General features: G+C 24.0%; 1 protein-coding gene across 8 annotated transcripts; it reads left to right on the top strand.

Annotated features, from left to right (window-relative positions):
- Positions 1-75,889: 75,889 nt before the first annotated feature.
- LOC129611095 (potassium voltage-gated channel subfamily H member 7-like) lies at positions 75,890-220,324 on the top strand. 8 transcript variants are annotated; one of them, XM_055524037.1, is made up of 12 exons: positions 75,891-76,255; positions 156,772-157,002; positions 157,124-157,270; positions 157,347-157,476; positions 159,650-159,788; positions 160,388-160,462; positions 161,473-161,548; positions 166,961-167,068; positions 173,203-173,378; positions 175,207-175,266; positions 181,398-181,466; positions 220,292-220,324. In XM_055524037.1, exons 1-12 carry the CDS (start codon positions 76,180-76,182, stop codon positions 220,307-220,309), a joined length of 1,305 nt encoding a protein of 434 aa, XP_055380012.1. In that variant the 5' UTR covers positions 75,891-76,179; the 3' UTR covers positions 220,310-220,324. The 8 variants fall into 8 exon arrangements, with proteins under 8 accessions (XP_055380015.1, XP_055380012.1, XP_055380011.1 ...); XM_055524036.1 differs by having other exon boundaries at positions 175,207-175,290; XM_055524039.1 differs by lacking the exon at positions 75,891-76,255 and adding an exon at positions 122,584-122,698 and having other exon boundaries at positions 175,207-175,290.
- The last annotated feature ends 68,034 nt before the right edge of the window (positions 220,325-288,358 follow it).

Genomic DNA, 288,358 nt, shown 5'->3' with positions numbered 1-288,358 from the left:
ATGAAAAAAAAAAATAAAGAATAAAGAATTTAAATTGATTTATATGAATAAACAAGCTTAAGTCATCCAATTCAAGGAGATGAAAAACTGTTATACATACATAAAAAACATTCATACATAAATATAATTATATTAAGTATCGATACCATAATAAAAGAAATTTTTAAAAATAAAAGAAAAGTTTATTTTCTTTTTAAACTCATTAATTATATAAATTAAATTTTATTACAAAATATTCGAAAAAAGAAAAGAGGGAAGAGTAAAAAACAAAAAAAAAATTATTTTTTTATTTCTTTTGTTTTTTTTTTTTTGTTAAATTATACTTGAAAAGTAACAAAATATAGCAATAAAATAAATTTTCATTTTAAAACTATATAAAAATTATAATTTACGCTGCTACACAACTCAACACATAATATACACAACATTCTTACTATAATCATAACCCAGATGCATACACACACATATGTACAATATAATTGCACTTATACAAACTCATTTTCATATTATTATTATTATAATTTTTTTTTTTTTATAAAATATGATAAATATTTTAATTTTTGAAAAAATGCGAGAAAAAAAAAAATTTGTCAATATTTTAGCACTCGAATAAAATGTTTCCAAGTTTTGTGTCGATTTTTAAATTCATATTAAATAGACATATACGTATATACATATACATATAAATATTTTCATATTATAGATATCATATTGTTATATACATTATTATATTATAAATTTACACTGTAAAAAAATATTAATGTAGATTCGTTCTAAAAAGTGTAGAACATTAAATATTCTAGTAATCTGTTAGTTTAATTCGGTATGAAAGTTGATATTTGAAGGCACAATACTGTATTAGTAGAGAAATTGATTTTCTAATACAAAAATTTTATTTACTCACTTTTGACTTTAAGTTGCATTTTTTCAAAGACATAAACGTGCAAGTTCTTTACTAATAATTTTTTCTGTCCGTGCATCCTTTCGATTGCATGATAGTTCAAAAATGAATATAACAAATACCACGAAACTTTGTTGTGCCAAGGGCAGCCCTTGTAATTGAACTATTATCGGGCAACGTGTTCAGGTAGTGATCATACAATATAAAGAGTTTATTTTAAATATTTAGATAATTAACAAAGAAAATTATTATGAAATTTTATATATGTGGAATTTTATATATGTACGTACTAATTTTAAATATTTGGAAAAACAATAAAATTAGATTCATGAAACATGAAAGTCGTATGTTCAATTTTATGTCAAGCAAATCTCTAAAGTTCTAATGGATTAGTTTGACATGTATGGGTAGCTGTCATGTAACAATAAAAGCTAATTCAAAATATACAAAAACAAGTTTTTATAAGCAGATTGTCAAGGTGCAGTGTAAAATTGGGTAGCTTTTGTCAACTGGGGTTTTTTATTATTATAATGTATCTTACGTTGTTTATTCATCTCACATAATTATATCATGACATAATGAATAAATATACACTATAAGAAATTTTAAATAGATAGTTAATAGAAAATTAAAGAAAAATTTCTTCTTTAAAACCACAAGTCTGACAAATTAAATAATTCAAATTTTTCGTATTTAGTATTCCTAGTGTTAATGCATTTATTGTCTGCTTCTTAATAATATTAAATGTTCAATATTGCATTTATTATACCCGTACGAACGTATGTTCGAAGGTTTACTAAATTTGCCTTACCGTTTGTAGTGCTAAGAAATAATGCTCTGAGATAGAGACTCAAATGTGTATTTTTGATCAGCGTCGAATTCTGAGTTGATTTAGCTTTGTCTGTCCGTCCGTCCCTCCGTCCCAGCGATCTATTGAATTTTTACCAAAGTTTTAAGCCTTTTTTCTCAATTATTTCAGAATAATTTTTTCCAGTGTATTTATAATATCTGCAACTACAAAGTTTAATATGAAAAAAGAAAACCAAACAGAAATGGATTTTTAAATTGTTCTTATATCTTTTTTTTTTCTTGTTTCATTTCAATTTATTTTATTTTTTGTTGTTTTTACTGTGACATTATACATTTCCTTCAGGGGCTATGAAACATTTACTTGAAATGGTTGTTAAAGAACAAAATACAAATTATTTTTTGGATAATATCCAACAAAAAAAAAAAAAATAGAAAAAGAAAAATCAAAACAGAAAATAACAGAAAATTATAATAACAATAAATTAAAATATAATATAATATACATACTTGTATAACATGCTTTATACTATATAAATTTGTATACAGTGTAGTTGGACTTATAAAAATTTTCTTAAAGGAAAATTTGCAAATATATATTTGAAAAACTTGTAATGATGTATTACATGAAACTATAAGATAAATTTATTTAGTACTTTACTTCGATTTTTGGAATTCTCACATCATTTTGATTCCTTCTTTAAAAAAAATCCTGAATTGCCTCCCAATATAATTAAATTGAATATACCGCACCGTATGTGACGTAATATGTACCTAAATGTACTCAGTGGCAGGAATATCTCAACAAAAATATTCATCCATATTATGTTTTGGCCGCATTACTTGATGTGATAGGGTGTTATTCAAAAATTTTGAATTTTTCAGAATAAAATTATTTCCAGAAGTTGAAATTTTGCACTGAAGAACAAGATACTTTTCAACGACATTTCATCCCCTCAAGTGAATATGTATGAGTGATTACGTACCTCAATTTTATAACAAACATTAATTTCAAAATTTGTTTTTAATATTTCATAAATTTAATTTTAAATAAGATTTTATTACCTGTATGTTTAAATAAAATTGATATTGGAGCTTATTTTAAAATTAAGTTTATTAAAGGTGATTTCCCATAAAATATTAAAGTAAGAATGTACCTACGCTTTTATACCCGTACGAACGCATGTTCGAATTGTATAATAAATTTGCCTTACTGTTTCTAAAGATAAGAAATAATTAATGGTCTGAGATTTAGACATCAGAGTATATTTTTGATCAATATCGAATTCTGAGCATGTCTGTCCATCTGTCCGTCCATCCCAACGATAACTCTAAAATAATTGAGGTAAGTTCACATAATTTTCACAAATGATTTATAATACTAAATGCCAGAATGCTCTACAACTTCAAACGTTATTCGGCTATATCTCAAAAATTATACCCACAGTATTAAAATTTCGCTCAAGTTAATATTTTTCTTATATATGATAAAACTAGTTGAAATTTCTTGAATTGAGATGGCAGCTACCAATCAACTTCGAAAGTCATTTGATCGTATTATATGGAAACTATTGAAATTACATTGCATGAAATTTTGCATAAATAGTGGCGATTAACACAGCATGTAAAATCGTTCATTTGTACGGGTCAATTCTTTCTATTCTCATATTCTCTAATGTTAAAAAAAATATAAACTCTCTTCAATTTACTGCTGATAGTTGGTTTTGATCTCAAATTGCTTTTGTAATTTATATTGACCTTTACAAACTCTTCAACATATTAAATTTTTAAAATTTCTAAATTATTAATGTAAACTAGGAATCACAATTTTATTATTATATTCTATAAATTTCATTAGATTCTATTACAAAATGTATGAAATGTTTATAAAATTAATGAGAAAACAAAAACACATTTATTTCACATATGTGTTCGGTAGTATTATTAGAAATCATTAATTGTTATTCATTAAAACCTCCCAAATATAATAATATTCTTTTAATGTTCCATTACTGCACATTTAACACTTCATATTTTTAACACTACATAATAATAAATGCATAATTGCAATTTTATTTAAGCATGAAGTTCAAATATTTTTTCCAAAAATACCAGCCGGACGTACTTGGCAAATACTTGCGAATATTTTCATATGATTACAATTTCCTTACAGATTATTAAATTATTATGAAGATGATGATGAATCTGATTGTTATAAAGTCAATTGATTATTGTTATAAAATAATTTTTTTTGAAGTAGTTGCTTTAAAAAAACAAAAATAATATTCTTGAAATTTTTTTCTGGATTTCAAAAACTTTTCCGAATAACCATATAAATAATACGAGAGTATACAAGTTCGGAAAACTTTACTGAAAACATATCAGTGCAGATTTACATAAAAATTATATAAAAAACAAAAAAAAAAATTAATAAAATAAAAACGATCACAGATTAATGTTATTCTACATGAAATCGTAAAAGTTATTTTTAATTTTAAATAAAAACTAAAAGTTTTTTTTTTAATATTTTTGTAAAAATTTTCATGATTTTCTCGCAAATTTTTCATTTTTACTCTGATGGTTGTTTTTTAACAGCAATAACAGAAATGGTTTTTATTTTATTATTATTTTTTGTTTTTAAAGTGCAATTTTTATAATAAAAACATTACCGCGATAAAAAAAATAAGAAAAACAAAAAATTATGCGAACGTAATAATTTTCAGGGAAAATATAAAAAAAAACAGCAAAAAAATATATTTGTAATGATGTCATGATTTAAATGACATAAATTTAACGAAGTTAAATTTCATCATGATGAAAATTTATTCGGGGTTTATAAAAAAAGAGAAACCAACAAGAATTTGTAAAAAAAATTTTATTGGTATATGTAGTAGAATTTGTTTTATGGATCATTTACAATAGTTAATCATTGAGTTTTGTATTGAAATTTTCATATTTTAATTAAAATAATTTCTTGTCCCAATGAGCTTGATATTGCGCTTTGATATTGATCAAAATTTATTTTATTTATTGATGGGAAAAATTTGATTAATTTGATAAATTATAAACAGTCTAATATTTTTGATTATCTCGTTTTGTCAAAACTTTTCAGCGACTGGTATTTGACAATTCTATTATTTCTATAGCCGAGAATTTCACATAGAATTTAGCAAAACATCAGTTTCTTACTTTATGTAAAAAAATGTTGTAAAATTATAGAACATGAACGTACAATATTTACTCAGTAGATGACAATATAAGTAAATGTTATTAAAAAAAGAAATTCTTAAAAAGTTTGTCTTTCCTCTTGAAAATTACATTACAATTTGAAAAAGCTGTTAATTTTGATATTTCATCATACAGACTATTCTAGGTCTTGATTAAATATTTGAATTATAAAAAACATTTCAAAGGGAAATATTCTTAGGTAAATCAATTTCAAGTCTCAATAATAATTATTGTGGGGGGTGAAAAAAGAAAAATTGTGTGTTTCAAATGTAAAGATTGTATGATTGTATGTAGATATAAACAATACTTGGTAATCATGTAGATTACAGTATAAAGCAATGTGAAAAATAATTTTTCCCTAATTTCTTCATACCTCTGTAGTTCATTTATTAGAGAGTGGCTGCCTAGAAAGCGTTGTGTCACTGGTTCGAGTTCAAATTTTTTAATAAATTTTTCTGCCTTGAATCGTTCCTTTCATTATGTCATCTATCTGTTCTGCGGTTATATGAAAAAAATTTCCATTAGTTATTTTTATAAGAATTAAATATCCTTTATTGGAATATTTGGCTCGTTCACTTCAATCTATAATATCATAAAATCTCGGCACTTCTGAATTAGTTTATAATAAATTTTGATTTAAAAATATTTGTGCATTATAAACGAAAAACTCGCATTAGAAATATATTTAAAAAAAGTTGAGTAGTTTATTAAAAGTTATTAAAATATTTTTTGATTCATAATACCTTTTTTATATATTATGTACATAATACTAATGTTATATAAATTAATTAAATATTTTTCGATAATATGCAATTATAAAATTAGTTTTTAAACAAATTTTTTTACTTTATTTGGGAATTAAATCGTTGTTGTTCAACACTATGAAATTTTGGATTTACTTAGAATTTCTTATTAATTACGAATTGTAGTTATAATAAAAATGTTGTAAATTTCATATTTATTAATAATAATTATTATTTAAAATTATAATCTGCATGAATACTGTAATTTGTTTTTAACTATTTTACATTTTTAATAATTAAAAACAAAATTTAAAAGAATGTTAATTTTTGAATTTGATCTGCTAAATATTTATTATTTTCATTATTAAAATGAGATTTTTGTAGGATTGTTAAGGATATCAAGAGATTCTTTGATTTCAATTAAAGTAAAAAAAATTTTTTTTAAATGGTCATAATCAAAATGTGAGAAGCTATAGACTTCCGTATACTAGTTGATTTTTTAAGTTTTGTAAATTTGTACAGGCCTAATGGCATCGTTAAACTCGTCGTTCATTTTGCAATTTAAAGTCATTTTTAAAACAAATATTTTCTAATAACGATGTAAGACAATAAAATTAAAATTATACAATAAAAAACTAAATTTTGTTCTAAAAGAGAATTTCTTAAATCAATGTACTTACATGAGTATATGAAAATATTTTTATTATTTTTAAAATTGTCTTCAGTTTAGCAAAATTTATTTTATAAAATTTAATAAAAACTTGAAAATTTTTTTGGGTATTTCATATGGTAATTGGAAAATCAATCCCTAGAACAACATGATATTTAATGCAAATTTTATTAGAACTTTATTTTATGTATTTTGACTATTGTAGTAGGAACTATAAACTACACACTTTACAATAGTAAATTGTTATAGATTATTTTCTTGTGGTAAAATAAATTTTAAAAGTTTTAAAAATTCTATATAGTTTTATTGTAGTTTTAAAATATATTTTATTGAAAATTTTTTTGGGTAATTCCTATGAAAAAATTTGTAAATTCTTATATTGAACAATTTATAAGAAAATAAGTTTTTTAATAAAAAGTTTACTTTTGTAAAAGATTTGATATATAAAAGTAGTTCGAGAAATTTTCAAAATCCTACCATTTTTGTTATGGTTTTATGCTAATTATGTGGTTGAATCTTTTTTAAAGAAATTGAAGAGAAGGTGTTTTGAATAACAGAATTTTAAAACTACGTTTTGTGTCGTAATTTTGTTTTTTAATTGGGATCACCTAGATGTATGCAATATTTATATAATTCTTATTTTATGTTCTTTGTTTTGGTGTGAATTTTATATTTTAGTTTTAACAATGAAAAGAAACTAAAACCAATATTTTAAAGTTGAAATATTTTTCCCAAAACATAAAAAAAATTATTTTATTTTAAATAATTATTATTATTATATTAAAAGTTTAAAATTTATATTTGTAGCAGAACCACACAATAATATTTTAGTATAGCATAATTTCGCAATAAATTATTATGGAGTCGGAAAGAATCGAATACGATTTATTATTCTGCCTTTTTTTTTATATATTTTTCTCTTATTTTTTTCCCTTATCTCTCGTTTACATAAAATAATAGTTTTATATAGTTTTTTGTTATACTATGGCAAAAAAATCAAATTGAAATAATTTTTATTATATTTTGAAAATTTTTTTTGGTTCAATGACTTTATAAATAAATCCTTTAAGTAAAAGCAAGGGAGGAATAGAAAAATTACGAGAGCATAAAAAATAAAGTTGGGTCAAACCAATGATTTGTATTGTAGCACTTTTCCCTTCAACAAGTGAAAATTCTGCTTTTAAATACAGTCTATGTATACTTATCACACTATGAAAATTATTTTCATTCATATACAAAACTATTTCTAGGATTGCATATATTTAGGATGAACGATTTCTGCAGTCTTTTAAATAAAGCGAAAATTATTATAAAGAGGGGTTAACATAATGCTCGATTTTAAGGGTTAATTGTGTGAGATAAGAAAAATAATTATATTTTTTAGTATAATGGAATTGACCGTTAACTTTTTGTGTTTATAGAAATTTGAAAAAGCTTGCGGTTTCGGAAATATAAGGTGTCAAAAATTCAAATTTTACAAATTTCAAGAGGCGGTAACTTGAGAAGAGATGGAGATGGAAAAAAATTTTCTTCTAATGAAATAAACTATTTATTAATGTCTAAGAGCACCTAAAATTTCAAGCTTCTACAAGGTGGGGTCTAGAAGAAAAACGAGATCAAAAATATTGAAAAAACGGACTTTAGATAACGGTACATTTGTACATACAAAATGTACATACAAAATTTCAGCTTTCTATCTTCAAAGATGTAGAAGTTTTGTAAACAGACACACGGACGGACGGACGGACAGAGTGAAACTAATAAGCACTTTTTTTCAAAAATTTTTTGGAAAAGTGCTAAAAATAACAATTTAATTATAAGGAATTTTTTTTCGATATTGTATATTGTGTTCAAATTCACGTTTATATTAAATAAGTAAACCTGTATTGAAAAAAACCAACTCATATTTGAGGAAAATTATTCATCTCCTCTGTATAAACTCATAAAAGGGGAAAATTCATATGTTTTGCTTATGACTGTATTGAATATTCATGAATGAATTTTTTTGTAATTGTATGGAATCAAGATAATTTAATTTTAAATTTATTAGTTGAAATTAGTTGAAAATATGTTTGGAAAAAAGGTATATGAATTTATTTAAAAACTATTTTATTGAAAATTCACAAAAGGGAATTTCAAAATTTGGTAGAATTTTTGGTGTCGTTTGCGGTTTAAAATATTTGAATAGTTGATTAATTAATTTTGCAAATTTTCATTTCTTATCAAGGATATTTTTTTTTTATTAATTTATTGTTATTCGATTGGTGTCCAACCAGGCATACACCTATTAAATAATAATTGGAAAATATAATTTATTTCTTTTGAAATAAATTTCTAATCATATGTGCTTACGTGATATGGGCTTGAAAATACGTGGTTGAAAATTTTACATATAATTCAATTATACGAGTATGTACCTACTTTTAAAATAGTTAATTGGAATTATCAAAGGCAATTGAAACAGACGTTATAAATGAATTATTCAAAAAAAATGGTATTTATAGAAAATGAAACCTGAAACGTCCGTAAGTTAAAATTTTAAGATCAAAGAGAATAACAATGCTCGAAACAAAATAATTTGAGTCAAATGATGCTATTCACTTTGCAGTCAAATCATGCTAACGCGACTTTTCCATAGATTCAATCACTTTTCTAATAAATCTAAATTTAATTCAATTGATCGTATATTTTCAAATTATTTGTGTAATCAAATAATTTTTGATGTCTAGAAAAATTTGAACATAAAATTAAAAGATCAATTTTCGACTAACTGAATTTTATTGTTAGAAAAATTTTGATTTATTTTGAAAAAAGAAACTGAAACCAAACACGAATTTGACCGATACGAAGAAACTGTTTTAAAATTTTATTTTACTCGTGTTAAGCAATACATTTACTCCAACTTTAACATTTTATACATTTTAATAAAATCGAAATTGTTATATACATAGCACACTTTTAATTCCATCAAAATTGGCTTTTTTTTCCACTGATAATAGGCAAGTCAGTCATTTGTTCTACAATGATCATACACGATTCAATTTGACATAGTACATTTGTTGGCTTTTTGAAATAGTGCTTATTAACTAAAATATTGGCGTACGAGATCAATGAAAAAATATAAAAAGAAAATAAAACAATTCACAGGTTATATTTTATTTTTTTTTCTTTTTTCTATATATTTTGTTTTTTTTTTTGTACTTCAATTTGGCTACAAAATACTTTGAATATCATTGCCTTTGTATTATTTGCTTTGTATAATAGAAAAACTCAAGAGAGAAAATAATAAAGGAGACGACACTGCCGAATTTTCTTTTTTTCTCCATCAAAAAATAACAAAACAAAAAACTGAGATCAAGAATAAAACAAACAGAAAATATAATTTTAACTGTCCGTGACAACTCGTATGCAATTGATTGGCATAAGAGCAAATAAAATCAGAAAAAGAAAAATTATAAAAAAATCAAAAATGTCTCTTTTTTCCAGAAAAAAAATTTTTACATTTTTATTTTGCTTTTGTATCTTACTTTTAACCGAATATATTCAGAATAACGGAATTTGCTATCAGCCTCCTCATTTTTTGTTTCATTTTTCATTTTCTACCTACCACACGTGTGTTTTTGAATACAAAAATTTGATGAAGTAAAAAAATACAGTTATATACCATTTTTATATATGTGTAGGTGTAGAGAAAACTAAAATGCAAATATTTTATTATTGGTGAGGCTTTTTTTTGCGCAATGTTGCCAGGTGTTAATTAGTTATTTCATTGTTTTTGCAGTTGGAATTATTAAAGGGAAAGTGTTTTAGTATACAAAATAATTTTTACATTTTTGAAAATTTTTGATACTAGATTTTAATATTAAAAATCAGATAATATGAAATTAGATCATGAGATGAATTTGATTCGTAATAAAAGATTTTTCTCCCCTATAATTCGACAGGCCTCGATATTTACATGCTGCATCTACATAACACACTTCTTTATTTGCTAACTTACTTGGGGGATCCCTACGAATGTCATTATTGCGGACATACCAGTAAACACCCACCATATCACGAAGGATCTTGTTCTGGAAAGTTTGTATTTGTTTGATATGTGTTTACTTGGAACAACCCCATAGCTGCAAGCCATTATTAATGAAATTGAACAAAAAATTTCAAATTACAAAAATTTTTAGATTCGGTCTAGATATAATGAAAGTAAGAATAAATTATTTTAACGAAAATATTCAACTTAAATTACTTATAATTTTTAATATTAAATTTCTAGGGAGTCGAACCTTTGACTATATAATGTGAATTATAATATCGAATATTCTTTGGAAACCTATGATCATTTACCTTCAATATGGATTAGAATTGCAAAATTACACAAAATATCACTGATATCCTTATTGAAGGATACTGGAGTCCTGATAGTACTTGCCATGGTAACTATGCAGCAATTTAATACTCATATTTGATGTAATCAGGCTGTATTCAAGTTGTTAGCTGGAACAAATGTTATTACAAAATTTAAGTGACAGTATTATTGAAACTTACCGACACAGAGTTAGCACGGCCAATTCGATATATTTTTAATTTCTACTAAAATGTATTTTTTATTAGACACAATTAGTAGATGCAAAAGAGAAACTTTATGTTACAGCAAGCATTTTATCCAATTCTTAAGCAAAAAATATTAAATTTTAAACTTGGATATTTTATAATTTAATTATAGCTATAGCTATATTCAAATTTCACAATTAATTGTATAAAATATTATGACATAACAGTGCACTTGCTTTTATGAAATGCAGCCTGTTTATGCAACTGCAAGAAAACAAATAATTAAAAAAATTTAACTTGGATTGTGTTTTCATTTAAATTTTTTTTTTAACTTATGATAATTTTTTTTTGTCATCTTCTCGAATGTTTATTTTATATATAGAAGAGAAAAAGGAAAGAATGGAACAGAAAGGTCCATAAAATAAATTTTAAGCTAAGAAAACATACAACAAATATGAGGAAAAAATTCTGAACTAAAAAAAAAAACTTAAATAAGGAAAAATGTAAACTAAAACCAATAACTTTTATTTTATTCGTAAATAACAGAAACATTTTCCTATTTAAAAAGAAAGTTTTCAGAATTAAAAGAGTAAAAAGAAAAGTTTATTCTTTTCTTTCCTCTTCTACTGAGTTTAAGTTATACAAAATTATGATTATGAAAATAATTTCATTTAAAAAAAATTTAAATTTGTAATTTTTATCTGAAAAATCAAGAAAAGTTATGGAAGATGAAAAATTAAAACTATACCAAATTATTTTCAATTATAATATAAAAAACGAGAAAAAAAATAGAGTTGACCTTGTCAACTCTGTGATACCCGTACGAATTTGTTATCCTATATGCGAATAAAGATGCCATAACTGACTATGGGACAGACTATGACTTTAAGTTGCCGTATTACAATATTAATTTATGCAAAATTTCAGTACTGTGGGTTTTTCAAAATACTGGTAGTGCCAAGCTACTATTTAAGTTGTACGGCAATTACCAGAACGAGCAAAGAAATTTTAACGAATTTTATCATACACATTGGCCCTACTAATATATTCGTTTGTATGAAATTTCAATACCATAACTTTTATAGTTTCTGAAGTATAGCCAAATAACTTTTGAAGTTGTATGGCAGGTACCAGAAGGAGCCAAGCAATTTCATCGACTTTTATGGGACATATTGGCCCTACTAATATATTCGTTTGTGTGAAATTTCAATACCATAGCTTATGTAGTTTCTGAGATATAAGCAAATAACTTTTGGAGTTGTATGGCAGGTACTAGAAGGAGCCAAGTAATTTCAACGGCTTTTGTGAGACACATTGGCCCTACTAATATATTCGTTTGTGTGAAATTTCAATACCACAACTGCTATAGTTTCTGAGATATAGCCAAATAAATTTTGAAGTTGTATGGCAGCTACCCGAACCGGTACCCCGATCATGTCCAATTTAAATAGGGTTCTGGCACTTACTATAATAAATCATTTGTGAAAATTTGGTGAACTTAGCTCAATTAGTTTTTGAGTTATCGTTGGGACGGACGGACGGACGGACGGACAGACAAAGCTAAATCAACTCTGAATTTGACGCTGATCAAAAACATACACTTGAGTCTATATCTAAGACCGTTATTTCTTAGCGTTACAAACGGTAAGGCAAATTTAGTATACCCTTCGAACATACGTTCGTACGGGTATAAAAATTAAGTTAAATTAAACCAATGGTTTGTAGAGTAGCACTTTTCCCATCAACAGGTAAAAATAATGCTTTTAATAACAGCCTACTACATTATTACTTTCATTCGAATATCAAAATATTTCAAAAATTGCATATATTTAGGATGAGACAAAAAAAAATTTAAAGAGGAGATAACATAATGCTCGAATTCAAGGCTTAATTTGATGAATTGAGAAAAATAATTACAATTTTTGTTGACAGAGAATTTACTGTTAGCTTTATGCATTTACAGAAATTTTGAAAAACATGCATTTGATGAAATAAAACGTGCCAAAAATTGAAATTTTCAAAATTTTGAAAAAAATTTTTTTCAAACGAAATACAAATATTTATTAATATTTAAAAGCTGCTAAAATTTCAGACTCATATCTTTTAGAACAAGAGCGATATTAAAAATTTGAAGTAAAAAACGGGTTTTACTACGAATAACTAGTTATAATTTTTGTAAACAGGACCACGGACGAGCGGACAGAGGGAAACCAATAAGAATTTTTTGGAAAAGTGCTAAAAAGTTTATTATAAGCAATGTTGCAAGTTTAACTACGTAAATTTCCTCTTTAAAGGCAAAATGAAGAAAATAAAATATAACATTTAATTGTGTGCTAAAAAAAATAATTTTTATAATGTTATACTTTATTAATTATCTTGTATTTTTAATTAAATATTTATTGTATTTATGTTTTTTTTTTTAATATTAAACTTACGAGAACTTAAGAGAAAGTTTATTGAACAAGTTGTTCTTTTATATAAAGTTGTGAAATTTCTGTTATACGATTTATATTATTAATTAAAAAATCTCACTTTAAAATTTTCAAATTGAATTGCTACATCATTATATTTTATATTTTTGAAATAAGGAATACAAGAAGATCTATTATATTTTTAATACTATGACTGAGAAATGATTTTCAAAAATAAATTGAAAATTGTAAAAATTGTTCAGTTCACTTTAGTGATTTTTGGAATTCAAATTAAGGAACTTTAGCTATATATCTATATTGAACTGAACTGAGATTGATTGAAAAGTTTTGAAAACCGGGAACATTTCATATTATTTGAACTTGCATTAAAAGTCATCAAGAAATTAAGTAAAATATTTAGTTTTGGATTACCAAATTGAAAATATCAATTCGTATAATATTGCCTATAGGTCTTGAATTAATTTAACAATATATTTAGAGAGAAAGATGAGAGTAAAATAGGGCGAGGAAGAATCACTTCCGCGGCCGGTTATCAATTGTATAAAAGGATTTTCGAATTTGAATATTCGATCGTTGTTAAGCTGTAATAAAAAATTGAAAATGTGACAATCGAAATAGTTAATTTAAAATAATCGATATGAATAACTTGTTATACAATGTACATATAAATGTATAATGTATGTATTATATTAGCACCTTGGCAATTACTTGGTCTTACATCGAAAAATTATGTAAATCATGTGCGACAGCATAATAACGTCGAAAGCAATATTTTATTCGATTGCTTTCCTACACATCTGGCAACACTCGAATAAAATTATTAGAAAATATATTTTTTTTTTTTACTTTAAAATTCAATCATAAATTTTTTTACAAATGCTCACAATTAGCCTTTACGACCTTATAGACACTAAAAAGTCTAAAGGCAGGCAAAAAAAAAAAAAATCTACAAAATGCCTGCCAACGAACTTAAAAAAAATGTTTTTTTTTTTTTTTTTGAAAATAAATTTTTTACATAAAAAAAAAAAATTCTTCCAAATTGGTTTTCTCATATTGGCTATATAACAACAACAATATCTGTGAATACGGCTAAATAATAACGAAAAGAAGCAAGTGTGATGAAAATTACTATATGTAATAAGCGCTAAAGATTTATATTTGAAAATTATTTAACACACAATTTCACATATACACAAAAAATTAAAAAAATTATTAGTTTTTTTTTTGTCTTGGTATAAAAATTAGCTGATATTTTTATAAAAACTACTACATAGCAATTTGAAAAAAAAAAAAAAAAATTTTTTGGTTATCTTCCCATAATTTCTGATTTTTCATTCTGTATCTCTTACAAAAAGAAGAAGAACACGAAAAATTCTAAAAATAGAACCCATGGACAAGATCAAAAAAATTAAATATTCGGCCTTTAGCCATTTATTTTGAGGCTATTTTTATAATCTGTGTCATATTAAATATAGATTCCGTTTGTTCAATTCTAATTTAAGTTTCACGGCTAGCGATATACATTGTTAAAATTTAGTGTATATAGTTTATACTGTGTAGCTAAGTTTGTGTTGTAGTTGTCTGACCCCTCCGTTATTTATTCTTAAATATTTTTGTAATTTTTTGTTTCCATATATTTTAAATATTTTTTTGCTTTTTTTTTTTTCTGTATTGATGTAGATTTGGTTTTGGTATTGTAAAAATATTTCATTTATAATGTATATAAGTATTGCATCTAATCCATTCACTTGCAATTCGAATTCCTCCTAAATGTAGCTGAAAGTACCTTCTAAATGCAGCTGAATTTAAACTTAACTGTGTTCCTATCAGAATCTCCATTAAATTCTGATAGTTCGATTAGGTTTTGATAAATTGATAGTTTTTACATTACCAGTTAAGTTAAACTTGTGAACTCTGATGGAAGACTATACCAGAATTTCAAGAGGGGATCGTTAAGCGTTTACTGAAATGTTAAGTGCCTTGCTTTCAGTTTTAACTCTTTTATTGTATATATTAAATATATTGGAATAGTATTAAATTAAAAATAGTGCTGTATCTTAAAATTTCACTGTACAACTTTAAATACATAATTTTTTTCTCCAGTTTATCTTTTATATTTAATTCAGTACATGTGTAGTACGTGAAAACGCTTAAAAATGTTACAAATTAGCAATGTCGTTTATGTCATGTTAAAATGATAGAAGATTAAATGATATTTTTAATATTAAAAATATTTTTATTACTTTAGGACACGAAATTCAGTTTGAAGAGACTTAAAGTATATTTTGTGTTTTCATACCTATACGGTTAAAGGATTCAAAAAAACAAAAATAATTTTTATAAAATGTTAATTTCATTACATTATAAAGAAGAATGAAAAATCTTTATTGTATCATGTGACTTAAATTATTAAAATGTGTGTAACGTGTACACATTGTTACACATTTTTTTCCATTATTTTCATAAAATTTTGAGAATTTCATACTATAATTTCAGACCAATGTTTTATTTTACACAAGGCATACATACTAAGAGATTTTATTTCAAGAACAAAGGTTCTTGTTAATATTATTTATTATGCGAAAATATGCCTCTCATTTTTCATATTATTATAGTGCATATTATACGTAAATTTAAAAAGAAGTGATCAACTCATACTCACTTTAATCGTGTGTGAAATATTCGACCGTATTCCGAATACCGAAGATACTGAAATATTACTATAAGATTGTACCAAATTTCAAACGTGAAGTCTCAAATTTCTCATCTTAGAAAAATTTTAATTAATTAATTTTAGCGAGATTCGAATCGGGCAGCGGCTATCTGTTCAAAAATGAACTCGTATATCTGAGATTCGGCTGAATTATTTTGCTTACAAATTAATAATGGGTTCGAATCGAAGGTAGTATTAAAATATCGTTTGTATTCCATGATATAGCATTGTTTTCCAGAAATAGAATATTGTCCAGATCACAGGTTTGGATATAGTCACATAGTTCTAATATATTAGGTTTTGCAATTTTGTTTAGGTACCATCCCATAGTTTCCCACAATAACAATTCCAGCTTCAATTAATGTATATTTTGTTCTTTTTACTCAGACTTGTTTGTGTATGTTTATTTATTCCATGTTTTCTCCTCTTTAAATTTTTTTTTTTTGCTCTCTATAGTAGACCCAAATTGTACTGGCTTTTATTTTCTGCAAAAAAAAAATGATATTTACATATTTTGTTTTAATTTTGTGTGTTCATGTATTTTTATTTTGATATTTTTAGATTATGCGGAAAAATTGGGAATTTTTTTTAAATAAGTTTCATTTTTCTTTTGATTTATTAGAGAATATTCCGTCGATATTATTTCTATATGAATAAATGGTTCTATATGAATAAATATATGTATATCAACATACATGCAAACTATATAATATAATTTTTGGTTAATGAAAATATTCTGTATTATGGCTAAAAAGTTGATTTTTTTCGAAATTGAATTTAGATTTGTTTGAAATAATTACGTCACAAAAATTTTGGTAATATATCAAAAAACATATTTACAAATATATTTGGTGAAATAAAGAGAATAAAATATAATACACTATAAATTATCAGTTTTATTGCAATGTGGTTAATTTAAAGGTTATGTTATAAAATGTATATTTATTTGTTGAAGGTTTTACTACAGCTATAGTTGGTAAACTTCTATAAACTCATAAACAATACAACTATGTGTGGATGCATAATCAAATTTTTTGATATAGTCTAAAATATTTTACGTGAATATTTGGGTAAAAAACAACTGGAATTTGTAATTTTAAATGAAAAAGAGATTTTTTAATTGAAAATTTAATTAATTGAAGTGGTTGTGGGTTTGATTGGTACAGGCGTCATTGGAAGATGTAAAACTGGGAATGTGCATCGAGGTTTTTTTGTTTCAAGAGAAAAATAAAAATTTTTTGGTTAGGCTAATAGAAATAATTTTTATTCTAATTTACTGAATTTATTTTTTTTTAGTAATTGTAGGTTCAATCTTGGACCTTTAAAACAAAGTAAAAGATTTCTATTTTAGCTTGACTTTAAACAAAATTAAATAAAATTGTTAACATTTGGAATGAAATTTTACTTAAGAAAATTATCTTAGCTTATACATTAATTGGTTTTCTATTTCTTTTCAGGTGAGCAGCTAAAAGATGAAAATGTAATTAACATTCTACAGTATGGTAATATTTTTATCATGTCAATTTAAATTATAATTGTATTAAACTATTTATGATTATATTTTTGTTATTTGACACAATAAAGATCCTGATATTGTCCGAAAAATTGTAATTGGATTTAGATTAAAAGAAAAACTTTGAATTAGAGAGAAAATTTAAAATTTAATTTAGCAATAATAATTTACGGTTTTCAAATTGGGGTGAACATATGAGTTTATTCGAAATTATTGCAATAGCGAGTGTCAATTAATTGTTCAAGGGATAATTTTTTGGGTTTTCAAAATCTAACAATAAAACTATTGTGGTAATATCAAATTTACCGTTTTGCGTTTGTATACTAAAGCAAACGAGCACTTTTTAGCAATTTACAAACAATTTTTACCGTCACCTAAAATCCGTTTTTTCAAAATTTATGATCTAGTTTTTTTTCTAGACCTCAGGTTTTAGGAGCTGGAAATTTTAGCAGCTTTTACATACTAATAAATATTGTTCATTTTGTAGGAAAAAAATTCTTTACTACCTCCACCTTCTTTTAAGTTATCGCCTCCCGAATTTTGTAAAATCGCCACCCGAATTTTTGGCACCTTATATTCCCGAAAGTGTAAGCTCTTCAAAATATCTATTAATTCGAAAAGCTAACGGTAAATTCCAGGCCATTAAAAAATATAACTATTTTTGCTAACTCACCTAATTAACCCTTATGTTCGAGCACTATTTTAACGCCTCTTTAAATTTTTTTTGTTTTATTTCGAAAATTGCGTATATTGCACATCCTAAAGGTATGCAATCTTTGAAATGTATTCATACATTAGTTCGGAAGTTAATAGACTATATTCGAAAGCTACATAAATTATTTTTATAAGCAGTATATGTTCACTTGTTGAAGGGAAAAGTGCTACATTCCAAACAAATGGTTTGACCAAACTTTATTGGAAGATTAAAAAAGGTTGGAAGATTTCCCATATCATCCACTTGAATAATTTGTATTGAATGTAGCATATTAAGATTATAAATTATATTTTTTTTTAATATTCCCGCTTATAATGAATTTTTAATAATTTATTTTCAAGCACATTGCTCTATACACTAAAATTTCATATAAAATATCATTCGGTCTGAATTCGTTTTAATTTTTTAATAAATTGAATTTTTCGTATAATAACATTATTACATTTTATATTTTCATTTTAAAAATATTTAATGAAATATTAATGTATAAAGGGAAGTCTCAAATATACTATTAAATTTCTATTTTTTGAAAAAAAATAAATGTAATTCAATTTAACAAAAAAAAAAAAATATAAAAATTAAAATTGGAATCAAATCGGATATTTTTATATCCTTTATTCCCTAAAGTAAAATTCTATAAATATAAATATAATTACAATATGAAGTATATGTCCATTATGTATATGACATGGATTGTGTGTATGTTGTATATATTGTGTACATATGAAATAGAAAATTGTGTTGTGGTTATTGTGAATATTCTTGAACGTGCTCTTCTTAAGTTCTTTTTCTTTATAGTTTTAATGTGTTTTTTATGCAATTGCGGTTTATAGTTTCTTATAATATTTAATGAGTCACATAGGACAATATTAAAACAAAACAAATTCATGATTATGACCGACTCATTTTGTGCTTTCTTTTTGTTGATTATCTGCATTTTATATCTTTCATTTCATTTTATAAAAATTACAAGAATTTTCTTATTAAACTCATTTTTTTTTTCATTATAATTTTCCAATTCTATATAGATATATAAAAAGAAAAAACAAAAAACAAAAATATACTGATGAAATAATTACGTCATTTGAATTTTAAGTGATGGAAAATTTGCAAAGAGGATAAAAATGTTGAATGATACTCGCGAGATTAATTTAACTAATTTGTTGGCTTGAATAACCTATTGAATGTAATAGTTTAATGTTCATATAGAAGACTTCTATGAGATCATTAGAATGCACTTATATTATTATTAATATTACAAGTGCATTCTAATAAGCTGGAATATTGTGTACCAGTTAAGAATATTCAAGACATTCAAGAAGAAAAAATTTTACTATAAGGAGGTGTTTAGTATATTGAAACCTAGAGGAAAATTAACTTAATCAATTATTTGTGCAATTTTCGATTGTGCTAAAAAATAATAATATTGGAGTTTTTCAACAGAATCTTGAATTCCTAACTTTTATTATAGGCTTATATTAATAAGAAACTTAATATAATCGAATTTGATGAAAATAAGGAAAAATACTAAAATTATTGGGAAATTTTAATAATGATTTATAAGAAACGATTTACAAAAACGATTTTTTAATTAAAATTTTCCAAATTTTAAACAAATCATTTGGGCTACTTCTTTTAATAAAACAATTTATGGAATAATCGAAAATAATTTTAAAGTAGTAGCTAACTGGGATTATGTCATTTTAAAAATTTATGTGTGTAGTTGATTAAGTATGTTATTAATTTTAATTTGTAATAAGCATCTCTCTTATAAGCGTTGGTTAAAATACATAAAGTATAAAGCAGTTTTGTACTCTTAATTCGATTTAAACGAATGTCATTGCTTTGCATTTGACCACAATTATTTAGCTAGGCTGCAATAATCGTGTAGCTACAATTTTTGCTACAATATTGGCTAGGCTATAATAATTGTATAGAAATCTCCAAAATTTTGAGAGAATAGAGAACGCGATATAGAGAATCCGATGGTATAGAATTAATATACCTGATTTTCATCATAGCTTATCATAAATAGTTTGTGCTAGTAGCCCCAAATTTGAGAAAACTTAATAAAAATTTTTAAGATATCATTTTAGTTTTCTCGGATAACGAAGCTGGGTACTTTGCTGCAGCTTTAAATTTTAAACAAAAAAATTTTCAATAGTTTCTTGTTTTTTTGCTACTTTAAATTCGTATAATAAATACAATATTTGTTTTTTAAGATTTGAGTTTCCTTTAAGTGCAGAAGAAAAATTTAAATCTATTTTATTTTCCAATTTGCATCCCATACTCAATTTTAATTTTACAAAATATTATAGAATATCATTCCCATTACATTTCGTAAAAGAAAAAAAATTTCCTTTTAATATTTAATAAAGTTCGCATTATACTAGCTTGCACATTCATTAAAAAAAAACAAAGTTTATCATTTTCCAACATAAGCACAAACTTTAATAAAAAATCGAATGGTATGAGAAGGTAGTGTAAGCAAACTGTTGTTTTAATTTTTCATTTAATGTATAAGGGACCATTGGGACTGAGAATGAAAAGTAAAGGTAGAAACAAAAAAATTAAATTACAAATGAACCTCTAAAAATGTTTTTGCATAACGCATAAGTAATTATTTTTGATTCTCTTTCCAATTTACAGTTAAGTATAATGTTTGTTGTACACCAATTTTTCCAATAGAGGCGAAGAAATGGAAAATTATTTTTCAAAAATTTTTGTTCTTTTTTTTTATGTAGTTGTGTAATAATGGAATTTTTATTGTCATTTTTTTCTTTCTTTTTAAACAATAAAAATTTTAAATTAAAAAATTAAATTTTAAAAAAAAATCGGAAAGGAATTTTTGCATCCGCTTATTTTTTACTGTATACGAACTGAATAAATAGGAGAAATAAGACTTTATAGTGTAAGGACAGAGCTGCAAAAATGGAGATGTGATGGCTCCATTTTTTATCGTAGTTATTGATCATACTCATTCTATTCTTGGCGCAAGAAAGTAGCGAGCACATGTATTAGAAAACTTTGAATATTTTGTATAATGAAAGTATGGTATAAACGTGTACCTGAACTGGACAAGATTATGAAAATTAGCATCGGGAATTTATTTCTCAAGGGAATCGGATGGCTTAAATAGGCCTCCATTAATCGCACACTCAATGACGGTATGGTGATCACAGGGTAGTGGTAACAAAACGGTACATTGAGATGCGTTGGACCTGCTGCACTGGCAACGTCAACCAACCAATCAACCTGAAACATTATTAAACTAAAATTTTAAAAGAACTCAATAGAAACACAAAGAAATTTAGTCTGGCAAAAAACTACACATTTTATTTTATTTGTGTGACCTAACTGGTTGTTTAAGATTTCTAAAATCTAAACAAATTATAATAGTTCGCTAAATGCATATTTCAGTTATCTAGTTGCCCCCAACCCCCAAAGTTATATCAGTTCATATATGATTTTAAATTTTTTTTACGCTCGTTTCCCTTCATCAATTTTTTGTTATTTTGTTCATTGTACATGGCGTATAATGCAGTTGATAATGCAATGAGAGGGAGCCATACTAGAATTACAATTATGACATCCTACTGTACGTGACCCTTGTTTTTATTCCCCCTCTTTTTTTTATTTAATTTTTTCCCATGTTTTTGTTTTAACTTTTAAGATTTTATTGTGTGCCATGATACCATGGTTATTCTCCTATATTAAAGCCAATATAAAAAAAATATATAAATATAATTTTCTTTTGTATGTGTCCTTATGAGTCTTTTGGCAAGGACAATAATATTCATTTGGAATCCGATGATGTGAGAATTCTATGTTAAATTGGTTGGCGCCAATTATCTTGTAATCTAAAATATAAGCACAGTATAATAAAATAATGGTTAGGTGAATAAAAAATTTGTATATGTATATGTGTGTGTAATTGCTTGTGTATTTGCGTATATTATCTATTTATACAAAATAATATTGTGTTCTCATATTGAGTATGTCCTTTTAAGTGAATAATGAAAAGAAAAAAACAAAAAATACAATCCATTTTGTATTGTGTCTTCTATTTTACATCTCCTGATTTTAAAATATACATGATATTATTTTTATATTTATTTATATACGCCTATACATACAAAATACATGAGAAAATAAGAATAAAACAAAAATCAAATGGAAATATAATGAAAATATGAAAATTTCTCAACACGTCGGTAATACAATTTTCCTTTTTAGTTTTACTGTTATATTTAATTTTTTTTTGTCTTTTGCTTATTTTGATTCTTTTCGCAATTTTTTCTTTCTTGTCTTCATAATTTCATTATTTTATTGTATTATCTTAATGTGTTACTCTGTTCTCTTAATGAGAGCACAGCGAATCATTGAAAAATATAAAACAATTGTTAATGTGAATGTATTATATAATATTAGGGTTGCCAGATTCTATTAAAAAAATTTAATGTCATTTAGAACTTAACTGATTTTGGACTGATCAGTAATCTGATAATATTGCAAATTTTGAATTAGCAGGAAGTTTAACTATTGTTTTAACTGAAATGAACACAAAATTTTTATATAATGTATTTTATGGAATTTAAAAAGGGAATTACATGAATAAAAAGTTGAGTTTATATAAAATTTCTACAGTCAAAACGATAAACGGGGGGCCATTTATTAAATAAGGTTTATTAAAGGGTTTGCTTTCAATCTTTTTAATTCTCCGACATAAAAGGTATATTTTTTATTATTTTATATCATTTTACTTAGCGTATTAGGCAGTTTTTCATTATAATTACCAAAAAACAATATTTAGTTTTGTTTATTATGTTCATTATATTAGGCGTTGAGTTTCGTAGTATAAAGCTTCCGCCTAGAAAAGAGTAAATTAACTTCATTCTTTGGTTCTACATCCCTTCAGTAATTTCAACTGAATACAATTATAACCATTACAAAACACAATTTTCAATATTGAATTGGTTTAAATCTTTAAAACAAACACTTCAAATAAATTGTCCTTTTGCATCATTACTAATTTTACAATTACTAGTATTCTGTTATTAATACTCTTTTTGCACTCAAAAGCAGCTGGCAATCAATTTATTATTAAAGTATTGCTTTCACATAACTGTTTGTGTACATATATTTATGTATATCGTTCTTAAAATTACATTATTATATCGATATTGATAATCCTCCAAGATGGTTATAAGATAAAATGTGCGTATATTTTTGTCTGCATTGCTCTTATATTTATATATGTAAATGTACATGTACATACATAACATATATAAATGTTATGTCAAAGGCAATTGCAAATAATGCGTGTGACTCATTCAATTTAAAACAATAAAAAGTAAAAATATATAAAAAACAAAAAACGTATGAAATTTATATTTATTGTCTTTGGAGAGATGAACTAGTAAAAATGTCCTTTTAATACAAAACTTAAATATATTATTAATATGTACATACGTATGTAAAATTGTATTTATTGAGGATGACGAGTCATTACTCTTATGCACGGTATATATAAATATGTATATATATAGAGTAAAATATGTAGATGAAATTTACTGAATCACTGTATAAAATAAATTTTGTCATACATGATTTTGGAACGAAATTGCCTGCTCTTATTTTATTTAAATATTTCATATAAAAAACATAAACTCTTGTTGTCCTTTTTTCATGTTATTAATTTATTACATGGAAATTACTTTTTCCAAAAAAAAAACCAGTTAAATTTATTGAAGTAAAATCAGTAAAAAGGATGTAAATATACATGATTTAATTATGTTAAGGTAAAATAAGCGGATCCTTTATAATTAAAATCCTGTATATGAAAAATACATTTTTCTTTCTTTTTTTGTCTGAATTTTCATTTGGCAATATTCAGAATTGCTTTAATTTTAATATTTTTTCAATATTAATTTTATTTTTTATTTTATCATTTCTGAATTTTCACTTGTTAATTTGGGGCATATGCATTACAGTAAGATTGTTAATTAAGAATTTTAATTGCAAAGCTTATTTAATTGTAACTCGGGTACCCAGTAAAATATATTTGAAGAAATAATTGAATAAAAATGAATTTTACTTACATAGGTTACGGCTTGAGGTTAAGTTGAAGAAGACCAGACTTTCATTCTAGAGAAATAACCCTTAAAATTAGATTTATTTGTTTGTTGGGTTTCAATATTTTATTATGAATAACCATCAATGAACGCAAAAATATAGATGGACGAACAATCGAATGAAAGGACGGATGGGCAGACCTAAAGGCAATAGGATATTAATTTTTTATTTATATTTTTTTTAGTTTTTAAGAGCTTATTTTAAAAAATTCGCAGTAACTATTAGAAGCCTTCTAATCGTGAATTCTAAATTTTTCGATCCTTGGCCTCCTATTGTTTTACCCCTAGTATTTTTTATGAAAAAGTAATTTAAAATGGTTGCCATGATTTTGTGTCTTCTTACCAAGAAAATAAATCTAAGATTCATTAAATGACAAAAATTCTGTTACAATTTCTCTATTATATTTTGTAGCATAGTTTCAATTGCCTTTTGCATGAAAAAATTTACAGTACATTATTATATGAGTCATAAGGATCATTTATATTATTTTCGTTATGAAATTTGAATGAAGAGTAAGAGTGGACTTTACATTCTATATTACTTTTAATATTACATATAATTTTTTTTTTGAAGCAAAAATTCATAAAAAAAAAGTGTATTAAATAAAAGGTCATAACCATTATGGGTAGTTTTTTGTTTTTGCGATTTCATCGTTCATAGAAAAATCCTTGCAATTCGTTTTATTATTTAAATATTTATGTATTTTCAAATCGTTTTTCTTCTATATATTGTAAAATACAGAAAAAAGGCCATTAACAAAATATAAAGTAATGAATTTAAAAAAAAAAAACAAATTGATGTGAACACTACATGATCGATCAGATATTTTTCCGAATAAATGATTATTGAACAAACAATTATTGAATCAGTGGTACTAGAGTAGAAAATGAGTTTGTTTGGCAGAGTGAAAATATTTTTCATAAATATACTTTCTCAATATAATTAATAGCTTACTATTTGAGTCACTTAGGAAATGTTGAATAGAAAAATCTCATGGTAGAAGTTGATTTAATCTCTCTGAAAGCTGATTTAATCCCTCAATAAATATATAAATAAAACTAAAACAAAAATTTTCGTGAAAATCTATTCAGCCGAAACTGTTTTTATTTGGGGTATTTTAAAATGTACTTGACTAGGGGTAGTTTCTTTTGGATTTCTTATATAACAGTTAAAATCCCGTATTTGCAACTCAATACGATCAGAATACATCACTTCTTGTATCCCATATGAATGGCTAGAAAAAAAAATATACAAAACATGAAAAAATGATGATGGATAGCTTCTATTGATTATTTTTTTTTCGACAGTAGTAAGGGGTTTCATCTTTTTTTTTCTGATTTAAACAAAAAAACCTTCAATCATACACACGCACACACATACACAAAAACTAAAATATAAAAACTTGAAATCATAAAATTTTATGAAAAACAAATGTCCAAAAAAAAAAAAAGAACAGCAAAACAAATTTTTTTTTTTGTTGTAGACCAATATTATAGATTTGTGACATTGCATATATTTAGGTGCCAATATCATAGATTATTCGCAAATATAAAAAAGTATTTGTAATATTTTTCCATTTTTTTGGTATTTTGATTAAACAATTTATGTAAAACAAGGATTCTATGTTGTTTGACATTAAATTAAATTGAAATTTGATTTTAGAATATTAAGAGTAATCAGATTCTGGTTAAATTATTTTTTGGGTGACTCAATGTATTTGAAACAAGACCAATTGGTAAAACAATTATCTTGCATTTATATTTGAATAAATTTTGCTAAAATTCTGATTAATTTTAAAATTGATTTCATTCAAATGATATTGCAGATTTTCGTTTTTAATTTACAAAAAAATTTTAATTTTATTTTACATAAATAAGAAGAGCTTACGTACAAAACAAAATGTTTGTGAATTTTATATAGAAATGGAATACGATCAAATTGACTACTGTGTACTTGCAAACACCATGCCTATTGGTTTTGTTAAATTTTTCTAGAAGAGCGGTTAATTTAAAACTGTGAACAACCTTGTTGAAATCAAAAGAAAAATCAACGCCAACAATCAATTTCAATTAAAATCTTTTTCTTTTTTTTCTTTCGCAAATATAATCCTTGCAAATAGCTGGAAAATTTTTTAAGGATAAATATTTAATTTTCCATAAAAATTCTGATTCATTCTTTGTTTTTTGCCAAAAATTTCTTTTTGTATTCAAATTTTTGGAAAAAGATTCAACACTGATGATATTCTGAACTTTGCATTTTGAATAATGAAAAAATGTATGGTCTATCGGAAATCAAAAATTGTATGATATGTGTGGTACATTGTGTGCTAAAACATTCTTATTCTTATATGAATTTTGTTAGTGTTTAACTAGATATGATATTAAAACTTCGAAATTTAAAATGCTGGTGACAATCGCAGTCAGAAAAGAAAACAGAATCTCAATATCTTGTGTTAGTCAGGGATAACATGTGAAACATCACTGGTCAGTTAATTATTTTCGAAATAAAGGAAATTGTTGGTATTTGTACGGGACATTTGAAATGAATTTGGTGAAAGAACTTAAATAAATTGAGAAATGTATGAATATTCATCTTTCAAAAATTTTTATTTCCATTTGATTTCGCCATATCATTTCGCAGCCTTTGTCTCGTTTCGGAGCCCGTTCTCCTGTTTTTCATCTTTTTCTCGTTTAACTAATTAGTACGTCTTAAATACCGAATATCGTAGTAAATAATTGGTTAAAATACTCATTCAATTATTATTCATTTTGAAATAACAAAAAAATTTCAAATTAATATTGTATTTCTCATAAAAATGCGATAATCGAGAATTTGGTAAAAATTTTCAATTTTAATTAACAAATTTTATACATGTATTTCAAAAAGTGTCTTAGCTTTAATATTCATGTTTTCATGCGATTATAATAATGGGCTAAAATATGACGTCCAGATTATATAAAACTTTATTCAGATTTTGAAATCATTTGCAAGTTTTTTTGTAATGGTATTACCACAAGAATATAGATAATATTTTGTCTTATCGTAATAATCCGCGTGCTACTATTGATTTTATTTACAAAAACAGGATAACAAAAAAAAAAAAGGAAAAAAAAAAAAATCTGCAGAGAATAACAAAATACAAATAACTGAAGTGAAATGAAAACTAAGTCATAAAAAAAAAACAAACTCAACAAAACTCAAAGAGACCTCTGGTGGGTTTTTAATAGTATAAACTGTAGGATGACTATTTAACATAAGCATTTATATGTACATAAAATAAGATATACAAGAAAACATGAAAAAAAAAAAAATCCTTCGAAAAATTTTCCTTGTTAAAAAACTTTTTCTTTTCTTTCTTTCTTTTTTTTTTTATCAAAAAGTGGGTACGATGAAAAAATTTATGAAGTTTAAATGCTAAGAAATTTATAGCAATAATAATAATAATAAAAATAATAATGAGAACTTTTTGATTTGTACTTGTACATTATAGGATATTTTGTGCAAAATATGGAAAAAAATTAAAGTTTACCTATTCATTATGATTTTTGGAAAGTGAATAAAAATTTTTTTACATAATCTCCCGAAATTAAGGAACTCTCAATTCCTGGGATTCATTCCTAATATAATAAACGAGAGCTTGAAGACAACATGAGATTATAACTTTAGAATAGAAATTTTATGCTGGTAGGTTATTAACATAATGTAAACTATGATATAAGTTTACGGGTCAGCCATATTATTATACTGTAAAATGTAATGTAGTTTATTGAATTTTCTTCAATTTTAATACATTGCAGAAAATTGATTTATAATGGATGCAGTTCTATATGCTTTTGGCAATTAATTATGTTTTTCAAAAAATAATCGAACATAAAAGTTTTTTGTATGAAATGCGGGTATATACTCGGAAATTATAGATACGTCAGCGGCTGCAATATGATGATGATATCAAATTACATAATTAATGCCTGCAATAATGTTATTTAACAGACATTTTAATTTTTAACTTAAATTTTAAAATTTGCGTCAAATATTTTAACTTTTTTTCAACAAAATATAGTAAAATTGGCGAGTAAACAATGAAATTTTGGAATGCTCTTATTCTATTTCAACATATTTGTGTATGTGTATGAATGTTATCTTGATTCGACTGTAATCAAAATCATACATTTTATTTTTGAATAAAGAATTAGAGTGTATGAGCTTTAGTTTTTTGCATTTAAAAAAATTAAGCTATTACACATTCATTATCAGATGAATAATAATGGTTAGCTTTAACTTATAGCTAATTTAATTAACCTAAAAAAGGTAATTAAACAACATAAATTTATTGTTCTACGTAACACCATATTACGTAGAATTAAAACATTAATTACAATCTTAGTAGGTTGAATGCAATCACACGTGAATGTTAAAGAGACGGACTCTAAAAATCACATTAATTTGCTCCTCCAATGATACATTAGAATTCAACATTTTAATTAAAAAATATTCTACATTTCTTTTGATTTAAGCTCAAAATGAACTTCCTAAAATTAAAAACTTGTAGAATAATAAAAATATTAAATCTTACTCGCCCAGAGTAATTAATTCCCATCTTAATAATGACAATACCTGAGAAACGAAAGTACTATTTTATATTTTACTTTTATTTCAAGTCACATTTTATAAATACAAGATTCAAGTTCATAAATTTTTTTAAATTAATAAAGTAGATCCTGTTCTTGATCGGTTACTTATTTTCCTCTTATTTATTTCTTAAATTTTAATCCAAGATCCTGTTGGATTTATATACGAAATTTAAAATTTAAGAAGTTTGACTTTGTAAATTTAAATATACAAAAAGTTAAATAAACGAGTGTAAAGCAATAATGAGAACATGTTCTTTTTTATTGGATTGTATGTAGGTTCATAATATAGTGAAAAAACATTTTGTATTTTTTTTTTTGTGTTGCCTTGAACACAATTTTTTTTTTTCGTTTCTTCTTTTTCAACGTTGTCAAGAGGAAGTGCTTTCTTTTTCTTCCGCATTTTGTATTCTGATCAGATTTTTTTTTTTTCACCGTAATATTCGATTTTATTTTTATATTTTGTTGTTTATTTTTTTTTTTCATTTTTTTTGTTTTTTTGCTCTTTTATCGGCATATGTGATTTCGGTTCACTATAATATTATAATAAACCATTATTTAGAGGGTGGTACAAGTTATATATACTCGTATTAATGTATATATGTGTATATTTTAGTAAATCATATATTAGAATACAATGTAGTTAGTATATGTTTTGCTATATATGAGAATATTCAACTTAAATCTAATATCACAATTGGTATCGATTTTTAGTAAGGTTTATTTATTTTTTCTTTGGTTTTATATTTTTTCCTTAAAAGAAAGTGCTTTCTTTATATATTTTGTTAGGATAAAGGATATTTAAAATAAAATAAATATACATACTTGTATACATATTTATACATATATACATTATATAAATTGTATGAGTATAAGGCTGAAAAGATTAAACTTAAAAGTATCGTGACTTTAAAAGGAAAGAAAAAAAAAATTTATATAGTACATAGACATTTATATATATACATTTATATATATATATATAATATTTTTTTGATAAATATTATGTAGACCTTCATTTCAAGTTTAATGATTAATATTATCGTAAAAATATAATAATAATAAAATAAAATAAAAGTTAAATACAAAAACATGTAAATGTATGTGAATTGATTTTATATAAAAAAAAAAATCAAAAAAAAAAAAAACAAAATAAAAATGTTGGAATATTTAAAAAGGATGTATTAAAGGAATAAAATATTTTATTCAAAGATTAAAAGTTTCTGAAGAAAATCAGGAAAAAGTACATTAGGGCATACTAAATTAGGACATTGTTCCGTATTTGCTTAATTATTGTGTGTTTTTAATATTTCTTAATCAAGTGTTACTTTTAACGAAGTTCTTCGGCTAAAGAAATGTTTAAGTCGTTTAAAAAATTTCTGAGATCAAGACAAAATTGAGAATTTGCTCTTAATTCATTTAAAATTTGAATTTAAAAAAAAATTTGTTTTACAGAATTTTCCAGAATTTGTGAAAGTAAAGAATAGGACAGTAAGTGTCATTTGTGGACAGTAATTTTACATTTATAACCTATTTATGCAGAAATCACTATTGTTGCAGCTATCAGCGTTTGAAGTATTTTTATAAAACGAGCGTTTTAAGCATTTTTTGTGTTTTATAGTTGCGTGTACCGTTACCGTAAAAAAGATTTTTTGACATAAAAGATTCTGTTTTATAGAAATTCTGTTTTATTGTTTTCAATTACCGAAATTCCATTTATTGTGGAACACTAGGTTTCGGATATTTTAGCGCATATTTTTACATTAATTTTAGTTTTGTTCAATGAAATTTAATATTTGATAAATTATATTTTCTTAATTCCTTTTGCGTAATTTTTTTATATCCTAATTAAATGGTCCGTCGCCAATGTTTAACACACAAACAGTCCAAATTTTCAATTCATTTTTAAAAAAATTCCAAATTTGAGTTTTTGCACTGAAAATGAATTGACCACAAAATTGTTCAACACAGAAAGTTCACATTTTGCATTTTAAATGATAATTAAATAATCTTTGATTGCGGCTCTTGTCCTGATTATAAAGTTTTAAGATAACAGAGAAAACTGCAAAAACTAAATAGGTATTCCATGATCATCGCATTTATTATACCGATAGTAAAAAAATTTTGTTATTATTTCCATTCAATCTTCTTGCTTAAATTTTCATAAATAAAAATAAAATTAGGCAGCGATCTTATTTTTTTAAAGTTAGTCGAATTAGAATACTTTAAAATGGTAGGATTAAGAATGCACCCCTGTAAGTATGCAATTTTTTTAAAATAAAAATTTTACAATTAATGTGCTACTTCAAATTTTAAATTAGAAAACAGGAAAAACATAAATTTTTTACAAGTTATTTTTATTTTGAAATCTAATCTATAAAGTTTTAAAGTAAATATTTTTGTTATTATTGTAAAAAGTTTTATTGGTATTTTTCAAATGTGCGGAAAATTGTTTTTTTTTTACAGCTTTATTGTTAACATAAAATGTGTGGTAAAAATTAAATGGGTTGTTTTTATGTGTACAATGTTTTATAAAATATGTGCAAAATCTTAGATAAAAAGTGAAATGGAAGTTTCTAAATAACAAACATATTTACAATATCCAAGACTAAAATTCAGGGTTTATCGGAAGGTTATGAATAGTTTAAACAATTTTTTTTTTTCAGTTCGATAAGTTTTGAATAATTCTACTTGTTTGTGTTTGTGGAAAGTTGCTTCAAATTTTGCTGTTAATAATACAAAAATGACAACAGGGATATTAATCTGGGAATAGGTAAAGTTTATCTAAAAAAAATTTAAATGGGTAGGAATTTTTGTGAAATAATAGTTAATTAATTGGTCAACCTTAAAAATTTGAGAATTAAAATTATGAAAATTTAATGGAATCATTTAATTTTGCGAAAGACAGAAACATGTGCACAATTTGTTGCTCGCTTAAATAATGTGCAATCGTAGCAATTTTTTATCATCGTAGAGAACATTACATGCCTATACACTAAATATTGGAAATTTCCTTTCTGCTTATACTATTGTATGCTTTAATTATTAGAATTTTCATGTGCCAAATATTTATGCAGAATTACAATAGTAAAATTACATTTAAAATATTAATAAATTCTTCTAAATTTCTAAATTAAAAGAAGTTCTATTTGAACTACTCATTTTTGTAAAAAAAAAAAATATTTTTTTTTAAATAATTAAGGTTTTTTGTTAGTACCATGCTTTATTTTGTCAGAATCAACATTTCTTTAATTTTTTTTACTATGCAGTTTTCATTTCCAAAATAAGAAACTAGAATAATGTCATTTTTTAAAAATGATAAACCAATTAAGAAATAAATCAATATGTCAAAATTGAAAAAGGACATTTTGGTTTTTTCTTATTTTTTCTTTCTGTCTAATTTTTTTTTTTAGAAATTTAATAAGATTACGTATATTTCTTTTAATATTTAGTTAGATTCAATTGAAAAATTCCCACGAGTCATTTTAAATTTATTCTTTTAATTTTTCTTAATTTTCTTATTTTTGTTTTGTGAAAAATCTTTTTATTCTAGTCACGTACATGTTTCGTTTCAATCGTTTCATGCATAATCAAATTAAAATAATTTTTAATTCCTACATACACATATATATATACAGGGTGATTCAATAATTAGTGACATAAAGCATCCCATCATTATGGGTTCAAGATTTCGAAGTTTCAAAAAATTTCGTACATTTCCGGGTTAGAAAAAAATAAAAGAAATGAAAATTTAGCTTTTTTCCAAAGTTCGAATGCCTAGATTTCGAAAATACAAAGTCAAGTAACATGTTGCTTTCAAGCAGTGTACTAGCCCTTTCAAAAACTGTTTATTTGAAGCTTTTATCTTTTTCGGAAACGGAGTTATAAGCAAAAGAACTTGGGCAAGTAGAAATTTCGTGAAAATTCTTTAAAATTCCTGTAGCTCGGAAACCGTTGATATTGGACACCTAGTTCTGAGCAAAAATTTTACTTATTTTTGATGCCCTAAATCTTTAGCATACTTTATGTCACTGATTATTGAATCACGCTGTATATATTATATATATATATATATAATATGGTAATTTTAAAAATTTACGCATAAAATATAGAAATTGTTATAAATAAATACTTCCTGTATACTTCTGCCACTATAGATAAAGGATATTTTTATAGAAACTAAAACATAAAAAAATTTTAGTTAAAACATAAAACATAAAAAATTTTAAAAATTTTTTGGAAATTATTTTTAAAAATTAAGTATAGTTGGGGTTTAAAATTTTATATTATTCTTACAGAATGATGAAAGTGTTGACAGGAGATGTATTAGAACTTTAATCAAAGGTAGACTGTGAATAAATTAAAATGTTGTCAAATATCAATGTAATTAAATGGTGAAAATTGAGTACATTAATCCTTCGCTAAGTTGTTTATAAATCTTTAAAGTCATTTTTGAGACCGAAGATTTACGATGTTAAACGAAATGATTCAACTGACTCAGAGCTGTAAATTAACTGTTAAATTTTAAGTAATTTCTAAGAAAATATGTGTACCGTGTTTCAAAAGATTTCAATTGAGGAAATGGTATTAAAAACTGTGGAAACTTCTGGCCGTTTCAAAATTTTTTATAGTTAATAAAATTTACTTACATACAGAGTGTCATCGACTATACAAAAATTACTGTAGATATTTTCATTACAAATTTGAATGAAAATCCAGTATATTTTTTGAACAGTTTCTTTCATTTCGAAAGTTATCAGAGAGTAACTCTTATTTTAATTAATCACAAAAATTTAAATATTAAAATTATTAACAAATATTATTAATAGTTTAAAAGACCAAAATTTTAATTTCCATATTGATTATTCAAGTTATACAGCAATATTTTCCAATAGATTAATATTGATTAATTAGGAAGCTTATATTAAATTTTACAAATCAATATCATATTGATACAGGTTTCGGAAAATCAATTATTTTTCATATGATTTTAATTTTATTAACAAATTAATACAACATTGCTTTATTGTGATTTTAAATTGCAATATTAATAATGTTTATACTTTTGTCGGATTTTTATTTGATTGAAGCTTACAATGGCAATATTAAATCAATATACGGGTGCATATAAATGTTGTATATAAGTATGAATATAAAATTTTTTAAATCATCTCTACTATATAGTCCATAATTTTAACAAAAGGATAAACTATATACGATGACATAATGTTTAAATTTTTCATTATATAATTCGTATATTACAGTATTTTCTATAAAGCACAGATAAAATTTAAGAGCAAAACATGATTATTTCAATATAAGGATATTTTTTTTTATTAAATATTCTTTAAAATTAATCCTTTATATACTATTTCATTTATTATTCGGATACAGAATGTATATATACGACTATGTTATTTGGGTAAGAGATATTATGGTAAATGTTCACATCATTATTTTCTATGTATTTTGTGTAATTGTCCGTGATTAAGACAAAATCCTATTTTTTTGCAAATGTGTTAAATTTGTTCCATTAAAATTTGAATACTCTTGACGTTTTGTAGGATAGACATATATGCTAAAATCATGAAATTTATGCGTCGGATTAGAAAGGACTTTTAATAAGTTTCTGAATAGGTATAGGGTGTATATAATTTAAAATTATTTTATTTAATTAAAATATTTAAAATATTGAAAGTTTGGCAGTTATTGTTGCATTAATAAGTTATACATAGTAAATATCTAGCTATATATTTTAATCCTTGATTCATATTTGAAAATTCTTTATAGGTTGAAATTATGTACTAGAATTAATTAACAAAAATAATATTTTAATTATTAGAATCGATTATTGGTACGTGAAATGAATTTCAAATCATAATGGAGACTATAAAAACTATAATTAGTGTAAGTATTTTGAAAGTAAAGTAAAGCTTAAGAAAATTTAATTACATAATATAATTTTACGACACTTTGGAGAATTAGGAGCTTTTATTTGATTTTAGAGTCAAGTATCAATTTTTACTTGTCATTGAGTGAACTAGACGGTGATCAGCCTGCCGCAGTTTTTTTATTTATATTAAAATATTGAAGATTATTAATATTTATTGTCAATTTTTTCGTGTTTAATATTAATTATAAATTAAAAGGCAATTACTTTTATATTAACATTCCATTTTTATAATATTGTATATTAAGCTATATTATTATGTATGATAATAGCGATTTACCCAGGGTATCAATCCGAGTCTTTACAGTTAAATGACCGATACCATAACCACTTTCCATTGGTCAGATATTGAATTACACTTTACATTTCAATTCGTATATTATTTAAAATTCGTCCCTGACTGCAGTTGTGACGATTACGTAATACACAAATTTCAATAATTTAACACTCCTATGTATGACGAATACTCAAATTTATCACAATACTCTTAGTTACAATTGCAGATTCAAACTAAAAATTATTTTAATTTAATTTATGAATAAAGAATTAATAAAAAATTAATTTCAAGGGCGAAATTAATTTTTATTTTTGTGTTTTAATTCTTTAAAAAATTGAAAATTATGTCGTCATATTTAGATTTTTAAATAAACAAAAATAATAACTGAGATCGAAATGTCTATGAAAAATTTAATTTAAATTTTATTTTTTTTCATCCAAACATTCCAGTCCACAAATGCTATTTAATATTGCAGAAAATTAATTTTCTTTATCTGTGTACAAAATAATTCTAGATGAATTTTCATTTTGTGTATTCTTCGCTTTCAATTTTGTAATCAAATTTTTCGAAAATATTATTAAATTATTTAAATTATTATTTACCTAATTATACAAAATAAAAAAGTCCTTTTAAACTAAGATTTTTCTTTTATAAATTTTTTAAATCAAATTTAGTAACATTTTTATTATGAAAAGAAAATTATAATTATTTTATAGTATTTTATAGTGACCCTGTTTTTTTCAATGGTATTTTTGTGATTGTTATATTTGATTTGAACAAAATAAACATAGTATATATAGATAATGCAATAGGGTAGGGCTTATATAGTCTGAGTACAAAGTAGATACTTTTCTCAGTCTATGTTTTATAATAAATTAGATGAAACACATTCTAAATTGCAAATAAAATCTTACGCGAAATAATTAATTTTAATTGATTCCCTAATTATTATGACCCTATATTTGAAGAGCTGAACAGAAATTTAATTGGATATAGAAAAATATTGGTAGCTAAAATCGAGCAACATTGTTTCTGCCCTGTTACTTAATAACAGGTGGGCTGAAAAGTTCGTATCGTTTCAATGAAAAAATATTTTTTTTGACAAATTTCGCTTTTGGGCGTCCACTGCGTGCGTCGTCTTCGGTTGACATATGACCGGTACGAAATTTAGCAAACCACTTGCGAATGGTTGCTTCGGCCGGGTGCAGAGTCCCGATAACACTCATCAAGCCATTTCTTGCATTCAACGGCACTTTTTTTCATCAAAAAATAATATTTCATCAACACACGAAACTCTTGACTTTCCATGGTTTTCAAAAATAACAAAAGTAGCGTCACTCTCCATACGATAACTCACAAACTAATGATCCGACAGCTGTCAGATTTTGATGAATTTTGTATGAATTTCATTCTGGTGGCGCCATCTCATAGAAACGACACGGACTTTTCAGCCCACCTGTTAATTGAATTGTAATTCAGAATAATGTTATGCAGTTTTATTTAACATTTCTTAATGATTCCTTGAATTTTAGGTTAAAAATTTTAATTGCATTCCAATTTCTAAAGTTGGCCGCCATTTAGAATCACCTATATATTGTACACTGTACTATAACATTAAATTTACAATCCAAAAACACGCTGTAATCATTAAATTATTGCACAAAATTTATAAAACATATTAACAGTACATTTGTAATGCATTGTATTTTAATGCCATTTTCATGTTATCAATTTAAATTTTGTATACTTGTATATACGTACATATATATACATTATGTATTTCAAAGTATACAATGAAATTAAAAATTTTTTGCCATTTGAAAGATCAAAAACTCTTCGAATAAAGCAATTTTCATTGTATTATGCGATAAGAGAAAATGTTAAAATGACGTCTCTATAATTGAAGTTTACATTTAAAATATTTAAAGTTTTTAAAGAAATAATTCTGCAGATGATTTTGACAGAAACAGAAAGAAAACATAAAAAAAAACCCGAACACACAAAATGTGAAATTCAATGAAATTTTCAATGGATATTAAAAAGGATTTTATAGTTTTGCTCAAAGAGGATATTTTTCATAAAAGCATTGGGGTTAACACAAAAAAAAAAAAAAAATTATACAAATTATTTGTTTTTTTTTTTTTTAAATCTTGTTGAAAAATTTTATATTGAATATTTTATGTTCCACAATGGCATATACTAAGCATTCGTGGTTTTATTTCACATATTCTATATTCTAGTTTTATATTGCATGAGCATCTCTAATCTACATGTCATTAAATCCATAAAAAATGAAACAAAGCAAACAGCGCAAATTTTTAAGGGATCCTTTTTAAAAAAAAAATAAAATGGAAAAATTTTAAATTTTCATTGAAACAAATAAATTTTACGCGACATATTTTGCATATACAATTTCAGTTATAACTTTGTTAAAATATTCAAAAAGAGAAAAAAAGCACCCAACATAAAAATAAAGGTTAAAAAATATTGTATATGAAAATTTTTGTGGATTTTCCGATACAGAAAGTTGCATAATGCATTTTCATAATATTTTTTTTTTTTTTGATATTATGATTTTGTTTTTTTTTCTGTGTGTTTTTTGTCGGAATTAAATTTCTATTATTCTAGCCTAGCAGGTGCAATCAAGTTAGTGTAAACAGATTACATATTTTAAATACACAGAGAGAAAAACCTTGTATTATAAATATAAAATCTATCATAGGTTAAAATTTGCATATTTATGAGTCTACATTTGCATAAATATATATGTATATACATATATTTATATGTATATTATATATATATATCTACCTACATCCATTTTTATATTTTGCATATAATCGTATTACGTTTATAAAACAGATTTGTCATTTAATGTACAAGTATTATTGTTTATTCCTATATGCAGTGAGCAATTTGGACATATCAGAAATTTTTGTACGGTGCGCAGGTTTATTATAATGTCACATAATATTTTTATGTACACATGTTGAGGTTATGACATAGAATATAAAAAATTTCAATGAAAAATTTTGAAAATAGAAGAATTTTCATATAAACTTTATTAACATATTCCTTTATCTTTTAAATTATTATATAATTAAAATCTGATTTGATTCTAGTTTTTAGGATTTTTCCAAAAAAAAACTTGACTAGTTTACAAAACTTCTACAATCTTGCGGTTAGATAACTGAAAATTCATATATACATAAAGCTTTATTAGAAACTTAGTTTCATAATTGAAAATTTTTTAACTATCTATTGCCTTCTGAATATTATAGCAGCTCTAAGATCTAAAATTACCATATTTTGAATATTTATTTTTTAACAAACTATAAACTTTTTTGAAATTTTGCAAACGCATTAAAGTAGTGGCTGGTTTGTTCTACTATTGCACATTAATATTAAAAACACGAAATTGCTGCTTAAATTAATCGTTGTCTAAAATCCGTTTTTTCCAAATTTTTGATATAGTTTTGCTTCTAGACAATGAGTTGTAGGAGTCTGAGCTTTTAGACACTAATAAATAGTTTAATTTGTTGGAAAAAAATTATTTTCTACCTTCAGCCTCTCTCAAACTATCACCTCTTGAAAGTTGTATAATTTTGGCCATCTGTATTTTCGATACTGCAACCTTCTATAAATGTAGAAAGCTAACGGTAAATGGTATACCATTAAAAAAGATTATCATTTTCTTTATCACAGCTAATCAATCCTCGAACTTGAACATTACATTAATGTCTCTTTAAATTTTTTCTTGCCTTATCCTAAATGTATGCAATCTTTCAAATAATTGAAAGAAAGTATAATTATAATAAAGTGGTGGATTGTTTTTCAGAAGCAGTATTTTAATCTGTTGAAGGGAAAAGTACTACTTTAGAAACCTTTAGTTTGATCCAATTTTATTAGATAATATTCTAGTATCTAGCAGATGATTTTTTAGCTTTTCTAATATTCGTTTTTCTTTTTGTTTAACTAAAGTTTAAGTTGAGCCAAAATTTTAATGTAGAACCATCTCGGATTTTAATCTGAACACAGTTTTTTTACAATTTTTGGAAGGTTTTGAGTTGTTCAAAAGAATTAATGAATATTACTTGGATTTTTCAATATGATACAAGAAAATAAATTGGGTACAATCCAGCGCAATATTTGTGGTAACAAATAAACAAATTAAAATGATGACAATTAAAAAATTCCAAAATATTTTTTAAAAATTTTTTTATTTTATTTTAAAGTATTTTAATAATATATTTCCCGTTATTATTTTTTCTTATATTTCTAAACGGAAACAAAAAATTTGTAAATCTTTAAAAATGAATGCCATTCGATTAAAATGAAATGTATTGAAATGAAATGAAGTGAGACCAATATAATGGAACAGAAACTTGTATACAAACAAAATTGAAGTAGAAATAAATTTTTTGATCCCAAAATTTGTTCAATATTGTGGTGCTATTTTTATTTACTTTTTTTTTTAATATTTAGGATATTGAAATGCACTTCCATTTAGAAATTTATATTCTGCATTGGTAAAAATTATTCGAATTAAAGAAAATCAAATAAAAAATAAATATATTTACATACAAACATACATAGTTATAGAAAAATAGAAATAAGGGGGGAAAAATTTATATCTTTTGACTTTTTGATTTATTTTGGTATAACTAGTGTATTTCTTTTTACAAATACAAAAAAAAAACTTTTTTGGGGCCAAATAAAAAGGACATGATGGTATTTTATTTTTTCTTTCATTTTGAAATATGGTTTAAAACGATGGTGAAGCATGCAAATACAAAGCAAAATAAAAAATATTAAAAAAACAAAATGGTTATTTAATATTTTTTTGTTTTTGCTCGTAAAGTGGTACTTATTGTATACTTAGCTAGGATTTTATTTGAAAATATTTAAAATATGGATTAAATGTGTGGTTTTCTTTTTTTGCCAATATTATTATATAACATTGAGTTTATTCCTGGGCATAGTATAAGGAGAAATGTTGATAAAAGTTTCCCTCTATACAACAATTTCATAAATAATTTTAAGTCAAATTAATCCTCATTATAATTTTATTGTTATTATGCTTGTATTGGAATTAGAATCTTTCAGAATATTGATTTCAAATTTTGTATTCTGTTCTCGTTAAAGTTATATCTTTGTATAGGGTATTATAGAAAACTTTTTGTATTTTTACTTCTAAGAAATATTAAATATTCTTTTAATGTCATTTCGAATATTCTTTTCTAGTTTTCTATAAAATGTGTTATACGAGTTCAAATGAATAGTGTGAACACAAAACGATTTAAAGATGGAATTTACGTGAACTAATTATTATTAACTTTTAATTGCTCTCTGGACTTTGTTAATATTAAGAAAAAATTTGTTTTGCAGTCTGTGTAAAATTTAAAATTAGGGATTTTCGATTATCTGGGAAACTAGTAGACTAACAGATGACTTGAGTTCGCTTTTTATAAATAATTTACTATTTCTCAATTTTCTATGATTTTGTTGTTTCTATAATTTAATAATCCTTCCTAATTTTGAGTAGTAAAACAAGTTTTCTTATATTTATTCTGGCAACTATTATAGCAATTTAAAGAATAACTTTTCTTTGTGCACAAATGTGTGAAATCGCAGGGTTCGGTAATTTATTAATCAGTGTAATGGAAAAAATTTAAAATGACGAACTAAACTAAAGTAGAAACTCCATAAAAATGGACTTAAAATTGAAAATTCGAAAAAAATTAAATGCAATTAGTCAATTAGAACCAAATTTTCTGATAAAATTAATAAATAAATTAAAACAGATCTGATAAAATTTTCCCTAACTGCCCTCTGAGGAGATGTTCTCAATTTAAATTTTTGTTCACATACTAAAATATTATAAGTTCTTATTTAGAATTAGAAAAATTGCATGAAAATTTCGAGTAATCCTGAAAAATTACCTAGTTTAAGCAATTCAATAATTAGCATTAAAAAATTGATCATTTTCATCCTAGCAGTATTAAATTACAAATTTTGGATTTATAATAAACTAGGAATTCGCCATATTAATTTGTTAGTAAACATTTTAATTTTCTAGTGCGTAAATTTTTAAGGTTTTCAGTAAAGCAATTTGAATACAACATCTCATTGTTTTATCTCTAAGTTCTGTAAATTTTATTCTAACAAATTGTACATGGATACGATTTAAAAATTTCGTTTATTTTTCAGTTTTTCATATTTGAAAAAAAAAAAAACGATAAATAAAATGTATTTCATTGTAGACGGTTAACAATTTCTTTACGAAACATAAAAAACAGAAAGTTTTCAGCGTTGCATACGCTCTCTGTTTCTGTTTTAAGCAGGAAAACAAGTAATTTGAAATATTATAAAAAGGACTGGTATTATGAATTTGAATTTTCATTGACAAAATTGTTTAATGCATTTGATTTCATCATGATAAAATAACTGTCTGGACACAGAGTATAAGGTGTGTAGAAGAGTTTGAGAGGGGGGAGAGGGTGTAGGTATGGTACTGGAAAAAGAAAGTATATTAAGAAATTTACGTCAATTTGTTTAGAATAATCAGTCAGGGATTATGTGCATATAGAAGTATATTTATCGTAGATTATTAGCAAATATAGAGAATACTTTGAAAAATTTTATGAGAACTCATTTATACACAACTTATTTTTAATATTATAAAAAAGGTGAATAAAGCAGTGAATTCCATTGAATGTAGCTAATATACGAGTTAACTTGATTATTTACTAAAAAATGTTTTCCACTTACTTATGTACTAAAGGCCACCTAGAGTTCAGCCAGCGAATATTTTTTTTATACATACTTTACCATCAATATAAATTCTGTTATTTTTTCTCTCTTACTCTTCATTGCTCTTTCATATGAAAAATGCGTTTCGTCACTCTTATACAAATAATATTTGTAGTCTTATTATATTATTTTCAAGGTTTTTTTAATGTATTATCTCTCTTCTCTTTTCCATGTAATTATTTTTATAGTTAAAAATTAAATAAAGAACAAAAGACACATGCTGTTTCGTGAAATAGATACAGTCAATCATAGAATAAGGAAAATATAAATGAAAGAGGGAACAAGAGTAAAATGAACCGTATAGTTGAGGAAAATTTTTGCAAAGGAAAACGGAGAAAAGAAAAACAAGGAAAAAGAAAATAGAAAAATTTTGTCTGTGGTCATTTGCATTTCATTTAATTTTCGTAGAGAAAAGCCGCAATATTATAAACAAAAGAAAAAAGTATAAAACAGTTACGAAAATACACGAAAATATAAAAAATCAGCAGACTATGTACACACGAACGAAACAAAAAGAAAAGAGAGAAGCAAGAATCAGCAAATAGGTATATAAGATAATTTTATTGTACAACGGTGTGCGATATACGCACTGTTGTGCTGATATATTCGGAATAGCAGTATATTAAATAGAAATTGTAATGTTTTACAAAATGTAAATTGTAATTGTGTTGTTGTAACCTTACATGTTGTATTACAAAACTTAAGGAAATGAGAATAATTTCAATATATTAGTTGTATAAAATATTGTGAATAATAATTATTACGTATATCGTTGTGTTTCTATATAATTTATTCTAACATGAACGAAAATATTCGACTTGTTTTCACAAATTCACGTGAAATTTTATTATATACAAACTATCTTAGTATTTGTTATACATAACTGTATATATTCCATTTCATTTTGTTGTTAGTGTAATTTTTTATTTTCAAAAATAAACTCGAATACCAGAACTTAGATTAATTATAAAAACAAGAAAAGAAAATGTTTTATATAGGGTAAGGAACTAACAGAGAGTGCTTATTAATTAAATTACATTGCTTTTAGAAAGAGAAAATGAAAAGAAATAGAAAAAAGAATAAAGAAAGCGGAAGATAAATGAATTAATTTTGTTTATGCCTGTGTTTCATCAATAATGCCTTACGTATAGTGTTATCAAATTAATGTCAAATATATGTCAAAATTTGTTATTTTTAAATTTTGATAGATTTTAAATGGAAATTAATATTAATCATTTTTATAATTGAAAACAAGAAAGAAAAAAAAAAGAATAAGAAAAAATTATTTTGTAAATTTATTTTAAAAATTATAAAATCTATATTTCTGGATTATTTTTAAATTCTCATGTAGAAATGGTTTTTTTTTTTTTGTCTGAATTTATTATTCCCGGAAATTCTTAAAGAAAGATCAAAGAATAGTTATACAAAGTATGGCAAGAATATATTTGTAGAGGTATTTCTTTATACAAATAAAAATATTGTTGCCATGTTTAAGTATAGTTGCGATTATGATTGATAAATAGAATGTTCAAATGAAAATAAATAGATCAATAAAATGTGTTGGTTGGCTGTGTATAGAAGTTGAATACTAAATATAGTTGAATTATATTGAATAGGGTTTTTAAATTTATTTAAGATTTACATACTTGAGATATAGTTTTCCATTACAGAAAAATTGGAAACACATACAAGTATTACGCTGTGCGTTTCTGGACGTTTTTAAAATCTCTTTGAAAGTTTGAAACAAATTTCAAAGTCTCTTAGTATTTTCGTAGTGTATTATTCAATTGAAATTATAATATATATTGAACTGATGAAGAGTATTAGTTAAAGGTAATTAACCATAATTTTATTAACAGAAAATTGCTTAAATTGGATACTTAGCTTTCATACTCTAAACGAGAAAAAATATTACAATTAACGACTTACAAATTGTAAACGTCACAAAACTCCCACTATTATATTATTAAAAAAAAGTCTGACACATTACTGTCAACAGCGCCCATAAAGAAACTTCTTAAAATGGATTCCGCCACCGATTTTTAGCTTACAAAAAAAAAATTTATAAATACCATTTTTACGGGTCAGAATCATATAAATCCGAAAAACCTCATTCCAAATTATGTCATAATTTTTCTTGATTTATCAATATTGATCGTCAGTCTCTCAATATATGGAATAAGCTCTATACACACAATATTCATAAACCAGCAGATAATTATACAATAATTAGGTGTATTCGACGGAGTCTTTTAACAAATCACGTTTTTGCTGCTCTTAATTTAATAAAATTAGTTATGTAAAAATTTGAAACAGTATCTGAAAATCTTATTATACGTAGAAATACCTCTGTATCCCATTATTCGTTCCAAAATATCATAAAGTAATCATCATTTTTAAAAATGCTATGAACAAAATTGAATGAACAAAACCTCATTATATTTTAAATAACCATTATCATATCAGTTTATTTAAATCTTAACTTCCCTCTGTCTTATTAACTTTAACTTGTCAACTGTAAAAATTTTACGGTATTAAAAAAAAAATCAATATTTTTGTAGGAAAAAGAAAACAAAAATGAAATTTTTTTTTTTGTTTTCCTCGAACTTTCCTTAACAATGTTACTTTTAAAATTGAAATTTGGCCTTTTTCCAGCAAAAAATTCGCAAGACAAGAGGAATAGTTTTTTTGGGCTTTTATTTCTATTTTACAAAAACAAATTTTAAAAAAAATGAATCAACTTGAAGTTAAAGTGTTACATTACTTTTTCTTTATATTATATAGATTTCTATTCGTATATCGAAAAATACCACATAAATGCTTTAAAATCAGCTATCAAAAGTTTTCATTTTTTTTAATGAGTCTACTTTTCTAAAAAAATATTGGGTAAAAAATACTAGTACATTCTTGATTTTTTTTATAAATTATTTCAACTCAATTACATGTAGGTGCCATAATAAATGAGTTCATTGAAAATTTTTTGATGGAATATCAGTAACGTTCAAAATGGAATCCAATTGAAATAAGAAAATTTGATGAGATCAGCACATAACCGACCGCAATGTGTATTGTTTAGTTTAGTGAAAATGTTACAGAATATTATAAAAATGTCTGTTAAATACTTTTTTCCAATTTTTAGGGGTTAAGAAGGCTTTTAGTTAACATACTTAGAAAAATTTAAAATTGAAACATAGTAGGGTTTCACTTTGTGTCATCCGACTTCTCTGGAAGTTCGATAGTTATTTTCGAAAACAGAAATATTAAATATGATAATTTCATCAATCCGTTCCGTAGATATGAAAAAAACTGTAAAATCGGTCCACGGTTCGGTTTCCGAGCCCTGATTTCAGAAAAAAATTTATAGATTCTTTGTTTGTCCCAAATTCAAATGTTAAATTTCAAGGAAATTGATTGATAATTTCTCTTAATATACGCAAAAATGTAAATTCTGCTCGCTAAAAGGTCTAGTTACCGAGGCCTGATCGGTTCAGCGAAAATTGACCGATATTCAGATACGGACGAACAGGAAACGTAAATAAACTATTTTCTCTAAAAAGTAAAAAAGTTTATTTACGTTTCCCTACCATGGAGGGCTCCCACTGAAAAGTCGAAATCCAAATTTTTGTGCGATCACATGACTTCCCTTATTGTATGCAATGCGTTCGGTAATGAATAATATTTCAAATATAAATTTTTTTTTTAACTTTTTCGTAAGTTTTGAAGCAAGATCGAATTGAATTCATTTAAAATTCAATTTCAAAACTGGTAAGTAATAATTGGTGTTTCAGTGCTATAAATTTGAAATTTCTTTAAAAATTGGAGTGTGTGGGAGTAAAATAAACTGGTCTATTTACATTATATTGCATTTGATTAAAAATGGTTCCAAGAGTGGACCTATAAATGATTATGTACTAAAAGTAAATTAATTGAATTATTAATTTCCCTGTTGTTTAACCTTATTAAACTTAGGTCATATAATTGTGTTTAACGTATAGATTAAAATTTAATAAAGGTTATTCGTTAAAATAAAAGTGTAGAAAATGAAAATTTTAAATTTATTCCCCTAAAACCATATTAAGTGTATTAGTGTGTAAAAGTCGGTAAAATATTTTAAAATCCTCACAATTTTTTTTTTGGTATACAAATACTTTGAATATGAAAAATAATATTTGTATAATGTTCAAGGATGTGGTTAAAAAACTTCCGTACATTTTTATACCTGTATAATAATATTTTTAATGGTTTTACACCTGCTTTCAAAGTTTTCCTCAACCATCAATCAAAAATTATTAAAAAATTTGAAAAATTTACTTTTTATGAACGGTGATAACTCCAGTATATGTAGGTGTTAAAATCGTTTTTTTTTTTTGTTCGTAGGTTCCTTAAAAATTTTTAAGAAAAATTGAGTGGTGTTGTGGGTACTTTAATCATTGTCACCAGATTGTCTTGTTTTTTTTTTTCCAGATGGTATTTTGTTACGTACATTATGGAAATTTTTATTTTTGAAGCCTATCCAAAAATATCCAAAATGGATGAGAAAATTTTTGCAAATAAACTACTAAATTCGCGGTCAATATTTCCTGGAAATTAATTTCGTCAAATTCTCTTTGGCATATCAAATTTATATTGAGTTTATTGAATGGTAATTTATATTCCTGTTGAAAAAATTTAACAAAAAGGATATTTTTCGGGTTTTATATTGTGTCCTTATGAATTTTAATAGAATTAATTAGTTTTGGATGTTCCAGTTCAAATTTTTTCTTTATATTGAATATTTTTTTTTATTATTATTTTTAATGTCAATGTCGAATGTTAATTTGTAATTATTGTTGAGAATTTTAGTGACATTGTAGCATATGTTATTAATAAATCATACATAATAATTTGGGACAACACAAAAAAAAATAAAAAATTATGTGAAAACATATGTTATGGTTAAATAAAATTTAAATAATGAAGTCATGTGTAAATATGTAGATATTTTGTGTTTTCATACGTGTTTGTTTGTACATAATTAAAATGCTTCAAAAAAAAATTATTTTCTAAAAGGAATTAAAATTAATTTTCAACCTTATTTATGTATAAATAAATTGGGACGGTATTGTTTTCCCACCAATATGAGCTTGAAAGTGACGAAATTTGGTTGACCTTGGCGACTAAAATTGCGCTCTAACAGAAGCACAGTGAGAAATTTATTTTACTGTGGTAGTTTTGATTCTCACTCTCCATCAGAAGGTGTAGCATTCTTTCATTTCGATAGTTTGCTGTTGCTTGTTCATTTGAGTATACGATGAAATTTAGAACCGTATTGCGTTTCACTACAACAGATAATGAAGAATACATATTATTTTTTTAGATAATTTATTGGTAAAATAATTGATATTTTATTATAGGAATAATTAATAAAATACTGAAGGAAAGAAAACTTAACTCGAAAATCAAATATTTAATGAAAGTGGACTTGACCTTATTTCTTTGTTATTTGGAAAGAATCTATGAGTGTATTCAAAGAATTTAGTTTACATCGCCACGAAATGCAAAAATGAGTATGATAAATCTCAATCTTAATTTTGATTAAGCCATATTTGAATGTGTATAAGAAATTTTATTTTGAAAATTTTCGCCAATCAAGAAAGGCCACTGACCCCTGTTTTGGAGGGCTTTTTGAATAATATAATTTGAACTTTTCAAAGTTAAAATAAGTTCACACCTCTGTAAAATTCTTATTACCTAATAATAATGAAGTATAAATTTATTGGAATATTATTAAATATATTTTTAAATAATCTATTAATAAAAAAATATGGTCGGTCACGCACTGTTCATCATTATTTTTTTTATTGAAAGGCTAATTTCATGAGCTTATTAATAAATTATTTAATAGAATTATGTTATTATATTTTTTTAGGCATAATAAAAATATTATAATATTTAAATTGGGATTAAAGTCTTTGAAATTATTTACTGTTATTATTTGTTATGAAATTATTTATTTATAATATTGTTAATCATAACATATATGTATATTTATTTCTTTATATTAATTATTTTTTATATTAAATTATAATCTGTTTAAAAATTAACATTTTTATAGCATATGGGGTGATTGAACGAAATGTAGTTGTTAAAACTTTTTGTTTCCTTAATTAAGCATTTGAATAATTAGATCATTACTAAAGCAGACAAGCAGCTTTTATTACAATAATACAATATTTAGAAATGCTTTCTGTTATTTAGGTAATGATGTAGTAGGACAAAGAAAAAATCTCAAATTTGTAATGATTTATGACTAAATATTGTAGCCTAAAAAATTTTATGTTTCAATGTGTAAATTTATAACAAAATAGCTTTTTTCTCCTTTGATCTTTGCTATTCTGTGCTGCTTAAAAAGACATTTAAAAAATAAATTTTCAATTACTTTAAAATTTCAATAATCTTCTTTAAAAATTCACATATTCTACTGGGAAAGCAATCTCACCAAATAATATTTAAAATTTTTGGTCTTAAACTACGTGATATTGATCGTATTCCAAAGGACGTTAATTCTATAACACTAACGCATTTCCTTATAAGACATTTTGTGTGTTTAGCCAAAAATTAAAAAAAAATACGTTTGCCAAAAAATATTACAATTTTTGTGTTATTGTATATGAAATATTTTATAAGAATATTGCGTTGTACTGCTCAAATTAATATAATTAATGTTTAAAAAAAAAAAAAAATCAAGTGAAAAAAAAAAAATTATTGCCAAAAACAGAAATAAAAAGAAAAACGCATTTCATTTTTTTTTGAATAAAATGGCAATATTGTAAGTGACCACATGCATGTTTCCGGTCGAATTGTATAAAATAATTACATATGTTATGTTTATGGGAAATGTATGTGTGTACCCAAATATGTAGGTATATAGAATATTTTTTTTTTGGAAAAATTTTTGTTTAAAATTCTTTTTAGGTCATAAATTTTCAATAGAATTGAAAAAATTTAAAAAAAAATTCTATAAATTTGTAATTTGTTATTTCACTTCATATATGTAAATATATGAAGCTATCTTTGGATATTATAGAGCTTTGTCATCGAGGAGAGACCATCGCTTCAGTTAATTATTTCGTTATTTTTCATCAATTGTTAACTGCTTCCACAGTATTGGATGTTCGTAGATTTCTAAACCGATTATTCAATTCAGTAATTAATAAAACTTTTAATTATTTTTTCGAAATCTAATAATGACTATTTTAAAGAACTTATTATATTTACTCAAATTCATTAACAATGTAGCACAATTTAGTTCCAAAAAATATTCTCTTTGCTTTCATATTTTGAAGGATTTCGACACTTTGAAATGTTGTCTTGCTTACATTTTCAATTACTCCTTAATTTTTATTCATTAATTGCTTTCTATCAAGATCACGAATATAAATTACACTACGGTATTCGAATACTTTCAACATTTTTCTATATATTTTGAAACTATTACTTGCAAATTATATTTCATTTCAATATTTTGTATTCGTAACACTAGGCAAAACATAAAGTTCTATTGTGAATTCTATTGAATTAAATAATACTATAAAGAACTCATTATATCAAACATAAGAGAGAACACAGGAAAAGCTTGCATACATTAGAAATAAAATTGAATATTTAAGAATATTGAGAATATAATTTAATCATAAAGGAAAAGTTCGAGTTGCATTGTATTTTACTATGCTAAAATTCCAAAAAATTAAATCATTTTACTAAAAGTGAAACCATATTAATGTGCCAACATAAAATGTTCTAATAAAAATAAAAATTTAAAAAAAAAAATTTTTTCTTTTCAATTTCATATTTGTGTAAGGAAAATTTTAAATCTTATCAAGCACACCTCCTCTTCTAGCAAATGCAAGAATTGTGTGTTGTCCCTTAAAAAGAATTTTTTTTTAAGAAAATATTTCGAAAAATATACTTGGATAAATATTTTGTTTTCTGATGATTTTCAAAAAATTTAACTAAAATTGCATATTATTAAAAATAAAAATATAAGAAAAATAAAAATTTTTTTTCTTTGCTTGTAAATTTCTAATGTCCTCTTTCATTTGTAAAAACTACTTTAAAGGACTTTAATATTTCTAAAAAAGAAAAAAGAAGAAGGAAAACTAAAAATATTTCTTATACAAAATAGTTATTTTTTATGTTATTTTAATTTTTTTTTTTTGGTTTTTCTTGTTTTAAAAAAAAAAATGGAAAAATATCCTTGAAATTCGTATCTACTATACACAGAAATTGTATAAATCTCCTTTTTTGTTTTAAAAGAAAAATATAGTGAAAAAAAGTGACTAATTTTCAAGTCCATTTTTGTTTTTGTTTTTTTTTTTGTTTTTTTAATATTCACTTCTTTGTAAGCCTCTACATACACGTACTCTGTAATAATAGAAGAAACAATAAAGAAAAAACATAAAAGCAGAACGGAATAATAAGAAAAATTGAAAATATTTTTAAAATTCAAGGATTTATATATAAAAATTTATTTATAATATGCATATATATGTGTATTCTAAATAAACACACACACACACATTCGTACAAATATTGCATATTATTAAAATGTATCCACACGATTTTCTTGTTTTTTTCTTCTTTTCTTTTATTATTATTATTAAATTTTGTATAGGTACTTTAAAAATAGTTGGCTATTTTTCCGCTATTTGAAGGCTATCCTTTTTAATAATATATAATAAAATATTATAAAGTGGAAATGTTTATTTTTTTTTTTTTATTATTTTTCTTATGTTGTTTTGTTTTTTTTGAAATTGGAATATTCCAATTTAATATTTACTGCATAGAAGTAATAAAATGTGTTATTATGAAAGGAATTTTGAATTTTTTTTTTTACATATTTAAATAAAACAAAACTAAAAGGATAATAATTATTGAATTTAATACTTTTTTATTTGAATATTAAATATTTTGGTATTTTAATTTTTTCCTGTATTAAATATTAATTTAATATAAAAATTATAACGATTAAATTTTCTTGAGTGTTAACTGGTATAATAATTTTCAAAATTATTTTTTAACAAATGCAATTTGTATTTGTTTGAGAAACATACGAATTTCATTCACATTATGTATTTAATTGCACATTTCATTGAAACGCACTGTTATTGAGAGTGATCTGCATTTACCAATCGTTACAATATCGTTTTATTCGATACCACTAAAATATGGCGTTAAATGAACACTCATATTATTATTCTATGTATTTTTTTTAATATAGTATTGATATAATACTATATCAAAAAATACAGTAGTTTTTGATATAGTGCAAATATTCTTGTTTGAATAACAATGGTTCTTTAAATTTTCATCTTAATTGCAGCTCCAATTGAAATTCTTCCACGAATTCGAACATTACCAGTAAATGGACACATTTTGTCATAATAATTTCCTTCAATTGTTTGTCATGGAGTTTTTTAAACCCAATGCTATATCGTGATAATGTTGAAGTGATTTCATTTATTTTTAAATATTAATGTTAAATTGCTTTTGGAAAGCTTTGTCATTTTGTATGTCAGAATTAGCTCAAAATTTTTCATCTTTTTTTTGACAACGTTTAGAAGGTTTGTGTTAGAAAGGAAAAGGACATGTAGTTTAAATTCGTATTCTAAATTAGAGTGAAGGTATTAAAATACATGTAAAGTGTATTGTTGTCGCACTATATCAAATCAGTTACAATATTATAAAGGTTATCATTAATATATATGTCACCTATTTAAATTTTAGTTGATAATTATATATGAATTCTCTAAGAATTTACTTAAAAAATTAAGAAAATCTAAAATATAACTTTGGTTATTTTCAAGCTATCACTGAGATTTACAAAATTTTGTTTCTCGTAATTGGTTAACAACTTGAATTAAAATTTTTTGATCTCAGTTATTTTTCTTGAATTTAAATGTAATAAGAAATTACGATTTTAAAAAAATGTTTTCTTAAAATTACTTTTAATACCATAATTGAAAAAAATAAATTTTGGTATCACTAAATGTTAGTCGCCGTAAAGTATGCAACGAATTATTTTCTATTGTTTTTCAATATTAAACTTAAAATAACGTTAAAACCATTTTGGTACAGTTATTTGGTAATATTTTATTGTAAAATTAGTTAACTAAACTTTAAGTAACTGTACCCCGGTGTTATTTGGTAAAATTTCGATATGATATTTATTGAGTTTTCATATACAAAATTCATTAAATAAAGAGAATAAGAGGCATAGGTTATGAAGAAAACCAATACGACGAATTTTCAATTTCTCTCAGGCATTTTCTAATTCTCAAGTGTTCTCCATAAAGCTGCAATATAACACGTAAATTTTGAACTGGTCTCCTTCAAAATTCTAATTTTATTACTTTTCATAAATTTCCACTATGTGTCGATAATTAAGCAATATTGATTATAAATTCTTAAAAATATAAAATTTTTTAAAATATTTAAATAATAAATTAAATTTAATTTAATATTTTACTTATGATAATTTTACATAAATTTTTTTTTGAAATTTTTAGCCTTGATAATTAAAATAATATTTAAATATTAATAAAATATTATTCTCACATGTATTACAAAATTAATTACAGGAAAAACCAATTTGTAAAAAAGGTGACATGTTCTTTTATTGTTGCTGTTATTAAGACTTAGACTGCAATAATAATTCAAAACGAAAATGAATTTTTTAAATTTTCTTTTACTTGCAGTTTTTATACAGTTAAGGGAATATTCCATTTTCATGTAAATTACCATATATGAAATTGACTAATAATTTATGATAATGAGATTTTAAATTTTAAAAAAAAAAAAACATTAAAATAATATATGAAAAATTATTGTATAGCATTTTTTTTAATACTAAAAAATATTGGAAATATTTTTTTATTTTTCAAATTTTCATTGAAATATTTGAATTACCTTAACATTACTTCGTAGGTCAATAGATTTAAATTATAGTAAATAAACTAGGTCACTATGTTAGCCTTCTTGAAAGTTTTTCTTGGTTATAATTTTTTAATATAAAAATAGAATTTCTAAAAATAATTGCAAATGAATTATTAAAAAAAAAAAGAAATTTATAATGTTCTTAACTTAGCATTTTAAAATTTCTTAATATTTTCCTAGAATATTTCATTTGGAGGTGAAAAAGTACCATGTAATTTTGTTTAGTAGTAAACATTCAAAATTTTAATTCAATTCTTACTTAGTAATAGCAATAATATCACTTACAACTATTCTAAGTAGACTTACGGTAAAAATGTTTCCTGAATACTCTATAGCAAATATTGTATTTGTATTTCCACACCCTTCGTTTCTGGCACATTATTTATATTAATTTACGTTAATAAAATATCGTAACAATTTTAATGTTTGTTAATTTACATTTATAATGCGTGAAAAAATATAAGTTTTAACTAAATTTGCAATAATAATCACAAAATAATAAGGTTTTTTCTTAAAGAATTCAAATATTTTCATAAAAAATGCGTTTGTTCTAACTTCCCTTCCATTTCAAAACATTGCTTTTACTAATATGGTATTTATATATATAATAATAAACAAACTGTAATATTTTACAATAAATGTTGCAAATGGACATAAACACTAATATAACTAAACAGACACAGTTTGTGAAATGTTTTCTATTGACGTGATGCAATGTTATTTCTTCCATCGCGCTCCGCAAAGTTAACCGCGGAGTTTTTGGAGATGGATAAAAACCGGGTTTGTGCTATTACGAATTTCCTTACTGGACATTACTCAGCAAGGTGTTACCAACATAGGCTGTGGAAATCGAACTACCTTTTGTGCAGATTTTGTGAAGGCGATGAAGAGACCGCCATGCTTATTCGATGTGACTGCCCGTTACTGGCTCTCTGGCGTCGCAATTCTCTTGAGCAGCGTTTCCTGAGCGTTCGGAAACTGCTATCTAATTTTTTTCGAGATATCTCCAGTTTTATATTTGGAACAGTGATATTATAGGCAGAAGCATAGGGAGTCTACAGTAAATCGTGAGTGACTGCGGTGGCCCAGATGATATTGTCACTTCCGCAATCCTTTTCCTTTGGAATCTGCCAGTCTATTGTGAGTAGAAAAACATTAAAAATTTTATCTACTTCGCGATTGTATGTGAACTTATAGTATAAATTTCCATTTTTTTGGTAATTAAAAGTAGAAAATTCTAATTTTAACTAAATTGATTAAAATAAAATAATTAAATTATTAACAGCATCCACTAAGAAAATTATTTTCAACATTTTGAATTTTACTTCATTACGACATTATTGAGGATATAACAAAGTGAGAAGTTTTTTTGCTCTCCTGAAAGCAAATGTTTTTGAGATACAATAGTTGCATCTGGAACTATTAAAACATTAATCACATCGAAACATTATAAGCCTCTTAAACATTAACTATATTTTTGTTGAAAGAATGTTATTATTTTGAAGTTTATTTAGAACTTATATCTTAATTCACTTACTCCAAATTATTGGCTTATCGATGGTTATGTTTCTTAACTAATCCTGAAATTCTGCTAGCTCATATTCGTTTATGATTATTCAAAAGTAGGCATAACTTTCTTGCTATTCTATTGAATTTTTCCATATGAATTTTTCAATATTTCACAAAATTATTAACAATTTTTTTTTTTTGTTACCCAAAACTTATTTGTTGAACTTAAACTTTTCAAATATACTTTCTACTTTTTTCTTTGTATATGTATGCATGTATAGCTAAAATCTCTTAAGTACTATTCATGATTTTTTTTTATAATAGTTGACATTTAAAATGGTATGATGGAAAAAATTTTCATAATACAAAAAAAATAATGAATATTTTATTGCAATTTTATAAGGAAGCAAACCAACGATGAACCAATAATGAATATTTTATTAAAAAGGATATAAAAGATTTTAAAATAATTTCAGAAAAAAAATTAAAAAAAAAATCTGAAATTAAAAATTAAAAGAAAAAAACTATAAAAAAATTTTTCTTTTTTCTTTTTTGTCACAAAAATTAAATATGAACGCTTTTATGCATTATTAACTTACAAGTTATCCTCTTAAAATCTTAACATCATTATACTTTTTTTTTTTATTCCGTATTTAGTTGACTTAAGAAATTATTTTTAGTGCATCCTACCAAGGAAATTGAACAATAATCTTTTGAATTTTTTTTGATATTTCTTATCTTTAATAAACATTATACGAATTTTGTTTTTTTTTAATTTCTTATTTTATTTTGAAAAACGCATTTTAATAATGACATTTCAACTACACACACACACATATACGAGTACAATAAAAGGAATAAGATTTTCTCAAGTTTTTAAGTTTCTTTTTAGCAAAGAAAAAGAAAAAAAAACACGAAATTTAATTGTGTTTTTTATTCGTTTCTTGAATCCCAGACCTATACTAAAAAATTTAAATTGGAAATTTGCATAGTAAAATATTTTGTATAGCATAAGAATATCAGAATATCATTATGAAGGGGAAAAAAATTAATTAAAATTTTTAATATTATTTCTTGGTGCAAATTTTAGTGAAATTTTTGAAATGATGGTGTCATCAAAATTTAAATTGTCGGTCGGAGTGCAATGATAAAAATTAATAAAAATTGAAGAAATGGAAATTGAGAAATTTTAAAAGAGAAAAAATAATATTAAAAAAAATTTGCAAAAAAAATAAAAAAATTTCTTATAAAATTTTCCAAAATGGCTCTAAAGAAAATTATTTTAATTCGAAATTGTAATTGTTATGTAAGAATAATTTAGAAATTTTTGAATTTACATTCGAATTTATTAATTTATATTTAAAATTCTTTTATTTTAAAATTAAATTATTGTTTCTTTAGAGCAGACGTAGGCGAAGTGCGGCCCATTCGCAACTTACGGCCGATTCAATTTTAAAATGCTGCTCACCATTCTGTCTGAGAGAAAAAAAAATTATTCGATTGTGAATATTAAAATTTTTGAAAAAACTGTTGAAGAATTCAATCATATATAATAGATTTAGGTAGCTACATAAAATCCCATACAAATTTATTATTTGTCAAAACAAAACAATTAACAAAGTCAGATTGAAATATCATTTCTTCTTGGAAGTACAGGTAATATAAGAAACTCGAGTGGCCAATACTCATTCTCACATAGTACTACAAAAGTTGCTGATGATTGTTTTAGAGTAAAAATAAAAATTTTTTGGTTAAGTCCAAATTTCTTTGTAAGAAAGTATAAAAGAAAATTTTATTAAATCGAAATTGTATTAAATTTTTTTTCGAAATTTCTCATTTAATTTAATATTTCTAGCTTTATGGGATTCTTACACTATTTAATATCAAAAAAAATTTCTTTTCGTATAATTTTCCAAAAATTTCCCCGAAAAATAAACAATATAAATCAAAGTTAAATTTTTTATTCTTATAATGCAATTCGGTGCAATTTTTTTCGTTATTTCAAGGGTTCTGTAGCTGATTTGTAATTATAATTACCTTGATTCATTGTAAAGGTACAAATTTTTATTTTATGGCCTCGTATTTTAATTTTTTTGTTTATTTTTATTGAATTTTTCCAAACATTAATGTTAAACTTTGTAATCCAATGTTAAAATTTTGTGTAGGAACTCAAAAATTTTCTTTAATTTTCTTTATTCATTTAAAATTTAAAATTAATATTTAAATAATATATTCGATTCCTTATTATATTTTTAAACATATTGGACTATAGTAGTTCTTCTATTCACATTGATGTGAGACTTATACTCGATTTTTTATTAAAAAATTTGAATATACTCGTACATATATATTCAATATTCTGGGTTTTATAAAACATTAATTTGAGGATATGTTTAAAATTAAATAATATAAATTTTGTTTTTATTATCATTCTTACTCCAATTAGAGCTTCATTGAGCATAGTCTTGTATTTATATGGAAAACGTATGGAAATAGAAAATAGGGCGACTGAACGGTTTGCGTTAATAATTAATCACGAAATTGGGTAGAAAAACATCTAGTTGTGGTATTCATTCAGCACTTAGCTCTTATTTATTCTTCAACATTACGAGATTTTATGTGGCGTATTGCATATTTCGGATGGAAAACCAAAACATTTATGATTTTCCGGAAAACCGGAGAAATTCTTCAATGCTTTTAATATTTTTTCAGATTTATTATCCAAACCAAAGAATATAATTTGAAAAGCACCTGGTACCCTTCTTTGTAATTTGTGATTCAGTTCAGAATCTTTCGTTTTCATTTTAAATTTTCCATAGTTTTATAAACGGTACAAAAAAAAATTTAATTTTTTTTTTCGTTAACATTTTATTGCATTGGTCCAGATGCCAATATTTCTTCATTAGGATGCAAATATTAGGACGAAAAAAATATTGTTATTATTTTTTGTGATTTTTTTTTTCTGATTCTTCGATGCCAAACGTAATTGCATTTTAATGCATCAAAAATTTATATAAGATTAAAGTTTTTACGAGAAATAAGAAAATTTTAAAAGATTTTTTTTTTTTTGTACCGAAATTTCAGTCTTCTCTTTCATTTTACTGTAGCATGTATTGATCGAATTTTAAGGATGAAAGTTGAAAAAATGAAAAAAACTTTTTTTTTTTTCAATTTTTATTTTATTATTCTGTTTTTTTTTCTTTCATTTTTACTTACAAAGTAGCTGGTACATCAGGATAACCTCATCAGGATAAAATATTGATATCGTATATATATTTTCTCGAGATTTTCAATTTTACAATTTTCTTTTCAGCGAATTTTTGCTGCTATATGCTATTGGTGAATAGGTTAATAGATATAGAGACATAGATTTATTTTGTGCATTCTAGGCTAATTCCATAATGTATTTTGTGAATTGAACTGGTTTTGGAATTTTTTCTTTTTTTTTTTTGTTTGGGAAAATGGGGAGGAAGTAGGTGAAGGCATAATACGACAAATCGGTATATGATATTTGATATTCTTGTTTTTTTTATTCGGAATTATATATTATACCAAAAAATCTAATTTTCTGCGGTTTCAATTGTTAAGATATATAAAATATGTAAAAATATTGGAAGAGAAAAAATAAATAAAAGAATTTAATTCTTTTCTTCTTACTGCAGTAAAATTTGATGAACGATCGTTACATATTTTGTTTTATAAATTAGAAAATTTTTAATTTGATTTTGAAATTTTTATATATTTTGTGTATTTTTGAAAGATTTTGTTTAAATTGAGACAAATTGAGGCCATTAAATCAATGGATATTTTATAAAATAAAGAAATGGTAATATTGTGGACAGGCGCGGTTCTGATGTATTCGTCGCCCTAAGCGGTTCCTAAAAAGTGCGCCCCCCTCCCCCTTCAACCTTTTCACCTATTTTATTACTGTGAACAAAATTTAATAGGCATTGCACATTGTGCATCATAAAGCAGTTTCTTGTAACCTTATTGTGCTGAATTATAGAATTAAAGTCTGGAACTAAACTTTCAATTTTTTGTTTTATAAATTCAAAAACAAGGTAATTTATTTAACTGTACGTTTTTTTATGAGGTTATGATCAGATTTATATCAATCACTTAAACTTGATTTTTTGATTTTAACAACCAAAAAATTTACTTTTTGACGTAAGTGAAACTTATTGTAAAAGGTTCTATGAAAATTATATCAAATGAACTTTTTCAAAGCTTATTTGAATATGAAAAAAAGTAAAAAATTATTTTTATTTTTATTCGTAAAATTTGGCTTTTTATTTCACAAATCGCCTGAGAAATGAAGCAGCGTATAAAAAAAGTTTCGACTTGTATTCAAAAATTTAAGGAAAATCAAAGTTTCGTTCTAAAATTTGTGACTTAAAAACTAAGCTTTTCATGTACATAGCTATAAGCTTTTATACTGTTCATTATATTTTTTAGATTTTATTAAAATAAATCCATTTACTGGTATTTATAGGCTCGTGGTTTTGAAATTTCAGAATGTCGTTTTGCTTAACTGTTTTAATTTTGGAGATAAATGTGTGAAGCAAATTATGCGCTATTTCATTTTACTCTTATTTTTTGGATGACTTACACTACATCAATTCAGCATAAAAATTCTTAACATTCACTTGATTATTAAACAACATTTTTCAATTCAATATAAGTAGTAGATTTTATCAATTAAAATTTAATTCTGTGATTGATAACAGTTTTTTTAAAAACGAAAGCAGAACATAGTAGTAGAAATTCATAACGATCATGTAATTTTAAAATTCATTCAAAATTTTTTGTTGTTAAACAAAAACAAAATATTGGTATACACAATCTCAATATCAAGCTATGCTTTCCATCATTTAAGAATATTGCTCTCATTCTCTTTTTCTAATTTCTTTCTATTCTCATTCTTAATTTGTGTTTTTTTTGTTTTGTTCTTGTTGTTTACTAATGCAATAGTATACAGAAAAGTAATACATTATAATAATGTGTTTGTTTGTTTGGTGAGTGGGCGCCAACTAAGCAAAAATAAAATTTTGCATGTATGAAACAATTTAAATATAATGTGTACGAACGAGTGTAGCCACTAAGCATAATAAAAACATTGCTTTGTGATATAATTATATGTGTACGAGCGAGTGTTGATAGGGAGCAATCTCAGCAAAATAAAAATTTTGCTTTAAGAGATAATTATATGTGTACGCATGAGTGTTGATCTTATTCATATTAGACAATATAAATTATGTGTACATGTGTATTTTTGAATATTTTTATTTGTTGCGTACATTGCTTCTATATATGTATGTATATTATATGAGACGATTTCACTTATATATATGAACGATTGAATGTATACACTGTGTGAAATAATATTCTGTGTTTATAGGCATATACAGTACATAAAAAATAAGAATGAAAGAGTAGTGTAGAGTAAAGAAATGTATGAGTAATTTTAATTCTATGAACATTTTTTGTTATATGGTGCAAATAGAAAATATGTGTAGGAACAAAATATTATGTTTGCATGTAGGTAGATTATGTTTGCATGTAGGTAAGTTAATTTCGCTATAAATTGATGTATAAAAAAAAACTTGGAATCCTTTTTTTTGGGTGAAAATTTTTTTTTTTTAAATTTAGAGGTTTTTTAAGTTTTCAATGGCGCCCCTATTTTTTATCGCCCATTGCAAATGCACACTTTGCATGTATGATAAATCCGGGGCTGATTGTGGAATAATTTAAACGAGTTGTGATACATGATTAAAATTAAAATTTAAAATATAAAAATTTCTAAAATTTATTTCTGAGTTTTTTATATTGAAAATATTAATTTTAATTAAGATTTATTTACCATTATTAATTAAATTCAAAACATTATTACTAATTAAGTAGAAAAATTTAATTTTAAGTCATCAATAATAATTCTTGTTATTCACACAAATAATCTCAATAATCTTTCATTAATTTTTTAATATTTAAAATATTTTGTTTTTTTGAAAACCAATATAATAATAATGGTAAAATCAATAACTTTTTAATTTTATGAAAATTATTACAGTATTTTTATAGAATAATTTTTATTTATTTGTTAAATTAAATTATTTAATTATTGATTTTTAAATTTTTTACCAAATTATTTGGAAAATAATTGGAGTTGATTGTTCCAATAATAATAAAAATTTAAAATATTAAAAGAATTTTTTAGTTAAATGTTGTGAAAATTTTAAATTAAAATTTAATATTATATAAAAAATAATTATGTAATTAAAAGTGTGCATGCACTTGCAAAAATAATAAACATTTAATAATAAGAGAGAAAATTGCATATCCGTAGGGGATATTTATTTAGGCATTTCATATTTTTTCTCATAATTTAATAGATGAATAAGTTTTTTATTTATTTAGGAAAAATAACCCTTCGGTATGGGGCGATAATAGGGACAATTATGTGCAATTAAACCTAAATTAATGTTTGTTTTTGTGGTTTTCGTTTTAAATTAAATTCCTTGTAGTATTATAAAAATATTAATAAATTATCTTTTCATTAATTTTATTAGTTTTGAAAATTATAAATAGCTACGTATTTTTATTTTCAATCAAGCTAAATTCTATGAAAATTGAATAAAAAGCCTATTGTTAAATTCTTGAAGTTATTAGTAATATAATCCACCTAAAACAACAATAAATTTTATTACTTGAAAATATTAAAAATTAAAAAATAAAAGTATACTCTTGAAAATTCATAACATATCAATTATAAGACTTCGAATTTCTTACAAATTTTTGGCTAAGTAGCTAAGCTGGAAAAAAATAAATTTTTAATATTTTATTTTCATTCACAGTACTTTCCCAATTTTTCAATTTTTTAAACTAAAATTAATAATTTTATTGCCAATGCAATTGGTATTTTAATGATATCTCAATTTTGAAGATTTTTCTAGTGTGAACGTAATATTTTTATATTATCCTATAAAAAAGACTTTAATTTTTTTTAATTAATGTTATTGTAAACAACGTAAATAATTCAGCTACAATTTGTGTACACTAATTTTAATTTTATAATAGCTACTATACGAAATACTTTAATAATTAATTTTAAATTTTATGCTTTAGAAAAAATATGAAACATTAGAAATTTGTGATGGAAAATATTTTGCCTGTTTAAAAAAACCTAAATACATATAATTATATTTTTTTTCATTAATTTATGATTTATTTACATTTTGAATGCCCGGTTCATATTCCTATCGGGTATCTACCTAATTTAGATCATGATGTGATGGATTATAAAATAAAAAATCTAAAAATAGAAGATGTATGTTATTTTAAAGACACAATTATCCTTGCAAGATTATAATATGTATATAATAATATGTATAAAATGTTTTTCTCTTCTAAAAATAAAAAAGAAAAGAAAATAAATAAAATAAAAATAAAGAGAATATTTAAAAAAGTTGGCAAAGAGCAAATTTATGCTAAAAATTGCGCTTCTGGTTATTTCGCTTTCAACTATTCTACATGAATTTTCTGATTCCTTTCACATATATTGCATATTTTTTTTATGTTTATCTATCTAGATGGATTTTGTATGATATCATTCATTTGTTTGTTCGAATGTGATTTGACATATTTAAATTTACCTCAACTGTACATTAAAACATTTTTATGTACAAAGTGTTCTGAATGTATAAATTTGCAGCGCTTCTTTAGTCTGAAGAAATTTCTTTACTAACTCATAATAAAGCTAATGTATCATTGATTTTGTAAAAAAATAATATGTAGCCAGTATCTGAAAGGCTCTTATTTGAGAAACGATTACATTTCAGCTTTTATAATAGAAAATTAATCAAGTTGTTAGCACTGATTTGATTTACTATCAACATTTTATTTTTTTACTTCTACACACACTCTTTTTTTATGAGTGTCTTATAGTTGAGCCGTTTCAAAAATGAGTTCCTTTATTTTTTCTCTCGTTTCAGTTTTATTTTGTTGTTGCTAGTTTTTTATTTGTTCTTTTCTGATATATATACGACTAATTTTGTTTTGCAACATTTACATTCGAACATTCTGTATGGAAATCTAATATTAGAAAAAAATTATATTTTAAATGTATTGAATGTAAATTTTTTTCTATTTTTCTACTCAGTGTGCAATTATGTAAATCTATTTTAGTTGAATTCAAGAACTTTTTACTCTTCAAATTTTTTATTTATAAGTAAATATTTTTTTGTTTAACATTGTAAATTGTGTTGATCTCTCCCACTTGATTTTAATTTGTTTTTTTTCAATATTGAAATTAATTTGAGAATCCTTAAATAATTTAAAAGAGAAAAATTTGAGCAATATATGAAATTGTTAAGGTTTTAGGCTTAAAGTAAGTAATTTGATAAATGCAAGTCATGTATGAATTCCATGTTTTTGATTAAAATTGCAGTTCTAAATAGCGTTAAGGAAAATGAAATAATATGTTTAGTATGTGCTTAAATTGGTTAAATGATTGAATTTTCATTCAGATTTATCAATTCTAACATTAACTTTAATTTACTGAGTAATGAGGCTTTAAAATTTCTGTTATTACATTTACCTTTAAAAATTATTTAAAATTATCTCTCATGTTTCAAGAAAAAATAGCAGTCAATGAGGCGAAAATCATTATAATTATTTCACCTTCATTTAACACTTTTTTATGTCAAATTAATTATAAGTGAAAAATTTATAAATTCTCAAAATTGTTAAATTTTTCAATAGATCTTAAATTATTATTTTGTTTAAAGTAAAATATTTTGTATACTTGTATATAATATTTTCAATATTATATTTTATTTAATGGGTATATCTACATGCATAAATATTTTAATGATACGAAAATATCATACACCCATTAGAGATTAAAATTTCATTCATTATTTTGTTGCAAATAAATTTTTTTTTTATTCTTTTCCTAATATAATTACTTATATACATAGAAAAAAATTAAAAAGAAAATATCACACACACACACAAATCTCTTTATAATATAAATATTATAATGTGTGTATGTGTGTGTACTTTCATAAAATATTATTATACAAATAGATGGAAATTATCCCCAAATGTAAATAATTCAAATATATACGGTTACGTGATTCCAATAATAAAAGAATATTATCCTTGTATACAAAAGGTGAAATATTTATGAAGAAAATCAGTGTTGGAAAATATATAGAATATTTTATGTAGAAGAATAAATAAAAATAATAATAATAATAATTTGTTTATAAAATTAATGCGTATATCTATATATGTCAGTTTTTAAAATGAATTTGAATATTGTTAAAAGATGACAACACACTAGCTACATACAGCATACAATCCTTATATGGAATGAAAAGTTCAAATATCAAGGAAATAATTCACATTCTTTTTGATATTCTATTGAAATTTCAAAAACTTTTACACAACACAAAACACAAAAATTTTTCATTTATAGTTTGTCGTACATATTTGTTTTATTACCGACCGTATTGTGTAAACAATAGGTAGGTTATGTGATGGCAACAAATTTTGCATATCGAGTTTTCGGTGGGAACGTACTTCTCCATAGTAGGGAAGTGTAAATAAACTATTTTTAGAAACCTGTCGGTCTGTCGGTCTTTCGGTCTGTCGGTCTGTCGGTCTGTCGGTCTGTCGGTCTGTCGGTCTGTCGGGCTGTCGGTCTGTCGGTCTGTCGGTCTGTCGGTCTGTCGGTCTGTCCGTCTGTCGGTCTGTGTGTGCACGCGTGTATCTCAACTTCGGCTGAACCGATTTTGATGAAATTTTATATGTAAGTTTGTTTCCACCATGGAACGGATCGATCAACTTTTGGTATATATCAGGCCTCGGGAACTGCACTTTTTAGCGGGCCTGTTTTACTTTTTTGAACATTTTGAAGAAAATATTCAACCGATTTACTTGAAATTTTATATATAAGCTCAACTCGACCGTCCGCAAAAATTCGTATGTTTTGGAAGAAATCAGGCAACAGCAACAGGGCGTTTACTACGGGCCAAATATACATTTTTGTGTATATAAAGAGAAATAATCAACCGATTTCATTGAAATTTAATATATGAATTCCCCGTATTAAAACAATGAACATGTAAATTTTTTGGAAAGATCAGGACTCGAGAACTGATTTGCGGGCCGATTTTACATTTTTCACCATATCCACAGAACAAATTGATAGAATTTCTTGAAATTTGATATTTGAGTTCTGGTTGTTACCGAAACTAACTGGCGAGCATTTCAGGGAATTCGGGTAGCACAAAGCGAAACTCTACTAAGAGCCAAATTTGCATTTTTCTAAGTATGTTAACTATAAGCTTACTAATGTCCTAAAAATTGGAAAGAAGTATTTAACAGACATTTTTATAATATTCTGTAACACTTTCATTTAACTAGACAATACACAATGCGGTCGGTTATGTGCTGACCACATCAGATTTTTTTTATGTTTATTTTGAATGACAATGAATATTAAGATTTTCTATATAATATTATTTACACACATACATATGTATTCAATATCAATTCAAAGAAAAACTTAAGATAAGGTTCATTATTGTGATGTACGCATATCACATAAATTCGTATATAAAATTTAATAAAATACAAAGAAACGTGAAAGTGTACAATTTTAAATAAAGTATTCAGAAGAGAAAATATCGTAGGTCAAAATTATATAAACCCAGTAGACAAATTATCTAAACATAAATAATCGTTGGGCAAAAATTCAAATTCCTGGAAACAAATTAAGAGGTAGAAACACTAAAAATATATATAAAAAATTGAATTAATTTTCAAAAAAGGAGCTGAGCATTAAAAAAACCAGACTAAAAACAGGCAAAATATCCCTGAAATTTATAAAGTTGTTTGGCAATTAATGTAAAGCTAATTACGCTTTTTTAACAGAGTTATGAAGCATACATAAGGTATGGATTCATAAAATTTCAGAAAATTTTTAGAGTTGAATAAATTCAAGAAAACAGAGCACTAGAATTTTCGAATTATTTTTTCAAATTTTGTGTTACTTCAATATTTTGCATAAATTTTTGTATTGTTTTATTGTATAGTGCAATTGCTTTAAGTACTTTAGTGTAAAGTTTTAGGAAACTTTAATTTTCTAGTAATTTGTAAATTTAAATTTTTTAAGTTTTAAAGAAATATAAGCATGAGAAATTTAAAGCATGCTAGTTTGTCACACAATATTCGTAAAATTATATTTCTTTTTTATTTTTATCTACAAAAAAAAAAATTGGAAAAGTTACTTCAGTCGCTTCTGTCCGTTTTCAAACCCTCTCCATTTTTCTGCAAAAAAATTGGGACCTCAATGTCCTATTGTAACGAAATTACAAATAGTTTTTGAATTCATCAATTTCGCAGAAAAGTATTGGTAAGGTTTTTCTCCCGGAGAATTGCTTTCTTAAATTTTAAAACAACAAAATGGCCATTAAAATTAACTTATATATAAAATCTTTTTTTTTTAATTTTTGATATCACTTTTCTTCTAGACGGCAATTGTAGGGGTCTGAAATTTCAACAGCTTTTAGAAAAAGAGTGTTTCCCATCTCCACTCTCTCTCAAGTTATTGCGTCCCGAAATTTGTAAAAAATGTTTTTTTAGCGTCTTATATTTCTAAAACTGCAAGTCTTTCCATAAATGCAGAACCCTAACGGTATGCCTCATCCTAATTGTATGCAATATTTTCGAATATAATTTGTATATCAATGAAACGTATTTAAAAAAATGTAGTAGCTTACTTTTTTAAAGAGAAAAAGTGCTTCTTTCCAAACCATTCGTTTGGCCCAACTTTTTGAATTATTCTTACATATTTTTATATTTACCAAAATTTCTTAGAAAAGGTAAAATAAAGACCATCAAGAATCTAATTAAAAAATTTATTTGACTTATTTAATTTAAATTCCATTTCAATTAAGGTGTCAGTTTGACAAAATCATATTTTTTCCTAAATAGATTCTTAAATTATTTACAAATCTAATTATTCGTAAAATATTTAGGTTACCATAAAATAAATTTGTACCATAAAAAATCCAATAAAATTTTGTTGTTTAATTAAATTGATTTTGCAATCAGTTATTATAAAAAGGCAATTATTAAAATTTTCTTAAAACTTAAAATTCAAAAATCAATTATAAAAGATTTTCATTGTATTCCATTTGTTTATTTAAATGTACATTCTCATTTACCAAGTACATATGTTTCGTTGTACCTATGTATAACAATATGTACTTTTGAAATGAATTCATCAATCAAAAAAAAAACAAATTAAACAAAAAATGTTATGTCATTTTAATACAAGTGATATGGTAAACAAGAAATTTTATATAAAATTGTTGTACATGAAGAATATCTAAAGTTAAACTATAAGGTTATGCAGAAGAAACTTTAAGCTCAAATATGTTCTTTACTTGTTCAAATATCTGTATATTCTTGTCACATTCTGTAATGTAATAAGAAATGAATAATCGATGTGTATAAAAGAAAAAAAAAATATAAGAAGGTGCCGAACGGCAATGGCGTAGGATATCCTTTGTTAACGCAGAAACGCGGCGGAACGAGAAAATCATCTGTTTAGTATTTAGCTAATAATGTCACATATACATGGATACAGATGATATCAAAATAATGCAACACATATATAAACAGACGACGTTGTAATATGGATTTTACGATATTTTGTTGCTGTCGGTTGAATTCGTGACAATAATTTCGCTAAATTCTGAGCAGTCCCATTTATATATGTGTATTTCTATATGTATTTTATCATTTCGCCATGGAAAATCGGTTTTGTTCTGTTTTCATCTAATTAACTAAACTCTAATTATTATTAACTAAACTAAATTTCCCAGATAGTCCAAGTTTTAAGACGCGTTTTTCTGTTATCCGCATAAAATGATCCCACTGACTAAAAAAACTGAAAAACAATTATAGTTTACTTAATCTGGAAATCATGAAACAAAAATTCCCATACTATCTCTTCAATTCATACTTCTGAGAGAAATTCAGGGAAAGCCTCCTAAATTAAATGAAAATAACGAGCAAAATCTATTTCATTCCTTCAAAGGGTAAAACTTTTTCAAAATTGCTTAATAGAAATATATTATACAAATTATCTGTGTCTCTTTGTCTTTATATTTATTTCGAAAATTATTCAAGTACAAGTGTGTATGTATTATGCACGTATAATTACATAAAAATTCTATTTAAATGAAGGATTAAAATCCTTCTATATGTGGCTATATAAAATTTACACAACAATAATAATGTCATACATAATATTCTGAAAAGATGATAGTCTATAGAATTTCTGTATCACAATTAGTCAAAAGAAAATTATAGAGAAACAATTTAATTGAAGAGATTGGACAAAAATGTCCAAAAAATATCCCTCGGGCTAAACAAATCCCTATAATGTATGACTTAAAATTTGAGTTTTTCCATTATATTTTTGATAAATTATATAGTTAATCACAATTGTATTTATACCATGAACTATATATATACACAATATATATATATGTATGTATATATACAAATTTTGTTTTAGTTCTTACATAATAATATTGAATTGGAGTAAATATTTTATTTAATCAAATATTTATTTATTTTATCTATATTGATCTTAAACCCCATGCATATTATTACAATATCGTAATATTTAGTGTAAAATAGAATAAGAATGAAATGTAAAAAATTTGTTTGTATATATTGTGTAAATTGTACACAAAAATAGAAATTTATTAAATAAAATAATATTTTCTCTTATTATTTTTCTGAATGGGGCAAATTGAATTAATATATTATATGAGTTAAGGCGCCTTAGACATATTTTATTTTAAATTACGATTGACATAAAAATGAATATTGAAGGAGAATATTGGATACAGAGAAATTCAATATTATGATTGTAAATATATTGTGTATTATATAACAGATGTCAATTACAAATTATTATTATATCGATTTATTAAAAATAGAGCGCATAGAAATTAGTTTCTAAAACAGTTCCTTTATTTGTACTTGAATTTCCTATATTAATTTGCTGAAATAGAGTAATGCTTGAGTCATATGTAACTAAAAAAATTTATTATCTCATACCTAGATACGGTTGCTTAAAAAAATTGTGTAAATTCATGATAACTTTAGTATAGCAAAAAGTTGGAGGCGCTTGAATGAAATTATTTGCTTCATAATTTCGGATTGAAACATCAAGATATACAAGTTCGAAATTTGTTTGAAATATAACACAAATTTATTCACACCCAAAAAATTTTTAAAAAAATTTCGATTTCACATTCCTTCGCTTTAACCTCATTTTTGCAACAAGTTGTGTATATCAAAAATTTCAGTTGATTTTCATTTAATATTTCACATATACAAATATAATTTTAATAGATTCATTCAAAAATGGCACTTTAATAAATGAAAACTATGCTGAAGAAGAATTTTTCTATGTGTATAAATTCGGCTCTTTAAAAATTTTGTATTATGCTATAAATAGATTATAATATTAAATTATGTTACGGGTACAAGAAATTTGTGGTGTTAATTACTAGGTTTATTGTTATATTAACCAGAATTTATAAATTTTTATACAAAACCTTAATAATTTTTATATCTTCCCTTTTTTTGTTTTTAAAGGAAACGGGTTAAATTACCGTATATAATGTAGTTATATTAATATTATTGTGTATATCAAAATTTTATGTGATTAAGGACTAAATTAACTAAGGAATCACAAAACTTTATAATAAAATACAGTTGAATCTCAATAGAAGGTAGTCGTATAAAAGTAAATTCGTATAAAAGGGAAATTATTTTTCTTTACCTAAAAATTCCCAATGGTTTTTCCTCCTATAAGTAAAATAATTTTTTCCTAAAATTATTTTTACATAAATATGCGGAATATTCCCGTTTGAATCCTGTTTGAATAAAATTCCCATTTTAATTCTTTGGCGGAAAAAATAAACTTACAGTTATTGCAATATTAGTGAGTAAATATAAAAGCTTCTTTGTAAAAACACGAGCTTCCGTGAAACGCAAATTCAATTTCAATTCAAGTTCTTCTTAACAATGTTCAACTGTACATGACTACGGTTTATAGTTATTTTTCCATAAAAAGTAAAAAATCTATGTCTATAAATTTAATTTATTAAGAATTTAATAAAAAAAATTAAGGTATTTAGTATGCGAAAGATGAACTTTTTCTTTAATCTTTTAAGAATTTTTTTTTTAATATACAAGTATATTTCACATCTATGTACATAAAATGCTTATGCCATAATCAAAACGTAATTTAATATTCAAGAAAATTAATTTCTATTTTAAATTATTTTCAACCGGTTTTATGCACTTGCATTAGCATAAGAATAATAATTATATTTTTTATAATAATAAAAAAATTATAATCTTTATTGTGCCATATATTCTTGTATATAAGTTCATATTAGAATACATTCATATACATAAACATGAAGGAAAGAATATAATAATAACAAAGTCATTGAAGAAAATAGAAAAACAAACAAAGAAGAAGTCTAAGGAAGCAAAAAAAAAAGGACATAAGGACTGAGTACATAATAATGCATAACATAGTCGTTTATATATATATATATATATATATATATATATATACTAACAATACAAATTATAATTTATAAAACAAGAATGAGGAAAAAAAAATAGAACCAGATTATAAAAGAGCTGTTAAATGCTTTTCATAGAAACTTTTATCCGACATTTAAAATAAATAGTTCCACTTTTTTTTGTATATATATATATATATATGTACATACCTTATTCTATTCTTCTGTTTCTTCTTTTTAAGCCTCTATGAGTATGAGAAAAGATACTGTACAGAATAATTTTGTTGTTAAGAGTGTAATACTGAATATAAGAGAAGGAGCTATAAATGTTTATATATAAAAATGAGTATTTACATTGTAATCATATCGTGGAAGTGCATATGAGAGATTATTTTTGTATGCTTGTTGTATATTGTGTTTGGTATATGTTTGATTATAATATATAACTCTTATATTATATTATAATCATAATAAAAATGTGCACTCTGGAATTTAAAAAGATATTATGTACTTAGAAAGGATTTAAAGGAGACAAAAAATTTTTCTTCATATAGAATAGAAAAATGAAATTAAGATCTTTTTTATTTCATACAAATTTAATTTTCAAATTTATTTCCGAATGAAAGAAAGAAAATTAGAAAAATGATTTGTTCTTAGGATTTTTTTGTGTTTTTTTTTTCATATCTGTTACTGTCCGGTATATCCGGTGTATAGAATAAAAAAAAATTTTACTTTTGAAACATCATAGTGTTTTTTTTTGTTTATTATTTAAGTGTATAAATGAATTTCCGAAACATAATTTATGTAAGAGAAAAGGATATTTTTAGGAAATATTATTTTTATTTTTTATTTAATTTATGTACATTAATTTTCATAAGAATTTTTTTCGGTTTTTATGATATTGTCAGAATAATATGAAATTATGATTATTCTTTTAATAAATTTGAAAATTCTTTGAAGTTCTTTCGATTAATTGAAATGGGATGTACATATTATAATAATTAACTAATAATAAATAATATTAAGCTGTTCTACTGCGATAAGATAACAATGAAAAACCTTTGATTAGTTCAGAAAATAACCGACAGTCATTTTGTATTTCTGTAATAATAGTTACAAATTACAGCAAATCAATTTAAATATGAATAGAGTTGCGTGGAACCAATGGTTTGTAATGTAGCTCTTTTCTCATCAACAAGTGGAAATACTGCTTTTAAAAACAATCTAGCTGTTTACTACATTATTAAAATTACTTCCATTCATATACAAAAATATTTTTAAAAAATTGCATGCTTTTAGGATGAAGTAAAAAAAAAAAACAATATATTTTTCTTTAGAAGCGTTGACATAATGCTCGTATTTTAAGAGTTGATTGCGTCCGTTAAGAAAAATAGTTATATTTTTTAATGAAATGACATTTACCGTTAGCTTTCTGCATTTATCGATATTTTGGAAAAGTTTGTATGTTCGGAATTATAATATGGTGGCGAAAATTTGAATTTTACAAATTTCGAAAAGCTATAACTTGAGATTGAGGTGGGAAAAAGTTTTCTTCCAATAAAATGAAATATTTATTAACATCTAAAAGCTGTTAAAACTCCAAATTCATATAGCCTGTTATTAAAAACTAATTTTAGTTAACGGTAAATTTTAACGGCTGCTTTGTTTTTTTTAAATTCAAATATAGCAATCCGCGGTAAAAAAAGTGAGCCACTAATTTAACGCAATATTTAAGAAATGAATATAATTTTTTTGTTGCAATGAACAGATAAAATTGGCATTTTTAGGGTTTTGTGTAACTTAACTCTAACTTTTAGAGGGGGGGGGGGAGCTAGGTGAAAATTTTTTTCCACGGAAATAATTTTGTAGTAAAGTTTCAGCTTCAACGGTGTAGTAGTTTTGTTAACATGTTCACGCGTAGACGGACGGACAGAATGAGACTAATAAGGACTTTTTTTCAAAAAATTTTTGGAAAATTGCTAAAATTTTGTTTGTACTAAGTTTTTTTTTGTAGTATAACAGTATATTATATTACTAAAATTACTATTATAATAATAATATTTCTCTTTTTTTTCTTTACAGATATACTCAAAATGGCGTTCAAATTATCGTTTTAGCTATGGAATATAATGCTCATGATAAAAATTGAAATAAATTAAGTTTTTCCCTTTTAAATTATAATTTTAGTTTTTTCTTTTAATAATTATTAAAAATTAATTAAAAAAAAAAAATCGTATCTGTAGTAAAATTTAATTTAAAAATCAAAAAAGTAAAAATTAATCAAAAAAAAAAAAGGCAAAAAAGCTCTAAATTAAAGGTTTTCATAAGTGCTTTAGTGAATTTTTTAAATTCTCGATTCAATTAGCGAAAAATTAATTAAAAAAAATAAGAGAAAAATGTTTTTAATTTTTTTTTAATCCTTCATTTTGAATTAAATAAAAAATTTTCAGTTTCTTTTTTATAAATTAATTAATAATATTATAAATTAATTTATTATTATAATAATAATTAAAATTTAATTCATATGACGTAAAAGTGCTATACTATACAATATTAATAATAATAAAAAATTAAAAAATAAATAAATAAATAAAATCTCATAATCATTACTAATTAAAATTTTATTCTTAAAATTTAATAAAGCATAATAAAGAAATCAAAAATATCGCTTGTAGATTATTTAGTGAAGGCGAAAAGAAATATTTAAATTAAATAAATAAAAAAAATTTAATAGTAAAATCAATTTTTCTGTTTTTTTTTTTTTGGTAATTTTAATAAAAATAACAAGAAAAAAAAAGTCCTAATAAATATTAAAAAAAAAAAAATTCATAATATTGAATAATAATGAAATTAATTAAATATAATTATTTTATGAAATTATAATATTAACGTAAGCTTTGTGATATTTTTCTAACAAAAAAAAAATAAATAAATAAAATAAAGAAAAAAAATTAAACTAGTGCTGCACATAATCAAATATCATGTAAAAAATTATAGTAAGAAAAACAAAAAGTAATTGAAAACAATTAAAAAATATTCTAAATTTATTAAAAAAATATATTTTTATTTGGAAATTCAAAATTTTATGAAAATAATGTGTGTGTATGAGTATTAAAAATTAAAAATTTAATACCTTCTTCTATTTATTTAATACCTTACATAATTATATATGCATATACATTTTATATTATTACAATCTAATATTACATACATTGCGTTATAATATCTTATGAGTGAATATTTTAATTGGAGAATTATTTATAATAAATATTTTTAATCCTAATTACCATTATAATAACAAAAAGAAATTAAAAATTCTACTTTTTAAAATTTCTATGAGTTGGAATTATTTTTTTGTTAATTTTGTTTTTTTTTTTTTTGGAAATTAAAATTATCTTTAACATTAAATTTTATTAAAAATTATAAAGCTATAAGTTAAAAAAATAAAATAAATTTAAGAAATAAACATGCAACAATACTCATTTCCAAAAAGACATTATAAATTTAAAACGTAAAGTATGACAAAATTCATAATAATTAAATTTATGGAAAATCTTTACATAAAATAAAATTATTTATAAATTATATTTACATATTTTTTTGGTATATATGCACATATTTATGTGTATATGCATGTAATATATATTATATATATTATATGCATATATTATATGTGTATATATAAATATATAATTTAAAAAAATAATATCAAAATGAATGCCAATCATGCTTATATTTTTTTGCTTTATCAAATTAAAATCAATATTAGATGAATTTGAATTAAAATCATACATAGTGTATTAAAAACAAAATAACCAAAATGAATTAATATTTATTTTTTGTTTATTTTTGCAATTAAAAAAAAATTTTTTTTCTTTTATTTTGATAAAATTAATATTTATACGCTTTATACATATCTGTGTATGTGTGCATATTATTATTAAAATGCTTAATTTTTTTTTTTGTTCAAAAAGTGCTTGAATGCTTTAACCAAAACAAAAAATAATAATAATAATTATAGTTTAATTACATAATGAAATTATATATATATATATATTAAAATATATATGTGTTAACGTATTTATAACAAAATAATATTTGTACGTAATATACATTTTTATATATACGTAAAAGAGAAAATCTTAAACGAAAAGGAAGAGAATCAAAAACAGTTTTCTAACCAAAGTAAAATGGGAGAAAAATTTAAGCAAAGCAGAGAGTAAAACGATAAAATTTATATTGAATTTTAATTAAAAATAATTTTTTTTTTTTATAATTTCTTTTTAATTATTAAAAAAAAATAATAATAATAAATGAAATTAAAAAATGAAATTCAATTAAAATTTAAACCAAAAAAATTAACACACCCCTACAAAAAACCTACAACATGGATAATGAAAACTGCATTTAAAAATTACGAAAAAAAGTTTTAATGCCAAACATTTTTTTCGTTTGCTCTCAAGTTAACTGAAAAACAATTCATTGATACTACAATATTAGTGTGTGGTAAACTACAAACAGAAAAACAAAATATACGTTATAACTTACATAATATAAAAGAAGTTTAAGAGAATCTGAAATTCAACAGCAAGTAAAAATTATAAAAAAAACAAAAAAAAATTGAAAAGAAAAATGCATTTTTACAAACTAAAATACAAAATTTGATTGGAATACAAAAAACACATGCACACACAATATAAATAATTGTATACTAACCTAAAAATAAATCAAGAGAGAGAGAGAGAGAGAGGAAGAGAAAAAAACGAAACAAAATAAAAAGAAACAAAAAAGAAGAAGAAAGGAATAAAAACAGAAATACTTAATAAAAGAGATTTTTCTTTCTTTTTTTTCTTATTCTTCTGCTCTTATAAAAAGCAAATTTAATTCTCTTTTTTGAATTTTGTTTTTTCATTTATTTTATGTTCGTTTTTTTTTTGTTTTTTGAATAAACCATTGAATTTTCAATTTCCACTAAAACCATTTTTACTATAATAAAAAAAAAACTAAATTTATATAAAAAAATCTAAAATAATAAAAACGAAAAAAGATTAAAAGAAAAAAAGAAAATCTCATTGAAAGTAAAGGATTCTAAATAAAAAAGGATATCATCGAAATTTTATTGCAAATAAAAAAAAAAATATAAAAAAACAAAAACAAAAAAGCAAAGAAAAAAGCAAAACTTTTCATTTTGATTTATTTTTGTTTTTCGTTTTCTTTTATCTTTTTTATTTTGAAATTCTTTGGAAAACACCCGAAATTTGTCTCATCTCACCCCAATCCCAAATATATTGGTTTTTTTTATAAAAATTTTACGTTTTCTACCCAAAAATATCAAATCTCTCCTTTCCATAATAAAAATTTTTTCTTTTACCTTCATTTGTGGGGAAAAAATCACCAAAAAAACAAAACAAAAAGAGAGAAAAAATTACAAAAAAAATTCTTTTTAGTTGATTTTGTTCTCTCGTTTCATTGGTGTTTTTTGTTATTCTTTTTTTTCGTATTTACTCAAATAACTATTTTCTTATTTAATCTTCATTATTTTATTTATTTATTTTTTATTATATTTTATTATTGTACATTATATATATATATATAATAATATATTTTTCGAATTATGTATGTATGTATAATTTTTTTTTTCTTTCACACTTCCGTCAAAATATAAGTTCAACTACATTTACATATATAGAAAATAATCAAATATAATAAATAAAAATTCAAAAAAAAAAATAGTACCGTTATAAAATTCTCGAAATGGATATAATAAAATGATGGAAGATCAATTAAAAAAAAAATTTTTATTTTATTTTTAAAATTAACAAAATAAAAATAAAAAATAAAAATTAAATAATTATAAAAAAAAAATATAAATAAAAAAGAAAATATTAAAAAATTTCGTATAAAAAAAAAATAAATTTTTTTTTCGCATTAATAAAAATTATATAAAAAAGAAGAGAAAAAAAAAAACAAATAAAAAAAAACCTCAACATAATGCCGGTGAGACGTGGACACGTGGCACCAAAGACCACTTTAATTGAGACCATCATTAGGAAATTTGATACACATAGTAAGTTTTAATATAAAATCTGTTATCTTATTCAAATAATAATATTATAATAATAAATTTTATATATATATATAAATAATTGTATATATATATATATAAATAATCGTAAAAATTAAATATAAAAATTAGCTAAATCAAATAATTATGAAATATAAACATAAAATTACATATATTTTTCTGCAATTATAAATGGAAGAATTTAAAATTGATTGACTTTATAATTTTATGATTGATATTGGGTCGACATTTAAATAATTTAATGTTTTATGTTATTAAACTTGTCTACTATTTAATAAAATACAAATTTATTAATATTTTCTCTTTTCGCGAAAATTAATTGAGAGTCGAGAAATTCAAGGCTCATCTGTTTGCATACTCTAACTAAATAATAGTGTCATAAGAAAAATAAAAACAAAAAGTTCTTCTATGTGAAGGGACTTTTCCCCATTTAATGAACAACCAATTGAAATTTAGCATAAATTACAAAATTTAGTGTTAAAATCGATTAGATTTGGAAATCATGTTTCCAATTATGGGCTAGTCTTGTGAAAAAAAAAAATTATTAATAGTATGAAAATTTAATAGGGTCTGCATTTTTACTAATAATAACATTAAATAGACAGAATTTTGGTGGGTGTAGCAGAAAAAGAACTCCATAAATAATTTTATTATTCAACCAGGAAGTAACATTTCTTGATTTGTTATAGTTGATTTGTAAAGTTGCATCGAGTTGTTAAGTAAGCAATATAATGAATGGAATGTTTTAAAAATGATACTTAATTCACATCAATTTTTTGTCAGAATGAAATTTCAAAATACACACTTTGAAAGCAATTACAAATACGTTCTAATTAACAATTATCTACTACATAATATATTAAGAGTTTGAGTTTGTAAAATGACTTCATGATTTTAAAATTTTAATTAAAATTCAAGTGACTGAAGGATTAACGAATTTCTCTAGTAATTTTCTGAGAATTGAATTTAAAAAGAATAATTATTTTATTACTGTTTGTTAAATGAATAACAATATGTACAAAACTTTCTGGGACTTATAATTTATAAGCTAAAACATTGAAATAATGTTACATAACGTAATGCGTGATTGTCATAATATGAATCTAAAATTATGCGCTACGCGGATATCAGAGACGTAGATTTTAAATATTTCGAAAACCTAATATCATTTATCTGTGACAAGCTACACATTCGGTTGATATTTTGTCTTAAAATTATGTTTGTGATATAAATTAATAGTGCCAGACCGTTAATATACTTCCTTGTATTAAATTGGGATCAGATACAATGAATTATAAAATTATTTGCTTCTAGTGAAGGACATTTACCTTATTATACGAATATTATATTATTATCGTAATTATATCTGGAATTTTGCGCAAAATATTAAAACTTTATGCCTTGTTCTGTAGTGGATTAATCAAATACATCTGGGTAATTTAATTTATTATTGATAAATTATTCTTTTGTAATTAAATTTCACTGTATTATTCTAAATTTTTTGAATCTTTTTCTTTAATTTGTAAATTCAAATCCTCTGATTTTACTCTAATAATTGTTACCATGAACTCATTAGAAGTGTATTGATATCAAAATATGTACTGAGCAAATTTCTTTCCTAATTTGAATACTTATATTTAATTAATTATTGATTCTTTTTCTTATCAGCTCTTCGTATGCTATTAAAATGTTACAATATACAATTTTTCAAATAAAATTCAAATAAACAAAAATTTTTTAAAAATTGTTTTAAAAATTAATTGCATAAAAATTGAATGATTTTTATTGTGTATAAATTTTTCCATAAAGTCTTGTATAATGTAAAGCCTTACCTTCAGTAACTTGCAAAAATTACAATAAATTTTATAGAATATTATAATATGTTTCAAAATAACAATTAATATTAGTTATAGGATGTATCATAAAATATTACGTTTAATATTTCGAGCAAATAAAATGAATATAAAACATTATGGCTCATTTATAAGAAAATCATGTAAAGAGTAAACATCATAAGGATAGTAGCTATACTATTATTAAAAATTCAAAGTCTATGAAAAAAAAAATGTCAAATATTATTTGATATTTAATATATAATATCGGAAAGCATTCAATATAAGGCATTTTATATGATTAATTGATTTTTTTTATGTTTACAAATCCTTTCAGTTTTATATAAAATTATTGTCTACACAATATAGATAGAGGTATAGAACAAAAATATGAATCTAGAATATAAAATTAGTTTAATAATACAAGAAAAAAATGTATTGGATCGACCATTTCGAACATTATTTATCAATGTCTAAAAGTCGGACAATATACGTCTTATTTTTAACAATATAATTCTTCATTATAACCTTACATACATATAACGGTTATCATGTATAACATGCAGCTAATGTTGAAGATATAAACGAAATTTTATAGTAAATATAAAATTTAATTCTGACTGATTTTAATAAAGAGAAAAAGAGAAAATATAACCTTTGAATTAAGAAAATCAAAAAGATCATAAAAGTTGAGGTCCGGCGGTGCAATGCTTTAATAGATGAAAGAAAATTTTTTACAGATTTATTTATTTTCTAATAGCAGATTTTTCTTTACGAAATACGAATTATTCCTTTGCATGTTTAATGGGCAGCATTTGTAGCAGCTTTAAATTTGTTTTATAATAAATATCACTGGAATATTGTAGTAATTTTTTAAATTACCTTCATTATATTCATACAAAATTTGGTTTGTTATTAATATTTTCCGAATAATATTACAATATCTCGGTAAAAAGTTGAAATAAAGTTAAAGGAAAATTCACACCTCTTTATGTTTTGCAACGGAAACTATTTTTAAACGAAATCACGCATAGATTCGAATCTTAAATCGATTCCCTAAAATCATTCATTATAAGAGAACAAAAAAAATAAAGAAAAAAAAACCTAAAAACAAAATTAAATAAATAATTCCTTCCTTGTACTTCTCATATAAATATTTTAGTTCCATCGTCAGTTCACTCGTGCCATTGATTTTTTTTTCTTTATTAAATACAATTCAAATATTTTTCGTCCTTTAAATCCTTTAATATTATTTAAATATTTTCTAGTTGTTAAGCTACCGCCAAAAAATTTTTCTTGTTTTTTTTTAATAATAACTTTTATATTACATTGTAATTAAGTAAAAAAAAAAAATGTTTTATGTAGGAAAACAAGAAAGCAAAAATAATAATAACAATATTAAGTATATAATTATACAATATTTTTTTTTTTTTTTTTTTTTTTTTTTTTTTTTTTTTACCGAGAGGACGGGTGAAAAATCTCGAAAGACACTGCCAGACGAAAAGCAGTAGTGTGGAACTTTAATCCACTAAAAAACACCCTCCTCAAAATAAACTATAAAACTAGTCGGAACGACTAACCATTAATTTTGCTCTAACTTTTTTGATTATTTACAAGCCTTTGATCTGGCACAATAGTGTACTAAGTACTCACTGTTCCAGATAAAAAGCTTTAAACTAGCTCGAGAGGTCTCGTACGTTTAAGTCTCCTAACAAAGTTTTGATTGTCAACCAATCGAGCCGCCTCGATGTTGACATGATTGGATAAACGCATTTTATGATTGGCTGCTTGCTTTTTAATTTCGTCTGTGACACTTAGGATCCTGAGATCCCTGTGTATATCAGCATTACGGACATACCAAGGGGCGTTTACAATGTCCCGTAATACCCTATTTTGAAATCTTTGTATAGATTGGATATGAGTCTGCGCAGCGCAGCCCCACAACTGAATACCGTAAGCCCAGACAGGCTTAAATATTTGATTATATATCAAAACTTTGTTGTATATCGTCAATTTGGAACGCCTCCCCAAAAGCCATTGGAACTTTCTGTATTCCTCTTCTAGTTGAGATCTCTTTTTCTTTATGTGCTCCTTCCATCTGAGCTTCGCGTCCAACGTCATTCCCAAATACTTCGCCGTGTTTGCGGTCGGAATCGAGACGCCATTTATTTGAACCGAAAATGAATTTTCAATTTTCCTATTAGTGAAATTTACATGTACTGATTTCACCTCGTTAAGTTTTATATTCCACTTTCTAGTCCATTTTGAGATCTCATCACTGGCCCTTTGCAATTTTTGTGTAGAATCATTTTCATTTCGTCCAATTGCGATAACTGCTGTATCATCAGCAAATGTAGCTGTTGTCACTCCTACCGATTCAGGAATATCACACGTGTATAGCAAGTATAATATCGGGCCCAATATACTCCCCTGTGGTACCCCCGACTTGATATCCCTAAGCGAAGAATACTCCTCTTCCTGTTTAACTCGAAATACCCTATTAGTCAGGTAAGATTCGAGCAGGTCAACATACTGCCTTGGTAGTAAACGCCTAAGTTTTTTTATTAATCCACAATGCCAAACTTTATCGAAGGCCTGGGCTACGTCCAAAAATATGATAGAACATACTGCTTTTTCTTCCAGTGAATTCTCTATTAGGTCAGTTATTCTATGAATCTGATCCACGGTTGAGTGGTTGCGGCGAAAACCAAATTGGTGATTCGGGATTAACCTTTTACTTTCAATTATAGGCTGAAGTCTTCTCAATAAAAGTTTCTCTAGTAGTTTTGAAATCATTGGCAACAAAGAGATTGGTCTATAAGAAGTCGGCCTGTCTATAGGTTTGCCAGGTTTGTGCAGCATGATTATCTCTGCAACTTTCCAAATTTCAGGCACGTAATTGAACCTTATACACGCATTTATTAGGCGCGTAAGCATCGTTATACCCCTTTTGGGTAATTCTTTCAAAATATCGGCCGTTATTAGGTCAAATCCTGGGGCCTTCCTAGGTTTAAGAGCCCTAATTTCTTCTATAACATCTCTTTCTCTGACAATTGGAATAGTCACGCTATCCCCAACAAAAGCAGATTCCTCATTTTCATACACGCTCCGGCTGTCATGCGGGCAGAATATATCGGCCAAATGATCCGCAAACGCATTTGCCTTGTCCTTGTCAGTTTTTGCCCACGTTCCATCTTTGTTTTTAATAGGAGCGAGATGTTTGATAGGTTGCTTCATTTTCTTTGTTGCCCTCCACAGTGAGTAATTGGTTTTCTCACACGCCGTCAAATTTTGAACATAATCAGCAACCGAATCCTCTTTGTATTTTCTAATACAGCGTCTTAGTTGCTGCGATTCATGATTATATCTGGTTTTATCAGCAGGATCACGCGTTTGCTGCCACCTTTTTCTCGCCCGCCTGCTTCGTTTTACTTTTGCTAGTATATGTGGGGGATAGTTAATGCCCCCCCTCCTAATAACGTTAATTTTGGAACTACTCCAAGCAGCCTTTTGGATAATTTTAGTAAAGTTTTCGGCCTCCTCATCTATGTGCTGGGTCGTTCTTATTCTTTTCCTTAGATCTATTTGTCGTTCGATCTCTAAGCGGAATCTTGACCAATCTGTAGTTCCATTTGTCAGCGCAGGTTTCGCTCTTTTCATAACTATATTTTCCTTAAGTACAAGAATAACCACCGAATGATCGGAGTCAAGATCGTAGTTATCATGTACCTCGATGAAATTTTTCGCAATCCTTTTCGTTATGAAGAAATCTATTAAGTCTGGACACTTATTAACATCGGTTGGCCAATACGTTGGCTTCGCAGTAGAGTGAAAAAGGCACCCCGTGCCGCCAATTGCTGTCTTAAGTTCTCTTCCTCTAGTTGAAGTATGCCTTGAACCCCAATCAGTGTGCTTGGCGTTAAAGTCACCCCCCAATATAAATCTATCGCCCAGGTCTGTCAGAGCGCATTGAAACATTTCTGCCGTAATTTTAAATCCAGGGTGACAATATAATGCAGCCACTCTAAATTTCTGCTTAGTCGAAGTGATCTGAACCGCTGTCATTTGCATTCCCTCGGTTTGCATCTGGTGCAGATCACAATGCACCACATTTTCTTTTATTATTATCGCCGTTCCGCCCTTCGCTATATTTCCAGGATGGTTCGAGTTGTAAATTCTGTAACCTGGAAACCGAATCCTGCTTCTTAAGGTCATATGTGTTTCAGTTACGAGGCACACGTCTATATTCTGTGTATGCAGAAAAACTTCAAGCATGTCCTTTTTATTTGCAATACCATTGCAATTCCATGTTGCTATTCTAAAATTACCTCGTGCCATCATTTACCAGGTCTTTTGGTATTCGATTTTTTCCCTTCGTTCTCTAAAATACTCAATCTCTGAGAGATTTTGTCCATCATATCTAGCATGTTCTGCATCATATTTTGCATTTTATACAAAACATTCACGTCACTGGCCCCTGTTTTATTGCTCGGGCCACCGTCATCGGTTTTTGTTTGGAGAACGTCCCTATATGTTACATCTTTTGAGACTATTCTCGAGGTGAATTTCCTCGGTGGCCGTTCAGAATTTTTCAGGTTGTTGTTGTTGTTCAATTTTCTACGTTTTTGCAGCTCCTTAGCTACAAGGCATCCCCTATAGTTTGCTGGGTGGGCCTCCAAGCAATTGGAACACTTTGCTGCAGTACTCTTTGGCTTACTGCAATCTGATGTTAAGTGCCTGCCTGCACATTTAACACAATTCGGTTCTCTCTGGCAAAATTTTTGTGTATGCCCATACCTTTGACACCTTTTACACTGCGGAATGGTCCTGTCCTTTCGAAGTGCCTCTATCCTAACTTTCATCCTGTTTATGTAATCGATTTCATAAATTTTTTTCATCTCTTCTTCATTTGAGAATGTTAACATAAACAGTGGTAGAGGCACCATAATGTTTTTCCCATTTTCTTTCATTTTCTTAATTTTATTGGTTACATCTAAGATCTTGTAACCCCTAGAGCTGAGGTCTTCCTTTATATCTTCCGGTTTACAACTAGGGTGAAGACCCCTTACCATGACTTTTATTGGTCTGGCCTGCTTGTTTTCATAGGTATGCCATTCTAGTCCAGATCCATTCATGGCTCTGGTAAGATTCCTGTAGTCCATTTCGGAATTTACAATAAGCTTAAATTGATTGTTGTTCATCATTTTAACCTTATAATTGATGTCCTTATTTTTTAATGTTGACTCTATTTTATTATAGTCAACCACATTACTTATGACTACTGGAGGCGGCCTAGAGTTTTTCGTGACATTGCCTCGACTTTTAGAATCAGGAACATCCACTTTCTCAGCGTTGGTTGTCACCTGAACCACTTCCGGAGACGATTCCGCTTTTCTTTTTTTACTGGACCTTTTTTGTTTTAGGATCCAATCCGTTTCTCTGGCGAGTTCCTCCTCATCTGTTGAGTAGGCGTCTAAGACTGACCTCACCTGCTTTGCTCGTGGTGTAGCGTCTTTTTCTTTATGACTGCCCAAATTAGACTTATTGCTTGTAATTTGCGTATGCTTCTCTTTCTTAAGCTTCTCATTTTCAGCCCTCAGTTGAAGAACCTCGCTTTTCAAAGCCACACAGAGCTGTTCCAGTTGGCTAATCCTTTTGTGTATGTCAGCATTCTGATCATCACTTTCTTTGTCCTGAGCTTTACTCATGTTTATACCCTTATTGATCTGTGGAGCTTGAATGTTCGGTAGTCCACCTTCTATATTTCTATTATTTTCTGAAATCCGCACATCAGATGTAGGTGGTGAACGCCGGGTTTTCGCGTTCCTCCTGAACGGATCAATCAAATGCAATAAATGGCTCTCCCCAGAATCCGTAGAGCCGACCTCCGAAGAGGGTGGATTCTCCAACATAGTTGAATTACCACCTGGGGTATTAAATCCCTTTGTTTTGTCCATTGCACAAACGATTAAATACTGCATTTTATACCTACTGCCAGGATTCAAAAACTGCCGTCCCTCAGGGATCAGACGCAGACCAGGGAGCCGCCTATTCTAGGTCAGACGCTTCTGGATTTACCGCCCGCGCGCTTCCTAACCAACGAAACCCGGATTAAGCGCCGAGTACTCGCTTTCACCCGCTCTCGTCAGCCTTACTAAGTAAGTTGCCCAGGAGACACCCGGCAGATAACTATGTTACCTACCTTCTAGGAGGTGAGAGTCGGATTTGTTGGCAGAGCTGATGTTTTCAGAGGGCATTTCCTAGCATTTTCAGCCCCACATGTTAGGAAAATGTGAGACTGACTAGGGCCCATGCCAACTTTTGTCCCCCATAATTATACAATATAACAAAATTATTATAATTTTTATGTTGGCTTACATATACCCCCATGCCATACACAACCCATCAAATTAATTCTCATGTATAGGGAATATATTTTAAGTGTATATAATATGGAACCCCCCCCCCCCCCCCTTTTTATATGAAAAGAGTAAAGTAGAAAGAATATAAAGTCACGATATTAAAATGAGTTCTTTTAATTAGTATTTAATGTTATAATAAAAATAAGGAAAGAAAATTTTCCACTTCCGATCCGTCACTTTTGGTTTTAAGTATAAAACAAAAGCTTTTGTTTCCATTTAAAATTTATTTTACATTTTTTATATTAATATTTAATTTTATATACACATATTATGTACGTTGTATACATATGTATAATTTATAGAATCGTACATGTGTATATTGCACATGTGGTAATATATATAAAAATTTATTCCTATGAGAACTGCAATACCAAATGTGGAACTGTCGTTATAAGTTTTATATATAAATTTGTTTTATATTTACACGCATGTATTATATAGGAACACGTAAAAATAAAGTTACCAAATTTTACTTATCATGAAAAGGATTTATGAATTTTTGGTGATTCCAGGTGATTTTTTCTGATTATGTAAAAGATTTATTATATTGCACTTTATGCAGCTGAATTTATAATTATTGATGACCGTCCGGAAGAAAAAATTAGAGAATTAAGTGGAAATTCCGGTCAATTCCATTATTATAAAGCTATGAAGACAATTTCAAATAACTAAGAATAGCTCCTTCATTAAACAAAATTCTTCCATTATGATTAATTATAATTTTATAATTGTATAAAAATATGCTGTGTATATGACTTCTTTAGAGTTAAATATTTCCAACTCTTTGGTAACTCTGCTGTAAAATATTATAATACGATTCAAAAGAGTTTTTTTTTCGCTTTCTTTTTTTTTTTTGTTCTGTTTTCTTTCTAAATCATCATCAGTCAACTATACGACAAACTAAAAATATTACCACATTTTTTGGTATGAACAAAACCGAAAAGCTTAAAAAAAATAAAAAAATAACAAACAAAAAAAAAAAAAAGAAATTAAAAGCAAAGGATATAAGGTCGGTATAATATGAATAATAAAACAAAACCCACCAACTAAGAAGCAAGTTAAGTCAACTCGAATTGAATACATGAATAAAATAAAAGTGGGTCATGCAAATCACCGATTAGTCAGATTAAAATAAAGTATATTTAAATACACACACCTATATATTCATGTATTGTGAGCTCATGTAAATATTATTGTTGTATGTCACAAAATATAGTTTTTCGTAATGTAACTTTTAAATCTTTAAAAAAAAAAATTTTATTTGGAATGTTTAATTTGAAAATTTTCTTAAATTTCGATAATGGATTGATAATTCAGGAACTGACTAATATCAGATTAATCCGCTACTTTTAATTATATTCTAGTGGAAAACGTTATGTAAGCAATTTTCAGGCAGCTACAAAAATTCAACTAAACGATACTAATTCAATAGCGCTTACAAATCTAAGTCTAAAAGCGTACATACAACAAAATATTTCTCGTAAATAAGGCTATGTTAATATGAAATAGAATTTACGTGCATATTTTATTATTCAGGCAGTTTTTTAATAACATTTCTATTGATCAGAGTATGATGATACAAGGATAATTTGAAACTCTTTTACCATTATGAAAGTAATATAGAAGAGAAGAAATTTAAAATTATTTTTTAATTTTATCTCACTATTTAATTTACTCAGCGGGAGATTCACTAAAATATGAGCAGTTTAAATATCATAACTTGAAAGTATCTTGAAATTTAGGGAATTTCAATACTAGTAATTTTATGAATTTCGTAAATTTTCGCTCCGCTTCCAATTATTCGGTATTAATGTTTTGCTCTATAAGGAATTTCATATAAGGAAACGAAAGTAGTACTCAATATAATCAGATATTAAAGAAGTTTTCATGTAATTTTTCATATTTGAATTAAGTAAAATAAGAGAGAGAGAGAGAGAGAGAGGAGGGGAAGAAAGTTTTTATTTATACGTTTTTGAAATATTTCGTTACGCGCTCCTATTCCAAGTATTGTTGAGTAAATATGCAAATTTATTTAGACATTTTATTTATTAGACATTTAAAAATTAATTTTTTTCTCCAAATCCTATAAGTATGCAATTTTTCAAAATTTACAATTTTTCAAATTTTTGACATGAAACTAGCTAGATGATTTGTAGGAAAAATATTAGTCTTTACAAAAAATTTGTAAGTCAAAATTTGATAATTAATTAGAATAACTTGAATTTTCTTCTCGATTTCATTTTTCACACTATTATACACTAAAACATAAACTACTGTCACGTTAATTCGGAAATGGACTCAAAGCGAAACCTTTGAATTTTATATTTTCTAACAGATTCATTTGTTGCTTGCATACATTCTTCCTCAATAAGTTTATTTAAATAAAATCAACTGTGTTTGCACATTCATGCCAAAATAAGTTTATTTAACTTTAAGAAACAATTAAAATTATATAAAGACTATTGTTTAAAACTACTTTTGAGGTTCCAATTAATTTGTAATAAATATTAATATAGAAGCTTTAATGTTGTTATTATTAAATTCTGACCATATATTATTAAGTTCGGAGAATAAATAAATAAACCTTCAACTAGGACTTTAATACTTTATATACAAAAATTTTCGAAAATTCCTCAACATATTAAAAACTTATAGTGTGGTTTTTTTAATAAAAATTAAAGTATAAACCAAAAGTAATAAAAATTTAGTATGCATTTAATAAAATAATAGTAAAGTAACCACAACAAGTTGAATACGATATATTAAAAAAAAAAATACCATTAAATTTATTGCATTCTAGTTAAATGTTCTGCATGTAGCATAAAAATTTGGTATTAAAGTGATGAGAAACTCAGGTGAATACGTTGCACTTTTATTATTTTTATAACTAATATTATACTTTTTTGTTATTATAAAAAGAGTATTAAAAAAGAATTAAAAAAAAAAAAACATTTTTAAAAATAAAATTGTTGTGTTCATTTAATTTTAAATTGCCATTTTAAAAGTATAGTCTCTTGTAGGATTTATTTTATTGCATATATTTCTATAAATAAACTGGAAAAAATTAGTTTACACATACAAACAGTACTTAAGTAATTTTTGTTTTTTTTTTTTGTTTCATATCCTTGAATTGCACAAGAAAGTAATGGACATTTGCTAGAGAAATAGCAAAAATAATATTCATTTTACCTCATTGCGTTTAATAATAATTTAAGAAAAAAAAATGTCCTTGTTCTTTATATGTGTACACTATCATTAATCGTTATTGGTACAGGTACTATATGCGTCGCGATTCATTTAAAATTATAGATATATACTCGTAGTTCGCAGTCTGTTCAATGTAAATATGTTGTTGCAAATTATTTTAAAGAAATTTTTTTGCATTAAATTTAAAAATAGGAAATTTATTTTGGTATATGGACAAAAATAAATTGGAGTGGTTTTTTAGTTGCGAAAAATTAGTTAGCCATAATTCATGTAGGAAAAAATCATTTTAAGTGGCAAAAGATTTTTGAGAATTTTTTAAAAAGAATAATTTTAGGACCTCAATACAACCTTTATGTTATTAATTTTTTAATAATCTGTTATTTACTGACTAAATTTATTGAAATTTTTAAAAAAATTAATGTTAAAATAGCAAACCGATTTCATATTTTTTTAAAATTGAGAGTTGAAATCGATGTTGTCCGGATGAACAACAGGACGATTATTTAATGCTGGCAAGCCAAAATATTTGTTATGCTAATAACAATTCAAAATTGAAACAGTGGAAATTGTTGGCAATAAAACTCTTGAATTCAGATATATAGAATAAAATAGTAGTGAATATAGTCAAAAAGGGAAAAAAGGGGGGGAGGGAGAAATGCTTCAGAATTAATTCAGTGAGTTTTTCAATTTATTCGTACTAGTTGTTTAATTTTGTAATTAAATTCAAAGTGTACTAAAAAGTTAATCGTTCTATTTTTACGATTAGATTTTTAATAAAAAAATTTGTACCCACTTTTATTTTATTGGTAATAAAATTAAATTTTTTTCCATTTTAAAGAAGCTTTCTTTGATAAGAGTATTGACATGGATTTTTTATCAGCATACAGGATCATTCGACTTAGTTATATTAACTTAAATTGGCCTAGTACAGAGTTTGAAAATGTTTTATTCACAAAAATAATTTAATGCTCTAGGAATTTTACAATAACATTGCTATGAAGTTCAATAAATTTCACTTGTTTTTATTACAGAAATTTAATAAAAAGCTATATTGGAGAGAATATTCTTTGTGACAATAATATTTTCAATTGTTAAATAATTTTCAAAGAAGGAAATGAGAAGCGATAAACTCTGTGCTTTTTTTTTGAAAAATTACTTTAAAATATTAAGCAAAAGAATCGAACTGTTTCCAGGTAATAATGGTAAAATTATGATTTCTTTCAGTTTTGCAACAAATTTCCAAGAATCTCTGTTTCGCTTCTTAAATTATTTGAGAAAAATTATTGAATTAAAATATTAATATATTAAAGTGTGAATTACGGACACATCTTTTGGCTTCCTCATTCTCATCATATTTCATTAAATAAATTTAAATATTTAATATTTTCATTTTATCTAAAAAAAAAATTATCAAAATTATTTTCTTACCTTAAACATAATTAAATTGATGAATATCTTAAATGGGGAAAAAAAATTATCCATTCGCATACACAAACATACATACATAATATTCACATGCACAGTATAAAATATTATTAATTCAACTTTGAGATTATTTTACCAAAAAAAATAAAAAAAAATTTATAAATAATTGATGTACAAAATTAAAATAAAAAATTGTGATGTGGCCAGCACATAATCGACCGTAATCTATCTAGTTTGTTGAAGGTTTTACAGAAGATTATGAAAATGAATTTTAAAGACTTCTTTCAAGAAATTTTATCAATTAGGTTCGTAGATATGATATAAATGTAAAATCGACCCTCAGTCCGATTTCCGAACCCTGAATTTAAATATTGAATTTCAAAGAAATTGGTTGCTTATTTCTTTGTACATGCTTAAAAATGTAATATCAGCTTGGAAAGAAATCCAGCTCTCGAAGCCTGATATATCTCAAAAGTTGGTCAATTTGTGGCATTTCCAAGATAAGCGTACATTTAAAATTTTGTCAAAATCGCTTAAGCTGATCTTGAGATAGACGCGATGACACCCACACAGACAGACAGATGGACATTTCTCTAAAAATAGTTTATTTGCGGTTCCCTACTATGAAGAAGCAGAAGTGCGTTTCTACCGAAAATTTGATATGCAAAATTTGTTACCATCACAAGACCTCTCTAACTAAATGCAATGCGGTCAGTAAAAAGTATAATATTATATAAAAACATAAAATTAATATTGTGTGTGTTGTGTGTGTACACCTATTTCTTAGAAAAATTCTTTTTTTCTTCTCTTTTCTTGTTAACAACAATTTATAGCAATCAACACTTCATTTTATCCTTTTTGTCAGTTTTTAGTGTTAAACTGACAATGACATTTGCATAAGATTAATTATGTTTATTTAACAAAAAAAAAAAAGAAAAGAAAATTAAAAGAGAAAACCAAAATATGATTTGGTTTTCTGCATTTCAGTTATGATAGACTGTGTGCCTATTCCTAAGGCTTAAAAAAAAATAATATTGTAGAATATACCCGATTCCTGTTATAATATTATTCTCATAAAATTAACTTCTATTAAGATCCAAATTTTAAATTTGCAAGGTACATGATAATTAAACTATATTGTAGATGATAAGAAGTGTAGAGTATTCATTTCGAAATATAATAGATAAAATGCAAAATGAGATCATGTGCTCAAAGTATTTTGTATTGAATTTTGTCCACACTTAATTTAGCTAATAGATCTCATTGTATGTTTTTAAAAATATCTAATGCCTTCGTAATTAATAGAGAATATTATTGTTATACAAATATTTGTATTATTCGTCGTAATGCTGTTATACAGTGTAATGCAAAACTGTAGCTCCCTAACTTAAAAAGAAATAAACCTACAAGAAATTTGATGGGATTTTCACGGTCACAAAATTGTTTTGAGTTAGAATAAACAATTTTGGAAAATAAAAAACTGTATAAGTTTCCAATCGACGTGTGTGTTAAAGTTCTAATTCTTACGTGATTTTTAAACATATTTTCGATTCGACTGAAATTGTATAGGTACTGCAATAGTAAAACACTCTGTAGAAGTTAACCTATCTAAAAATTACAAATTTAATTATTAATAATACCAGATTATTTAATATTTTCCAACAATTAATAATTTCTAATTTAATTTTAATAAAATTTTTAAAGAGTAAAAAAATTGAATTTAAATTTTTCACATAAATGTACTCAATTTCTTAACACCAAAACTTATTAAGAACCTTAAGATTCTTATTTTTATATAACAGAAGTTTAATAAAATAAAAATTATTTTTAATTGTGTTTTATTTTAAATAATCTTTTGTTTCAAAATTTTGTTTTTTAATAATAAATTTAACATTTTAAGAGGTCAAAGGTCTTCCAGGTATTTTTACAAGTGTAGTTCTCATTATTTTATTTACAAAAACAAAAAAAAAGGAAAACACAATAATTTTTTAATTACTAGCACTTTAACATGAAGATTATTCAAAAATAATAAGTAACAAAATACACACAAACATTCGTTATTATAAAAGCTCTACTTGGCACGCTTTACCTTAAGTTTCTCTCTACCTTGATTTTACATATTTCAATTTGAAAAGGTGCGTAAAACATAAATTCATTTAAATGCCAAAATTGTTAGTTTTGAGAAATTAAGGAAAAAGTGTTAATATTGGAAAATATTAATATTTTAGTTAATTTACGCTGAAAGACATGGCATGAAAGCCTAAGAGTTGTAAATCATAAAAACGAAGTTCCGGCTTCCGTCCTTTTAGCACAGAAAAATTTGATGGTTATGTTAAGAAAATTTATTAAATTTTAAATGATATAATTTTTTATGTACGTACATGAAAGCTGGGGGTTCATGTGGCGTGATCGGAAATCTGTCAATTATACATGAATTTCTTGAAGTCGTGACAGAATTCGTTACAATTCTTTTCGATTGTACTTGTTTTTTTGGTTCGTTCCTCTTCTACTTTTAATTTCAACTGTGACATTAACCCAGTATGTGCCACAGTATTCACAATGAATATTTAATATTTAATTTTAATAAAAATTAAAAAAAGTTGAAGAACTATAAAATTTTTTATTTTTAACTTTTTACACTTAAGAAACTGAATAAGAAAGTGAAGAGGGGGGCCAAGAAGCGAGTGGAAAAGGAATGCATAATAAAACTATAATAGCAATAAGAAACAATTTTTTTTTTCTTTATAGTGAATGGGAAATGCACAATGTCAGTTATTAAATAATTTATAAAATCTTTTCTTTTTCTACATCTTTCTGAAACCATTATTTATTTTCAGACAATTACATTTGCTCTAGAAGTTTTCGTTTTCCCCATTTCTTTTTTTGTTTTCTGCACTTATTTTGTTGTTGTAAAATTGCATAATAAAAATTTTCTAATTTTAGTGTACAATTATATTTTATTGTTAACACAATTTTCACAATTTTCTTATTAAGATAATGTGTGTGTAAACTGAGTCACGTGTATATATGTATCTCTGTACTTCTTCCTTTCCGCACATCAAATTCAAAGTTTTCTTTTTGTAAATATAAAAACCAAAATTATTTTAGTTTGGTTGTAGAAAACATGTAGAATTGATTATGTGATTTGGCTCTTGTAGTTTTAATGTTTTGGAAAATATTAAAATACTCATAACAGTAAATCTTTAAATTAAACTTGGTAATACAAAAGTTTTTGTTTTTTGTTTGTTGCAAGTTTTTGGACCCATAATGTCTTGGAAATTTTTTATTATTTTTTTATTGTTTTATAGAAAATTTATAGAAAATAAATATTATATGATCTGATTTATTTTTAGGTTTATGTGTAGGATAATGCACTGAATTACTTTTAGATTTTAATGTTCGCAAAATAAGTTGGGTTGAACTTAAGCAGTTTTCACGTTGACACGTGGTTTTTTCAAATATCTTTTAAAAGCGTTCTTCGGGAATCTGAATTATATTTCTTTCGGCTTAAATTCTTAGTCCTGACAATTTCTTTAATATTCGCAAAATTGACGACAAAAATTTTGACACATCTACATAATTTAATTTTGGAACCAAAATTTAATATTTAATAGTTTTGTGGCAGTGCCTCAGAAACGTTTTTCTGATTAATCTTTATTCTTATTTTGATTATTCTTCCAATTTTTCATAATATTTGAAAATTATGAAATAGTTGTCAAATTTGACAATGTAGTGGTATTTTAATCCTAGTGAGCTTTTGCTTACTTTAAAAACTTTCATATTTTTTTTTATTCTTTTCTTTAATACATTCTTTTTCAGTTACTTGAAAATGTATATTGTAGCCCTCTTAAAATAAGAACACAGAATTTTTAATGTTACTTTTCACACTCATATGAGTGTGTTAATGTTAAAAACTATTACGAATAACTGATTAGATTCATAATGTTGAAATTCAGAATATGATTCGAAATTAAAACTAAGAAATTTTTTTTCCCCTGAGCTGGTCGAGGTTTTTGTACCCCTTGTTATCTCCTAGGATACTTTCTAATCTTCATCCGATTATGCAATATAAACATGGTATCTGAATAAAACATGTCTGACAAACTACATATAGGAACATTGTAGCTTTACCACATGCCTGACAAACTACATATACGAAGATTGTAGCTTTACCACAACGAATGGTGTTCTAACGCGAATTAAAGTTCCGAAACTTCTGAAGTGAGAAACTGTTTTTTATTTGTAGCTTTTCATTTTTTTATGAAAAGTCAGCCAAGCCTTGTCTTAGCTATGTCTTTCCTTTTCAAGTGAACTGTTATAAAAAAAATAAATAAGAAGGTATTGGGATGATTTACTCTTACATTACTTCACATTAACAATTACGTAATTTGCATGTAATAGTCAATTGTTATGGTCACTTAATTTACGATATTTCTTGAAATAATATTATGTGCTAACTTTAGCTTTCAAAATTAAAAAGCAAACTCAAAAAAAAAAATATATTTTTTTTTGAAATGTCCTTCAGTTTAAAAGTACATACAATTCCTTTTTTCTATTTTCTTTCTTATTTTTTTTCCGTTTCTTAAATTTATTGTTTTTGCGACGAAAGAACGATTTTGCAGTTCTTTTCCTTTCATATATTTTGTAAATTTTTATACGAAAGTAGAAATAAATTGTCATTAAGTGGTATTAATGCATATATGAATGGCATTTATTTATGGGAAGGAAATATTTTAAAAAAGGATTTCTTATATGTATAAGATGGCATGAGTGTTTTACGTTATAAGTGTTTTGAAGATTTTTTATTTTTGTATTTGTTTTCGTTTTTAATTAGAACCTTTTCCATATTTATATTGACTGTTAACATCAACTAGTAGTGAGGGTTTGATATTCGTCAATATACCAGTAGGTGTACTTGTAATGGAAGTGGGAAAATTTTTAAAAAGAAAAAAAAAACAATTTTTTTAGAGAATGGTATTTACTTTGAAATTATTATGCATGCTGTTTTGGTAAAGGAAAATTTAATTTTAATTTTTTAGGGAAATGCATTGGGAAATTTTTAATTAATTTTAATAAGATTTCAATATGATAAATTTAAAATTAGAAGACCTTACTCTAATTATCAAGTTCTTCGATAATTCATATTTTCCGAAGTTTTAATATTTTAGATTTAAAAATGAAGATTGTCTGTGAATAACGTCATCTTTTGGATCAATTTAAAATCAAAATCAGAGATCGTAATTTTTAATTGTTTTGTTATTATTATTTAGGTTTAACTTGAACTTTGATAAATAAAGCAATTCAAATATTTAGTAAAAGATTAAAATTAATATTACTGAAAAAAAACCAAAAGCTTAGCAATAAAGAAATATTTAAATTTAAATTGTTGCGTCATGCCGTTTTGTATATTGTGTATGTACAACTTGTAAATGGTGTCAAAATGATTAATTTATGACATTTAAAAATTACCTATTTGACATATTGAAAAATAATTTATTGTCATGATAAAAATGTTTCTATTTCTTCCATTGATTTTTTACATAGTCTGGTCTTAAATTGAATTTTAATGGGAGCGTGTATTTACATACATATGTACATAGTTGTTAGGCAGAATATTAGAAGAAATGGAAAAATACGCACGCAATAGGTTACTGAACTTTTCACTTTTTAAAAACAAAAAAATGAAAACAATTTTTAATTTTAATTTTTCATTTGATTTTGATTAAATTCAATTGAGAAATTATGCTTTGTGTAATCTTTGATCAAAAATGAAGCAACAAATATCAGTAAAGTGCTTTGAATGATGACAATGAATTATAGTAAAGATTATGTTGAAATTCTAGCAATCCCGTACTGGGAAATCAGTTTCTATATTTTGAATTGTGAAACATTTTTTGTTGACAAATTTTGGTTAATGAATGATTGCCTTAAAGAATTTTTCGAAATTATAAATTAAGCACTGAAAAATAGAAGAGCTCAGAACATACGCCAATATGGACAAAAACGATTGCAGTTGAATTTTAAGTGTAATTTTCCAAATTTGGAGGTTTCATATTTACACATGTTGTTATTTTCGGAATTTGTTGATTTTTCTCCGATATTCGTTTTACTCAAAATAAGTATATAGTTCGTCTCGTCTCTCTGTTTCTGATGATAAGACTCAAGCTTAAATTCGAGTTCACAATTAAGGAAGGTTCACTTTTGCAAAAAAGGGTAGTCTCGTCCCAATAAGTTTTAGCGAAACAATATATATTTGGGCTAGTCGTCATGGGGATAGTGGTAGCAAAATAACACATTTGTGCTAATTGGGATGTGGTGGACCTACAGCGGTGAGCCAACCAAACAGTTCCTTTTACACGATCTAAGCATATAGTTCCTTTTATTTCGGGAGAAAATCAACTTTGATAAAGTGCGTATGTAGCGTATGAATATATTAGCAAAAATAAAAAGTATTTTATTCCGAACACAAGGGTGTTTTCTCCCTTCAGAATTCAGAAGAGCAGAAGAATTTCTTGCATATAGTTCCACTTTTTTTACTCGATTTCTGAAGTAAGACAAGACCCAAGTTTAACTTAAGCTTCAGAATTTAGCAAGGACAGTTGGCCTTTGCAAGTTTTAATAAAGCAATATGTATTTGCTGCTGAAAAAAACCGTATCTCTCCGATGCAGACCTTTTTTTTGTCAATCTGCAGCGCATACATTTTCAGTATTTTTTTAAAAGTAAAGTATGCATTCATTTTGCTTAAGAACTAATTTATCTCATTTATTCATCAGTTTATTTTCGGAATTTTAGTACTAGCTTTAAATATGCTGGATTGCGGCCATTTCGAAAAATTTAAAATAAAGTTTAGTGTCATTTGTGCCTACGATGATGAAAAATTCCAAATATCTCTCTAAAGAAATAAAATATTAAAAGCTTCGCCAGCTTCATCAAAATTCTTAACTGTTTTCTCGTATAACAGCAAACCTGAACTCATTTATGATTCAGTAATTGCTACCGCTACATGTTGAATTAGAATTCAATAAAATTTGCTTCCTTTTTAATAAAAAAAAAAAAAGTTTCAATCAAAGCTTAAGTGTCTGAAACGAAAAAAAAAAAGTTATTTATCAGTTGAATCCGCAATATAGTTTTTTTCCCATTTTTGTTATAAGACTTTTAATGCGATAAGCCTTAGTTAAGAATATTTACAAAAAAAAAACATAACAAAAAAAAATGAGGAGAAAAACTTCCGTTTGTAGCAATAATTGGTCTTAAATATTTTTCATTTTTCATTTTCATACTTCATAAAAACCTATACTTTAAAAAAACTTTTAAATATGCATGTGTTTGTATACCAATGTTCATCAGTGTGTGATTGTTTGTATATTCGCAAAAAAATTCGGCAGTAGGATTTTTGTTTTTTTTTTAAATTGATAGTTCTGAAAGAGTTCCAAAATATGAACACAAAATGTGGTAAAAAGAGGAAGTTTTGCAACATAAAAAAAAGAAAGAAGAAGAAATCCAAAACAAATAGCAGAAAATAAAAAAAAAAGAAAACAAGGAAGAGTAGGAAAAAAAAAAATGGAAAAACTTTTTCATTTTCTCTTTTTTTCTTATTTTTTTTTTGTTACCACTTCAATGTGTAAATGCTGTTAATCTTGTTGGCAACCACGTATCACTACGTGGCGGAATTCTCACCCTAAAGGTATTTTTATCCTTTTCTATGTAAATCTTTTTTTTTTTCTCCATTATGATTTTTTTTTTTGTGTAGAATGAAAATATCTTAGTCTGTACGTTATGAATGTATGCAAAAACAAAAAGGAAGTTCTTTTTTTTGAAAGGATATAAAATGATGATAAGAAAATTTGAGTGCAAGTGAATTGATTTAATGTAGAGTGCAAAGAATTTTTTTTTTAACTATAATAAAATAAGAAATCGAGAAAAATTTTTATGAACATTTTTTTGATATAAAATTGATTTTGTACAATGCTTATACTACACATAAAATTAAGCTCATTATAGACACTGCATCTTCTACTTGCTGGATACGTATTTGATTCCTTGTTAAACTATTGATTGCGAAATATTGGATATTTTATTAAATTGAAAATTTTACGATATGGTATTATGCAATTTAATTGGATATCAGATTGAAAAATTTAGTAAATTGTTAATGTTTTAAATGGATCATTGAATAATAATAATAAAACCCTGATTTAAACTTTTTTTCTTAACATAAAACACTCTATATTCCAGAATATTTTAGAAAAAATATATTCCACAGAAATATTAGGAATATATGATCATATTCCGAAGAGTTTTGTAAAATAATCAATAAATTAATATGGAAAACAAGGTCTTAAATTTTTATCCAATATTTCATATAAATCCTTCCGTATATTAGCATTTAAAATAAATATTTGATATTGATTTCTCATTTAACAAAAAAATATTTCAAAACTTAATATTTTGATACTCTAAATATATAAGTCGTAAAGTATATACATTATGAAACATACACACAAAACTTATTGCAAATTCTTCTAAACCTAAAATTAAATTGCATTTTTCACTTGGAAATTCTAATTACTTTAATATGTACATGAATGACTTTTAAAATTTGAAAAAAAATAAAGTTTTAATTGCATTTTTCAGGGGGAGAAAATTCCTTAAAACAAAAATACATGTAGAAATTTTTTTAGTAAAAGTTGTTATAAAAAAAAACCGGAAATACATGCTATAAAAATATTCATTTAAAAAAGGATTAATGAATTTTCTATCATAATTTTCGATTATAAAGAAAAAAAGAAAACTTTAAACAAAATTTTTAAGGATATTCATGTCATGAATTTAATTTTTAGTTTAATTAGTAAACAATATTATGATGAACACATCAAAATAATCCTTTTCATAAATTTATAAAGAAGTTTTTAAAATTAATACGAATTATATTACAGGCCTGGTTCTGAATTGTTCGGCACTCTACGTGGTGACTAAAAAATCCGCCTCGTCTCCCTTTTATTTTTTTTGTTTTGTAATGTTTGTATTTTTTGATAAAATGTTACCAAGTTAATTTCGGTGTGAATAGAAAAAAATTTGTTTTTGAAAAACACGTATCGGAAAAAATTGACAAAAATTTTTATTTTTTAGCACTTTTCCAAAAAATTTTTGAAAAAAAGTGCTTATTAGTTTCACTCTGTCCGTCCGTCCTTCCGTCCGTCCGTCCGTCTGTCCGTGTGTCTGTTTACAAAACTTCTACACCCTTGAAGATAGAAAGCTGAAATTTTGTATGTACATAGATCTTTACTAAAACCTTTTCTTAACTCACACAATTAATCCTTAAAATCGAGCATTACGTTAACCTCTTTTTATATTAATTTTTGCTTTATTTCAAAGACTGCATGTATGCATTATCCTAAATGTATGCAATCCTAGAAATAGATTTGTACATGAATGAAAATAATTTTCATAGTGTGATAAGTATACATAGACTGTATTTAAAAGCAGAATTTTCACTTGTTGAAGGGAAAAGTGCTACAATACAAACCATTGGTTTGACCACACTTTATTAAAATTTAGTTTTGTTTTTTAGTTTTTCAATGGCGCTCCTGTTTTCTAGTGCTCATTGCAAATGGCAGATCCGGCGCTGAATATACATAACCCATTATACGTATGTAATTTAAAATTGTACAACATCCTTGAAATATAAAATTGTTAGTGGAAACGAAAAAAAAGTCCGAAAGAAGTTTTCATGAAATTTATCAAAATTTAAAACGCAATGCATTTGCGAACTTGGGCATACTTTTTGAAGTTTTATTTGAAAATATTAATTTTTTCAATAGGATACATTCAATCTCTGCTACTAAGGACCATTATTATACCAAAACAATACGATTAGAACACGAGGCGTCAAATTTATTCCTATTAAAATTCTTTTTTCTCAAATACTCTTACAATATTCTTGATCTGAAAGCACTATTCATCCGAAAAAGAACATATTTTTTTTGTAAACAATAAAATTTAACCATGTTTAAGGGATAAATCACTAGAATTTATGTACTCCAATTTAAAATCCAATTGTCAATCATTAATTTCTTCTTTAATTTATTTTTAAATGATTTTAGCTAACTGATAATATTTTTCTTTTATATTTTGGTTTTCCATTAAAAACTAACGGAGACAAAATAAAAAGAAGAAAGCAAAATGAACATTTTATTACTTTTAATTTTGTTTTTTATTTTTTTTTTCGAACATAAGAGTTATATTTCCATTTTGGCTCTATACTGTTACTCTTTTAATATAAATTGTTTCGTAATACTATTGTCGCTCTGAAAGTAGAATCTATTATACTCCTACATATTTTATAGAAAATACAGAGAGAAAAGAATACAACGTTATTAATTTAATCCTTCTTTCGTTAGTGTTACACAATAAGATCAATACAATAATTATCCTTTTAAAATATTTTAATTTTCTCTCTTTAAAATTTTATATCCCCATTAATTATTAATAATTAGCGTATAAATCGATGATTTTCTCTTTTATATGCAGTTTTAAATGGTAGTTTTCTTATTTGAATTAATTTTCAATTTTTTATCAATTGAATCAGTTTAAATTTTCCTGAAATTTGTTGCTTACTTTAAGGTGATATTTAATGTAGTAAAAAGTGCAGTAAGAAATAGGAACATTAACTGTGTATTTCAATGAGTTGAAGAGGAAGGAATTCATTAAAAATATTAATAAAATTTATTTGAAAAGCAAGGAGTATTGGTCTTACAATCGGCTTTCTCTTTCATTAATAAAATTATTAAATGTTTGTAAATTTGCCTACTTATTGGAGCATGTATTTTAATAGGATACCAAAAGCGTACAATTTATATATGAAATTCAAAAACTTGCAAGACTCACCTACAACAGAAATGTATTGGAACCGGATCAACTAAAGTAATTTCCAAATAAAGAATAATTTGAAAAAAAAATTAAAATACGTATTTAATTTTGGTTTTAGATATTGGTAATGGGACCTGTTAAAAAATTCTCCATTTTGATAATTTTGCAATAAATTTAACATAATTTGATAATTTTACAATAAAATTAGATAAAAATCTAATTAAAATCAAAATTTACAGCTAATAAGACTCACAATGCTCAGCCAACATTTTTCATTATTTATTATTTGCCGCTCATTACCGACTGTGTTCTAAAATACATTAGAAATCTAAATATCCGGCGAAAATTTTCGATTAAAAATAAAGACTCGATATTTTGAAAATAATAGAATATCGATATTCGATATTTTTCAATGTCAATGTAGATTTTCTTTTATTAAATTTTTTTTTTGTTTTTTGACGTTTGTTGCTACTTCCTTGTTATATTTTTATGTTTATTGTTTATTTTCGTTACCATATTTGATTGCAGTAAATTTTCATTTTTACGTCATAAACAACAAAAAAAAAACAAAAGAAAAATAATTTTTTTCCATTCTATTATCAAAAAATTAGTCTGTGAACCAAACGGTTTTGGGTAAACAAAATTAAAAAAGGCAAAAGAAAAAAAAAATTTTTTATTTTGTTTACATTTTGTAGTCGCCAAAAGAAAAGAAGAAAAGTGTGAGGGGGGGGGGGGGGCCCTGGTGGTGAAAAGTTATTAAGGGAATTGGGGAAAGAGGAAAAGAAAGAGCGAGAGGGAGAAATTTTTTAATAACGGATTATATTTTATCATTGTTATGTTTTTATTTTATTACTGTTATACCGTATAACCCTCACCACATTTTAGGTATGTCCGCCAAACTATAGAAATGTGAAATTGAATTAAATTTTTCTTTTGCTTTTCTCTCTTTTGAAATCCCTTTTTCTCTTTCTCTTTTACATTTTTTTTATATTCCCTAATCTATTTCCAGAAACTCTATTTTTTTTTTAAGGGTTAAGCGATGAGAGTTTTTAAACTCTTTGTACCATTCTTTGTGTTAAGAAAAATGTAGGTACTTGTAATTTTCTATTAAAAAACTTTCAGTCCAACTTCAAATTTTTTTTTTTAGTTCAAAAAGTTTTTACAATTTTTGCCCTTTCATTTTTTTCTTTTTCTACTTAAAACTTTTCTTATTTCTCTAATTCTTTTAAAACTTTGAATTTAAATCCTATAGGTTACAACCCCTTTTGTCAATTTTTCAAAAGAGAAAGAAAATTTAATTTTATTATGTAGCGTTTAGTACAACGAAATTAAAAATAATTTCTGATAATTGTCACAAAATTAGAGAGGTATTTTCACATGATTTGCTAATAGGTTATTGCTTATTTTATTAGATTTGCTTTGTAAAAATAAGATATGATAATATTCTTAATTGAAATTAAAAAAAATTTTTGGGAAACGAAAAAAGTGTAAAGGTAAGTCCTACATGTCTGGATCAAAAATATTCCAAAATTAATAATAAATGAACTTATTCTAATATAATGATGCATGTATGTTTGTAAGAAGTCTACGAGCCCTAAATTAAATTGAAAAACAATAAAAGTCAGAAATCCGAATTTATTAAATTCAATTCGGCTGACCACTGGTCATTTGCGAATAAACAATTCATTTTTTTACCCAACGCATTGCTTAAGAAATCGCACTAAAATTCATAAATCAATTTTTCAACTGAAACCCCATTTTCTTTGTTAGACAAAAGTAAATAAACAACTTTTGGCAAGATATCGGTCTATTGGCCTGAATAGGAAACTTAACTACGAATCAAACTAATGTCTTTCAAGTCATATTTAATAAACACAAAATTATACTATAATTATTTTTTAATTTGAAATAAATTTAGTGGAATTTACTGGAAGAATAGGTTTACTGAATTTTTTAAATATTGCTCAGAAACTAAACGAAACTATTGGCAATCTGCTGACTATATTGGACTTTCAATATTGTGCTGGTTGTGAAAATTTTCAAGAAACAAGATATTCCCGACAAACAAGATATGAGACTCAGTTTTTGTTATTATAAAATTATTTTTTTACAGTGACGGCAAATTCCGGAAATTTATCGAAACTTAAAATGTAGGTACAAGTACAAGTATTTGGTCACTCTGTCACTTTATTTAATTTTTTTATTTCCCTCTTTTTTTTTTGTTAGAATAAAAACTTTTTGTCGCATTCTGTTTTTTGATAATAAAAATTTATAAAGAAACAAAAAAGAAAACAAAGAAAATAAAAAACGAAATATAAAAACGAAAAACGAGTACAAAAACACGAAGATGAACGGAAAAGGGAAATTTGTTGTTCTTTTATTTAAACATACATACATAGGTGGTTTGTGTCACAAAATCATAAAAAACAACGAAAAACAAAAAAAAAAAGGTTGGAAAAAACAAAATTAAATAGGGGAAAACACATTCATTACTAACACTAATATTTGAGAGAAATACAGAAAAAAAAACATGAAAAAAAAGAACGGCAAAATAAAATTGACTTTATGATAAATAAAATAAAAAATTATAAAGAATAATAACAATAATAAAATTAAAAGGACAAAGAGAAGGTGAAGAGGTCAGAAAAGAGAAGGTAAAAAAACAATAATTTTATAATTTAGAAAATGCAAATAAGGTAAATAAAGCAACTTTATTGCAGGTTATATTAATAAAAGTGTTTAAAATTATTATTGCAAACACTTTGACAAAAAAAAAAACCCCGCGTTAGTCTAAGAGTTTAACGTCAATTTATAAACGGAAACAGAAACGAAAACTTGTTGCCTCCTATCATTGTTAAACCAAAACATTAGAAATTTTTTTGAAATTATTTTTGCAATATTATAGAGAAAGAGCAAAGGAACATTTATAGAATTTACTGTAACTGCTATGTCTCTTTACAAATAAACTTATTCGAATTTCAGGGTAACAAAATCAATAGATATAGATTTTCAATAATTGCTTTTGCTAGTTAAATGATCATCATAACTTGTAATTCAGATAATAAAAGGGACATTTGTTACTCATTTTCATTTAAACAGAGATGAATGCTATTCTATGCATCTTTTACAAAATTTGTTTTTCACATATATCCACAAACAGATGGGCTTTTATATTTTTACACGCTCCTTAATTCCTCAATTAACTTATATTTAACAGTTTTGAGAATATGGGATTAAGAATATTGTTGGGAATTGTTGATTAACTTTTAGGTTTTTAAAAGTTCAAACCAAAAGAAATTTTTACCAACAATGTACAATAGAAAACTTTTTACTTTAATAACTAAAACTTATACCACAATTCTTCACAAACTGTTTGTTTTTTATGCGCGTACAAACGTATATTACGATTTATGATAGCTGCCATATAATTTGGAAAATTATTTTTATAACTCCGAAAGGTATGAGAAATTATAAGACTTTAAAAATTAAAATTTCGCTGCAAGCAAATATTTTATTCTCTTACATTTAATTGAAACTAATTGAAATATTTTAATTTGTTGTGGTAATTTCCATACAATTTCGAAAGTTATTTGGTCCGTATATAATGAAATCTATTGAAATTTTGTGTGAACGAGTATGATAATGTAGACACTTATTTAATATTAATTAATTAAGCATAATATTAATCTTATAGAATTAATATAATTTAAAATTAATTTGTACAAGTGTCACCACAAAGTTGACACGGCTAATTCAACCTTTTCTCATTTAATTTAAAATTCTTTTGTTTTACCAAAAAATTCTTCATATCTCCGGCATTATAAAATTCAAATATTTTTGTAATAAAATTTCTAAAATTTCATAATTTTGTTTTTGTAATTATTTGGGAATTAAAAATGGAGGGTTAAAATATACAAAAAAATAAATGAAACTCATTATTATTTGCATTTTGTTTTTCTCCTTTTGTGTACCTACATTTTTTTTTGGGGCTTAATTTTTTTTTTGTTGAAATTAACAATAAGTAATTTTGTGTTGAGTCGATTAAATTTAACTGATAAACGTCAGAAAGTTACTTAAAAAATAAAAATGGTTTTGCCAAAAAAGATTTTCATATTTATTTTGTTTTGTTTTCAAATAAAACAAAAAGGGAAAACAAAAGAAAACTTAAAGTAAAATCAAAGAAATACCAAAACAACGACAACAGGATAACAAAACAAAAAGCAAAGGACGAAAAAGAAGGCGAAAAAAAAATTATTCATTGAATTTTTTTTTCTTTTTTTTTTTTTTAATTTTTATTCATGAGCATATTTTTTTTCTGTTTTTTTTTTTTTTTTTTTATTTTGTTCTTCTAACCATGTATTTGGAAAATACCGTTATACGTATTATGCCGTGATTTAAATAAATGTTAAAATATTTGAAAAATTTACCAAGGACTCATAAAATATTTTTGTTATTTTTTGTTTTGTTTTTTTTTTGGTTTGTTGTTAAGTAACAACAGGGTGAGGGTGGATAAATTTATTGATTTATTGAAAAAAATGACAAGGAAAAAAAAATGAAAATATAAAATAATAATTTTAATGTACGTGTATGTGTAAGATTATGTAAATACGTATATGTGTCGTGCAGAAGAAAATTTTAGAATAAAATAACGGTAAATACATTATTTAAATAAAAATTAAGTGACTGTGATAGAAATGACCCTACACAATATTTAAAATGTTTTATAGTTGAATTTTTTGAATTAATTTTTAATATTTGTTCTTTCTGTTTTTTTTTGTACTTTTCGTGTTTTGTGTGCTTTTTTTTTTTAATTTTCATATTGTTGTTATTTTATAAATTCAAGGACACAAGAATTATAATAATATTAAATGTAATGTTTATTATGTTTTATAATAATATTAAAGTGTTAATTTGTTTTAAATGTTTAAATAAATAATTTTTTATGAAAGAGAAAAAATATTTATTATGTTAAACAATATTTGCAAACATAATAAAATTATAAGTAAAAGGGATATTTTTTTATAATTTTTGGAAAGTAATAATGTTGAAACAGATTTGTGTGATTAAATAGTTAATGGAATCATTGATGAAAGATAAAATGAATTTTTAAAATAAATTTTATTTAACAGTAAATAATTATTATCTTCTATTCAATTGGCTTAGTTCGTTTGGCACTCCAATTCGTTTGGCGAGCTTTTGCTTCTCCAATATTTTGATTATTAAATTTTGAAAATCACTGTAAATAAGCTAAGTATTATTTTCCGATTAAATCTCCTAAATTCCATTTGTTGTGACTTAATTTTAGATATTTTTAGACTTTTGCATTATAAAAGAAATAAGTCTGTACAATAATTCAAAATTAATAAAATGTTGAAAGAATGAATTTTGCTCGTAAAAATGCTTAATATTTTTATTAAATCGAATCACTATTGTTAAGTTTTTGGTTGCAAAATGGGTATGATAAATAAAATTTCCTAGCATAATAGTAGATTGTTCTGATACTTTTATTGTTATGTTAGTAACTTGTTTAGTAAGCGCATATTACGATTATGTTTAAGTATTCTTATATTAAAAAAGACTATAAATAGGAATTGTATGTATTTATAATTGATACAGATCAATATGTTAATTAATATATCGATTATATCTATTAGATTCAATAAATTTTTGCATTCATTTATTTTATATTTGAAATTATTGTAAAATAAATACAATTTACACATATTCAAACAGTTAATGGCAATTCATTTAATTTTCATTTGGAACTTCAATTAATTTTTATAAGTTTCCATATATTATTTAAGAATTTTAAATTTACTATAATTTTCACCTTAAATATTTTTTTATAACTATTATTGAATTATTTTTATTCTAATAAATCGTCATTTTTTTTTCTCTTAAATTTTATTTTCTTCCTATTTTTATTATTATTACAAAAATTTATTTGCGGTTTTAAGGATATTTAATAATTTATAATGTTAGTTACGAGAACAAAAACAAAATTCTTAAATTGTTATACTATTATTTTTTATATACGAAAACTTTATTATAAAAAAATTGATGAATATGAAATTCTTTAATGATTTTTAGTTCAAGGACTTAGAAAAGGAAAACAATGCAAAAAACAAAAAAAAAACAGAATCAACTCGAATAAAGATGGTTAAATTTTCTTTTCTTTTCATAATATTTATAATTATTTTATGTTTAATATATTTTAGTATAATCTAATAAGGATAACGTATTATATATAGGTAAATGCCTTATGTATTACAATAAAAATATGAAGAAAAATATACGTAAAACTATTATAATAAAATAATGAGGAAAATATTTTCTGAGAAAAATGAAAAAATATACTATATAGGTAATGTAGAAAGGAAATAAATAAAAATAACAATATTATTATGGGGTTGTTTTTAATTATGCCTAAATACAACAACTTTTGGTTCAGCTGTTCAGCTATATAATATTTTACGTGTTATACCTTTTTACTTAATCATTATTAAACAAAAATTTTGAATTATGACAAAAGACTTACATACTCCTACGTAACACCATATACAGTAGACATAATAGAATTTTAAGACAAGTCGTCTAAAAATCCTTATTATTATTATACAAGGTCTTCTATTTGTTGTTTTTCGTTTTTATTGTCCTTGTTAATTTTATATATTGTTGTTTTGTTGTTATTATTGTTAACACAATTTATTTTTAGATTTTTTTTTTTTCAATTTTCTTGTTTCATTCAATTTAACATAGTTATAATTTACTCATTATTTTTGAGGACAATGGTAAGAGATATTATTAGATCTTATATAATGTTTAAGAGTATCTTAAAACTATATAGTATTCATAATTAAAATTTTGCACCAAAATTAAACAAAATTTTTTAGACATTATGAGTTGAGAAGAAATGACTTTAAATTAATCACACATAAAACAATTATATAATATAAAATTATTTTGTAATTTTTGAATTGAACAAAATCTTATGGCTAATTTTTTAAATTTAAAGATATTTTTGGTTTTTGGTTTCTTGGAAAATTTTTCATGTGAATTACGATTAGCGAATTTTAAATTAAAAATAATAATATTCAAAATACTAGTGAAATTTCACTAAGAAGGAGTGAATATATTTTTAAATATTAAATTCTTATAATTATTTTTGATTTATCACTCATGATGAATAGTGAATGTTACCTAAATTTAATAAAAGCTGATGAGTATTACACTTGAAAATATTACAAAAATTTTCAAGTGATTTATAAAAAATTTATAATACAATTTTTGTAGTTAATTTACGTAATTTTTTAGGAATAGAAATTTCCTCAAAAATCCTTTATAGATCCAAAATTGTATGTATTTAAATAATATTATGTTCTTTCTTCAAACTGTACAATATTTTCTTATGTAATATGTAGATGATTTTAAAATTCAAAATTTCCAGCTATAATAATATTATAATCTTATTAAAATTCAAATGCATTCCTTAAAATATTATCTCAAAATCATTATACATATTATATTCTACATACAAGAAAAATTGTATTTGTAATTATATAATATATATATATATATATATATATTAATATTTACATTATTATTTTTCAAGGATCTCATATAAAATTCTCCATTTTTTCAATAATTTGTGCCCACATACATTCATTTTGATATTATTTCCAAAAAAAAAAATATAAATAAAAAAATATTTAAAGATAAAAATATGATAGAAAATTTTCTTAAAAAATTTTTAATCCTTTACATACTTGATAATTCTGACATCATTTGTATAAGGAGTCCATAATAAAATGTCTAGATAATTCTATAAATAATGTATCTTGCGGTTTATATTATTATTATTTAGAATAAGTTGAAAAAATATGTTTAATTTGGAAATGCAAATTTTCTTACATTTTATGATGGCACTTGAAATTGACTCTAAAATTGTTATTTCTTTAAGTCCACAAATTGTAATCATACATATTTAAATGTTATATAATGTGATAACATGTACATAATATGTACATTTTATATATTATTATATAGAGTAAGTATGTTTTGTAGTGGTTATTGAGGTTTGAATAACATTATCATGAGTGCATATTCAAAAAATAATTAAAAGAATATTGCACCGAATTATTATAATTTTCTTGAGTAAAATTTTTCAAAATTATATGCATATGATACCATTTTTAAGTGGTAAACATTGGTAAATAATAATTTTAAAGTTAGTCTGATACATTTGACTAGATAATTGTACATGTATACACATTTATAAGTTTATTAACTGTATATTGGTATAATATGTGAAAATTATTTGAGGTTATTCAAAATATGGTATAAAAAAACATATTGCCTACTTTGTGGGGCACATTGATTATATTTGGTAATAATTTAAAATTATCATGTTAAATAAAAAAATTTTTGTAATTATTAAAATTTTGAATATTTTAAAAGTTTAATAATTGTTCTTAAATTGTAGGTTGTTGAAAATTATAATATTATAAACTGAATATAATATCGCCTTCAACGTTGTATAATATTATAAACAACGAATACAATATTGCCTTTTCGATCTTCACATATGAAAGGGTTGATAAAATTTGCCAAATTTAAAGAAAGCCAGCCACATTCAATTTAAAGTCGAATTTATTTTTAATGATCCCAGGGGATGTTTATTGTATTTTGTCCATTAAAATTATATGGAATGGAAACAATATTCATTAATTAAAGGGAATATCATAGGCAATGAACTGAATACCATATTTATTCCATATTCAATTACAAAAAAAGTAAAAATATCAAAATTATTCTATTGTTTACATTTATTTTGTATTTTTGACGTTTTATAATTGTAATAAATTTCACATTTGTATTGAATGACGACATTGGTCAATATAAAAATAAATGAACAAAAAGTGAAATATTAGAGAAAAAGTAAGTATAAAGAATGAAAATGAGTGTGATGAGGAAAATTGCAGTTAATATATGAAAAAAAACGAAACTACACGGTGGGTAAATTAATCTTCATTGATTTTTATTTTTACTTTCATGTACTTTTATTTTTTTTTTTTGTAAAATGAAAGTATTGCAATAGTTTGAGCTATTTTTTGTGTGTTGCATTTAGTAAACTACACCACATAGATATTTTGTAAATATTAGGCATTAGTATGTGGTGAATATTTTGTATTTTAATAAAAACTTAGTTAAACATATTGAATGATTTTAAAATCTTTTGTATTTACTAAATTTTTTTTAAATTCTAGCTTTTAAGTCACAAAATGGAAAAATTTGTAAAATTTTCCCAAATTTTACCTAAAACAATAAAAATAATAAATTGTTAGCGTTAAGATCTTTTCTAGTTGATCATAATATGGCCACATTACCCATTCTTGCTTTGTTTTCACACAATCCCGTTAACCACTACAAAAATTCTATGAAATTACTTATTAATTACAATTTGGCAACACTAATTTAAAATAAAAAATGTACACATTTTAAATTTTCTTTTACTACATAAGTTTAAAAAGCGCTTTAAAATGTCATGCAATCCATTTTGCCATATACGCGTGTGTACATGTAAGTAGGTAATGTATGTTTATTTGTTAATGCACATATTATTATTTTCCTCAATTCGAAAATAATATTTTTCATTTTTTTTTTTATATACTTACATGACGCATACATGAAAACCACAAACAGGGTGAATTTAGTGAAATCATAATTTAAAAAAAATTTTAAAGTCAATTGCATCACGCCACTCATACAATATTATTATTTATATACATGTTTATATGTATGTATGTATTTAATATAGACATGATATTTTACGCTATATAACTTCCGCTCAATTTCAAAGATTAAAATTATTTTTAACAGATTTATTTCCGTTTCTCATGCAAGAAATTTTTATTGAATTATTGTCATGATTAAATTTAATTAGGAATTATATGAGTAAAAAAAAAAATTATAAAATAATAATTTAAATTATGGAAATATTTACAAAATCCGTGAGTAATAGTGCGTTCAAATTCATTAAGTTTTGGACAAGGTCATAATAATTTTTATATATAAAAAATATTTATTACAATTCTTGTCATATTGATTGCACATTCAAGCTTTGTTTTTAAAACGTAAAAATAATTACTAAATAATGCAGTTGTGGAAAATTTCAAATAATTCAACATAGAAGACTTTTAATTGTGCTGAATTTAAAATAGGTTTTTAATTCTGGTGATTTTTTATATTTTATTACTTTGCTAATCACTTGTTGAACATAAATTTGTGATAACATAAATAGGCGTGCCCATGTAATTCAAATTTATAATTGATACCCAATATGTAATTTTATTTCTTGATCCAAAAATAATGGATTTAGAGTTCTTAATGAATTTTAATAAAAATTTTTATTAAATTTTTGGGTTTTATTATTTTCCGCGTAAGCTTTTATGGTCAAGTATGACACACGAATTTTTTGTTGGTTCTTCAATTTTTAAAACTGATAATTGCGACTTTAATGGCATTTTTATGATTTTAATTATTTAATGATTTTTATGATTTAATAAAAAAATTTTCTATTTTAAAACTCACAACATTCTATCAGTAACTTTTATCTTATTCATGTCTTAATCTTTAATGTCATGTATAAGTAATATAATATAATAACCAAGTTACCTGCAATATTCATACGATTTTGAGTACATATATAGAATAAAACCCTCGAACTTAAACAATATATACTTGGATAACAGGAAAATTTCTATTAAATTTTCTAATCATCCATTTCTCTAGAAAATTGAAAAAAAAAAGAAATTACTCTTTTGTTTATAACTACAACTAATTCTGTAAATTTCATTCTATAATTAAGCGTACTGTAACAATTATACATAGTTTCAGTGGTACTTACATACTTTACATTATACACTGGCAGAAAATAATGTTTCCTTTTTCATTTTCATCGATAGTAACAGAAGAAGACTCAAAACTTATACTGTTTAAGGTTAGAAGCTTCATAATTGTTGGAGGTTGTATAATTCAGGTTCAACTGGAATAACATTTACAAGAAAATACAAGGCATGCATGCGTATATAAAATATAAATATAAAATCTATATTACGCTAAATCATAATTGAATTTACCTGTTCAATAGTAATTGCTGATTGAATATGTAACATATATATATATTTTCAATTATTATTTTATATTGATCTAAATAAATCAATAAAAATAATTTCATTAATTAAACTGTGCAGCTTTACAATAGTAAACTCCTATTTTTTTTTAAGTAGACAAAAACAAAGTCCTTTCTAATATCGTCCTTTGCTGTTCATTTGTATGATAACGTACATATTTCTTCAAAAATATAAAATTATAAAAGTTATTTAATAAAGATTATTTAGAAGATTATTGATTTTGATATTACTGGAAAATCTTCAATAAAAATTAAAAAAATTATTCAAAATTTAGAACTGCTGTTCATAATATTGCTTTTCGTATTTCATAAACTGCATGTCGTGTTAATTTTAGCGACAATATAGTACAAGATTTTCAATGACAATGGCATGAAAAAGCTAAATTTTTGTTCCATAACATACAAAATGAAAAGAAATGCAATCAAATTTTTTTGATAATGAAAATCCATTAAAAATTTCATTTGTTCAAAATTTTATGATAAGTTTTTTTTGTCTTACTGTTTTATATAATAAATATTATCATTTTATTTTCAGAATTTTAAAAACTAATTGATTTTTTACAGTCTTTTATCACGAGCATGATAATAACGTTGTTTTTATTCAGGATGTAAAAAATAATTGCAATGAAAATAATTGATTTTTGCTAGCTTTGTGAAAAATTTACCGAAATATAAAAGCCAAAATATTATTGCAAATTTACCGTAAATTTACGACAAAATTTTCATTAAAATGTGAGGCACATGTATACTTTCCATTATTTTATTAACAACAGAAATGATCCAAAATGTGCTTACAGTTTTAAAAATTTTAAAAATTTAGCAAACATTTCACAAAATATGTATAAAATTTAAAAATATTCTGTTTTAAGAAAATTTTTTTTATGTGAAAGAGAAAAAACTTTGTTAAATTTCAAACGTGTTCACTTCATACAGTATAACAAACACGAATCATACAACAACAAATTTGCGATTGTTTGAGATTGTATGATAAAGTAATGTTATTGCATTACCCAAAAATATAATTTGTATGAATGTATTTAATATCGTCGGTGACAATGATTATTTTAGTCAAATATGAAATTTATGAAAATCACGGAATCTATTGTTATTTTTTTAAATAATACGTTTTGCATGGTAGGTAGCAAACTTACGAGTATGCGACAGTTCATTTTAGCTCAAAACTGGTCCGAATATTTGAAGGTATTCCGCTTTAGAACTTACATTTTGATTGTAGAAAATTTTTAAGTCATTCTTTTAATACAAACCGACTTTGTCAACTAAATGGGCATTTTATGGAGTGATTCTCATCAAATTTAAATATAGAGTATAGGTTCGTATATTACCTAATATTTTGTAACGAAATTACTTTAAACCCTTGAACCTGCACGTTTTGTTTTTCTACAAAATAAGCTCGGATAACAATTAAAATATTTTTTTTTTTTTTGAACTGATTGATTTTTTTTTTCGTGAATTGTGAATAATCAATATGAAAGATTGAGTAAACAAAGGAGACATAAAATAAAGGAACTTTTTTTTTCTCAATATTTCCTTTTTATTTGTTTTATAAATTAAAGTTATTAAAAGCAAAAATTATTAAAGCCAAAAAAAGAAAAAGAAAGAACAATCAAAAATGTTGAATTTATTGAGAAAAGTAAAATTTGTTTTCTGAGGAAAATTACGTTTTTGTTTTATTAGAAAAGAAAAGAAAATATTTGAAATGTGAACAAAAAAAAATTCATACCAACATCCAAATAATTACCAAAGTATATTTCCATAAAAATGGTTGTCATTCAATTAATTTTAATTAGAAATTAATTTCAAAAATATTAATTAATTAAAAATTATTGATTATTTAATGTAATTGTTAAAGTATACAGGGTGATTCAGCAACAAGCTAGGGTGTACTATAGTTAGGGTGTATATAAGTTAGGGATTTGGCACTATAATCGGAACCGTTACGAAGCTACAGAGATTTTAAGAAAATTCAACGAAATTTTAACATATCATTTGTGCTTATACCCACTCCAAAAGACATAGTAGCTTCAAACAATCAGTTTTTGAAAGCATTATCAGAGGCCCTGAAATAAAGAATGGATCATCATTTGGTTTTTCAGGTTTTTTTGGATTTACAAGAATTTGAACTTTAGAAAAATTTTAACTTTCCACAATTTTTCATGAAATTTTTTAAAACTTCCAAAATGCTCGCTCTAGAATTTTTTCCACAGCTGCTTTAACTTTAATTAATGTCATTAAACGTTAAAAAAACTTTTGTATTTTTACTTGTATTTTGCATTCGGTGGTATATGGCTAGTAACTTGTTGCTGAATCACTCTGTTTCTGTATATTGGCTCTTTCTAGCTATAATGAATTATATGGAAATATTGTTTTAATGTTTTACTTCCGTTTAATTATTCCTTTGATTTATTTGTTATATAAAGTTCCTATAGCATATACAATAATTTTGTGAATATTGCGTCTTAAAAAAATCCTAACATATGCAGTCAAATCCGTTTTATATCAACTCACTCAAAACCGATATGTACGATTTTTATTTAATTTAGATTATTTTTAAAAACATTTAAATTATGCTGCTTGTTCACAAGTAACACGTTAATAACCTGAAACTTTATAAGGATCAATTTATTTATGAATTCATTAAATAAGGACATTAAGAACGGTGTTTAGATAATTTAAATTATTACACTTACAAAAATAAATTACATTTAGTTTAAAAGTATATGGGGCGATTCATATGTGGGGCGATAGTAGTGCACTGAGGTATAAACTTCTGACATAGCGAAGATGCTAGACAAAAATGGAAAAATTTTGAAAAATTTTATTTTTTTAAGCGGTTGGTACACCTAAATCAAAATTTCAGTGAAGTTTATTGTGTCTTTGTTAATTAATACCATTATATCTGGCACAATCAAAGTTACAGCCTGCTTTCTATAAAAACAACGAAAAAAAAGATTTTACATTTAAAAATCTGCTAAACTGGCTGCGATAGAGGCTTGTTATGGCATAATTTTTTCTTTATTATCAATGATCTATATGCTCGTATATGTCAGTGCATCACTATATAGAACACCCTGTATAAAAAAACTTTTAAATTTCAACGAAAACGATAATTTGACAATTCACTATGGAATTTAAAAATTTTTAATCTCAACAAGAAAATTGAAGATTTTTAAGTAAATTTTGAAATATTTTTTTAGCTTTCATAAAAAAAAAACATTACAAAAATTTTACGTGATTTCATTTTATGCATAATATTATGAAAAAAACATCACATATCACCATTATTTCAAATCTTAAACAGAATTAGCAATGATAATAATATGAATGAGATTTAAATTTACATTTTTATATTTTATGTAGGCAAAAAAGGCAACGGAATTAAATTATTTTATATAATTTGCAATGATTTATGATTTTGCAAATTTTTAAATTCAGTAGGTTTTCGTTGTTCTTTATTTCTGAAATATTTTAAACCTATTTTACATAATTTCCTTTAAGAGCGTTATATAACTAATACCATACTTAAATAAAGAGTGCTCTTCTGTTTATTCCAAATGTGATTTGGATGATATTTCGAAATATATACATAATATACATGATATACATAAGTATATGTACATAATATACGTAAGTATGTAGATATACTGAAAATAGCCAAATTAACTCTTTGTATTTAATATTGTAGTAAAAAAATTTAAGAGACGCATTTTGTAATCTTTATTTTTTATTGGGTTATAACGTGTTCCACACTCCAACTAAAACTTACTAAAATGAAGTTAATGAATTTAATGAATTTGAAACTAAACTCATTCTAATCCATTTTATTAATTGTACCAGAGAATATTATCAAATTATTTTTTAAAAATTTTTAATTTGTATTTTTCATTAAACTTATAGTTTTATATAGATTCAATTAATTGGAATATTATTGTAATACTTTTTTGTTCAACAATTTTATATCTACTAAAATTTAATTACAATTTAAAATATTAATATATCACATTAGTTCTTATTCCACTGAATAGGTATTCATAAATGAAATTACTGACATTTAAGTAAATTTATGTACTATATGTATATATTTCTATATGTAATTTCATGCTCCAGATTAATCTGTATTAAAAAAGGCATTATATACAAATATACATATATGTACATTGAAATTAATTTGATTAATTTAAATAAAAAAGCAGAAAATATATTATAAATGGCACTTTAGCAAATTTTATCGTTTTTCATTTTTTTTTGCCTTTAATCACATTTTACACTCCAATAATCAATAAAATTACAATTTAAAATAAAAATTTATGCACTAAAAAAAAATATATATATGAAATATATACATGCACACGTTTTATTTTTGTATATGTGTGTGTTCATTACAAAATTTGTTTGCATGTTTGCAATATTACATTAATTTTAATAAAATCATATGGCAACAAAAAATTATTTTAAAACCACATATTTTGTATTATGCTGAAGTAGAAAAAAAAAGAACAAAATTAAAGAAGCGTTATAGCGTAATTGACCTATAGTCAGTGATGGCCTTATTTATAGTCTGAGTACATCAGAGTTTAGCGCCCCACTTATGAATTAAGATTGAAAATGAAAAATTCGTTTATAATTTCATTTTTGTATAAAAATATAAAACTGTAGTAAAAACCTAATTTTTGCCGCATCTTTTGAGAAAATAGAATTAAAAATTGTTTACGTAAAGAGAAGAGAGAAAAATTTTTTCTTTAATTGACAACCATTCATTTAAGAAAATTGGAAGAGTCAAAAAAATACGATGTACTCATATAAAATCAAACACAAAATTTGCTTGGATATTGAAACCTTCATTGTTTTATTGCAAATTTAATGCAAATATTTTAATACAATCGTTATTATTTAACGCTACATTTAATTAATTTTATTATCCTGTAAAGGGTCTTTGATTTGTAATCAATTCGGCCCTGCCTTACCTTCATAATTTTTATATAACACAAAAATATAAATCGTGCACATAATCTACTACAAAATTTTTATAAATTTCTAATAATTTTGTTTGTTGTCTTCATTTTTTAATGTAAACTGATGGGAAATGACCCAATGTAATTTGCACAAAATCTACCTAATATTTTGAAATGTTATTTAATATTATATTTCAAATCTAGGTTTTTGGGATAGAGAAAAATGCACATATAATTTTAAGAAAGCTATCCTTTTGTCAGAAATGTTTCGAACTGGATTTTTCTCAAAGTTGATTATCGATACAGAAATTTATGGTGACAAATAAAATTTCTAATTTAATGTTATATACGTAAAACTAGTATGATTTTTTCAATGAAGTGCTACGTGGCTATATGTGCTAAGCATGTCGAACTCAAAAGCGTTTAAAAAAAAAATAAGAGTGTTTTGCTATTCATTTTCAAGAATTTTGTATTTTATTAGCAATTTCTGACGGGAAAATACCAGCCGCCTAAAAAGTTTGAAATAAAAAATATTTTCGCCAATTATTTTATGATTCAATGGTTTTTTTTCTCGATTTCTTTTTGTATTGCGACATGACATGTACATTTTGTAAATATTTATATTTTATAATCCTAAAATTAAATTGGAATCATGAAATTTAAAAGGATAAAGGATTCATGATTTCCATAAAAAAAAAAATCATGAGAAAAAATTATATGTATGCATGTTTGTACTTATAAAACATGCAAACTGTGCACATTACATAAACACATACCTATAATGTATATAATTTATTATTATGCTTTAAAGTTAAATTAAGGATAAAATGCCACATTTTATATAAAACATAATCATTTCATTTTAATTTTAATCTAATGGCGGTGATTTAAAATTCTATTTAAAATTTTCATAATAATCATAAAAAGATATATAGGTAAAATTTATATATGTATATGAAGTAAGTGATAAAATTTTATTTAATATTATTTTGTTGGCACTTTTTGCACTTTAACGTATGAATGAATGCATTTTTATTTACATGGAATTTGGTTCATGTCTGTACGAAATTATTTGGATTAAATTATTTTTATTATAATTGCTTAGGTGAAATTTTCGAAAACATTAAGAGTCTGAGCATTTCATAAAATTTAATTTGTTGTTACAGAAAAGTAATAGGTACGTTTTGTAAAACACATGTGGGTACTTCGTGCATAAGAATAAATAATTTACTCTATAGTTTTGAAGTTTTTGAAAACAAGTAATATTAAATCGAAGCATTGAGAACAAACATTTCTTATCATATAAATTACTACTTGCAATCCTGGTCGTTTAAAAAATTTTCAATTTGTTTAAATATGCTTACAGGAAAATTTAAAAAACATAACGAAAATTTAATTAAAATCAACCAAAATCAGAAAAAAATATTTCATTGGCAAATACTAAAAACAAAATTTTTAATTAAAATATTTTTGTCAATAATTTCACTAACATTTATATTTTGAATTTAAAATTTCGATATTTATAAAAAGCGTATGAACGAATGTTTAAAAGGTATTATAAATATTACACTTTGTTTATAATGCTGAGTAATATATGTCCGAGATATCGACTTTTATGTATATTTGAATTTTATGTATATTATGTATATGAGCGTCAAATTTTGAGTCGACAACCAATTCAATAAAATCAACACGAAGTACAAGATTTAAACTTTACGTTTAAAATTCACAAAACGGTGAAAAAATTAAGTATACAAGTTATTTAAATTTTAGTAATAGGGTCGTCGTTTAAAAACAAAATCGTAATAACGGATTCATACAATTATTATTCAATATTCAAAAGTATTTGTATGAGTATCACATAGTTAACACGGTCAATTCTATCTGTTCTTATTCTTCCCAAATTGTGAAAGAAGAAAAAAAAGAAAAACTGCATATAGTAATTAAAATTTTTGAAAGAAAAATCAAAAGAAAATTCAAAATATTTTTTGAGTTCAATTGCATGATTTGACTAAATTATTAGATAATATTATAAATATCTTGAATAAAATACAGTAAAATCACTACAATTTTGACTCATTTTTCGTGATTTTATGAATGCTCGATTAGAAATAATCTTTATTTGTTAAAATTTAAGTTATATAGTATGAGTATATATGAAATTTTAAAATACATACTTAATACACACATTCATATACAAATATTTCTGATTTTAAAAGAATTTTAAGAGGAATTCCTGCAATTTCTCTTTCATACTAAAACTTAAAGAAAATCAAACACATTGATGAGATTAAAGAAAGCTACAGTGAAAAAATTTAATTAGTTTTTGTATCAATTCTAAAAATTCAAGATAAAAATGCTATATAACATGGTGTAGTTTGAATTATATTGGCTATACTGTGTATTATTCATTTAAATTACAATAAATATGATATACTATATAATAATATTATATAGCAAATATATATTATGTATATAGTTGTACGTAAGCTATATAAAATAATAATATTATTATTATATTTTTATTTTAATATCTGAAATAGAATTTTCTCAGTTTATATTTAAAATTTCTTGTAAAATGAACAACACCATTTGATATTAAAATTAAAAATTTAATACAAAACTTGTTTATCATATTGTATTACTATTAAAATACATATTGTATCTATATAGTAAATTATTATTTAAATTAAAAATTAATAAAACATTCTATAATAATATTTTTAAAAACAACTTTTTTAAACTTATATACAAGTATAACATGTATGGTATAAAGGTTTTAGTGTAAATAATATTGGAATATGTATATTGAATTATATTTGTTTTATCTATAATTTTAAAAAATATTATTGAAAATGAAAAAAAAATTACAAGTTTATAATATAAAATAATATTTAATAAATATGGATATACGAGTTCATTGTATATAATGTATATGAGTAAATAAATAGAAATGTATATGTATGTATAAACACATGGTTTTTAAAATAAAAATGCAATAAAAATTAAAAATAAAATAAAAAACAAAAGGAAAGAGAGAAAGGAAAATTTTCTAAAAAAATCATGACTATATTTTGTACTTTTTCTCCATGTTTTTTGTTTTTTTTTTTTTTCTACTAAGAATGGATAATACATTTATATACAAAGTGTGTTCAATAATTTCTTAAATAATTTTATTTTGTAAGATTGTTGTACTAAATTCTAGTTATTTACATCTAAATTATGATTTTGTTAACATGGACTTGTTTTAACAATTAAAATTCAAAAGAAGTCGTAATATTTTAAGGAAAAATTTTGTACTGATTAACGCAAAATTATGGTCGAATCGACGGCCAAAAAAATGAAATTTATTAACAAAATTTTTATAATTTTTATGATGTTTTGAAGACAATTTAAAAGAGTAATGTAATGTTTATAAAATTAATTTTAGTGTTATTATTATGACTTGAATTTAATAATTACTTTTATTGGAGGTATATGAGCTTAAAGTAGGTACTTTATTTTGGTTCAACATCTTATACGAGTTTACGTAACTTAGATGTTAACAAGCGCTATTTTATATTCTGTGGCACTTCTCCTAAAAAAGGCTACAGTATAGTTATTTAAGTTTCAAATTAAAAAAAAAAATATTCCTAAAATTCCAAGACTTGTTTGTCACCCTATATAACTGTAAAAAATGTATTTTTACCATATTTCTGAATAAAAATTCTGAATAAGTGGTTTATTAGAATGACTCAGTCTGTATGTCTATCCACCCATGTGTTTATTTACAAATCTTTTATAGTCTTTACAAAAAGCTCAAATTTTATTTAGCAATAGAACTTTAAAGAACAAAATTTTTACAATCTTCCCCTTTTCATCTCTGCCATCTCTCCGTCTCTATGTATTTAAAACACAAAATTTTTTTTAAATTACAAAAACGCACAAAAATGTTGTACCGAGACACAATACATTAAAATATTTGTTTTTTATATACGGCTTTTTTTTCTTCGGAAATTTGAGGGCGTCCGAATTTTAGCAACTTTTATATACTAATAATTGATATAGAAGAAAATTTTTCCTTCCATTCAACTCGCTAAAATAGGAAAATTTATATTTTCAGTGTCTTATATTTCTGAAAGTGGAAGTTTTTCCAAATATCTCAAAAAGCAAAAAATTAAATGCCACAAAAATAAATTACTTATCTTAACTCACTAAATCAATTGTATCATTATGTTTCTTTAATTTTGCTTTTTATCATCCTAAGTATATGCAATCATTTTCCATTAGATTATTTTTGAAGAAAATATTTTCACTTACTCCAAGGAAAATGTGCTACTTTACAAAACCATTCATTTGATCCGAATTTATTTGTTTAAATTTTCTACACACATTACAAACATATGCATTTAATATATACAAATATTATACCGATTACGTTTAATAAGAATTGAAACGTATGATTACTGTATATATACATGAGTATATGTACGTATTTATATTGTGTATGTAGTAAAATACAATAAACATATGCGCGTTTGTATATGAGACTAAAACAATACCATTAAAAAACAAGAAGAACAAAAAAAAAAAATACAAAATAAAAATAAATAAAAAATATAAACGAAAAAAAAAAAAAAGAAACAGATAAAAAATATATTAAATGAAAAACAAAACAAAAAAAAAATTAAAAAATATAAAAAAATGAACTCAATTTTATTTGTAAACTTTCTTGGAAAACTTGTAAGAGTTTTAACGCTCGCTCATACTTACACTACTACCTACCTTCATACATCATATATCATAAAGTAAAAAAATAAGTAAATTAAAAAATAAAGAAAATAAATAAAAAAAAAAATAATGGAAAAAATAATAGTAAAAGAAAAAATCAAAAAAAAAAAATTAGCAAATAAAACTGTAAATGAATTTTATTACAATAGTGAATTATTTTATACCATAGAATTTACGTGTTAAGAAAAAAAAAGAGGGAATCGCGCGAGAACCGTACACTTTACTCGTACCTTTTCAAATCGATTTTTTTTTTCAATTTTTTTTTTTCGCTTATTTTCTTCTTGTTTTGTCTTCTCTGTTTCGTTTTTTTTCTTCTTGTTTTGTTTTTTCCTTTAACTTTTCACATATATGTAACACCATTTACTTACTGTTTAAAATATAAATACAATATTTTTGTCGCAATCGCAAAAAAAAAAAAAAAATTTTTGTTTTTTTGTCGGAAATTTTGTGTTTTTAATTTTATTTTATTTTTTTTTTTTATTCGCCTTACAATTTGTTGTGTGTTTTATTCATTTTAATATTAATTATTGTCAAAATGAAAAAAATTAAAATAAAAAATAAATATTTTTAAATTAAAATTATTAAAGAATAAAAATTTATTTGATTGAATAAGTAATAAAAAACAAAAAAAAAACAAAAAAAGAAAGAAATTTATTAAGATTTTTTTTCGCTCAATAAATGAAATTTAATTGTAATAAAATTAAAATTAAATAATGCAAAAAAAATATAAAATTATCCTTATTCCGCCGCATAGTCGGGTTGCAATTAAAATACAGAAAAAAATAAAATAGAAACGAAAATTTAATTTTGTATTTGTTTTTAATAAAAATTTCTTTTTTTAAACAGGAACAGCAATAAATATGAGAGAAAAAATTTATGAACAGCAAAAAAATAAAAAATTTTTATAGTGAAAAAATTAATTTGTTTTTTTTTTTTTTTTTATTTTATTTAATTTTTTATTGGAAAAATTATAAAAAATTGTTTTAAAGTGAATTATTAATTTTTAATATCATAAATTTTTAAAATTATTGAAAAAATAAAATTGTAGTATAAATTAAAACAAAATTTTTAATTGAAAATAATTTTTACAATAAATTTAAAATATTTTAAAATATTTTAAGCAATATAACAATATTTGTATACAAAAGAATTAAATGTTAAAATTTAAGAAAATAATAATAAATTTTTATTAGATGAGAAAATTGAGAACAAAATAACGAAGCAAAACTATGAACATTGTAAAAATATTTTGTAAATTGGAATTAAAATAAGAAAAATTCAATTAAAAATTAATAAAATAAATTATCAAATCCAAATCAAATACAATTGTTCTAAAATTTTATTTTTTTTTTTTTCAAAATCACATTCTAAAATATGTAAAAATTGAGTACATCTGTAACAAGACCATATTATAAAATTCAAATTAATTGGAAATTATTGAGTAACAAATAAAACAAGAAGAAGAAAAAGAATCAAAAACCCAAAAATCATGAATAATTATTTTTATTTTTTTATTCAAAAATTTAAACATTTAATTTTTGGTTTCCTAACAAATGAAAAATTTGTTTTTTTATTGTAAATAATTTTCAACTATTTTAATTGATTAAATAATAAATAATAAAATTTAATAATAATAATAATAAAAAAAATCCAAAACAAAAAGCAGAAATTCATAATTTTTTGCCAGTAATGGAGAGAACAAAGAAGCCTAAAAAATATGGATTTGCGGAAAACAACAGTAAGGAAAAGGAAAAAAAAAATTATCAAAAAAAAAAAAACAAGAATATTTTTTTTTTTGGATTTCTGTGTTTTTAACTAATATTTTAATTCAATTTAGGTGTGATTAAAAATTTTTTTTTTTTTTCGAAAATATTATTTATTTTTAAACTACATAATAATTTAGTAATAAATGAAGAACTGTTTGATTTTTTACTTGTTCTTATTACTTAAAGTTTTCCGTGTTATATTTATTTTTTTTTTAATGCTTTTTTTAAAATAGATTCTAAGTAATTTTTTTAACATTCTGTACATGGTTTTCTGTTTTTTTTTGTTTTCTTGAGATAATGAAATTTTTACTAAACGATAATGAACTAGATTATTTTGATTACATATTTTGTTATATAAAATTTTCAATTTACATAATTTATTTGTAATAAATTATATTTGCATTAAATAAGTACTCCTTTGCTTACAAAACTTCTTGCCACTTAATTTTTATACAGCTCAAGATATTGTAATTTTCGAGAATATAATTAAATAATACCAGAAATAAATATATTATAATATTGTTAATAGAAAATAATACACAGTCATATTTGGCAAAATTACGATGTTAAAACCCGAAAATGCCTGGTTACATCTATGATTAATTTTCAAGCTAGAAAATAATTTTGTAATAACATTATGCAGATATTTTGTAAAAGCACTATTAAAAAAATTTGTTATATGAATAAACCTGTGTGAAACATCTGTATGAACAAATGCCGAATTTTAAGTTAATTTAACTACTTTGTTTCCTTGTACATTAACTTGCCTTTACTGTAACGTAGCTCAAAAAATCTTTTGTAAATACGTTAGGCTTATAAAATTTTATTCTTAAATTTCTGAGAGTAATTACAGTGGGAATTCTGTTAGATTTGGATTTAATGGAAACACCGATATTCAGTGAAGAAAGTTTAATCTAAAGGTCATACTAACTCGAGTTATTTCAAAAATAAATTTTCTCATATACCGATACGCATTTAAATTTCAATGCATCAATTTCTTTCGAACACGTTTATTAACAAAGCTGCTAAAATTCTAAAAAATGTTAGTAGAGACTGTACGAATTCATTCATTCAATGTCATATAATTAAAAAAACTGTTGTGATGTAGGGGTATTGACGGTCTAACAGGCCTAGTATTATCTGATTTCTAGTTTTAACAAGAAATTCATAACCAACTTTTAATAAATATTTTACATTGTAAAAGAATATTATAATTTTGTATTTCTTTTTAGCACTTTTCCAAAAAATTTTTTGAAAAAAGTGCTTATTAGTTTCACTCTGTCCGTCCGTCCGTCCGTGGACACTTTTTTTGTTTACAAAACTTCTACACCCTTTAAGATAGAAAGCTGAAATTTCATACGTACATAGATCTTCACTAGAACCTTATTTCCGTAGAACAAAATTTTTACCTATCTCCCCCCTTCTAGAAGTTATACCCCCCCAAAACCCTAAAAATGGCCTTTTTTAAATATTTGTTGCAATGAAACCATAAGCATTTTTGAAATTTTGCAAGCGCAGAAAGGCAGTGGCTTGCTTCCCCTAGCGCGATATACTATAGTTAAACTTTAGAAAAACAAAATGGCCGTTCAAATTTACCGTTATCTAAAGTCCTTTTTTTCCAAATTATTGATGTCGTTTTTCTTCTAGACCCCAGCCTGTAGAAGCTTGAAATTTTAGGAGCTTTTAGACATTAACAAATAGTTTATTTCGTTAGAAGAAAATTTTTTTCCATCTCCACCCCCTCTCAAGTTATCACCTCTTGAAATTCGTAAAATTTGAATTTTTGACACCTTATATTTCCGAAACCGCAAGCTTTCCCAAATTTTTATAAACGCAAAAAGCTAACGGTAAATTCCGTGAAATTAAAAAATATAATTATTTTTCTTAACTCACACAATTAACCCTTAAAATCGAGCATTAGGTTAACCCCTTTTTATATTAATATTTGCTTTATTTCAAACACTGCATATATGCGTCATCCTAAATATATGCAATTCTAGAAATAGTTTTCTATATGAATGAAAATAATTTTAATAGTTTGATAGGTATACATAGACTGTATTTAAAAGCAAAATTTTCACTTGTTGAAGGGAAAAGTGCTACAATACAAACCATTGGTTTGACCCAACTTTATTTCATGTTACAGTTAATATGATTTTCATATTTTATTTAAATTCTATTCATAGAAACAATGAAGGTTAACTATTCGCTAACGTTTAACAAAAAAGCTTGTAATTTTTCAATAATTTAATTTTTACTAGTTGTGTAATCTGAATTCATAATTTTCATTTAGAATTCCTTTTTTATATTATTTCCATTATTAACCTATTGCGAATATTATAATGTGTAAAACTTTGTATAACAAGATCTGTTTTTAATGTAAAACTTACGCATTATTTTATTTTATTTTACTTACATTTAAACATTGAACTTTTATAAATATTGTAATTATTATGTTTAAGTATTTGTTTTACACATATTTCGTTCTGTTTTGTACACTTTAGTCTTCAATTTTTAGCAACATGTAAAATTTGAATATTTATCGAATACCTATTGAGCATTTTATTGACTTACTATTCGCTTTTATTTTTCATTTCCTCAATTCTACTCTTTAAGTGCGTTTCCAAAAATAGAAAAATGTGTGTTGTTTTATTATCTTGTTCTCTCATTTGTCTGCTCATATGTTTGCAGGTTTGGTACCGACTTCATTTAAAAAATTTAGAAATAAATAAAAATTTATGGTTAATATTAATTTTTCACTAATAGATTTTTTAATATTAGAAGAGGTACTAGAACTCTAGAAAATTCTAATTTTCGAGTTACTAATGTGGTATTTGAAAAGTTGCAGCTCAATATTGAATATCATTTTAGTTATTTCAGTTTACGAAGTTGAATTTTCTAATATTTCAGCTATGTATATGTTTTAAAATTTTGTTAATGAATCTAACTTAATCTTGAAATTATATCCTTTTTTTTCTATTATCCTTTTCAAAAATTAAACAATTTATTGTCTTATTTTGTTTTAAAATTGTGAATAAGAGTATAAAAGGCTGCAATTAGCGTTTTTAAAAACACAAATCGAAATTTTGAATCTAGTTTATTCGAAATGAGTTTCAATTTGCGAAGTTTTCCGCTTGTAACGAGAAAATAATGTTTGGAAATAATTGCTGTAATTTTAAATAATGTTTCTGCATTCATTGTGTATATAAAAGTTTTTTTATGAATGTGAATTTTTCAATTCACTGAATGGTTCGGAAATATTATCTGTACATCTGCATTATACCATCTTATAGTACAAAATTTTGGCGTCCCACCAAAAGAAATTGGGATAAAATATACCTTACGAAATCGGATGGGCTCCTGACGATGTGTAGATCTGACATTGCCTGTGTGGCGGCAGTTTACACGGGAGACTGATTGCTGGAGGAGCATTCGGCTAGGGTAGGATTGCCCTTCAATACGACGTGTCACAGCTGCTGGGAAATCAAAAAGATGGAGACCCTATTCCACTATATCTGAGAATTTTCGGTTCTGGCCGGGACCAAACTGGTGACGTGAGAAAGAGCAGTTGTAGCTACCAAAAAACAGAAGATAAAACATGCATCGATACTTAGCTTGGTGGACTAAGATAGATTCCTCAAGAGAACCGGGAGGCTCAGAGAGAAAAGATATCGTCGGCTTAATTCTAATAGCAAATAACTCATTTTGCTCTACTTTACAGGAGACAAAAAAAAACTATTTTGTGACAATATTTTATATGGTTGCTTGGGAATGTTTTTAGTTAATTTAATGTTTAAAAAGAATTTTAATTAGAATATAACCTTTATTTACCTTTCATTGATATATTTACCTAGAACAATGAGTTACAGGAAGTTATGAAAAAATTTATGACAAAAATTAAGCTATTAGAATTAAGCCGACAATATGTAATTGTACACTGAAAGACGGTGATCACAGAGTAGTAATAGCAAAACGGCACGTTTCTGCTTATTGGTCAACCAGCCAACCAACAATCAGATTTTCTAATAACTACCATTTCTGGAAATAATGAAGGAAATAATATTCTTTAACTTTGACATTCCATCTAAAGCAAAATTTTCATAAATTCTCAGATTTCATTCTTATTTTTTTATTTTAAAAAATTAGGTCTTCAGTTTGCTTATTCTCTATTTCCCATTATTTTATGATATAACAATTTAATTTATGATATAGCAATTTTTTAATTATAATAATAATAAGTGCTTTATTATAAATTCATAAATTTTATATTGCTTTATTGTATCGTAAAATTATTATAGTGCATAAAATATATGATAGATATGACGAATGTTTAAATGTTATTATAATAATTGTCACTTTTATTATACTTGAACAATTGCTATCTATCTCTTTCCTTCATATCAATTTTATATTATGTATTGCATACTGTAGGGGGCAAGGAATAACAAATAAAACATATGATTTTTTTTTGTTTTCTATTTCAAAGACACAATTAAATTGACAATTTCAAATTCTATAAAGGAAAGGAGAAATAAAATGATGAAACGTTTGAAAAATAATAAAATAAGAAAAACAAAAACAAAAACTAATCTTTATTTTAATTTTTAACGTATTAGTTAAATACCTTTACTGTTACTGCGTTAAAGTATTGGTTAAAATATGCTTGTGTGAATATGCCAATAAAAAAAAATTTCAAATGTAATGCGAATACTTTAAAATATAGGTACTTAAACATACAAAAGATATATATATATATAAGAAATGTAATCAAAAAAAAAAAGTAAAATGAAGCAAAAAAGCAGTGTAGTCGTTGTCTAAATTCCATTTATTGACATTAATTAAAAGTCAATCTAAAAGAAATTGACGTGAGTGAAAATTAAAAAATTAAGAAAGAAAAAAAAAATAGTTATTATTAAAGTTTAATTTAATAATTACCTAGTTTTATTTTATTATTACCTAGTACTATTTCTAGTGAATTTAAAAATAGAAAAATTAAATTATTTATTCAAAACTAAAATTATTTTAAATTAACAAAACAAAAAAAACGAAAATGTATAAAACGGCTTTCTTTTTTAAGACATTAGAAAAAATGATTTCTTTAAGTATGTATTCAAAAAAAAAAAATTCTTTTAAAATAAAATTCAATATTATAGAATTAAAAATATTTAAAATATTTTGTTAATTTTTAACATTGTTGTTAAATTGAACCGAAAAACCTTAGAACAATGTAAGAAAGTGTTATGGGAAAGGAAAGCTTTATTTTTCCCTTGTAAAATTAAATTATCTAATAAGATTATGTTTTTAAAGTGTTATTTTTATTTTAAACATACAAACATACATATATAATTTATATAATGTGTATAGGTCGTCATGTAATATTTAGGTTTATGTAGGTTGTATGTTTGTATGTTTAAAATTTTTTTTTTCTTTAAATAATAATCAATATTTTGAGAGTATTATTATAGGAAGTCAGTCAAGAAAAAAAAAAAACAAAAAAGCTAAGAAAATTGATTTATCAATACAAATTTTTATATTTTTTAAAAAATTGAGGGAAAAAAAAAGCTAAACAAATTAGGAAAATATTAATGGTTCGTAAAAGAGCATATTTTCCTTAGAAATTTCCTTTACTATATAATTAAAAATTATGTAAGAGAATAAAAAATTGTGAATTAAAATTTGGAATGCAATCAAAATATCTTGGCGAAAAAAAAATTTTGCCGACTTTTATTAGATTTCACAAGTATGGTTTTGTTAAATATTTTTTGAATATAGCAAAAATTGGAAAAAATATATTTGACAAATTTGCATATTTTTAGGCACTTAATTTTTTTACAACAGTTTTGACATGAAATTTACAATTAGGCGTTCCACACTTTTTCCGAAAAGTACGCCCCACTTTCTCCTTGCTCCATCTTTTGAAAGTAATGGATATTATGCAATATTTAGTATCCACCTTTTTAAAATAATGAATTTATTGCTCACCGTAAAGAATATTAATGAAATGTTTAGTATTTCAAAAAGGTGGAGCGATCCCAATGTTTATTGCATATTGCGCAATAATTGAGTCTGAATAAAGTTATAGAATTAAAGGCTTGAATTTGTCTTTGAGCTGACAATTTAATAATGTTTGTATATAAGCACATGTTATCATATTAATTACGGTGGCACTACTGTTTTTCAATGTGCATCGCAAATGTTTACTTAACGTATTTTGTAGATCCGAGTCTAGATCCGGTACAAAATAAGTAAAAGTTTTAAAATTAACTGAGAAAGAAATAAAATTTTCAATATTACTTTTTGCAATCGAGAATATTAAAATTATGAGTCGACGAACAGTGAATCTAAATTTAAAAGTAAAATCGCTCAATAATAGATTTTTTAAATTTACTAAAAAATTTTATTCCTATAGTAAACACAGTGTTTATTGAATTGTTTTTTTGAAAAATTTCGATCTTTCATTTTCTTTCGTCATTTTCTTTTTCTATACCATACCTATACATAATATTTTGTGCATGCTTATACCTTTCTATTGTTTGCTTATTAAAATTGATTTAGAATTCAGTCTTAGTATAGCGTATTATGTATATGAGTTTTTCGTATATTTTACATAATGTGTTTAGAAAAGTATTTCCGGTATGCTTATATTCGTTTTTCTTTTTTTTTTTTGGTGTTCTTCTCAGTATGCTTCTAATATTTGTTTTTTGATATTGTGTTATTAAAAAAATAATTGACAAGAAATCTTGAACAACGTAACATTATATTTTTAAACAACACTTTCCAACCGAATTTGAACTGGTTTTACAAAAATTATGTTTCAGCTTATAATTGAGTGTTAAAATGTATAGGACATGTTTCTGGAAGTATATTCGAAAATTTGTTCTATTTATTCTATTTGTAGAATTTTCTGTACTTATCCAAGTGGTCGAAAATGATTTTTAAAACTTATATTCGACAATCAGTTTCTCTCTAATTTATGAGTCGAATCTGTAATAAAAACCAATGGACTGGTTTATTAACTTTTTGATTCCGGTAAGACTTGCAAAAGTAGGAAAAAAATTGCATATTTTCCGGGGCTGCTGAATATCATTATAATTTTTATATGTTGCTATTTCTGAATGTGCATTACCAATTAACCTTGGGTAAATACTGTGAAAATCGAATTAGAAAACAAAGGGCAATTGTTCAAATTTGATCTATAATTGAAAATTGAATGATTAATAAAATATTAAATCCTATAATATTGCAACAATTAAATTCTCATGTTAACAAAAATATAAATACAATTGGTAATTTTATTTGTTATTTGCTCATTGGAAAAGTATTATTACAAAAAGATTTATTAAAGGTTGATTTGTACTTAAGGCGAACAGAAAACTTGTGCAGTCCTATAATTAATTATCGCGATATAGCTACATATATGATGAATTTTCTTATAATTGATTGGAATACAACCTGTACATTAAATAAATGATTCAATTTATATAAAAATAAAAATTGAATAGGATGAAATGAACGAATTAAATTAAAAAGGAAAATAAAATAACAATGAGCAAATAATATAATTTCAAAGTTATTTTCGTATGTCGTGTAATGTATATGTAATAATGTTTCGGCTTATTCTTAATATTGAGCATGTAGATTTTCAATAAGACCATGTATTGATAGCTTATATTCATTTAAAATTACATGTTCAATATGGTTAAAGAAGAATTATTTTTTTTTTATTTTCTTTTCAAAATATTAAAATTATAAATTTGAAGAAATGCAATGATGAAAAATATAAGCAGGAACGGAAGCGAATATAGTTTTTTTTTGTTTTATTTTAAAATATTTTTCAATTTTCATTATTTTAATAGAAAATTTTAACATTTTTGAGTGCTTTATTTAATATTTATAATATTATACTTTTACTGCTCTTACTCAGATATCCTACATAATATATTATAGAATACTATTTTGAATTGAATTCGCTTTTACTAATTTAATGTTCGTATATTAAGATCTATTGTACTTCTTGGTAACAATAGGGCTTACATTTTTTAAACGAAATTTACTTTTACTTCTAATTTGTCTAATACACATTCGCTCTTTTTTGTCATACAGGATTTATATACCAAATTTTACTTTAGTTTTCAAAATTTTTTAACACCAGGGTGAACAACAATGCCTGAAACAATTTTAAGAATATTGTATGTATTATAATTTGAATTTTTAATTTTTTCATATTAATAAAAATATTATACATATTACTTAATTCAATATTACATCTAATAATTACAATAAACAATATTAATTGATAATATCAATTTCTAACAAAGTTGAAAAAAAGAAAAATATTTGTAATAAGATTTATATCCTATAATATGGAGACAATGTTTTCAAACAATAATAGATATTTTTTCAATTAATTTTTAAAAGAGTTCAAATTGAATATAGCTTTAATATGTCACGGAATACGATTAAACAAGTTAGAGTTATTAAATAAATCGTGTGTTAAACTCGTTTTTATGTCACTATATTACAATTAATGTTATACGTTAATATAATAACAATAACAATTATTCAAAATTTTACACACATAAATAATTCGGTGAAAACTAAAATCTGATTATTATCGTTATAAGTTTCTTGTGCCATGCAAAAGTGGCAGATCGAATATATTTTTTTAAAATTTTATTTTGAGAAACATGCAACTTGTTAGCATTGCCAGATCCCTAAAGTAAGGTACTATAATGATAAAATTGAGTAAATCATATTAAAATCTATATTTAGTTTAATTATTAGAGACCTCCTCTCCATACATACAATTTTTTTGCTGGAAATTGATCAAATTATCATTTCTGAAACTATTTGCCATGTTATGCGAAATACTCTGTATAACAGCAATATTTTCTGAAAACATGAAATTTTTTAAAAACATTTTAAAATGAAACTAAAAATTCTTAGAATATTGTTCCTAGAAATCTTAAAAAAATTTACTGAATTATTTTCCTTAAAACCTGAACAGCGAATTTTCCATTTATGCGGGGATCTCTTGTACTACCATAAAATAATATTTTTTTTTTGCGTTCATTCTTGAAAATTATTTGTTATTTTTTTCTTCTTTTATATAAAATTAAATTTATTATATTGATCCCTTAATTATCTTTTTATCATATTGCAATAAAAATATAACATTATATATTATATAATTGCATATAATATGTATATGTAATTATGTACATTTGATATAAAAGAAGTAAGTAATTTTTTTATTATTATTATAATTGGATAATGAGAAAAAAACTATAAGGGACTAAGTGTATAAATCAAACTAACCGAAAAATAAAATAAAAGAGAAAATAAATAAAGAAAATGAAGAGAATGGAAAATATTAAAAATAAAAAAATAAGAATGAAGAAATGAAAAAATAGTACACATAAAGCGGAAAAGAGTGTAACAACAAAATTTTCAATTACGTACATGATATACTCATCCTTCTTCTTCATTACAATTTGAGTGATTTTAATTGTTAGTTTGTTTTCAATTCTTGCTCAATAACTATGGAGAGTACTTGTATTTTTACATTATTCTTCTTCCTTTATTCATTTCAACAAATGAGGTATTTTTATTTTCTTCTCTTTAACTAAAGTTTTGAGGTCGGAATCGGAACTTTGTATTTTATTTGCTCTATATTCAATATATGTATAAAAATGTACAAATACAATGTTTTGTACACTTGTATATGCATCAAATAAATATTATTACAGTTAATTTTTTATCAAGTACATTGCCATATAATTTGTTTTATAAAAATGTTTGTGCATATTATTACAACTACATTATTGAATATTGCTGTATATTGTAATAATATTATGTATATTGTATAACTGTATTGTCAATATTATGCTAATTTTGATTACCGTTAGGTAAATAAAGCTATTGCATACGTATCTACATAACTGTGCATAATGTCTACAATTATGGTATAACTAAATACAATTAAAAAAAATTTTTAAAATAACTAGTTACTAATACAATGCAACTCGATTTCAATTTAAGTGTCTCATATGTAAACTATTGAACATTATAAATTGGACTAATAGAGATGACGATTTACATGCATTATTATACATATATGTACACAATTATAGTATATTTAATAATAAGAGTGAATGTGAGTGAATCAACGATAATATTAATAAATATTATAATGAATACAGAATGAGTTACGTTTGTTATTTGAGTAAACATAATTTTAAGTTTGAATAATATCAGATAATAATGTCTTAATATTATTTTGTATATATGCTTACAAATTTTCAAAAACAGTACATTTTGCATAATCAATCGCATACAGGGAAATAATTATATCATAATCAGATTAAGTAATTATTATATTTGCTCAGATTTAATTGAACTTATAGGAAATTATTAATGAACGGAATTTTTAAAATAAGTACTTTGTACATTTTGTTCTTAGCATAGAATTATAATGAAATTTCATAATTTGTTTCAGTATAAATCAAGAACATTTGAGAAAAAGAAATGCCAGATTTATTAAAATAATTTTGCTCTACTACTTATTCGTTTTCATAAGATCTAACTTAACAATGAGTTTCCGGATAACAATAAAAATTTTTTTTATATAATATAGATGATCATTTAAATTGCATTAAAATGGAATTAAATTTAAAAATCAATTTAAATGGAAAATAATCTCGAATTAGTGCTGATTTCCAGTTATCTTGAATATGTATTTATAAATTCCAAAAACTAGAAGTTTTCCAAAAACAAGAAATGTATGTTTTCCCATTCACATTTAGTTATTTATTCTACTCATAATGAGTAAGTAAAATTTTTAGTTCATTTCCCCATTGCTACTTTAATTCTATTACGTTACATTGAATTCTACAACGTTACATTGAACCGTAAAATATCTGCACGAGTTCCATGAATACAAAATCAGTTTTTCAGTACATAATAACTTTCTTTAAAATTATTATAATACTAAATTAGTTTCTATTACATAGCTATGTATATACTGTTGTATTAATTTAATTTATTATTTTTTTATATTTGTAATATGGAAAAACCAAATTGCTAGTCATTTAAATAAAAATTATATACTGATGAATTTTGCCCCATAAGTGTGCTAATCAAAAAATTTTGCATTTCTTAGAAATTCATCCAAAATAAATATTATTTCTAATCATATATTTTTATTATAGTTTAAATCATAATTTTTAATTGAAAATTTAAGTATTTTACATTTTTATTTATAATTTATTTAGATATACATATATATATATATAAAAATATTGTTTTAAGAATTTCACAATATCATATTTAATTATTTAATATTCCTCCTTGGCTTTATTCATTCAAATCACCCATTAGTTGTATTAAAAAAAAAAAAAAGAAAATTGCTTTAAATTTATATTTACAATCACTTTTCATACTTGATTTTAAAATACAATTTATTCAAGGATATTATAAGAACAAAATGTCACGCTATATTTCATTTTCACTAATTATTTTGAAATTTTCTGTTTTCTTTTTCCTTCATTTCTTGTACACCCCTATTTTCCTTCTGTCTCAATAATATTTTTACTTTCAATTTTTATTTTTCTTATAATTTTTTTTTTTTATTTTTGCTGTGTAAACGAACAACATTATTAGGGTTCACTTTAATTTTCATATTTTCATTAAAAATAAAAATCAAGTGCATTTCAAAGAAAATATTCAAAAGTATAAAGGAATAAAGATGAAAAAAATTTTCATGTCAAGAGAAATCTAAATTAAAAATAAAATATATAAATAAATAAATATAGGAATTATAGCAAATGGACCACAAAATCAAAATAAATATCACGTTCCTATAAAGTGTAAAAGTTAATAAATTACGAAAGCAAAAAAAACAGAGTAAATGCGCAGTACAATAATTGCATGTTAAATGAAATTGTCAATAATAAATTAATTAAAATTAATTTTGATTACTAAAAATTAAAATTTTATTCGGAAACTGTCAAGTCGAATACCAGATCCTCTAATTGGAATATCAGACCTTCAATATGTTAAAATAATTATGTACTATAATCAATTTATATAAATTTAATAATATAGGAAAATTTGTTCCAAAAATAAAAAGTTTTCTTTACAATTTCCTTTTGACTTGATAACTTGACATTTGGAACAAGTTCTTTGAGACAATCTTGAGAAGTAAATCAAATTTTGTTCTTCCTTTGATTTAGAACGCAATTTAAAAATATTGAGGAAGCAATTATAAACAATATTTTAATTAACTAATTTTTGTAGACAAACAATTAGGGCCGTTTGATGGATAAAATCAAAACAGCTAGATTTATAAAAACACCATTCATTGAGTGCGTTTTATTTTCGAAAAAAATTACAAAAATTAATCACAAAAAAAAAATTGTAATCAGCGGAATTTAAAATTAAATGAAAAAATATTCTACGGAAAAATGATTACGAGTTTCTAACTACAGAAAGCTCTAAAATTTATTTTAAAAAAAAATTCTAGAATTTTGGCTCATTACAAATTTAAAATTGATGCCCTGACCAATTAATACCTACATTATATTTTTTTCAAATTAATATAAAATTCAATTATATAAGTAGAATAATAATAAAAATATTCCCCCGGATGTCAATTGTATTGCAGTATGATCAACTTGTTAACTCTGAACACTATATCATAAATGAAAAACTCTAAGTATTGCAATACGTACTATCGAATTAGGAGGCTAATTTGAACTGAGATCCAATTTCACACTATAAAAGATATAAGTTATAATTTTTATGTCATATAAATCAACTGGTTCGGACGATTACAATTTGAATAGTTTAATAATTTTAAAAAAAATTTTCAACATTATAATTTTTAATTACAGAAAAAAATTTTTGATTGAGTTGTTAATTGGAAAACCATATAGATTTTCCATAATATAGATTCCGTGCCAATTTTATTAAAAATAACTGCGAAAAAAAATTTTCAATATTGATCTTACATTATTTTGTAGGAGTGGGAAAAGAAAAGACTTATTTTTCTTTTTTTCACTTTTACATTAAATTCTCATTAAATTATTTAATTTCTACAAATAAATTTTCAAGTTTTACAAGATTTGTAAATTATGTTGTTGTTTTTTTTTTTTGGGTTTTTTTTTTTTTATTTTTGGGGATTTGGCATCATCATCATAATATTGTATATGGTCTTTTATAAAAATTTTTTATTTATTTAGGTCAAGAATCAAGGCAACAAGTGGAAAAATAAGCGAAATTATAGTGAAACCAAACAATAAAAAAAAAGTAAAAAAAAAATTTAGATATTACGCGCGTAATGCCATAAATCTCCCCAAAAATAATTCTATTTTTAAGTGGTAATTATTTCATTCTTGGAAAAAGAAGATTTTTCTTTTGATTTTCTTCTAATACTGCTTGATGTAAAAATTTTAATTTTTTCGTTGTTGTTGTATGTATGTGTTCTTATTATATGTAATTGAAATTGTAGAAATTTTTAAAAACAAATTTTTAAAAATAATTTTGACAAAAGTCATAATTAATTATGATGAGGTCAAGGTTGAATTAGCATCACTTATTTGAAATTAAATCATATGTTATGTATGTAAAATAGCATTGGAATTTAGTTGCAATTCTATAAATGAAGAGGGTATTTTGTGTGTAACATAGTTGTTTTAAAATTAAATATGGCATGGTTTACGAAGAATTTCCAAAAGGGTTAGCATTTAGACGAGATCTCGTATCTCATTAGCATTTTCACATACATAAAAGTGATCATTCTATCCTGGCATATAACCATGAATAGATTTATAATCAAAAACGCAACTAAAATGAAAAAATGCTTAATGCCGTATATATGATGGTCTCACTTCTAAATTACATCTACAGTAGGTCCTACAAATATAATTTTATTTAAAAAATACCCTGTTCCGTGCAATTTATATGCTTTTACTTTCAAAAAGTAAAAATTATTCTCTTTTTGTGATCTATATTTTCTTTATTAATTTATGAAATTTGAGTGACATTGATAAGGATGAGAGACGTTTTCAGCTCAAGTAACGATCGCAAATCTTTGAAAAACAAATTTGATCATAAGTTGATTCTAATAATGACACCTCTTAAATACATGTTGTGAGGCTATGCAAAGTCGTTGTATGCACTATTTTGCAGCCTTAAAGTTATAGAAAGAATTGAGCTGCTGGGAACACTATATTTCAGATGAACCATCATTATAATTTGAGGAAAATTTTAGAACAGTAATTGATAACTATGATATAAAATTAAAAATATTGAATAATTGGTAGCTAATCTAAAACTAAAAATACATTGCATATATAAAAAATATTTTCACCAAACACTGCTTTACTGAAAATGTATACAAATTTACATGTGAACACACAAATACTTGAATAATTACGAGTATTTTAAACGTAAAATAAACAACTTTATTTTATTTATTTATTATTTTTTTTTCCAAATTCAAATTATTTTAAAAATAAATACATAAAGTACTTTAAATAAACGTTCTATGAACAAAAATTCAAAATATCATGAAAAGAAAATATAAACAAGTATAAAACTAATCACACGCACCTCGTATATATATACAATATCTATATATATTTATAATTTTTACATATGTCTAGGTATTCAGTTTAAATAAAAATATTACAATTTTTAATAAGATCCCAGTAAAAATTCGTGACATCATTATTTTAGCGAATCATCATGAAAATCATGAAATTCACGGTCAATTCTCTTTATTTTAAATATCCAAATTCAAGAAAAGAAATTTTTTTTTTTTGAAGATCATACCGATATATTTGTATCATATATGTATATATATACATTATGGTGGTCGTAAATACGTAAAATTAAAATATAGTGATAATTTATCTATACATGTACAAGTTAAAGAAAATTAATTAGATTTCATTTTAATATAAACGAACGCAAACCGATGAGATCGCCAGGAATGTCGGAAGCAATATTTTTAGAATTTCCAGACAAAAATGAATTTTTATTCCCCCCAGAAATGTGAGCGAAAAAAAATTAATGCTCTTGTATATTTTTGTGTTGTGCAGGGAATTTTTCTGATAATATGTAGCTATAATTCTTGGCATATTCTTGGATTGGTGTATATTATTTTGATATTATGTGTATAATAGAATAAATGTATTGATATTAATTAAAATTACTTCATTTGGTGATTAATTTAGCGGAGAAATGAAAAGATTTGAATAATAAGTAAAATTTTCAAAATTAAATAAGAGACAATTACATTCAATCAAAATCAATACAGAATCCATTAAACATTGGATTCAAAACATATCTTTGCAGTGTTCTAAAATAACTATGACTAGGGTCATTAGAATTAAATCATAAGTTTTGCGATTTTTCATTGCGGAATATTTTCCAAAAAAGCATTTTAGCGAGAAAGAAAATTTAAAAGAAATTATTTTAGTATACGTATGATAAATTTTATTTATTTTTGCTGCTTGTTAAAGCTTTTAAGAATAATTAAATAAATTTTGTTTCACTGACAAGTCTTTTAAAACAACAACCAATTCAATACTTTAAATATTATTATTTGGATTTTTATTTTTTTTAACAAACTACCATTGGGAGAAAATTAATGTATTGAATGATAAAGAGCTCATAAAATATTTAAAATTGATACTTTGATAGTTCAACTAACAACATAATTAGAAGAAGATTTAAGATATTTTCTAGTTAAACGTGAAATACACAAAATCATGAATTATGATGCCATTCGAATACATGGAATTGAAAATGAAAATTAATTAGTTTTTGTTTACTCATATTTTAATAGGTGAATGATCGGAAATATTATGGATACATTGTAGTTGTTTAGTAGCTAAACAAAAATTTATAAAGTCTAAAGAAATATTATAAAAATTTAAAAAATATGAAAAATGAGTTAAAAAAACTAATTACATGAAGAGTTTTTTAAAATAGTTATGGCTTGTGGTAAGAAAATGAACTTTGCAACTTACATACTACGAGGGCTGTCCCAGAATTAAGTAGCCTAACTAAGAAAACACAAAAATTTTGAAAAAATTTATTTTTATTTCTCAACATAGTCCCTTTTTAGATCGATACACTTTTGCCAGCGGTGTTGAATTGCTTCGATACCGATTTTATAGTAAGAACTAGGAAACTCTGTAAAATAGCCATCAACGCCAGACTCTACCTCTTTATTTGTAAAAAATCTTCTTCCACCAAGCCATTTTTTCAAGTTTGGAAATAGAAAGTAATCTGAGGGGACTAAATCTGGTGAATAGGAAGCAGTTGAAACTTCAATTGAATAATTGTTGCAATGGCGATTTCAGATGTTTGAACTGGTGCATTGTCTTGATGAAACAACACTTTTTTCTCGTAAATCTTTTCATACAATAATTCTTATTGTTTTCCCGGAAAATCTGGTAAATTTCGCCAAAAAATCCAAAAAATATGACAATATAGATCTGATGAAAAAATCAGCTTTTATATTTAATTTAAGTACATTTTTGTTGTTAATTTTCAAAAGAAAATTTCAATTTTTTTCAATTTTTGATGATTTTGATTTTTCTTGTGTAAGATGGTCCTTAAATCAACCTTACTTCACTAATAATATTAAAATATCAAAATCAATATTCGGTAAGTTAAGTCGCTGTCTATCGGATTTCACAATAATATAGTTATTATCCAGCTTCAGTGAGACCTAGTTGTCAATTCATTTAAAATAATTTTTTTTATTTATTGATTTTTGTAGTGAAGGATTAACGTTTAAGTAATAATAATTCACAAAACAAAAAATTTAAAGTGATTTAAGTTAAAAATATTTGACACACATCTGAAAAACTAGATAAATATGGTTATATGCAAACGGTGGAAAGTGTGCTAATCTATGTTACGCATGTGTTAATATTCTCAATACGAAATATGGAGCCTTAATAATGGGTGAAGAGAATAAAAGAATAACTCTAACTTTATACTCGAACAGAGGTGTCTAACATTTTAAATTAGAAATATAGAAAATTGAAATATATAAAAAGTTGAAATAATAGAAATTTGGTTTTAGTTACTTATATTTTCGTAACCGCGACAGTAGAATTTGACAGTTTTATAAAAAGATCACTATACCATAATATTCTTAAAGCATTGAATCAATTTCTTAAGAAATCGTAAATAATATAAAAATCAAATTTACAATTTTTTTTTTTTTAAAATTTAGTAAAGATAAAATTATGGCAAATGATATACAATATGTTACAATATTAAACGTGCTTGGAAATCATTTATCTGGTCATTATCATTTTTATATAAATTTCATTTTCAAACTATTAATCAGTAGTTATATCAATATCAATTGTGTATGATTGTTATATACTTAATATTATGTACGTATATGTATGTGGGTAAACATATGTTATGTAATACCTTATAGAAATAAAGTTTGTTTTTTTCTTATTTTTCAAGTCAAGTCAATTTGTTTCTTTCATTTTAAATTTGTTAGGATAAGTGAAGCTAAAGTTAAAACAAAATAATACCGAAAAGGACTTCGATTTTCGTAAAAAAACATACAATCAATAGGTCAATAAAACAAAAGAAAGAAAAAAAAAAACAAAAGAGCAATCAACCCCATCATTATATTATGTACAATGTATATATATATATTGCACATATAGACAATAAACTATCATTTTTTGAGCCATTTTTTTGTAATACGCAACAAATGGTAAACTTAAATTTTTCATCAATAACATTTATAAATAATGTAAAAACATAAAGTATGTACAAGAACAAAGGATAAGATTTAATAGCAATATTTAATATATGTACATATACACAACTATACAAAAATATTATTATTATATATGTTTGTGTTGTATATGTACATTTGATGTATATTTTAAGAAAACAATGTAAAAGATATAGCGTGAAAAAATATTAAGTGGAAAGAAAAGAAAGAAAGAAAAAAATTCCAATAACTTTTATCACCATTCTTTATGTGGTGGGTTAAAGATATGAATCTTTTAATAGGCAATACATTTTTATAATATAAATAAGACATTAAGGATTTTTTTTTTTCGAATGAAGGAAATATAATAACATCCTGACCTATTTTTATTTCAAAAAAAAAAAAAAATGTCGTTTTAATAATATGCCATTTTTAAAAAAGGATTAAAGAAAATCTCGAAAATCTTTTTTTTTCTACACTATATACATATATTATATATATATATACAATGTATATTAATGTGTGAGCAGTACTCGACTGATTTCTACAAAAAAAACAAGAGGAAATTTAAAAATTATCTTAATAAAACATAAAATCAACTGTATATATATTATTATGTCAAATGGTATACATAACTAGGATTTTAATTTTAATATTCGGCCTATAAATATATAATAATAATGTGACCAAAAATATGTAATAAATATATAGCTATTATCAAAAAATTAAATCTGGAATAATTCAAATAGATTTTTCAAAATTATATTATGTCACATATTTTAGCGCCCAGAAAGTAGAAACTTATCTTTATAAAGTAGGGTAGTGTAAAACGAAAAATAAATAAAGAAATAAAATTTCGAATAGCTAGAGCTAGTTAATATTTAGAATTTTTTCAAAAACAAATTCTTAATTCAAGAATAGACACATATGGGGCTTAAAATTTGAAAAATAAAAGAATCAAGATAAAATTTTATTTTTGAACTTGAACCAAATTTATTAGATTTTGTTTGAATGTTATATCAAATGCAAAAATCACAAAATATATTTTTTTTTGCCCTCCTTCATTCTTATTTTGAAAATGAATGTCAATAAAACTAAAATGAGAATTTTATTTGTTAAAATTCAAAAACTTATTTTAAAATAAAAAAAAATATTTTTAAGAAATAAAAGAAGTCGGGCTATTGTTGCAATAAATTAAGTAGGGGCTTAGGCAGACATGCAATTATTTTTAGTTTTGCAACTGTTTGGTTGCTTACTAGTTTTTTCTGTTAGGTTTATATTCAAGCGTGCACACGCGACACTGTATGATCGCATGCAATTTAATAATCAAACACTTTGTAAATTTTTACAGTTTAATTGAAATTTTTAAGTAGCGTATTGACGCAATTGTTCAATTATTTAAATGTACGCGCAATACGATTTTACAATCAAGTAATGATTGCAAAATTAAATACCTAAGCCCTAATATTGTTTAAGAAAATTAGAAAGGTAGAAATATTTAAAAGTATACTTCAAAAGTCTACGAAAGATATAATCAGACGTAACCAGCAATTTAAAGGGAAAAGTTAAAGTTAAAATGCTGCCATGCAGCTGCCATAAATGGAAATAAATACTTAGACTCCGAAAAATGGTGCTGTTTTATTGCTAATTCATAATCTCTACGAGTGTAATTTTGTTATCATTCAAAAAGTCTATGTGGTAGATAAGTTCGTAATTCGTAGGATTTTACTAGTGGTGTTTAGGACAGAGCTGAATGTTTTACCTATACAATAATTATTACATTTGATCTAGGATCCGCTGTGATTTTATTGAATTCTAATTACGGTTCTTGAAAAAATTAATGGCAATTATTTGTAATTTATTTTAGTAATTTTCAAAAAAAATCTTTCAACCAAATTATACTTTATTTCTAGAACTGTTTTTGAAAAATCCGTTTGTAAGGGATTTAATATCGCCTTCCTCATTGTTTTAAAAATTTTACATTTTTAAATTTAAAATTTATTCTATAAAATAGCTACTCTTTAAAAATTTTGAAAGTAACACAAACAATATTGACTAAAATTTCAATAAATACACATACATACGTACCAAGTATAGCGAATATGGAAAAATATACTTATATGCAACAAATATAATTATTAAGAAAATGGAGAAGACAATATTAAAATAATAGACGAATACAATATGCTGCTCTCAATTGAAATTTTTTGTTCTTTTCTTTTTTATTCCTTAAAAACAATTTTCTGAAGATGTTCACAAGTATTTTCTTAAGCAATCGAATATGTGAATAACACTTGTGATATGTTCATATAAAAACCAAACAACGTCAAGAACAATATTAATAATAAAAGAAAAACACAAAAAAAAAATTGTTAAAATAAGAAGAACCAAAAAAAATCTACTAGTGTTTACGTAATTAAAAATTCATTGTTCCATAGGAAAAGTTAAAGAAAAAGTTAGCATTCAATTAAAGATTTTACGGAATATTGCATTTTCAATTTAAATTTAGACAATTTAGAAATTATAAATTATTTTCGACAAGAATTCAAATTTATCTCTATTACTTTTATACATTAAGATATAGCACCAGTATTTCAGGTGAATTCAAGGCGTCTTCATATTATTAAAAATTATTGATATTTTTCCCGTATACCGTAATTAAAATTTATAATTGAATAATTAGTATGTAGATTTAAAACTTCAACTGCATAACTAAATTTGTAAAAATATTAAACCCAAAGTCCAAAACACTATAAGCAAGTAAATGCAAATTTCTATATAAAGAGTTTTTCTTAGCAATTTTAATTAAAGGGCCCTAATATCTATTCTACCGATTAAATTTTTTACAATAATTATTAATACCGGTAATAAGTTGAAAAATTAAAATCGAATTTCCTTGGCTGTGTTTTCTAAAACTGGGAATTTATAAAACATAGTTTCACACAAATGCCTTCTTTTCTATTTTTCAGATAGCTTAATGTATTGCAGCTAGTGTTCAAAATGAACTCATTCATAGACAAACTTTTAAAAAATTCAAGTATGTTTTTCATAAAATATTGGAATGAAATTTGTCGCACCTTCAGAATAATATCTCAATAACTCTAAATTTATTGCTTCAAGTAAATAGAATTCAAAGTAACGCTATTTTTATGTGAGAGACAGACATTTTGTGAGAGAGACATTTTGTTTTATACTAGTATTGTTTTATACTAATTTTGTTTTATACTAGTAAAGTTATGTAAAATAAAAAAATAAAATAAGACGAAATATTGCGGTGCTACATATTTAGTAAAAAAAATATAATATTTATTTTGGTAAATGTGAGACTGCAATATTTTGAATTATTGCGGTTTAAATCTACATTTCTTTTTATAAAATTGGAATAAACCGAAATGTTGCTGCAACCACTTTGAGGAAACCATGTATTTTTCAATATGTCACGGTATTAAATTAAAATATTTTTTTTGAGTTTGGGTAATATCGCAATATATCGCGGTATTGAATTTAATATGAAATATACTCTGGTCTGAAAACTGAACTCAGAAAATTTTGAATAAAATCGCTAGTTTTTGGTGTATCGTTACGTGATTTGGAATGCAATATAGAGAAATATTCTTTGCTTTCAATTACATGCCTTTAGTTAAAAAATTAACAATATTGAGTATGTTGTAGTACTATTCTCGCGGTACTCACGGGCTACATTTAAAATAAAAATGAAAAAAATACGCAAACAAATTTTTTTTTCTTCTTATTGTAAAAATAATAATAAAAATATTGAATTTTAAAAATTATTTCAATTACTTTTATTAATAATTTCAAATAGAGAAAAATAATAATAAAAATTTAATAAAATTTCAAAATACTTTTCAAGAAATTATATCGTATGGGTCGGTCCATGTAATTACAATAGCTCGCTATACTTATTTTTCGTAACCCAAAATTGTATAAAATAGAACGTTCAATATAATAATTAAAAAAAAAAAGAAAAAAAGGAACAAACAAAAATTCATAATAAAAATAAATTTTTTAAATTTTTTTTCAATTTTTATGAATTCAATTAAAAAGAAATTTTTTATTTTTGTTTAAAAAATATTTTAAAAAAAAAGTGTGTTTTCTTACATTTTTTTGTTTTTTAATTATATTGGACGTAATAACAATAAAATTTTGAGTTCTCTTGTTAGAACTTTATTAAAAAAATATGAAGTTAAAATAATTATTAAAAATTTTTTTTTTATTAAATTATTAGTAAGTTATTAAATCATATTTTAATTATGTTTATTCAATAATTTTATTAGTAAATTAATTGAAAATTTATTGTAGAAAATTTTATATAGATTGTAAAAAATGCTTTTATTAAAATTTAATTTTCGTATTATTTTACTTAAGTAAGTTGCAAAAAATATATTGTGTTTATATATTCTATTGGTTTGGGTTTATGTATACAAAATAAATTTATAGAGAAAATACTTTGGATTTATTTGCATTAAATTTACAATAATCATGAAAATTATGTGTGAAATAAAACACTTTTACAAAAGCAACAGAATTTCCCATATTAAAATAGAAATTTACAAGTTTTCTTGATATTTTAGAATTTGTTTTATTAAATATTCGAATATTAAAGACAAAAATTTTAAAAATTTTCAAAAGTTTAAGATTTTTCGTAACTTCAAGTATGCTGGATTTTTTAATAATTTGCTAATTGTAGATGAAACATTGATTGACTAAAGTTACTTTTATTAGACTCACTTATGTTTTATTTGTGCTAGTTTCTTAGCGTTTCTTAAATGAACTTAAGAGACTCAATTACGTTTTTAAATATTTGCTGCATATTGTAGAACAAATTTACTTTAAATGAAAATACAAATTGGTATTGAGAAAATTTTCTTTAAAATTGTATAATATTAATTTAGTAATAAAAGTTTCTAAATTTAACTTTTTCGTGTGATGTGAAATAAGTTAATAATTATTAGACGTGAATGAGATTTATGAATGAACAATTTTAAATGTTACCAGATACATATTTAGTAGTTGACTATAGAATTGTAGCTTGAAGGGGCAATATTTGATATCTAAGAGAAATTTTTGATAAAAAATTGGCGATTGGTCTGCATGTGTCCCGGGTTATTTTTAGAGATACATATATTAGAATGTTATAGTCTTTCATTTGCTGAAATTCTGAACTGCCGCATTTTAACAAAATTTTAATGATGTGAAAGTGATTTTTGTTCATTTAAACAATCTGTATGGGGGTTATGGTTGTGCCGATAAGGTGGAACTGTGCAACAACACATAAAAAGGAATTACAGGTTAATCAAAATAAAATATTGAAGTCGATGGTAGATTTACCATATTATTACCCAAAAAAAAATTTGCGTGTTAAAGAGGTTATTAATAATATTGATAGCCAGATCAAATGTATTTACAAATTGTATATTATTCTGAAAATCTACTAATTAGAAATTTAAATCACTAATATTATTTTTAAGGGTTATTAATAGAATTTAAAAAACAGGTACTAACATTAATATATTTATTATAGAATCTAAGTTTTAAATAAAATTTTGTAGAAGGTTTTTTAAATTAGTCCGTTTTTTCCTTACTGTAAGATGGATACATACAAAATTACAAGATAAATTACATATAAAATTAAAATCTATATTAAATCGAATATTTCAGTTTTAAAGATAACACGTGTAGTTATAGGTATCTTTGTTTATATTTATATTTAATGATTGTATTATTTTGGAATATTTTTAGAGCAATAAAGAAATTAAACAAATGAATAATAACTTTTAAATGTTGTTCCCAATGTATTTTACATTGACGGTAACTAAAGCTATAACATAATAAATAATTCGTAAAACACAAGATAGAGAAATCAATTTTCCTTACCCGTATATTATGAATAAGTATACAGTAAATCAGCAATTTAATATGTTAGTTCAACACCAAATTCATTCTCCTCTTTATATTGTGACTTATGTACTAATTTTTTCTAAATTAAAATTATGTCGAAAAAAAAAAAAAAAAATTATTTCATTTTTTTCAGTATTTATAATAAAAATTCATTATTTTCCATACAAAAAAAAAAAAATGTCACAAAGTAAAATTTTTAAACATGCAAACATCATAGGACTTTAAAAAGTAAAAACAGAAAAATAATTTTTTATTTACTGCACAAATTTTCTTTTTTCAAATTATAAAATAAAAAATCCCAAAAAAAAAACACAAAATAACTATAACGGTGACATAGATGGAAGGATATCGAATTTTTGTGTTTTTTTGTTTGGTATCCTTGCTTTTACATTCGGTATTTTCATTAAAAAATTATTTAGGTACCCACTACAAAAAAAAAACTTTTCAAAGAGAATGGAATTTTGCCAGTTTATTAAACACAAAAAAAAAATAAAGTCAAAATTCTAATTTTTCCTTTCAGTAAATTTTTATTTTTTTTTGTTTGTTTTTCATTCTGGACAAAATTTAAATTCTAAAAATATTTAATTTTCTATTTTTGAACTAAAATGAAGAGAAAAATTTTTTGGCAAAAATAGAAAACAATATAATAAGGAAACAAAAAATAGCGAATGCAAAAAAAAATTCGTTAGATTCTGTCAATGTCCTTCTAAATTTTAAATTTAAAATAAACAAAATGAAATATATCATATTTTTCTTAAATAACAATAGAAAGAAAATAAGGATATCAACTAACAATGGCTATATAACACTATGAAATGAATAATATCAATGTAACAGTGGATAACTGTAACATCCTAGCGACCTATAGCACATCATACAGTCATTGTAGTTTGTATGTATAGCTCTCATTTTCTGATATATTTCTCCCCTTTATAAGATACGTTTTATTCGCTTTTACGATAAAAAATTTTTGTTTCTTATTTTTTTTTTTTTTTTGAAGAATATCTAATGAAAATATTCTTTATTTAAATATAAAAAGGCTATGATAATATAGACAAGATCATAAAAGAGAGGCGAAAAGAGAAAAGAGATTATGATGAGTGCCTTTCTTTTTCTACAATATTTTTTTCTTTAAAAGAAAACAAAAAATTAAAACAAAAAAGCAAAAATTTGATAAAATTACTTAAGTGAAGACTATTTTTTTTTTTTCATTTTCTATTATTTTCGCTCTTCTAAAAATATTGTAAAAAGAGGAAAAGATGCAAAATAATAAAAGACATCAACAGGATTCTCTAATCTATCTCAAGGATTTCAAAAATGAAAACTATATATGTAATACACATACGTACATGTTTATGTTATGTATGTATGTATATAAAAAATAGAAGATATGGGGTAACCCAGATTTTGTTTTTCTTTATATTACAACTGATTTTACTGACCGCATTGCATACATGCATTTGCATATAATGGCAAAAATTTCCGATGCCAAGTTATCGGTGGGAAAGCACTTCTCTGTGGTGGGGAAGCGTAAATCAGACCAGAGTTTGGAACCCGAACTGGTAGCCAATTTCAGATTTTTTATCATGTCAACGGAACTAATATTGATGAAATTTACTAAAATTTATTTTTTCAGGGAATTCCATATTAAGAGTCAAATTTACATTTTTCTAGGTATGCTAACTAAAAACTTACTTTATTAAAATTGAAAAGAGGTATTTAATATTTAATGTTCATTTTCATAATCTTCTGTAACATTTACTGATCACATAAGAGAAAAGATTTCTAAATTTTAAGTATTAAATCAAACCGAATAGAACATAAATATTTTAAAAAAATTTTAAAAATCAATCGCGAATGATCATCAGCGAAGATGAGAATTACATGCAGTTCTCCAGTACATACATTTATATCAAAAGTTAGACTGTTAAATTACTATAAAATTGATGCTATTCTTAATGTTTTAAAATCTACCCTTTTCTCATCTGAAAAAAATGTTTGACTTAATGAAATTTAGCTGTAAAGTTATAGTTTGCATTATTTGATTTTTATTAAATTTGGATTGTCCACAAATGGTTCTCGCCTATATTACACACTTTAACCTACAATTTACAAAATAAAATGAGTTTTAATTCTTTACATAAGGGTTTTATTTAGAAAGCTTTTTTTTTACAACCATAAATAAAGTCCTTTTGTAGCAAATATCGGTACCATCGATTGAAAATTTTAACTGGCTTTGATTTATTTCTATATGCAAATCATCTTTGTTAATTATTCCAATGTAAACGTTTGCAATTTTTGTTTCTAAGTTCAGTAATTCTTTGCTCCTAGTTACGTTTATTATAAATTCCAATTACTTCAAACGAATTGTTGAAGGTTTGTAATTTTAAAAAAATTAATTTAATTAATGATAAAAGATGTTAATAAATTTATGGGTTTGAGTTGAACACTTTTCAATTTCTTTTTACCTTTATTATTTATTATACAACATTTTTATTGAATTGGGGTATATGAGAATTTCAGTCCAAGAAATTTTTACAAATTATAATATTTTCAAAATGGCTTGCATTACAACGTTATTTTTTTAGAAACTTAGGTTTATTTTGGAATATTTTGACCTTGCTTTTACAGATTTCGTAAGCAGTTCTTTCACAATATAATATAGTGTTCTTTAACACTAATAACAGCTAATTTTACTTGCAATTTATAAGTCAACTTTAAGTAAGTAGGTTCACCATTTTTAACGTAATATCCATGAAAATGCCATTATTACATTACTCTACCAAAACTTTACGTAAATTACATTTTTTATTATAATATTTTCTTCCTTTAACAAAATAGTAGTATTTACGTATATACTTACTATATTGCACACTTTAAGGTTACATTTCAATTATTGATTGTGTATTTTAAATATACTTTATGTTTTGAAAATTCATAAAATTTACCTATTGTTTACGTCAATTGGCGATATTTTTACTTTGTTTGAACTTATTATTTCTCACTAGAAACGTGTGAGTCATTAGAAATGTAATTTGTATCTTGTAATAAATTTTTACATTTGAATATTTACAAAATTTAATGTCAGTATAAGTACCTATATATTGTGAATCAATATTTTATAAAAAAAAAGTATTGATAAATCAGGACATGCAGTCAATATATCTAACTGTTTCAAAGAAAATATTATTAATATACCAATTCAGACATTTTTTAACAGGTTTAATATAGAAAGTTTAAAATAAAACGAGAACGCGAGGAAAACGAAAGAATGAATAATTTTAATCGCTTTGCTATTTGATAATTACCACATTGTGTTACATCACGATTTCTTGAATTTTTTACATATACATACATGTATATGTAAAATTATTGTATGGTAAAAAATCATACAATTTCAAAGATTGTAACTGTAAATAATGGCCATATTATCATATTCGTTTAAGCCATATTTCAGTCCTTTAGTAATTTCAATAGTTTCCATATGTTTCCATATACAACATACTATATACCAAATGACTATCGAAGTTGTATGGCAGCTTCCACCACGATTTCAACTAGTTTTATAAAATATAATAGCCCCTCTAAAATATTTGTTTATGCAAAATTTAAATATTATAGCTTCTGTAATAAAATTGAAGTTGTATAGGGCAGCTATCTGAACCACTATCGCGATCACATTTAAACAACATTGATTATATTTAATCATTTGAGAAAATTTGGTAGAAAATTTGAGCTTAGCTCAATTAGTTTTAGAATTATCGTTGGGACGAACGGATAGACGGACTTATATGGTTAAATCGATTCACAATTCGAGGCTGATCAAAACCATACACTTGAGTCTATATCTCACACCATTACTTCTTAATGTTATATAAACGATAAGGCAAATTTTCAATACCTGATCGAAACCATACACTTGAGTCTATATCTCAGACCATTACTTCTTAGTGTTATAAACGATAAGGCAAATTTTCAATACCTTTCGAACATACATTCGTACGGTATGAAAAAGAAAAATTTTAAAAATTAATATTGTATAGATTTATAGAAGAAATATTAATAGTCCTTATATTAAAAGGAAGACTTTTGCACAAATTAGGAAAATATGGGTAGAATAAAAAGGATTTTGTACCAATATAAAATTTTAATCTTACTGTCAATTTTCGCATTACCATAAAGATCGCATTACTATATTAGAAAATTTAAAGGGTATCAAACAATTGTTAAACATTTGAATTCACTTTTTTTTTCCTTTCTATTCCCCTAGAGAATATGGGGCTTCCACATATCCTCGGCGATTCTCTTTGTCTTGCGCCATCCTTTGTACTTCGGACCATGTATTGTCGCTTCGCTCCACGTTGTTCTTGGTCTCCCCACACTTCTTCTCCCTTGGGGATTCCATTCTAGGGCCTGGCGCGCTAGTGATGTAATTAGCCGCCTCAGAATGTGGCCTATCCATTTCCACTTTTTCCTTCTTATCTGGACCCAGATCAGTTCCTGCTTTGTCACACTTTGACTTAACATAAGGTAAAATAATTAAATCATGCTGTTTTAAAAGACATGTACTTCAAAGTTTAAATTCCAATAGGTAAAATTAAAAATTTTTTATTAAACTTAAAGAAAATATGATGTCGCCATTACCAGTACCTTCTTTTTTTTTTGTTTTGCTGTTTTCAAATGTTTTCATCACTTTTATTAAATTTCATTTTTCAACATTTTTAACACGTGTTATTTTGGGAATTTTTCTTGTTTTTTTATTTTAGTTTTTGAATCTTCAACTCCCTTGACTCTATTTTCATTCTTATGTAAGTTTGTTTTTGTATTTCTTTCGACGTTCAGAAGTAAAAATATTTTTAGTTGAGATGAAATGCTCTTTAATCAAATGTTAAAAAAAACTGTTTTTCTTTTTTTTATTATTTCATAATTTATCATTTGTTATAAAATAAAATGAAAATATTATCATTGTTTGTTTTCAACCGCTAATCAACCTTATATTATTTAAGGGTAATTTGATACAGGATGCTTATTATTTTGTAGAATTTATTGCTAAAAAGTTACTTTCACAGTTCGAATGTCAGCATAATGAATTTTCTAATAATTTCTGTGTCTATATGCGAAATTTTTAATTTATTAAGAGTATGGGTAGCTATGCTAATACAGAAAGCAATCCATTAATAAACACTTATTCTATTATGCATGACGGCTATTGCATTAAAATCGGCATACTCTAAAGACCGAGATACTCTGACATTAAACACTTGTTTGATTTTTGAATTCAGAAAGATATAGAACTAGTCTTTTTCCTATTCTCTACTTCACAATACAATTTTAGTGCAATACCATAATTTTGCCTTTTTGGGGCTTTAAATATCGAAAATCCTAGTTAAAAAATTATGAATTTTCCCAGTATTGTTGCCCCAATTTTGTTTTTTTTTCATTCGAAAAAAGGCGTTTCATTAACTATTTTCTATTGTTAATGTGGACAGACATAAATATTCAATTCCAACAATTGTTTTTCGTATTTCACTTATAATATTTAAAGTTGTATAGATTTCATCAATTCGCCATAAATTTACCTAAAAATTTTCAATTGTATTGGGTTCAAAATTTAATTACTAAAGATACTTCCCTGTATGGCACCCTGTATAATAATATTAGGAAATATGATTATCTTATTGCGGTAGTATTGTCAACTATATTATCTATTAAAACCACAGGAAGTTATTTTCCATCAATTTTAATTCGTTTTTATTTTAGCCGCAGTGAAAATCCCAATATAGTTTAGTTATTGTTATAGTCAGTCCTTGTATTCTAAAGATGAAAACGAGAAAATTCTATTTTTATTTAGTTTTTTTTTTTTTTTTGTTTTACTCCTTGTTATTTTCACGTTTTGCAAATAAATGTTTTATGTTTTTATGGTTTATCATTAAAATTCAATGGAAAAATTCTCTGAAGAAAATTACTTAGTTATAAAACTATATAGTTAGATATAAAATTTGTTATAAACCATGTTTGACATGATGAACTTTTGTTCCATTTATAAATTTAATATTATGAATAAAAATTAGCCATCTTGTTTTCAAATATTAAGAAAAATTGAAAATAAAATAGTAAAAAACTATTAAAAAATAAGAAAGGGAGAATATAAGAGATAAACAAGAAAATTATTAACACAGTGCTCAATTTTAATTAAATGTAAAGAGAATGAGAAGAGAATTTGTTACAAAGTATGGGCAATATAATGGTCCATAAAGATCTTTACTCTATTTAAGTAATTTAATACTTATTATTTATTATAAAAAATTCATTTTGTAGATCCTTCAGAGTTGCATCAGATTTGGAGTTTGAATTAACAAAATTTTCTTGTTCATGTTATGTAAAAACAGTCCGGAACATATTTATATTACTGCAGCTTGATCGCTTTTTTAGATTTGTATTATATTACCATTGAATTTAGATTTGTATTAAATTACCATTGAAGCAGTATCCATACGAGCTCGAACAAAAAAAAAGGCCTGAGACATTGGCCACAATGAAAATTATTAAAATGGTTCCTGGTATCGCGACGGTTTTTAGTAGTTTACCATTTTATTCTATGGTGCAATAAGTATTATTTTAACAAGTGTCTAACAATCAGGAAAGTCCTATTCCAGCGTCAAAATTTTTCTCGATATACCTATAATGGCCGACAGTCTACCGAAAATAATAAAAATATATTTTAAGAGTGACTAACAAGTCAATTTTTGGACAGCTATTTGTCAGGTCTATTTCTGTGCATTAGAAAGTATTGGGTTCTTATTTAGTTATTAATGTTATAATCATAAAATTGAGGTGCCCAGGAAAATTCAATTTTTATTTGAATTCCAAACGTTTCACGACATTACTTTGACTAAAAATAAGGATTTTATTCAGTTGCAAACAAAAAATCACAATTGGAAAGGTGTCTGTTATTCATCTCTTATTTTTGTCTCTGATATGAAAATTAAATAAAGAAATTAAATTGTTTACACGTAGAAACTATAATGTTGCACTGGGATTAAAATCGTAACTTGATGTCCTTATAACTGTAATAATATTGTGAATTCTAGAAGTTTCATAAGGTGAATTTTTCCTTCTTTTTCTCTGAATATAATAGAAAAAAGTAATATAGATAAAATGAAATAACTGAAAATATTTTTCAGTTTCAAGTACTTTATATATACGACAGGATAATAAAAACAACAAAAAAAACAGAACAAAATAAAAACCATCAAAAAACAAATGAACATGAAATTTTGTAATTGAAAGGAACATCGATGACAGCATATTATTATATGTATAGATTATTATTTTTGTGCTTCTATTGTACAAGGCCAATTCGGAAATAAAAACATGTTTTTTCCTTTTTTGTTTTTTCTAAACACAAATGCACTAACATGAATATAATATTTTACATTGCTATTGCTAATATACCTTTCTTGAATTAGAACTCATATTTTTGTCACTTAATGCAATTTCATATATGAAAAGATTGTGCAATAAACCAAGAATTCTTATAGCAATAATTGTGTAGGATGTTCAATTGAAATCTAAAGATATAAAATTATGATTGTTTTTACTATATTTGATATCTAACACAAACAGCATCCTCATATTATAGTAATGATTTTGAACTAGAAAATGATTCTTAATTTATTTTGTGTTTTAATAAATCAAGCATAAAAAAATGTGAACTGCATTCATTGCTTACATCTTATTCTATCATGCACTCGAAACTTATAAAATAAAATATAATGAAAATTTAGAATAGTCGTGATCTGTGAGATTATTGAAACAAAATTCTAATAAATATCAATAAAATTTAATTATAATGAAAATTTTTATAAAGATAAAGTAAAATAGGCTTTAAATTTACTTAAAGAAATTATTATTTTATTATAGTTTCGCCACAAGCTATAATTAATTTTAATAACAGGATCAATTGTTAAAAATTTCCTGTAAATATTCTAGTTAAAATCATCCCAATTTTAAAGATGATTTTTATTTTTCATGAAATATACGTAGCTCTTATTTAATGCCATCTTTTCAATTATAATTTCAACTTGTGTCGTAAAATCTAATTTTCACCGGAATATTTTTCGTACAAAAAATAAATTTATAAAGGAAAATTTCAATTTTCTATGAATATGAAAATGTGACCTTAAAATTTTTTAAAAAATTATTGGAAAATCTAACAGTGACCTTTTATTACAGTCATTAATAATAATTAAGTTGAACTAACCATCTCTTAAAATATTTTATATATAATTGCCAAACAAAGCATCCTTTCTCGGTGTGGGTTATTCGTTTAATATCTCAATTACTTATTATAATATATTTTTTTAAAAATTATTTTCAAGGATCACAGTACATCTATAATCCAATCTCTCTCTAATCTTTTACAGTAAGTTTTATACTAAAGTATAACAAATTTTTTTTTGTTTATATCTATTTTAATAAAGGATCAATATTATAAATCAAATATATTCAACTCCTTAATCCATAAATTTACTTTAATCGTATTTGATATAGATGTATTTTAAAGTAATTGTATTTGAGACGCGCGGCACATAAGTGGCCTACCCAATATTTTTGCAAAAATGAGTTATTATGTTCAATACAGCTGTATGGCCTAAAGAATATTGTTCTTTATTTCCAAAATACTTTCCTGTTTTCACTCTATTTTAACATAAATTCATTTTTGCCTCTCAACTCTGTCGAATATGTTATATAATTATAATATAATTTATAATAAAATTTGGAATGTTTATTGAAGGCTCTTCTATTAAAATTTAAAATTTTATCAAAGATTTCTACAAAAATATAACATTGATTAATATAAATTAGATTTTAATTAAAAATATTGAAAATGTTTTTGCCTGTATATCAATGTAATTAATTATAATTATTTTAAATTAAAAAATATTATCCGTTTATGTAAGAGCGTTGATAAAAAATGGGATCTTTGCATTATTATCTTCCGGTTTTTGGATTTTTGATATTATAAATTTAAGTTTTGTTCTATTATATTAAAAATTTTAAAATGGAAAATATATTCTACAATTTTATAAATAAAATAATTTCCAAACTTTAGAAAAATTATAACTAAATTTCAGCGATCTCCTTTTACTTTCTTATTGTTTCAATAGCAATTTTTTAATAATTAACTTTACCAATGGTACCTAAAATTAATGTTTTACTCATTTACATACTGAGAATTTTAGACTTTTTAGTGTGCAATTCTCGCAGTTTTTTCAGTGTATGACTAATTTTATAGCTTTTTTGAAATTTTAGAATACCTAATATTAAACACAATTCGAAAATATCTTTAGTTAGCCGTGATGCGTCCAAAATTCTAAAATTAGGCTTTATATAATTAAAATTGATTTATGTATGTAGTTAACTATTGAACACTAAATCTGAAAGAGGAGCTATCAAGAAGGCTCAATAAATTAATATTTTCAAGGATAATTTTAAATAATATAATATATTATAACTTTAGCTACAACAGTCGTAGAACCACCAAATTTTGTGAGCATATGAAACTCAAAACGGAGAATTCGTTGATATTAATTTTATGCTGCTTATTATTTGAACTAAATAGATATAGGTTAGGAAATTTAAGAAGTAACATTTATGAAATCGAAAATAACTTTTTTTTTATAATTCAGTTAGAAGCTTGCCTACTCGCTCTTGCTTTGAATTGAAGTTTTTTTATATTTGCGCACTCGTTGAGCAATTTTTAAACTTGTTTATAGCAGTTAGCGGACTTTTTAATATAAAAATCATAAAATTATGAAGGTTTTTAAGAGCACATACCTTTATTTTGTTAGAATTAGCTATCTTTGGTTGATTGATTAGTTCACGTGACCGGTCTAGCAGAACCATCGCACTCCTATTAGCAGCAAATGTGCCGTTTTGTTACCACTACCGTGTGATCACCAGGCTGCTATTAAGCGTACGATTACACGTGAACTATCTTAGATACCCGGTTCTTTTGGGAATGTATTTCAATCCGCGAATGTTCTAATATTGAATATTTCATCCAAGCGCGTCGCGTACGCTCTGCTCCACGTGACCAATCCACAAAGAGCCGAGCACTCGCTGATAGAGTGAAAAATGGTCCTTCTTGTTTACTTCTCGGTCGTTCAGACACGTTTTGTTGAAGGGCAATTGCACTCCAATCGTATGCTCATTCAGCGGGCAGTGTCTTGGGCAGGCAATGTCAAATTTTTCTGCCTATTTTTTATGATTTTTTTATGAGATTATAAATTATATCTTGTATATTGTTAAATTAAAATTATTAATGCATTTTTTTTTTTCAATTTTATATAATTGCAGATAGAAGTTTTTTAGTAGCAAATGCCCAATCAGAGACGCATCATATCATTTGGTGTTCGGATGGTTTCTGTAAAATGACTGGTTTTACACGCGCTGAAGTGATGCAGCGCTCAAGTTCAACTGATTTTCTTCACGGACCAATGACATCACAAGTGGCTGTGAATCTTATTAGGGAGGCTCTTACAAAAGGCTATGAAAAACATTTTGAAATTTTATACTATCGTAAAAATGGTAAGTATAAAAAGAATAATATCGAGCACCACTTAGACGACGATCAAGAGATAAAATCGAATTAATTTTTAAAAATTAAATATTTTCCTTTGTTTTTTTTTTCTTTTCATATTTACAAAAGGGACGAAATTTCTTTGCTCAGAAGTTATAGCACCTATCCGTTCAGAGGCTGATGATATCTCATTGTATATAATTAATTTTGAAGATTTATCAAATCCTACAACATCAGAGCCACCAATTGATGAACCGCCTGGAAGGTTAAGTAAATGTAAGTTTATAATTTATTTTTTTTTCTGTTTTGTTAATTTTCAAAATATATAAAAAAATTTTTATTGATTTTGTAGTTGATAGAGCACGTGCTAGTTTTAAGCAATCGTTTAAATTCGGTGGTCTAAGAGAACGTGGCCTTAGATTAGCTGGTTATTTAACGCCTCCATCCGATGTAACACAAGAAGAAGAGGAAGCTCATGAAAAGTAAGATTTAAATTAATTTTTTTTTGTTTAAATTATTTATTTATTAATAATAAATTTAATATTAGCAATACAGCTTGTTTAAATATTAAATAAAGATGATGAATAATGTTCTAAAAAATTGTTTTTTTTTTAAAGAAGCTGTTTGGCTTTTTATAATTTAATTAATAAAATTAAAAATAAAAATAAAATGTTTTATAATTAAATTTACATTAATTAAACAAAAAGGAAAAAATAATTTATTTTCTTTTCTTATTTTCTTTTTTTTTTTATTCCCGAAAATTGTATTAACATGACTATTTGAACTAAAACATAAAAAAAATAAAAACCAATATTGTGTTTTTTATTTTTCAAAAATAACAAAAATTTTTCGCTTTTTCAGAAACTTTGGGTACGTTTAATTCAAATGTCTATTTTTGTAACAAAAAAAAAAATTTTATTATTTTAATGATATTTGTCCGCTTCTTTAGATTTAATTATTTCATTTCAAGAGATTAATTTTTATTATTTTTTTTTCATTTTTATATGCCAATTATACCGCTTAATTTATGACAAGAAAACAAAAAAACAAAACAATTAAAAGCACAATTACAATTACAAAAATATTTTATTTCAATTTATATTGTACTTCTATTTTACTTATTATACATGTCATATGAAAGTCATTATACCCTATTAATAAATTAATAACATACCTGTAGGTCCATTAATAATTAAGTATTTTAATATTAAGATTAAAATTGAAATGATTTCATCAATTTCGAAATTATAATGAAATTATTCACAGTATTATATACGTTGGCGATATTTTTTACTTTGTTGCATGGGATACAAAAAGGGAGGTCATGTGATAGTACCAAATTTCACATGTCAATTTTTCGACGGCAATCAGTTTTTCGACGCTAGGGATACGTAAATAAACTATTTTTAGAGAGATGTCTTTCGGTATGTTTGGATTTCTTTCGGTCTGTTCAGATCAGTTTGATTAACTTTTTAGATATATCAGGTCTCTGCAACTAAATTTTTGCTACAGGGCGATTTTACTTTTCTGACTATATTTAAGAAAATAATTAGCCTATACATAATCCTTGAAGTTTAATTTGCGAATTAATGGTGTTAAAACAATTGCTATCGGAAGTAACAACCGATAAATTATTCATGGAAGTCGGATGATATAAAGAGAAATTCTACTAAGAGCCAAATTAATATTTTTCTGTGTATTTATTATCCTGTTAATGGCATGGTATTTTCATAATGTATAAAACATTTTCGCTGAACTAAACAATATAACTTGCGATCGGTTATGTGTTGACCACATTCGATTTTTTTATTGCGTTTTCGAAATGAAATCATATTTTGTATTACAGTATATTCTCGAATAATTAAAAAAATTGCGGTAAATTTACATTTAGAATTAAAATTATGGTTATAAAAAACGATAAAACTGAGTTAATTATTTTAGAAAGGAATTATTGTTAGGAACAAATGAAATCTCTGCAAAACGGCTCTTACCTGTTGTGTAAATAAAATGTAGCTTTAGCATTTTTACCAGGCAAACAATTTAAAATCATTTTTCTTGACGGAATCCACTAACCAAAATATTAATCATACTTTAAAGGTTTTGGATATATAGAACGTTTCTATATATACAAAGCAGGACGTAAAGGGTTAATTACAAATAAGTTTTTTCAAAATTGTATTTTAAAATGTAAAACTTAAATATTTCTGAAAAAGGCTTATTTCTTATTTTATTATTTTCTTCACATTTGCTTATTATAATTACAACGCTTCTTATATATAAGTGTTCGTGATAACACTTAAAAGATTTTGATAACAAACACACAATTTTGCATTCAAACAATATTATTAATAATTTTTTGTGCTATTACTTTTATTTGATTAATTTGCTCTATATTGTAAATTGTTAATTTTCAATGTTGTGTTGTTTATGATGGTATCATTTTAATTGTTGTTTCTATATCTGTTTACATAAACGCTTGAAAATATCATAACAGACCACACCAGACAGATCTTTAATAATGCATTTTATTTTATGTATATACACACAATATTATTTTCTGTAATTGAAAATAAATTAACACAAATGAATGTTAATATAAAAACTATAAATATTAAATATAAAGAAACAAAAACAGAATATTTGTTTTTTTTATAGCCAAGTTACCCTCCCAAAAATTGAATCGGGAAAGGTATGGACACCAGTATCAACACCAACATCAACATTGCGAAGTAAAGAGACTGAAAAATTACGTGATTCCTTACGTTTAGAAGATTTAAAAACTGTAGTACCAGATGTAAGTATTAAAAAAATTCTAATATTTATATAGATACCTATACGATATTTCCTATAAAATATATATTTTGAGTATTTGTATATAATATATACATACATTCCATATTATTTAGACTTTCATATTTTTATAAAAGTAATCGAAATTTTTCACACTAAATTAACTATATAGCAATGTTCATTAATATTTTTGCATAATTATTATTAATGTTTTACTAACTCTACATGGTACCATAAATCTAATATTTTGTAAATTAAATTCATTATTAACATTTTTATAGAAAGACTAAAAGTAGGATAATCATGATTATCATTAAAATCTAGTCAGCAGTATAATACTTTTAAAATATAATAATATGATGTTGTACAATGGTAGTTTTGCATCCTTTTTAGAATCCAATTCTATTGCTTATATTTTATAAATTTAACACGTATAATAATTAAAAAAAAAAAAAAAACAAATTATTAACGCGCATCTTCCTGTATAGAATTTATGCTGTTAAAAAATTTAGTAAATCGAAAAATTTATGTTGATATAGAAAATGGATAAAAAATTTTAAAAGAATACAGAAAAAAAAATTGGTTAATTTTATAAAATTTCAGAGGGTGACTGCTAAATCAATTGCCTATATAAGCACTTTTATGGTAGAAACAGAATGCCATGGAAATTTTATTAAAGTAAGTTAGAAAAACTTTAAAGAAAAATCTTCAAATTCATATAGTAATATATAGGATGGATCATCATATGCCCCACTCCCCAGAATCATTATAACAAAATTATACTAATAAAATCTTACATAAATTTGTTATCATAAAAAATAATTAATTATATTAATAAAAAGTCGTGTAATCAATATTGAATGTTAATATTATACAAAATTAATTCAAATATTCTTTCGAAAGTTAAGTATATTTCGGAATATCTACTCAATAATTATTGTTATTTATACATTTGAATTTCAAAAAATTTTCTAATTAATGCACTTTCACGGCTGATTTGTACTAATACAGAAAATAGTAGTTTTTGAGTAAGATACTGTTATACATATATTAAAATTTTAATTTTCCGTCTTCAACAGTATTAAATTTCGGTAAAATACTCCTATAAATCTAATTTAATTGCGAAAACAACACAAACATAATATTTATATATTTATAGGTTATTGCTTAGGTAAACAAAAATCATTATAATATTTTAATATAACAAGTATGAATCTATCAAAATTTACACAAAACATTTAAATTTTATAACAGGTTATCTCAAATCATTTTATGTCATTATTACCATGACAATGACAACATTTTTTTTTTAAATAAATTAATAAATTGAAGGCAAGAGTGAATGAAGGTGAGTGATAGAGTTTTTGAAGTTTCGAGTAAATTAACTTTCTTTCAAAGCAAAATAATTCAAAAGTCGCACATAACACCTTTTAAAGAAAAGTTGTCTCTTACACTGAATCGTTTTTTGAAAAAACGGGTTTTTGCATATGAAAGATAAACATATAAAACTTCTATTTATGCAATAAACCCATTTTTATCAAAATTGTATATGACAGCTTCATTCACTCGTGTCTTCAATTGTAACACAATTCTTATTGTTTTGAATTAGGAATTTTTTAAATTTCATTTAAATTTGAAATTAAAAATTTGTATAATATTATTTAATACCCTTTTTTGCCGTATTTCAGAAACCCGTAACTGCTAAAAAAGACAAATCAGAATTTGTACATACTAAAAGTTTAGATTTTGATAGTCACTATAAAGGTAAGTTTGTTTTAAATTGAATGAAGAACAAATTTTTTTTTTTTAAATTTATAAACATACTTTTTATTTATTATTCCATAATAAATTATTCCTTATAAATAAAATTGAAAATTTTAAATTTAAAATAAAATCACTTTTAAAATAACGAATTACGATATATAAATTAATTTACGATATAAAATTTGAACGAAAAAAAAAAGCTTTATAGTTATAAACTTTCAGAATAAAAGCTCTCTCTATCTGAAATTTTAAATTACTGTATTTAATTTTTTTTTATTTATTTTATTTCCCTTGTGTTAATTTTATTTTGAATCGTACTCGTATCTGTTATACTATTATAGTTTTAGAACTAAATAAAAATTTTAATATTTTTAAATGTCTTTCACGTATAATTGTTATATTGATAAAAGGAAAAAATATAAAAATATTATATATATTATTTTGTACACAATATAAATAATTATTGTCTTTGCTAATTGTGTACTAGAACCAATCATTAGCTAAATCAAGAACCTTATTTAATAAAATGTTATACATACATGAAAATTGAGAATAATTTTTTACAAAAACAAACATTCAAAATAGTAAATGCATGTCTCAATTTTACGAAAATTCATAATATAAAAATAATATCTTCATTTTGTTGTAGTATATATATATTATTAAATTATAGTTTATGTTCTAAAAGCACCAACTATTAGTTGTTATATTCTTATAATAAATTTAATTATAAAAAATAAATGATTTAATTAAAACATTATGTAAAATAGTAACAAAATAAAAATAATTATAATATAAGATAATAAAAAAAAAACTTAATATACTGACTATTTTGAATAGATAAAATTTGTATAAAGGAAAAGCTTTTCTAAATAAAGTGCACTATAGATGTTAGATAATATTATACAAACTGCTAGAAGTATACTGTTATACATAATTCATGTACCTATTTTCTATTGTACATAAAAAATAATAATAATATATTTTGTGTTACAGAATAAAATTTAATAAAATATTACACCGTGGAATAAATGAACTTAAAAAAATTATTTTTTTTTAGTCAAGAAACTAACCGCGAAATATTAGGGAAATTTCTGTTAAATTATTTCGAAGCGAAATTATTCTTTCAATTTTTGGAAAAGTAATTTTTTTCGCTGAATTTAATAGTGGTATTTATCATATACACAAACCAGTTCATTATTTTTGTTTTATTTTTATTTTTCTCATTTTATTTTTTCACGATTTTAGCAGTGTTTCTCAATTAAAAAAAATTTTTTCTTTTCTTATAAAAAGTGTTGGCGAGTTATTAGTAATTCACTAATAAATATTTCTTTTTTAAATAGCCTAGCTTACCTATTCCGATGGTAATCGTCGTTACTCGGTTTCTTTTTTAAGATATTTTAAAGAGAGCAAATAAAATCTTTTTCAGATGAATGTCGGTCTGTCTGTCTCTCTGTGTATCTCACGTTGGGCTGAACCGATTATATGTGAGTTTTTTTCAGCTTTGTCACAGATTAATCATCTTTTTGGATAGGTCAAGCCTCGAAAGCTTGAGTTTTGTTGGGTCGATTTTACATTTTTCCGGAGTACCTATAAATGTAAAATGGACCCTCTAGAACAATGAACTTAATAGGTTTTTGAAAAAATCAAGAACCGAACTAGCCACTAAATTTTATATTTTTCATCATATTTACGGAACTAATTGATGGAATTCCTTGAAATTTAATATGTGAGTTTCGGCTGTTATCGAAATTAACTGGCAAACTTTTCAAGGAATTCGAAAAGTATAATACGAAATCGTACTAAGAGTCAAATTAACGTATTTCGAGAAATATTACCTAAAAGTAATCTTCTCTAAGTAATCAATATCAGAGAATAATAAACTGAATTATTGCTGGAAATAAAATTTACACATTATATAAACATATTTATCTAGTAATATCGAGTTTATTAAGGAATATGTGTAAAATTTAAAAGCTTGACTGAGATATCGAATAAACATTGATAATTTTAATTTTTTCTTTTTCCATTTATTTTTATACATTCAGCTATATATTTTATATTTTATTTTAGGTGAATATTTTCATACATACACAATATCTCTAGTTTCTCTTAACACAATCATTTTTCTTCACTACTAAAACACACTTTTAATTTTTTTTTTTTTGAATAAAATTTCAACAAGTAAAATTATAATATTTTTTTTTAATAATTTAAACGAAATAATAATAAAATAAAAAATAAAATATCAAAATAATTAAGAATAAGGAAAAAAAAAGGACGCTTTTATTGTATAATTTTTTTTTTAAATGGCTGATTATTTGGCTGTGTGTGTTGTTAATTTAAAAACAATTTAATAATTATTAAATTTTTAATAAATGTGAGTGACTTATAAATATTTTGTTAAAATTTATGTTTCACTTTTTTCTTTATATGGAAAATATATCAAATAATTTGTATGTATGTATATCTGTTTTTTTTATATTATTAAAAAATATGATTTTTTTTTTGTTTTTTAATAAATTTGTTATATAAAATAAAATATAATTAGGTATTACAAATGTTAGATAGCTAATATTAAATTATGAAATTAAGTTTCAAAATATATCATGGTTTTTGGACGCATATCCAACATAAATTATTTCTGCATGATTCTGATTATGCTGCATAGCTACATGTATTAATAAATTGTGCAGAAATAAGTATATTAATTAATGCGCTTATGCTATATATGTTGAATGTCATGCCTTGTTTGATAAGCTATAAATTAAATTTAAAAAATTTAAATAAATAGGGAAAACTTGCTTAAATATTATTGAAAATTGAACCTAATTAAATTATTTGGCGACTTGATCATGGATATTGAATTTTATAAACAAAATTCGTAAATGTTTAAAAATCAAATTAAACAATCGAACAAAATCCATGAAGAGTGTTTTATGCGTAATAAGCCTTCGCTAAGAATTTTATTGCTAATTTTATAATTTTTCATTAATTTTATTACAAAATATTTTTTTAATAAATATTTTATTTGTACAATTTAAGTTTTATAGTAATGGTCCGATTCTGACTTTTTCGGCATCCTACTCGGTTTCTAAGAAGTTCGCCCACCTGTTTTTAAGGAAATTAAGTCATAATATTTGCGCCCCTGTTTTCCGGCGCAATAACTTCAAAAATCTTATCAAGTAAATTAAATTTGCGAACAGAAAAATATTTGCTGGGTGTTTGTAATTTTAAAGTCACGACATTTATAAACAAATTCCAAACTATTCTAAAAGCACATACACATATCATTGACGGCAAATATTTTTAATCGATGCACAAAAAAAAAAAAAAAAGAAATATGTTAGATTTGTTAATAATAATTCAGCGCAGATCAATAAGCGATCGTTAATTCTTAAAAGTATATTTAAATAAAAATTAACATTTTCATGCAAACTGTGTACAATAAAACAAAAACTACGCGGTAGTCACTATTGTTTTTGCTATAAATATTTTTAGGCTGTAATAAATTTTACTCTTAAATTTATTAATTTCAAAAAAAAAAATTTGTACATCTGTTATTTATTGGAAATCAATATTGATTTAACTTATTTGAACTTCTGTATAGAGAAAACAAAAATTAATTTAAATTTTAAATTGAAGTTCATTTCTATACGGTCTATTGTCAAATTATATGAACATAATTGTATTATTTAACAATGGGTGATTTTTTTCCATTTTGGTTTTTCGTATTTTCATTGTTAATTTAAAATGGACTGAGTCTAATTAGCCTTTTCGCCACGGAAATTCCGACATTCAATTATATATTTTAAGTTACTAATATAATGGTATTTCGGTAGGAAGGTTTGAAATAGTAATTATGAAAATTAAACTCTTTGGTATACCAGTAAGTCGCAGTCATGGCTTCATAATAACAATTGTTAGTTTATCGATTCAAAAAGTAGTTCCATAAAATCTCAAATTTCGAGTGTTCTTTCTTCAAAAGCATAAAAATCACCCTGTAAATAAATATGAAAAATATTAACAATGAACGTTCTTAGGATTATTTTTATGTTTGGAATTATTTTAAAATAGTACATTGTAACTGGTTACCGAGTAAATACTTTGTGTTAGCACAAAAAACTAAAGTCAAACTAAAGTTTAATTCGAAATATCAGTTAATTAATTTAGCTATCAGTTTAAATTTTGTGTGTTTGATTGAACATTTATGTGAAATCACTTTATATATGCTTGAAAATTAAGAGATTATGGAATAAAAATATGCTCTTAGTGAAAATTCAAAACATAATTTTTGCGAAATTATGTAATTTGAATAAAAAAGAAGAATTTTAAAAAGTTTAAAATGAATAATAATAAGTGCTAAGATAAAACAACGATGCTTTACAACAAATTTGGAATCAATAACAACGTATCAAATCTTAATTGGTTGCATTTTATATTCAAACATCAAAATATTGATCTTAATTACCTTTATAATGGTAAAAATAACGTAAAATTAATATTAAATACGATTTTTCACAATTTTATATAATATGTCAAGCGAATTGCTTTGGTCAAAGATCAGTAGTTGTCATGTAACTTAATATTGCATGAACGAGCCAAAACAATAATCATTTTGACGAAAAAAAGGCAACTATCAGATTCGTTAGCAGTTTTTGTAGGAAAAAATAGAATGAAATAAAAACATTAAATTGTTAAACTGAATACAGACTTTACTCTGTACACAAAAAAATAGCAGCATTTTCAACTGGGCTATATTCTAGCGTTTTTTTGTCAATTTCAAAATTTTTCTCTTATACCTACAATACTTCATTAGTTTTAACTGAAAATCTGTTATTACAAATTAATTTTAAAATCAAAAGTGTTCTTTCTACATTATACACTTATTTCAATTCTAATATTCTAAATAAACAAATTTTTAGACCAATGGTATAATATTGTTGTATACCACTACGAATCACCTTGTATAATGAATTTGTAAATTTCAGTTGGCAATAATTACATAAAGCTAGAATATTTTTTAAGTCAAAATACTTAATACGTATATCAACATTATAAATGTTTTCTTATAGTGAACAAACATTTACTTTAAATTGGTGTTTCAATTTATAATTATTTTATTTTTATACTATTATTTTATATTGTTATATTGAAATCAAATTGAGAGTTACTTTTATAAAAAAAATATATATATATAGATAGCGTTATATACCTACATAAATAGAACCCCAAATTATTGTTCCTTCCCTTAATAAGCTGTTGTGTTTAGAACATAAAAAGCACAAGCTGTTGAAAAAAAAAAAATATTTAAAAAAAAAAAACAAAGTAGAAAGAAAGGAAAATATATGGTTTTCTTATTTTTTTTTTTTTTTGTTTAATTATATATTATGATGTGTTGGTTGAATTTAGATGAGGATCAAAGACTTATACACAATGTTGTAAATGAAACCACAAAACCAATTAGTAATCATGGCCTTTTACATAAACGAGCTCATACTGTCGACGATTTTATGAAAGGTAAATTTATGGTTTGGGTTTGGATTTTTGAAAAATTTTGTTTTTTATTTCTTTTTGATTTTTATTTAGTTTTAAGAATTCATTTTTTTTTGTTTAAATTTAATTTTCTAAAATTCAATAAAAAAAACAACAATTTTGTTTTGCAACTATAGGAACTTGTTTTAAAACTTTAAAGTAAATTTTTTAATGAAATTTTTTTTGTTTTTTTTTTTATATAAGAATTTTAAAATTAATGGCTTAGTAAATTTTTGTTTCAATTCAGATATTTTTTTATTCTTGTAAAGAATTTTGCTTGTAAGTGTATCGAGGAACTTTTTTGATGATGTCAAACTTAAAGTGTATAGAAAACATTAAGTAGTTTTGGAAGTTCAATTCTGATTGAGATTTTAGCAAAATTATAGAATATTGCTTTTACGATAAATAATTTTGTTGCTCTTTTTTTTTTTGATAATTTTAAACGATCATTGCACTATTAACTGCTTAGTCGTTTTCTTTCCATTAATTTTTGCAAAACTAAGTTACCATTTGCACAACGACAGGTCAAACTCCCCTTCAATATTGTAAAGTAAGTCCAACTAGCGAAAACTAAGATCATTTTACAAGTTGAAATTATGTTTCGTAACTTGTCCATTTCAAATTGTTGTTCGTTTTCAGCCTTTATTAAACCCAGAAATCTGTTTTTTTTTTAAATTTGTTCCTAAAAATTAGGGACTCCCACTAACTTAGTTTCTTTACTCTCTGTTTTAAAATTTCACATTGCAATGATATTTAGTGGCCCTAACTGGTTTTACTAATTAAATTGATAATTATCATTATGTTGTAACATTTGAAAGTGAAGAGCTGAGAATGATTAAATTTATATTTTCTACGTTTATCCTTTCTTTGTGACAACCGGTAGTCCTTGAGGGATAATCACTATATGACGAACCATCTAACTTCAAACTCCAACTCAATTTTAATTTCAAATTTCAATTTCTTTTTTAATTGGCAAATCCTATCTACAATGTAATTTACGGTTCGTGTTTTAAATAAAATCATGTTATGTGAATGAAATGTAGATTATGTATGCGGGTAATTGAACTCCGATTTCTTAAATTTTTAATTTAATTGAACTGATAATGTTATACGTTAAGGAAAATTGAGAAAATATTTTAAATATTACATTTTAAGTTTGACATTAATTCATTCAAAATATTATATTAGAAAAAATTTAATTCATATGGTTAATTTAAAAATGGCTTATTGAATTTTTGTCGGCCTCTATACATGCTTTGGAATGTGATTACCTATGAATTAAAATAAAAGCCCTCCCCCCATATGAATTAATATTAAATTTTGTTTTTTTTGTCGCTTATATTATTTTTAAACATAATTTTTTTTCTATAATGTAATAAAATATTTTTTTAATATATATGTAAATGCTTTTACAAAAAATTTTGCAGCATAAATTTTTTTTAAATATTTTTCTCTTAATCTTCAAAATGATTTTGCTTGTAATTCTTCAAATGCTTTAAAATTTTTTTTTTGGCAATGCATGATGAAGAAAGCCTGAAATTAATTTTTTTTTTTATTTTAAAAATTTATTTTTGATTATTTTTTTCTTTTCCATTTATCTAGAAATTTTTTAGTAGAAAATTTATTAAAACAAAAAAATAATAAGAGTAAATAATTACCTATAATACAAGAGTACCTTACTGGTTGGTTATGTGGAAGAAGGATATTTATATTTCATTAACTAAATTTAAAGGATTAAAATATTAGAAAGGAAAAATTGGGGAAAAATTGGCTTTAAATTATATAAACAGAATAACAAAATTATAAATAAAAATTAAAAAAAAAATTTCTTTACAAAAATCAAACAAATCAAATAAATTTAATTTAAAAAAAGAAAAAAACGAGATACATGAAAAATTACATGTTAAACATTGACATCATTTTATACTTAATAATAATTTTTATAATCACACAAAAGTCATTATTAATTTAATTCAAATAATAATAATGGATTGGTTTCTCATTTGTATTCACATTGTCTTGTTATCATTACAATTTTAATAAAGTATCCAAATTCGAAAATGCTATTCAAAAGATAATATTTTTTTACTTATTTTGAAATCGAAGTAATATAGTTTTCGAAAAATTGACCTGACACTATAATAAAAAAAAAAATCGTGTAGGTTGAAATTATTATTTAAGATGGAATCTATGTAAAATTTTCTTTTCTCAAAAATAAATGCCGCTTAATCTTAATAATAAAAGTTATATATGCATACAATATTAAGCATATCTCCAATATGTCGTATGTAGAGACAGAATGAAATATTTACAACATTTAAAAAATTTCAATTTAATTAGAACCAAAAATGTTTAGTAGTACAATTTTTTTTTTATTTTAATAATCTTATTTGGGTACTGCTTTGAATTTGCACGTATCTGTATTTGTACGGTAAACTGTTATTGTAAATATTATTTAATTATTGGAAATTTTAATTGTCTCTTTAAAAACTATTTTCTTTTATGTATTCACATTATTTTATATGATAAATTACAAAAAATAGGATACAAAAATCTTTTTTGAGAACTTTTTCCAATATGCAAGAGATACTTATGATAGCAATTTTTACAAAATTTTTATGTTGATTTGGTTCACTGAGATTTAGTCTGAGAAGCGTGATATTGAAAATTCCAAATTTTCTTTTATAGATAAAATTACATCGGTTCTCAGTATAAAACCCAGTATATTGAATATACAAAGTATTTGGCATAAGATGAGATTAAATAAATAATTTCAGGGACTTGATCAATTTCTAGCAAAAAATTGTACGGGTTCCAAAGTTTAGTATTTATTTATATGGAGAAAAAATCTGGTTCCTATCTTTTTCAATAGACTGTAGCTTGAAAACAAATAAATATCTGCACCCTCCCAACTCATAAAATTCTTTTCTGGAAAATGATCAAAGAATCATTCCCGAAATTAATTGCCACCTTATGTGAAACACTTTGTGTACTAATTGTATTTATATTTACCAATTGTTCAAATTTACATTACAATTCGATTTTAATTTAACAATTATTAAGATCCAATTAAATTTCGATTTTACCTAAATTGTAGACAATCAATCATCTATTAAATTAGTATTCGAACAGGATGAAAAATATTAACGAAACAGATTCAATAATTTTAAAAACAAATATTATTGTTAAGATTAAGGCCAGGTCATTTAGAACTTTCCATTTGGAATGTAAACTTTTAAAATGCTTATTATTTTATTTAAATATTTTTTTTGTTCTTCAAAATTCATTAAAATTTTCCAACGCTTTTCAGCATTATTTAGCATTTCTTTCAATTTATTTATTTACTTTTTAATAAATATTATCAATATGCTTTTTGAAATTATCAATAAATTAAACGCTTTTAAAAGTTCAATACACTATCTTAAGTAAAATAAAATCGCATCTAACTTAAATTACTATTAAAAACCTTGCAAATGAAAAAATGAAAAATAACAAAATTAAATTTTAAGTTTTATTTAAAACAAAAACAAAAAAAAAATTAACAACAAAACTATTATTTAAATTTCATGATGACATAAAAAAAGGAAATCATTTGAAATTACAAAAATCAAATCAAATACAAAAAATATCAAATATCCAACGTCACACAACATTGTAAAATAATTCATTCATCTTCATACAAAAATTCATTTTGATTTTCCCTTTAGTTTTTGTGTCAAAAATTTTGTGTTCCTTTTCACTTGTATCTCCATTACCATAATAGATTTTATAGAGAGCATCCTGTTGTTTAATCATTAATTTTTTTTTTCTTTTAAGTTTTTGTACTTTCAATTTTCTTGTTCATTTCTATTTTATGTTTTGGTGGTTTTTAGGTAATTTTATTTCATTGATATTCAATGTTCTCAAAACCAAATTTCACCCGAAATAGGATATTAGAAAAATTAATATTAAATAGAGTGACAAAAGTGATAAAGGTTATAATGAAAACGGAAACTTTAATTCTAAATTCTTAAAAGTTTTGTGTAATATTATTCTTGTTATGTTACCTGATTAAAATTTATTAATTTCAGTGTAAAATATAGAATTTACGTGATTTTGTGCTACATACCTACGTGCCATTCATAGTCGCTAATTTGCATGAATCTTCCTAATCACGTTTTTATCGAAAATCTTAGTAAATCGACAATTTTTTTACACATTGAAACTAGTTGAAATATTCTTGGTTTTTTGGGAAAAAAATTATAGTACCCTAGTTTTAATTAAAAAATTGAATTTTCCATTTTGAATATTTCCATTTCGATTGCTTAAAAAGGAATAATAAATTATGCAATATGTGCTTTTGGCTAAAATAACAAGTACTAAAATTATTTTTTAATTCAGTAAATCTTTTTAAAGACACTTTGCAAATTAAGGAATTATACTAGATTAAATCTGTGTACAAGTTTAAATGGTTTATTATTAAAAATCGGTATCATTATGAAAATTCTTATATTCAGATTTGCTGTAGAAGTTTCCACGCTATTATTAACTTTATCACTTTTGTTATTTTATTATTGTTAATTTATTTTTCAAATATTCTATTATACCGAAAAAAAAACTCATTCTATTTACATTTAATTATTTTTACATACATAAAATATTAAATACACATCCTTTGAGTGTTACCAGTCAAAATAAACAATTAAAAACTGAAAGACTTATAATTAAAATTATTGTACAAATTATAAAATTCCCTTGTAACGGTCTTAGCTTTTATAACACAACAAATTAAAAACAACAAAAAAGAATTCAACATAATTTTTTTCTTTTATTTTTTTTTTTAATATAGAGCCTTAGAGTTTTACACGAGTTTTATTAATATATTATATAAATAATATAAATAGATCAACATACGAACATATACATTATATGTAAACCTACAAAATGTTAAACATAAAAAGAATTTTTTTTATTAATTTCCGTTTTGTTTTTCTTAAAAATCTTGTTCTTCCTAGTATCCACCTGCCCCAACCGCCCTCACCCCACCCACGTCCGAAAAAAAACGAAAACATTTTAGTAATCCACTTAGAGATTTATTCATTTGTTATTGATTAAAATTTTCATAGTATTAATTACTTCAAATTATTTAAATTGAAATTAAAAAAAATAATTGATAAAAAAAATTTTTATAATTCACAATAATTAAATTAATATACTTTTTTAAATGATACTTTTTCCCTTTATCCCTTTTTTTAAAATCCTTATATATGATTATTTTATATTTAAAAATTTTGAATGATAAGTAAGAAAATAATTGCACAAGGTACATTGATCTGTTATCGACTGCATGCAAGTATTCACTAAGAGAATTAATATACCCTCAGCTTATGCTTATAATCGAATCACCAAAATAATAATCCCAGTGATTTTATTGTGAAAAGTTAAATCTTATTATTGTGTACACAAACTAATTTTGTGAAAATGGTTTGTGTCTATAATAAAATTGTTAAAAATTAATGATTCGATTATCAGTTTATTCTCACAATAATTTAATTACTCAATAAGAATTATTTTTCGAAGTGATTTTTATTTAAAAAATGAATGAGACAACATTTGTGCCGGTAATTTTGAAAAATCTTGATAATAATTGACGAGTCGAACGACTCTTCTTTTTATGTCAAACATTATTGCTTCATAGTGAGTTAAATTATAATTTTTCACTCGAATCTAATTCAATGATCATAATTACCGCAACAATACCCAACTCAACAATACTTACAGTACGTATATTAATTGGAATTTTTGAACAAAATCATTCTAGAAAATAATATCAACTTTGAATTCAGTTTAAGGGAATTTTGTGCAGTTCTGGTAACAAGAATATTTACCTTGTTGTAATTATAATTAATTATAATTAATTTCAAAATGTAGAAATAAAATTTTTTCTAACGAATCAAATTCTTTTTTTTTTTTTCAATTTTAAAAATATTCAACTTAAACTTTTTGAAAAAAAAAGAGAAATATTTTAAATGTAAATTTTAAGGAAAAAAAAAATAAAATTAAAAAATTTTAGTGAAAAAAAAAAGAAACCGAAAAAAAAGACAAAATACCAAATTTTTTTTTAAATTAAATTATTATAGGAGCAGCTGGTCATCAAGCTAGGCAATTTTTTCCATGTGTTTCTTCAGAAAGTGATCTCCAGCGTTATAAAGCGATTTCATTCCGTCAAAATTCATGTATTATCGAACCACATCAAAGAACAACCAGTTCATCACTGTCAAATGTGCCTTCAGATATGAAATCAGATAAACAAAAGGTAATTTCAATTTGAATAATCAAAAACAGAAATATAAATGGAAATTCTAACATAAAATAATAAAAAATACAAAAAAAAAAGAAAAATAAAATATATAAATAGAATTAATTTAAAAGTGGCGAATTGAAATGGTTAAAATTTATGGTTATTTACCAAAAATAATGAAAAATAAAATTCTGGAATAAGAAAAATTAAAAATTTAATTTCAAAAAATAAAAAAAAACAAATAGAATTTTATCGAAACCTTACTCAGTTCGCTCCTTTTAACAATATTTATTATTTTCGAAATATGTATAAAATTTTGTAAATATTTCGAAATTTGAAATTTGATTTTTCGAAAAAAGAAAATTATTTTTTTTTTGTCTTTAATTTACTTTTGCTAAATAATTATGTACCTTTTATACCTACTTTATAATTATTATATAAAAAAAAAATATTTTTTTAATTAATTTAATAAATATGAGCTGTTTGGCAATATTTTGAATATAATTTTTGTTATAAAAAATAATTAAATTTCTTTTTCGAAAATCGCTTAGTGCTGTAAGAATTTTTTAAGAAAAATAATTTTTTTTTTCCTTTTACTTAATTTCTTATTTTTTTTTGTATATTTGATTTCAAAATCAAATTCTTCATTTCTACAATACTAAACCGAAAAAGACAAAAAAAAAAAAGAAAAGAGAAGAAAACCAAAAATTATTTTATAAAATAATTTAATTTCAAATTTATTATAATTTTTTTGTTTTTTGCAAACTATTTTTTTTTTTAAGAAAATAAAAATTTAAATAATTAGTAAAATTTTAGTAATCATCAATAAAATTATTAAAAAATTAAAAAAAAATCATGATTCTTTTTTAATAAAAAATTATACTTAGAAATCACACACACCATAATTTAATAACATTTTAAGAAATAATTTTGATTAAAAAAAAAATTGCCTTAAATCGGAATATTATTAATTTCCGAAGTAATATCCGAAGTAACTGGATTAAATGTCCAAATTTTAATTGTTTATGGATGTCTGTAAATATTTTCTAGGACAAACTCTCAGTTTACCTTTACTCATTCAATGCTATAGTCTCTTAAAATTTTTTACTTTAATAATTCCCCTAAATGTATGCAATATTTATTTAATAATAATAGAACTTTAATTCTAAATGTTTTTTTTTTTCATTATTCCGAACAAAACGAATATTAAGACTACATTGAGACTAGGCAAAGGAAAATGTGCTATATTGAATGTGCAAACCATAGTTTTAACTCTGATTACTGATTTTTTATATAATAACTGAGTGATCCACATTTTTAACAGCATGTCTAATCAATCTAAGATTTTGAGTGAATTTGGTTTGAAAACAATGTTTTAATTTAATTCCAAAATATTTTTCTTTAAATTTGAATTTATTTAGAAATTTTCGGAAAGAAGGAATCTTTTTAAAAATAATTGTATGAGCAAACTAAGACAGCTTTCAATATGCGCTTATGTAATGGCAATATAACAAATAATATCAAAATTATTTCAAATGAACACGTTTAGTACATAAATATTAAATAATTAAATTTGTAAAATAAATTTCTTTTATATTATTTAAAATTTACATTTTAGTAGGTATATTATTAAGATTATTTAGAATTTAAGTTTTGAATTTTTTTGGGATTTTTGTTTTTATATTTTTACCCCCTTTCTGGTTTTAGTTTTTTTTATTAACATTATAATATTTACTTTTTTTTTTTTGGTTTTATAATTGGTAAAATTTAATTTTTAGTTTTTAAATTAAATTTTATATATTTGTTTTTTTTTCTTTTATACTTTTTTTTATATATTGAACAGCATTTTAGCACGCATAGCACACCAAGAAGTGCAGCTGCTTACATGGAAAAACATGATAAAGTAACGTGCCATTACCCATTCAATGTAATTATCACAAAACAAAAATTTATTAGAATCAAAAAAAAAATCGTTAAGAATCCAAAAAAAAAAAAATTAATAATTAAAATTTTAGTTAGTAAAAATCATTATTATTTAATTTAGGTAAATTTTTCTCCTAAAATAAGTGTTATATTACTGTATGATTGTGTAATATCCGTTGTCGTAAAAATGGTGATGTTCTATTCTTTTTTTTTTTTAAAGATTACTTTTATATCATTTTTATTTTTCAAAAATCATTTATTTACAATATTAACCCATTTAAGTTAGAAATTATTTGCAAGCCAAATTTGGTTTTTGGTTAGATGACTTTTGATTTTTGATCTTTCCAGGAGCTTTTTTAAAAAGCCTCGAAAATATTTCTACATATCAGCAATTTTTTGATTGTTAGGCTTAACATTTATTTGAATTTTTACGGGAATTTTCGTATTTTGAAATGAAAATGTTTCTTTAGACGAAAAATATATAATATGCTGATAAAAAAAATAGTTCAAAATGAAAAGTAGTTCGATGACACTTTGTGATTATCCATGTGATGTGATGTGAAATTTCAACAATTCTTCATAAATATTTCATTATTTACGCTATAATTCCAGAATATTTTTCATGTTAATTCCAGAATCTTAAAATGGGCAGAAGACTTAATTAATAAAAATCTATAATTTCTATATTTTTAATAGTTAAATTTTCAATAATTCAATTACAACCCACAAGGTTAATAATATTTTGAAATTGCTTTTGAAAAATTCGGAATTAAATGGGTTAATAAAATTTCTTTTTAAATATAATGTTAGTATAATGTTTTAGTTTGATTCCACTAGTTCAATTTATTACATAATATTTTATGTACCTGTGTATGTATGAATATTTTTTATAAAAAAAAAAAACAGAAAAAAAAATATTTAATTTTATTTATGTTTTAAATCTTATATGTGGTATATGCAGGATTCTCTATATAAAAAAAATTAATGATATTATTTTGAAAATAAATTATAATCACAATCATTAAGTAATTAATTTCAATAATAGTTATTTTATATATTAGTATAACAATATTTATATATCTACAAATATTTAGTAGAAATATAATGTTCTCATGGAGTCGATTAGTGATAATCGGATTGATATATATATAAAAAAAGTAATATTATATTTGGATAATAAATTAGAAATTGCAATTATATATTGATTATTTAGGCGATATTATAATTCTGATATTAATTGTTAAATAGGATATATTTGGGTATCAAATAAAATACTTACTGTGTATCTGCAACATTTCAAAGAATAATAAAATATTTTCTAGGTCATGTAATAGTGATAATCTGTGTAAATGTGTGATTCAAGGTAAATGCAAAGTAATAAACCAAGTATATTTCGGTGAAACTAAGTAATTAAGCACAATCTTCATAACAGCATAATATAACTGATATTTTTTTCGACACTTTCGTTATTTTTCTGTAAAATATCTAAATATATTTTTTTTAAGGCGTTTTGGAAAGGAAAATTATTTTTAAAAGGTCCTCTATATCTGTAAACGTATTACAATTTTTTCCATAAAATATTTATAACTTCCATGAACAAATTGAGTTTCGAACTTTATTTTTTATTATTTTCGGCAATTTAAAGAATTTATTGAATTTAAAGAATATTCTTGTACTTCTTGTAAATATTTGGTAAATGTTTTTCCAGTCAAATTTTGAATTTAGTTACCTAATTCAATTAAGTATTCAATTCAATCAAATATTTTTTTATGTGTCCTGAGATATGAATAGAAAGAAAATAGAAAATAGTTTCCTTTTCTCAGACGATCTATGATATTTCGGCAAATAAATTCTCAATAATTTCTTGTTCATGTCTAAAGGCATAGTTCTGTTTTCCCAGTTATAATTTAGTTACAATCATTTAAGAATGGGTCGTACAATTGTTTTCGAATATTTACTTCAACTTAACTTAGGTTAACTAATAAAAATGTGCTCTTTATTTCAATTTAATGTTCATAAAATAGCCGACTGTGTGCGTGTATGTATGCTTATAACTTTCTACATTTTATATATGTTCGTAAATTCTACTTTATATTATACGAACAAATTCAGTGAATATCAAGTTATTAATTTATTTTCATTTGAATGTTTCTAATACAAAATTGCACATTTTCTCTTAAATTTTATAACTTTTTTATACAAAGTTATGGGTTCTAAGTGAATTGAAATCACTTTTGTGAATTGAGTTTTTTTTATTAATTTTTTCAAATTGAATATTTTTAACATTTCGGAAATTCTATAGGTGTGAATTGTTCTGAAAATATTGAATACATAAATAACAAGAAAAAAAAGAAGAACAACAAAATTATTTTATAGATTCAATGTTGAAGCATTTAAATAAATTACATTTTCATTATTTAAATGGAAAATATCATTACATGTAGATATCAAAATAAAATACTTCGAAAAGTATGAGTATTTTTGGGCGAATTTTGGTCATGAAAAGAATTTATTATATACTGTACAAATGGTACAAATTGTACAATAATACTTTAGTGTTAGCATGGTATACGATTATAAAACTATTTTATGTAGTATCTATTGCATAGGTAAATAAAATTTTTGAATTTTGAAGTTGGAATCACTCCTGTTTAATTAAAAATTAAGGTTATATTATTGGTAAGTTCCCATTTGATAGAAATTTTGGTATAGGATCTGTTAAATATTACAAAATTTTATTGGATTACAAATATATTATAGAATACCATATACATTTATAAATTAATATAGCAAAATTTGTTTCACTGATTTTTTATTATTAATAATAATGTTAGGAAAAATTTTTGCTTAAAATTAAATTTTTCTTCAAATTCTTTAAAGTATAATGACACCTATATGATTTTTCATTTTACTATAAAAAAAAACAAATTTCTAATCTGTGCGTATAGCTCTTTGCTTTAACTCTTTTTCCTATATTTTATATTCTATAATGGAACATAATAATGTCGTTACAATACCATATAGAATTACTGTGGGTTATAATTGTTATGCTTGAACATTTTATAATAATATGCTTTGGCTTTTGTAATATATTAATATTAAAAGGAAATATCTCATGCTAATTAACTTAATTATGCACAAGTTATGCACCTAAATTTTTAAAAATGAAAGCTTTCTATGCTATTATCTTTATATATAATTTTATATATAGCATAAAATAACTTATAATATTTTCGAAATTTTAAACAACATAGTATTTTCACAATATACAACACCATACATAGATTACACAATAATATTACTTTTACTGGATTTACAGTCAGCAAGGAATATAAAATTATAAATTTAATTATTCAAATAGTCACAGATGAATTTGGTTATTACACTTAAATATAAAATAATATTTCTATTCTAGTATAAATTTATGGTTGTAGAGTATTGGAACTTTTACAAAAAAAATAGTATGGTATTAAAAAAAGTTTCATTTTAAGAATAGGTATACTCACTTCATTTCTGGGAATTTCCAACAGTATTTTAGAATTAAATCTCAATATCTACTGATTATCACTAAGTTAATTTCATTGTTGTTAATTTGTTTTTTGTAAAAATGAAATAAGATTATTTCTTCTTAAATAATTTCTTGCTGGTTCAGAGCTTTGATTGTCTAATAAGCTAAAACAATAATGTTTCCATGATCAACTGCAAAAAAATTGGGTTTTAATTTTTTTTTTCGAAATATAAAGGTGAAGTTTATTATAAACGTCAATTTCTTGTAGAATTTAAACTGCCCTTTAAGGTTAAGTCATATTAACAATTTGTGATCAAATATACTTGATTGCGTTCTTATATGTTGTTCTCTCTATAGGTCTATCGAATTTATTTCCTTAACCTCCTACATCATAAAATTTTTTACCATTACACAATTGTGAATTCTTTAATTTTTTAAGATTTTGAACGTAGAATTCAATTTTGTAAAATTGCGATATATAAAAAGCTGGATCCCAAGCTATTCGCAATATTGAGTGTAACATTCTGTTATACATTAATCGATAGTGAATTCAATAGTATTAGATTGTTAATATATCTAATATTCGAATAATTAACTTTCAATTTTTTCAAATATTTTTCTAAAAAAACCGAGAATTATTAACTATTCAACTTACTTGCGGTATAATAACCTTTATAGGATTTTGAGTTTTAGGTATATTACTTGTTACTTTTTAATTTATTGGCCTGATTTTATGGAAATTGTATGACTGTAATATTATCTTTTTCTACTGTATATTTTCTCGAACACTGTCTTAGGCTATTTCAATTGAATATGTAAATAATATCAACGTCAAATAATTTTTTATTATATAAATTATATAAGTATTACAGTTTATCTGTAATTTATACAAAATTACAATTTCTGTACTTAATATGTAAGTAAAATTTTTATATTTATACCTATATGTATTGAAAAATTGTTGAAAAAATCATAAATTTTAGTACAAGACCAAATACATTATTGTACATACAATTAGTATAAAATATACCTGCAATATAATGCTGGTATGTTACAAATATACATAACTGTGATATTATATAACAATTTTTCATAACAAATTGCACGTGCACAAATCTTATTGCATGTTTTTTTTTTTTTTTTTGTGAATTCACTTATGTAAATACAAAATTGAATTTATCTTGCAATAAAATATTCTGAAATTATTTTTTGTATATAAAATTTATAAATAATATGAAATCAGAATATTTTTTTCCGTTAAATACATATATGTAAATAATGTATGTACATATTATATATAGGCATGTACATACAAACGGAGTAAAAAATTTATGTTTTTTAATTTAATTTTACTTTCTTTTATTAAAATATGCATGAAGAATATTTTGTACAGGTTTTATATAATATTTTTATAATTATTATACTGAGCATGTAGAGTGGTACACACCATATAATGTAACAAATATATATGTAAATAATAATTATTAATAAAGAGTAAAAATATATGAATTCATAGTTTCTGATGGAAAGGAAACACTCTTATTAATAATTGTGATTAACATTAAACTTTAACACGAAGGGCTCGATATTTCTTATAAATTAGTCGAAAACTATTCCATTATTTTAGTAAAATTTTGGATAATGAAGTTTATAATTGGAAAATAATACTCTGGTTGAGTGAATTTATAAAGCAAAATATTAATTTAATTACTTTATTGCGTATTCTACGGTTAAAATTTTAATTTCTCGAATGTCACCTATTTCTTGTTGATTTACTAAATGAGAATCTTATGGTTGCTACATACACTCTTGCAATAATCATAATATGTGGATTGATCTTCCTTTAAAGTGGGATCAATCCACATATTATAATATTATGTTGAAATTTTTCAGTAGCTATCTCATCCTTGTCTAATAATACTTTTTGGCCCCTGAAATTTTTCAGTACTTATCTAACTTATCTGAATAATTTATTTTTGGCCTCTAAGACACTTAGAATACCTTAGAATGGTGATACACTCTGTATGCTTTCTTTTTTTTTAATATTATTTACTTTTCAAATTCATTATGTACATGAATACATATATTTGTATAATATTTGTATATAAAAGTGTATATTATTTATTTTTTATACGAATAGAACATATTTATGAGCATATACAATTTTATATTATAATATACTTAATATACTTATGTTATTTGTACATTCTATATTTGTTTTTTTTTTTTTTTTTTTTTTGGAAGAATTATATTTACTCAAATTTCAAATTAAAATTGCATATTTATTAAAATTCGAAATGAAACTGATATACTAAATTATATATTATATATTATTAAAATATTTATGAAAAATATTATATTATATAATAAATTTTTGTTGTTATTATTTTAATATTTTATTAATACATTATTTATAATGAAAATTATGTATTATTTTTATAATATTTAATATTTAATTTTATATACATATAAAAAAATTAAAACTGTATTTTATTTTCATTTCTTTACTCTCTTTTTTTTTTCTCTTCTCTCCTTTATAATAACTTAATATTGTTTGTTGTGTGTCAAAAACCGTGTTATATGTTAAATTGATATATAAAAAGGATAATGGATCAGCAAAGTTTTTTCAAGGGAGTCGCCATACGCCAAATATGGGAGAAAAGGTAGCACAGGTAAGTTTATTAAAAAAAATATTTTCTATATTTATTATGATAATTATTAATTCAATAACACAATTAAATTAAATTTTGAAGATGATCAGTAAATGGAAAATGAAAATTAATAATTAATTTTCAGAAAATAATTTTATAAAATGTATAGTATGCTATATTTTCTCTAAAGAAAATTTCTTGGAAATATCCAATTGTAAGGCAGTAAAAAGAAACGTAATTTAAAAGATATTCTGATAATGGCAATGAAAACCAAATGAAATCTCTGTAACTTTAATATAGAAATTGTAATTATGCTCTGAAAATAAAAATTTTTAATAAGATTGGTTATATTTGCATATGACGTCGATCGATCATTGGACTCATTCAAGTTAAATATTATATATTTATTTTGATATGAATTTCTATATCTGGATTTCCTATATGCTATTAGATATCGTCTTTTGAGTTTGGTTATGTAGATTAAAATATTATTTTATTTTAAGCTGCGGTTGGATAAAATTCTTATTCATAATACACAATTCTCAATATTTTAAAAAAAAATTATGCAAGCAATGAACTTAGTTTTAAATTAATTAATTATAAAAAATTAATTTTAATTTAAATAAAGAAATTTAATTATTTTCACGAAATTTTTCAAACATCTCTTACAAAATTTTATTAATAGTGTCTTAAAAATATTATGGAAAACCTAAGACTCCTTAACATTTTTTTCTACTATAAAAAAAATAAAAATCAAATAAGAACAAAATTTAACACTGGAATAAAACGAAAATAATTATGAACGAAAGTTTTTTTTTTTGTTAAATTGGAAGGAGGATTTTTTTTTCATTTATTCCTTAGATTGTTTTCCTACCTAAATGCTCTGACAACAGTCCATTTTACTGAAAAAGTATTAATCACAAGAAATGCGCGTTTTCCTTGTTAATTTATTATTATTTTTTTTTTTAGACTTATTTTATATTGCCCCACTTTTGCCTTAATTTTTAGAAAGAGAAATTAAGAGTAAAAGAAATTACAAAAACAAAAATTTAAATCTGTGCGTGTTTTCCCAGACTAATGTTTTTTTTTCGAATTGGGCAGTAAGTAATAAGTAATTTACTTTTTTTTTAGTTACTATTTTGTTAAAGGAAATTGTATAACGGTTATAATGGTATTTAATTATTCCTGCTGAAAAATAAACAATATTTGTCGGTTCATCCCTACTGGTACAATTTATCGTGTCTTATTGAAATATGTTTATTCTTACCTTATACATTATTAATCAAACATGTATTTAAAATATTTTGCGTTGAAATACGGTACTGAGTCAAATAATTGAAAATTATTTTTAACCACCTTCTTCGGTAATTATGCGTTTATTATTCGATATGCACACTGATATTCTATAATTTTTTAACATTACCATAAAAATTTAAAATTTTTTTTGTATAAAATGTCTTTGTTAGGTATTTCATTTAATAAAATGCGAAAAAAATTTTTGTATATTGTGAAAGCTCTGGTAGAAGTCTATATGATATTAAAACTGTGGTTATTTATAAACAAAATGAGTGCTCTACTGATACGAAACGTATCTATAAAAACCACATTGAAGAACTTGGCAATTAATTTCACATACTCGTAGTAATAATTTGATATTGTATTTTGTATAGGAACTTGACTGTGACCTAATTGTTTGAGTGTTTCGAATTTTGAAATGACAACTTATATCGGGTTTCTTTTTCTATAATATCCTTAGAATAAAATTTTAAATGCCTACAAAAAGAATATGTACAAAAATAAGCAAAACTTGCCTAACATTAAGAAAATTAAAATCAAATTGAACACAGAAAGTCAACTTATACTTATGGTACCTATGAATGTATGAACTTTGTGCCAAAACATACTGCGAAATATTTGTTTTCACGGAATGGTAAATAATGTACTTTCAAAAATCAAAATTTTTTTCCTTTTATTCAGAGACAAGAGGAAAAAATAGTGATTAAAACAAGACTAACATCTTGTGCTACCGATAAACAAAATTTGGTTTATGTTTTTCATCTTGTGCCTCTCTGTTTATAGAGTTATCTGATGAAAAGGGGAATTATTTAAAATGAAAACCTTATGTGCAACAAATTACCATTTTTAAAATAATCATTATAATAATAATAAATATAAAATAAATTATATAGAATTCAATCATATTTTAATTTGTGATTCTAAAACTTAATTTAAAAAATTATTATTCTCACTTAAATTATACCGTAGCGTTGATTAAAGAAATCCTCAACGAATTTGTTAAAGCGAGAAAAGAAAGGTCAAAAGGAATTGCATATTTAGCAAAAAGGATTTACCATTTTTTGTTATTTTCAGATTTTTATTTTTTTTTCTAATTTCTTGCCTTAAATATCGGTCAGTTAGTAAATTTTCGCTTTGTGTTAAATATGTTTTTTATTACTTTTCTTCAAAACTATATATACATACATACATGTATAATGCGTCCTTCGTAAATAATTTGTATTGATTTTTGTATACACACATATTATGTATGTAATCATTATGTAAAAAAGAAATGTCGTGACAATTTTGAGTAAGTTTGTAAAAAAATTTATGTATTTGTATGTGTGTGTGAAAATATATTTTTTTTTTACTTTCATTTTTAGAGCATTGATAATCAATAAAATGGTATTTTGGTAGAAAATTTTTCATTTCCTTTTTTTTTTTGTTTAGTTTTTCCAATTTTTAGTTTAGTTTTTAATTTTCTTCTCTCTTTTCGTTTGTTTGATAATGAAACAAAGGAGCAAACGCTTCGACATTTGAAGTGTTTTTTTTTTCATTTTTGTGGAATATTTTTTTATTATGGGTTTTTTAGCGCCAGACTGGTAATTACCTTATTAAAACTTTGATTTTTATTTTCATCAATTATGAATTTTTTACATACCCATTCATTTATTTCTATTTTATTTTATTTTTTCACATTATTAATACATACTTAAGTGGTATTGTGTAGGAAGGAATGGTAACGGTTTTGATGACATTTTCAAATATGAAAATTTTGTGTGAAACTCGAAATTATAAGTTGAAAGTTTTTATTTGTTTAAAATTAAAGTGTAAAATTTTAGATAATTTTTACTAAGTGTCTCTGGATATTACTGACTTCTTCACTGAGCATTGTCCGGTGAAATATCACTCGCACAAACTCGGCAAATCAGACTCCGTCTTGTGTAGGTTCTCCGGGGGTGATGAGGAGACGACGAAACATATTTTTTGTGACCGGTCTAGCCGCCAGAAGTTGCAATTGTTTTGGTAGGGGCTTTCTCAGTGATGTGGAGCTCAACTCCCTGAGAAATATCTACAGGTATTTGCTTGGTACCGGAGTAGTGTAAGTGCGATATGGGAGGGCTACAATAAGCCATGGTTGGCTACGGTAGTCGGAAAGAGGAAATTTGTTTGCCCATATTTCTGTTCAAGGAAATGAAAAAAAGTGTTTCTACTAAAAAAATTTTATTATGCATTTTTTTCAAAATAAATTTGTGAAGATTGCCAAATAGTAGGGGGTGATTCATGCTAAGTCTTTCATAAATAATAATAGATTAATCATCTTATGTAAAAAAATTCTGAAAATCGATTTTAATTTTGAAATTTTTGTAATGTTTTTCAAAAAAAAATTTAATTTGAATTGATTTTGACATCATTTTACAATTAATTTACAAAATTTAGTATTTTTTTTTTGAAAATGTGTCCTAGGTAAAAAAAATGTTCAAATTAAAATAATTTTGTAATTTTTAAAATTACAAAATTGTAAAAAAAACAGACGCGCACCTATGGTACATAGCTACAGACACGTATTATATATAATTCTAAATACCTAGTAGCTAAATTTTTTCTTTAATAATCTTAAAAGCATTCTTTCATATTTAATTGTTTTTCTTTACTCTAAAAATATCCTTGAATTGACCATATCTTTTTATTCTGTATACTAAAAATTTTGTTTTTGGAATATTTGTCTATTTGTCAAATATAAAAAGTTTTCCGAAATTTTTTCTTATAATTTTTCTCAAATGAAATTAAGAAAAACTTTGTAAAATTTTTTAAATATTTTTAAATTTAATAATATTTTTCTTAATTTTTACTCTAATAGAAAGCTGTCTTGTTTTTGGTTCTTATCCAAAAATTTGTTGTATTTTTTTCTTGACATTGAAAGAAATGATAAAATCTTAAATTGTAAATTTGTTTTTAAATAATTATTGGTTTTTTTTTGCTTCTTCTTAAATTAGTATAACATAAGGAATATGTTTCCATAGATACAATGTTATTTAATAAAAAATTTTGAATGAATACTACATTAAATGAACTTGAAATTGAGAAACTTTTGAAATGGGTACATGTGTAGGTAAATGGACAAAAATAATTTTTTGTCAATCAATTAAAAGTAGTAATTGTGTACTAAAAATTTTTTTTTTAATTTTTAGAAGTAAAAAATTATTTTGGTATAATAAAGCAAAACTATTTGTTAAAGTATCAAACAGGCTATTGTATGGACAATTCCAGTTTCCAATTAATATCATAATTGCCAATGATCAAATAAATAATATTGAAATTGAAAAAAAAATCTGAAAACTAAGCTAGTTTACATACGGTATTTAAATTCTTCATTTATTTACTTAATAAAAAATTGCATACTTTTAGGTTTACACTTAAAATATTTAAGAACGTAGCAAAAATAATTAGTGTGTTATTAAATTTAATATAATTCTTTATTGAAATATATATCAAATAATTTGACTCTTATAGTAGTTTTAATTACTTTTTTGTTCCTAATTGTTATTCCAGTTGAATTCCAGTGCATTCTATAAATGAATTAATAATGTTGCCAAATGTTATTCTATTCTACGAACAGCTTGATAAAAACAATTTTTGAAATACAATTATGTGGCTTTTATTGGTATAGTCAAATAGATATAAGATATTAAACTAAATTTTAAAACAACCATCACAATTTCATGTGTATCCTCTTTAAAGGGACCCTTTTGAACCATGTACTTATTTTTTATGTAAAAATTATACACGTACAATAGTGAAACAAATGAAAATTTTAAAATAATAAAAGTAACAACGTATGTAATTTTCTTATAATTTTCAATATAATTTTTGTGTATAGGTTTGGAAAATTTATAAGTGCTTTTTGTTTTTTTTTTATTCCTTTATGAATTTTCAAAATGAAAAATTGCAATTTTCGTATAAATATTTTATTTTTTTATTCATTCATATTGTAAATATTTATAAAATATATTCGAAAAGTGTTAAATTGTAAGTAAAACCATTTTATGTATTTTTGTTCTTGTTTTTTATTTTGTTTTAAATCGAATATAGGAAATACCGATGGATACGAACATAAATTTAATATCCTGTTGCTGCAGTCATTGTTATTCGGTGTTCTTTTTTATGTTTATTTTTTTTTTCTGTTTAGTATGGGTTTATATGTGTTTTTTGTTTTATTTTTTTGTAACAATGTTGTATCCGGTGGTGAAATTTATTTATTTCTTTCAAATTTATTTTTTGTCCATTTACTCTTCCCGATTTTTTTTTTATTTAAAATTTAAGCTATAATTTCATACACGATGATGAAAAATTATGTACATGTATGTAATATTTATGTAAATAACAAGTTCCCATTTTAAAATTTACTATTATCCTTGAATGTTTAGATCATTTTGTAATAATTTTCGTAAATAAAGAAAATTTTATTTGTGTATAGTATAGAGTGTTGCTGTAATTTTTATATTAAATACAGAAATTTGGTGGAAAGTCGTGAATAATATTTTTAAGGGGCAATTTTGGAATTGTTAGCAGTAAATCATTTCCATAATTATGATGATATAATATTTATCACAAGTCGGATCTGGAATATGAGAAAAATATTGCTTTGATATAATGAAAATTCGGCAACGCTATGGCAAACCTGTTACATCGCATGACAGTTTTGACAATGTAATCTTTTCATAAAAGACTTGAAATAGAAAATAGATGCTTTCTGGAAATTTTATTTTACTTTTATTATTTTACTAAATATTACGCATTTTTGAGTAATTTCTTTTTAAAGTTTAAGAAGTCAATAAAATATACACCGATGGAAACACTTTATGCCCAAGTATTTATTTACTTTACAAAATGCTTAGAAAAATATTACATTATGTCCTATATCGTATTTTTTTTAAATTGGTATAGCGTGTAGTAAAAAAAAAATGTTATTTTGCCCTTTTAAAAATGTAAATCATGTATAAAATTTTCAAATCCAATTTTCAAATTTAAATTTTAAATTTCATATCCTTTTAGTTTTATAGTATAAAATGTACTTTCGAACAACCGTATGCACATCATATAATATATTTTAAAACTGAAATATTCGTAAATTTAAAATTTAAAAAAAAAATCTTGTCTACAAGTTAAAATTGTAAATTGTTGACCTAAAAAAAAAAAAAAACTAAAAAGAACACATTTTTTTTTTACTTTTGTACAAGAAAATTGTCATGTAAATAAAAAAAAAAATTATAGAAAAAAAATAGAAATCTTGTGTAAGAAAATATCATTTGTAAGTTTTATGTTATTCAAGGATATTAAATGTATTAAAGTATTTGAGTAACTTAATGTAAGTATTAGTTAATGAAAGCTATAAAAAGGGAAATGAATTTGTAATTTGAATAACTTATACGATTGTGTAATAAGTAATTAAACTTTGAATTCACGGTACATATAAACTTATTTTTATTTAAATTAAGAATATAGAACAAGTAGAATTTGTTTTGAACAAGTTTTTTTTCTCAATATTTTGTTAATTTACCGAACCATTAATTTCAAGTATAAAACCCTCGTTTCTCATATCACGTAAGCAGTAAATTTTAAATTTGAATTGAATTGAAATTTTCTGAATTGAATATTTTTCGCATTTATTAATTTACTGTCTGTTTTATTAAATTTATTATGAAATTTAGAAAAATATTTAAAATATTAGGTACATTTAAGCGAATTAAGATTGACCTTATTATACAAAGAGTAAATTACTTATTGGACTCGGTTTTTATGATATCTTAAAATATTCTAAGGTTCATATAACATTTAAGATGGAGGAAGTAAGGAGTATTAATATATTAAGAAAGAGAAGTAACGGCTCTGAATCCTTTTGTATCAGAATCGATTTCCTGGTCAAAAGGAGTAATCGAGAAAGTTTTCGGGAAGGACATTCGAACATAATCTATTGATATATACGCTAGAAAAAGTCAAAATGAGCTCTACGAATTTTTATGGTTCTATGGCATATTTTCAAATTGATTCGGCTCTATTGAAAGAAAAAACGTCTAGAAAGGCTTTGAATAGAAGGAACGAAAAACATAGTCAATTGGAATGGCGTCAAAATGGTCTAAAAGCGATCTTTGTTGTTTTTTGTGTTGGGCTCATTTTCGGGAATTTTCTGTATAAAGTCCTTATGATCCCAGAAGTATGCAATTTGTTTTACAGATTTCCTTTTTTTGCAAACTCGTAACCTATTCTTAGATTACTAATAATCTAAAAAGGTATTTCTATAAATTTTTCTAGCTGTCATAAATTTATTTACGATATATAAAATATTTATATCTTCATACACATAATAAATTTTGACAAAAACGAAAGTGTTCTTTGCTATTTTAAAATTATTTGTTAAATTGAAAAATTATTCATTTTTGTATAAAAACTTCCTATATAACAATAATATGTTGATTAATGGTACTAATGTGCTCCTTCATGTGTAATAATCAAATTTATTATTTTATTTTTTTATGTCCAAAATTTTTCTCAATATAATATTTACGATATGTAATTATAGTCCTTATATATACATCCTTAATAGATAACATTTCTATTTCAATTTTGTCTTAAATGTTTCAATATTTATTTTTAAAATATATGTATTTTCTTATACATATATATATGAAAAACCAAATCGAGAAAAAAAAACAAAAAAAAAAATTTCAATAAAATAAACATTAAAATTTTCTAGGCATTTAACATTGACAACAACATTAACAACATGTAAGAAATTCAAAAAAATAATAAAAATTTTTGTGTTCAGTTTTAGCAATCTGCACTTTCACTGGGAATTTTATCTTTTTCTTTCTCCCCGTATTTGTGTATCTATTTATTTTAAATTTGGCATTTTTCCAAAGTTAAAATGTCGTAATAAAAAAACATAAAAATTAAGTTATTCAAGGAGATGATGACAATATGAAAATTTTATACAATCCCTTTTTTCTATTTATTTGTATTCATTTAAACAAATTGTTATACCTATTTGTATTTTTCATAATTTTCATAATCCTTTTTTAAAAGCCCTTAAAATTGTGACAAGATATACGATAATAAAGGAAAAATTAAAGTTTGGTTGTACACTTATGCTATTCCTCCTGCAGAATTTTAGATAAATTTATAAAGTAAAGATCAATATTATTTAATTTGTTGTATATTTAATGGACATTTGAAGTATTTTGCTTTTAATTATTAGAATGTTATTGACTTGAAAATTTTTAAACCTACAACTACAATAAAATAGATTCCAACCAAGTATAATTAATGTGATTTTATAAAAATTTCAATTTTATAAGGAAGAAATTTCTATTTAAAATTCTTTTGTAATATTTTAAATATTTTTTTCCTATATTGATTATTCCGCATGGAGATCTTACTTTATAACTGATGACGTATTTTATATATTTGGCATATTTCAAGAATAAAATAATATTGTTGACGTAATAAGAAATCTTGTAGATAAAAATTCAAAGATCCTATATATTCTAAGAGAAAATCAATTTGAAATGTGCTTTACATTTCTTATTTGAATTTTGTTTTTTTTTCTTCTATTTTCTGTAAAAATTTGTAAAATTGAATAAATTTTTGATTTCAATTCATTTTAATATTATAAATTTGCAAATATTGTTTCTAAATGAGTTCAAGTGAAATAAATTTTCTGATATTTTTTTACTTGAGTAGTTTTTCCCAAAATATAGATAAATTGTTCTATTCACTTTGTTATTATGTTTTATTAATACATAATTGGTAGATGAAAATGGCGAAACATTTGTATTTTCTACATGATCCAAGCATTTTGTAAATTTTAAAATTCAAGTTTTATACATTTTTTGCGAATTTTAGTGTTCAAAATCTCTTTTGTTTTCAAATAAAAATTCCAAACGGTGGTTTCGATCCGAAACTTTTGCAACTAACAAGCACAAATTAATATTTTACATATTTCTTCAACTGACCGTGTTTAAAATTTATTGGACCAGTTGAAAGATTACCAAAAAAAATTATTAGTCCAAGATATAGCTGTTGAACAATGTTTTTCCCTAGAATGAAAACTCTAGATTTCTGAAAATCTCTGAAAGATTTTCGATGGCACAATGTAAATTTCATTTTTAATACAAAGTTGAGTTGAGGAACGAAAATTCTCTGCATTAATATTTATGTGGTTTTTTATTATTTTAAATTCATCAAATTCATTAAAATTATCTTTTAAAAATTAATTCTTATTGGTTTACCAGTTATTCGAATCTGTGAAAGTATAAAGAAGATTTAAAAATTAAAATAAAGTTGGGTTAACCAATGGTTTGTAAAGTAGCAGTTTTCCATTCAACAACTGAAAATGCTGCTTTTAAAAACAAACAAATTACTTTCGTTCATATATCAAAATAATTCAAAAATTGCATACATTTAGGATGAGGCAAAAAAAAAAAATTGCAAGATACATTAACATAATGCTCGAACTCGTTGGTTAATTGCGTAAGTTATGAAAAATAATTATATTTTTTGTTGGCAAGGCTTTTCGCTTTAGCTTTCTGTATTTATAGAAATTTTCAAACGGGTTTATGCACGGGCAGAGTAAAACTAATAGCCATTTTTTTTGAAAATTATTTTGGAAAAGGACCTTAAAAGAGCAAAATTTATTTTAGAGTGAAGAATTAAAAAAAAATTAGTTTCACTTTGCACTATTTACTTTTATTCCTGCTTTCGCTAAGTGTTGCCCGTAAGCATTAGAATGAATTAAGATTTTTCTTATTTTTTCTTATGAGTAAAGAATTTTTATGAATTTTAACTTTTATTGTTTTTAATTTTGTAATATTATGTTAATTCAACAGAATTGATTAAATAAAAAATAAAAGTCTTAATTAAGGGAACTTTTATTGTTAACAAATTAAACTACATTTATCTAGATGTTTCAGTTGACTTGTAACGCCTTCTTCGCCATAACGCTGTTGCATTTTCATTAGATTATTTTCTAGAGTTCTAATTTCTGTTAAATTAAATTAAAAATTTAGTTGAAAATTTTCCTAAGTGATTATAGTGAAAAAATTTGTTTTCAATTTAGAACAAATTGTACACACAATTTTTACATAATCAAATTCATCAATCACACAATAATTTTACATAATTTCTAGTAATTCTTTTTTTAATTTGCAAAACTGTTCAAAGAAATCACGTACTTTTTATCATTTACGATATAATTTGTTTTAATATTTTACATATTTTTTAATTTTTGCATTAAAATTTTTTTAAATTTATGAACGTAATGTTTGTAAGACCGTCAACATATTTTATTATAAAAATTTTTTTTCTATATGTCTTTATTTTAATTTTCCCTGAATTTTTTTTTTTTGTTTTAATGTACAGTTTTTTTTTTATATATGACCCCACCATCAACTAAATACTAAATAGAAACAAGAATTCAGTCATTTTAATCCGACTATTTGTATGTATTCATGCAAGAAAATATTAGAAAAAAGAAAAAGAAAAATTATTTTCTATTTTCCACATAAGGAAAACGTGAGTAAATTTACCGTAATATATATTCATAGCTATTCTTTTTTTGCTTTTCTTTACAGTGTACATATATGCATATATATATTACATATTAGAGTATATAAATTATATTTATTAATGCATTATATATATATAGTTATTTGTATATTATATTATATGAGAACATAATAGAAAGGTTAAGAGCGCGAAAAGAAAATTTTCAAGTCAAATATTAGTCAAATTTTCATGGAACTAAGGTGAAAAACAATTAAAAATGTCAAGTTTTTTTTCTACTTTGAATAGTTCTAGAAAACATACTCAATATTTTAACAAAAGGGGAAATTTTTCTAATATTCATAATAAATTTTGCTTGAAATTGTATAATAAAATTTGGTGTTCTAAAATAGAACGAATTATGAAAATTAATAATTTAAATTTCAAAATTTAAAAATATTTATTTGAGAGCAATTCAAACTGATATGTTTGTTCAAAACTGAAATGAAAAATATAGATTGAAATAATTTAGTTTATAAATATTAGGAACTCGATGTTTATATTATATAATATTTTACAATTAAATTTTTTGAAAAACTACATTTATTATAGGTGTAATGAAAAAAACATATTAGGCTATATTTATTCGAAAAACCTATTTGCTAATTTTCAACTTAAACCAAATTCAAATACATTATAATGTACAATTTATGGAGCTATATATTTTTATATAGCTTAACAGCTTAACAGTTGTAAAATTAAGAACAAAGAAAATTTTCTCTTATAGTTCTGTAATATTTATTTATATACATACATATATAACTTCTACTTCCAATAAAATAACAAAGTATACATATATGAAAATTTCGTATATCCTTAATCCATACCTATAAATTTATTAAAAGGTTGGTATACAGCTTATACAAATATTTCATTACTCCTCTTCAAATAATTTATTTCGAATCAAAATGGGGTACATTATATTTTGATAAATATAATGTGCATGGATAATAACAATACTTTAGTAAATTTCCATCGAAATCTTTTCAAATACTAGATTATTACTTTAAGTATTTTAAAAACATCTATATATACCCAAAAATATGCAATTTTATATAAGAGTATAGTATGTATTATTTCGGATATATACACATCCACATACCCACATTTTATCATAAATTTTGAGTTATTCTCTCAATTCGAACATTAAATTTTTCCTTCTCACCTATACATTAAAAACTTATTTTTTTTTTCTTTTTCGAAATATCAAACATGTTGTTGTTATACATAAAATAATAATAATGTTATTCAACTTGTATAACAGTTTTATTTTTCAAAATAAAATGTAATAAAAAAAATTTTTACATATTATTGTTGTTTTTAGTAGGTTATATTTGATTGAAAAACAAAAGAGATGAAAGAAGACAGAAAATACAATGTATGATATTGACATTTTCAGATTCAGATGCGATTATAATAATGAAAAAGGAATTTAAAAAGAATGTTAGAATAGAAAGCATAAATAAATGAGAACAAATAACTATAGGGAATAAAATATACAAATATAAATATGTATACGAAAAATATAACTAATCCAAGATAGTAAAAAAAACAGTACTACACTTCTTCGAAATTTTAATAGAAAATTAGTGGAATCGAATAAAATGATTCTGTGGTTTTAAGGAAAAGTTTAGTAAGTTGAAAAATTAAAATTTAATTTAAACTATTACAACTTAAGCTATTCGAAATTCGAACTTACAACAAAATTTAAAATTACTTAGCCCGACAGAGGTTATTCTCACCTATTAACTAGTCACATTAATTAAGTTCCATTCTTTTACGATATAGAAAAATAAATTTTATACAGCATTTGAAATTCTTCTGAAAAGGTTGATATAAATAATTTTTGTTAAAATTACAGGTGAATTATTACTAAAAATACCTAATTTGATAATATTAATTAGAGTGGCTTTGAATAATCAAATAATTGGCAAATGCTTGTCGGAATAGTTAGAATTTTGGTAAAATTTTATGAACTTGCTAACGAAAATATCTAAATTTAAAGATTTAAATAAAAATAACATTTTCGAATTATATGGACATGTAAAAAGCAAAGATGATTAGAGTCAAATCATAATGTAAATAACAATATTATTTTTGACCCCAAAAAAATTATTTAATCTGTAGAAGATTTTCCAAAATATTGCTTAGAAAATTTTTTAAGCACTGTAGTAATTCAATTGAAATATAAAGTTATACAACTTACTTAAAACTGTTCCGAGTTATATGGCATTGTAAGACGTTGTGCTAATATGTATATTTAAGATGTAGCTGAACTTATTATTTGAAATTAGAGATAATAAGTAACCAAAATATGATATGAAAAAGTTACGATAATTCAATTATTATCATAAAACATATAATATTGTATATTGCATAAGCTTATGTAACAAAACAAGCAGTTGCAATAGGTAATATTATTTTTCATTTAAATAATTCGAAAAATTTTACACCACGTGTTAACTGTAAGGAATTCGTAGATCGTGTATATCTATTTCTGAAGCAAATAGAAAGAAATATTGTATTACTAGTATAAATAATATTATTGTTTTATTCTTTATAGACTTAAACTAAAAATTGTGATTATTTCTTGTACATACCTACATATGTATGTATAAGTATGTATTTTACACGATTTGCATGTATTGCTCAAAAAGTCAAACTGTTATACTGTTTGTATAACAGTTTTTTTTTTTTAACAGAGTATTATTAGTAAATTTAGTTGTTATTTTTCATTTTATTTACTATATTTGTACAGGATTTATGTTTGTATTGTGCATAAAATAAAATAGGTATTAATACAACAATGTTATGAATACTTTTGCATACCCTACTGTTACTCTATTATAATTCTTTAGGTTTCTATACTGTTATTCCCTCTTTTATGTTATATTCGTAAATTTTTCTTTTTTTTTACCATTTATGACTTTCTATTTTTATTTAATAATATATAATGTTTGCATTATATGTATATAACTCTCTATATATGATATACCCGTTATAATAATATAATTCGCAAAAGTGATAAAACCAGTAAAAGAAAGAAAAAAAAAAAACAACTTTTTTAAGGTACAAAAAAAATTTTTTTTCTTTTTCTATTTACTTCTTTTTGTTTTACTTCTATATTTTGTTTTTGTTGTCGTTTTTGTTGTTTTGTTGTTGTAGTTATTGTATGTGTTATAACGCAAAAAAATAAAAAAGAAAAGCGAAAAAGGATAACGAAAAATTTTCCATAACATATTTTTGTATATTTTTTGTTTTGCTCTTCAGTATTATACCGATTGTGAGGGTGGAAAATTCAACTTATCGGTTCCGATTTTGTGTTTTAATGAAAAGTATACCATTGTGTGTATTATAATTTTTTTTTGTTTTTTGGATATTTTTTTTCACATTGAGCTGTTATTAAAATTTTAATGAAAAAAAAATAACAGGTTATATATTATTTTAATTATTGATATTGTAATCGAAGGAAACTGTTTTTACCGGTTAATAGTGGTTCTATTGAAATTCAATTTGTATAATATTAAATTTTGTATTTCAAATTTGGGTTGTTTATGTTTTTATTTTTATTTTTAATTTTTTTTTATTTTTAATTGGTGATTTGTTCTTGCTGGTTCCAATTCTTGCTGAAAAATTTCGTTTTCGTATATATTTGAAAATTACTTTTACATTATAACTGTAAATTTCGTTGGATTTTAGTGAATTTGGAAAAGTAGAATATGAAAACAAAATAAAGTTAAAAATAAAGATGAAATTATATTATATTTAGAAAAAAAAAAGTAATAACAAATATGTAATGGAAAATATAACAGTGCGATTATTAAGAATTAAAAATATAAAGAAGATAATTTGAAATATTTGGAATTCAAATATAGTGAAAAAATTTGGAAAAAATAGAATATAGTGAAAAATAGAAAATTTTTAATTCGTCATTTTGATTTTACTTTTGTTTCTGATAATAATTATAAATCATATGAATATTCTCTATATATGTAATAATTATAATTCCAAAAATTATTATTGTTGTTCAAGTTTGAAAAATAGTAGCTATTTATTAATATTGTTAATATTATAGCATTTAATAATGTTAAAAATTTATTACAATTGTTAAAGGATAAGTGATAGTGCGATTAAGGGGAAAAAAATAAACGAATGAAATTGAATTGATAATGATCATAAAATACGATATTTGGAATAGCAAAAAGAAAAAGCAATAACAATAATATTTAATAAATTTTAAAAATTAAATTAATAAATTTAAATCGAATTTATAACTGTTATAACCAGTATTTACAGCGGATTATTATTATAACATATAAAATCAAAAACAAATAAATATTTTTTATAATTAAATTTGATAATTAATTAATATTAAAATTTAAATATTTGGTAATCTTTATATTATTATGTATTCCGATGGGTGACTAATAAAGTCTAAATTGTATAACATTTTCTTCATTATAAATATTTTGTATGATATGGACAATGTATGAATGTTAATTGTGTTTATAAGGATCTTATGAGTATGTGTTCTAGAAATATTTTGTTACAATATACTAATGTATATATATGTTATGTTATATAAAATAATGTTTATATTATGAAAGAAAATTTCTGATAATATGAAGTATAAAGAATTTTTATTTGAATTATCAATTTTAAGTTTTAATTATTTTGCCGTTTTGTGGCTAATATTATTATAATATAAGTTAAATGATTCTTTAATTTAATTAATAATTAATATATTATTAATTAAAAATATTTAATTTTATTTTGTCAAAAATTAATTTAATTTAAAGTTGAAAAATAAACACTCTAAAATATACGATATTTTTCTTATTAAATTATTAAAAAGATTAAGTAAAAAGACAATTGAATATTTTTGTGTACCATGTGGTTGTCAAGAAATTCTCTGAAATGTCTTTAAATGAAAATTTTGTTTGTGGTTACTAAATATACCAAGATATTGAGTATAGAAGTGAAATTAGAATTCTGTAGAATGATTTTCGGATTCATCATGATTTTTATAATTTAAATTCAAAGTTGATTTGTCGAAATAATATTGTAATTCCATATTTTGTAGGTTATATTTGTAATGATTTTATCATATTTTCTGTGTATTACCACAATCTGATCCTGCGTTTTTTTTTTGTTTGTTTTGTTTATTTTTCGTTGAAGCTAATAAAAAAATTTCTTATCTTTTAATATGGGCTACCTACATACATAGATTAATTATTTTCTATTTTTTTTGTGTTCGTTTCCACCTCAATTTTTATAAAAGCACATATTATATGTATATACATATATATACATACATATTAGTGAAAAATATTGTACATACATATGTATATATGTGTGTGTATAAAATTTTTTCATTTTGTTTTGATTAATATAATTTTTCTTTTTTGTATTCTAGTGAACTAGATTTCCTTTTTTTTTTTTAATAATAATATAATTATATTTTACCTTCAATGTATGTATGTATATCGTTTGTTCCTCATTTTTTTTTTTCATTCTAAATATGTATGTATATATGTATGAGGTGAATTCTTTATTATCCTTCAGTTTTATTGTTTATTTTTCTTCTTCTGCTTCTTCTTCAGTTTGGTCTTGTTATAATATTTTACAATGGTTATAATAAAAAAAAAAATAATAATATTAATAATAATAGCGATAATAATTATTATAATATTAATAGTAATTATTATGTTGTCCTTATTATAAGACAAAAAAAAAATGTTATAAATATAAAAATATAACTATAATATTATGCTCTTTATATTAAAACGATATGGTATATTCTACTTGTATGCCACTATATGTACTTATAAATTTAGTACATTAACATTAAATTACTAGAATTGTTACAAAATTAAAACGAAAATGAAATAAAGAAAAATGAAAAAATGGAGGGCAAAAAAGTTCTTATTTAAATTTTTTTTTTTTTTTTTGGGAAATGTAAATGAGCCATTAGAAAATAAGTTTGTATTATTATGCGAGTTATGAATTAAAAACAAAGGATATGAATATTTTGTTATATTGTGAATATTATTTTTTTTCTCTTTTTTCCTAATTTTTATTTCCTTTTTTGTTTTAAGCAGTTTACACTATTTAGAATTAATATAATGAGAATGAAAAACAAAAAAAAAAGGAATATAGATATACTAAAAAGGATAAAATATTAAAAAAAAACACCCTTTTAATTTAAGTCAATAATAATAATTAATTGCTTAAATATATAAATTAATTTAAATTTTCTATTTATTATTATTTATTATAATTAATTATTTATTTATGGAGAAATTTTAATTACCTTTTTTTTCTATAATATTTTTAATTTATTAATAATTTTAACATTTATAATATATGCATGAAAACTCCATTTATTATTCGAAAAAAAAATGAAATTTAAATATAATGACAACTTAATAGTTTTATTTATTATAAATAATTTGAAAATAATAAAATAATTTATTAAAAATATATTATAATAATAATAATAATAATAATAATAATAATAATAATAATAACAATAATTATTGGTAATATTTGAGAATAATTGCAAATATATAAGTGTAATATGAATAAGTATTATATAGAAAACTTATATACAACTGTTATGTGTTGCATTGTGTATGCATTTTATTGAATTCGAAGGTCGATATAAAAACGATGAAAAATTTATGCTATATTGCAATATTTTTCTTCAAAAATTTTGTGTAGAAATTTCCAAATCAAAGACCTTAAACTCACTGGAAATATTCCAAATTTCGATAATCTCATTTTTCTAAAATTTTTACAGAAATTTCGAGCGAAATATAAAATCATAATTTTGTCTCAAAATCTGGAAAGGCTAGTTATATGTTGTCTAAAGTATAGCTTTTAGTATTGTATTAATGCGAAGAACTGAAAAATAGAACTTGAAAAATCAGTAATAGGTTCCCAGTAAAAGTACTATTATATTAATGTATAATTTGGAAATTAGTATTATTGGATTTATAATATTATTCTCTCAAATAGTTTAATAAATTTTTTAATATTTTTTTTTGGTTTAATTTAAAATGTTTCATAAGTGCTAGGCTGCTTTGATTCTTTTATACTATGTATTGTATGAGTGCCAGTGAAAGTCTTAATGGAAATTGATTCGAAATTTCAGATAAAATAAATTTTTCTAATCAAAATTAAATTAGAAAATCCTAAAAAATTTCAGAATTTAATGATATTGTGCTAGTAAAACTTACATTATCAATGTTTTTGAATTAAAACAAATTTTGTGTTCGCCTCATAAAAATTTTGAAATTATACAAAAATAAATTGAAATGATTTTTTTGTTTAACTGTTCCATTCATCTATAGTTTTCATTTTATTCTTTAAAAAAAAAAAACACATTTTATTTATTTCGAATTTAAATTTGAATATAAAAAATTTTTCTATTGTGTAGAAATGATTGATATCAATTTATTAGCATAGTAATACTATAAAAACATTGATTTTACTTTCATTCAGCTGCTTTATCAATGAATTTTTTCTTTTACATATTCTGCTATTTTACATAAGAGTATACGAAAATATTAAATTTGTATAGATTTCTGTATTTAGGTCAAATCGATTGAAGTTTTTTTGTTCAGTTTAATAGGATATTGGATTTTTTTTAGCATTAGACAATATAGCATATTTTTTATACTAAAATATATGCAAAATAAACTTTTACAATTGGGAGCAAAAAAAGTGGGGTTGTTTCTATGTGAATTTTCTGTATAATATGAATGTACTACATACGGTAATAAAACTAAAAATTTACAATGATTAAGGAATTAAGGGAGTAACTAAAGAATAAAATATTCAAAATTTGATAGTCATGTTAATATAAAACAAAAAACTTCTTAAATAAAGTGTTTTGTTGAACGTGAATGGAATAGAAAAGGATGAGAATGAAAATTACATTACATTGCGTTTTCTTTTTTTTTTTAACATTATTAGGTTATTACATTACATTTTACATTCGACTATTCATTTTTACAATAATATTACTTAGAACAAGTATAGACGGTATCACAACTTTGTTATTAATTTGATAATAAAGGGAAAAACAAAAATACTTGTTTGATGTTTAAAATTTACGTATAATCGTATTTTTAAGGACGCCTTTCAAGAAAAGAAAATTTGTAAAGTAGTAGTAAGTGGGTCTTTGAATAGTTCTTGTATTCATTCTACTATAAATTCATTGTAAAATTACGTTACGAGGAAAATGTGTACAACTTGCAAATAGAAAGATCATTATATAATCATCATTTTAAATGAAAATACTGATTTCAAACGTTTCCCTATTTTCATAGTTGATGAGCATAACAGATTCGGAAATATATTTATTTATCAATAAATAAATCCGTACTTCAACGTGTGTTAAGTTTGGACGCCTTACCGAATGATATTGATACTACTTCTTGTCGCGAATCTCTTCGGAAGCAATTATACCGTTTAACATAGTGTGGTTTAATTTGGTCTGTGACTCTAAAATTGCTACCTTAGTATAAACTATTATTGATGGTCTTGAAAATGTTTCACTTTTGTAGAGTGAGAACACGGATTATGATAAAATTGAGCAGATAAATGAATGTTACGTGATGCCAATTATAATTCTAATTGTTTTGACCTTTTTTAACTTTCTGGTAATTTAAATAATGTTTAGATATTATTAGTTTATGTTAGTTTATGTATTGTGTTGTTATGTTATTAATTTCTTACTGGGTTTTTTCTTTTTCTTTTTGCATAGAAGTTAACCCAAAAATTTTGTAATCTCTCATCTTTGTATATCCTTATCTTTACTAATTATTAACTATTTTCCTTCCTCATCATGATGACAACTTTGCTTGGCAATCGGACTATATGATGACGATCCAGCTTGACCTCATTTTATGCCTTCAACTAATAATGGTTGCTTTTACTCTTTCCTGCAATATAGCTATGGGTAATATTCTTGGTTTAAGCATGTGATAATAAAAAAAAAAGTTGTTCACGTATATTATGTAAGAAGTACTTATATATTATATAAGTGTTTTTCAGATCTTATGAACTCTTGAGACTCATAAAAATTAATTTATAAGTAGATTCTTTAAAAATTGTAACAACATAAAAAATCAATAAGATAATAAAATGGCAACAAAGAAAATTTCTTATTGTGCGTGAATTTTTACTTTTATATATTTTTTTTTATTATTACAAAATGCAGTATGTATTGTTGTGAATTTGAAAATCTAAATAAGAGCTATAAATAAGTATACAAATTAATATACCTTTTCATACCCAATTTTAAGAGTTAAGGATGCCTGAATATTAAATTTTTTATTATAATAGGAAAAAATTAATAAATATTACCACGGGCCTTACTAATAAACAATGACCTTTTATTATGCAAACATCTTAGAAAATTTATCATATTCAGAATACAATATTATGATTATAATAAAAATTAATTTACAATATTAAATTGTCCGATTTCTTTGCTATATAACTTAAATCACTTTTTATACCATACACCTTAATTATAGGACTATACCCTAATGAAAAGTGTATTAACTTTAGTATGGAGTTTGTGACTCTTGAAGAGGTCTTCTGCAGCAGAAACATTGAATTATCAATATTCTTGATCAGCGTAATATTATGTCCGATCATTCGATGATTCAACCTCATAATAAAATAAAAACAAATAAGCAAACTACTCCAATTTTTTTAGATTAATTCTTTTCCGCTAAGGACATTAAGGTTGGTATTGTAATAAGATCAACTGGTTCGCGTAGCTGTCATAATAGATATTTTTAAATATTTGAAAAAGTAATAATGCTAAAAGCATGGAATTTGGCAGTCATTTGTCTACTTATAGCTCAAACTGAGTATTTCATCATTTTTTTTTTAGAATGGCTTAAAAGGTTCGTATAACTGTCATATTTGGACAAGCTGATTTTAACTTTTTCAGAAAAAAAACCATTTTTGTTGTATCAAATTGCCAAAGGGTAGGGTATAATTTAGTCGGATAATATTTAATAAGAAATTTTTTCTCCTTTCTGATGCATTCATTGTATTTTTTTGGACAAAAAAGAATTTTTTTTTTCCTTGATTTGTGTATATAACACTGTTTCGCGAAATCACCAGATTTTACGACAAAAATTTATGTAGATTTGCAAGAAAAACAAATTTAGTAAAATATTATAATTAAAATTTTATATTAAATTAATATGAACGACTAAGCCCTTTAATGTCTTAAGCATGCAATGCAAGGGTAATTCTAATAAATTAATATTTAATTAATTTTTTTGATTAATATTAATTGTGTTTAGATAAAATTAAAATAAATTGTATAATTTATTTTTTAAAATTCAATTAAATTTTATTCTATATTTTTCAAAATTTTGTACAATATAATTAATTTATTTAAAGTTCTATAGATAAAGGTACAACATAATCAACTGAAACCTTTTTTTTTTATTCTATAATGTTCTAACGCCATTTTAATTTAATTTCGACCCTTCTTATACTAGAGATCCTATATAACAAAAAACAAAGAATGTTATAAAAAAATTTTTATTAATTAATTTTTCATTCTCATTTATCTCTTCCAATTATAAAATTTATAACTTGAAAATGTCATAAATTTGTGCAATAAAATGGACTATAAAATATTTTAAGAGATTCCTTTTAAAAGAAATCAGATAATAATTGTGTTTTTGTTGTTTCTTGTATTTTTCAATATTTTTCATAGTATTTCATGGAAAATCTACGTCACGAAAAAATTTTCTATCAACAGCTTATATTACACATATATATGTATGTAATACGTACGTATAGTAGACCAATAATTGGTATTAGAAAAATTAAAATTGAAAAAAAAAACAAAAACTACACTTTTAAAACCTCAGTAAATTGTCAATAAAATCGATAAATAAATTGTGTATAGAAAAAACAAGAAAAGGAGAAAATTGCAAATGTAATTTACAATTTTCATATTTTCCTCGATGGTTTCATTTTTAAATCTTTATTATTTAATAAATTTACTATTTCCTACACCATTTTTCTAAAATATTAGTCTACATATAAATAAAATACGTGCATATGTACATAGAATATACAAATACAAATTTATATTTTGCACAATTTACACACATATATTATTTAAGTACGTGCATACTAATATTATGTGTGAGTGTGTATATTAAATGTAGGTAAATGCAAAAAAAAAACAACATTTATTCTTTCTAACTTTTCAGAATTTTTGTTACATAAAAATATTATAGAATTGATTTTTATTTTCTTCTTAAAGTAATAATGTTTCATTGGACATATAGCCTTCACAAAAATGTGATTTTTTTTTTTTTTGTATTTTGTTAAAAGGCCTATGTACATATAAACTGTTATGAATATGAATTAAAATTTGAAATGTGCTTTTGACTACAATAGAATTTATAAATAACTAATAGGTTATTTTTTGTATAAAAATATTTCGATATTATGTATGTGTGTATTGTTCTGATTGCGATATATATTTGTATTGTTCTTCTGATTGTAATGGTCGGTAATTGATAATACTAAGTATGTGTATTTTAATTGCTTATAATTATATTGTTATCTCTTCACATAACATTGTAAATATTGCTAATTAAATGTAAGAATATTGAAATGATTTTTGACTACTTATTTGTTTAATTAATAAAAGGTTTCAATTGGCTTTTATAATCGTTTTGGTATTGAGGCGGGCCTGCTAATTAATTCACATAAATAATTTTACAATATGTAATTATATGAATGTTATACAATGCAAATGTGAATAAAACTAATTAAAAGATTATAGTTTCTTAAAAAAGTTAATTTCTTTTAACAATTCAAAAATATTTCATCTACACTCAAGTCCTGAATATTGTGTGTTTTATATTTGGTTCTGATCTTTAAAACAATCATCAAAAATGCGTTGCATGGTTAAGCTACACAAACATATTTACAAACAGGTTAAGAAATTTTTTCAAAAAGAATTGTTTTTGTAAAATTAGGATATCCTAATTTAACTGATTTTTGACTCGATAAATTCAAATTTTCCTGTGTCAAAATGATAAAGTTTATTAATTTGTGTATTAATTGCCCTAGAACAATTGTTTATTCAATTTTAGAATGCCAGCTTGTTAAACTAACTTATTTTTGTATTAATTAAGATATGATTCTTCTTTTATTTACTCAATTTAGGAGCATAAGACACTAAATTTTTTTGGGACAGGTTTCAGTTTTTAGTCATATTATGTTAATTTGAATGATCACTAGCATGCCGCTGTCTTTAGTTTATATTAAATATTGAAGGTTTATATTGATATTTATTAATTTTTTTTTGTTGGTATTCAAATATCGAATAGATATTATTGGTATCTGAATACTGGTAATTACTTTTACATTAACATTTTATTATATTAATTTTAATATAATATTATATAAGTATATTTTTGTTTTATAAAGATCAGATCAGATTGAACTCAAATTATAACCATAATCACTGTATACCATTGGTCATATAATCAATTTTATAATTGTAATTATTAATGTTGATACGAGTGCTTAATTAATATAGTCTCTTAATCTTTCCTAGAAAATTTTTTCTTCTGGAATAGTATGAAACTTTAATAAATTTAAAAAAATATAATATTTTCCTTCAGTAGTAGTCTCATTGCATAATTTTAGGACGGTCAATCTCGTAAAATATTCTGTTGTATGTCAGATATGTTTTTTAAAAAGTTACATAAGAGAAAATAAACAAGGTGTACCCATTTTATATTAAATTTTTTTAATAGAAAATTATGAAAACGAGAATTTAAAAACATTTAAAATAATTTCGGGGTGTAAACAATTTATAAAAATTTAAAAATTTTCCGGTTTATGTTCACATTTTTTCCATCTATTTCATATTTATCGTAAGTAATTTTTATATAATTTGAGTTTCAGACGCAAAATTTTAAATTGCCCCACATAAACTACTTTCTGTTAAATATAATAACTAAACATTTAAATGTATATGTTACTCTCTTCTTCTATTACTTCTTATTTTTATCATAGTGTCATTTATCTTTACTGAATATATTTGTATATACTTATATTAAGTATGTGCCCATTTTGTATTCAATTGACGCAAATAGAATAAGACTTTTGCATAAAAGAATTATTAAATTCTTTCACAATATATTCATACTACTTTATCATATTAAAATATTAAAATCTATTTGAAAGAGAAAAAAAAAAATAAATGATTAGAAAAGCGACACGTTCGTGTGAATAGCAGTTAAATTTTGCACACCCCATAAGATTTTTTTTTTTGTTGTGTCCCCATTGCATACATAATATTCAATATTCTTTTTTTGCAATCATAATAAATTGTCTCTTTTCAGTTATTCTTGAAAATTTCTGTTTGTATATGCGGAAGAAATTTATTTTTTTTTATTTTCTTGTATTTTAATAAGCGGTTTCCTATTATTTAATTAATAATTGAGGCGTTAAAAAATATAACAATTACCAACCCAACCATAAATTTATTGTAAAAGGGGAAAAATATGAAGCTTAAACATTTAAACTTTTTTTAAGGTTCTTCTCTTTCACTTTTAAATTCAGTAAAAAAAAAAATCAAAGAAAAAACAAAAAATATGTGAAGGACGGAAATTATTAATAACATTGTTTTCAATTTTATCAATTTTACATTTTTAACCTGTTTTGACGTGGCGTTATTTACAAGACACCCCACAATAATTGTTAGTGCTATAAGTAATTACTTTGTTGCATATTTCGAATACTTTTTCAGTTAGTCTTTTTAGTACATTTTTTGTCTCATCAATTTCACACATTCCCTCCTATATGGTAAAATTAATATTTCTGTATGCAAAATCAAATTGATTCGAAAATCCCGAAGTGATATGCCAACCACATTTATGTAATCTAAATTTATGGTAATTGATGAAGAGAAAGACAGACAAACAGTTAAAAAAACTTTAAAAGAAGAAGCTATAATAGTTCTTAGACTAAAAATTTTAAAAATTTTCCATTAACTGCTTAAATTTCAATTTATTTCGAAATATTTGGCAGTTAAATTTTTTACTTAAATATTGCTATAACGCGGTAGATTTGACATCAAATAATCTCTTATATGTGATTACCATATATGTAGATATTTGTTAAAATTTACTTAACTATTATTCTCTATTCTACTTAATGGTTATCTATGTTCTATACAAAACATGTAATCATTTAATGAAGAAGTCGTCAAATTTATTATTTTTAATTTACTAGAAATCTCTTTATTTTTTAACGGACGACATCACATTCAGGGTTAATGGAAATAATTGAACAATAGAACGTAAAACATAATTTATATTTTATTATCAATTACTTCAAGTGTACTTTATCTTTATATAATGGGTACTTAATATTTTTATAATATAATTATATACAATGACGTGTTATATTAGATTTTTTCAAGTAATTTATATTATGAACAGTCTACAGACCATATACCTAATATGCTATATAGAGTTACCTAAAAGATATAAAAAATATAAGGGAGGAAATAATAAAATCCATGACGTAGATAATGCAACTTCCATTTCCTAAATATTTCCTTATAGTAAAAAAAGGATATTTTGTTGTCATTTTACTTCATATGAAATGTCCTTTTAAAAACTTAGCTTTTAATGGAATTCGAAATAACTTTTTTCAGAAAAATATTTTTTCATTTTCTGTTCTGACTGCATTTCTTTTATTGTGAAATATTTAATATACATTGTTTATTGATAAAGTCAAGAATATTTTCAAATAACGTTTATACCATAAAGGTTTTCCAATGCAAAATAGCTTGAACCCATTATTGGTGGGTAAAAAAAATTTAAAATTATTAAAATTTGTTAAAAATATCCTTAAAATTCGGTTATATAACATTTAAAATCAAGCAAAATTATTACTTTATTCCAAGCAATTTGAGCGAATTTTTTTAAAATAAGTAAAGTGGCAACAAAACAGGAATTAGGTACATAAATTTCACATTTTGTATTAGAGGAATTGCTTTTATTCATATAAAATTTTGAATTAAAAATATTACATAAAATGACAACCTTAATTACACTAGTTCTTCCCTCTTACGTGGGATACGTGTAGGTGTACATTTACCTATGTTCATCAAAGTAATTAAAAATGATAAAACAAGTTGCTTCTAACCGTATAATTTGCCAAAAGCTAATCCATTAAAAAAATTTTTAAAGGTATAAAAAGATATTTTACATTTTTTTGACTTTTTCCTTCTTTTTTTTAATAGAAAATAGTTGGGAAAAGTAGATTCAGAACATTTTTAACGCAATTTTGAATAAATCTTAATTTGCGTAGGAAATTGCATAGCTTTAGGGGATTTATTAAAAATGTGTTGAAAGTAGCATATAGTACAGTCACCGTTGTAATTATTTACTCCAGCATTTTAGGAAGTTCAAGTTGTTGATTCTCATAAATTTATAATATTGCATTCATAGTTCAGTTTTTACATTTTGAAGGAAAATATTAAAACTATGCGGTCGAGTCTCATATAGATGGTAAAAATATTATTATGTTTTTCATAACAAATAATTTTTATTCATATGAGAGACTAGATCTGTGTGATATTAATTTTTTTTTTAATAAAAAATCTTAATTTTTTAATCGGCTGAAACGATTTTTTTTTTTAATAAAAAATTAATATGCAATTAACCGCTTTGTTTGAAAAAAATAGCGACTCAATTGAGTATCAATGTATCAACGTTCAAATTATTCGAAATATAAAATTTTTTGTGGAATGAGTTAAACTTATTTTGTGTTAGAGTTAAATTACAGATTCCAGACAAAGAATTCCAAATTTTAAACAAAATTAAGAATTGTAATATTAAAATGTGATATTTGAGGTTTTCTGCAGGAGTCGCTGTCTCGACCAGAAAAATATGTGAAGAATTCCAAATTTTAAAGTTCTTATTTTTTTCAATTGGGATGTAGAACTTGAATTTGAACACTTTTGAATATGTTCGTATTAAATTCTACGTTATTGTTATATTTTTGACCTTAACCTTATTATTACCTAACCGTTCTTACTTCTCTAATATACTCAAATTTTCCAATTATACAATAGCATATAAAAGTCGTACATATGTCACGTAATTAAGAATATGGTACATAGCTATGCCAACATGTTTTAATAATTATTCTACAAATTTTCACCAATTTTACATACCTCTATACGAGTATATTTTAAATGTTATATGTTATGGTTTAAACACAAGAACATATTCTTAAGGGTCTCTTGAATGCAGTAAATAGCAATTTATAAAGTTGAAAGTTTTAAACTATTTTTATTGTTCGTAGAAAAAAAAAGAAAATAAAATCCATATTTTTTTCTTTTTTCCAGTTAAGTGAATCCCTTTAAGGCTTTTTTGTTTTTTTTTTTTACAAAAGTGTTGTTAGTAATTTCTTAATTCCAACATAATATTTACTTAAGCTTAGAATAGGTTTTTTTTCGAAATTTTATAATTTAAATATTTAAGTGTATGTATACAGGGTATCCAGAAAGGTATGCAACAACATATACCATTGGTTACAGGATCGAAAATGGGCAAAACTTTTGCTCCGGACTAGGTGGGAAATCTCAAGGGATTCGAAGTTACAGAAATTTTTATGAAATTTTTACTTATCTAAGTTTTTTTGATTATAGCTTCCGTTCTAAAAAGGATAGGAACTTCAACCAAACAGTTTTTGAAATGCCTAGTAAAGGGCTTAAAATAGACATGTTGCTCGATTCTGTATTTTATGTACTTGTGCAATACCAAGCATTCGAACTTTAGGCAAAATCAAATTTTTCACTTGCTTAATTTTTTCAGTTTTTTCTAACCAGATAATTTCGTAAGGTATTTTTGAAGCCTTGAAATTTATTTTAATAGAATTTTGCCCAGCTTCTTAAGCTTTAATTTAAGTCCTCAAAGATTAAAAATTTATTTATGGTATAGAAGATATAGCACAAAAACCATTTCTATGTCAAGATTTTAAAGGCCCTATTTTTAACTATTTTTGATTTTTATTTAGACACCCGAAAAAATATAGATATTATTTTTAAGAGTCATAATTTTGATAAAAAATCCGAATTTGAATGTTTTTATTGAAATGTAACAAATAACAACAAAATTGAAGCGAAATTTTATACAAACTTTTAATTTGAAAAACAAAAATTGATTTTAAAAACTTGAAATTTTTGAAAAGAAAAACTAGAATTTTGTATTAGGAAAAGCAGAAAAAAAAAATCTAGTAATCAAAAAATTATTTTCGAAACTTTTCTTGGTAAAGAAAATTGATAGGTTTTTAATTTTTGCCAATTTTTATAAGAAATGGTACCTATATGGTTTGACATTTTTAAATGCATTTTTCTCAGATTGGGTGCAATTTAAAAATTTGAAAAAATAATTTTCGGAATCCAGACACCATTTGGCATCTTATGTTATTAAAATTATCCAGTTGGAGCGAATTTTTAAAGTCATGCCATACAAATTTTGACATTTATTTTAATAGAAAAAAAATTTTTTTTAATAGGAAAATTTATTTTTTTTTGTACAAAATGGAGTTTGTAAACGGTATGGTCTTAAAATTTTGAAGTTAATAAATAATTAATAAATAATTTAATGCGATTAAAAACTAAAATTAGTGTGCGCGGTTGATGCAACTGAAGACGTTCTCCATGAGGCCAATCATTTCAAATATGTGCTTGAATAGAAATGAATTTGATAAAAGAAAAACATAAATTTTTATTTAAAACAAAAATTTTTATAAAAATTACAAGTCGAACAACAAACTTTTATTTTTCCCCTGTATTAATCTTGTTACTCATAATTAAATTTAAAATATTTTCATCTTAATAATATGGCAACTCTATTTCTGTATGCACAATAAAGTATTTTTAGAAATTCCGTTTAAAATATTGCCAAAATAGAATTGTTTTCATCTTTCATCTGCGACCCCAAAAACAAATATATCTAAAACTATACATAAAAAAGAAAAATATTAAAGTGTGTATTTTTACAAATCGTGGGCAAAAAAAATAGGCGAAACGTTGGAGAAAAAAAACAAAACCTTAAAATATTACATAAAACAATCCTTAAAATCTCCTCATAAGGAGAAAATGCTCTTATAAAAAAAGAGTAAAAAAAACAACAGAAAAAAAAACAATAATCATAAAAGCAAACTTAGAAATTAACGAGAAAAGTTCTAGTTACAGGGTCAAAACAACGCAAGAAAATAACAACAATAAAATAAAACCTAGGGAAATTAAAGTGCCTACTCACTGTAAGACCATATTAACGGTAAAAGTATTTTCACCTAATTATTTATAAATGTTAGAATTAAATTTTTTTCTTTTCCAATTTTTTTTTTCATATTTTTGTTTTGATTTCGTTAAAAAAGGATACTTCATTTTTTTAATGTCCTTTGTAATATTATACGAAAAAGAACACTTAAACGAAACAACAAGAAAATGTAGAAATGAATATTAAATAAATTTTGTATGTTTTGTTTGTGTGTTTGAAAAGGACAAAACAAAATAGCAAAACAATAACAATTCTTGTTGGATTTAATAAAATCGGAGGTTGTTGTAATGTTTTTTTTTTTGCTTTTTTAATTTCTACCTTCAATTATAACTGTAAATAATGGTATTAAAAATTTTTTTTAATTACTTAAGAGAAAGAAAGAAAAGCGCAAAACAAAAGAGAAAAAAAAAACTCAAAAATAAAAAAGAAAAGAGATGGCAATAATGATATTGCTAATTTGAATATTTTAATTACATTACTTTTGCTGTTTTGTTTGTTTTTTTCATATTTCATTCTTATTTTTCAAAAAACAATTGTTCTTTAATTATGGCCCTTAGAAAATTATATGAGAAAATACTAATTTTCAGTTAAAAATCATAATTTAAATTTATTTTAAAAAATTTATAGGTTGCCATAATTGAAAATAAATTGTGTTAGGGAATTAAGGCTCTGAAAACGTAGTCTTGTAGAAACAAGCAGGGTAATTATTTGTTATATTATGAAAAAAGCTTAGAAATCCTTTAAAAAATTTCATAGGTTCTATAGACGTTTTTGAAGAGAAAGGCGTTTAAGATAAACCGGCAGTGCATTTTTCCAATAATTTAAAGACAACAATTTATTATATAAAATTTACAAACTTCAATGATCTCGAAACAACACATAAAACACGCACGTGTAAATAAAATCAATGAACTTCAACATGTTACGAGTTTAATGTCATTTTCGAAAAGAAATTCGAATAAATTTCTACATAATCTTCATAACTATAATAATCTGTTTTTCCAAAAAAAAAAAAGTTTTACTAGTCCCTGAATTGCAATTTGAATTACAAGATTATTTTCTTAATTCAAAGTCAATTTGAATTATTATTGTCATACTTTATAAATTCATAAATTTTTAAAAGAAATGAAACCACTTTAAATAATGAATATTTTTCATATTTCTACGTATATGAAAACAAAAATAACATAAAAAACAGAAATTCATATACCATAATAACCCTGTACATTTTCTTTTCTATTATTTTTTAAAATTAATGGTTTTCGTTCGTGAAAATATTTATATAAGAGGGCTTATTTCATGTCATCATTTATGAGAAAAATAATTTAATGAAGTAGAAAAAACATTTTTATTATACAATGAAAGGCAAAAAAAAAAAATAGAAGAAATATGAAACTGCTTGAAACCTTAAAAATATCTTAGGGTTAATAACCACTTTTTTGAACTTAAAATTTTTAAAAAATATATTTTTAGAAAGATATTTATGGTATGAATTACGAATATATCATACAAGGATTCTGTTATATATGGATGTAATATTGTAATTTGTAATATCAATGATATTCAAGCTATTTTTATAATTAGTATTTTAAGTTAGTATAATATAGTTACTTTGCTCAAAATCATTCTTCGATTATATAAAATTATTGAAGAGAGAATTTTATTGAATAGAAAATTTTTTGAGAGTAAGAATGGGGAAAATAGAGTGACTTAGTCAGTATGTCAATGTGATAATATTGTGTATAAACAATTTTCATTCGATTTTAATATTAAACTTTAAAGGATAAAATTAAGATAATTTAATAACGCATTGGATAATAATAATTTCTGCAAATTGCTGAAAATTCCAAAATTCGTGAAATGTAAAATCAACCTCTATGAAATAATATTTTCATAAAAATACATTTTCTTAAGGGAAAAATTCCCCATTTTCTTATTTTTTAGAGAAAGTGTTTATTACTTTAAATCTTTGTTTCCGTCTGTCTGCCCGTTCGTGCGTCTCTGTGCCCGTTTACGAAACTTCTAGACTTCAAATCCGCTTAAAAACTTACTTCCGTAGAAAAAAGTTTTTACACATCCTATTTACCTTTAAATATTAATATTTAAGGGTAATTTATTTCGTTAGAAGAAAATGTTTTTCACCTCTACTCCCTCTCAAGTTATCGGCTTTCGAAATTTGTAAAATTACAATTTTGGGCACGAAACTGCAACATTTTCCAAATTTGTATAAATGCAGAAAGCTAAAGGTAAATTTCATGTCATTAAAAAAATATAATTAGTTTTCTTAAGTCACGCAGTTAGCTTTTGAAATCAAGCACTATGTTAACGCCTCTTTAAATTTTTTTCTCTTCATCCTAAATGTATGCAATTTTTGAAATATTTCGGTATATGATAATAATATTATATTAAATTGTATTTAAAACCAGTATTTTCACTTGTTTAAGAGAAAAGTGCTACTTTACAAACCATTGGTTTGACCCAACTTTATTTTCATAAAATTCACAATCACTATAAGCTTAATTGGTATTAATTAATTTAAATTTCCATACACCATATTAAATATTTATTAAATAATAATTTAAGCAGGTGTTTAAATTCAATTTTTTTTTTTTTAAATGGACAATTAATTTAATTTTTTATTGTGTTAATATTATTATTTTTCGTTTTATAGGAGGCGTTAATAAATAATTCAATTATAGTTGCTTAATATAATTTTCTGAGTTCAAAAATTTTAATTGAATTTATTAAAAAATAATTATTATTTTGCTTGGTTTTCATTTATTCCATTCTCTGAATTTATTTAACCTCACTCAGTAAAATATAAAAGAATAATATTTTTTGTTGTCATTAAAATGAAATTCACGTATTCTGTAATAAATTTAATATTGTTAAGTAAATTCAATAAAAATTCTGAATTTTTTCCAATTTTTTTTGTAATTTAATTTTAAATACAACAATGTAAATTCATTTATAATTATTTTAATATTTTTTTTTAAAGCTTACTTTCTAGAAATAATATGGTGGTAAAGGTGAATGTGTAATTGAATTAAAAATATTGCTATACACAAGTACTTGTGAAATTCCAATAAAATATGATTTATATTTTATTTAAGTTTTTCTCGTAATTTCAGTAATTTACAACATTTAAAGGTATCCTTCTGTATTTACTTTTATGTTCAAATTTTATTGAAATATTTTAAGTTTATTTATAATGTAGTTTAAAAAATGAATGTCGTTCTTAATTTCCTTTTGCCATTCCAACGTTCTTCTTGCATCATATTGGCCATTGTAAATATTATAGAAAAATTAATTATTTTATATTATGTTGATGGATCCTTGCGACACATGTATTATATTTCTCTTTAAGTTTTTTCTACCAGCCTCTTTTCATATATTTATACATAATTTACCTAACGCAAATAAAATCAATGTGAAGTAGAGGATTTGGGGTTGAACAGTATTTCTTCTGAGTAGATGTGAACTAGCTTACTTAGTTAAATCTAGTAAAACTTTTGCATAGGCCGGTCAGTATTAGACAATATAAATTATACTTTATAATAATATTTTTATTAATTTTATAATATCTACAATTTTTCTTTCATATCTAATTATAACCACTATATAATTAAAAGAATCAATCACAAGAGAATATCATACTAAATATTTTTTTTTACTAAAATGTTTTCCCTTGTGTTATGATATCGTGTTGTAAAATCAGGTATTTATGACTAAATTATATATAATTCATAATATTCTAAATGCTATTGTGAATTTTCCAAGGTATTTAAAATTTAATTATAAAAATATAAATATGAATAATATCGCTATTATTATACGGTACTGTACAATAGACAATGATGTATATGTTGTAAAAAACATGATTACAACAATGTTAGTATTAGATTTTAAATGTTAGTTTTTATGTTTAAGGTGTTAACGCCGCATTACTACAACCACATTGTGAATTAAATAAATTTTTTCCGTCTCCAATTCGTATAAAAAATTACATTTTTAATTCAAACAAAAAAAAAAAAAAACTAATATTTTGGGGTATCCTTCATAAGAATAGGATTTAGTTGAATTATTATTTGAAAAGATTAGAGGTTTTGTGGAAAATTTATACAAAAATTTTAATTAGCATATTTCAAGATTATAATATGGTTAATATTTCAAAGTGGAGTAAAATTGTGTGGTTTAAAAAAAAGTATGAAATAATCATTTTTCTGTTATGATTTAGGTTGCTTTTTTGCGACAATAATTTAAAAAGTATTTACGAGTAAGCTAGATTTTTATAAATTTTAAAAAAATCCTAATAATAATATTGGGAGCATTATTTATTGTAAACGACTAAAATAACTGCAATTGAGGAAATTTTTATAAATTTTAATACCTTATTTTATATAAATAAAATCATTAATTTGACTATTGTCTTAAAATTAAAGGATCCAGAATAGAAGCTCACATGAAATTTATAAAATTTAATCATACGGTGACGTAAGACAGAAAATGACCAAATAAAATATTTAAATCCTCATTTTATTCATAAAATTTTTTAACATTGTTGTATAAAAAATTTAATTTAAAAAATTTTTCATTCTATAGAAAACAATTTATTCATTCAACAAGTCCTTCTAAAATTTCTCATAAATATTCATTTTTTCGAATTTAATTTCCAATTAAGTGTGCATGCTTAATTAAATATTGTAAATTGACCCTTTATAATATTGAAATTTAAATTATTTAGTTAGACTTAATAATATAATATTATGGAAATTCAAAAAATATTGCAATTGGCGAAAATTTTATTGAAATTTTCAGTGTGTATTTTATAAAAATTGAATTTTTCATATAACAATTTTATAACAAGAAACCAACAATAATTTATTGTTGTTGTTCAATATTTTGAATATTGTTTATGAACGATAACTTTTATAACTTGTTGCTGTTATAGGCTTTTCATTTCTATATACAATTTGGAATTAAAAGATTTTCTTTTTTTCTTCCTTTATTATAAAAATAATCAAAATAATTGAAAAAGTTTTATTTTTTCAATATTCACAAAACTATAAACTAAAAAAATTATAAAATTATTTGGTTTATTTAAGAAATGATAAAATGTGAATTTGTTGATTAAAATGCAATTTTAATTTAAAAATTGTAATTGTGTTAAAGGAAAAATTTTTCATTTCCCTCTACTTTTTCGATGAATATCTAAAAAATAAACATACGAACAAAAAAAAAATAAATTGTTTAAGTAAATTATAATTATTAAAATTTATTCAATGTTATTTATTTTTTTTACCGACCACATTGCATACAATAAGGGAGGATATGTGATGGCACTAAATTTTGGATGTCGAGTTTTCGGTAGAAATATGTTACTCCATGCTAAAGAAGCGTATCTAGATAATTTTTAGAAAAATATCTGTCGGTGTGTCTGTTAGTCTGTCTATGCAGATTAGGATCTCAAATTTAACTTGACCAATTTTTACGATAATTTGCATTTGAGTTTTTATCGAGAATGATACGATTTAATTTAATTTTTGGGATTTATCACGTCTCTGGAACTGGATTTGTACTGCGGTCGGTTTTACATTTTTGAATATGTATAAAAAAAATATGTGCGTATTTTTCTGAAATTTTATGTATATACCAAGTTTGACAGTACGAAAAACCATTTTATTTTCGAAAAAAAAAAATGGCGGCAACTGAACGTGCAACGAACAGGCCAAATTTACATTTTCGTATATAGAAAGAGAAATAATCAACTTGATTTAAAAGGCGAATTTATATTTTTTTGCTATATATAAGGAACTAATCGACGGAATTTGTTAAAATTTAATAGTTGAGTTCTTTTTGCTACCGGATGTAACCGGCGAACTTTTTAAGAAATTCGAATGGCAAAAATTGAAGCTGTACACTAGGAGTCAAATTCTTAGTGACTAGTGTACCTAAAATTTAAAAAAAGTATTTAAAGACAACGTACATTACGGTCTGTTATGTGCTGACCACATTGGATTTTTTTGTTGTTATCTTTGAAATACTATTTTCACAATTCTATACTAGATTTTTGTTTTTTTTTTATATAGAAATTAAAATAAGAAAAACTTTCAAAGTTATTGAATATTAAAATAAAAGTTTTCAAGTTAAAAAAAAAAAAAATAATTTTATTTATTTATTTTTTTTAATTTGTTTGTTTTTAATTTCGAAAAAATTACAATAAATTTTAGAAATATTTTTTAATAAGAGTTAAGGATTTTGTTTTTTTTTTTAACAATTCTACACTTATACGTTTATTGTTTCATTATATTAATTGAATTGGCAACAATTTTAAATATTAAATATTCAACAATTTAAATATGTGGAAAGCAATTATAAAATCTAGTTCTATGAAAAGCTTTTAGAATAATTTTTGTATTAAAACAATTTGGTAATGCAACTATATTCATATTATGTAGGTATATAACAAAAAATTTTCTACTTGTATGTGAAAAAACTAGTTTTGAATACTAATTTGCTACTATTTTCTCATACTAAAATTACTTAAAATTAATTTATTATCACGTCTGTTATATTAATTATTCTCGATATTGTGTCGCAATGCTATTTTAACTAATTTATGTATTATAATCTATATATTTATTATTTTAAATAATTTAGAGTAAATAGAGATATTCAGTTAGGTAAAATGTAACAATGAGAAGACTATGAGTTTTCGGAAATTGCAAATTATTAAAACTGAAATTACTTTTTATAATTTTCACAATTATCATCATTAATAATATGATTAGTCTTTAGTTGGCATTATACATGAATCGAATTATTCAGAAAATTACTTGACGTCATTTTGTTTAATTATTATCTTATTATCTGTATTAATAAAGCATAAGTTTTATATTTTTTTTAATATAATTAAGTGCTATAATATCTCAGTAATTGAAAAAAAATATTTATTCAGTCCAAAATCAATAAAGAATTTTCTTCTACACAATACAGAGTGATTAAGCAACAAGTTGGGAGTTTTATAATATCAGGGAGACGGTTGAAAATAAGTAAAATTTTTTTTGGAAACCAAGTGTCAAATCAGCAAAGATTTAAAAAAAATTTGGTGAAATTGTAATATACTCAAGATTTTTTGCTTATAACTTTCGTTTCAACATTCGAGCTAGGATAATTCCAATTTTCCTTATCTTTTATTTTTTCAATTTTTTTTTTTGCCACAGCAATTCCTCATTTTGAATGTGAATTCCTTACAGAATTTTGTTTAGTTATTTAAGCTTTAATTTTAGTCATTAAACGTTAAAAAATCTTTTTTGTTGTAACACAGAAGATATAGAAAACAAACCATTTGAGTTTTGAGATTTTAAAGACTAATAAAAGCAATAAGCCACTAATAAGTGACACTAGGTTCCGAACAAAAAAAATTACTTATTATCGATCATCTACCCGAAGGTATATAGTTGCGTCCTAAGTCGTTGCTCAATCACCCTGTATATAGATTCTGAATTATATTATGGATATCTATTGATATATGTATAAATAAGGAAACAAAAAATAGGAAAACCAAAAACTTTTTACAGTTTCAATTTTTTAATTAGAGAAAATAAAAAATAATTAGATTGAAATTAATTAGGTAAATTAAGTTGAACAATAAAAGTAAAATTGGTAAAAGATTTGAAAACAATTTAATTAGAAAATAAGAAAGTTACATACAAAATCGAACACTTTTTCTTAAATATACAAGTATATTACAGAGTTCTTCATACAATTTACGTAAATCAGATTAAAGTTTATGGAATAATTTATTCATTCTTATTCAAGCATATTCGAGCACTTTTAATATAGTTTCCTAATTTTTAAAGAATTAGGTATTAGGATAAATTTATTATCACGATTTAAAAGTTTTCTGAAAAAAAATTCATTTAGTTTGAAAATTTCATTGGAGTTTTTCAATTTAAAAATTTTTGTTTTCTTGTTTACATAAGAATTAGATAAGTTATAATTAGATTTAAACGCTTTAGGTGCATTCAGATTTTCGAAAAAATATAAAAAATTAAAAGAAAGACGATAATTAGTAAAAAATATTTTAATTATCGTTATATAAGCATTTTTATATTTGATAACTAGAACTAACAATCGTTTTTAAAACGTAAGTGGTTTGAAAATTTTCGTATTAAATAAAAGTTTCCTTATATAGAAATTACCCTCACGCCTCCAAATATTATTAAACTGCTGCATCTTCATTTTGTTCTTCTTGTTTTCAAAGACTTCCTTTTAAAATTTTCTTGTGTAAAACAAATAATAAAGATTTTTTAATTGATATAGAATGAAAAAGTTTAACAAAATAAGTATAAAAGAATAAATTGTTACAAAAAGTTTAGCTATCAGTATTTTAACAAAGTTATTACCTGTAATTATCTGTAAATTTGCATTGTATAAAATGATTTTGTTGTTTGTAAAATTGCAAACCTTAATATTTTAATATTAAGATCTTAACATAAATTTAGAAGAAAAAAATTTAAAAAGTTTCTAATGGAATTTTCAAAAACACGTGTGAAATTCTTCTTAGTAATAGTAGGAGTAACAGCAGCCGCGCCCACAATATGGCCCATCGGTAACTTTCATTTTAACTTCCCACAACCACAAAACCGCCTAGTAGAACTCTTTGGCGAATCTCAAAATCCGTCTGACGATACTAAAAATTTGCATTTTAAACACTAAAAATTTTTTCTTAAAAATGTGAGTTCAGAACTTTTCCTTTGTATATTGCAATATTAATTCAGTTTAAAAGAAAATTTTAATATTCAAGTAATAAATAAATGCTTTTCTGATATACAAAATCTTATATATAATCAATAAGATCAAGTGTAGAGTTGTGCGAATTGATTTAAATAAAATATTTTCAAAAAATTGCGGACTTTCAGCCTTTATAATATTTTCCGACGATGGAAATTATAAAAATTTATAATTTTACTTATGTGTTTTACATAATGTGAATTTTCTTTGAATTTTGTAATATGTTGTTTAATTAATATCGTGTCTAATTGATATTTGAGATTTTAATGCAAAATAACATTGTATAGCTTGCCTTTTCGTCTTTCATTCTTTTCTTGAATATGCAAAACTCTGCGAACTTTTAGGCAATTATTAATAATTATAAAACTTTTCCATACTTAATACTAATAAAATATTAAAAAATAATTGTTATTCTTAGTTAAATATGAAATTATTTTACAAATAAATACTTAACATACATACTAATAAGCACAAATAAACTATAAGTTTTTGGAAAATTTTGTTCTTGGCTGGAATAGTTGTATGAAAGAAACTTTGTGTTGGTGTGAAAATGAATTTATCATTGATTTTTACTAAAAAGAAATTGTGCATTGTGCAAACAAATTTTTAACTTTATTAATTTATGTTACTTTTGCGATACTGACCATCAAGCATAACGACATAATACATATATTATACTATCTAATTAATAAATATATTTTAAGATTATTTGAATATTATTGTTAATTAATAAGAAATATTCGGAAACACTTAAAAATTGAAATTTTCAAAATAAAATTTTTCACTTTATTTAAGATTTTCACAAACTTATAAAAGAAACTGTTAAAAAGATAGAATGTGTAAATTAAAAATTTATTTTAAATATTATTTATTTATTTTCAACAATTTATTTTAAAAACAAATTTAAATTTAAAATAATAACAGTGTTAAAATAATTACCATTAAAAAATCAACTACAAAATCAAAGATATTAAAAAATATTTTAAAAGATCGATTCTTTTAAAATATAATAATTATTATTTTCTATAATATAATAATTATTATTTTATTATTAAAAAGAAAAAATAATGTCTGATTTTGATGTTCATACTAATTCATCATGTATTGAATTGTCGGAAATACGTAAATTAGATAATTTACTAACACAATGTGAAACAAGCAGCTGTGAAAATATTTGCATTGATTGTTGTGAAAGTATTGGTAATTCACGTAATGAAGTAAATAATGTGAATATTGTATGTAATAAAAATCGTAGACCAAATAGTGGATCACGACCCAATTTTAATAGTAGCGCAAGTAGTTTTAGTAATATACCTGTACCATTAACACCAGTTGTTACTAATTTAACTGGTTTATTACAAAATCCATTAAAATTATTACAAGCAGCAACTGGTAATACAAGCGGTTCAAGTATAAATAGTAATTCAATATTTAATAGTAATAATAATAAACAATTAGATAAAATGATGGAAACAAATTTAACAATATTATCAACAAAAAATAATATGCCAAATAATTTAAATGCACAGATACCATCACCATCAGCATTAAAAGATAAAAAATCAATGAAAAATTCAAAAAAATGTAATAGTCTTAATGGTAGTAATAGTGATTTACAAAAACAAAAACAATTTGAATCAAAACGTTATTTTAGTTTAGATAAAGAACGTTTAGATAAAGATACAAAAAAAACAATTGAAATACAAAATAATACAAAAAATTTATTAGTTGGTGGCTCTGAAAAACATTTAATATCAACTAAAAAGCATTGTTCATTCGAAAGATCTGTGTTAGAAGCTGAACAACAACAACAACAACAACAGCAACATCATAATGATAATACAAATGATTTTGATGGTATTGAAACAGGTACAACAAAAAAAATTATTAAAAAACGACCATTAAGTGAAGGTTCAAATTCTCATGTTAAACGTAGAACTATAAAAAGACAAACAACAACAACAAGTACATGTATATGTGACAATTGTGATAAAGATAATATACAATGTATTAAATCACCTCCACCATTAGGTGCTAGCGGTAGTGGTGGTGGTGGTGGTGGTGGTAGTGTCAGTGGAAGTGGTATTAATGATAATAATAAAAAATGTAATCAAAATAATAGTAATAGTAATAATAATAGTAATAGCTGTGGTGGTATTAGTAAATTAAATAAAACAAGTCAAAATAGTTTAAAGGACAATATTAAAAGTACGAAAAATAGTTCACATGATATATCTGATCATGATAGTTTACGTTCAAAATTCTCACCACATGCCTTAGCTAGAAAAATTTCATCAAGGACACATCGTAATGAAAGTGAAGAATTTGATACGGCAACAGATAAAGAAGCTTTATTAGGACATAAAAAGGAATTAAAATTATTACCGGAACCAGTAGAAACTGTATGTATTTCATATAAAATTTCTTTTTATTTTATTAAAGCAAATATTTTTATTTTAAATTGCATCAGTATATAAAAATATTCTATAATGGTTAAAACTAAGCATACGTTACGTTGATTTATTATTATAAACCATTATCCTTTTTTGGTACGTTTTGGATTCAATTTTAAAATGCACGTATTATACACAATATAAAATATTTAAAATGAATAACAATTTTCGTTCTTGAAATTTAGAATGATATTGTGACTTTAAAACACACACACAAATTGAAATAATTTTAGAATTTTTTTAATTTTAAAAATTTACAAAAAAAGTGCATATATTAGAAGCTACATGCATCCTGTTAAATAAATGTAGTTTAATTAAAATTAAATTAACTAAAAATTTTTTAAATGAAATACAAAATTCTTTATATATATAAAAAACGGTTCAACTGCACATACATAAATTATAAATTAATATACGGTATAGAATATTGTTGATTAAAGTTTTAATAAGAATTTTCCATTATCCTAACGGATGGATGTATTTATATACGTTAAATGAAAATATTTTGATCCTACATGAAAGATAAAAATTGTATAAATGTATACAATTATTATTGACAACTTAGAATAGTTTGGCAGATAACGGGTACGCAATATTTATAGTTATATATATATTTGGGGTTTCGGATAAGAATCGAAATTTTATTTAAAAATTAAATCTAAACCCGAATGTAAGCCGAAATCGAAACTTTTTCAAATCCGACTCAAAATATTAATTAAATCATATTTTGTGCTGTTATTTAGAAGTTGTTAGACATGTAATATAGCAATGTGTACTATAGGAACAATTCAATACCTGACAAATCCAATATACACCAGGTTGAAATTAAGAGTTTATTAAATTTCGCTCAAAGGTATTTTTCATTAATTTATTCCCATAATATTTTCGTTTCAATTAAACTCAAATATTATATAGGAAAACTAATTTAACTTTATGATCTTTGAGTACTAGCCTACATGGCACTTAATAATTATCATGTTGTCTATATAAAATCTTTATATGAAAAGCTTAAATTTTATAGCAAATTAATTTTCTTAATATACAATTATATGTAGTATATAATATTTTTAAATAAATAAAGTTGTCATTAATAAATTTGGGTATAAAAATTAAATTATAACGAACAGATGTACATACATACATAAATAAAATTTGGTTAACAACTATAAAACAAAATGTTCCGAACAAAATATCTATAAATATTTCTATAAAATACCAAAAATTGTACGTCTTTTATAGAAAATCCTTGATAAAATCGTTCCTTTTTATTTTACTCTTCATATAATAAGTACACATACAAATTCATTAAAATTTACTCCCTTCATAGTTTATAAATCCTTATGCTTCTTGTTTTACACACATACATATGTAAAAATCCTTTTCTAGTTTTTGATGAATTCATGTAATCTCCAGATCAGTTGTTAATCTTGTTGATGTTTTTATAGATACGATATAGGAAAAGAAAATCCTATATTTTGATTATTTTCAAGTAGGAATTTGTTCATATTTTGGAGTATTTTCTACACAATATGAGTGTTCATAGCAAGTATCTAACATTGTATGTATGTATGTATGTTTTAATACGAGTAATATTGTGTGTGTTGTTAAATAATATCAAAAATATTTTCCAAATCTGAAGTAATTTCGGAAAATCGTATTCAATTTTTCTTTTATGTTAAAATTTTGTACATGTGTACATTAATAAATAAGGCAAAAACTGTACTGATAAATAAAATTGTTGTTTTAGGCGGATTTTTTCATACTTTGATATTGTTTTTGCTCTAACAATGTTGTTCCTTCGATTAATCAAAATTACAATAAACATCTATGATTAAGTGAAAATAAATATTTGGATTTTTGATGCTTTTATTGTTTTTATCAAAATTGCAAAACAAAAACTGCCAAAAGGATTTATTTACAATAATTATTTTATTTTGTTTTAATCCATGCTGTCAATTTGATGGTTAAAAATTTAATGATATTATTTTAAGCCAACATTATTAATTATATTGAATTAAATACTTTTTTAGAAGAAATTAATGAATTTTTGTTAATTTAATTTCAATAGTAATTGGATGACGGCGCAATCGGCGCGAAATCTTAAAAACAATATGTCTTATTATATATTTTAATATTGATTATTTGATATTTTATATATATTTGAAGCAGTATAACAAAATAAACATTGGCATAACTAATCCACAATGTAGATTAAGGAATGTCTTTGCGTTTTAATAAAAATCAATTCTAAAACTGTAATTTAATGCCATTAATCCTAAAATGCATTTTTCTGATCTATTGAAATTTTTTTTAATTTGCATACTTTTAGGGGCAGTAATAAACATGTACAACGTATTTCAATATTTGTAAAAGAAATTCGCAAAAAATTCATATAACAATTATTTAAAGCTATTTTTTTTTAGTTTTTCAAGTTCTCGAAAAATTTTGTGCAGTAAGTGAATTTTTAGATATTCTCAGTAGAAATCTAAAATAATTCGTTTACGTTATAAGAGTTTAATGTAACTACTCTGATATATACGCAAATGTATATTCATGTACATGTAATCTAAAATTTATTTCCAAATTATCAGGCTCGCTAAAGATTATCTTTCCTTTAAGTGGCTTGCAATCTTGTTTTCTAAAATGCATTCTAGTCAACATTCAATACGATGGGGTTTTGAAATAAGTAGATTTTCATAGATTTTTATAGATTTTCATTACCAAATACAATATTAAAATTATGGGTAAAAATTCAAGATAAATGACAATAATAATCCTGGAAAGATAAGTAAAAGGTTATTAAGGTCTTTAAAGACAGAATTTTTGAAAAATATGAGTCAATGGTAATCAAAATGTCATTGATTGAAATAATCTGTCAATTTAAAATTACAGCGAATTAATCCCTTACAGTTTTATTGAAAACAAAAGGTATTGTACGAGAAGAAGATAAAAGAATCATATCGAAAAAATGAATTGACCATATTGACCATTCTTCTGCATTCTATTTCATTCAGAATAAATTTCAAAAATTGTTTTCAATTCTTTGAAATTCTTTTAAACTTACATTGCAAAGATTAATTTCAAAATTTTGTAATAAGAATGAAAGTTTTATTGGAAATCAAGAATTTTTTTCTTTTTGTTTTTGCTTTTTTTCTTGGACTTTGTGCATTTCAAAATGAAAGCTTTTCATTAAGTTTTTATTTCTTAATTTGTTTTGGTAATAAAAAAAATAAAGCAATTGCCACGTGTTTCAAATTTTTTGCGTTGCGTTGCCCTTCAGTGGACCCATCTAAATAGGTTAAATAATACACAAAAACAGAAAAACAAACAAACAAAGCAAGTGTGTTTAAATAAATAAAGAAAAACTATGAAAATATTATTATCCTTTCTATTCAGCATATGTTTAAGTTCATAAATAAAAAAACAAAATAAAATAAATGAAATAATTAAATCCCCCTATGACCATACAATTATTATTATACATTTTGTTTTATTTCATAATTTCAAAAAAAAAATTGTTTAAATATTAAAAGAAACATAAAAAAATAACTTTGAAAACTAAATATAAAAAATATGTACAAAAAAAAAGGATATTTACATAATCTTACCACCAACGCATACAAAAAATATTATTTCTGAAGGACATCGGAAGAAAAATTTAAAATTTTTTTATTAAAAAAAAAAATTAATTTTCCAGCTTTTCTTTTATAAATTTTGTACGTTTTTATTAAAAACATTTAATAATTTTAATTTTTATACATAAAATTATTTTCTAAAAGTCCTACATCTACACATCTACATCATTTAACTTTATAACTTATACAATTTGACATTTTAACTTTCTAGGAATTAAATTTCTTTTCAGAAAAAATTTTAATTAATTTAAAAAGGAGTAAGGACATTCGATTTAATCAAATTAAATACTGAAATGATTTTTATATGTAAAAATTTTATAAAAATAATTTTTCTATTAAAAAAATTTATTAGACCATGTATGTATGTATGTAATGACTGTAAGGTCAATTGTAAGAGTAATGATAAAATGAATGACTCAGATTTTTTCTTAAGAGCTTAATTAATAGGTTAACAGAGTTATTTTGAAATTTAATTTAAAAAAAATTAATGTATAGGAAAATTTAATTGAAATTGGGTTGAAATCATAACCAACAAGTCTGGTTTAGGAATATTTGGTAATTTTTTTGCTATTTTGTCATAAACTAAGAAAAATTATTCAATATGATGTACTGGACTCAAAAATTTAAGAGAACAGCGCAACAGCAACAACAGCAATTTATGTATAAAAATAAATATTTTTGTATTTTGAAATGAAGGTGGTCATATTCAATGACAAAAGTGAAAGATATTCAAAAAATTATATGAAATTTTAAGTGTTACAATTTTTCTCTATATTTTTGTCTGTTACAATTTTTACTATATTTGTTCACAATGTAAATTAATGGGCCTCTTCTTTAGAATATTATACTTTCAAATAAAATTTCCAAGTTCCTGTAATGACTTTAACATCCTTACACATTCTTCTTCTTTTTGACCATATTTTTAAGGAAAAAACGAAATATGATTTTTGAATTTTCTTTGTGTCTTCTTTTTCCAAAATTTTTTATTTACTTTTCCCTCATCAATCTGGTAATTTTACCAATAATTTTTCATTTTCGCTGAAAAAAATATATTTTTATATTTAACAGTTTGTGAAAAGATTTGTTGAAACTTAAATGAAATTTTGAAATTGTTGAAATTTTGAAGTTTTCCTTTTTTCCATAAGATATTTAAAAGTCTAAAATTATTTTCATAATTTGAAAGTGACAAACAAACTATACTTACGGTTCGCTTAAATTTAAAATTAGGAGAAAAATATTTGCTTAATTTTCTTTTCCTTAACTTTATTTTACAAAATTAAAAATATTTAAAATATCAAAAATTAAAAATTTTAAATAAATTTCAATTGAATTAGTTTATGAATTCGTTTAAGATAAATTGAACTATAATTGCCGAAAAAACACGTTTGAAGAACATGGTTTTGATTATACAAAGAAACACGCTACTCTAACTGAATCTCTTATTACAAATAAATTTTTGAAATTAAAATATTTAATAATAGCTGATTTTTCTGAATTGGAAATTTTAGCCACAGTCTTTCATATTGCATAATTATACAATTATACTAAGTCTACCTTTAGGCTTGATTAAATACATTAATCCAATAAATCCAATAATGCATATTTTTTAACAGAAACCCTTATTTGTAAGTATCGTAAATTGTACTGAAGTACCAACAATATTATGTGCGCTTTAATAATGTAACAAAGATTTTCTTTTATTTATTTTAATTTTCAAATATCATTTACTTGTCATTACATAAATACTGTATAAAGAGAGCTTCGTAAATTTTGAACCTTTAAAAAAAGTCACAAAATCCAAAATATCAACTAACCTTTTCAGTGATGTAAGTGTCATTATCTTAATTTTCGTTTGCAACAAAAACAATATAAGTGAAAATTGTTTTTCCACTTCCTGTCATACTGTTGTAATACTGTTAATGCATATTTATACAATGTTAAATGTATACGTGAGTATATATATATTCAAAATGTATACAAAGTACAAAAGAATTTCGTATAAGTACACACAATTTGAATATATCATCGATTTGATTTTGATTGAAATTGTTAAACCTATTTCACAGTACATTTAAAATACTTACCAGAAACAAACTAAAAGGTAGATTTGATGAAAGTAAACAAGATTGTTATTGTTATAATGATATAAAAATTTATGATGCTATACACCATCTCTACATACATATTATAAAAAATTTACGTCAGCAAAAAATCACTTTCCAATAACTTTTACTTTTCACACTAAAGCGAAAATGACAATAAGAATATCAGATAGTATACCAGAGGTTTATATATGCATTATGTAATTTTTATAAAAAGGTCCCCTACACCGATGGTTTGCGGTTTATGGTAAAACGTTCAATGCATTAAAAATGACTAACAAAATTGAAAGAAATTGTGGAATGGTAGAGATTTGCAAGATCTCAGGAGTTTTTTTAGTATTTCTCTTGTGCGAATACAATAAGTTTTTTTTAATAAGTACAACTGCTTTTTTAATAAGCACACTTAATAATATTATTTAGATTTTAAATAAAATGAGTAAGTATGATAGCCGAGAAATTTTAATTTCTTTAACATCCTATACTAGTGTAATTCATAACACAAAATTAATAATTTCTAAGGAACTTCCTTGTATTTTAACTATTTCAAAATGTTGATCCTAAAGGACATACTGGTCTAAAAGTGCATATTATTCCTCAAAAGAATTTTATTTCAATTGTTTTCACAAAACGATTTGAGTATTTCCTGTTTAGGTGAATTTCTTTATTGAAGGACTTTGTACAATACTTTAATCATATTGTTTTTAAGTGATGAAACTTTCAAGGACTTCTTGTTTTCTTTATTTTTTTTTTTTTTTGATAAAAATCATCGGAATTCATTTTGAAACGATTGTAAAGTCGTTACATATACAATGATGTGTGAAATCCGATAGATTTTTATAATTTATGCATTTAAGTGGAAAAATGTGTTTAACATTATAACAAAGGATAATTTATGAAAATTTAATGAGAAATTCGGTTAATATATTAAAATTAATACGAAATATTTGATATTTAGACACTAGTCATGAAAGTGATAAGCCGAAGTTAATTAAATGTAGCTACTTATTATATTTTAAAACGTATTTTTCAAATTGTGTAGGCAATGCAGAGAAAATATGTCCAGTCCGTCCGTTCGCCCGTGAACATATTTAAAAAATTTCTAAACCCTTGAAGATGGAAAGCTGAAATTTTATATTTATATAGATTTTTACTAGAAACTCATTTCCGTAGAAGAAAATTTTTACCTATCTCCTCCCTCTCTGAAAGTTATAGTTCCTCAAACTCCTAAAAATATGCCATTGTGTGATTTTTTATTGCGACGAAACCACAAACATTTTTTAAATTCTGTAAAGCTTTTCAAAATTTCTATAAATGCAGAAAGCTAACGGTAAAAGTCATGCCATTAAAATATATAATTAATTTTTTTAAGTCGAACCATGAATTTTTTAACCCTTGAATTCGAGAAATATGTTAACGTGAATTTAATTTTTTTTTTTGCTTCATCCTAAATGTATGCAATCTTTAAAATATTTTGGTACATGGAAGAAAGTAAGTTTAATAATGTAGTAATGTAACCTTGGTTGTTTTTAAAAGCAGTACTTTCACTTCTTTAAGAGAGCGCAGTTTCACTTGACTTTACAAACCATTGGTTTGACCCAACTTTATTTTATAAACAAACCGCATTTTTATAAAAATTGCTAGGTCAAACTGGTCTTCTCTGCCTTTTTCGTTTCTTAATTTATATTATAACCTTAAACATTTAAATAAATTAACTTTTTGGTTTTTTTGGGACAAATTGTGAAAACATACGGGAAATTTAACCACAAATTATAATTTTTAGATAAAAAGGATATTTAGAGGAAAGGAAGTTTTATTTACAATGAAAGAGAGAAAAAGATTTTATAAAAAAAATCCCACAAAGAAGAAAAAAAGTTTTTAATTAAGAGCAAAATATTTCATAAATGAAAAAAATAAATTAATGAATAAAAATAATTAAAAAAGTAAAGAAAATTATAGAACTTTTGAAATATTATCACTTTAAAGGATGCGTTCCTGTAAGCTTTAAAATTTAAGTTTTAAAATAAAATTAAAAAAAAAGGGCGCTCCGTTTTTGCATTGTAATTATTATTCATGCTTAAAAAAATTTTTTTTTCTTAAGAAAAAGAAAATAAGTTTTCCTTTTCTTTTTGAATGAAACCTACATTTTTCCCTTTGTTATTTTAAAAGAAATTTGTTTGTTCAGCAAATAAATCCCCTTGGGCAAATTATACAATTAAGTAATTTTTTGAAGAGAAAACTTTTCTTAGTTTTTAAATCCCTAAACTTTTTTTTTTGGTTTTTTTATGTCCAACTTTAATAATTTTTTAGAATGAAAAAATTTAATTCATCAGTTTAGTTTACAAAGCAATTTGAATTCAGTTTATGTTATAAACCGCAACAGATTTTTATAAAATTCCGATCTTAAAAGAAGCAGTTTATATTTTAATATTATTCCTTTACGAACAGAATTTGGCTTTTGTAAGGCCTTGAAATATCATATTTAAATCTTTAATTGGTCGCAATGAACTTGAATTTAAAAATTACACTGAGTGTTCAGAGATTTTCATCAAGTTAATTAATCAATATCAGACAATAAAATCCCATGAATTGTCAAACATAAAATATAATCTATAAGAATTCTGCAGTTACAATCCGTGCCATTGCATAAAACTTATTTAATTGAACATATGGAGTTTTTCATATAAACCTCAATGCCAATACAATGAAAAAAATTCATTCATATGAATGTACGAACAATGAAAATCTCCTTTTGTCTACTAAATTCCAGATGAAATTTAATTAAATTCCAATGAAGTCAAAACAGAAAAATTTCAAGTATTTTATTTTGAATCAAAAGCATTTACATATACGAATAGCTACTGAAAAATGTATGAACAAACTCAATACGGCTTTGTAGTGTCTTTAATGAATAAATTACTGCAAAATTTATTTTCTGGATTCTGGATTTTGGTTAAAATATTGTTAACTGAATATTGTAAAATATCGTAGAGGCTTGAAAAAATATCAAGTTCTTAAAAATGATTGAAATCTAACTCTATAACTCTCTTTAATAATTTTAAAATTTGAATAAAAGCAATGTCAATCTTTCAATCGTTCTTATAGGTACAATCAGAACTGTTAACTAGATTTAATGCAATGGTGCTTCAAATTTTTATGGACTTTGCTTATAATTGGTAATGGACATTGCATTTACTGTAATTTTAATTTCACTTCATTATAATTTAACACTCACATTTGTTAAAGAATACGTAAACCAAATAAATAACGATACTTAGTCTTATAAACCATAACTAATTATTCTGTTTCAATACCTCATTCCTCAATGAAATATTATGTTATATCATATTGTGGTGCTCTTTGATGTGCCCACACTGTTAAATAAAAACTACAATAAAACAGTTTTCAGTATTTTTGTAGTCCTTTTGATATAATCATAGTTTATTATGATATTGATGATTTGTAAGAAATTTTTGTTTAAAAAACTTACATGAACAAATCAGATCTCAAAGTACAACCCATACTATATAAGTCAAATCATTCAATTCCGAATCACAAGTGATAATCTTTGTTTTCTTTAAATTGATTTTTGTCTATTAATTTCTCTAAAAGTATTTAATTTACATTATCAAGTTGATTGCTTCCTAATAAATTAATGTTAGTACTAAATTTTCATTATGACTTTTTATTGTCTACAAAAATGTTTTGTTAGATTTTGTAAATTTGTATACACAATATGTAATATATTATAGTGAGTATACAAGGAAAATATGTCCATTTACAAATTAATGGAAAATTATTTACAAAATGCAAATTTCTAGAATAATGAAGAGAGAAGTCAAATTAAAACAATTTAGAGAACAATGGAAAATTTTCTTATTTATTGTTGAACATAATCCCTTGCGAATTTATTCCAGCAATTATAGAGTATTTTGTTTAGTGCAGTAAAATTTTGTTAAATACATAGAAGAAATCAAAATAATTAGAAAATCATTATTATTCAAAGAATTTTATTTTTCTGTATGGTACATTATTAGAAACTTTTTTATGTATAGGTACGGTATTTTGGAAGAATCTCTATGTTTATTGAAATATTCTTACTCGAAATCCTAATATTTTTTACTTTTTGTAAACTGAAATTCGAAAGTGTAACTTCATTTATAAATTTAAAGAAACTTTAGATTTTAAGGAAATTCATGAAAAGTTTTAGGATCTAATTTCGTGCTGCTTCATATATCTAGAGAAATTAATATATCGAAATTCTAATAATACGCACTTTGAGTAAGAAAAATTTAAAGCCGAAAATAATATATTTATTCAATTGTATGAGATAAAAAAATAATTTTGTAGAAATTTTCCAAATTGCTACGAATTGGTAGGTTTCTCATTGGTAGATCTAATAAATTCCTATATATGAGAATTAGCTATATGTAGGTATTCTGCGTTATTTCATATCAAAAGCCTTATATTTCCATTTTTCACCTTACGTTTTATTCACTTACAAACCAGAATTCTCCTTTTTAGCACTTTTCCAAAAATTTTTTGAAAAAAAGAGCTTATGTGAGCTCACTCTGTCCGTCCGTCCGTCCTCCGTCCGTGGACACTTTTTTGTTTACAAAACTTTTACACCATTTTGTACCAATTTCAAAATATTCGTATCTCTGTGAGTTCAGTTGGTAGAGTGTCCGCCCGGAAAGCGGTAGATCAGTGGTTCGAGCCCAGTTCGTGGAGAAAATGCATCTGTTCTGGTGTTGTATAAAAAAATGTCCATTGAGGTAATATTATATTCCATTGTCCATTGAGGTCCATAGTGTAATAGGCACAATACCTATAAAATAAACAACAACACGGTGTATTTCTGTAGTTCTGTAATGTCAAGGTGTGTAGTTTTGTAATGTCAAAATATTATCTTAATTTCCTTTAAATAATGAACTACAGTTTGAATTATTTGAGCCAATAATTACATTAAAGCTTAAATAATTTAAATTCAGCTAGCAACGACATAAATTTTTTACAAAGCATTCATAATTCTCTGAAAATATTCTTTAAATTCAAGAAAATTTATTAAGGACAAAAAAATACACGTTTATAAGATATGTAAGTATAAAACATATTTCAAAATTATAAATTTCATTGGATATAAGGATGTCCTTAATAAAAAATAAAAGAACCAACCGTTATAAATTTTGTCACTAAATTAGTACTTAAATTATAAAAAAAACATCATATTAAAAATATGTGATAAGATATACAAAAATATTTTATTAATCATACATGATTCTTTGTCTATTGCCGAATTTTTATTTAGATATATTAAAATTTTTGAATACGAAAAAGCAACAAAAAGTTTAAATTAGATACAAAATCTTTTCTATTTCTTTATTTTTGTTATCTTGACATATAAAATTTATCAAGTTTTTAATAAAATTCTTTAAATATTAACAAATATTTTCCATACACATACATATTTCATTTAACACATAAGTATGTATGTGTTGGTATCTAGAGTAAATAAATTTTAAAAAAATATTTTTAAGGTCACAAATGATAATATCCTTGTCTTTTTCAAAAATATTATAAAAATCGTAAATGAACCTTTCACATCATTCTTGAATATTTTAAAATACATATACAATATTTTTTTAGAATATTTCTACAACATTAATACCATTATAAGAATTCCCTTAGAATTTTTTCTTTTTTACAATAAAGAGAAGCAAATAAAATTAAAGGAGAAAGCGAAAAGTGAAATAAATTCGGGATAAAAATGAAATTCTTTATTCTTTTTCCTTTTTATTTTGAACATTAACAGTGAGAAGTAAAAGAATATTTTTAAATTGGAGAAGATTTTATAAGAATAACGATATTGTAATTCAGGAAATGCTGGTGTTTGTTGGGTTCATATTAAACCAATTTATAATCATGAAGCTTAAATACGTGTCTTGTTGTTAAAAAATTCAAAAGGAAAAAATAATTTTAGTTCAATGCACAAATTCAAATAGTTTTTTCTTACTGTTGTACAAAAGTAATGGAAAATAGACTATCCGCAATAAACTGTGTAAAATAAGTTGAAATCCTCTTTGAAGCCAGATGGGTATGCATGCTCGATAAAATGCACTCAGATTTAATGTGAGATTCTCTAACCGTTGAATTTTAATTACAAGAAAGCCTCTTGTTCTTTTTGAAAATTTTTTTGCCTTAAACACAGTCTTTTACTCTTTTTTTTTTAAATATCTCGTTCTTTTTTCGGGAATATTGCAGTAATACTTAATTGGATGTTGTTTTACCTTAAAACTCATATGGCATTTCCCGAAAACACTGAAAAAATTCTAAATGCAGCCATAAATTTTAGAGCATTAACAATTTTTGTGACCGATCTAAAGTTCATTGCATTTATACTTTTAGTAAAAACTGTAAAATGTTGCATAATACTCATTTGAATATCAAAAGAAAATTTGTGAGTTGACCTTATGCATATATTCTCAGTAAAGTAAAAAAAAGGAAAAACTAAAAGAATTCTAGGACCATTTTAATATACCATTTTATCTTTTTCGCTGCGCCTTCCTTTTTATTTTTTCCTCATGTGACTACATCTAGGTACAATTGTGTCTACATAAATAAGTAAAAAAAAACGGCATCAATTGACATTTTAACTATCGCTCTTTCATAGAAATCCTCCATATATCCTTGTGTATTGTAAACTTAAAGAAAAATTTCAAATAGAATGAAACTATAAAAAAACTTTCTCATATTATAGAACAGCATGATACACTAAAATTTAAGAAGACATTGAGTATAACGGAGGGATTATTAATCAATTTTTATCATTTTATATTATTGTTATAATAGCTTGCTCATTAAAACGATTAAAAAACCCACTGTTTACTGAAAAAGAGAAAAGGAAAGAAAATTTTACCATCTAAAGACTGCATAGAATAATTATCTTATTAGTGAAAATTTACACGATGGTAAAATTATGGTGTAAGAAAAAAAGAATTTTTTTTTTTAAATTGAGATTTTTTTTTTGTTATTAAATTGCACAAAATCTTCTCGTTTTCTTTTATCCAATAAAATATTCTTGCAATTAGTAAATTTTTATAAAACTAGATTATCAAAATTGCACTGAGAAAATTTTTGTTAAGGTACAAATTTAATTTGAAATTTAGAGTCTAGCAAATTTAGCTTTGAAAAAAAGTTTGTGATTACAATTCGGAAATAGATTGAGCTGAATAAGATTAACAGATGATTTTTAATTTAAATAAATTTGCATAACACCATTTTGGTTAGCAATTATTATTAAAAAGGTTTTTGAAATTTTAAGACTGTATTGAATATTAAGAGCAAGAAACTATTGGCAATAATTTCCAAAATGTTATGAAGTTCTAGGAAAAGGAAGACTGAGATTTTAGCGTTTTGCTGATTTTTCCTTATTACAATTTCAGAAAAATTTAATTCTTACATTTCTATAATAAATTTCGGAGTAGAATGAAATTTACATTAAAAGACTGTTTGGACCATAATATTTTTGGGATTAACTCAATGTATACATAGATCAAATAAGTATAAACTCAAATACCCCTAAATAATTACTATGGAATAGGATTAAAGTATTCAGTTATTAGTTACATAATGGCTACGAGTATATAGTATAATAGTTTTCAGGTATTTCATTATTAAAACCTACACATACAAAAAATTTACTAAATATTTCTATTTTATTTTATTTTCGTCCAAAGCATGTTACTGTTTTAGATTATAGATTTATAAAAGCAATCTTGTTTAAGACCATCACTTTTTAAAACTTTTTGTTAAAATTTTAAGAAAATATTTACACTTTATTATATCGTAATGCAAAAATCTATATACACATACAAAAACACATATTATATTGTATACTTATAAATTATTCCATGTGTGAATATGAACTTAAGTTTTGACCCTTTTCCATTATTATCTCATTTTATAAATATGTAATTTTTCGAATTGTAACAATTTTTCTTTGGTAATATACGATATGAATATTTAAAAATATAGGTACTTTAATCTTTACATTGAAGATGAACCATAAGGGGATTATATATGTACGTTTTGAGGTTAAAAATGAATATAATATAACAGTATGAATTTTAATATAAGTATATACATATTATATGTATATCTACTTATACAGTGAGTTTCATAATTATTTAAACAATATAGGTTTTATATATAAAATTTCAACCGTAAAAAAATCTCGATAATGTTCTTGAAAAGCATGCAATCAAATATGGTAATACGATAAAGGTTTTACAAGTTTTGTTCGAACACATTTATTTGCAGGTATTATTAAAATTCGGTTTATTATTAAAATTTGGAGAGGTTTCAAACCCGTGAATAAAATAATATTAATTGGGTACCATTATAAATCTTATTTTGAAGAGGTTCTCACCATTAAAAATGGTAGATTATAGATTTCAAAGAAGGGGTAACAGTGCACCGCGATTAGAAAATTTAGATATGTTTTGCTCCCAAACTATATGTGAAACAAAGCCCTACAACACCCACTCGAGACCTACCCTTTCTAATGAAGTGGAGCAACTTTGAAGGGCCGGCAAACTGCAGCTTCACCGGAGTGATTACGTGTTACATTAAATATGGTAAGAAGCTCTTCAAAATATTCCTATTTAAGTACATTTAATGACATTCCAATAAGATGCCAGGTTGCCAGAAAGAGTAAAAAATTACCTTAAAAAATAATCAAACTGGATACCGTTGCCAAAGTTGTAAAGTTCTAGCTTTATACCATTTATTCGCGTTTTTGAAATTAACAGTTTAGTGCTTTACATCAATGAATGAATCAAATTGGAATTTCTTAAGTAGAACGCTTTGTTCAAATAATAGTGAAATGTACTGTATATCGTTTTCATTTTCTTTCGTGGTCATTATATAACAAAGAACTCTCATTAATAGTTAATCAGTTCTCATTTATTTTAATATCGTATATTATTTTCTGGTTTAATTTGTTTACTAAATTTAAATTATTTATGTATGTTATTTAAAAATAGGACTCTCTTGAATTTATTTTTAGTTTAATATTAAAGTGATAGCTTGTTTAAATTACTAAGGGGTATGTTTATAGGAAAAATTGGTAAGTGTTAAAAAGTATAATGTGTAAAGGATTTCAAGCATTCATTTAAACTATGTTGTGTTTTAACAATTATGAGAAGAATTTCCCAGGGTTCCAAGAAGTTAAATAATAAGAAAAAACTAACGCACTAATTTAAAAATTCTTTTACAAAAGCTTGATATGTCTGTGTCTTATAGAATTTCCTGTAATTCATTACAGACTTTAATAATAAAATATTACAGCCTCAAAAATGTTATTGTATTAAAATTGTTAATCAAAAATGTTTCATGAATAAATTTGTCAAATACCATATAATTATAATAAAGCCATAGTTTTTCCTGTATTTATAATTTGTGCTGAGGCTGAATATAATAATGGCACTCAAAGAAAATGCCTCACAGTTTTATAAATAAATATTTTTAAAGCTGTACCTTAATTTAACAGTGTAGATCTCAATTTAGGTATTCGTCTTCAAAGCCTTTTGAACAACAATAAACTTCGAATTTTTTGTGTTTTAATCTTTTTAATATTCATTATTCAATTTTGAAACCCTACGCTTTTCTTGTAATCAATTCATTTCTTATAATTTTATTTTGCAGAAATTTTAATATCTTAATTTAAATTTTAAATTTTCTATTGCGAATCTTAAAGAAAAGCAATAAAATAATTTTAGGCTCCACAAATTTTATAAAAATTTTATCATTCAAGAAAAATAAAATATAATTTATGATAAAAATAATTTTCATTTGAAATATTCAACAAAAAAACAAAAAAAAAAATTCTAATATCGTGACACTATAAATTTTACAAATTCAATTTTGTATCTACAAATAACACTTCAGTTGATTTCTGATTTACATTATTCATAAGATATTCAAGAAAAAAAGAAGAAAACAGACAGAACAAAAGGACGAAAAAATACAAAAAATTAGGAGATTTTGAATTGATCACGTGCTAATTCGAATACAATGAATAATTTTATTTTTTAAGAAAAGCAGAAAATAATTAATGTACCAAAAAGATTAGATTTTTTTTTTCATTGGTCCTCTTTTTTATTAAAAAAAAAAAAAAATTTTTATAAATTTCATAGAGAATCTAAAATTCAAATTGAATGTGAAAATAGAAAGAAAATATTTTTTGTGTGTTTGTACCTTTGTGTTCGTTTTTAGAAAGAAATTTTTCTTTGTCCAACTTATTATTTAATGTACTATTGATTTCCATTTTAGTTCTTCTATCAAATTAAATTTTTTTTTATTAATAATGAATACGAGTATTAAAACAGCAAATGGCCCAGTAAAGGTCGAAGAAAATTTTTCAAATAATCTTTATCAATTGTCATTAAATGAATTTGTTTATATAAAGGATTTTATAAGGATAATTTTATTTTTCTTTTTAAATAATTTATGATGGTTCTATTTTAATTTGATTAAATATTTTCTATTTTAAATGACATGGTGGATAAGCAATATTTATGGTGGGGATTAATAATTTTTTTTTATGAAAAAATTAAGTATTGAAAATTATTAACTATTGGGAAAGTAATTAAGGGCTGAGTAGAGCAAAATATCCTTAAAAGTATTATATAAATAATTTTCGTGTTTTATCATTCGCTTTCCTTTTAAGTGTATATTAACATGCCGTATTAAAAGGTCTAGGCGTTCATGTTGCGTTCCTAATTATACAAACTTATATATATGAGAGCAGTTTTAGTTAATACAAATTTATTCCGGCCGATACCTAATTTTGCTTTATTCGTGGCAAGTAACTGTCAACTTATTATTAATTGAGTTTATAGATTATGTAGTTTTTATTCCATTATATGGCGTTGCATTGAAGCGCTGTATGAGTGGCCAAATTATTTATATTCAAAAAACTCATACATTCGGAATAGTTTGTTTTGTTAATTTTAAAAATATTTTGCTCACTATCTTTTTAACAACGTTTTTAGATCATTTTATCCTGAAAATTCCATAGTAATTATTGGAAAAAGTCAGTATTTTTCTGAAATTTTTTCCTTTATTTCAATTTGAATTAAGTTTTAAAAAATTTAGACATTTATTGCAGTCCAGGTGACAACTATACTTCTAAACGATCCTAGTATAACATTGAAGTCTATTATATATTGAATTGAGAGTTTAAAAAGAACACATAAAAGAAAATATTAAAAATTTTTTCCTAAAATGTCCTTTTCTTATATAGAAAAGTCTTTTTGTATTATACTTATGTTTGTATAATAATGGCAGCCACATTTCTCTTATAAACTTTGTTCTTAGTTCAGTATGATATTGCAAAAAAAAGGAACATTTTTTTTATGACAATTTAAAATGATTACTTTTTTTTTGAGTTTTTACATATAGATAACAATCTTTCTTAATATCAAAATGATTTTTCAATATTAATGTAATCGCTGTGATACTTTTATTTATTTTTTCGTCTATAACAAAGTTTTAAAATATGAGGGTTATTACGAATAAATATAGTCTTGTCTGAGGAATTCCATTTGAGCACTTTGATTATTTTGTATTTGATTGAATATTGGCTATTTTAGAATAAATTGATAATCATCAATTAATCTCAATTTATTGTGGAGAACACGTCTTTTCTGCAATTGAAAATATTAAAAAAATTGGTTATTTTTTCGTAAATCTGTTAAGTTTAATTTAGCATTATTTGAATTTAGTTAAAATTTTAATCATAATATGTTCTTATTCTTAAAGTATTAAAATCCATAATTCTACAAAATTTGATTCAATTCGGCAGACCTAGAGCGGTTAAATGAAAGTGATAAAAATACTTAGAAAAATGATATTGCAACTTCCAAAAAAATAGAGAGTGATTTCGAGAGTCTGCTTTCAAAACCAAACACAAAACAAATTAAGTGAATAAAAAAATTAATCTTAGCTCGGCGAATTTTGTTTTTATTAGATTCCTTAAAATTTTTTCAAGAATTACTTTAAATCTTCATTTCTTGGACTTAAATTTGTAAAAGTTACTAGAAACTACTGACTTCGACTTAAGAAGTTTGACATCTTTATTTTGTCACGATTTTTTCAGAGATGGTTATATTCTAGATCTAGAACAAAATTAAGATGGTTGTAACCGTATTCAGGGAGAAAATTCACCTCTTCTCTGCCTCGATTTTTACGCGGGAAAATATTTGTATTCTCACATTAAATTTTTTATTCAGAATTTGTGATAATTTTAGGTATGTAATTGAAGTTCGTTTCTCTAATATTCAACTGCCATTATCATTTATACATGTCTTAGTTATATTGTTATTTCTAAAATTACTTAATCAATAATAGACGACAGCAATCAGAAATGTTTTTCTGAAGTAAAATTAACAATTAACATATATGATTGCAGTTATCATTAGACCTTCTTAACATTTTTCATCTATTCAGCTGCTTCAATTATATGGAAACCTAATACTATTAGTCTGTATTTGTTGCTCACCCAAATTGAAGTTCTTCAGACCAGATTTTAAATGTACTCCAGTTCTATATAATAACCCACATAACTTGAAATTTCTTATTTCGATTTTCCTCTTTTTTTTCGAATTGCAAAAGAAAAACTGGCGTATTCGGCTCCTTGGAGACTGAGTTATAATTTATTTTTATAATTTTATTATAATAAAAACTAAAAAAAATAATAAAAAAAATAAATGAATAGAAAAGACCGAAATAAAAAGAAAAACTACAACTTTTCAATGTTTAGAAAGAATATTGATTGAAAAACGTAAATGAATGGTACGGTAAAGGATACGGGAAGGACGAGGAGAGCTTTATGTGATAAGTTTTTGCCTTTTTTTTTTAGTTTATGATATATGAGTAGTTTGGAATGTAAAAGTTTACAGTTATGAATAAGTTTTGTCTCATATAAAGGTGTTCGTTTTATTTTATTTTTCTTTTATTTAATTATTTATTTACTCGCAAACACAAACTTCTCAATATTGTGTACACAATGTAATGTTCGCTTTCCTACAAATGCAAAATAATAGACAAAACTAATTATAGCTTTGAACTGAGTAGAAATGATTCGTTAAAGTATGCATGTATAGGTTATCCATGTATTAGTATATGGTATAAAATCGAGCATTCATGTATAGTACTTTCAATATACCGTATGCACCTAAGTATTTTTTTAAATTGGTATGTATAAGAATATATTTTTATTTATAGATGAACTAAAATAATATTGTACTGTTATACTCGTATAAATATATGGTATACTCTTTCACTTTGAAGGTTCAATGATGTCCTTGTTGAAATTTACAGACCATAATCTCGAGACCAATTCCTCTTAAGAATTTCTTTTTTCTATTCATGAAACAATTTTTTCTTTTTCAATATTCATTTTTTTCTTTAAATTGCACTAAGCGTACTTTAAAATTTAAAATTTTAAATATTACAAGTTATATTAGAATTTCATGCGAGTTAAATTTAAGAAATTTGAATAGAATTTAAAATTTTGCAATCAAATTTTGCTTAACAGTTTTTTATTGAATTTAGAAATCAATGTAAAATTTTTTTACATCAATAGAAAACGTGAAATTTTGTGGATTTTTTCAATTTCTTTTAGTGCAAGCCTTATTTGTATCATTTTTTGTTATCGAAATTCCAAAAACTTGATTTTGAGTGAGTGTATTATGCAAAATAGGGCAACGGATAGGCTTCGAAATCGTTCCAAATTTTGAAAATGAAATAATTTTCAACGTGTTTTTACCATATTAGAGTAAGAGATATGAAAAGAAACTAGGGCGGATGTCTCCCTGCTATTCGGTTTTCATACTTTATATATCATTTTCGACTAAGGTGAGTTGAAGTTTAGTATATGTGTGAGTAGGGTCTTTGGCTTTTTTAAGATAATCATGTTTTGAAGTTCGACAGATTCGTTATTATAAATGTTCAATTATAGTGGCTTTATTTACTATACCTAAGTAACGAATTTCAAAAAAATCTCGTCCCTCTTCTGAATTGATCCTTTATTTTGGTGTAATTTTATAATATTGACAAATAATAATAATAACTTATTGAAAAATTTCTGAATAGTTAATTAAATTGAAATTTTATATCTCAGCTTCATAATTTAGAAAAGCTAGTGTAAGTAGTCTTTTCACAGTCATATGAGCAAATTTTTTGCTCTATAAAATTCTAAAATATGAAATTTTTCTTAATTATAATATTCATAAAAGTTTAGGTTCATTAAAATCAATAATTTTTATTGCGACCTCTTTATTATTCTACGTACACATAATAATATGTTTGAATATATGCGCTTACAATATTCTGAGTAAATTTTTTTGTAAAATAATCCTTGAATGTACCATTTTATTTTATCTTGACAATGTTATCAAGTGGTACTTTATCTTTATTCTCTATATCTTAAGAACCGATAAGGATCGTAAGCATATGTAATAAAAATGCTCAAATTTCTGATAAAAATAGAATGAGGCAAAAAAAGAACAAAAATAAAAATTTAACCTAAAACAGAATTCACGCGTAAACCGTAAAAAAAAGAAAACATTTCCTTTTACAACATAAATCGTGATAGGATTTTTTTTCTATTTTTATTTTTTCTATTTTTTGTTATTAAATTTTTTCTCATATTTTTTAATGGGTGTCGTGTAGCTATATATCCTTCCTTAACATTAAAATGGATGCTAAATTTTTTTTTTTTTTGTGATAATTTTTAATTTTGATTTCGACCTTCACCTTTTAAATTGCAATATTATTTTTCACTTTAAAATATGCTCGAAAAATTACGTACAACATGAATGGTTTGATTTTAATATGTTAAAGTAATTTTTTTACATAGTCTTAATTAAAATTAAATTTAGTTAGGAACCGAAATATTTTGAGACGAAAGTAGAGAGAGCGTTAGGATGTTTGCATATATTAAAAAAAAACTCACTCTATTTCCATAATTGATTTCGGATGAAAGAAAAAGAAATCTCATTTTTCTTTGCTGTTTTTTTTCTTCATTTTCATTTTTATTTTAATAATTATAAATTGATTTTAATCCAGTTATAAAAAAAAAATTGAGGCTTTAAATGTGCTTCTGTGAAAAAAATAAAAGTGCAAAGAAATTTTGTAATTGAAAATATTAATTTAGTCAGTCTATAGAAATTTGTTCGAAAAGGAAAATTTTATTCAATTAAAATACAAAAAAAGCAAAAAAAAAACGGAAAACTGGAAAAACAAAAGAAAAGATCTTTGAAATTCTTTTTAAAATATTTTTATTGTGCCATTGTTCTCGATAATTTCCTCATTAAAGCAAAATCTACTTGCTTTTATACATTCTCGTATATTTTTGAATATTATAAATTAATTGATTATGTTTGAATTTTAACCTTTGTTTCTAGATCAATAAAGCCTATAATATGGTATTAAATTTTTGTCAATATTACTGACAACACAAAAATTACAATTGATTACAATTTGTAAAGTAGGCCTTTTCCTTCAACGAATAACAATACTGTTTTTAGAACAATTTATTACATTATTTAAATTTGTTTCATTAATATACCAAAATATTAAAAAAATTGCATACATTTGGGATGAGAGAAAAATCAAATTGAAAGAGGCATTAATATTATACTTGAATTCAAAAGTGAATTGAATTAGTTAAGAAAAATAATTTTATTTTTTGATGGTATGACATTTATCGTTAGAGCTATGTATTCATAGAAATTTAGCAGAACTTGCAGCTTTGGAAATATAAAATGCCGAAAAATCAAATTTTATAAATTTCGAGAGATGATAATTTAAGAGAAGATAAGAGGATAGATGTGAGAAAAAAATTTTCTTCCAGCAAAATAAAAAGTTTAGTGGTATCTAAAAGTTTCAGGAATGTTTCAGGAACTTGCAGATTTTGGATAATGGTTAATTTTATCGGCCATGTTGTTTTTTCAAAGTTTTATTTTCATTTTTTCATAGTATAAGATACGCACCACTAATTTTCTTTATTCGCAGAATTTTGAAAATATTTCGACGAACAGAGTCGGTGCTTCTTAGTTACTTTTTCTCAATTTTTTTTTTGGAAAATTGTTAAAAAATGAAAATTTAAAGAATGGGCATACTTTTTAACATTGCGGAATATGAAATGATTTTTTTTTTTAAAGACGAAAATTTTGCAATTTTCCCAACTTTCTCATCTTAAATTTGAAATAATTAAATTTGCTCATGTTGAAATGTCATTTATAATAAGAAAAATTCTTTATGACACATGCAACATTGCCTTGGTTTCAAACATATAATTGTAATGTATGTACCTATGAGAAAATTTCAAGAGAATTTCATTAATTTAATTTGCATATATTACAAACTATTAGACATGTAAACTTCAAGAAATGTAAGTGTACAATAATTCATAAACATAGTCTTGATCATCTTTTTCTTAACTAAACATGAGAATCTCTTTTAAGAATACTTTTGCTGTTAACTAGTTTTAAATAAAGTTATGCATTAGTAGCTAAGTACAATATGCTCAGTAAGAGCTCAATGTTATGCAGTTTATTTAAGTGGTTTTCATTGGGAGTGGTTTTTCTAAAATTCTGATAATACATATACGTATTTGATATCAAGAGCTGGAACTAAGTTAAGAGTTTATTAAACTTTAAATAATAATTATACTCTCAATAAGGCTTTAATTTAACTTCCAAATTATATCTTTCAAATGAAGAAATCATGAGTTAAATGGGGTAACTACTTATTATTTAAAAATTTTTTTTGATTTACCAAACTGAAGTAGAATTTCTTATCAAAATCAAAATTAATTCCGTTTCTAATAGTCAGTAAGATCGACTACATAAAATTATTTTATAAAACTTTTTATTTTCGAGTGCAAGGAACCAAAAGATCTAAAAAATTTAAGAGAAAAAAAATACAAAATAAAATCTAACAACAGCCTTTGTTCTGTTAAAAAATTTTACAAATGCACGTAAATAAGAAAATAAAATTTTTCTTTGGTTTCTTTTTTCTTATTCTGTTTTTCAAACTGCATGTGAACAATTTATGGCACAATATATATTTGTGTTATTCCATTATAAGCTCACAAATATCTAAGTGCTCACAAATGTTATACACATAAAGTGACAAAAAATTCTATTAAAAATTCAAAAGAAAATTCTAAGTATGTTGGTTAAAAGCATTAAGTTATATAAAATGTATATTTAGTACGTACCTACATAGATAAAACCTTAAATTAAATTTTTTAAAAAATCTATGTAAGTACACTTTGCATTGCATATTATTTTTGTTGAAATATAGTGTTTGGCTTCTCTTTCAAATAAATTGTTATAATATAAAATAAAAATTTTTAAAATGTTACTTACTTGTGTTTTTCAGTAAGAGTTTTGATAAAAGAATTTTCTTATTTTTATTTTTTTACATAATATTATGCATTACATGTAGCCGACATTTAAGGAATAATGAATAATAGATTAGGAAGACAAATGAAATGACATGAAGTCATAAACAATGTACAATTTAAGACAAGTAGTATGGTAACATGGAAGTTATAATGAAGAAGAGGATTTGAATTGAAGACATGTTTTTTAAATTTTGTTAGAATTTTATAATTGCATATGTTGTAATAATTAAGTATCACATAGTTGGCAAATATTAATTATAGTTGGTAACATTTAATAATATTTTAATAAAAATACAAAGCATAATAATATGTACTTATGCTGTTTTGATGATGAAACATCCAGTTGAACTTGCTATGCAAATGCAATATTACAGCATAAAAGTAGAACACGATTCTTTTTATTACTTAAATTGAAACAGCTGTAAATTGTATGAGTTTTATTCCGAAATTACTTTCCTGAATTTGGAAATAATTCTTCCTGAATTTTATTGTAGTTCTATTAAATTTCAATTAATTTTAACATTAAATGGAACTTAAGCCTTTCTTGAACCAGCACTTCTAGAATATTTGTATAAAAAAAATTTTACTTTTGAAGAAGAAATTCTGTTTTGATTTAGAAACTTCAAATTTTTAATATTATTAAGCAAAATTTTATTATTAAAAATTTCATGCAATTTTCCCAATTTTTTTATTACTAATATAATAAATTTCTTAACGAAACCTTTTATAAGGGATTATTTATATGGAATTGAATTTTTTTGCCATTTCCATTTTGCCATGCCATTTTACATTTATATTTTAATTTACAAAATTTTATTTAATACAAAATACAGGGTATAACTATAGGCAAGCAACATAATTTGAAAGGAAAAAAATTTTTTACAAAAAAACATAAAAATTTTAAATTTTCAATTTCATTTTACCTAGAAAATTTTTAACCCATTTTGAAAAACTCGAACTAAAGTACACTTTAGAAAATGTTAAAATTTAAAGTTTTTTTCAAGTTTACTGACTTTTTTCTTCTCATTTCTGTATAATTTTAAAAATCAAAATCGAGTGCTTGCTGGGGTAAGTGCTCTCAAATTTTGAAAAAAATTTTTCCTTTAATAATTTTGTAAGTTTTCGATTTTAATTTAGGTACAAAAGAAAAGAGAACGAAAATATTTGCTTTACGAAAAAAAAAAAATATTGAAATAGAACTGAATTTATACAAAATGGAGGTAGAAACCACACAAAAAAAAAAAAGAAATATGTCGTAAATTAAATTTTTTCTTTCAACATTTTGTTTTTCTTTTCTAAATCAAGGACTTTCGGTTGAAGTACCTGAGTAAAAGAATCAACGATGAAAATGTTAAATGAAAATAACAATAAAAACAAAAAGAAAAAATATTTTTAGTTTAACATTTTTATTTTTTATTTTTTTTTTATTATTTTATGTGAAGTCGTCGTACATTTCCCACTGATATGCATGACAAAACTCATTTGTTCTACTCTTTTTTTTCTTGTCCTTTTTATGTTTTAATTTTTGTTTTTTTTTTTTTTTTTTGTGTTTATTATACATTTGAATATTTTGTCTAGCCATTTTAACATGGCGCATTTATAATATAAGAAAAAAAAAAATATTTATTTTTTTCTTTATAATTTTTTTTTCCAAAATTTACTGTAAATAACACTAAAGAAAAACTATAAAAATAAATAAATAAGTAATGCTTATTTTTATTATGATTTTGTGTTTGTGTGTATGTATGTATATGTATCAAAAATATTGCATGTTCAACTGAAAAAAAAAATACGATAAGAAGCAGAAAAAGAAGCAAAAACCAAAAAAAAATTGTGAAAAATCTTGTCCTCATTTTTCGATTCTATTTACTTTTTTCAGTTCGTTACTGTCCAAAAACAACTTAAACAAAGTTTAAGTCTGAAAAGAAAATTTAAAAAAAAAAAGTTAATAATGATAATTAAAAATTCTGGTAATAATTCAGATAATTAAAAATGGTAGTGTTGGAATATAAATAAAGAAATTGAAAAAATTTTAACTACATTTTACCGTACTGAAAATAAACTAATTTTAATCAAGAGAAAATCAATTTTAATTGGTATCAAAATTTGAAATCATGACTGCAATATCAGTTCAGTAAATAAAAATAAAGCAAAAAGTAATTTTGATTGATAGCTATTATTAACAAGTTTGGCGTAAATTCACAGTTTCTATTACAGCTCACCAAAGTTGTTTTGTTAAACAAGTAGTGGTAGAGATCTTCTTCTTAGATTTGATTCGAATTTATTTAACTAGATTGTTCGAAACGTAAAAAAATATTTATAACGAATAACAATTTCGCATTGGGTCAAACCAATGGGTTGTAAATTAGCTTTTTTTCCTTCAACAAGTGAAAATACCGCTTTTAAAAACAATCTATCACATTATTAAAACTACTTTCATTCATATGGCAAATTATTTAAAAAATTGCATACTTTTAGGGTTAATTGTTAAGCAAACTAATAATATTTTTTGTGCAATGGAATTTATATTTTGGTTTTCGCGCTTATATAAATTTAGGAAAGGTTGAAGCTTCGGAATTATATATTATGGTGGTTCAAATTCTATAAAATACAATGGTGCAGAAATATATTACATTTTTGATAATTTGAGTGGAGGTGAAGATGAACATAAATATTTTCTTCCTACGAAATTAACAACTTATTAATATTTAAAAGCTGGTAAATTTTCAGACTTCTATAACTTGCGGTCAGAAGAAAACCGATATCAAAAAATTGAAAAAAAAGGGTCTTAGAGGGCGGGGGGCAAAAATTTTTTTCTATGGAAATAAACTGCTAGTAAAAATCAATGAAATTTCGGTTTTCCATCTTCAAGGATGTAGAAGGATTATAAGCTGAAAAGCATCAATGTCAATTTCTTTATATACAGTGATTTTCCATTTGTAACAGTTTTTTTAGAGATTTGGTATCCCAAAGGCAATTATAGGGTTAATATAAAAAAAATAAAACGTGTTTTACAACTACTTATGTAATAAAATAATTTTGCTTATAAAATACAACTGCAAAATGTAGCTAGATTACATCCCACGAACATCATTTTGTAATTGTAAAATTAGCAAATTGACAATAATTTAAATAAATTCGTTTTATGCTTTTTAATACGATAATACAGAAACTATTACGCCGTTAATAAATTTTATATGTTCACCAATTTAATCCACTGCCCAAATATTCGTATTTGTTGTTGTACATAATATTCACATTTAATAGTATATTGTTATTCAGCTGTGTACGTATGTACACAACAGCAAAACAAATTGCTTAATTTTGGTTGTTATCAAAAGTTCATACAATATTGTATGCTGTATAACAAGATTAAAGGGTTGATAAATCCGGGTAAACTATATAAATTTTTTCTAAATTTATTATTACAAATTACCTATACATAATGTTATGTAGAAAAGCTCAAAAAATTTAATATTTTTTGATCGCTCATTTCACCAGTCTTCTAAATAATATTAAATAGAATATTACAATTAAATATTGGAGCTAGTAGCTAGATGAGGTGAACTACAAAATTTATTTTATTATAGAAATGGTTAATAATTGATTTCAATATTTTTTTTCTGATCACAATACGAAAAGCTGATAGAATTACACAATCGCTGGAAAAATAATAAACCATACTATAATTTAAATATTTTTAAAATGAAGTGCTAAGATTAAGATTTGAAAAATATTAAAATACAAAAAGAAGAAGTCCGGTTTTTTGATTTTAATGTTTTCGGAGACATGAGAACAAAGTTCATTGAAAATATTGGAAAAAAAATATACTCGTTGAAATTTTTATTGAAATTGTTTCAGTGTTATAACTCTAATACTGAAAATTTTTTAATTTATAAAATGATTATTGTAAAAATATTTCCGATCACTTATGTATGAGGTGTATTTAATTTGAATTTTATAATGGTAAATTTAAATTTACGATATTAATCTCCTATATTAGTTTAACATGGCAAGAACAATAGTGTAAGTTTGGGAGTATTGCCAGAATTGTAGAATGTCTAGGAATCCACTTTAAAAAAATTGATTTGGAATATTCAAATAACATGCAGACATATGTTTAGTTTCAATATCACCATCAAAATAGTCTCAGTATTCTAATTAAAGTGAATAAAAAATTTTTCAGCTTATTATTGTGGTATATATCAAATAATCTTTAATGTGACCATAAAATTTATTAACAAAGTGTGTTGTTAACTATTAATAAGCTTAGTTTAAGTTTCTTTAGTTGTTATTAGTAAAAAAAATGTTTCAAATTCGAAGCGTCCACTGCCACTTTATACCCAATTATTATCTCTTTAATTTATTCAACAAAAATGAAAACTCAATAACTACAAAAATTTTCTACCGTATATTAAATTTGTTATACATGATTTAAGGGTCTATATGTGTGTGCTCAATAATATGGCTCAAGTGAATATAAAATCGCCCTTCAATTTTAATGAAATCATTTAATTTTTAAATTTTAATATAAAAAAAAAATGTTAAAGTTTATTATGGTTAGATGATTTCTTAAAATAAAAATAATGTTAAAGGTGCAGTTCGTTCCCATTATTTTTCATATAACAAATTAAACTATGTATATAGGTTGTTCCTAACTTTTGGAATATATATTTTTTAACATATTAAATCTATGATTTTGTTATATAAATTAATATACGTGTACGAACGCGTGTATAATAGAAATTTTATACGCATATGGAACTGTATAGACAAACATACAAATATCGATTTTTATTAACATTCATAATAATAGTGTAAGCATGCTGTATAACAAATACGTATATATGTAACATAAGTGGTTAAACATTATTATCCGCAGTTTGTAGCTTTATACGATACATATAATTTTACTGTAACTGTTATAATACGAGTTTACAAACTATCTATATACATACAGTATACACAAAACTATAAAAGTATATTTTAAGGACGCTATAAATTTTCGTGATTTTATTTCCAGACACAAAAATATTAAATGTAAATAACCGAAAAATTTTCTTTTCTTTTTCTTTATCTTTTATTTCTCAAAATATCATTTTCGCTTTGTATATATAGGATTTGTACGGTTAATAATATTTCGGTTTTTTCATTACGTTATTCTGTTAAAGAGATTATAAAGGAGCTAACAAGATACATATAGCCTTTTATACCTATTTCATTTTGTATTTTTATGTTTTATTCTAAATCTTTGCACGCTTATTCAATTCCATATTTTTTAATATGAAAAATATACGAGTATTTACCTTTCCAATAGATCTCTACATATTATTATGTCCGAATATTTTCTTTAAAGATTTTCTTTTTACAAAATCCCATAAGGATATTCAAAGTATCAGAATAAAAAAGAATAATAATAATAATGATTATAGAGTGTACATTATCAAAATATAATTTTGTGTTATATATTCTATATAATTGGATTATGATTTAAGGAATGCAAAATTGAATTCATTAATAACATTTTTCGGTATTAATAAACGATTACCTATTCTAAGAGTTTAATTTCATTGAACATAAAAGAATATAAAAAATTTTATGTTTGGAAATAATTTTTGTAATATTTGGGGGTTTAGTATTTTTTCTTTTCTTTCATTTTTATTAGAATCCATAAAATATTTTTACCAATAATTCTTATACTTAAATTTTATATTAAATATTAATTTGGGAATATCGTTTTTTTTTATTTAGTTTTTGAGATTTTTATTCATTGAATTATAATATTATATTTGAATAAAATAAACAATCCTGATATGATTACATAGTATACAGAGTGAAACTGTAAGGTTGCATAATCTCTTGAACACACAAAATCTATCAAATTATGAAAAAAAGCTGAATATGGCAAATTTATTAGTAATTGGTAAAATCTTATGAAAAATTTGACATTTTTTTTGTTTCATTTTTTTGACTTTTTCAATGACACACTGTTTTTTTTTTGTAAATAAAAAGGTTTTCTATTGCATATTAATTTTTTTCTAAATTCTTTAACAATCCTGGGAGCTGTAGCCATTTAAATCGATACATCCATTTGTCAAAACCAAAAATTTTGAACTAGGATTTTGGTAGTTAAATTTCCAATCCCCCCTAGGAATGATCTTTTTCATAAAAATGTCCCACCACACCAATTGCTAATAATTATTAATTTTCTATAATAAGAGATAACAGAATGAAATAATTTTAGACTGAGACAAAAATAAATTAATTTAACAATTAAAATTAAATAAGAGAATAAATAATTCATTTGCAATTATGTATATATCACGAGTGGTGATAAAATATGATGACTAGTGCTCCCCAACCAGAAAGTTTTTTACTTAAATGCAATCCCATTGTCCTTTTTATTTGATTTTATTACTAACAGGAACTCCTTTTTTTCATATATTAAAAAAATTTTATTATAGTCTATAATATATGTCATTGTATCAAACTATTCTAATCGCTATAATATTAATAATTATAAATGAAATAAGCAAAATTTAAATATAAACAAGGATTAAGAATGTTATACAATTTTAATTGCTAATTGATTATCCAATTTTCTTATGATTACTATATAAAATATAAACTTGCCCTTAGTCATTTTTAATTATTATTCCCAGCAATTACTACCTTTACATGAATGAATTATAATTATGAATTTATTCTAAACATGAACATTGAAAACATATGTATATTTTATTGCATAAATATTAGGATATTTTCCTTTAATGTGTACATTATGTATTCAACAACATTACAGATACGTCATATTACATTAACATGATGTGTGTACAACATATTATATTGAAGAGCTTAGAAATGTACATGTATATTTGGTTGTTATTTAATCTAATAGAAAATAAAATAAATTTTTTTTTTCAAGGAAATTAAATGTTCATAAAATCAATTCATTAGAATCCAATCAATTAATATAATAAAAAATTTAATTAAAATAAATCTCAGTTGAACATAAAATTGTATAGTGTAAGTTTTATTCATTTGATATTCAAGAGAAAACATAATACTAAATCCAATTATATAATAAAAATTAAATTAAATTTTATTTTATTTCCGAGAAATAGAAATTGGAAATTAACTAGAAATGAAAAAAAAAAACAAAAAATAAGTATAAAAAAAAAATGATAAGTGATAACATTTTATTATTTTTCAATATAAAATTTAGAACAAAATATTTTGTAATATTATGCTTCATTTTATTAGTAAATTGGATTTATAGGGTGGTTTGGACATCTCAATAAAGAGACAGTAGAAAATGGTAAAAATATGCAGAAAATAAGGTTGAAAAATATTTGAATTTTCAAATTTAATTGAGTTAAATTGAAAATTCAACCATTTTCCTTCACTTTTATTTCAAATTGTTAGATTTTTATTGAGTTTCTATTTTGCTTGAATACAAGTTCTTGTATAATTGGTGTTTAATTAATAATACTAAATCAAAGAATAATTGAAAACTAATGTGTCTAATTTTCTATGTCACAATTTTTTAAATAAATAGTCTAAATATTTACTTGATAAATGATGTAATTTCAAAAAGAACAAATTGCCAATTGCATACACACTATCATTCGTAATAGAACCTTTAAAAAAAGTTTTAAGAAATAAATAAAATGATTGCATTCATAATCTTTATATTTTACGATATTTTTCTTTATCCTCACTAAAAACTGTTCGCTTCATTTTAAAAAATTTTCTATTTTATAGAATCTATAATAGTGTAATAAATTTCTCTAGTTAAAATTCAGATATTTCTTTAATTCTTAAAACAAAAACAATAATTATCATCACTTTAATTTACAACAAAATATTATTAGATCACGTTATTCTCATTCTCAAAATAATATAATATAATTATTATTTATACAAAATATTTTATATTATTAAAATTATTATTATGTATAAGCGTTTTAAAGGTCATGAATAGACTTAAATATCTATAATAGCCTTAAATATATAGGGATAGAAAAGCAAAAAGAAAACAAGCAAGTGAAATTATCATATTTTATTATGTCATCCTGTCAGATATGAAAAGAATATGTCTGTATTATGTCACTTGAGAATGAAATATGATGAGTTTATGTATAATGAGGATGCATTAATATTTATAGTGTTCTTATACACAAAAAAAAATTTTTTACAAAATACTAAAGCATAAAAGATAATATTCAACACCATTTCAAGCACCATTTTGTATTTTTCATGTATAATTTCCCATAAAGAGCGTAAAATTTATTTATTTATTTATTCATTTTCTCTTTTATTGTATTGAAATATTTTTAATAAGAATTTTCATATGCTCTTATAAAAAAAAAAAAACTAAAAAACAAAATGGGGAATGATAAATAATTTGTAATGGAATTTTTATTAGGTCACTTTTTAATATTATTGTGACACCATATAACAGTTATATCATAAATTTTTTTCTTCTCTTAAGAAACTTTTATAATAATTATGGAACTTGTTTATAATTATGCAAAAAAGCATATTATATTTTAACAATTTTTTTTGTTTATAAATTAAAATTGTACAAAATTTCTTTTCGGTCATCCAATTTTATAATTATATTGTAGGACAATTATAATAGGTTTTCTTTTTATTTATATTGAAAAATTAAAATTTCACATAATTAATTTTAAAATATTGTTGAAGTGATCTGATATTTCTAATACTTAAATGATTTATAATAATATTTTTTTGCAATGTCATTATTATTAAAGAGCTAAAACTAGTGCGAGAATATAATATGAGAAAGTTATAGCAATTATTATTTAAAATTATAAAAATTTCATTTTGAAATCACTATTTTGTGAAAATCTTTTTTTTATAACACTTTATATAGAAGAAGGATATAGATATAAAAATACAGAATTCGAAATCTATTTTAACTTTATTACGATCAAGTCTGCTTGATATTCACTAATATTAATAATATTATAAAACATTAACTGCTATACTACTAGTTACTTTATATTTAAGACCAGACTTAAGAGTGAATTTTAATAAAGACGTATAGAATTCATAGTTGGTGCTGTATTTTTAATAAGAATACAATATTTATGATTTTTTTTGATTTTTTTCTAAAAGAATATAACAACAACAAGTCAAGTTAAAGGAGTATATTGAACAATAAAAATTTATAGTAATTAATTTTATTTTTGCATCTCATAATAATATGCCAAATTTATGCAAATTTTAAAAGATAATTCAGACAGAAATTTTGATGTGCGATATTTTTAATCAATACCAATATTAATCGAACACAATGTTGAATACTCAAACCAACTGTATATAAATTGGAAAACAATAGAATGAGCTCAATAGAATGAATTCTTCTTTCGAAAAATTTATTTTACATGAATAGAAATTTAAAAATCCATATAGAGTATCTATGTATGAACTTGTACGTAAACTATTTTTGCTTACTAGTACATAACTAATTGAATGTTGAATTTTTTAAATTTTTCTGAATTTAAAACTACATAATAAAATATTCATTTTATTTATGTATTTTTAACCTCATTATACTAACTCATTATGGTAATTCATTTTTAAAATGAAATCTCATTAAATATAATTATTTCACCTTTATACATGCTCTTGTCAATGTGTAATTTTAAAATGACATTTTTTTTTTTGCTCAAATAAAAATTCAAACTAATGAAAGTAATTTACTTTATTCAAATATCACGGTGACTTATTTTGAATTTAATATTCTAACATCTTTTTCCTGTTGATATTCAATAAAAAATGAAAATGCCATTCTTAATGTTTACTTGGCATACATAAGTGTTGGTATTTTATTGAAAAAAGAATCCTCTCATATTTCATACATATTGGGGAAAAAAATTCTTCCTTAACCAATTTTTTTATGAGTGTATGTTAAAATACATAATATTCCTTATTTATGTTATATTGATTTAAAAAAGTGCATTATTCTAAACACCTTGAGCGTTAATAATAACAATATTTATTGATTTTTCTTTTCATTTCTTTACAAATTTATTATATTTTAGGGTATGATATATAAGGATAATTGGTAAATGAAATGGCGTTAACTTCATTCATATAAAATAAATTTGTTTTTTTTTTAAATGTCCTTGTTGCTCATAGTACCTTTATTATATTAAACAAAAATGGTGTTTTGGTTTGATTTGCATAGGATTTTTAATAATAAGTACCGATTTGTACGTGTATGTTGTATTTGTACTCCTATTTGGTATTCCGTACTACTGTACTCCTTCTTACTGTTTTGTGCTCCATTTCCAATTACCTTATATGAACCTTAATTAAGCATTCCTTAAGAAATTTAAGTAGCTTTAAATTTCCTATAAGAAATGCTTAATTCTATTGTTGAATACATGGAAGTTCGCAGTCACAGTAAAGTATTACTTTCTTATACTGTATTATTTTTTAAGTTAGCTGCTTTTGTATTAATTAATTAATTTTTACTTAATTTGAGCTTAGGAAATATTTGATTTCAGTGACGATATTAATATTGAAAAGAACCGTGTTGTTCAAGCTGGCCAAAAAGAATTTTTGTACTCCTTCTCCTTTTTGTACTCCTTGAAAAAGGTTCTCCGGGAATAAACACAACGGTAACATTGGTATCTACATTGTCATTCGCAAAAATATATAGGAAATTATTCGAAAAAAAAAATTTAAAAATTTAAATTGAAATTTTTAATGGTAAAATGCTTAAGGCGCCAAATGAAATCACACAAAAGCTTAATATTAATAAATAAACTTATGACTTTGAAGAAAATATGAAAACGTTTTTGTTTTGTAAGATTATAATTCAATTTGTTTTGTATAATTCAATTGTATCCATTAATAAGCAATAAATATGATTTTTGAGTCATCATAAAACATTAGTCTCTTGCAAATAAGTGTGTTATTAAAACCAAATAATTTCAAATTGCCTTCAAAGCATTAGTATAATAGCTGTTGCTAGAAATGGATTTAAATGTAATAAATAGGCACCGCAATACTTGACTTTATTGGAAAATTGATTTTTTCAAACTTATACTCATTCAGATTTGTTTGATAATTTAGCCAGATCATGATCCCTAAATGATTAAATGTTCGAAATTCAAAATTAGTTTTGGAATTAAACTAATTCAAGAGTTAATTACAATATTATGCTCAGAAAATAAGTTTCTATTTAAATTTCAACGTACATAACACTATGAAATTTTAGAAAAATTTACCCTGAAAATTACATTTTTTGGTTCCTAACAATTCTTTGTTTTTAATATATTCAAGGAAAGCATTTATAGCCAATACAAATAATATCGTAAATAATATATTTAAATATAAGAAAAACGCATAAACCTGTGTAGTTTGAATAACAAAACATTAAACATATTCATACATATTAAGTATATACAATGTGTTCAATGATATTGAAGAAAAATCTAAGAAATACTCCATAATGTTCATGTTGTTATTTAGAAAACATTTTTGCATTGTTGTATCTGATGCAATATATAGGTAAATAAATTTTTATTTAAATTTCTTTTTTTTGCAATAATATATACGAATATATTTTCCATATTTTCAAATAATCGAACGTTGTAAAACAATTCACTAGAATTACAATATCAAGTTTCCAGAAAATTTTAATCCTTTAAAGAATAATATAAAGTATAAATGTTACATTAGCTTAATATTATTAACATTCTATGCGGTAGCTTGCAATTTCCATCACTTGTCTTATTTTTAATATGAATTTTAATAGAATCAATTGTGTATACAGCGCGTGCTTTAGTTGGTTTGGAAATAGGAAAAAGGTATAGCAATAAAAGTTTGTAAATTACCTTTTGTTTGCTGTATAACAATCTACTGTAATGAAGCTTAATATCTCATATAGGACGATTATCTCATACACCAAATTTTGATCCAGCGCCCATAATCAAGTACAAATTTCTTATTGGCCGGAAAATTCAATATAATTTTTATGTTTCTAACTTATTATGATTTTTTCGATAATATTGTCCTATTGTACACAAGTTTACCTTCATTTTATTGGTTGTTTTCTGAACGGATATCTTAAAGTTAATCAGGTCAACCGTATTTTATTAGTTTCACATCCTTTTCTTTTTTGTTTTTTTTTTCATTTGTTTATTTTTATTTTAAATGGAAAAGTAAGAAAATACAAAAATTAAATGCTGAAGGATAAATATTTACGTTTAAAGTGCAACCTGTGGTTTTTGTGTTATAAAAAGGAAAAAAAAATATTTTGTTTTTTCAAATAAAAAATGTTATACTCAATGGAAAATAAAAACCACCGACAACTACCTATACATTCTGTATTGCATTTAATTAAAGAAAAGAGGGGATAAAAATTTTAATACAATTATAATTGTCTACTTTAGGAAGTTTCGGTTGATTTAGTGGTTTACGTGATTAACATCCATTTTGCACTTTTTAATTTGTTGCACCCATATTTTAAATTAATGTCTAAAAATCCCGAGAAATGAAAGAAAAATTTATTTTGAATTCATTTTAGTTATGTATAATATGACCAGTCTAGTATTGTCTTGCCGCTATAGTAATGACTAGTATAGTAATTAAATACAATTTTGGAGCTCGCTCTTTCATTTTTTCTCAAATTATGAATATAATATAATTTTTAAAATTTCGAATAATTTTCATTTAATAATCTGTTTTTGCGTGCTTCAACCAGGCCCAGTTTTGTCTTGTTCGGCGAAATAAAGATTGCACAATTTGCATAATAATTAAGCCTCTGTTTTCCGATGCTTATTCGTTGCGCGTGCTTTGCATATATACTGCATTCGGAACCGGAACTAAAAAGTAAAGCAAATTTTCTCAGTATTTATGAACCTGCTGATAAAACTTCTAAAATAATTTTAATTTACGTACCTACTTCAAAAATTGAAATATCTTTTTAAATAATTATTCCTAACCTACCACAAAAGTCCTTAAATTCAATGCTTTTAGTAATAATAACTAGGATTTTATGATTTTTGATTTTTAAGTAATAATTTTATAAATTTTTGAATTATTAACCTTTTCCAACTTATTCTACCATTAATTTTTATAATTACATTACAAGTGCTCACAAGAAATAACTGAATTCACTGAGATTTCTACTAGTATTTTCTACTAGTTATAGCTAAAAAAGAAAATTATTACAAACGTTATGTAGTACATTAATTCTAACAAATCTATGATCCTTTTTAAATAACCAAAGGTACTGTTAGTTTGATATATTGAAGAAAAATAATAACAAATAACCTACTAAATTAAAGTAGGTCACAACTTTCCTGTTCTTTATTTCTTTCATTTCCCTTTATTCTATCCACTATAATATATTTTTTTTTCCAGTTTTCTCCTCTACTTTTTCTTTTGCATTCTATAAAAATGTTGATTTTTTTAAAAAAGGAAAGGAAAGTAAAAAACGAAAAAGAAAAGCAAAAAAAAAACTTTTCTCGGGATCATGCGCAACATTGAAATCCTTAAAACTATAATGATGTCAGTAAAATTTGAACAGACTTTTATAGTGACGTTTTGAGTGACCTAATAATTTCTGGGAATATTTAAAGTATAACTGCTATTTTTAAAACTTTTGAAAAGAGAATATTTCAACCTTAAGAGTTCCCTCTGAATATTTTCTATCAATTTAATTTTCATTACAATTTAGAATTGTAAATTGAAGATTTTAAGGGAACCGAGTGGGGCAGGAAAATCACCCGAAATACTGCAGCCATTCTTGTTGTAGCCTCCCCACGTTCCCACCTATAATAACCCCGTTCCAAGTATAAAGCTTAAGATATCCCCGAAATTTACTGAAGAAGGAAGGGAGTCGAAAATTACCATTTAGGATGAAAACTTGGATCTTTGAATGTAGGTAATGAAGAAAGATCAATGTTTTCAGTATTTAACGTAAGAAAATTAGTAAATTATTAAATTATAATTTTTAAATTTTACTTCCCAAAATTAAAAATTTGATTTGCCGCAATAAATTATGGTAGAACATCGAACAGTTTCCTATAAAGAAATTGCAACAAATCATCAATAATAATAGGTGTCGTTGCGAATCTCATCTGGTTTTAGTTGACCTTTTTATAATTTGACTCAAACTAAAATCGCGGTCGTCAATCTTAAGCTAGAAACTAAGTAATTTAAATTCCAATAAGTTAATTTAAATTTTTTGTTATTAAAATTCTCTCGAATTTTATTTTGAATTTATTACAAAAGTTCAATTATAATTGAATTGTTCTAAATGATGTGGTTTTTTCAATTCTAAAAATATACTTAAAATTCTAATGACATTTCCAATTAATTTTAAACCTACAGTTTTACAAAATAAAATTACTTTTTTTTTCTGCCAATATTCAAATTCATTCATTTTATTTGTTTTGTGTCTATTCAAAAAATTGCGTAGTGATTAGTTTTTTTTAGAAAATTTTATCTTTTTATAAATAATTTAATTATTTTTTTATTTCATTTTTGCAAACAATCGATTTTATAAATTTGGAATATTTGCCATGGTTTCAGATATGCTAAAATTTAAGATTAAATTTAACGTAAATAAACAAAAGTAACTAAAATATCTTTATCAAAGAAACAACTCGAACGAGTAATCTACCGCTTTTAAGGTAGATGCTTCAGCAATTGACCGATGCAGGTACGAAAATTATCACATATATAAATTTATATAATATTTATTCACATAATCTGAATAAATAGTTGCCTTGTTGATTACACAAAAGTTTGACTAAAATGTCGGATTAAAATATTAAATCTGAAACGAGAACTGGAACAATTTCGATTAAATGTCATAAGAATTGAGACTCTAACTAATGTCATCCCTTAGAAAAATCAACGAAATAATCTACAAGTTCAAGCTTCAATTTTAAAGTACAAAGATTTGCAGATTTGTACAACGGGGGCAACAGTGCACCGCGACCACGTATAAGGATCTATTGTCCGGCCCCACCTCAGTGCGAGACATACCCTACAACACACGCTACCATCTCCTGGTGCGAAGGGGTTAGTCCCAAAATCACCATTGCCGCAGTTGGACAAGTTCTCATAGCCCCTGTGATGCAGACGCATGCGAGCAATCGTTCCAGGTTCTTTCTAGCCGTACTAAGAGCCACCTTTCTAAAGTACAAAGGTCGAACATTTTTTTTCTTAAACTTGACTCGTAATGCTTCAACACCAGAGCTCCTCTCTGTTTTGCGTTTGTTCGAAAAAAATTTCTTTTCTTATATAATATTATTTTATACCAGAAAGGCACTACACACTCTCTAAAATTCGAAAGAAAACATATAAAATTTCGCTCTTGGTATTTTGTATTTAAAAAGAAATTGACTCTAGGCAGGAAGCCTTTCTATTCAATCTATACAAGATTGTCCAATATTTTTATAGAGCCAAAATGAAATGTAGAGAATTAAATTAAGCATTTACTTTATAAATAGGAAGTACGATAATGATTTTCTCTCCTTTCATATTAATTCCCTCCTTTTATATTAAAAAGGCATTAACTTGATTATCTAATTAATGTAGCGATAAATTTATCAATTTTATATCCCACTCAACGTATAAAATTTAAAACAAAAAATTCAACTCAACCTTTTTAATTTTATTAAATTACACGTGTTCGTTGTATAAAGCAGATATCAAAAACATTACAGTAAAATTTAATCAGGTCAACATACTTAATTTAGGTTGAACAAACAAAGAAGACAATAATTATTGTTGAAAAAGCGAAATATAATTATTGTGAGTGTGTGGACAACTTCTTTTACTATGATTTTATACAGTGAAAATTATAAAAAAATAATATAATTTTATGTCCTCTCTTTAAGATATGACAGAAAGAAGAAAACGAAGGAGAGACCGACTCACGTTCAATATTCTCGCGTAATGTAATTTTAAAAAATTAATAACATTTTTACTACAACTTTTCATAGAAGTTTTCGAATGGTTTAATGAGGGCTAATACATGAGGGTATGAATTTTTGATTTTATGTTTCTTGTTTCACAAATTATTTAAGAACTTGTGAAGTATTGAATTTAGCTATTGAACTACCTAGTTTTAAATTTTATAATATTTTTAAATTATAAAAATAGGAGAAAAGGTATCTCTTCTGCGAGAAAACATTGACTACCTGGATGATCTAGACTAAATTATTTTTTATACGACATATTTAGGACAATCATTTTGTTAGAATTTTTTAAATAATTATAATTACACTACCGTGTAATTATAATTATTTAAAATTACACTAACTCTTTTTTTTAACATTAAAGATATTTATTAATTTTTTTCAAATTATTAAATACCCATTGTAATATGTTCAAAGTTATATGACAATTGATTTAATGATAATAGCATACTCTTTGTGACAATCGTTTTTGAAATAACAATGACATTTGTGCATGAATTTTTTTAATATTTTATCCTTCATAAATGTACTTTCACCTCAATTAAATGTACACAAAATTATATGTTCATGAATTCATGATTTATATCTGGTTTTCTCTTCCTTCCGCTTTAATGCAATAAAAATGTTATCGTTAATAATAATTTATCATAAAACTCATAATATAATGCATGACTATGTACATATACAGTATATTCATGCATACTGTATACATAGTCATACATAGTCGTTTAATGTGAATTCCCGTTATGGTAATATAATTTAACATTTTACATAATTTTTAAATTAATGTGATATTCTTTTTTTTCAAATCGTTATGATGATATTTTAAATTTCATCCTATACACACATAGACCGATACAATTTAAATTAAATATAATGAATAGTTAATTTATATGTGTAATATTTGTATTATAAATATTAGATAAAATTTATAACAGCAATATTACAAAATTTGTTGGTTAAGAAGCAATTACAGTATAGTGTATAATCAAATTTTTATTTGTAATTTGAATAAAATTTAAAATTATAAGTCATAATTTAAAATTAACCAGCTCTGACAACAGCTGATTAGCCCTTTTTTTAGGCCATTTACCACTGGAATAATTCATTAATTTTATAGCTGGATTAATTCAAAAATCGTTTCATATTCGTAATTTACTCCTTTTTCAAAAGAGAATATTAAAAATGAGAGAAGATTATAAAAATTTAATAAAATAATTGTATATATACGGTTAAACATAGTAGTAGTATTCTTTGAAGAGAGCAATCCATTCAACTTAGAGCTTAAATACAAAAGGCTACCATATATGTGTTATTGAATATGTTTCTTCAGAACTCAAAGGATTACCAAGAAGATAACTTGGATTATCAAAGAAAAGAAACTAATACAATTAGAAAAATAATAAATACCTATGTCTGTTGCTTCAATGGCACTCGAATTCCAGTTATCTAAAAAGTTTAAAATTCACAATTAAAAATCTTCATTTTAGCTTAAATGATTTTGCTTTTGATTCCGGAACTGCGTATATTCAAAATATGCATTTTTTTGCGTATATGCAAAATGCATTGGTATTTATCAATAATTTGACATACATTGATATATATCTCAATTAAAGTGCAAATTTAAGTATCGTATATTACAAAAAATCGAATTAGCATGCAATAATCTAGTTATACTCTAGTACTGCTAGTTATTCCTCTTGTATACAATTTAAAATACAATAAATTTCTGCACTAGTATAATGGAAAATATCTTTTTATATTCAAATTATTAATTAAATTTCATATATTCTAATAGATAATTACTAAAATTTTCATCGTGAAAAGTGTATTTTAGTTCCTAAAATTTCCATATTTTGTGTATGTATAGATGTAATAGACAAAATATAAAATAGAATAAATTTCCTTAACTTATTCTCATATATTATTAGTTATAGAATTTGAATATAATATTAAATTTATATGCAAGTACATAGGTTTAAATAGCAAACATGTGTAATCATAAATTTTTTTTATGAAGATTTGAAATAATTCAAGAATATTATGTAAAACTACATACATAATATATAACCCAAGTATTATCCAATAAATTTTAATAAACTTACAAAAAATTTAATAACTTTTAATCTCACTTCAAATTACGAATTCATTTTATAGTAAGACGATATTGATTTATAATAAAAAAAACAAAATATATTCTCTTTAATTGTCCTTGAATAGAAACTTACGAATTAATGAAATTTTCTATACCTACTATGAATTTTTTTTTAGTATATGTATAATAAAACTGGAACATATTTTAAATATTATTTATACTTTTACACTAGAATAGGAATTTTCATACACTTACATAATTCTGTAATAATAATATAATCATATATTATGCTTAATGTATTAAATTTATATTCGCACACACACATGCAGAAAATTATTATCCTATAAAATATTCATAATGTGACGTTTCAATTTATATTACCTATGTAAAACATTTAGGAGAACGCCTTCCACACAACATTTATGTATATTCTGTTTATATATTATATTATACATATTTACATACATATGTATGAACGTATGTAGGCTAGTGCATGTGTGGCTTATGAATATTATTATATGGTTTACCTGATAGTGATTAAGTATGCATAAATTCGGGTTTATATACGTGCATAATATAAAATAATATGGTTGAATGGTAATGTATGTATTATGATGAGAATTAAAAAGAAAATTAAGAACAAAAAAACTATCGCAGCGCTAAAACTCTACAACCAATCTATTGTCCTTAAATAGTTTGTATATGTATACGGTTGAAAATATTCTTCATGTTTTTTTTTTCATTTCATTTTCACAGACCGCATTGCATATAATAAGGGAGACTATGTGATAGCACAAAATTTTGGATGTCTTTTTGGTGTGTACACGCGTGTATCTCAAGTTCCATTGAATTGATTTTGATGATATTTTGTATGTGAGTTTATTTTGACCATGGCACGGATTAATCAACTTCTGGGATATATCAGACCTCTATAACTGGACAGTTTTACGGCTAAATTTTACATTTTTGCGTGTCAACCAATTTTCTTGAAATTTAATATTTAAATTTGGGGTGATCTATAAGTTCTTTTGGAAATGTGAGAGCTCGAAAACCGAACTAGTTATGTTTTAGTTGTTAACGAAACTACCTGGTGCATTTTCTAGGGAATTCGAATGGCACAAGGTAAAACTCTACTAAGAACCAAATTTGCAATTTTGTATGCGCGTTAACTAAAAGCATACTTGCGTCTTTTAAATTGGAAAGAAGTGTTTTCGTAAGGCATTGCCAGTCGGTTATGTGCTGACCGCATTATATTTTTTTTTATTTTACCATTTTTATTATTATTGAATGAAATAAACGTAGGTTGTTTCATATACCGTTAATGTTAATGCACAAGCATATTCAGGATAACAATATTATTGTAGGTATATTTTATATAATTATATTTATATACATGTGTATGTAATATTTTTTTCACTCATACATAACATACATATTATTATGTGAAATATTATAATAAAAAGGAATATAAAAACAAAATAAATTTTAAATGAATATGAAATCGTTGATAAAAAATAATGTTAGAGAACAAATTGAATTGAAAAAGTTTTCTGATGTTGGTAGCTATTCACTTTTGAATCCTATTTATTAAAAAAGAAAAAAAAGAAACAAATAAATTTTGTTTTTATATCAGTTTTGAAAGCAGCTATTAAACTATTTTGAATAGAACTTTTAATTAAAAACTTTTCGATTTTGCTTTTAAGAATTTAATAAAAAAAATTTTCTATAGTTTAAATAGGGACATTTTACTACTATATTGCATTTTAAATGACGTTCAAATTTATACAATAATATGCCAAAAAAACCACAGTTCAAACGAATAAAGTTAATTTCCTAAAATGATGGTAAAAATGTAGTTAATCAAATCCGTATAGCTTGTAAAATAGCACATTTCTCTTTAACAATTTAAATTTAGAATTTTATTGTTACATATACGAGCATATAAGTTTAGATCCAGAAAATTAGAACGAAATTTAATTGAAATAACTTTTATAATTGCTGTTTAATATTGTATATATTTAGCATAAATTTTGGAACAATTTTTATAAAATGTTTTACTAAAGTAAAAATTCAATTAAATTCCTAATTGAATTACATTTAAGTCAAACGGCTGTGTTGTGTTTTTTATTCACCATTAAATCATATTTACCTATAAACCAACAAGCAGAATCATTGTAACATTTTTACCTATTATATAATTTTAATAATGAAAGAGGATCAAAATTAGACATTCTACAGATTTCAAGGACTAAAATTCATTGAGTGGTTTAGAAACTTTGTAAGCACACCGAACAGATAGAACAACAAAATAAAACTAAAAAGGTAAATTTCTTTCAAAACTTTTTAGAAATGTGCTAAAAACTAAACCAAATATAAAAAAAGTTTTCTTCTTTTGACGTTATTATTCCGGTTTTGGTCTGTTTCGGTATTATATGGTCACATTGAATATTCAAAATTTTATATAATTATTGTATATATTATAAACGAACGGAAGTCGTTTTTAGAATTAGAGTTAGTTTAACAGAGACTCAGAGACTGAGATAGTTGACTGTCGAAAAGGAATATTTTATAGTTTTTTTCAATTTTTGAAAATTTTAAATCAATTTTTTTGTTTCTGTATAGGTCTAATGAACTTTATTGTTTACAAAAATTTTATTTTAAAAATTCACAACAACATTCGTAAATATCTTATCATTGATAAATTAATAGCTTTATGCATTTTTTTGATTTATTTATTTTTGTATTGAATATTTTATAGATGGCACAACGGACAAATATTTTTCATTTTTTTTATAATTATTCAATAGCATTCATTAGTTTTGGGTTTTTTAGATAATTTTTTGTACACATCTTTTATTGTACTGCTGATTTTGCTATAACTAGAAGAATTTTTTCATTTACATTTTCATTGTAAAGTTTATAATAAATATTGAATTGCAAAATACAATATTTTTATCTAAAACGTAAAAACTTAATATTTTAACGTAAACAATTAAATATTGTTTACTAAAAATGAAGAAAATGCAGTATTTTTATGTAAAACGTAAAAAACTTAATATTTCAACGTAAAATATAGAAAATACAATATTTTTATACAAAACCTAAAAATTCAATATTTTAACGTAAATAATCAAATATTGTTTAAATAAAATGTAAAAATGTAATAGTTTTACGTAAAACATAAATATTCAAATATTTTCTTCGTATAATTTTAAAAATGGACATGTCTTCATATAAGACGTAAAAAACTAAAGATTTTTACAGTGTAAGTAAACATAAAAAAATTCTACATTTTTCATTTAAATGAATGATTCAGTTTTTGCAGTGGTCCAGTTATTAAAAATTTTGGCAATGTGAGTATTAGCAAAAATTGTTATATTAAATGCATAGTTAGATTAAATGGATAGTTTTGTGAGCTTATTGGCTACTAAAAACCCTGACAGATATTTTGATGTTAGACCCTTTAATTTTATGGAAACTTTCAATGACTTGCTTTTCTGAAAGAAATTTTGGCTCTTTTAAAATATTTGCAAAACGTTCTTTATTTTGAATTGCATACAACAAAATATTTATCAGAAGCGTGACTTTTGAAGTGAAATGTGAATCGTAAAAATGAAAATAGAGGTAGATTTAAAGGACCACATTCTACTTTCTATTAAACTAAAAATTAATATTTTCCTTAAAATAAAATCCAACTTCTTGAATAAAGTTTCTTTTTTAAAATTTACAACTTCAATTAAACTATAAATTTTACTTTATATAAGAAACTGAATAAGAAAAAAAATTCTTTTTATTCTTTTAAAAAAAAGAAATTTTTTTTTCTACTTTAATTTTCATAATTTATTTTTGTTGTTTTCAAATGGAAAGTTTTTTCAATTTATTCTAGGATTTATTGTTAGACATTTTTATATTCTAATATTTTTTTGGTATCAGATCAGTGAGATATGATGTTAATCATGCAAAAGTCTATAAAAATGAATGAAATTGACTTTTCTGAAAAGTCACGCAATCATAAGAATCTGCCAGATATGTTAAAATTGACTGTAAAAGCACAGTTCTACTGTATGAAAAACTTTTGCACTAAATAAAAATTATGGCAGCAGTGAGTAAGTTTTAAAAATCAAAAAGTTACTTACAAGTTTCTGGAAATTTCAGAATTAAGTTTTTTTTAAATTATTCAAAATGTTTTCCAAATGAAGTTTTATGTAAATGAATAAAATGTAAATAATTCGTAACTTCATCCTTGATATTTTTTATCGCATAGATTTTGTTTTCTTATTTTTAACAGCTTTTTCATCATTAGAACTTTTCCTTAAAAATTTCAAATTTATTTTTACTTAGAGTTTGCATCAAAAGTGTTTTAAATTTTGAAATTAAAAGTAGCTCTTTTATTTTTATAAAAATCAATTACATGCCTTTCTTTATCTGCGGCCGTAATTATTGCAGTATGTAAACTTTTTACTATCGCAGAAATTAAATTTATCTGAAGTTGATATGAGAAAAAAACCAATAACCTGTACTACAATTTAGTAAATCTCTTTTATAATCAACATTAAAATGTTGTGGCTGCTCTTTTTCAAACTTCTGTTTCGTGTGATTTAAAGTATTACTGGATACGTTGCGTTATCTTGAAACTAAAGAAAATGATTTCAAATATTATTATGGAATAGAGAAGCAAAAAGTACAAATTCATAAATAACGAAGAGCATTACATAAATTACAGTAAAAAAACAAGAATAAAATTTCCATTTCACGGTACAAAAACAATTTATCGTAATCCGTTGAAGTTTTACATTTAAACTAGCTCATGTTTTTTTTTGATCAATGATTTTCTTACGCTTTTAAATTATTTTTTGTTTCAAACACTTTTTGTTTATAGCATCGAATACAAATAAGTTAATATCCATGCCAAATCCTTTTTGTTTCCTTTTTTGCATTTAAATTTAAAATGTATGACGCATTTATTCATTCTTTTATATACAATTTAAATTGCATTATGTAAATAAAATTGTAAACTAAATTTTCGTTTTTTTTTGATATGAAAACAAAAAAACCTCTTAAACAGTTATCGAACTGCGTAAAAAGATTTCATATTCAAATGAAAACTAATGCAGTACCAGACAATGAAAAAAAGCAAAATAACATTAAGTCATATTTTCTCATTGCACATCATTTGATTTATAAGCAATTTATAATGACAATAACAGGAGTGTCCTTGAAACAACTGAAAAATAATTGATTTTATCATTGAAATTGTGGAAAAATTACTATCTATAGTCAAATAAAAATATATGAGTTACGAGAAAATATGCAAAAAATGCATTGCCATAAATTAATATGGAAATAAGTTTGTGTGTGTATATATGTAGATATATAATATAAAATTGTATATTGATGACATACTACAGCTTTTATTAAATTCTCACAAAAATTAAACCCCAAGGCATACACCATTAACACGTCGACTTATTGTTTGTTTCCGGTAACATTAAAAAAGAAAATTTTTTTTCTCTTCGTAGTTTCAACATAATTTTTGTAGTACCTATACACACGTCATTATTTTCATTTTATATTTTTTTTTTAATTTTTCCTTTTTGAAATATTTTTATTGTTAAAGCAGATTTTCATACAATAGGAAGAGAAAGAATCAGTGAACTACTTGTCGTTTTAGTTGCCGTATTATAAGTGAAATTTTGTTATTATTTTTTTTATATATATAAAAGTTCAATTAAAACATGATTATCAACTGATGAAAAATTCTTTGCTTGAAAATAATAGTAAAAGAATGTTTTTTAGTTGTAATCATGGAAATCGCCATGTAAAGAATTAAAATCTTGTTTTCTACTAATTTTTCTATATTGATTGTAGTAGTGTTCTCTAAAATTCATTACGAATAGTTTTGTAAATGATTTTCAATTCTATTTGATTTTAATTTTGCGGGATTCTAAATTCTCGAACTCGAAAAATTTCCGAATCACTTTGTGAAGCATAAGTATCGAGTGTTAATATTCTAAAACTACTGTCATATAGTCCTTCTTTGCATTTATAATTTTCATAATTTTTTTTATAAATTCCATTGAAAATGATGTAAAAATTACATTTAGGACAATAGGAACTGGATGCAATTTCATAAGAAAAAGAGAAACATTTTGAATTTTGATAAGAAAAAAGAAAAACAATCTTTCAAAGAAAATATTGGAAATCTTTAAAAATTCACAACGACGGTCACCTTGCTGCCAGCTAGTTTCTGAACTTGAAGAATTCTAGCTTCAGTCTAGGACACTATCCAGCAAACAACAGACATTTTCATATAAAATTTGGCTAGGGACCCTTGAATGACCCGGAAGCTAATATTATTGAAGGCTGCCTCCACATCTAGGAAGGTCGCAAGGGTATATTACTTATATTGAATGAAATGCTCCACTATATGAACGACCTCATGTAGTGCGATGTCAGTGAACCTTCCGATCCGATACGCGTACTGTAATTATGGGAGCTGAGAAGGCTCCATTCTGTCCCGCAGCCTCACCTCTAAGGCACTTCTACAAAAATCCCTTTAACCTTGGCTTTTTACGGAGCAGAGCAAGTCCAGTATTACAAACAAAAGCATTTTATAGTATGCATACTTTTAAACCAGTATCGCAATAAATTTTTAAACATTTTTTTCGAAACATTGATTTATTATAAGATTTCATCAAATAATTGAAGTTTAATGAAAATTTCTTATTCCAAATTTTTTTCTTAAAATTATATTAACATTTTAATTATCCTACAATTTTAATAAATTTGACCCCAAATTTTCTTTTGTTATTTTAAATTGCTTTTGTATTTAACGTAATATTAAAATAGTGTCTAGTTACATATAGCTAAAATTATAATGTAATAAAATATGCTTATTGTCCTTACTATCTAATAGCCTTTGAATATGAATACGTTAAAAGGATAATAGAAAATTATTGTAAAAATAACCATGTGGAATAGATAATATTGTCTTTTTGTGAATACCATAAAGTTAAAGGAGTATGTAATATGGAAGAACTATTAAAAAACTGATATTTAATTATTCTAATATATAAGAAGGTTCATATTTTACAATTTAATTATATACGAGAAAATAATAATTTGTATGCATATTATAATTATTTTATAGCCCCAAGTACATTTATAATTTGATGATGAAAAGAGGAACTTAAAAAAATTATTTTAATTTCCTGAAATGATTTAATTGATACCTACTAAGATAGTCCCTTATAATTATTATCAAACAGAAACTACAACAATAAATATAATTTTTTAGAAATTTTAGAAAATTTACAATATTTATTTCTTTTAATTTTAGAAATTTTTCCGTGTTATTAAATATAAGAAGTATATTTTGTTTCTTTGTATTGAATTAGGTCTTAAGCAGTTCTTCGTTTTTACTTATAAGTAACTTCATGAATTCTTTTATTTTTTAGTCAACTTCGAGTGGTTATAGTAGTTAACATTGAGAAGCTAAACAAAATTTTGTTTGGAAAAACTCTTGATTGCCTCTTAAATTTTTTAATTTTATCCTAAAAAAGTTTTTTTATATCGTAACAAGAATACAATCTCCAGTCCAATATGCTATTATTACTTATCCAGAATATTAGATAATATTAGGGCTTCCCTGATTAGGGTAATGTTAGAGCTTTTAAAAATTCGCATATAAATTTTTCTGTAATATAAAACTTCAGTCAATAATTGCATATTTATCGGATTAAATGTTTTTCTTTTCAGTTTTAAAATTAATGCTTTTTTCTTGTTCTCTTTTTATTTAATCCTAAAGGATCCTTATATCATTTATTTGATTTTTTCGCAAAATAAATCTAGAATATTCCATGAAAGACAATATCAATATTAATTTAATGTAATAAATTTGTATAATAAATATGCAATAATATTATATATGGTTCTAAACAATCATTTTTGATTGATGTCTACCAAATAAATAATGCAAAAAAACAAAGAAAAAAGCAGATATAGCTATTTCGTTTTTTTTGCTTACTAAAACAATTTTTTTTTTTTTTGGTTTTAACTTTTTATTATTGCTTTTCAATTGAATATGCATAAAACGACATCTTATAATAAAATATTAAAAGAATTTTTGACAGACTTTAATTTACAGATTACACAAGAAACTCCTTAAATAATCTGGCAAAAATATTGATTTACTGTTATATGTTCATGTTAAGAAAGCTTTCAAAATTATTATAATTTTGACTTTTAATAATGTTAATGTATAAAGACGATTACATTTCTTTTCTGCATAATATTATCTTAATTAGACTAATGGATATTTTGTATTATGAGAGAAGTTATGAATTAAATAGCCCTTAGACGGTTAAGTTTTAGTCATGACTATGTGGGATCAAGGACTTATAATATAAATTAATATTATTACTGTGTTATTTTATAAAAAAAACACAAATTTAATTTTAATACTAATTTATTTTTATTTTTTTCTGTATTTAAATTACACTATATAACAGAATAATAAGATGTTATGCTGACTGTTATTACTTTATGATTAACAGACGATTAACTGACGATTAACAATGTTTAAATCTTAGGTGCTAATATTTATAACGTAAATATGCTAAATAAGCATATTTGCCTATTGCAACATTCTTGTGAACATTATTGTGGGAAAATATTTTGGAATGTTTTGTTTGTTACGCGTGATCACGTGGCAGTGCAACGTGAGTTATGGAATGTTTGCATTTTTGGTGTTAACTCCTCCCTGCTTAAATATGATTGTCCCCAATCATCAGAAATAGGGAATATCGTTAAATTTAGTGGATTTTGATTTCTTAGTTTCTAGAACATTTTTATGATCCTCGACAATTTCAGATTTAGATTCGAGTTCTTGTTTAGGTGGAGTTGTTTGAATAACAATTTTGGAGGTTCGTGAAAAGAGGGTCTTTGCTAATAAAATTAGAACAATTGTGCCTATGGCTATGATGACCATGATTGACCATGAATGACCATGATTGTTATTCGATTGGTAGTGGATTCCATTTTTAAAATATTTAACGACTTTGTGTTGTTAATATGGATTTCGTCTAACATCTCTAAAGATAAAACTTTGGTTAATTGTTTCTCTTTTGGTAAGGGTTGTAAAACTGCAGGAAGAGTATGGAAATTGGAAATTTCGAAGGCGGAGAATGATCTTCCTTCTATTATTATTTCAGTGTTATGAAATTTTAACAGAAAAGTACCATTAAGTTCTTGAGAAATAGAATTTATTGAAATGTTCCCTTTAAAGTTATTTAGCAAAATAATTCCCGATGCTATTTCATCTATTGTTTTAATGTGTTGATTATTGCTAATGTTGCAATCAGCTAATAGGCTTTTTAAAATTTTTTGTATACAAGTATTATTTGATAAATTGATTAAATTTTTTTCTTTACAAATTGAAAAGTTATTAATATCGTTTTTACAGTTTTCTTTAATTGCATAAATATTATTTTGATTTTTGATTATAAAATTATATGGGATTACAATACTTTTATTGTTCTTTTTTATTGGTTTTAACAAAATTTTATCATAATTTTCCTGATTCGTTACAGGAACATTAATAATGTAAAGGATAGTTGAGCTATTGGTTATAATTTTTATTTCGGAGAAGTTCAATGCTTCTTCCACGGTTGAAAAGGGCAGGTTTCCTTTATTTAAAGTTTTAATTATATTTGCTATTTCATTTCGAGATAATATTAAAGAATTTATTAATCCGAGTTTTGCCCAATGAATGGCATAATTAATGTTACGTAAATCTTCTTTTAAAATTTTAAGTTTATATTTTATACCAAGAATAATTTCATTACCAATATTTGATTCCGAGTTTAATATTTTCGTAATGTCATTATTTATCTGAGCAAGGTCATTTAGTCTTTGGGTTGTTTGTCTCTAAGTTTGTTAATTGTGTTGCGTCGGACTTCTTCGTACTGTTGTGGATTAAGGCATGGGGTACGTCCAAAGAAAAGTTCAATAGGTTTCTTTTGGGTTGTCGAATGTATTGCGTAATTGTATTCGTTCACTGCTCTTTCGAGCAATTCCTCGAATGTTCGTCTCGGTCCTTCTGCCTTAAGGCATCTCATAATTTCTGACAAGGTCGAATGAAATCGCTCGACTTGACCGTTGACCTCGCTTTTATAGGACGGCGTTTTGTAAATTTTTATGAATAACTCGTCTTCTAACATAGAAGTAATGGATGCAGAGTTTAGCGATTTTTCGTTGTCAATGACAACTATCTCGGGGACGCAGAAATAAAAAAGTATGTCTTGTAAGGGTCGTTTAATGTGTTCTATCGCAAGTGATTGAATTATTTTTGCCTGGGCAAATTTCGTAAACTTGTCGATTGCAGTAAGAGCTAAATGTTCTTCTGTCGAAAAAATATCGATGTGTATGATATGACCGGGATAATTTGGGATAGGAGTAGGGAAAAGTTCTTGCCTGTTCGGGTGGCGTTCGTATTTATTTTCTTTACAGATGGAACAACGTTTTATCATATCCCTGATTTTTGCTGACATTCTGGGGAAAAAATATTTGCGAATAATTTGTAACCGATTTTCAGAAGCATTTCGATGTGCTCTCCTATGAACTCTGAAGATCGTTTCAGTCTGTTCTTCTTCAATCTCTATGTCTTCTACTAAAGTGGAGCTAAATCGAACCTTATAACTTCGAAAATGCTGGGGATAGATGTTTTGTATTTTACCCATTATTTCTTCGGGGGCAAGTATTCCGTTAACTAATTGAGGGCTTAAGTATCTCTTAAGGATTCTTACAAGTTCCCTATCGTTATAAGACGGTTTTATGAGGATATGTCTTCTATATTGAGAGGAGAAAAGTGGTTTGAACTGGTAGGAATCTTCATTTCCGATTTTAAAAATTAGTTGATTTTTGAAAACGTTTATAGGTGTTTCGACGGAAGGGATCAGGTTATGGGGGGAGCTATGGGCACTATGTTCTGTGGGTGTAAGGGAGTTTAATTCTGTTTTGGTCGGTAATCTCGAAAGTGAGTCAGCTACGACATTGGACCTTCCGGGCTTATACTTAAGCTCGTAGTTGTATTCTTCCAATGCTGCTTTCCAGCGCTTCATTTTACTATTGGTGTTTTTGCTACTAAGCGCGTAGGTTAAAGGCTGGTGATCGGTGTAGATTTTTACACATCTTGAACCGTATAAGAAGTTTCTTAGCGAGTTGAGAGCCCAAATAATGGCTAACATCTCCTTTTCATTCGTCGCGTAATTTTCTTCCGTTTTATTGAGCGTACGAGATATAAAAGTGATGGGCCTATTATTTTGCATCAGTACGGCTCCTATAGCATAGTCTGATGCGTCGGTGGTTAACTCGAACGGTTTTTCAAAATCCGGATGTGTCAGTATGACTTCTTTCGATACAAGCGCGTTTTTTAATTTCTCGAAAGCATTTAGGGCGTTTTTGTCAAGATAAATACGTAAATTTTTTGAGGCGTTTTTGGGCACGCGTCCCTCCTCCCCACGTAAAAGGGATGTCAGGGGTTTTGCGAGTTTGGCGTAGTCCATAATAAATCTCCTATAATAGCCTGACATACCTAAAAAGGATCTCAGATCTTTGAGAGTTTTAGGCGGAGGCAGATTCGTAATTGCTTCAATTTTTTTCGGGTTAGGACGTAATCCCTCAGTTCCAACTATGAAACCCAAGAATTCGACTTCTGGCTGCAGAAACTCACACTTGTCCAATTGGACCTTCATATTTGCGGTTTCCAAAGTTTTGAACACAAGTCTCAAGTTGTCCAGATGCTCTTCCAGAGTCCTACCAAAGATTATTATGTCGTCGATGTAGACACAACAACGCTTCCCGATGTGTTCCCTTAAGATATCATCGAGCGCTCTTTGGAAGATCGATGGGGCGTTCTTTAGTCCAAAGGGTAAGCGAACGAACTCGAATTTCCCGTTGTTGATAGAGAAAGCTGTTTTTTCTATATCAGAGGACTTGAGGGGGATTTGGTGGAAACCACTCTTCAGGTCGATAGTTGTGAAGTATTTGTTTTTTCCCAGGTTTGAGAGAACTTCGTTAACTTCGGGTATAGGATATTTGTCAGGTACTGTGATAGAATTGAGTTTTCGATAGTCTATCACCATTCTGTACTTCTTCTTACCAGAGGCGTCATCCTTCTTAGGAACGATCCAAACCGGCGAATTATAAGGGGATTTTGATGGTCTTATGATTCCCTCATCAAGTAATTCCTGTACCTGTCTCTCGACTTCTTCCTTCAAGGCCATGGGATATGGGTAGGCTCTTGAGTAGACGGGTGTGTCAGAGGTTGTTCTAATTTCTCCTTTGACCGTGGTGGTATAGGTCAACCTTCTGTCAGGGTCCGAAAAAAGATTTGGGCATTCGTATATTATCTTGTTTAATTTGTTTTTCTCGCTTTCGTCTAAGTGAGAAGTCCTGATATTGATATTGTTGACATTCTCCGTGAGGTGCTCGCGCAGTGGAATCTTTTTGTCTGATTTTATTGTCATGTAGCCTTTGTTAGTATGTATGACTGCCTTGAGTTCCCTCAGACTGTCATTCCCTACGATACCGTTAAAGGTCGTCAAGCTTGGAAGTATGTAGAATTTTAATTTGTCACTTCCGTCACCGAAAATATTGATGTAGGAATGGTGGGAAATTTGAACGCTTCCTCCTACAGAATTCGCGAGGAATGGTTTTTCATTGGGAATTGGGTTGCGGACATGTTTAGTTTGGATGTAATTTTTGTTGGATCCGGTGTCTATTAGGAATTTAAGAGTCTCTCCGTTGCCAATTTTATATTCGAAATAAGGCAGCGAAGAGCGTTTCAGTCTAAAAAATATATATCGTCTAATTGTTGTGTCTCATTTTGGTCATAATTCTCATTTACGTATGACGTACTAGGTTGAGGATCTAGATTGTGACTATTCAAGTTGGGATTGTTAGTTTGTTCTATGTCTTCATTTATGGTTGAATCATTATGCTGACTCAGCCCTCCGTGTATCATCGGTTCGGTGTTATAGATTCTTTGTGTTTTGTGAGGATTATGGGTCTGTTGGGAATTGTGAAATGGCCTTTTGAATGCGTTTCTTTGGGCCGCTGGGATATTGGAGTAATTAACCTGTCTGGTATGGATACTTGGGTCCACCTCCATCGGCGTGGGCCTAGGTACCGGCCCTGGGCCAAAGTTTTGAAAGTTTGGCGCCGGGTTTCTGTATTGGTAAAACGGTTTTGGATTAGGGATACTAAAAGGTTGTCTGTTCACAGGATTCTGTGGACGGGGGTTATTCAGTAGTTGCGGGTAAAATGGTCTTTGTTGTGTATTATTATTAAAATATCTTTTTGGATGCGGTTGGTGGGAATGGGGTTGATGAGCTGACCTACGAGGCGTTTGTTGGTTGTTATTGGCATACTGTGTTCTAAAGTCCACATTTTGAAGCTTTAGGCACAGGTGCAAAGCCTGTGGAAGATCGGCAGGTTCTCCGATACTAAGAAGCCTTGGGAGATCTCCACGAAGTCCTCTAACAAAAGTGTCTAGGGCCTTTTCGCGATAGGCTTTAGTCATGTTGTAAAGGGAATCGTCTGACATTTCCATACACGCCAATTTGTTAAGTATTAGGGATAAATGTTTGTATACGGTCTGGTAGAATTCAGGGACCGTTTGGTTCCCTTGTATGAGGGTCGTCATTTGGTACTCTAGCGTACCTATGTCCCGTTTGTCGGCATAATGAAGTGCTAAACACTTCGAAATTTTAGTCCAATTGAGGGGTGTGTTGTATGATTCTAAAATGATATCGGCTTGTCCAATAATCTTATTCCTTATTGTGCTCAAAATACCGTAGTATTTGGGCGAACCCCGTATTGGTTCATAAAGTGTCAAGATTCTATCAACTCCTTTCTTCCAGGAGCTGAACTCTCCAGGGTTACCCGAAAATTCTCTTAATGTTTTAACTATGTCTGGTATAGAGTCCAATTCACGAAAATTAAAGCTTTTGTTATTTTCCATTATTATTGGTTGGTCACCCTCCCCATAGGAGTCAGGTGCAGGATTCACTATTTCTTGTATTATCTGTCGGCAGTCTTGTGATTTAAAATAGTTTGAAATTAACTCCGTAATTTGGTCTGCTAGGTTATTTGAGTTATTTGTGCTTCCAGCGTTTCCGTTTAGGACAGCTGGTCGAATTATGTCGTCTGGCATTTTGTTTTAAAAATTAAATATTTTTTCTAAGGAAACAAAGCTTGGTAATGCAAAGGTAAATTTTAAATTTTTCTTAATTTCCGTTTAATTAAAAGGCTATGTAAATATTTTTGTTTAAAAACTATTTTGGTCTTTCTCAACTATTCTTGTTTACAAGATTATTTGTAGTTTGTTTATAGAAAAATTTTTTTTATAACGATAATTATATTATAAATATTTTATAAAAATTTTATTTTATAAAAAGATTTTATTTAATAAATTTTATTTTTAAAAACAATTTTTATATAATGAAAAATATTTTATTTAATAAACTTTATTGCTTTTTCTTTTCCTCTTTTTTCTTTTTTTATTTTAATTAATTAATTTAATTTTAATTAATGAAAAAGATTTTGTTTAATGATTTTCATTTCTTTTTTTTTTGAAAATTTTATATATTCAAAAAGATTTTATTTAGTAACACTTTTTCGCTTATATTGGAATATCTTATTTTAAAAATTCTGATTTAATTATTATAAAAATTTTTCGGAACTAAATTTTCTAAAATTTTTTTTTTGAAACTAAATTTTATTTGAGCTTATTTGTTTAATTTTTATTAACTCCTTCGTTTTTATTGATGAGAAAAAAAAAAATTTTATTTTTTATAAAAATTTTTATATTTGTAAATTTCTTTTTATATTTCTTTTATTTATTTTTTCTCTAAAACTTCTTTTTAATTTGTTTTCTTATAACTAAAAAATTAAAATTTGGTTACTTACAGTAACAATATAGTGTAATTGGTTAATCGTGTGGGTGACATCAAGTTGGTGTTTACCTCGGCTGCGAAGGCGGCTGAACTTGTTACAAATCAATGTTGTATAAGAACTCCGTTTCCTCTCCTGTGCTGGAGCTACTTCGGGACCTCGTTCCTTCGACGTTTATCTGCTTCAGTTTTACACCTTGTGAAAAGTTGCTTTTTCTTGTCCTTACTTAGTCTCACTTTTTTATTTATGATTTGTTAATATTTTTTCTTATTTTTATTATTATTTTATATGATTAGATTTACTTTTCTTTTTGTTTTTATTTTAGTTTTACGTAGGTTTAGTTTTGTTTAATTGTGTTTATTATTATATTAATTTTATTTTTGTTTATATTACTTTAGAATTTTATTTTAATTTACGTAGGTTTAACTTTTATAAAGTTCTGGTCACTACGATTTTATTTTTATACAAAAATTTTATTATATTTTTATCGTAATTTAAGTTACTGTTTTATTATTTTAATTTATTAATTTCTTAATCTATAGTTTCTGTTTTCAGGAACTTTTTTAAAATTCACTTTTCACACTTGAGCCCCTTTTGTTGGGCGCCAATTAATATTATTACTGTGTTATTTTATAAAAAAAACACAAATTTAATTTTAATACTAATTTATTTTTATTTTTTTCTGTATTTAAATTACACTATATAACAGAATAATAAGATGTTATGCTGACTGTTATTACTTTATGATTAACAGACGATTAACTGACGATTAACAATGTTTAAATCTTAGGTGCTAATATTTATAACGTAAATATGCTAAATAAGCATATTTGCCTATTGCAACATTCTTGTGAACATTATTGTGGGAAAATATTTTGGAATGTTTTGTTTGTTACGCGTGATCACGTGGCAGTGCAACGTGAGTTATGGAATGTTTGCATTTTTGGTGTTAACTTATATCCAATTAAAACACCATGGAATAGTATTTTCTAAGTGTTTGCCGTAATACTTTTATAATTTGTTTCTTTAGTTCGGACCTACTCAGAATATTGAATCTGTAGACTGTAAGCGATATTTTATTGTAAGAGAAACTAAATGATTTATATCGTAAAAATTGTATTATAGACGCCAACCATTCGGAAGAGTTGGTTTGTGTTTACGATATAATATCGGAGTTTTAAATTGTGATCAGAAATTTTACAATATTCATTTCAATTCAAAAAAATTTAATAGTTTTAACTTTTTTCTCTTGTCAATATTGTTATTTTGACACGCTGTTAAAAATAAAATATTAAAATAAAATGAACGTTTCTAACCGTAAACCATTTTCACACTAAATAATCAGTTCCTTTTCCTTCACAATACCTTATTAAAAAAATAACATTTTATTACTAAACGAGCCACGTTCAATCTATAAATTTTTTCTTTTTCGTATAAATTCTTATAACTTAGTGGAAAGAAATTTAAATTTTGGCATTAGCTAGTTTACATTATATAGATACAATGATATAACTGTTATAAAGTTTTGGCAATTGCACAGATTTTTAAATTTGCTTAATATAATTTGAAATTAAGAAATATATATACATGAATAATTAGCAAGAATATAAGAATTAAAATCAAATTTCATAAAGATATTTTAATTTTTATAGAAATTCTAATTTAACATTTATACATAATTATTATGTAATATGTATGTATGTATACATGTGGTCATCTTTTATAATTACATATAAGCAAGTTTGCCAATATTTTGTTAGAAGTTTTTTTTTTTTTATAAAATTTTCATGCTGCCAAATTGTTTACTAACCAATATAAAAAAATATAAAAAATGCGAAAAAGAGAAAGAAAAAAATTTATTTTTTTTTGCTTGGAATTATTATTGTGCCAATGTAAACGTGTTTATATAATAGTTAAATGCAATTATAATAATATTCATATACATATTACATACATATAAACAAACACATATTTATATTAAATAAATATTTTATTTTTTATTATGCTGCATTGAGCACGCAAATACTTTGTATTACAAACTTATTTTATAATAACGCCAAACCTTATAATGAAAATATAGAACTAATATCGGGGATGGCTGTTATTTCGATGGTACTACCGAAATAGGCTATTTAGTTCCAAAAATTAGGCCTTTTGAAAAGTGTTCAATTTTCGTATTTTTTTTTATAATTCGGAAAACATTATCGGCAGAATAATCACATTATTTTGATGTAAAGCTTTCATTCAAGCTGATGAAGTCCCCTCCTCAAATGGCTTATCATATATGAGTATACAATTGAAATTTTTTAAAATTTCTTCTAAGTATCATTTACGACCCCAAATAAATTATAAATTAATACGACGCAATAATATAATAAATTTAGCTTGACTGCTAGAATTTAATTTTATTTTCCTTTTTTTTTGGTTGAAAACTATTGTTTTCAGTGATGTTCCGTTACAGAATATCCATAATATTTTAAGCGGTTAACAATTATTTCTTATTTCGCTCCAAGTTATAGAAGCTGCCTTCTTGAATATTTTCATTCATGAAGATTTTTAAAACTACAAGAGTTTAATATCTCTATATGTAGGAATTCTGTTCGACTGGAATGCTTTTACACTTTAATATTTTAAAACTTTATGAAAGAATAAAAAAAATTATGCACCAAATGTCAGCACAAAACTTTTATATATATTTTACGAGATGAAAGACTAAACATTTTTTATTTAATCCTCGTACACAATTAATATTATTACACACAAATTATATATATATACACATTAATCGTGAAATCCCCCTTTATTTTATATTAAAAGAAAAACTAAAAATGGAAGATTTAAAGTGGTTTAAAAAGAACCCACACCATTTATGATTTTAATTAGAATTAGTTTAGAGGATTTGTATACGATGTGTTCTCTAAATCGTTCATTATTTTGTTTTTGTTCTTTTCAATATACATGAGTATTTCAGTTTCTATAAAGGTTTTGAATGAAGGTTTTCGTTTTTTTCGATTAAAAATTTATAAGGATTTTATAAGATTACATTAAACACACACATAAACATGTAAAATATAAAATTTTTTCAAATCACATTTATATTTCATGAAAGCAGAATGAAAATGCTCGTTTTCTGGGAGAAATGCCAAAAAAAAAAAAAAAAAAACTTGTTTTTTATATCCTTAATAATATTTTTATTTATTTATAGTTTGTGTAAATTTTTTGGAATAAAATCAAAATAAAATATAGTATATAGAAAGATTAAAGGAACAAAACAAAAAATCGTGTTAAATATTACTTAAGTTATTTTTGGTATAGAATTTCTTTTTTCTTCTATTTAAGTTTGGTAAACATTTTTATATTTTTAATGATAGAAAAACCAATTGTTAATGTCTTAAATTTTATGCTAGAATGAAAATATGGTACTCATAGAAATTTTATGAATGTAAGTGTATACTATTGGAATAAATATTTCGAGTTCTCCAATATAGCACAAAAAACAATTTAATATTTCAATAGGATTTATGAATAATCTTTGAATTTAATACCCCATTTTGTGGAAAACTAAAACAAAAAATATTCTTTATACATGTATAGTACAAGTTTAATATTGTGGAATATGAAAAAAGGTTGAAAAACTCTGCTTCGGAATAATAATATCAACATATATTGATTTCCAATTAAACATGTTTAAAAATAAATCCTTATACAAACAATGTTAAATTTTGAAAATCATATAAGAGGAAGTGATAAACACATACTTATACGGTACATATCGCACCCTAAAAATAATACTGCAACATCTCAAAATTGTTAAGTTTTTTACTAGAGACGTCTAGGGATCCAAATCACGTAACGATATATCAAAAAAAAATACCGATTTTATTAAAAATTTCCTGAGTTTTTTTTTTTATTAAATTCAATACCGCAATTTTTTGCGATATCAGCCAAACTCAAAAAATATTTTAATTTAATACCGTGACATATTGAAATAGTACACGGTTTTCTCAAATAAGTTCCAGGAAGATTTCCATTTCACAAAATTTTATGAAAAGAAATAGAGATTTAAGCCGCTATAATTCAAAATATTGCAGTCTTAAATTTGTTTAATTAAAATTTAGTTCTTTTTTTATTGAATATACTACTGCATTTACAAGGCTCTAAAAACACTACTAGTATAATACAAAATGTTTCGGTCTTGAATTTCTCATAATATTAAAATAGCGTTACTTTGAACTCAATTCACTCGAAACTATAAATTTAGAAATATTACAGTATTATTCTCAAGGTGCAAAATAATATTTAATAAAATTTTTCCGAAAATTTCAAACAAAATTTTTTTTTTTTAAATTTTCAATTTTTCTATAGTTATATACATTATATGCTTTATACGATACCAAAATTTACATACTGAATCGTTATATAAATACAGTAAAATCCTATTGCCACATAATTAATGCATGATAACATGTTGACAAAAAAAAAGAAAGAAAAAAGATCAACATATTTTTTCTATCCTAAATTTCGGAAGAAAGAAGAATACAAAAAAAAAAATCCTTAATTTACATGTGTTACAAAATCTGTGGAGGAACTTTCTAAATCAATAAAATTAAAATAGAACACAAATATGTATCTACTCCAATTAGGGATTTAAACTAAATCTACTTTAACTTGTCATCATTTTTTTACCTGTATATTAGAGAGTTGGATTGAATATTTTATCACTGAATATTTAAATATTTTTTTAATGTATACGGTATTTCGTAAATATTTATTTTGTGGGAAAAAAGGTGAGAAATGTTTGTTAAAATTATTTTCGATACGAACGACAGATTGATATACGATATATGTACCTATAATTACGTGTATTTAAGGATAATAAAGTTGGGTCAAACCAATGGTTTGTATTGTAGCACTTTTCCTTTCAACAAGTGAAAATTTTGCTTTTAAATACAGTCTACGAGTATGGATACCTATCACACTATTAAAATTATTTTCATTTATATACAAAACTATTTCTAGGATTGCATATATTTAGGATGATGCATACATGCAGTCTTTGAAATAAAGCAAAAATTAATATAAAGAGGGGTTAACATAATGCTCGATTTTAAGGGTTATTTGTGTGAGTTAAGAAAAATAATTATATTTTTTAATGTCATGGAAATTACCGTTAACTTTTTGCGTTTATAGAAATTTGAAAAAGCTTGCGGTTTCGGAAATATAAGGTATCAAAAATTCAAATTTTACAAATTTCAAGAGGCGATAACTTGAGAGGGGGTGGAGATGGAAAAAAATTTTCTTCTAACAAAATAAACTATTTGTTAATGTCTAAAAGGCCCTAAAATTTTAAGCTTCTACAGGCTGGGGTCTAGAAGAAAAAAGAAATCAAAAATTTGCAAAAAAAGGACTTTAGATAACGGTAAATTTGAACGGCCATTTTGTTTTTCTAAAGTTTAACTATAGTATACCATGCTAGGGGAAGCAAGCCACTATCTTTCTGCGTTTGCAAAATTTCAAAAATGCTTATGGTTTCATTACAACAAATAGTTAAAAAAGGCCATTTTTAGGGTTTTGGGGGGGTATAACTTCTAGAGGGGGGGAGATAGGTAAAAATTTTGTTCCACGGAAATAAGTTTCTAGTAAAGATCTATGTACGTACAAAATTTCAGCTTTCTATCTTCAAGGGCGTAGAAGTTTTGTAAACTGACACACGGACAGACGGACGGACGGACGGACGGACGGACGGACGGACGGACGGACAGAGTGAAACTAATAAGCACTTTTTTTCAAAAATTTTTTGGAAAAGTGCTAAAAAAGAAAAAAAACTAGAATATAGTCGTATGCATACATTAATTTTTCAACAAAATAATTATTTGATTTTTATCGAATCAAAACAAACTTATTTTTTCGTAATAATTTTTTCATATGAAACTTGAATGAATTTTAGATTTATGACCAAAGTAAAAAAGTGAGTTATGGAAAGAGGACCAAAGTTTTGTAAAAAAACTTGTATTAGAATTGCATGATTCTCTATTGTCTACTCCATAATTTTCACTGAATCAAGCGCCAATGTTGATAAAATTAAATATCATTTTTAGAAGAGTGCAAAAAAGTCATCCTAATATAATTGTTAAAACTCATGACAGTTGCAAAATAAACTAAGCAGGGAAAAATTTTATAAGTTAAGATTGGATTAAAATTTTTAAATTTGTGTTGTTTCATGATTTTACACAATTTTTGCAACAAAATCCAGACAATGTAATTGACTTAACTCTACATAAAATTTTTGTACATATCTAAAATTTACCACATTTTTATTTTACATTATATTATTTAAAATTTATCACAATTTATTGTAATTCTCTTCCACCTTAGTTATTGTAATTTGTTAACAGCATTCGAAAGTTCGAGTTTATATTACAAAGCTATGTAATTAATACCACTTATACATTATAATATATAAATTATTAATTTTCCATCAATTTCCTTATTACATTTTGATCCTTTCATTCTAAGTAATTTATATGTATGTATGTATTAAAATTTTAAATTTACTATAACCTTCATAATAATATTAAACCACAACATTAAAATTTGATCATGTTTAAATAATTGTAATTGAAGGTCGTACTCGTATAATGTAAAATAGAAAAGGTATATTATATATGGACAATCAATTCCACTCATTTTTTTTAAAAACAAAAAATATAGAAATAATATAAAAATAAAATTAAAAATAAATTCAAATGCCACAATAATAATATGATTTCCTTTTTCATTTTTTATAAATGTTTATTTGTTCTTTTTCTTTCTTTTCTTTTATTATATTTTCCTTTTTTCTTATTTTCACCTTAATTCATATTCATTAATAAATTAATATCCCTTTTTAGTTCTTATAATATTTATTTTTGCATTTTCTTTCCTTTATATATTTTTTTTTCATTAAATTGTTCTTGAGAATACTAAAAACGAATAATACCATAATAATCTTCTCTAATGTAATGTTAAAGATTATGAAAAGGATATAAAAAATATAATGATTTTCTTGCTTTTTGTGTCATTCGTGTTTTCTTTTTTTAATTTTTATATTTGAAATTCTTTTAATTTTGTTTATTTTTTGTAAGTTGTTAAACTAGATTCATAAATGTGTGTATATAGTATATACTATTTTTAGTATATGTAGAAAAAAAAAGAGGAGGAAGACTTAAAGCTTTTTACACTTTCCATTGAATAAGAGTTGAAAAAAAAAACAAACAATACAATAACAAAAAACTTTTTTAACCTCGTAATTGTCTTCAATGAAGAAATAATATAGAAGAATTAAATGAAAGTACATCTTACGGTATAACATTATTGTGCTTGGGGCAATATGGAAAATAACTTAAAAGCTTTAGAATTGAAAAATTTGAAAAGAAAAGGAAAAATTTAATGCATAAATGAAAGCTTGGTATAATCATGAAAAAGCTTTAAATTTCCTTTTTCCACTTGATATACAACTTAAAGGAGAGTAAAGCAAAAACTTTATGAAAATTTTTAAACTTTATTAATATAACAGTTATATTTTTTTAAAAATCTCTTAAATATAATTGAAAAAAAAGCTTTTTCTCTTTCAAAAAAAAAATGCCTCTTTTTAGTGTAAGTTGGAGAGATATTTTTAGGTTTTTTTTTTTATACCTACCTACCTGTTACAATATTACAGTTTATCTGCGGTATAAAATTATTTTAAACAGATTTGCTCTTATTTCTTCTCTCTCTTTTACAATACATTGATATTAATAAGCATTTTAAAAGCTTTCAAATATTATAGCCTTGCGGTAGATTTTATTATTTATTTATACGCAGGTTTAATGACTCATAAGTAACTTACCTTTCCCATTAATAATATGAATGTATGTATGTATAACTTAAAATATATCCTTTTTTTTAAATTTTTTACTGAAAATGTTTTTCTTTTTGTGTTACTTTCTATTATAATACGCACGCAAATATATATATATATATAGTACTTGTATACACAATATAGTATTTAAATTATATCCTTTATGTGTACGAATGTTATGACCTGTTTAAGTTCAAAGTTTCTTTTATTAGAAAATAACATAATTTATGTCTGTATTATAAACACAAAAAAAAAGTATATTTTTGTATGTAAAATGTGTAGGTACACTAGAGCGGATTCAAATCCTTTTTTTTTGTTTTTTTTTTTTATATTTGTATTTGTATAACAGTCAAGTATTTAGGCCTCCGTTATGATTACTTTATGATTAACTCATTTTACTCAATTTTTCATTTTTATTTTTTTTGTTCATTTTTTTTTTTATATTTTTATTTCCGGTAAAGACTTGAAATGTAAAAAACAAAAACTATTTAAATTTCACAATAATTTTTTGGCTACCATGTTTATAACACTGTTATCATGTTATAGCTCTTTGAATACGCTGTAACATGTTGAGTAGGTGTTAATTGGGTTTCAAGTAAAAAAAAAATTTATCATTATTTATACTGAATAAAAAATATTTTTTGGTGACTCTCTTGTTCATTTTTTGTTATCCTGTCGTAATATTTTCGTTTAATAAAGTATAATTAACCCATATAATAATATTATGCTTGTATAGTTTTAGCATGAAAATGACTTATACAACAGAAGTAATTAAGGATAAGTGGTTAATATGTTAACAAGTTATTTTTGTCCAAAAATACAAAAAATGAGAAGTAGGAACAACAATATTGTGTATGAAAAAAAATTATATGTACACTAAGTATAGGCTATGTAAAGCGTGTTATAATAATGTTATTAACTCAAGGAACAAATATTTTTTATCGCTTTGTATAAAAGTATTCTAACAAATATTATTTATGTATTAAAAATAAGTGTAAGGTATGCCCTTTTCTTGTTTCTTTATTGTTGAATAACATAAATTAAAAAAATTATAACAACATCTAGTAATACACTGAAATTGATTATAGATACACGTTTCCTTTACTAAACATTCTATGAAATTATAAAGTTTAAGAAATTTTTAATTTCTATAATAACAAAAATAAAAAAGTTGGGTCAAAATAATGGTTTGTAAGGAAGCACTTTTCTCTTCAAAAAGTGAAAATATGGCTGATAAAAAGAATCTACAACATTTATAAAATTAGTTTCATTCATATATCAAAATTTTTGAAAGATTGCATACATTTAGGATAAAACAAAAAAAAGAAAAGTGAAGAGACATTAAAATAATGCTTGAATTCAAGAGTTAAGAAAAATAATTATTTTTCTTTACTGACATGGCATTTACCATTAGCCTTCTGCATGTACAGAAATTTTTCAAAAACTTACACTTTCGGAAAAATACGCTGCAGAAAATTCGAACTTTACAAATTTCGGGAGGTGATAACTTGAGATGCAACGAACAGTAGGACGGACAAAGTGAATCTAAAAGGCACTTTTTTTTAATAGTTGTTTTTTGAGCAGCGCTAAAAAATAGGAAATTGCCACGGTTATTAAAATTTTCTTTTCTCCAGTAAAGCTGAAAATTTATACAGGAAAGATTGTATAACTATTAATTGTATTTTTTACAGTTTAATTTAATGTATTTTACTTTAATTTCAACAACATTCTTCTACCTTACCATTGACATTAAAAAAAGTATTTGATATTTAAACGAAAAAGAAAAGTATTTTTCGTGGTCATCATAAGTTTTTATTAAATTACTTAAATATTCAGTTAGAAATATTGATTTAAAGTCAACAGAATAAGATCAGAATATTATCTCGTTCTGTTTAATTTGAATAAACCCGTATTATTAATATATATGGTGCAGAATAAGTCAAAAAATAATGGTATAATAATTATGGACACGAGCCTAATTTTCAACCAGGTTTTACTGAAAAACGATTGAACTCTTTATGTTTAAAAATTGCGGCTCAAAAATTAAGTGATCCTAATTAATAAGCTCTATTTAAAGTAACTGATTTAAACACAATACCATTTATAAATAATTTTTGCTTGTTCTAGGTTTGATGGAGAACAAAGAAAATTATAATGTATAGACTTATGCAAACATACCTATATGCAAAAGAACGATTTGTCCATATAGAAAATGAAGTATTTTATGCAATTTTATCAGAAAAATTTGCGTTTTAATCATGTAATTTAAACTAAAACGAAAGAAAAAAAA

The sequence above is a fragment of the Condylostylus longicornis genome, unplaced genomic scaffold, assembly GCF_029603195.1.
Source record: "Condylostylus longicornis isolate FDR11 unplaced genomic scaffold, ASM2960319v2 ptg000048l, whole genome shotgun sequence".
Taxonomy (NCBI): Eukaryota; Metazoa; Arthropoda; class Insecta; order Diptera; family Dolichopodidae; genus Condylostylus; species Condylostylus longicornis.
This window is presented reverse-complemented; position numbering and strand designations above follow the sequence as displayed.

Coding starts and splice junctions, on each gene's coding strand:
- LOC129611095 (XM_055524036.1), top strand. CDS start 76,180: ATGCCGGTGAGACGTGGACACGTGGCACCAAAGACCACTTTAATTGAG. Junction 76,256..156,771: donor TAGGAAATTTGATACACATA/GTAAGTTTTAAT, acceptor ATATAATTGCAG/ATAGAAGTTTTTTAGTAGCA. Junction 167,069..173,202: donor TGTCGACGATTTTATGAAAG/GTAAATTTATGG, acceptor AAATTATTATAG/GAGCAGCTGGTCATCAAGCT.